This window comes from Pelophylax lessonae (assembly GCF_965119305.1).
Source record: "Pelophylax lessonae genome assembly, chromosome: 4".
NCBI lineage: Eukaryota > Metazoa > Chordata > Amphibia > Anura > Ranidae > Pelophylax > Pelophylax lessonae.
Window position 1 is genome coordinate 265,211,638 of NC_138771.1, and position 288,358 is coordinate 265,499,995.

The following is a 288,358-nucleotide window of genomic DNA, read 5'->3' on the forward strand; positions in this document are numbered from 1 at the left end:
AGTTTATCCAGCCTTTCCCTGATTTCCCCCTCTGTTAGCCATGGTGGCAAGTCCTGTTTATTACTACTAACCATACAGTCATGGTCAGTGTACCCCTCCTTTTCCTGTGTAAAGACTGACGAGAAAAAAGCATTTAGCACGGTTGCTTTTTCACTGAGAAATACAAGCAGATACTTATCCATCATGCCATACCATCAGGGAGGAGTGTGATTGGCCCAGATTTATTCTGCAGAATGACCACCCCAAACATACAGCCAATGCCATTAAGAACCATCTTAAGCATACAGAAGAACAAGGAGTCCTGGAAGTGATGGATTGGACCCCGCAGAGCCTTGATCTCAACATCATTTGGTCTTTCTGGGATTAAATGGAGAAATAAAGTTCTGAGGCAGCCTACATTCACAGAGGACCTGTGGTTATCTCTGTCCAAATGTACCTAGAAGAATTGATGCTGTTCTGAGGGCAAAGGGTGGCATATTTCAGCAGAACAATGCTAAACTGCATAATGCATCTATGACAACAGCGTGGCTTTGTAGTAGAAGAGTCCGGGTGCTGAACTGGTCTGCCTGCAGTCCAGCTCTTAAACCAATTGAAAATATTTGGTGCATCATGATTTGCAAAATACGACAAAGACAACTCTGAACTGTTAAGCAGTTGGAATTCTATATCAGGTAAGAATGCAACATCAGTTTACAGAGTGTTTTGTTAAAAGAGGAGATGCTACATTGTGGTAAACATGGTCCTGTCCCAACTTTTTTGAAACGTACTGCTGTCATTAATTTCAAAATTTCAATTTTTACTTAAAATGGTACATTTTCTGGGTTTAAACATTTGATATTTTCTATTGTGAATACAATTTTTAAAAAGATTTGCAAATTATTGCATTCTGTTTATATGTAGATTTTACACAGCGTTTCCAACTTTTTTGGAATTGGGGTTGTGCTTAGCAAGTATGAATGCAATGCCTAAAATGGAAGGGGGAGGACAAACAAACATGATCTTTGATTTGCTAAAAATAAGGATAGTCCACCTACCATGGAAAAGTCCCGCAGACGGTTTGGAGTCTGTACTAATCGAGGGGATCGCCCTGCTGACCCCATTATTGCAGAAATATCTGGTGGTTTTGATGAACTCCATGCCTGTGGAGTCACTGGATAAAAAGGGGAACTGTTAACATATTAAAAATTCATACAGAAGGATATACAGAATTTATATCAAGTCCCAATAGGAGGCTTTAATGACCTGATTATGACAAGAGGAAATAGAAAAAGTAGAACAAAGCTGATTTAAGAGTCACTTATTCTGGCTGCCATTGCACTTTATTTAAAGAACCAGCAGATAGACTACAGAAACAGAACTAAAGAAAAAGGATCTCATAAGACTTGAATGGCATTATGGAGGCTTGAAAATTCACTGCAGTTTATTATTCAATTCTTTTTGCTTAGAGGGGCAATTTCATTCCAGTACATAGAAAAAATCTCACAGGCTTGCAGGTAATAATAACGAAGAGGACTGACCCTGCCTTCCACAGAAAACAGAACCAAATAATTAATTAAAAGCTCCCCCCACCCTCTTTGTCCTCCGTTTCATAAGTACAAATCTTAAGCAACGAGCATTGGTTAACTGTGGTCTTCCCTAATCATCTTCCTCTACAGAGACCTTGGAGAATAAACAAAAAACATACCTCAGAGGTAAAAAAAACAACCTGTAAAACCTGTAACCGAATCTTGGTTGTATAACAATACCACTCAGTAATATTCATAAAAGCACAGTGGGTAGGACCATACAGTAGCTCTGGAGAGCTCTTCCCAAGAGGCTCCTGCACTTCTCTTCCACAAAGTAGCCAAAGATCTTGTGGAACGTGTCTAACTTCGCTGGATTATGATGACCCGTGCCATTATATGAGGGAAAAAAAAAAAAAAACACACACACACCTAACTTTCTCTACCTTTTGGTTTATCTAGAACTGCACAAAGTTGGAACAGTGGCTCCTTGTAATCTTAAAAATCCAGAGATACCTGTCTTAATGATTACCTTACCTTCCAGGACAGGGTTTCTCAACCAGTGTTCTGCGAGAAGTCCTCAGGTTTTTTGCCACAACCTACCTGTTGATCACATGCAGCTGATGGATAGATTGCATCCCCACTTAGCCGACACATGCAGAGCAGCGCAGACAAGCCGCTGTGATGAGACTTCTTGGAGTGCGATGTTCCCATGTGAAGGAATCGGATACCACAATGTGTCCTGCTGTGTGCCCCACGTAATGTGCCAAAAAAAAAAAAAACACCTCTACCTTGTGTACTCTTGGATGGCTGGAAAAACATTGAAACTGAGGAGGGGGTGAGAGAAGTGTTTAAAACTTCTTTTGGTTTGTGTTTCCTGTTGAAGACAGTGCCAGTCATCTCCAGTAGCTGCAAGAACACATGTTCAGCATGCTGACGTGTTGATGGTTACGACTAAGCGGAAGACTCCGTGAAACGCGTCAACCGCCGTGCTCCCCTTTTCCCCCCCATGTCTCCGACTGTTTTGGTTTCATCTTGGATGATTTTATCTTTTTGTCTGCAAAATAAATTTGGATTTTAACTTTTTGCATCTTCAACCGGTTGTGCGGCTTTTTGTGCTCTTCCATTTGCTGCTATCAGGACTGCGGATCCGTGCCTGCACCTGGGTTGGATGTGTTTGGAACTATCCCCTCACTTGAGCGGTTCTTTCCCTCTTGACCGTTTGTTGACGTGTTCTGCCCTGAAGATCTCTCTAATCTAGCCTCTGCTTTTTTTTTCCCCCTTCTCAAAATTTAAAGCAGATCAAATGGCAGAGCATCTGTCTGAAAACTATAAAGAACACACTGATGCCTAAAGACTGCGATTCTTTTTAATAAATTAAGAGCAGTATGTTAGATATTGCATTATTCACCCAAAATAGTAAAAAGTATACAAGCATATCATAAAAAACACCCGCCTGCTTCTCAGCCTGCAACAGTTTCAAAAGCATATCCTTTTTTAATACACATTGTAGGAGATTCAAAAGTTAAAGAACAAAACCATAAAAGAAAATGCTAAGCTGACCTTCAGATAAACAAGTGCAAGGAATGAGTAATGCCCCATACACACGTGCAGATTATCTGAAGACTTTTGTCTGCAGACTTACCTTTTCTATGTAGTGCAAGGGCCTGCCGGATTGCATACAAATTGAAAATGTTTAGGTTTGACCTCATATTATATGGTTTTGGTAAGTCTGCAGACAAAAGTCTGCAGATAATCTGCACGTGTGTATGGGGCATCAAACCTCAATTGTTGATATTGCTGACCTCTAAAAGTATGTCAACACATGATCTTACTGCTGCGACTACAATGCTGCTCTGGGTAGCTACAAATCACTTGTGTGCCATGATCCTTATCAGATGCCTTGGATACTGTTAGTAGCTACTGACTGTCTATTCTGTAGCAAACTCCACTGCAAAAAGTCACTTGGAATTTCTGAGACACAGACCTTTCACTGACTGCAATGCATTTGATCCTTGCAACAAAAATGCTAAAAAACTATTCTGTAGCTACTCCAAATTACCAGGGTGACATGAGCATTAGGCAGAAAAAAAAAAACATGCTGTGATTGCACTATTTTACGTAAAGTCTGCTGAGATTAATCTTACTCTGATGCCGCAAGAGGGATCCAGGAGTCCTAGGAACAGTCTTTGGATTGGAACCAGTCCAGTTGTCACCTGCTGTGTTTACACTAAGGAAAAATATTATAACATACAAATACTTTTTTCTTTAAAGGTTGCCCGACTGGCTGAACCCACTCTATGCCCTGCAGGCTTGATTATACACATATGTAGAAGACCAAAGTCTGTACAACCCCATCGCTCGCTCCCCAGGCCTCGTACCATGTTACTTCATTCTTTTCTCTAATATGAAAAGGCATCCAAGCTGTTTTTCAAACAGACATAATTTGTGGAAAAACGCAGACTCTGCTTCTCCTGCAATACTTTGTGTATGCATATGGACAACTTGTACCATTTTGACAACTGCTCTGGATGTATCCTTGTTCAAGGGCAACTACAGGCAAATCCATGAAATGGTTTTAAACTCACTTATATATCCTTTCAGCCTCAGCTATTATGACTAGCGAGATCTGTGTTTATATTTGCACTCTTATTTAACTCTCTCTCAGATAGTCCACATCAATACACTGATTAAAGCTGGCTAAACATGCAGATTCTCTGGCTTCAGTACATTGTAAGTGACGCTAAACAAGCATGCAAATCAAGAGTTTTGGATTCTTTTTGCATTTTAACTTTTTTTGGGCCATTGACTTAGCAAATATGGAAGTCCGAGAGCTAGCATTTTCAGGGGAAGGTAAACATAAGCAGAGAACATATTTTTTAAGAATTTTTAATCTTCAGGAATGAAGGGTACTGGAAGCTCCGATTTGGGGAAGGGAGAGGGGGCAGGGTAAAAGGACAGACAGTAGAAAGTAGTGGTGCACCGAAATTTCGGCAACCAAAATTTTCGGCCGAAAATGGGCCTATCCCATTTCGGCCGAAAACCACTAAAAGATGCCGAAAATTAATGGGCACCGCAAGGAAGTGGGGCACAGCGCAGGTGAAGTGTGAGCGGCCGCTAATAGCTGTAACTAAGTTGTCAGGTGAGTATCTCCACTTTGTTCCTCCGCCAAACGCAGGCTGCTTTATTCTGAGTTACACTGGTTGCTAGGATGGCCAGCCGACTGGCGTCTAGCAACCAGTGACGTCCCGAGGAGAGGACCCAGAGCGGAAGAGGATCCTCCTCTGCGCCTATTGCAGAACGGTTCCGCCTACCTCCTCCCTCATGTGCTCCATGCTGTAGGAGGTAATGTGTTATCAGTGTGCTGCATTAGTGCAACCAGTATTAGTGTCAGTGCAACCAGTGTTAATGAACACTGGCACTGGTGCCACTAACGCAGCACAAAGGGGTTAATTAACTGCCACTGGTCGGTCACTAATGGTCACAAATACATAAACCCCCTCATGCTGCATAATACAACTTAACCTCGCCTACTATTTTAAAATCATTTGGGGAAAAATAGTCATTTTCGGTTTTCGGCCAAGGGCATCCTGAATTTTCGGTTTCTGTTTCGGCCCAGAATGTTCATTTTGGTGCATCCCTAGTAGAAAGGATACTTGATGCTCTCTGATGGGAACTTTGTCGCCGGGCTGTTCTGGAGATCTCTGCCTCCCGAATTACAGGTGAAGACATATCCATATGTGTCCTTCTGTTATAAAATAAAAAAAAAATAAAAAAACAGAAAAGTCCTGCTTTAATAAAACTCCCAGACATTAAACTAACCATGTCACAAATTCTGGCAATTTACAGTGATGGAAAACAATACATTAGCAGTTCATTTTAAGGAAAATCATGTGTTGAATAGGAGATCAGAGATATGGCTAACTGCAATGTGTACATTATGCCTGTAAGGCTCCATGTATACGGGACGCTGGAAATGGCCGTTTAGGAGCAGTTGGGAGTTTTTTTCAGAAGCCCCTGAACGCAGCTCCATGTTATCTTATCTGTCCATGTACACCAGGTCGTTTACAGTCATTTGCAGGCAGTTGCGTACAGGGACTTTTTTAGAACGCAATTATTTGCGTTCGAACGTGTGTTTCCCAGCGTTTCAAATGCAAAAACCGAACGCGATGACCCACGTTCAGCGTTCACGTTTTTCCATTTTAAAGGGGAATAATTTTTCTGACCTCTAGGAACGGTTCTAAAACGCAAACGCCCGCTAAACGCGGGTACAAACGCGACCGAACGGATGTTTCAAACGTCCTAAAAATTCCAGCATTCAAAGGGACTTTTAACAACGTCCCGTGTACATGGACCCTTAAAGTTGATCTTCAGAGTCAACCATTTAGTAAGGCCATCTTCAGGTCTTTAACCACTTTACCTCCGCCCACAGTAATATTACTGCGGCAGAGTGGCTCGTTATCGTCCGACGACGTAGTACTACGTCGTCAGACACTCCCCCTTCTGGGCGGCGCTTGCGCGCCGCCGGAGGCTCGCTCCCACTGTTTTCGGTCACAGCGGGAGTCGGGCCAGGGGAAGAGCAGCGGCGATCGCCGCCGCTCATCCCCGATCGTCGGGGATCTAGTGTGGAGATCCGCCCGCCTGTGTAAACACAAGCGGGCGGATCTCCCAAGTGACAGGGAGTGACAGATCGGAGTGTTCAGCATAGCTGGACATCCGATCTGTCCCTGGCTCACTCAGTCACCTCCCCCTCCACACGTCAGTAAGCACCAGGCATACATTAACCCCTCCCTCTCCAATAAAATTAACCCCTTCCCTGCCAGTGTCATTTTTACAGTAACAGTGCATATTTATAGCACTGATTACTGCAGTAATGTCACTGGTACCCCCAAAAGTGTCAAAAATGTCAGTCAAGGGTCCGATCTGTCCGCCGCAATGTCGCAGTACCGAAAAAAAAAAAAAAAAAATCGCAGATCGCCGCCATTATGCGTTAAAAAAAAAAACACCAAAAATTACAGAAATCTTTCCCTTTGTTAGTAAACGCAATAACTTTTGCGCAAACCAATCAAAATACGCTTATTGTGATTTTTTTTACCAAACATGGGTAGCAGAAAACAAATTGGCCAAAAATGTAAAAAAAAATTGGTTTTTACATCTTTTTTGGGGGGAATTTCATATAAAAAAAATGTTAAAAATAGTTATTTTTTCAAAATAAACGCTCTTTTTTTGTTTATAGCGCAAAAAGTAAAAATCGCACAGGTGATCAAATACCACCAAAAGAAAGCTCTGTTTGTGGGAAAAAAAGGACATAAATTTAGTTTGGGTACGGCGTCGCACGACCGCGCAATTGTCAGTTAAAGTCACACAGCGCCGAATCGCAAAAAGTGGCCTGGACGTAAGACAGCAAAATCCTCCGGTGGTAAAGTGGTTAAAGTAGTAAATTTTACCTCCCCCTCCTCCTACCTATTCTGACTACCCTGTATAAAGTACTGTGTACTTACCCATTTTTAGTACGCTCCCGTCTGGTCAAAAGAAACTGCAGCCCCAGTTCCCCATATAATTGGGAGTTTGCTGCATGGAAGAGGTGGGAGTGCCAACAACGGCTCATGCAGGGGAGCCTATTGGGGACTTTACAGCTCCAGGTATTTGAATACCCAGAATGAGCAGATTAAAAAAAATAGGCAAGTTAGATCTTTTGTAAACAGGGTAGGCAGCGGCAACTTCAGCAGGAGGTTGGCAACAGAAAATAATGGGTGTTAGTGTTGCGCTGCCCTTAAAGCGGTAAGTAAAATATGGTACCTTGATTAATAAAGTGCAAAACATATGGAAATGTATGTAGCACTGCCAAAAGTGGTAAATAAAATATGGTACCTTAATCCATACAGTGCAAAAATCGCATAGAAATATTTGATAGCCATCATCATTACATAAATTGCAAAAAAAGAAAAACCTACAAAGTGCACCGTGCAATAGTGGAATCTCCAATATATAAATACATATACAAGAGTATAATCAAAGGCAACGGCAGCCTCCATATGTCTCCTTTCACACGACCGTTCTAATCAGATACACCTCTCAATTTTTCAGGTGTTCCTGATAGGACGGTCCATTCACCCCAATGGATTGGCGGGGCAAAGATGGACTTGTGTCCATTAACCCTAGCCTACCTCTTATCTGGCCCGCTAAAAACAGTGGAGTCAATTAACACCCAGCCACCCATAGAGCAGAGCAGGCTCCATCTGTGTCTGCTCTGCATAAATTGAGCAGACACTGACCTGTGATTTGCCCACCGTGCTCTGATCAGCAGCAGATCAGTGGACAGATCCCCAGCGGATCAAAACGGAATCTGCCCTGTGCGACTGATATAGAGTTTTGGAAGATGAGAAATGGCAGTGGTGTCTAATATGCTATTACAAGTACAAATAAATATATAGGTTTGGGTCCGATACTAGCTTTGGCACTTGATATTGTATTACAATTACTTTGTACAAACTTGTATTCTCGTGCAACAAAAGGTGATACCCGATTGGTTATGATAGCCTAGTAAAGAAACAGCTCTTTGAACCTCAAAGTGACAGGCTAAAACATACACATTTATTTTACCTGGCAACGAATGTCAGCAGGATGACAGAAGCGAATTGGCCATATAAAGTAGCCAGGATGGAAACAGAAAAGCTGTAAGACTTAAGGCCGGTACACAAGATAAGAAAATAGGCAGTAAAATTTAGTGCACCGAAGGATTAGCCAATTATCTGATCCTAATGGGCCATACACACTATAAGATTTTCTGAAGATTTTTTCCTTTAGACTTACCAAAACCATATAATATGAGGTCAAACCTAAACACTTTCAATTTGTATGCAATCTGGCAGGCCCTTGCACTACATAGAAAAGGTAAATCTGAAGGAAAAAGTCTTCAGAAAATCTTATTGCGTGTATGGCCCTTTAGTATAGTAGAATCCAACTTTTCAGACCACAGAACCTGAAAGTGAAAGCTATACAATTTGTGTCATACGTGAACACAACGTCAAATTTTCGTTTAATTAGTACAGTTTTCATCCAAAAAAAATCGTAAGAGCCAAACTACTCATGCTCGGAAACAAAAGAATACATTACAATACAATTAAACACATTACATCACTTCCAAAGTTGTATTCTATCATACAAGAATTTTCGTAAACTGAGTACCCTCTTCATTTTTTATATGAGACTAGTATGCAAAAAAAAAAAGGATGACTATGCATCCAAAAATCTCATTGTGTGTACCAGGCTTTAGACTCCACGTTCAGACCTTGTTCCTAACAGGATAGATATATTACAAATTTCTATAACCAAAAATATCTCCTGCGCTACAAGTATATATCCAGCTACAGCCCAAAAAACTGCATCCAACATTTGAACTGACATGATACAAACCACACCAGGTGAATGTATACATGTACCATTCAGTCTTTACATACTATTAGAACTCTGAATTTGTGAGGGAGAGGCACTTTGTGTCAGAAAAACATGCCAAACACCCCCTTTAAACACGTATCTGAACAAGGTCCAAGAGCTGTAACCTGATAAAATCCAAGAAAGTGGCTCTGAGGAAAAGGGTTCTCCCTTGAAATGTGTCAGCCAAGCCATTACGGATGCCACCTGGTCTCCTTGCCTCATTGGAACATTTCAGTACTCCTGGAGGCTACTTGTCTTAAAATGGTTTTGACATGCGTGTATACACCATGCGTTTGTATTATGTTACTTTTTATTCCTTATTAAATGTTTATAATGGAATTGCACTAGATCAGTGCGTCTTTCTTTATCTTTTAGTTGTAACCTGATGTCAGACTTCTAGTTACCCTCTTTGTGACTCATTTTTCTCCGCAGAGTGCAAGATCTCTATGTAGCTTACCAATAAATCTTTTAGGGCTCTTTCACACGGCCACTCCGTGTGAGAGCTCCGCTGCGGGACTTTTTTTTTTTTTTCGCGGAGCGGATGACATTTGTGTCATCCGCTCCGTATGGCCGCGTATCATCCCATCCGTTTGCGGATGATATGCGGACATAATGTAAGTCTATGGGCATTGCGGATGTCAGCGGGTGACACCGCTGACATCCGATTTTCCTTCCTTTCCGTTTTTTGAAAGGATGAAAAAAAAGGGTTCTGTTCCGTTCCAAAAAACGGAACAGAACCGAAAGGAAGAATATCGGATGTCAGCGGATGGTATTCCGCTGACATCCGCAATGCCATAGACTTACATTATGTCTGCAAATCATCCGCAAAAAAATAGGATGATTTGCAGACACACGGAGCGGCCGTGTGAAAGAGCCCTTACAATGCGTCACTATCGCTGACAAGAGGAGCAGGATGTGAACTGTAACCGACAGGTGTAAAGCTCTATGTAAACAGTGTAAAAACAAAACCAACAACTACAACACACATCACTAGCAATTATTAATGCTATTGACCAACTGAGAGGGTTTGTGATTTGGGGGGTAGAGAAAACATAACAAAGGCACATAGAAGCAACTACCAGTAAACCATTAGAACATTTGACAATACTGAATCCTGCAACAAAATCTTTATGGCAAATGTACAATTCACCAGCTAACAACCTTCTGGAGCTACACTGCATCTGAGCACCACAAACCAAAACCGCTATTTAATTCATTTTTATTTCACACATTTTTATTGGGTTTTTCAAAGTTGGATAACAAAAAGGTGCAAAATGTAATACACCAAGATGTGCAATAAAAAAAAGAAAATAGAAGAAAACAAAGGTACATCATTTGGCGGTGAGACAGTACTACTAGTCAATGCGAAAAAACTTTACAAGATTCTTCACTAGCTAAAAAAAAAAAGGCCCAGAGTATGCATTGCGAGTACACACCGAAGAAAGAATAAAAAAAGAAGAGGGGGGGCTCCCAACTCCCAGGAGGGCTGGAAACCAGAAAAGAAATGGAAGAGGCATAGGAGGGCCACCAACTGATGTAGAACTAGGCCTAAAAAGGGAAAAGAAAATGGGGAGGAGGGAGCCAAGAAGGGAAGGAGGGAAAGGGAACTTGCCTGGGGAGAAGAGAAAAGGAGGTGGGAAGTGTCCTGTGTGAGTCAATCCATGGTGCTTTAATTCATTTTTAATATTCAAAGCGACTCCCGCCCCAACCTGTCTCCATGCTTTATTTTGCTGATAAATCACTTTGAAAAACACCCCCCTAGCATTTATAGCCACGGTCATCTTATGTAGGGGCAGATGATTCATGTAGCGTTTACTTCCTGGAATCCATCTGCCCTTAGCTGAAAAAAAAAAAACCTCCTCCCCTCTTAACCACTTGCCGACTGGCGCAAGTACATATACTGCGGCGGTCAGCCCCGTGCAGGCAAAGTGACGTATGGGTACATCACTCACCTGCGAGCCAATAGGGGGCGAGCGAGCACCGCCGGAGGCGCGCTCCCGCCCCTGCACGTTCATGGGCATCCCCGCGCGAGTTACCGGTGGCTCCGATGTCCGTCGGTCACTCACGAGAGGGAGAAAGGCAGACGGCTGATGTAAACAAAGCCGTCTGTCATTCTCCCTGATGTAACAGCAGAGATCATACGATCCTGCTATGTAGGATCGTATGTCTCTGTGGTTACATCAAAAGCCACACCCCTTGACAGTTAGAAGCACGCCCCTAGGGACACACTTAACCCCTTGCTCTCTAAAAAAAAAAAAAAAAAAAAAAAAAAAAAAGAACCCCTTCCCTGCCAGTGTAATTTTTACAGTAACAGTGCATATGTATAGCACTGATTACTGAAGTAATGTCACTGGTCCCCCCCAAAAGTGTCAAAAATGTCAGTCAAGGGTCCGATCTGTCCGCCGCATTGCCGCAATCCCGCAAAAAAAACAAAAAAAAAAAAAACGCAGATCACCGCCATTACTAGTTAAAAGAAAAAAAACAATAAAAATTACATAAATCTTTCCCGTAGTCAGTAAACGCAATAACTTTTGCGCAAACCAATCAAAATATGCTTTTTGCGATTTTTTTTCACCAAAAATATGTAGCAGAAAACAAATTGGCCTAAAATGTTAAAAAAATTTGATTTTTACATTTTTTGGGGGGGAATTTCATATAAAATAAAATGTGAAAAATATTGTTATTTTTTCAAAATTGTTGCTTTTTTTTTTGTTTATAGCGCAAAAAGTAAAAGTCCCACAGGTGATCAAATACCACCAAAATAATGCTGTTTGTGGGAAAAAAAAGGACGTCAATTTCATTTGGGTACAGCGTCGTACGACCGCGCAATTGTCCGTTAAATTCACGCAGTACCGAATCGCAAAATAGGCCCTGGTCATTGAGCGCCCCTGGTCATTGAGCAGCCAAATCCTCCGGGGCTTAAGTGGTTAAAGACTCCTGGGATGCATGGTATCATTTGCCTAGACCTGGAAACAAGGATATAACAAAAAAATGTTTAAAAATTAAATAAAAAGTAAATCAAGTAAATGTTATATAATTTCATATCTAGTTACTAATGCTAGCAGCATAAGGATTAAAAATAGCCAATGTTGATTGAGAGAATGAAGTTCTGTTTTAAAGAAGTCTCCACTGCTGTTTAACAAAAAGAAATATAAATTACTGCACACGATATTTGGGGATGTAAACTAAAGATTTCCTTGGTAGTTCTAGCTGTTGCCAGATATAATTTCTTATACTGCCCCATAATATTCAAAGCTCTCTTCTCTATAACATTACCCAGTGTACTAAAGTTCCTCAAAGTAAAAAAAAAAAAAAAAAGTTAAATTAAGGCTTGCTAACACTTGTGTTGTCTGTCAAAAGCGATCAGTGGTCGATTCGTTTTCACAAGGGAGAAGGGGCAAGGGGGCAGCTGACAGGAATTCAGGAGCTGCCTCAGAATCGGATCGCACAGTGGTTCACACTTGTGCGATCCGATCCTGTGCGAACTGTCAGATCGCACTGCGATATGCGATCAAACTGGGGGTGTCGTTAACCTTTAGTTGACACCCCCTGCGTATCGCATATGGCAGTGTGAACTGCCAGATGTGCGGATGCGATGCGGGATCACGCTGCATATTCGCAGCGTTCCCGCATCGCACAAATGTGAACCAAGCCTTAATCACTGTATGTTAATCACATATGGATGTTTTTGTTTTTTTTTGTTTTTTGTGAACTTTGTAAGTTAATGTTCTGTTTTATGTATAAAAAAATTCAATAAACAGACAAAAAAAAAAAAAAAGAAATTGACCATGTTCAAATCAACGCGACACCGACTTTGAGGTGCCGCTTCGATTTGAAAAAGTAGTTCCTGCACTACTTTTGGCGATTTTGGGTGCGACTTTCATAGACATCTGTGTGAGAAGCCACACAGAGGTCTTCAAAGTTGCACTGACATGCGGCTTTGCAATTGTGTGATTTCAGATGAAGTCAAACAATTTCAAAGCAGCATTTATTGTGAATGAGGGCTGATTGTGGTGCCTGGCTCCTCAAAGGGTGGGCACAGCCCCTTTTCGGTAGTAAAAGTGAAGGGGCAGCTCTTCAGCATTTGGATCACTTTTACAAAAAAGCTGATTGCTGCCTTAGAAAAAACAAAAAAAAATAAAATACAATGGTACCATGCTTACAACTGCACCTATGAGCTTGTTTTAGCCACTTGAAGTCCAAGCCATTTATATAGGCCATCTGGATGGCTAGTGGTTAACCACTTGCAAACCGCTAACTAAATATATCTCATTAGCTGTCATAGCCCCAGGATCTTTTTTTTGTTTGGTTAGGCAGCTGGCTTTCAGATAAAAATGATCCCGGTGGAAGATTCTTATAGGTGGTGGGAGAGGCGAGCCCTCCTCTGAAAAATCTAAACAGTCAGGCCTCTATCACACGGCCGCTGCGATTTTTTCTTCCGCTCCGGCACTTTTTTTTTCACGGACACGGATGACACTTGTGTCATCCACTCCGTATGTCTGCATATCATTCCATCCGTTTGGGAATGATATACGGACATAATGCATGTCTATGGGGATTGCGGATGTAAGCGGATGACACCGTTGACATCCGATTTTGCATCCGTTCCATTTTTTAAACTGAAGAAAAATAGGGTTCTGTTCTGTTCCAAAAAACGGAACAGAACTGAAAGGACGCAAATCAGATGTCAGCGGATGGTCATCTGCTGACATCCGCAATCCCATTGACATGCATTATATCCGTATATCACCCGCAAACGGATGGGGTAATATACGGACATACAGAACGCCCGTGTGAAAGAGGCCTTACCCTTTAAAAAACATTAAAAGTGTCACCTATGGAGATTTTTAAGTACTGTAGTTTGTCTATTCCAAGAGCGTGTGCAATTTTAAAGCGCGACACGTTAGGTATCTATTTACTTGGCATAACATCATGTTTCATATAACACAAAAAAAATTGGGCTAACTTTACGGTTTCATTTTTTTTTTTTAAGTATGTTTTTTTTTTTTTTTTTAAAAGACCGATGCGAAAATACAGCGCGACATAAAATATTGCAACAACTGCCATTTTATTCTCTAGGGGCCTAAAAAATGAGATATATATATATATATATATATATATATATATATATATATATATATATATATATATATATATATATATATATATATATATATATATTTTGGGAGATTCTAAGTAATTTTCTAGCAAAAAATACAGATTTTTTTTACTTGTTAACAAATGTCAGAAAAAGCCAGGGTCAGCAAGTAGTTTAAGGCTAGGTTTCCACTAGTGCGGCTACGAAGTCGTGCTACTTCTAGCACGACTTCGTAGCAAAAGTAAACCGCGGCTTCAGTTAGACTTGTCCCTCATATATAGAGGGAAGTCGCGCTCAAAAGTAGTACACGATTTACTTTTGAGGTCGCGGCAACTGAAGCCGCGGCAGTGGAAACGTGCCCCATTGAAAACAATGGGTTTTGACTTGCTGTGCGACTTGACATGTGTCAAGTCGCACCGCAAGTCGCACTAGTGGAAACCGAGCCTAAAGCAGTTGTAAACTGCTGAAAAAAAAAACCTGCAAGACAATGCCATAATGTACTAGCATGGATTGCATACTAGCACAATATGAAATAGTTACCTTAGAACGAAGCCCTCCCAGCAGCGACTGGTCACCACTGAGAGGGCCAATATGTTCCCCCGGTCTTTCTTCTGGGTTCGTGGCAGGTGCCCTCGGTTCCAGCAAGAAGCTCTGGCACGGTATGCTGGACCTTTAGAAGGCATGCGCTGCTGACGTCAGCAGCTGCATATCTCCTAAACCGTGCATGTTTAGGAGATATTAATTTAACATACAAGTAAGTCTTATTATACGCTTACCTTTAGCCCCCGTTCACACTGGGGCGACCTGTCAGGCGACCTGGTCGCCTGACATACAGAAGCTGTGGACCCGTTCTAATAGGAGCGACACAAGTCGCTCCGACTTAGAAAAAGGGTCCGGAGCTTCTTTGGGGCGACCTGCATAGACTTCAATGTTATGAAGTCCGTGCCGGCCGCTCCGAGGTCGCGGTGCGAGCAGCGCGCCGCGACCTGTGTGGTCGCCCGGGGAAGTCGGATCGCCCCAGTGTGAACAGGGCCTTACGGAAAAAAAAAAAAGCTTTAAAGAGCAACACAGGTTATGGCATCGATGTCCTGCCACACAAATAAATGGGCTATATAGGGTGACTGCGGGATGATCAAAAAAAAAAAAAAACCACACATAATTCGCCCAATCTTCACATTCAAGGATGGTGGGAACTCCCTGCTGCGCTATCGTATTCTGGTAGGGGGTCTCGTCCGCTGGCAGAATACACTGATCAGCACTGTGGATGATTCGCTGCAAGCACTGATTGAATATAAATATACCGACAATCCCATTCAGGAAGAATCCATCACAAGATAAACTCCTCCTAAGCGGTAACTGCTATACATGGATCGAAATCCAACTGGTCCCTGCTGAACCGGGTGAATTTTGGATCTGCGTATGGCCAGCCTAAGTGAGACTGATAAACAATGTCCTCACTGCCACAGAAAAGTCAGCATGGTCGGCTGCAGAGCATTACACAGGAATTGGTACACTGACCACCGTACACACAATCTGTGAATGAATGCATGCCTGAGAGTAGCTCATTGGGTGACAGGTTCCCATTTATAGGTTCCAAATAGCCCCTATACTTATGTAATGATATTCTGTACATTAGCACGCGCCTATAAACAGAGATGTCCATACAGGGAAAACACATGGCGCCCTTGGTGTACACTGTAATTAGGACATTGATAATAAATCTCCCAGCTTACCTCTCCATGTTGGTACGCACACACTTCCCGCCTGACGTCAGCTGACATCCCCTCCGCACAGACAGCCAATGAGTATATCTGACCTCGGAAACTATCGCAGGCTGAAGGTCACGTTTCCGGCTTCCTCCCACCCCCATTCCGCCATCTTTGTTCATGGAATGTTGCCATCACATGAATAGTTCACTTCTGCGTCTAGACAGCTCCGACAATGTATCGCCTGAACAGTCATACGCTGAGGTGGCCAGAATAATTGTAACACAGTTAGTGAAGAAAAACATAACTGATAATGTTAACACTAAAGTGATAAAATAAGGCCTGAAATGTATATACAGGGAACACAGCACCTTACCTGGATGATATTAGCCAGATTTTGATTATGCTTTAAAGGTTACCTCCAAATGTTAGAAGTTAATAAAGTGGGACCACCTACATATTCAGAGCAACAAAAAGTGAATGTGGCTAAATTGAACTGGATGCTGGGCATGCCCTAAAGGAGCGCAGTAAGGCTGGGTTCACACTGATGCCAACTGGATTCTCATGACAGGAAATTGTGACTGGCCTTCAAGGGGGTCCTGTGCGTCTCTGACTCCATTTCAGGTCTGAATTGAGGCAAAAATTCAGGCCTGATTCGTCTCTGAATCAGAGGACGCACCGGACCCCTGCTGTGAGCCACGTCCGCACTAAATGTGAACCCAGCCTTAAAGTGGTTCTAAGCCCTGATTCACATTGACTGCAAGTGAAATCGCACGATTTCAAAGCCACGTGTCAGTGCGAGTTTGAAGACATCTGTGAGGCTTCAAGTACAGATTTCAATTCAAGTCGCACCCAAAATTGTCAGAAGTGGTGCATCTACTACTTTTTTTAAATCGATGCGGCACCACAAAGTCAGCCAATTTGAACAGTGCAATTGCCAGAAATAGAATGCGACTTGCCATGCGATTTGACCTGACGTTCCAATGTGAACGGGGGCTAAAGGCAGAATGCCTTTTTTTACCTTAATGCGTTCTATGCATTGACCACTTCAGCCCCGGAAGATTTTACCCCCTTCCTGACCAGGCCCTATTTTGCGATTCGGCACTGCGTTATTTTAACGGACAATTGCGCGGTCGTGCAAAGCTGTTCCCAAACAAAATTTACGACCTTTTTTACCCACAAATATAGCCTTCTTTTGGTGGTATTTGATCACCTGTGCAATTTTTAATTTTTGGCTATAAACAAAAAAAGAACGACAATTATGAACAAAAAAAACAATATTTTTCACTTTCTGCTATATAACATTCCCAAAAAAAAAAATGATTAAAAAATCAAAATTTTTCAACATTTTAGGCCAATTTGCTTTCTGCTACATATTTTTGGTAAAAAAAATCACAATACGCGTATTTTGATTGGTTTGCGCAAAAGTTATCACGTTTACTAACTATGGGAAAGATTTATGTCATTTTTATTGTTTTTTTTTTTTTTTTTACTCGTAATGGCGGCGATCTGCGATTTTTTGCAGGATTGCAACATTGTGGCGGACAGATCAGACCCCTAACTGACATTTTTTACACTTTTGGGGGGACCAGTGACATTACTACAGTAATCAGTGCTAAAAATATGCACTGTTACTGTAATAATGACAGTGGCAGGGAAGGGGTTAACCCAATGGGTGATCAATGGGTTAAATGTATGTCTCATGCTTACTGACGTCTGTGACAGAGACAGAGATCGCAGGTTCAGCTATGCTGAATCCTGTGATCTCCTCCTGTCTGTCACTGAGAAGATCCACCTGCTTTGTTTACATAAGCAGGCGGGTCTTCTCACAGTTTCCCCAACAATCGGGAAAAGGAGGCGGCAATCTCCGCCACTTCTCCTCCAGCCCGACTCCCGCTGTGTCTAAATGCAGCGGGAGCACGCCTCTGGCGGCGCACGCGTTGCCGAAATCACTAGGAGTCCAGCGATGTAGGTCTACAATGCTGGACCCAGGGGAGCCGCACTGCCACAGTGGGATTACTGTGAGCAGTCGGCAAGTGGTTAAAGTGTTACTAAACCCAGGACCCTGCATTCACTATATCTGGTCTCCCACAGTACACAGAACATGGAAATGCTATATATTTTTTTTTTTTTTTGTAAATATAAACTACTAAATACCTTTTCTCATCAGTAGTATATAGCAATCTTGTGACTTCTATCAGTATCTGGCCAAAAATTGTTAAAGCTTGTAGGAGGAGTTTTCATACTCCTCTGAATGTCCTATAAGGCTGCCTTACCCTCTGTCTGGACAGTGCTGATTGGCCTTGTGCTGATCACATGCGCCCTCTCCCCCAAAAAAAAACTGTTTAACAATACACATCAAAACACTGAGCATGTGCCGAATGCCTCCATGGCTCTCTGCTATCAGCAGATGGATTGAGGACAGTAAAAGAAAGGGAGGATCATAGAAGACAGGATCAAACAGCCTTTTTACACAATGTGGAAGATTCACCCCTTAGGTTCCACAGTGAGTATAACAAGCATGCTTTACTGCATTTACACACTGATTTTACTGTTGTGGATTTAGTAACACTTTAAGGTAAAAACCTTCTGTGTACAGTCCCTCCCCCTTAGGCCTCCTGTACACTGCTGCTGAAGAACGGACGTTTAGGAGCAGTTGGGCGTTTTTCAGAAGTCCCTGAACTCTCCTCTTTGTTATCTTATCTGTCCATGTACACTGAGACATTTATAGTCTTTTAGAGGCAGTTGAGTTTAGTGGCATTTTTTTTTACAGCAAAAAAATGCGTTCAGACAAAGGTTTATTTGCATTTGAAATGCCAAATGCTTGTAACAGCGTGTAAGCGCGTCTAACCGCGGTAACTCACGTTCATAAGCGTTTCATTTATAGGTGTTTTCAATGGGGATACATTTCTGACCATTTTACAATGTAAAAACGCTTCTAAATGCAAACGCTGCAAAACGGACGTTTTTAACCGTCGGTTTACTAGCTGTCAAGTTCCAGCGTTCAGGAGAGGTTTTCAAACGTCCCGTGTACATGAAGCCTTATGATCAGATCCGCCTGTCAGTTTTTTAGGCAGACCTGATCGAATCCTCCATGCATCCCTATGGGGCAGCGGATGTCAGCGGAGACACCCGCTGCTATCCGATCCAATCCTGTCTGTGAAATCCGGATGGATGGAAACCCTATTTTCCATTCGTCCAGCAGATAGGATGGGATCGGATGAGAACGGACAGGCGGTCTGTTCTCATCCAATTCCCCCATAGAGGACAGCAGGGATCTGACAGCTCCGTCTGTGCACACAGAACGGAGACGGAGCTGTCATCCGCCTTCTCAGCGGGGATCAGCAGATCGATCCCACGCTGAGCAGAACGGCTCCGTCGATGGAACGGACCCGTGTGAAAGGGGGTCTTATACTTACCTGAGCCAGATCTTGATCCAGTGATGTGCATGAGAGCTCTTTACCTCCTCATTGGCTCAGACACAGCAGGATTTGCTGGTGGGAGCAGGTGGCGAGGCTGAGCAGCACTCGATGGGGTTGATTTACTAAAACTGGAGCACTCAGAATCTGGTGCAGCCCGGCATGGTAGTCAATCAGCTTCTAACGTTCACTTGTTCAATTAGACCAAAAAACCTAGAAGCTGATTTCTGGTTTATGTGCAAAGCTGCACCAGATTTTTCACTTTCCAGCTTTAGTAAATCAACCCCTGTGCGTCTTATTTTGAACAGGAGATATTTATTTACTCCATATATCTTATATATAAAAAAAAAAAATCTTTATACTATGTGGAACCCGGGAATGATTTTTGGAAGCAGTACCTATTCAGTGCTTTTAACAAATTATCATAATGGCTAGACATGTTGTAGAACTGGTTGTTCTTACTTAAGAACCCCTGGTATGTATTGTATAGGGGAATCTTTATTCCTTTATCTGGTTACATTTGCTCTCCTCTTGCACTCTGGTGGGTAGTAGCTATATCTTTCTCTTAAATCCAAGTTTTTTCCTCTTGTTCACGTTTACATTAATACATATGTTTAACATATATTATCACTTGTTTTGTTCCTGCATTCGCCCCCAAGGGGAATTTGGTGGGGTGTACTCTTTATCTGGTGGAGCAACTCTCATCAGGGTGGGCTCTCTACTGTCATGCAAGTACCATTTACCAAGTATGTTGTAAGAAATGCTAATTATTACAATTTGTATAAGGATTATTTGTATTGTAGGATGAGTTGGTTCTCTTTAAGATCCATGCTCCTGAAGAAGCGGCATATAACTGCGAAACATGTCGGGCTGGACCATGCTGTATCCATCTACTCTATTACTTTTACGGAATGAACCTCTTTTGCATTTATACCAATGTCATTATGATTACTATTTGCGTGTATTGTTTTTATTTGTGGATTGTAAATTAATAAAAGTTTAACCTTTTTATATTAGAATATATTTTCTTTTGTTTTTGTACCATTAAAATCTCATGACCCCCCTCTTTCCTCCCTATCCCTCTTTCCTCCTTCCCTTTTCCTTCCCCCCTCCACCCTCCCCTTTGCCTTTTTCCCATTGACTTGGCAAACAAGGCTTTCCTGGTATTTAATTGAGTGGGATGTGGGTACCTTATAGTTAACAATATCTACACATTAACACAATTGCCCTTTTCTCTACATCTGTTTTCATCCACTTCGGTTTTTTTTTTTAACGGATGAAAGCCCTATTTTTCATCCATTAAAAAAACAAATCGGATGAAAAACGGATGAAAAACTGATGACGAAGGATGAAAAACTGATGACAAAGGTTGGAAAACAGATGTGAAACTGATGTTGACTGAAAAACCTGACGACAAAAAAATGTAACTGAACTCATAAAATAAATGGTCCGTATGTGTGAAAGGGGCCTAAGGCCTCTTTCACATATACAGACCTTTTATCCGTTTTTCATCCATCCGTTGACGGATGAACAATGGAAATCAATGCATTACCATGGAAAAACGGATGTAAATGGATGATCATTCATTTACATCCATTTTCATCCGCTTCCATCAACATTCGTTTTTTTGAACAGATGAAAGCCCTAATTTTCTTCTGTTAAAAAATGGATCGGAAGAAAAACGGATGAAAATGGATGACAACAGATGAAAAACGGATGACATCGAGTGAAAAAATGATGACAAAGGATTAAAAACAGATGACTATACATTATACAATTTTCTTGTTCAATTTTCTTTAGATTTACCTTCAACTATGTAGTACAAGGGCCTGCCTGATTGCTTACAACATTGAAAGTGTTTAGGTGTGACCTCATATTATATGGTTTTGGTAAATCTAAAGGAAAGTTGTAGAAGAAAATTGTATAATGTATGGCCAGCCTTATGGGCCATACACACTATAAGATTTTCTGAAGACTTTTTCCTTTAGATTTACCAAAACCAGATAATATGAGGTCAAACCTAAACACTTTCAATTTGTATGCAATCTGGCAGGCCCTTGCACTACATAGAAAAGGTAAATCTGAAGGAAAAAGTCTTCAGAAAATCTTATAGTGTGTATGGCCCTTTAGTGCCGGTTCACACTAGTGCGGCTGTGGCGATCGCATGTAATGTGGAGCGCACTGCTCCTTCATTACATGCGATCGGCTGTGCTGTGCGAGTTCAGCCATACACTTTGTATGGCTAAATTCGCACCGCACCCGCAGCAAAGACGCACAGGACCCTTTTTTGCAGCCGCATCAGGATCGGATCGCACAGTGGTTCACACTTGTGCGACCCTGTGCGAACTGTAAGATCGCACTGCGATATGCGATCAAACTGGGGGTGTCGTTAAGATTACATTGACACCCCCAGCGTATCGCATATGGCAGTGTGAACTGCCAGGGGTGCGTTTGCGATGCGGGAACAGGCTGCGAATTCGCAGCCTTCCCGCATCGCATAAGTGTGAACCGGGGCTTAGATAATAAAGTTGCCAGTGGCTCCACCCAGGACAAGTTCCCTGTGAACAGAGGAAAATACCTTCCTGGGAAATAAACCAGTAATCTAACCAAATTATTTGGGAGCAGAGGAACAACTGAAATCTGCTGTTAACATTAACCATAAGTATATACAGGTGCATCTCATAAAATAGAGTATCATCAAAAAGTTAATTTATTTCAGAAATTCAATTTAAAAAGTGAAACTCATATATTTTATATAGATGCGTTACACACAGAGTGATATATTTCAAGCATTTCTTTCTTTTAATTTTGATGATTATGGCTTACAGCTAGTGAAAACCCAAAATTCAGTATCTCAGAAAATTAGAATATTACAGAAGACTAATAAAAAAAAGGATTTTTAATACATACATTTTGGCTTACTAAAAAGTATGTCCATGTACATTAAAGTATGCATTCAATACTTGGTCGGGGTGCCTTTTTCAATCTCCTGTATATTGCCTGGAGATATAAGTCTGAGGTCCAGCCACCATCCTAAATTTAGTTTGGTGGCTTTTTTACAGTAATTGCATTACCATTACCTGCACTAAATGTGTTGCACTTTATGGACCTTGCTTATGGATTTGTATCAGCATTTTGTTTTTTTTCTGACCACTGACTTTTGTTCAGTGAGTTATTGTTTTAATTATATTTTCACAGTTTGCTTTTAATAAATACTACACTATGAGGTTTTATTTCTCATGCTTTGGTGATTTATCCTTCATAATCGGTTTGAATACCCTGTGTGATGACATCGTTTTGAAAGCGTGGGAGCGCATAGATCTTTGGTATTGACACCACTTCCAGAGAGATATCATATCAATACCATTGCGTGTTTGCTGTCCTATAATTTAGAAAGCATATAGTTCTGGTGAGTTTGCAATTTTACTATTTGGTGGATGATATCACCGTGCATTGAGCACCGGGAACAAAAACATTCTTGTTTCTTGTTGTTTGTGTCACATTTAGTTTTGTTATATGATAGATTGCATTATATTTATTTAACCATTACAGCGCTGCAGTCTTCTATGGATTGTACATGTTAGTAATGACTTTGATTACTATTACCATTGGTGGAGACTCCTAGCAGGAGTTCAGTGGGCAATGTAGGCTCCAGGTAAACTTCTCATCAGCCTGTAACATTCCTAGAACATCAAGCAAGGTTCTGTTGAAGCTCTCAGGGACAGCATCACCTTCAGGGTGATAAGGGGTGGTTAGACTGTAACACTGTGCAATGTTGCTGTTATGTAGAATTGTATTTGTCCACAAGATGGCAGTATTCCATAACATAGTTATCACACAACCCATACAGGAATGCTGGGGACACTGGGACTTGTATGCTGTAAGCATAATTCTTTCATCCAGATTAGCTGAAGCTGAACTACACAGCACAAGAGGACTGGCAATCGGGCGGAAGCATTTAAAAAGGAAAAAGTCCAAGAACATAAGGGTGGATGGGAGAGACTGTGTTGGAGACCAGGCATGCAAGAGAGAACATAGTGGATCCACGCTGGCCCAGGCCAGATCAGGCCAAAATGGGAAGTTTCAAAAGCCACCAGAGAACTGATCATACTGAGGAGGCAGGTTAACGAAACCTGCAGGCAGACGGACTGGATCATCGCCATCTACATTCCCATACCAGAGGGGGACAAAGGGGGTTCCCTCCAAACAGAAGATCATCGATTCGCCCTGCTGTACTGTGGAACTGGGTGAGAAGTTTCCTAACCCACACAACGCTACCATTGACATTAAGCCTGTTTGTTGTATTCAGTTGCTAGAGTTCAGCACAGTTTACAGTACAGGCCTCTACCTTTAGGCACAGAAGCTTCAACCCATCCAATGCTGCAGTCTAACATCCTTATCAACACTGCCTGCAGGATACTAGAATTTACCCCCTTGCTTCCCTGCTAGGCAGGAATTCTACACACACTCTACTGTAGACTCAAGCTATCCAAAGAGAAAATTAGCTTTCCAAGGGCTGGTTTCGATTTAGAGGGATATACTTTAGCTAAAATCTGTAACCCCTCCCCCCCCTTTACTTCAAATTCAACCTTTGTTACCATCTGGTAACCTTAAAGTGACTCTTCACTCTACCTGTGTTTACTAAAGGGGAACTTCGTTAGTTATTTTACCATCCCTTAGATGCACAAAACCTATAGCGTCTACATACTATGGGATATATACTGGAATTTTTTTTTATACTAGTAATGGCAGTGATCAGTGACTTAAAGCTGGACTGCGATATTGCGACGGACAGTCTGACACTAACTGACACTTTGTGGGAACCAGTGGCACTAATAGTGATCAGTGCTAAAAATATGCACTCTCACTGTACAGAGAGATATTCTTCCAAAGCAACCTCTGTTACTTTCTGGTATCCTTAAACTTACTCTTCACTCTACCTGTGTTTACACAAGGGGAACTTCATTAGTTATTTAACCATCCCTTAGGTAACTCTGTCTTCTTCAAAGAGACTACATCCCTATTGTGCACCAACGTATGGGCTCCAACTAGCTGGCAGAAGAGTTCTTCATGTGTTTGGGGTATTTTATGGAAAATTGCCTAAATTCCTGAGTGTTAAACCCTGACTATCCTCACTGAGAATCCAAAAGTGAGCTAGCCCAGTGTTTGTTTGTTTTTTCTCATCTCATTCGTTCTACCTCGGAAAATTTCTCAGTTTGGGAGCTCACATTTAGGTCTTTGGTCCTGCATAATGGTTGGAAGTGGCTTAAAGTGGTACTGTATTGTGTTATATTGTTTATCTCATTGGAGTTTTGCCTACATTTTTGAGAGTTAAACCCTGATTCTTTTCACTGAGAGTCCAAAAGTGAGCTAGCCCAGTGTTTGGTTTTTTTTTTTTATCTCATTCGCTCACTTGGGTAAATTTTCTCAGTTAGGGAGCTCACGTTTAGGTCTTCAGTCCTGCAGGATGGGTGGGAGTGGCTTAAAGTGGTACTGTATTGTGTTAAATTGTTTTTTTCATTCGTGTTTTGCCATTTGGAAGACTCAGACAGTTTTCTTTTGCCTTGGCTAGCCATTTCCATGACATTAATACAAGTTAAACATTTATCTCATCAGTGTGTACGTGTTTATCCTTTGTGTGACAGGCAGGTAGTCACCTGGCCAAGGTATTTTTCCTTGATGTCAGCAGGGGCAACACTCTGCTCAGGACTCAGTAGTGAGCAGGGTACCCAGAATACTCAGCGGCTCCTGAGGGGGTAGCGCAACACAACTTTTGTGAATGTTCAGCAGCTGAAGTAACTCCCTAATTAGCTTTGTCTCAAAATCTCTGCTCTTACCTGAGTGTAACCTGTGAGATAGGCTGTAGTGATTGAAATACTTTTCCCAAAGCACTCTCACGACAAATGCTTTTTGATCCTTGGTTGGAATAGTTTGGACATATTGGATAAAGTAGTTGGTCACCACCAGTACATTTCCAATTCCTCTTGAATCGTCAATGCAGAGAAAATCTATACAGACTAATGCCATATCATCAAAACTCTGTAAGCGCCCCATTAGAGCAGCTCAAACTGGTTGAGATTTCCTCTGGATACACCGTCTACATAGGCTAATCATGGTATTTCTTGAACTGGGCCATAAGTTTTCTCAGGTCCCAGATGGCAATAGATCTTATGCAGACTTCTGAAAAACATCTTTTGGAAACAATGTGGGGGTCATGATACAGTACCACATGATAGAGAAGTCATTTGTCTATCTTACATTTCTCCCAATCTTTTAGGAACTGACCACACTCAGTAGGTAGAGCCTTCCTCATTATCTCTTGGTCTTTGGCACTCACAGCCATATACAGTGGACCAATTAGTTAGTCACCCACTGTGGAGATAGGGAGCAGTTTTCAACTGATCTCAATAGAACAGGGTAGGCGTTTTGACTGGCGAAGGGAACATGGGAGTGTCCCAAACAGTGGCGGCCCGTGCATAGCGGGCGCCAGGGCGCCGCCCCCCTACCCCTGAAAAAAAGAAAAAAAAAAAAGAAAAAAAAAAATGACAAATAAAGTTTTACAAAAAAAAAAATTGGGTTCGCCGGCCTTTGTAATGGAAGTGGTGGCTAGGGGGGGGGGGGTGGGGTTACGTCCCAGAAGAGGCGCCGATCAGCAGCCTTCTGGGGGCGTAACCCGATCGCAAGTCCTTGCGATTGGACACCCCCACTTTCGGATATCCTGGCTGTGATTGGTCCAGTCTCCAGCCTGGACCAATCATCATCCAGGACATCAGATCCCTGACGTCACAATGGGGGCGGTGCCGGTGCGTGAGTCAGTCACTCACCGTCACCGCCGCTCGGAGGACGAGGGAGAAGCCGCTCTCCTTCCCGCCGCAGAGAGGACGGACTGGATCGAGGAGGGAAGAACCCGCCGCCGCCAGGTAAGTGCATTAAATTGAAGGGGGCACGCACGCTGCACTCTGCATTGATTGGGGGACAATGCTGTGGGCACTCTGCATTTATTGGGGTACATTGCTGTGGCACTCTGCATTTATTGGGGTACAATGCTGTGGGCACTCTGCATTGATTGGGGGACAATGCTGTGGGCACTCTGCATTTATTGGGGGACAATGCTGTGGGCACTCTGCATTTATTGGGGTACAATGCTGTGGCGCTCTGCATTTATTGGGATACAATGCTGAGGCGCTCTGTATTTATTGGGGTACAATGCTGTGGCGCTCTGCATTTATTGGGGTACAATGCTGAGGCGCTCTGTATTTATTGGGGTACAATGCTGTGGCGCTCTGCATTTATTGGGGTACAATGCTGAGACGCTCTGTATTTATTGGGGTACTATGCTGTGGCGCTCTGCATTTATTGGGGTACAATGCTGTGGCGCTCTGCATTTATTGGGATACAATGCTGAGGCGCTCTGTATTTATTGGGGTACAATGCTGTGGCGCTCTGCATTTATTGGGGTACAATGCTGAGGCGCTCTGTATTTATTGGGGTACAATGCTGTGGCGCTCTGCATTTATTGGGGTACAATGCTGAGGCGCTCTGTATTTATTGGGGTACAATGCTGTGGCGCTCTGCATTTATTGGGGTACAATGCTGAGGCGCTCTGTATTTATTGGGGTACAATGCTGTTGGCACTCTGCAATCATTGGGGTACAATGCTGTGGGCACTCTGCATTTATTGGGGTACAATGCTGTGGGCACTCTGCAATCATTGGGGTACAATGCTGTGGCACTCTGCAATCATTGGGGTACAATTCTGTGGCACTCTGCAATCATTGGGGTACAATTCTGTGGCACTCTGCAATCATTGGGGTACAATTCTGTGGCACTCTGTAATCATTGGGGTACAATTCTGTGGCACTCTGCAATCATTGACGTACAATGCTGTGGGCACTCTGCAATCATTGGGGTACAATGCTGTGGGCACTCTGCATTTATTGGGGTACAATGCTGTGGGCACTCTGCAATCATTGGGGTACAATGCTGTAGCACTCTGCAATCATTGGGGTACAATGCTGTGGCACTCTGCAATCATTGGGGGACAATGCTGTGGGCACTCTGCAATCATTGGGGACAATGCTGTGGGCACTCTGCAATCATTGGGGTACAATGCTGTGGCACTCTGCAATCATTGGGGTACAATTCTGTGGCACTCTGCAATCATTGGGGTACAATTCTGTGGCGCTCTGCATTTATTGGGGTACAATGCTGAGGCGCTCTGTATTTATTGGGGTACAATGCTGTGGCGCTCTGCATTTATTGGGGTACAATGCTGTGGGCACTCTGCATTTATTGGGGTACAATGCTGTGGGCACTCTGCAATCATTGGGGTACAATGCTGTGGCACTCTGCAATCATTGGGGACAATGCTGTGGGCACTCTGCATTTATTGGGGTACAATGCTGTGGCGCTCTGCAATCATTGGGGTACAATGCTGTGGCACTCTGCAATCATTGGGGTACAATTCTGTGGCACTCTGCAATCATTGGGGTACAATTCTGTGGCACTCTGCAATCATTGGGGTACAATTCTGTGGCGCTCTGCATTTATTGGGGTACAATGCTGAGGCGCTCTGTATTTATTGGGGTACAATGCTGTGGCGCTCTGCATTTATTGGGGTACAATGCTGTGGGCACTCTGCATTTATTGGGGTACAATGCTGTGGGCACTCTGCAATCATTGGGGTACAATGCTGTGGGCACTCTGCATTTATTGGGGTACAATGCTGTGGGCACTCTGCAATCATTGGGGTACAATGCTGTGGCACTCTGCAATCATTGGGGTACAATTCTGTGGCACTCTGCAATCATTGGGGTACAATGCTGTGGCACTCTGCAATCATTGGGGTACAATGCTGTGGCACTCTGCATTTATTGGGGTACAATGCTGTGGGCACTCTGCAATCATTGGGGACAATGCTGTGGCACTCTGCAGTGATTGGGGACAATGCTGTGGGCACTCTGCATTTATTGGGGTACAATGCTGTGGGCACTCTGCAATCATTGGGGTACAATTCTGTGGCACTCTGCAATCATTGGGGTACAATGCTGTGGCACTCTGCAATCATTGGGGGACAATGCTGTGGGCACTCTGCAATCATTGGGGACAATGCTGTGGGCACTCTGCATTTATTGGGGTACAATGCTGTGGCGCTTTGCAATCATTGGGGTACAATGCTGTGGCACTCTGCAATCATTGGGGTACAATTCTGTGGCACTCTACAATCATTGGGGTACAATTCTGTGGCACTCTGCAATCATTGGGGGACAATGCTGTGGGCACTCTGCAATCATTGGGGTACAATGCAGTGGGCACTATGCATTTATTGGGGTACAATGCAGTGGGCACTCTGCATTTATTGGGGTACAATGCTGTGGGCACTCTGCAATCATTGGGGTACAATGCTGTGGCACTCTGCAATCATTGGGGTACAATTCTGTGGCACTCTGCAATCATTGGGGTACAATTCTGTGACACTCTGTAATCATTGGGGTACAATTCTGTGGCACTCTGCAATCATTGGGGTACAATGCTGTGGGCACTCTGCAATCATTGGGGTACAATGCTGTGGGCACTCTGCATTTATTGGGGTACAATGCTGTGGGCACACTGCAATCATTGGGGACAATGCTGTGGCGCTCTGCAGTGATTGGGGACAATGCTGTGGCGCTCTGAATTGAAAGGGGCATGCACGCTGAACTCTGCATTGTGGGGGCACAGCACAGTGTTCATTGCATTGAAGGGGGCACAGCACAGTGTTCATTGCATTGAAGGGGGCACAGCACAGTGTTCATTGCATTGAAGGGGGCACAGCACAGTGTTTATTGCATTGAAGGGGGCACAGCTTCAAAGTCACGCAATTTTTTTACTGCGTTTTTTGGAGCGAAGCAATACCTATTACATTTTTCTTTTTGCGCCCCCCCCAAAAATTTTGAGCACCAGCCGCCACTGGTCCCAAAATGCATATCCCATCATCCTTTGCTGCAGCATACGAGAAACACAGAACGGCTAGCCAGTGTGGGTGTGCTGCATAGGAACCGGTTTTAGTAGTGTTTCCCCTGTTGCAGCGGCAGGACTCCATCTGGCCAGCAGCAGTTCAGCTTATCCATCCACGGCTGGGACTGGTTCTCCTCTTATGATATGCTCTTTAACCTCCTCCACTTGTGAGCGCATTTTATTACTCTGTTTTATACAGTACATTTAATAAAAGGCTTACTACACTACATGCTCTCTTGGAGCACCTCTCTCCACCCTTTTTAGTTCTCCAGAGCCTGCTTTCCCATGCTTGTAAAGAAGGCAGCCTATTGATCAGCAGGTTATAGTTTCCTGTGTAAAGTTTCAGCAATTCCTCCAGGAGTTTTGATTTGACTAGATTTGGTTTTAGTGCATTGGCACATTGTTATCCCTAGCCTTTTTTTCAGTGCTACTTAATTTCTTTTTGTATCCACTCAGTTATTGTATGCTTATTCAATAGTTGGTCACATCACATTCTCTAATGTTCAGTTTATTTAGTTTGTTGAGTCATCTCAGTGTAAGCCAACAACCACACACTTTTTCTACTTTTTCTGCCTGAAAAGCTCATGAAAACCTATTCCCATTAAAACCAATGAATGCTTTTACACTGAGGCAGTGCGCTGGTGGGACGGTGAAAAGAAATCCTGCAAGCAGCATCTTTGGAGCATGTTTGGAGCGCTAAAAAAAAGCACCTCAAAAACTCCCCTCTCCATTGAAATGAATGGGAAGCATGTCAAACGCACTTCAAAAGCGCCTCAAACTGGTTATAGAAGCAGTTTTTGAATCACATGTACAAAAAGCGCACTGCTAACGCCTGAAAAGCGCTGCAAAAGCCCTGAGCGTTTTATGAGCAGTTTTTAAACGCCTCAGTGTAAAGGGCTCTTCTACTTGCTGAGGATTTGAATTTTTAAAATACATGTCTTCTATTCTCTAAAGCTGCGCATTCTCTCCTACTGGGTGCAGAGTGGAAATTTTAGTTTCTACGCAGACCAGCATTTGAGCCATAAGACACAACGAAGGACCACTGCCAAAACAGAGAGGCGAGCCATCAGAGGAGCTGCATCCAAAGAGGCATCACAGATAAACTGCAGCCCCTGGACCAGCTGGTCCGCCAGCTCAGCAAAGGCAGGGGGAGCTGTTCTCTCTCCAGAGGAGCTTAGACCACTCGGTCAGAGTTTGGGACACCAGGGCAATGGTAAATACTGGCCTCATTGCCGAACCAGCTAAGGTGTGCATAGTGCGAGCCACAGCCTCTGCCTTCTGGTTAGCCAGGTCCTTAAAGGCTGGGGACTCTTTAACTGGAATCATGGTTGCCTTCTTTAATCTAGAAACCAAAGGGTCCACCACCAGTGGCACAGTCCACTACTTAAGAAGGGACTCCTCGTAGGGGTAAGGCCTAGTAAAGCGCTTAGGAACCCCACGGGGATGCTTTGGTTGTCCCCACTCTTTAGCGACAATTCTGTCAAAATAGGCAGGGAAAGGAAACACCTTTGTCGCTCTGGCTGAGTTGTGAGTGCCAAAGGGTACCTGCACCTTCATCGCTTTTTTGCTAGCCCGTCGCCCACAGCCGCCTCCACTCCAGACACAAGGGACTCCAGGACCGCCGTCAGTGCATGGATGGTTGGTTGGGACCTGGAGGAGCCCACAGTCTCAGAGAGGGGATCAGGTGGGGAAATGTGCTGCAAAGACTCCATGAGTCACTAGGGGGAAAGCACAAAAAAGGTGTAACTCACTGCTAAGAGACACAACCCCCACCTCACTGGCAGCACCACCCGTTTGCTAAGCACAAGGTACAGAGCGATCCTCAGCAGAGAAAGAAAGGACCTCACCAGACTCACCACCCGCCGGCACAGGCACCTGCAACCAGCAGGAGAATCTGCACTACACATGCAGCGATCAGGAAGCTAAATGATCCAGGAGTCAACACCGGGGAATAAAGAGGGGCTCCCACCACCAAAATCGCCGCCCACAGGGCTCCACTATCATGGTCACTGCTATTTGCAAACCACAAGAAAATGGCCACCGGACTACACAAACATGGCCGCCGTGTATAGGAATACACAGGCTACAACAAAATAGCAGCACCATGAGGCATACAGGGACTCAGAATTGGGAGATAAGGCCTCAAGGACAAATCCAGGCAATGGGAGGGCCCTGGCAGGAGCCCCCATCCAGGGGCAGAGGGGGGACAGCTACTCACCATACCAGGAACCTGGTGAGCACCGCTCCAGACAAATCCTCCTCTACATCGAAATGGAGGGCTGTCAGCCAGGAGGAACGCTGCGACTCAGGCCAAGGCCAGGTCGTATGTGACCTCGGGAGACGCTTAACTCGCAGGGCCAGCGTGGGCTATGTCATTGGCGAACTAGTGCAGAGCCTGGGCCTGTGCGTGCTCGCCAGGCTGGGGTGACCACTGGATCTAGATTATCCAGCCTGTCGCCCAGTCCGGCAGTTGATAGTAGATCTCACAGGAAAAATCCAGGAGGAAAAATTTGGATCCCAGTAAGGAAATAGGTCCTTACACCTGACCAGGCAGAAAAAAACTGAGTGACTATAGCAGGGAGAGGAGAGTATTCCCCCTGGGACTGCTCATGGGTGTAGCCAGAAGTTTTTTCTGCATAGTGTCCTACTCCCGTAGGGGGCAGTATAACCCAATGGTCAAGAATGACAGGAGCTGTGTCCGTCAATGAACGAAAGAGAAATACTGATTTTACCTTATAAACAACAAGTTTTAGAAATAGGCCTGGTCCTTAAGTGGTTAATGGAGGTCGAGATGATCCCCTGATGACGTCAGCATGGACTGACGAAACGTGCGTCGGGAACGTGAGACCGTAAAAGGCTTTTAAACTTCTGGATTGTAGTAAGTGTGATTTTAAGCATTAAATGGTCTTTTATCATGAATTACTGCACCATGAGAGCCTTCTTGTTTTCTCTACTTATGGCTTGGTCCTGAATCAACCCTTGGTCTGGCTACACACTCTCGATGGTGAGAAAGTGCCTGGTTCATATACAAGTACCACGCTACATTGGTGAAGTGTTTGGTCAGATTAAGTGAGGAATAAAACATGCGCTATTGACCCCCTATAATTAAGGGGTCCTGTACTTCTGGTAAGCAGTACATACAGTGATTCGCGAAAGTATTCGGCCCCCTTGAACTTTGCAACCTTTTGCCACATTTCAGGCTTCAAACATAAAGATATAAAACTGTAATTTTTTTGTGAAAAATCAAGAACAAGTGGGACACAATCATGAAGTGGAAAGAAATTTATTGGATATTTAAAACTTTTTTAACAAATAAAAAACTGAAAAATTGGGCGTGCAAAATTATTCAGCCCCCTTAAGTTAATACTTTGTAGCGCCACCTTTTGCTGCGATTACAGCTGTAAGTCGCTTGGGGTATGTCTCTATCAGTTTTGCACATCGAGAGACTGAAATTTTTGCCCATTTCTCCTTGCAAAACAGCTCGAGCTCAGTGAGTTTGGATGGAGAGCGTTTGTGAACAGCAGTTTTCAGTTCTTTCCAAAGATTCTCGATTGGATTAAGGTCTGGACTTTGACTATGTTTATTTGTGAACCATTCCATTGTAGATTCTGCTTTATGTTTTGGATCATTGTCTTGTTGGAAGACAAATCTCCGTTCCAGTCTCAGGTCTTTTGCAGACTCCATCAGGTTTTCTTCCAGAATGGTCCTGTATTTGGCTCCATCCATCTTCCCATCAATTTTAACCATCTTCCCTGTCCCTGCTGAAGAAAAGCAGGCCCAAACCATGATGCTGCCACCACCATGTTTGACAGTGGAGATGGTGTGTTCAGGGTGATGAGCTGTGTTGCTTTTACGCCAAACATAACATTTTGCATTGTTGCCAAAAAGTTTGATTTTGGTTTCATCTGACCAGAGCACCTTCTTCCACATGTTTGGTGTGTCTCCCAGGTGGCTTGTGGAAAACTTTAAACGACACTTTTTATGGATATCTTTAAGAAATGGCTTTCTTCTTGCCACTCTTCCATAAAGGCCAGATTTGTGCAGTATACGACTGATTGTTGTCCTATGGACAGAGTCTCCCACCTCAGCTGTAGATCTCTGCAGTTCATCCAGAGTGATCATGGGCCTCTTGGCTGCATCTCTGATCAGTCTTCTCCTTGTATGAGCTGAAAGTTTAGAGTGGCAGCCAGGTTTTCGTAGATTTGCAGTGGTCTGATACTCCTTCCATTTCAATATTATCGCTTGCACAGTGCTCCTTGGGTTGTTTAAAGCTTGGGAAATCTTTTTGTATCCAAATCCGGCTTTAAACTTCTCCACAACAGTATCTCAGACCTGCCTGGCGTGTTCCTTGTTATTCATGATGCTCTCTGCGCTTTAAACGGACCTCTGAGACTATCACAGTGCAGGTGCATTTATACGGAGACTTGATTACACACAGGTGGATTCTATTTATCATCATTAGTCATTTAGGTCAACATTGGATCATTCAGAGATCCTCACTGAACGTCTGGAGAGAGTTTGCTGCATTGAAAGTAAAGGGGCTGAATAATTTTGCACGCCCAATTTTTCAGTTTTTTATTTGTTAACAAAGTTTGAAATATCCAATAAATTTCGTTCCACTTCATGATTGTGTCCCACTTGTTGTTGATTCTTCAGAAAAAGTTACAGTTTTATATCTTTATGTTTGAAGCCTGAAATGTGGTAAAAGGCCGCAAAGTTCAAGGGGGCCGAATTCTTTCGCAAGGCACAGTATACTAGCACTGGGTGAACTTGTGGAGGTGGAGGCTTTGAGGAATACACTCCTATCAAGTCTGTGATTTTTCCATCAGCTGCTGTTATTTGATTTAACACCTTGATGTTTGGAGCACTAGAGACTTGATTTATAATTTGTTATAATTTGCACCTAATTTTGATGCACATGTTATCAGCACTATTGTGGTTTATATATTGTGAATTTATCTGTTGAGCGCCATATATTTTTCCAGTTCACCTTATGCACATGTGACAGACATGAAAGGGTCTGGAGAAGCCATAGAGAATGTTAGGCTGCCTTTAACATTGTTCAGCATGACCGGTTTGGTGGTGGGTCACGGATGGTCTGGGGAGGCATATCCATGGGAGGATGCACAGAGCTCTACAGGCTACACAATGGCACCCTGACTGCCATTAGGTATCAGGACAAAATCCTTGAACCCATTGTCAGACCCTACGCTGGTGCAGTGGGTCCTGGGTTCCTCCTGGTGCACGACCATGCCTGGCCTCATGTGGCGAGAGTATGCAGCCACTTCCTGGAGGATGAAGGAGTTGATAACATTGAAGGGTCCCCACGCTTGCCTGACCTAAATCCTGACCTCTGGGACATTATGTTTCGGTCCATCCGACGCCGCCAGGTTGCACCTCAGTCTGTTCAGGAGCTCAGTGATGCCCTGGTCCAGATCTTGGAGGAAATACCCCAGGACACCATTCGTCGTCCCATTAGGAGCATGCCCCATTGTTGTAGTTGTTGAGTACCATTTTGAATTGTTGCAATGAAATTTCAGAAAAATTGGATTTTTGTCTTACCATAAAATCCTTTTCTCTGAAGTTCATTGACGGATGCAGTCTCTGTTCTTCATAACAGTAGGGTTATACTGCCCCCTACAGGAGTAGGACACTAGGCAGAAAAAAAGATCTGGTATACTCCCTCCTGGGACTGCCCATAGGCAATGAACTTAGAGAAAAAGGATTTTACGGTAATACAAAAATTCTATTTTCTCTATCGTTCATTGTGTCAAAATATGCAGGCAAGGGAAAAACCTTTGCTGCTCTGGATGGCTTTTGAGTGCCAAAAGTAACCTGCGCCTTAGTTGCAGCTGCATCCTCTATTTTTAGGGTCTCACGCACCGATACAACCAGTGCGTCCACCAGCGCCTTTTCTTGAGTGGTGGCGGAGGAAGAGGTGTCATCCTTACTATCAGAGGAGACAGGGCGCGAGATAGTAGACCAGGCAGGAAGACCCATGTCTGTTGTGGCTGAATCAGATTCAGAATCTGACACATCAGTTGAGGCAGGGGTAGGCGGGGGGCGTTTTTTTGGCACTTCGCCTCCTAAAGGCCACCTCCACCCGGGACACAAAAGATTTCAAGACCGCCGACAGTGCATCTATGGAATATGCACATACGCACATATAGGTGTGATAGGAGCGGAGCCCTATGCGAGATAGTAGACCAGGCAGGAAGACCCATGTCTGTTGTGGCTGAATCAGATTCAGAATCTGACACATCAGTTGAGGCAGGGGTAGGCGGGGGGCGTTTTTTTGGCACTTCGCCTCCTAAAGGCCACCTCCACCCGGGACACAAAAGATTTCAAGACAGCCGACAGTGCATCTATGGATGGCTGGGACCGTAGGGCCCTGCAGCCTTTGAGAGGGGATCAGGTGGGGAAACATGTTCCATAGGGTCCATGTTGCATCAGGGGAACCCGCAGAAAATTTTGAAAAAAATTTTGAAAAAAACACTGTTTAGGAACGTCCCACCGCACTGTAGCGCCCCCAAGAGATCAGGCACAAAGCACAGAAGACCCCCAGCAGAGAGAAAGAGACCACCCAGACTCACCACCCACACCAGAGATGCACCAGGCAGGCCCAGGATGTCTGTACAGCACGTGTCTGCATCGATCTGTGTGTAGAAGGAAACTGAATGTCAGTACTAGGGTATAAGGAGAGTAGGGATGATCGAACTTTTGAAAAGTTCGGTTAGACCAGAACACCCGAACTTCCCGAAAGTTCGGGTCCGGATTCCAGAACCCCATTGAAATCAATGGGACCCGAACTTCGGTAATCAAAATACACAATTTTGAAGTCCTAAAACCCAATAAATGCCCCTAAAAAGTGCCTAGGGTTCTGGGTCATGTCCCAGGGACTATTAATCACACAAAAAAAAGTTCTTAAAAATTGTCGTTTTTGATAGAGAGCCAATTATTGAAAAAAAAGAGAGATTTCTTTGGATTTAGTGTCTGGGGGGGGGGGGGGGTCTAAAAAGTGTACCTGTGAAGTTTCAGCTCTGTAGCATGTCCAGAACCAGAAAAAAAAAAGATTGTTTGTCTTAGAATTGCAGTAGAGCAGGGATATGGCTCCGCTATTTTCACACCTGGCCGTTTTTGTTGCAGGCGTTCATTGGACTTTTTTGTGGACGTCTTTGGAGGCAGGCATGACATCTGAACTTCTGTGTAGGGGTATATATACACACACACATATATGTATATATACACATACACACATATAGGTGTGAAAGTAGCGGAACCCTATGCCTGCGCTAATGAAATTATTTGCAGGCATAGGGCTCCGCTCCTATCACACCTATATGTGTGTATGTGTATAAACACATATATGTGTGTGTGTGTGTGTGTGTGTGTGTGTGTGTATATACTCCTATACAGAAGTTCAGATGTTATGCCTGCCTCCAAAGATGCCTAAAAAATGCCCAAAAAACGCCTGCAACAACACACCTGGGCATTTTTGTTGCAGGCGTTTTTTTGGGTATTTTTTGGGCGTCTTTGGAGGCAGGCATAACATCTGAACTTCTGTATAGGGGTATATATACACACGCACATATATCTATATATACACATACACACATATAGGTGTGATAGGAGCGGAGCCCTATGCCTGCAAATAATTTCATTAGCGCAGGCATAGGGTTCTGCTACTTTCACACCTACAGTCAGGTCCATAAATATTGGTACATCGACACAATTCTAATCTTTTTGGCTCTATACACCACCACAATTGATTTGAAATGAAACAAACAAGATGTGCTTTAACTGCAGACTTTCAGCTTTAATTTGAGGGTATTTACATCCAAATCAGGTGAAAGGTGTAGGAATTACAACAGTTTGTATATGTGCCTCCCACTTTTTAAGGGACCAAAAGTAATGGGACAGATTAACAATCATAAATCAAATTTTCACTTTTTAATTCCTTTTTGCAAATCCTTTGCAGTCAATTACAGCCTGAAGTCTGGAACGCATAGACCTCACCAGACGCTGGGTTTCATCCCTGGTGATGCTCTGCCAGGCCTCTACTGCAACTGTCTTCAGTTCCTGCTTGTTCTTGGGGCATTGTCCCTTCAGTTTTGTCTTCAGCAAGTGAAATGCATGCTCAATCGGATTTAGGTCAGGTGATTGACTTGGCCATTGCATAACATTCCACTTCTTTCCCTTAAAAAAGTCTTTGGTTGCTTTTGCAGTATGCTTCGGGTCATTGTCCATCTGCACTGTGAAGTGCCGTCCAATGAGTTCTGAAGCATTTGGTTCAATATGAGCAGATAATATTGCCACTTTGCCACGTCACTTTGCCTGTAAGTGGCTGTGTGCCGCAGTAAATATACAGGAGGCGGTCGGCAAGTGGTTAAAGATAACAAAAATATTAATTATACAAAGTATGACATTTTATTAAATATTTATGGCATTTTTAAATATCAGCTACATAATTATAGTGCTAAAAGTTAACATTTATATTTTTCACCAGGTGTATAGGTAACTGAAATAACTAGAGGTATTGGTCTATTTTCTTTCAAATGCGGAGTATGCCAATTTTATAAATATAAATCTCCTGCACTGCATAAATACCTTTCTAATCAATTTCAGCAGCTAGCTTAAATTATTATGTACTTCCCACACTTGCCATCAATAAACTTAAAATCAGTGCAGTGCTGCTTGTTCAACTCCTTAGTTAAGCATGTATATAAACACACACATATATATATATATATATATATATATATATATATATATTGGATGGATGGATGGACGTACCCTATGTTAAGACCTCTTGGTGACAATGTTTTATCCCATTAATCCATTTGGATCTTTTCCTTATTATTTCCGTATTTATCGGCGTATAACACGCACTTTTTCCTTCTAAAAACGGAGGGCAAAACAGCAGTGCATGTTATACGCTGATATATTAAAAAAAAAGGCCAGGCAGCGCTAAGAGGCAGAGGGGGGCGGGCTGGGCCGAGCAGAAGGAAGGATGAGCGATCACTGTAATAGGAAGTCCCGCTTCTATGATAGACAGCACAGTGGACCAATGCCGGGACGTGTGATGTCTATCATAGGTCCCGGGACTTCAGATGACAGCAGCCGCTAGTCCCCCCCTTCTCCTCGGCCTGGCCCGCTCCCACTCTGTGCAATGGCACTGGCGAGGCTGCATTGCTGGACACTGTGCTGGCGAGGCTGCATTGCTGGACACTACCCTGGCGAGGCTGCATTGCCGGACACTGCGATGGCGAGGCTACATTTATGGACACTGCGCTGCTGAGGCTGCATTCATGGCCACTGATGAGGCTGCATTTGATTTAAAGCAGTTTTTTTTTTCCAATTTAAGCTTTTTACCTAAAATTTCCCTCCTAAAATTGAGGTGCGTGTTATACGCCGATAAATACGGTATATTACTGCCCTTCTATTGCTTTTTAAGTTTTTCTGCTCACCAAAACTGTAGTTGTCCAGGTATTTATTGTAGTATACTGCAAAATGTTTCCAAACATTGTGCTTTTAATATCACACCAAGTATTAATACACGCTCCATGATCCTTTTTGCAAGTGGTCTTTTTGGCTATCCAATGTATTGCAGCCCACATGGGCACTGCAGTGCTTACACAACTCCTCCTGTATGACATAACATTTTTAATCATATACTGTACTTTTTTGCCTGTAGTGCACATTCTAAAGAAACTTATTTTTAAATTATTCTTTACTCTTTTACACTCATATCACTTACCACATAAGTAGAAATCTTTCCCTTTAAAAAATTAAAAAGGATTACCTATAGGTGGATCAGTTACATTGTTCCTAATCTATTTCTTAGTGTGGGAGCCATCCTGCAAATAGACATTGGCTTTTAAGATATAATTGTGCTTAGGTGTTTATCCGGCTTTAAAATGGGCGAATGTTCCATATTATATTTTCTCTCTTTTTGGATTGTATTCATAACCAAAGCCATATTGAATTTTTTTTTGCTTTATCTCTTGTCAAGGTAAGGATGGAGGCGGCGGTGGGGCCAAGCTGTGCTCTCCACCTACTGTACTTTCTTAATTTTGTTCTCAAATGCTTTTTATAACCCTTTTGTATTAACATATTACCTATTTTTTTGGAGGCTGTTGGTTTTTATTACTGTCCTTAGTACAATTTCTTCTCAATTGAGATATATATAGGAATATTTTCAAGCCATGGATATTTCTCCTATTGTGATACCCTTGGTTTTGTTTAGTATACGGTTTGCTTTACCACAAATTGTTAAAATTGTCTAAAGAGAACTCTAGACATTCCAGCAAAAATTTTGGCATGTGTTCACTTATCTCACTATTCATCTGCAACGCCTATTTCATTGATTCCAATGCTTCCTTTTTTTTTTTTTTTTAATACCGGATGCAGGTGCTTGGTGTCCCTTAAAGTGGTAGTAAAGTCCATTTGTTATTAATTTAACTACAGGTCAGCCTATAATAAGTCTTACCTGTAGGTACTGAAAATATTTACTAAACATGCACCATTTAGGAGATATTTACTTTTGTAGCATTTTGTGTGCCATTCCTTCAGAGCTCCGTGCCAAAAACAGTGACTCCTGTGCACATGTGCAGGAATGACGTCAGTGCAGCTCGGCCATTTAAAGAACCGGAGCCTGCAAAGAAGACCAGGTGAAGCTGGAAGCCTCTGCAGCGGTTACAGTGCACCACTGGAAGGCTTTGTTTTAGGGTAAGTTTCACATAATGTTCTAATATGCAATGCATACTAGCACATTACTTACAATATTGCCTTGCAGGGGAAAGTTCCTTTTTTTTTTTTTTTTTTTCAATCTTCCAGTTAACTACCACTTTAAGTATGCCTCTGTACTGTTACTATGGATTGTGAAAACCATTCTGTACAGTATATGGCCCATTCTTGCACGTATAGATTTTATTGTAAACTGTATTATAGGGTGTCCTGGAGGGTTTTCCCTATCCTTATGAATCTTCGGTAGGGATGTAACGATATCGAAGATATCGCGATATCGTATCGTTCGTGGTCATGTCTCGATATCGTCGTGGTTGGGTTACAATATTAAAAGGACAGGTGTCCGTCAAAAAGCAAGAGGAATAAACACAGTCCCGCGGAACAAATCATTTTTAACTACATAGACCAGAGTTTAAGGATTTTTTTTACTGTTTTTTTTTTTCTTGTAATGTAGATATTTTGATCTTTCTGATGAAAAACGTGAACATAAACTAAATGATAGTTCAGTGTTTTTTTAAAGGCTTTTTGACTGGCTATTTTATTTAAGTTTAAGTTATGTTCCTAAATACCAGTTTTAAAAGGCTGCCTTTATTTGCTTTGCACATTTAAACCTGACTGAACTTGATCTTTGTTTGCACTTAAAGGGAATTGCCTATTGTTTGTTTACAATTGTTCTAGCTGCTTCTTAACTTGAACATTGCACAGAAGAATCAGTTATGCAACCAAATATTACTATACAGAATATTGATGTTCCTGACTACAACTTGCACTTTAAAAGCACTATGTGATCAGTGTTTTATGTTGTCATGGATCCATATATACAACAATAAATTGCCTGTTGACTGGCAAAAGCAGAATAAATGTCGGTATTTTTTCGCTATTATCATCACAAACACTATCATGAGCTATTTAACAATACCATGAGCTTTTCCACAATATCGCAATAAATATCGTACCATGAGGTCAATATCGAAATTGTATCGTACCATGAGATTTTGATATCGTTACATCCCTAATCTTCGGTACACAGTAAATTACTGTTATTCTGGTAGAGGGGAATAACGGAATTTTTGTAAAATCTTACCTGTAAAATTCCTTTCTCTGAGTCCTCCGACAGTCGCCGCCTCTTCATATTCGTCACATATGGGGTTTTAATGTTCACATATGGGGTATTAGACTTTGCTCCGAAGGAGTAGCTAGGCAACAGAATATGTTAACATTAAAGCTTTTAACATATCCCACCCTCAAGGGGTGGTCCCCTCAGTCAATACCCTCCTACTTCCTGCAACCATATCTCAGTTTTAGTGGAATAGCAGTAGAGTATACAACCAAACCCCAAAAGAGGGGCGGGGGCGGCGACTGTCGGAGGACTCAGAGAAAGGAATTTTACAGGTAAGATTTTACAAAAATTCCGTTTTCTCTTACGTCCTCCGACAGTCGCCGCCTCTTCATATTCGTCACATATGGGGACGTCCCAAAGCAGTGCAAACATGAGGGGTGGGAAACGCATCCGCGCCGAAAAGGCAACACAGTCTCCGCATCAAAGAAAGGAACCTTACCAAAGGAAGGAACCCAGCTGGGCAACAGGAAAAAAACAGGTGCTCAACAGGAGCAACAACCCAGGAAAAGACAAATAACCAGGGGATAAAAAACTTATCCCAACAGCCAGTGGTCCCCACAAGGGACCCTAGGGAATCGCCGCACTAAGAACCTTGCGGCCAAAGGAAGCATCCGCAGATGCCTGAACATCTACTTTGTAGAATTTTGTGAAAGTGTGCACGGTCGACCAAGTCGCCGCCTTACACACCTGGGCTACAGAAGCCCCATGACGACAGGCCCAAGACGTACTCCGAGATCTAGTAGAGTGCGCCTTCACAGGCACAGAGGGAACCTTCCCCTGCAAAGCATAGCCTGTTCAATGGTCTGCCTGATCCATTTGGCGATGGTAGAGGCCGACGCCGCCATGCCCTTCCGAGGACCCTCTGGAAGAACAAACAAGGAATCCGTCTTTCGAAAAGACTCAGTCGATTTAAGGTATACCCTTATCGCCCGAACAACATCCAGAGAATGTAATCTCACCTCCTTTGGATGTTTAGGCTTCGCGCACAGCGAAGGCAAGACAATATCCTCATTAAGATGGAATTCCGAAACTCGTTTCGGAAGAAAAGAAGGATTAGGTCGCAAGACCACCTTATCCAAATGAACAACCAGATACGGAGACTTGCAGGACAAAGCTGCCAGCTCCGACACTCTGCGAGCCGAAGTGATCGCCACCAAAAAGGCGACCTTTTTGGACAACATAGACAACGAGATCTCCCTGATCTGTTCAAAAGGAGCACGTTGCAACACAGATAGAACGAGATTCAAGTCCCAAGGGGGCAGAGGATCCCTCCCAGGAGGAACCAGATGCCGCACACCCTGAACAAAAGTGCCAACCAAGGAGTTGGAAGCCACGGGACGTTGAAACAGAACGGCCAGCGCAGACACCTGACCCTTTATCGTACCAAGCGCCAAACGCTGATCGACACCCGTTTGAAGGAAGGACAGCACTCGGGAAACTGAGTACGTGCGGGGAGAAAATGCCCTGGACTCACACCAAGCAAAATAGGCCTTCCAAGTACGGTAATAAACCTTCCCCGAGGAAGACTTCCTCGCGTTGATCAAGGTATGAACGACCTCTGGGGAGAGACCCTTCTCCCTCAGGACCTCGGTCTCAACAGCCAGGCCGTCAAAGCCAGCGACTGTAAAGCAGGATGGTATATCGGTCCTTGAGACAGGAGATCGTCTCGAAGAGACAGACGCCACGGGGCGTCGACCGCCAGATTCACGAGGTCCGCGTACCAGGACCGGCGAGGCCAGTCCGGTGCCACAAGAATCACCGTGCTGCGTTCCGAGTGTAACCTGCGAAGGAACCTGGACAGCAACTGAATCGGTGGAAACGCGTATATCAGCCTGTACTGATGCCACGGGGCCACTAACGCGTCCGACGCGTCTGCCCGAGGGTCGCGCGTCCTTGCCACGAACCTTCTCACCTTGTTGTTGAGACGAGACGCGAACAGGTCCACATCTGGAAGACCCCACTTCGAACACAACATCTGGAAGACAGCCGGGTGGAGAGACCATTACCCCTGATCCAGGGTCTGGCGACTCAGATAGTCCGCCTGCCAGTTCTCCACCCCCGGAATGTGAACCGCCGTTATCGCCGGGACATGAGCCTCGGCCCAAGACAGAATGTCGGCCACTTCTCGAGCCGCTCGGGCACTCCTGGTGCCCCCTTGGTGGTTGATGTAGGCCACCGCCGTGGCATTGTCCGTCTGCACCCGAACCGGGCAGCCCTGCAGCCGGTCCGTCCAGCGATGAAGACAGAGATTTATCGCACGTAATTCCAGAATGTTGATCGGAAGGGAGGACTCCCCCTCCGACCAAGTCCCCTGGGCGGACAGAACGCCCAGAACACCACCCCAGCCCGACAGGCTGGCATCCGTGGTGATTACCGTCCACGAGATAGGACGAAACGACTTGCCCCCGGACACCATCGGGGACTGGAGCCACCACAGAAGGTCTCTTCTGGTGCGATGACTCAACGAGATTTGAAGATCCAGAGATTGAGGTCGCCCGTCCCACATGGACAGGATCTCCGCTTGGATACCCCACGTGTGAAACTGGGCAAAGGGAATCGCCTCGAAGGCCGAGACCATCAATCCCAGACATCTCATGCACGTCCGCAGAGACGAGTGCGGAACGTCCCTGAGGGACCTGACTTCCTCCTGAAGAGTACTGAGTTTGTCTTCCGGCAGGAAGACCTTCGCCTGCACCGAGTCCAGAATCATTCCCAGGTAGGGAAGACGAACCGACGGACTCAGCGTCGACTTTGGAAAATTTATCGTCCAACCAAACTCCTGCAGAGTTTGCATCGTGACAGACAGGTCCTTCTCCAGACCCTGGCTGGTCGCAGACCGAACCAGAATGTCGTCCAGATACCCCAGGACAGAAATGCCCTGGGCCCTCAATAATGCCAGAACCGGTGCAAGCACCTTGGTGAAGACCCGCGGAGCCGAGGCGAGACCAAAAGGCAACGCCACGAACTGGTAGTGATCCTCCGCAATGGCAAATCGAAGGTACCTCTGGTGACCCTCGAAAATGGGGATGTGAAGATACGCATCCTTCAAATCGATGGAGGCCATGAATTCCCCCGGAACCAGGGCAGCCACCACCGACCGCAGGGATTCCATGCGGAACTTGCGAACCCGCACAGAGCGGTTCAGAGCCTTCAAGTCCAGAATTGGACGAACCTTGCCCTCCTTTCTGGGCACGGTGAACAGATTGGAATAAAACCCCCGAAATCTGTCCCGATGAGGCACCGGAACTACCACTCCCTGAGCCCTCAGGTCCCGCACCGCCAGGTGCAGGTCCCGTAAACGCTCTGGAGACAGTTGAAGATTTGAGGAAAAAAATCTGCTCTCCGGCCGAGAGAGAAACTCGATCTTGTAACCAGATCGAACGATCTCCTGAACCCATCTGTCCCGCACGCGGGCCAACCAGGGCTGAAGAAAACCGAGCAAGCGTCCCCCCACCCCAAAACTGGGTGAGGGCGCCCCTTCAGGCCGCACTGTTATGGGCTGCGGATCCGGATTGACCGGACTTCTGTTTACCAGACCAGGGCTTCTTCTGAGAGCCTTGACCTTTGAACTGTTTGCCCTTGTAGTGCGACCGAAAGGTACGAAAGGACCCCTGAGGGGGCCGAAAATTAGCATGCTTCTTCCCAGAAGCCCCCTTAGCCTTGGGGAAATGGGGCAAGAGAGTGCTCTTACCTCCGGTGATCCCCTTAATCAACACATCCAAGGACTCCCCAAAAAGGCGAGACCCATCATAAGGCAGATTGGCTAAGGTCTTACGTGAAGACTGGTCCACCGACCAACATTTCAACCAAGCCAGGCGGCGAGACAACACCGCCACGCTGTGCACACGTGCAGCCAACGGAACTAGGTCCAAGTCTGCATCACACAGATACATGACACCCTGGTGGATTTGATCCACCATATCCAGGGTCGCCGGCGAGGCCGAATCGGCCACTAGGACGCGCCTAAGCATCTGCGTCCAACTTGCGATCGCCTGGGCCGCCATGAGAGAAGCAAACAGAGCCTTAAGCATAGAACCCGTAACAGAATATGTATGACGGGCAAGAGACTCCAATCTCCTATCCGTGGCATCACGGAACACAGGGGAATCCTCTGCAGGAATCGCAGTGGATTTGTTTAAAACCGCAATTGCGTGATCCACTGGGGGAGGCACACACCACCTTTCATCAGTGGAAGGCGAGAAAGGATAACGCAGCTTGAACCTACTTGGTACAGCAAAAGGTTTGCGCAGATTGCGCCATTGTTCCTTAACAGCGCGCTGAAAATCATCATTGCAGGGAAAAACCTGCGGCGTCCTGCGTTTTCTCTGCGTCCCATAAGCCACCAAGGCAGCGGGGGGACACACTTCATCCTGCAAACGCAGCGTTTGCTTTATGGAAGCAATCAATTCATCCATGATTGCAAGCTCTTCAGGCGAGCCAGGGGGAGAATTATCAACCCCTTCAACTTCAGCCTCCACCTCGGACCCCACTAGATCCAGGGAGGAGCGGGACCCCGATAAGGAGGCCCCCGCCATAACAGCCCCATCACCTTCACCCTCAGAATCAGAGGAAATAGCAACTCTGGGTCTTTTAGTAGATTGAGCAGCCACCAGCATCTGCACCTGAGCAGCAAGGCCAGCCACAATAGTGGCTAAATCCCCCCCTGGGGGGGAAACAGCGGTCCCCTGGCTTTCCACCAAGGCGGTAGGAAATTTGCCCTCCTGAGAATCCATTGCCCCTATAACAAATGCCGGATAATAAAGGGTTAACTGCCCCTTTAACACGCGCGGCGAGCGCAGCCCACCGCACCACACACAAGCACAATGAGACCCCCACAGGGGCAATAAAACTGACACAGGCAATGGATAGGAAGGATATAACCTGAGGAGACCCTCGCCGCTGCTGCTGCCTCGATCGGTGTTCCTGGAGAAGAGGAAGTGATGCTGCCAGGGCGCTCTATGAAAGCCTATGGGAGGCTACAAGAAAATGGCCGCCATGCATGTAGAACATGCGGCCGGAGCGAGTGTAGGCAAAATGGCGCCGTTTGGCGCCGAAACCGCCGCTCCACAGTACAGTAATGCACACATGTCTGTATAAAAAAACATGTCAGATCGCCGCAGCGATCGCTGTATAATGCCCAAACATGCCACAAAACATGCCCCACAGCACACAGCTTCTCACACTGACCAGGCTGACACACACAGTGTCACACAGCTCCCCCCCCCCCCTTGCAGCCCACAGCATGCAGCCGAGAGATAGGGAGACAAACAGTGTGAATAGAGGCAGGTTACACAGTCCCAGACTGACACCCCCCCAGACAGACAGGTCCCCACATAAATACACTTACCTCACAGTGGCGTGGGGGACCCGCACAGGCGAACAAGCCGCTGCACATGAGGCAGGGAGAGTCGCATACAAGACGCACAGAATGGGGGTTAAGAAACCGCACAGCGTCCAGTGAGGTAGCCACCTCACCAATCATCCCTGCACCGAACAGGGATGGGTCGTTCACTGTGCCAGGAGCGTTACCTGGCTGAACGCTCGATGGCAGGCTGGGAAGCCACTGACCCACGACCTGCGACCAGGGGGATCAGCCCGAGACCTAGCCCGCATGATCCTCTTCATCCGAAGAACTAACTAAAGCTGACAAAAAGAACAGCTAAGTAAAGGTAGAGAGAAAACTCAAACAAAAAATCAAAAAAGAAGAAAGAGTCTGGGGCACAAAGCCCCAGCACAGAGAGAGCCAGCCACTCCTGACAAGCTAGACATTAAAACTGAGATATGGTTGCAGGAAGTAGGAGGGTATTGACTGAGGGGACCACCCCTTGAGGGTGGGATATGTTAAAAGCTTTAATGTTAACATATTCTGTTGCCTAGCTACTCCTTCGGAGCAAAGTCTAATACCCCATATGTGAACATTAAAACCCCATATGTGACGAATATGAAGAGGCGGCGACTGTCGGAGGACGTAAGAGAAAAATATCTTTCCTTTTACTTAAGATTGTTTTCTTTGCACCTTTCATCATCAATTTCTCCAGTTTTCTTATATTGGACAGTAAGACTGACTCAAACCCATGTTATTTTATACTACATTTCTTGCTTGTAGCTTTTCTTAGAGAGGACACCAATTCTCTCCTGCCCCCTGTCTGCAGGTCTAACTGATGTTTTTTCTTTTCTCCAATTCTTTGATACCTTTTTTAATATATGCTGGATCTGTTACTTTTTTTTTTTTTTTTTTTTTTTTTTTACCTTTAGTTGGTCTGGATCTTCTAGCACCATCCACATAAAGAAATAATTTATTTGGGAGGTAAAATTAGATTTATTCCTCAAGGTGCTCTGTATTTCTATATTGTCATTACTGTTCACAGTAATTCAGTAGTTCACAGTCGATTCATCATCAAGTCTTTTATGATGTCCTTACATAGCTGTATTCCTATGCAGGCTTCAAATATATTCAATTATATTTTTAAGTGCATACTTTATTTGTATTGCTTCTTTTTTTTTCAACTCTACTCCACTTAAATTTTAGACCCCTAATATTTTTTCAAAGTTTATTCCCTGCCCTAAATCTCCTCCTTTCTTGGGTTCTTCTTGCTCTTTCTCCCCACGGATTTCCATTGTGGTGTTGGGGATTCCTTCACTTGTCTATAAAAAAAAAAAAAACGGTAGGGAGTCTTTCCTTCTATATTCTTTCCTCTAAGGCATGGATTTCCAACCTTTTGGTTTCTCTGGGCCACATTGAGTGTAGATAAATTTTCCCGGGCCGCCTATAAAATATATATTATAGTTAAGGTACAGTGGGTACGGAAAGTATTCAGACCCCCTTAAATTTTTCACTCTTTGTTATATTGCAGCCATTTGCTAAAATCATTTAAGTTCATTCTTCTTCCTCATGAATGTACTCATAGCACCCCATACTGACAGAAAAACACAGAATTGTTGACATTGTTGCAGATTTATTAAAAAAGAAAAACTGAAATATCACATGGTCCTAAGTATTCAGACCCTTTGCTCAGTATTTAGTAGAAGCCCCCTTTTGATCTAATACAGCCAGGAGTCTTTTTGGGAAAGATGCAACAAGTCTTTCACACCTGGATTTGGGGATCCTCTGCCATTCCTCCTTGCAGATCCTCTCCAGTTCTGTCAGGTTGGATGGTAAACGTTGGTGGACAGCCATTTTTAGGTCTCTCCAGAGATGCTCAATTGGGTTTAAGTCAGGGCTCTGGCTGGGCCATTCAAGAACAGTCACAGAGTTGTTGTGAAGCCACTCCTTCGTTATTTTAGCTGTGTGCTTAGGGTCATTGTCTTGTTGGAAGGTAAAACTTCGGCCCAGTCTGAGGTCCAGAGCACTCTGGATAAGGTTTTTGTCCAGGATATCCCTGTACTTGGCCGCATTCATCTTTCCCTCGATTGCAACCAGTCGTCCTGTCCCTGCAGCTGAAAAACACCCCCACGGCATGATGCTGCCACCACCATGCTTCACTGTTGGGACTGTATTGGACAGGTGATGAGCAGTGCCTGGTTTTCTCCACACATACCGCTTAGAATTAAGGCCAAAAAGTTCTATTTTGGTCTCATCAGACCAGAGAATCTTATTTCTCACCATCTTGGAGTCCTTCAGGTGTTTTTTAGCAAACTCCATGCGGGCTTTCATGTGTCTTACACTGAGGAGAGGCTTCCGTCGGGCCACTCTGCCATAAAGCCCCGATTGGTGGAGGGCTCCAGTGATGGTTGACTTTCTACAACTTTCTCCCATCTCCTGACTGCATCTCTGGAGCTCAGCCACAGTGATCTTTGGGTTCTTCTTTACCTCTCTCACCAAGGCTCTTCTCCCCCGATAGCTCAGTTTGGCCGGACGGCCAGCTCTAGGAAGGGTTCTGGTCGTCCCAAACGTCTTTCATTTGAGGATTATGGAGGCCACTGTGCTCTTAGGAACCTTAAGTGCAGCAGAAATCTTTTTGTAACCTTGGCCAGATCTGTGCCTTGCCATAATTCTGTCTCTGAGCTCTTGAGGCAGTTCCTTTGACCTCATGATTCTCATTTGCTCTGACATGCATTGTGATCTGGAAGGTCTTATATAGACAGGTGTGTGGCTTTCCTAATCAAGTCCAATCAGTATAATCAAACACAGCTGGACTCAAATGAAGGTGTAGAACCATCTCAAGGATGATCAGAAGAAATGGAAAGCACCTGAGTTAAATATATGAGTGTCACAGCAAAGGGTCTGAATACTTAGGACCATGTGATATTTCAGTTTTTCTTTTTTAATAAATCTGCAACAATGTCAACAATTCTGTGTTTTTCTGTCAGTATGGGGTGCTATGTGTACATTCATGAGGAAGAAGAATGAACCTAAATGATTTTAGCAATTGGCTGCAATATAACAAAGAGTGAAAAATTTAAGGGGGTCTGAATACTTTCCGTACCCACTGTATATAAGTAATAAAACGCCGCTGTGCTCTTCCCGCGACACCGCCCCCCCTTGCACTAATTTAACACAAATAGAGGATAATCAAATGAAATGGAATCAGCATAGAGGTTTACTTCTTCTGAGAGATGTTAAAGGAACACTCTATCCACCATGACCACTTCAGTGATTTGAAGTGGTGATGGTGGGAAGAGTCAGAAACACTGCACATGCCGGGATATTTACAGTTATGTGCTGGGGGATAGTTGCACCCTCAGCACATGTGACTTAGGCACCCAGAAAATGCAATGTCCTTATTCATACATGTATGAACAAGGACATGACATATGACAAAATTAGTTATTAAAAAACATATTGCAACATTTTACACACGCTAATGCACACACCTTTTCTACTTATTTTGCAGACTGTTGGCGGTTACTGCTGGCGTGGTTACTGCTAGCAGTTGCTGCTGGCAGGTACTGCTGGTCATGACGTCGGGTACTGCTGGAGGAAGCAGAGGCTGCAGCATAGAGCAGAGCCGCTGCTTTCTGTATGGCTCCTGTCACAGACGGAGGAGGTGTGCACTTCATATCACTCCACCTGTGACAGAGCCGGAACTATACAGGAAGCAGCGGCTCTGTCACTGACTGCAGACATCCTAAGTCTACTGCGGCAGCCGGGAGATCCCACGGCACTTGCAGCCTAGTGCGTGCCCATCCAATACAGCCTCACCAGTGCATGCCCATCAAATACAGCCTGATCAGTGCCCATCCAATGCAGCTTCACCAGTGCATGCTGATCCAATGCGACCTGATCAGTGCCCATCCAATGCAGCCTCACCAGTGCATGCCCATCCAATGCAGTCTGATCAGTGCCCATTCAATGCAGCCTCACCAGTGCTCATCCAATGCAGCCTCACAAGTGCGTACCTATCCAATGCAGTCTCACTAGTGTGTCCCCATCCAATGCAGCCTCACCAGTGCATGCCCATCCAATGCAGCCTGATCAGTGTCCATCCAATGTAGCCTCACCAATGCATGCCCATCCAATGTAGCCTCACCAGTGCATGCCCATCCAATGCAGCCTCACCAGTGCGTGCCCATCCAATGCAGTCTGCAATGAAGAGAGTGGAGAGCGGCTGGATTACACAGAGCGGGGATCTCCCACTTACCCGTCGTCCGCTGTAATACAAAGTCCTGCCTCCTGGACCTGCTCCTATGATAGATGTCACCAATGTGCTGTCTATCATAGGAGCCAGTCAAGGAGGCGGGGCTTCGTATGACAGCAGCGGCCGGGTATGCAGAAGATCCCTGCTCTGTTTGTAATTCCACGGCACTCGTGCGCGCCCGCCCCCCCCCCCTCCCCTACGAGGCAGCCTCTGCCTACAGTTAGTTGGAAGCCGCTGTGGCCATGCCCCCAACTAGAATTCCTTCCTCCTCCCCAGCAAAAAATAAATAAATTGTCAGGTGGCAGTGGGCCGCATTGCCTGCAGTCCTGGGCCGCATGCGGCCCCCGGGCCACAGGTTGGACATGGCTGCTCTAAGGGTTGAATCTTTAAACTTAGAAGTGGGTACAGTATTATAATACCCTTAAGGTAGGCTCTAGGCTCTGGTTAGTATAATTTGGTTTCCATACCAAGGGTTCCATTTATACATTTCCTTTCGTGACCATACTCTATTAAAAGGAAAGTGAATAGTCTTTTCCTGCCTTTCATTTCTCATCATTCGTCTGTTGATAATTTGGAGGTTTCATACAATTTTTTTTTTCCTTTTAATGTGTCAGATAATTCTTCATTTGCATATTGTTTTCTGGGGTTGGGTTAACTGATATGAGATCTTTTTTCAATTGTTTTATTTGGCCATTTAAAAGATGTTCTTGTAATCAGTGACATCTCACTGAAACTTTCTTAGACCCACATTTCTGATTAGTTTTTTTTTTTTTTTTTTTTTTTACATTCCTATTCAGCTTATTGGTTAGTGCTACATAATCTGGTAGTTCTTTGTAAAGTTCAAATCTCTCTTTAAAAACATTTGTCCTCTTATTCATTTTGTTTCCTTTTAAGAGGAATTGCAATACTTCTCTTCATTTGTCAGTAAAGAAATGTAACCATTGGTTTACCGATTCATTATCTGGTAGTCCATCTTTTAAAGGATATATTCACCTTTGGGGAGAGGTTACATGTTCCACACATTTTGAGGGTGTAACATGTTCCCTCCCACTGCGCTGCCTCTAGTAACAGCAAGCAGGTTATCTTCTTTTCAGGCTCTCGGGTCACTATTTAAAAAAAAAAAAAAAAACAACCGCAGCCAAGCGGGGCTCCGCCCACCCACACCATTTATACAAGCAAACAGATACACTGACAAGTCTTTAGGAGTGCTTCTTGGCAGCCAGGTTCAGCAAATGACAGGCTCCAAGTAAAAAAAAAAAATAAAAAAAAAAAAAAAAACAAAGCAATGCATTTTTTTTTTTTTTTACCTGCAAAAAGATGTGCATTTATTATTGTTATTTTTTATTATTTTATTTTTTACTTTAAGATGAACCCTTTTAAATCTTCTTAGAACAATGCCCTCCTTAATGTACCCATCAATGGTAACTCACAGCAGGGGTCCAGTGTGTCCCTGTTCACAGTTTCAGGTCCGATTTCAGTCAGAATTTTTGGCTAAATTTGGACCTGAAACAGACCAGAAGACGCATCATATTCCTGTGCAATTCGCACTGGCCGTTCCATAGATATGCGAACCAGCTCCATAGAGAGCCAGTCACAATCTCCTGACATTCGAATTGGATGCAGGTCCTGAACGTAATGGAAAACGTGGCAAAAATGCACCCACAATGCATTTTTGGTGCTAATTTTGAGACACATCTCTTAAAAACAGCACCGTGTTTTTGCAGCGGATCAGTGTGAAAGTGCTCTTAAAGGCATTGTAAACTTCCTACCGGCACCATATGTTTTTCATCTGCATAAGATGTGCATTGATCCTGTAGTTTCATGGCATAATGTGTACCCCTATATGTAATGCCTATAGTAGAGCAAATCTTTACATTTGTGTTCAAACGTGAGGCATGCAGCATTACACTGCACAGGGTTAATGCATGACCTGATGTCTGCAGTCTAAGAACTGATATTTCCTGCAGAGAAATTACACATCTCACAATTCCTGGCACTCTAAAGCCCCGTACACACGCACAGATCGTTGGCCAACTGATCGGCCAACTTTTGTCCAGTGTTTGTTGGTTGAAATGTGCTCTAGACTTGCACTGGACTTTTGTTGGCCAACAAAAACCAACTTCAGAAGTGATGTCATGTTCTGGTTGACTTTCAGTGTGTTTTTTCTTCTCTGAGCATGCCCAGTCTTGCTCATCTGATTTTTGTCTGCCGAAATCTGTACTGACTGAGAAACAAGCGGCCGTTCTTTGTTGGCCAACAAAAATTTTATAGCATGCACACCAGATTTTTTTCGGCCGAAAATTCGCAGTTGGTTGTCGGAAGCATCATACTAATAAGCCGACAATCGGCAGATCGGACGTTGGCCAACAATTTACGGCCAACAATCTGTGCGTGTGTACAGGGCTTTAGGCTGGTGCGTGTGCAGGTAAGAGGTAGTAATTTGATTTAACAGACAAGCAATTAACAGCGATCACTGTTTCATCACATTAGAATTGCCACATTTGTCTTGCAACACAGAGGAAATGGCAAGGCATTCTCTGGATGCTTTGCAACCTGTAACAAGAAGTTGCCTGTCCATTTAGCAAATAGAGACATGCTAAATGACTGAATATATGGAAATAGGGGAATCGATCAGTCATGACATTACACACTGCAGCCACATCACGTGAACCTATCATTATAAGGTAAGGTAAGCAAACCGGGTGAATAACTACACTAATAGTTAGATAAAACAAAACCATTTAAAAAGTGTACAATGCAATAAATTAAACAGGTTCTGTGATGTCAGAAGTTACTAGCTCAAGAAAGGAACAGCGATCATATTTGCCCTACAGACCTTTAAGCTAAACTGATGCAGACATTTCAATCTAGCACAGTGGAGCATACTGAAGTTCTCATCAAGAAAGCCCTTTTATGGCAGGCCATACTTTATGCAATTTTCTTTCTTTCAGCCACAGGTTGAAGGAAAGAAAAGTGCTTGATTTCCGCAGCATTATTGTGTTCTACCAGTGGGCAGCCTTCCCCCACTGGCAGAATACAATGATCCGTGACCTGCTTATGCTTGTAATGCCGCTCAAAGCAAAGGAAAAAATAATTTAGGTTGTCTTGCTGGTCTTAGGAATGGGGTGCTGGTGTAAAAAGTCCCCATCGAATTGCTTGTGTAGCAGAGCGGGCTGAGGCCACCACATACACGCACCAAAACAGACTGGACCGGGAGAGCGGCAGTCTTTGATGCTGGCGGCTATAGCTACAGGCAGTGATTGGGCGTAAAAAACCTGGACAAGCTGGTTGTACTGAAGTGGATTGATGAATCGACTTCAGTACAGCCTACAGATTGAAATGTGTCTGATTCCTGGACATGCTGTGATACAACTTAAAGTAGTGAATGCAGTTCGGTTGCATCTTTCTCCAGGGCACACCATTTTTTCCACTTGATAGAGAAGCAGTACCCATGCAATGTGAAATCAAATCAATTTTTTCATATTCTGTGGAAGACTCAATTGTCACCTTCAATAACCTATACATGTAAATTAACAATGATCATTTCAAATAAAGAATATTTACAGCATTCACTAGAGAAAGCTGTACCCAATTTTAAACTTTTAATTATACTAAGAGCAGACAACAAGATGCCTGCTATTTATATGCCAGAAGCCTTTTCTGTACTCCTCTCTCCTTCAGTTTCACTTTGCTAATGAGGGCTGATTTTGCAGCTAGGCTGTATCAACTGCCATTTCCTTGTCCAATGAGTTGCCCTAACTGCCCACCAAAACTGAATAATTGGCAGTAGAATGGCAGATGATAGGGCTTAAAAATTAACAAAAGAATTTGTGTGTCTGGAAACGCAAACATTAAAAGGCAGAATAATACATTCATTTTTTTCGATACAATGTGATTGTTTACTGCTCAGGATGTACACTGGTAGAAGTATGTCTAGCAGAACCTGGGTGATGCACTAAGATAGTAAAACACACATTTCATATAAAAATCATACACACATTGTACTTTAAGGTTCAGCTTGTTGTGGTATTTTTAATATAATACACTTTATAGGAGTGCTTGAATAACTGTACAGTAAATCCAATAGATTTTATTATTTTGGTTGATGAAACTCTTGGCTTATAACAGACGCTACAGATTCATTTGTTGTGGCTACACACATACAGATAGCAAACAGAACTGAGTAAGAAATGCCACAGCCATTCAGTCAGAAGATTGTGAGACATTATTGCATACAAGAAAGTACAGTATTTTATTTTGATTTTTGTCTGTGTATAAGCAGAGTTCAGATTTCAAACTGTTACGGAGTGAGGGGGTGAAATAAGCACATAATCTGTAAGCAATGGGGGGGAACAAAAAGAAAAAAACAGGTGACTGGCTTAGCAAATTAAAAACCCATGAAGACTCTTGGATAAAATCTGATTTATCCTCAGTCCACTGTATCTTTCATTTTGCTGCCCGGGCAAAATAAAGAGGAGGAAAAACAAGAGTGATAATTGACTTTTAATGCACACTGTGAACACAAACACCTGCAACTCGTTTGAGCAGCGGTCATCAAATTACCTAGTTCTTCACCCTAGATTTGCTATATATATTCTTTTTTTATTTTTTTTTATTTAATAGAAATCTCCCATTTGTCAAACTGCTACATGCATCGTTCAGAACAGTGAATAAAAATGACACAGACGAAACATTCTATTACCATTTAACAGCACTTTGTGCCATCCTGGAGGGCTTGTATGCAACACGCTAATTGGCACAAAAGAATTAGGAAGCTGCAGAATGAATACAGTGCATTTAAGTGACATCAGATGTGTTGAGAAGCACTGTCAATATACTGCACAGACTATTAAAAGTGGCAGATGGCTAGAATGCAAGCCCTTGCACGGCAATCCAAATTTATTGAACTGATGCTAAATTGTACAAAATTGCACCACTTTATTTAAGGCTTCTCAGTTTACATTTGGCCACCTCAAAGCAGTTGTAGCATTAGATTGGTCAACTGAATTTCTGTGGTTCCCTGTTGGATATATACACAATCTTTACACCCAAATGTTAACGCATACAAAGCGACAAGGCATTGATAAATAAATCGGCAGAAAAAAAAAAGTTAATTACTGCAATGCAGGCCTGGTGACCAATAACACAGGAGTTTAAAATTACGTCCCACATTCACATCCACTGGACTCTTCCACCATTTAACAACGCAACCAAAACAATACACGTGTGAAACAACCACTGACGGGAAAAATTACTAAATCAGTATATTTGGTATTGCAAATACACATATGCATGAGCAAGCAAGATAGGGGGGACAAAGGTTCACAGTGAGAATCTACAGCTGCAGAAGCTTGAAAATGATTTACAAAATATTGATAAATCATTAAAAAAGAACTCTTAAAATATACACTTCTTGTTGTAGACCCCCACTGTACACACATCTATAAACAGTATTCCTTATGTAAACAAAGAGTGGGGAAATGGTTAATAAAAGAGGAGGAAAATGTCTGTCTCTCCAGAGAAATATTAAATGCAGAGTGTTCAACAAAGACTACAAGAAATAAATTTATTATAACTGCTCCTCTGCTTCCAGAAGGGGCTGCAATACAAGATTCCACAGGATTCCCTAAAAAAGGAGGAAAGGAAAACAAAAAGATAGTAGTTGTGAGAAGCACTTTGTACAAACACAACTAATGTTGCTCTTGTATTTCATTGAAGGGAGGGGAAAAATAATAGTTACAAGAAGCTACAAATACCAAAGATGCAAGATCATCAGAAGTAGTCTATAGAAGAGCTCTTTGGACTTTCTTGTTTAGTAAGCTAAAATAGTGGTGCTTTTCATTGTATACTCCGACGGAAAGGAAGGGCTTGTGAAAGAATACAGTACACGTACTCTGACTTGTGAAAACATTGTTGGGTGAACAATGTCTCTGTTAGCAGTAATACTGGATGAGGATTCTGTTGTTCCCAGTTGCATACGTGAAGTACATTTCGAAGCAGGCATCTTTCTCGTGACTTTAGGAGGGGAGGGTCTGATGGTGCACAATCTGAGCTTGCAACTTCCATCCATATTATAAAGGGTACCACCACAGGAAAGTCCATTGGAGTTGTTGACAGGGTAATTTGACTTGGAATGCTGGCACTGCCGTTAGACAACAGTTCTTCAGACCTGCAACAGGCAACAAAAGATCATTGTTTGTTAAAAAGGTAGAAGAAAAAGCATCTTCTGATAATTTAAATATATACGCACTGATGATGCTGGTCAATAGCTCAAGAGTAATAGCCACCAGGTATAATGAACAGTGTGGAGAAAACCAATTTTGTCCCTTAATCCTGAACACCCCCCCCACCCCCCCCCAAAAAAAAAAAATGTTTTCCCCCCCAATTAAGCTAAAAACATTTCCAAGAAAATAAAATCTTTTTTTTTTAAGCCAAAAATATTCTAAGGCCTCTATTCACTATTTAACCACTTGTCGACCCGCTTACTATATATATATATATATATATATATATATATATATATATATATATATATATATATACACACACACACACACACATATACACGGCGGCAGGGTGGCTTGTACAGGCAAAACAACGTATGGATATGTTGCTCGCTTGGTGGCAGCTAGGGGGAGAGCGTGCGCCGCCGCGCTCCCGCCCCCGATCATCAGCGGGGAAGCCGATGCGTGTGTGAGGTGGCTCCGATTGCCACCTGACAACCGCGATCGCTCCCCGCTGAGAGAGGACGGTCGGCTGTTGTAAACACAGCCGACTGTTCTTCTCCCTGGAATGGTCATAGAGCCCATGTGATCCTTCTATATAAGATCACAGGTCTCTATGGTCATTTCAGAAGCCACGCCCCCACAGTTAGAATCACTCCCCTAGGCTCACATTTAACCCCATGATCACCCACAGGATTAACCCCTCTCCTGCCAGTGTCATTCTTACAGTAACAGTGCATATTTTTAGCACTGATTACTGTAGTATTGTCACTGGTACCCCCAAAAGTGTCAAAAAATGTTAGTTAGGGGTCCGATCTGTCCGCTGCAATGTCATGGTCCCGCAAAAATCGCAGATCGCCGCCATTACTAGTAAAAAAAAAACAAAAAAAAAAAAAGACAAATCTTTCCCGTAGTTAGTAGACGCGATAACTTTTGCGCAAACCAATCAAAATACGCTTATTGCGATTTTTTTTTTACCAAAAATATGTAGCAGAAAGCAACTTGGCCTAAAATGTTAAATTTTGATTTTTACATTTTTATTTTGAGAATGTCATAGCAGAATGTGAAAAATAGTTTTTTTTTCAAAATTGTTGCTTTTTTATTTATAGCGCAAAAAATAAAAAAAAAAATCGCACAGGTGATCAAATACCTCTAAAAGAAAGCGTGATTTGTGGGGAAAAAAAGGATGTCAATTTTATTTGAGTATAGCGTCGCACGACCGCACAATTGTCAGTTAAAGTGCCGAATCACAAAATAGGGCCTGGTCATTAAGGGGGCAAATCCTTCTGGTCTTAAAGTGGTTAACTGTCGACACATGAAGGAAAAAAAAAATGAACACTAGTAGTACTAGAAATACAGGGGAATAATTAGTACAAAAAAAAAAAAAAATCACTATAACCCACACTTCCCTATATTCCACTATCATCAAAAACAAATAAAATATTTATTATATATCTAGTCTCTCGAAAACAAAGTCGCTAATTTGGAAGTACTACCAAACTATTTACTTATATTCATGTGTTGAACATTTCCTATTTTCAAACTGAATGGCGTATTACTAAGTACGTACTAGACACCTACATATGGGGCTGCTCAATGTACATATATACACTATATTACCAAAAGTATTGGGACGCCTGCCTTTACACACACAATCTTTAATGGCATCCCATTCTTAATCCATAGGGTTCAATATTGAGTTGGCCCACCTTTTGCAGCTATAACAGCTTCAACTCCTCTGGGAAGGCTGTCCACAAGGTTTAGAAGTGTGTCTTTAGGAATGTTTACCATTCTTCCAGAAGCGCATTTGTGAAATCAGGCACTGATGTGGACAAGAAAGCCTGGCTTACAGTCTCCGCGCTAATTCATCCCAAAGGTGTTCTATCAGGTGGAGGCCCACCCCAAACTTGTTCATCCATGTCTTAATAGACTTTGCTTTGTGTACTGGTGCGCAGTCATGTTGAAAAAGGAAGGGGCCATCCCCAAACTGTTCCCACAAAGTTTATAGCATGAAATTCTCCAAAATATCTTGTTATGCCCACGGCTTAAGAGTTCCCTTCACTGGAACTCCGGGGCAAAGCCCAACCCATAATACCCCCTCCATCAAATGATTTGTACCAGTGCACAAAGCAAGGGCCATAAAGACATGGATAAGTGAGTCTGGGAGTTGAGGAACTTGACTGGTCTGCACAGAGTCCTGACCTCAACCCGATAAAACCCCTTTGGGATGAATTCAGAGCGCAGACTGCGAGCCAGGCCCTCTTATCCAACATTAGCGCCTACCCTCAAAAATGTGCTTCTGGAAGAATGGTTAAACATTCCCATAGACACACACCTAAACCTTGTGGACAGCCTTCCCAGAAGAGTTGAAGCTGTTATAACTGCAAAGGGTGGGCCAATTCAATATTGAACCCTACGGAATAAGACTGGGATGCCATTAAAGTAAGTGTGTGTGTGTGTGTGTAGTAGGCAGACATCCCAATACTTTAGATAATGTAGTGTATATTTACAAACTATATGCACAATAATTTTTTCAATTGCCATTTAATAAGATTTGTTTAAATTGCACCAACATGTATACCCAAGAAAAACTAAAAATATTTTGGTTCTCTAGAAAAAATCTATGAAAGATGTGACTGACAATCTTTAGAAAGATCCACTACAACAGCCCACCTTCTTTATGGTAATTCCACTGAAGAAGGGTATACTCTAATCACCCCAAGTACCCCCCCCCCCCACTTCTCCCCAGCCTAAACAGACTGATAAAATGTTGCTAACAAAAAGCTGTTTTTGCCGGTCTTCAGTTGCTTTAATAAAAATTGCAGCAAATTAGAAAAAAAAAAAAAATAAAAAGAAAAAAAAAAAAAAAAAGAGACCCTTTATGCTTTAGATAAAGAAAAATATATATACTATGCTTAATTCTCTTATTGGAATGCTGATGGTCCTCCTGATGCATGCATTTCAGATTAAAGCTATGTGCTTTGTAATATTAATACGGTTCATACGCTACATTGTTCTCTTTTTGGATATCATATCCTACTGTATTTTGCTATTGTATCTGTTACTTTTTTTTTTTTTTCTACAAAAACACAAAGTTAAATAAAATCATGTTTGTGACATTCAGCTATTAAAAGGTGAAATTTTTGCATTTTCAACTAAGGCTGGACTCCTTGGATTATTGGTCAACCAGGCTGTTAACCCCATTCCACATGAACTCATTCACCATAGCTTGCATGTATGTGAAAGAGAAAGAGGTGCATTTTTACTTATTTAAAAAAACAGACATAAAATACCTGGCTCAGAGCTACAGCACATCTGTGTATTAAAGCAGCCGGCATGTTGACTTTTTGCGTGCCTTGCCCGGTACAGGAGTTTTTCTGTTAATTTGTCGCACAAGGTCATAAAAAATCTGGAAATAGAAATATTTCTTAGAATATAGAAGCCTGAACACAACGGAATATATAGAAAAAATATAACCCAAAAATAATGAGATTTTTGACTTACCGTAAAATCCATTTCGCTTTCGTTCATTGACAAACACAGCTCCTGGTATTCATAATAATTGGGATATACTGCCCTCTACAGGGAGTAGGATACTAGGCAGAAAATAATTCTGGCTAAACCCATGGGCCATCCCCGGGGGTATATTACCTCTCTGCTATAGCCACTCAGTTTTATTATAAGCAGTGTCAGGAGAAGAATAACTCCACAGAGGGGTGGGCGCTGTGTCAGTCGAACGTCAGAAAAATGGATTTACGCCAAGTCAAAAATCCTATTTTCTCTTTCGTTCATGGACAGACACAGCTGCTGATATAACCATTGGGACGTCCCAAAGCAGTGTTAAACATGAGGGGTGGGAACAAAAAAAATTCCCAAGGCTAAACACTATCCAACCAGGCAACAGGAGCTCAACCAAACAACTGGAGACCCCCTGAAAAAACAATACACCCTCAAAGAGGCTTAGGTCCTCTTGAACAGCAGCCTGCAAAACCTTGCAGCCAAAGGAAGCATCTGCAGATGCCAACACATCCACTTCATAAAACTTTGTAAAAGTGTGCACCGACGACCAGGTGGCCGCCTTGCAAACCTGCGTCACTGACACCTGATGACGAAAGGCCCGGGATGCACTAAATCGCTCTAGTAGAGTGCGCCTTGACAGGGAAAGGAGGAACCTGACCCCTGATGGAATAGGCCTGAACCACCGTCTGTCTAATCCATCTGGACTTACTCCTATGGTTGTCAATTGTTATGTTGGTTTCTTTGAAGCTGTTCTGGGGATTACTTATTTTTATTACTCCAGCTTTGTATACACCATTGTATCATCTTGTACAAAATTCATGCCATTTGTTCTCCATCATGAGTGCAATAAATGTGATATTTTTACTTTACCAACCCTGTCATGGTCATGTCTCTAATATAAAGTCCCAACTTTTTTACTTTGTTCTACATGATTTAGGGATGGAGTCGCATGGTTAGTCCCACCTTCCCTCCCCCCCTTGTCCCGTCTAATCCATCTGGACTTGGTTGCAGAGGAAGCGGACAACCCTTTTCGAGGTCTGTCCGTCATGACAAATAGAGAGTCGGACTTCCTGAAAGATTCTGTAGCTGCCAGGTACACTCTAAATGCCTGGACTACATGCAAGGCATGCAAAGCAACGCTGCCAGTTCCAACACCCTGCGCACAGAGGTGATAGCCACCAAAAAGGCCAACTGGGACAGCGTAAGCAGGGGAATATCCCAAATATTTTCAAAGGGAGGCTTCTGTAGAGCTGAAAGCACCAAATTGAGATCCAAAAGGCGCCAACAGAGCCCGCACTGGAGGAAACAAATGTCGGACACACTGAAGAAAGATACGCACCAGGGAGTGTGTGGCCAAAGGTTGTTGGAAGAAGACCACCAAAGCCGACACCTGGCCCTTGATGGTACTCAAGGCCAACTTCTGGTCAACCCTCCGTTGGAAGAAGGTTAAGATCCGAGCCACAGAGAAGGAGCGAGGATAAACCCCAAGCGACTCACACCACGCAATGTACGTCTTCCACGTACGATGGTAGATCTTCCTAGAAGTAGATTTCCTAGCTTTCAACAGTGTAGGAATCACAAATTCAGATAAATCTCTATCCTTCAGCACCTGGCGTTCAACAGTCATCAGGCCATCAAAGCCAGCGACTGAAAAGCAGGATGGAAGATCGGTCCTTGGGACAGCAGATCCTTCCTAAGAGAAAGCTTCCAAAGAACGTCGGCGAACAGCCGATTCAGATCGGCTTACCAAGCCCGACTGCGGTAACCCGCCTGCCAATTTTCCACCCGGGGAATGTGTACAGCGGAGAGGGCTAGAATGAACCGTTCTGCCCACCTTAGAATGCCGGCTACCTCCAGAGCCGTCAGGACACTTCTTGGTGATTGACATAACCCACGGCCATGGCATTGCCTGATTGAATGCTCACTGGACAACCCTGAAGATGATCCGTCCAATAATCCAGACAGTCTGATCGCTCGGAATTCCAAGACATTGATCGGTAGTCTGGACTCTTCCAGCGTCCAGATCCCCTGAGCAGAATGCTTGTCGAGGACGCATCCCCAACCAGACATGCTGGCATCCGTGGTGACCACTGTCCAATACAAGGCGAGGAAGGATTTTCCCAGCCGAAGCGCCGGAGAATGAAGCCACCATTTCAGGGACTCCCTCGTTCCCCGACTTAGCCGGATATGATTGTCCAGAGACTGCAGAGTCCTGACCCATTTGGTCAGAATGTCCCTTGCAGGAGCTCGTATGAAACCATGTAAACAGAACCACCTCGACAGACAGACATCAGGCCCAGCACCCGCATGCAAGTCCGGAGGAACGACCATCTGATTGACAGCAGGAGGCAAATTGCAGCCTGCAATTTCTGGAGTTTGCCTAGAGGCAGGAGCACTCTGGCTAAGTCCAGAGTCAGGCCCAGATAGTCCAGCTTCGTGGACGGAGCCAGAGCAGACTTCTGAAAATCCAGAATCCAGCCAAACACCCGCAGAGTTCTAATTGTGATCTCCAAGTTTTCCACCAGAGCAGAGGGGGACTCCGCTCGCAGAAAGAGATTGTCCGAGTAGCTCAGTACCGTGATTCCCCCATTGGCGTAGCAAAGCTAGCACCGGGGCTAGCGCTTTTATGAAGATCCGAGGAGTAGAGGCAAGACCAAAAGGTAACGCCACAAACTGATAATGCTCCTCTCTCAAAGCAAAGCGAAGAAAATGCTGGTGCCTGGAACATATTGGAATGTTAAAGGTAGGCATGCTTGATATTGATAGAGGCGAGAAAATCTCCCTGACGCAGGGATGCCGCCACCGTTCGAATGGATTCCATTCTGAAGTTCTGTACCTGCAAAGCAGATTGAGTGCCTTGAGGTCCAGGATTGAACACACTTTGCCTTCCTTCCTGGGGACTATGAACAGGTTTAGGTAAAAACCCTGAAAGCATTCTTAAGTCGGAACCGGGACAATCACCCCTTGAAGACACAGGTCTTGTACTGCCTCAAACAGGCCCTGTAAGCGGTCTGGGGACAGGCGCAAGTTGGAAGGGACAAGAGTGAAACTCGATCTTGTAGCCGGACCAAATGACTTCGTGGACCCACTTGTCTTGCACCAGGGATTTCCACGGATACGGAAACCAGCGAAGACGCCCCCCCCACCCCGGATGCGGGTGAGGATGCACCTGCATGCTGAAGGAGCCTTATCCATGGGTCTGGAGAAGCCCAGACCAGACTCGTTTGGATCCTCCTGAAGAGGCCCTGAAAGGCTTCAAGACCTTGTCAGTCGACCCTGAGGGATGAAAAAACATCTTTAAGAGCCGAGAAAGAGAGCCCACATCTACTACGAGGTTCCTTTCCCTTAGTAGCCTGCAGAAGAAAGGTACTCTTCCCCCCCTCTGAGACCTTTAATGCTTTAATGGGGTCATCCAGGCTAGCTGCCTACAGGTGATCTCCTTGGAAAAGAAGATCAGTCAAAGCCTTTTTTGAGGTCTGATCCGCAGACCAGCACTTGAGCCAAGAGACACGCCGAAGGACCACTGCCCGAAAACATAGGCGTGAGGCATCAGGGGAGCCGCATCTAAAGAGGCATCATTGATAAACTGCAGCCCCTGGACCAGCTGGTCTGCCAGCTGTTCTCCCTCCAGGTCACGGCATAAGAGCTTAGCCCACTCGGTCAAAGTTTGCGAAACTAGGGCAATGGTGAATACCGACCTCGTTGCCGAACCAGCCAGAGTGTACATATTGCGGGCCACAGCCTCCGCCTTCTGGTTAGCCTGATCCTTAAAGACCGGGGACTCTTCCACCAGAATCACGGTTGTCTTGTTCAAAACTGGAAACTGGAGAGTCCACCACTGGTGGCACAGTCCACTTCTTAAGAACAGACTCCTCATAGGGATAACGCCTAGTAAAGTGCTTAGGATCCCCACGGGGACGCTTTAGTCATCCCCACTCTTTTGCGACAATTCTGTCAAAATAGGCAGGGAATGGAAACAACTTTGCCGCTCTGGATGGCTTGTGAGTGCCAAAGGGTACCTGCGCCTCCGTCGCAGCTGCATCCTCCATCTTCAAGGTCTCACGCACAGAAACAATCAGTGCATCCACCAGCACCTTTTAGTGCAGAGGAGGATTCCAGGCGAATGGTTACAGACCCAGCAGGGTGACCCACGTCCACAGCGGGCGTATCCGATTCAGGATCTGATGAGACAGATGAGGCAGGGGGAATTTTGCGCTAGTCCGTCGCCCGAAAGCCACCTCCACGGGGTCACCAGGGGAACCCTACAAAAAAAAAAAGTTTAAAACCCTGCAAGGGACAACCCCCACTGAGCTGGCAGCACCAGGCACAAAGTACCAAGCGATCCCCAGAAGAGAGGGAGAGAACCCCCACCAGACTCACCACCCAGCAGGAACAGGCACCTGCAGTCACCAGGATAATCTGCACTCCAGGAGCGGCGATCAGAAGTAAAAAGATCCAGGAGTCAGCACCAGGGGATGAGGATGGGCTCCCAACGCCATAATTGCCACCCACAGGGCTCCACTGTCATGGCCACCGCTATTTTCAAAGGGAAGGGAAACCACCGCAAAATGGCCACCGTGCAAAGAAACACACAGGCTACAGCAAAATGTTGGCCCCGCATGGCAGCACAAGGCTCCCAGGGACCCAGGAGGGATCCCTAGACCTCAAGGACAGACCCAGGCAGGGTGACCAACGTTCGCGGCGGCCATATCAGATTCAGGATCTGATGAGACAGGGGAGTTTTGCACTTGCCTGTCGCCTGAAAGCCACCTCCACCCGGGACACAAGGGACTCCAGGTCCGTCATCAGTGCATGGATGGATGGATGGTTGGGACCCGCAGCCTCAGGTGATCAGGTGGGGAAATGTGGTCGAAAGACTCCATGTAAGCAGGGGGACCCCACAAAAGGTGTAAAACACTAAGGGACAACCCCCACTGCGCTGGCAGCACCACCCGGTCGCCAGGCACAAGGCACCAAGCGATCCTCAGCACAGAGGGAGAGGACCCCACCAGACTCACCACAGAAACAAGCACCTGCAGCCACCAGGATAATGCACTACATAAGCAGGTGATCAGGAAGTAAAATAATCTAGGAGTCAGCACCAGGGGATAAGGAGGCGTTCCCACCGCCGAAATCGCTGCCCACAGGGCTCCACTGTCATGGCTGCTGCTATTGCCAACGGCAAACCACATGAAAAGGGCCGCCGTGTATAGGAATACACAGGCTACAACAAAATGGCAGCAACACAAGGCATAAAGGGACCCAGGAGGGAGACCAGGCCTTAGGGACAGACCCAGGTAGGGTTGGGGGGCGCTGGGAGGAGTCCCACCCAGGTACAACCCCCCCGCACATTCGATCGTAGGGTCGCCGGCGGCTCACCCCCCGGCCCCCATTGATGGTAAGCGCCCTGCCCCCACCCCAGGAATAGTGGCCAAAACCACCCAAACAGCCCCAACATATGTGGAGGGGGGTGTCAGGTGAGGGACTTTGCAAGGGAGGTTGCTTGTGGGAAGGAGGGGAATCCGAGGGTCGGACCATCCCATGGGAGGGGCCCATGTCCACCCCAAAACCCTCCAGGGGAGGGGGACAACTACTCACCATACCAGGAACCAGGCGGGTACTGCTCCAGACAAAACCCCTCTCTATTCAATGGGGGGGGGGGGGGTTGTCAACCAGGAGGAACGCTGCAACTCGGGCCGAGTTAAACCGTCCAGTGGGGCTATGTCACGGCCGACCTAGCACGAAGCTGAGGTCTGCGTGTGCTCGCTTGCCAGACTGGGGTGACCACTGGAGCTAATTATCCAGCCCATTGCCCAGTACAGCAGTTTATTGCAGATCTCACAAGAAAAATCCAGGAGAAAAAATTTCCATCTAAAAAGAATAAAAAAAAATGGCCAGGACCAAAGATCCCAGCAAGGAACGAGGTCCTTACTCCTGACTAAGCAGAAAAAACTGAGTGGCTATAGCAGAGAGAGGGGGTATACTCACTGGACTGCCCATGGGTTTAGCAAGAATTATTTTCTGCCTAGTGTCCTACTCCTGTAGGGGGCAGTATAACCCAATCGTTATGTATACCAGAAGCTGTATGTCAATGAATGAAAGAGAAAAATTGTTTAGGTGGTTTAGTAGTGTAGTGTAATGACTGCAACTGAAAAGAAAAATGCTTGTTTTTGCACACTAAGCTTACCCATCTTGCTTGCAATGTTTAACAAAAGATTTAACCATAAACAATCTGATATCTCACTGCAGACAACTGCAAGTGAGAGATGTACTTGTCCCCTGACAAGCTACCATGTTATCTGGGAACTTTGACGGTAAACCAAAATGGTACACACCAAGGACCCTTTCAGAATGGCGTTTCAATCAGGTCCGCCTGTCATTTTTTCAGGCGGACCTAATCAGAAGGTCCATTCATCCTGATGGACAGGAGGGTGTATAAGGAGTTACATCATTTATTCTGCAGATCTGTAATTTGGCTATTTCCCTTCCAATCAACAGATCACCAGTCCTCAAGTGGGCAGCCATGACATTAGAAAGTAAAGCCCTGTCTCTACCAAGATGGCCACCCTTCACCCAGAAAAGAAAAGAGCAAGGTAAGTCAGTAATGGGGAAAAGATCAGTTGCAAGGAGACCTCTGGCAATACTGGCGGATTGGCCTCGGATTGCTTTTTTTTTCTTCTTCTTGACACAGCTTCCATAAGTAATTTCCTCATTAATGGGAAAGTAAGCAGTATTTTCAGTGCACAAATTTTAAGTTATTTTTGCAGTATGTAACTTGAAGTAATAGTTTTTGCTGTGCCATGTTTTGTTATTGTAATAAAATAAAATAGTCACAAAAGGTCACTGTTTTTGCCAAGTTGACTGACTTAAAATTTGCATTGTGATATGTAAACTACAACCATTGGTTAGAACTACAATTAAAAAGCAGAAACTAAGTATGTAATGAGCAGGTATGCTGTTTACGTATATATTGAAATAGCAAAAAAAAAAAAAAAAAAAACCCCATCTTCAAAACTGTACATTACAGGACACAGAATGGAATTCAAAGCCATAGGAGTTGACAAAAAAAAATGGGATTTTTGTACTTACCGTAAAATCCATTTCGGAGTTCAATGGACACAGCGCTCCATAGACCATAACTAGTGGGTTATATTGCCTCCTCCAGGAGTAGGACTAGGCAGAACAAAAAACACCTGGCTACACCCATGGGCCTTCCTCAGCTTGTTTATAAGGCCCCTCTCTGCTCTAGGTAATCAGTTTAGTAGCAAACAGTATTAGAAGTATCAGAACTCCATAGAGGGGTGGGTGCTGTGTCTGTCGACTAAGTCAGAGAAATGCATTTTACTGCAAGTACAAAAATCCCATTTTCTCTTTCGTTCATCGACTGACACAGCGCTCCATAATTCATAACTAGTGGAACGTCCAAAAGCAGTGCCAAAAGGAAAATGAGGGGTGGGGAAAATAACCCAAGGCTAAACATAAAAGGCCTTAACCAAGTCACAGGAACCCAGTCTGAAAAATAAAGGTTTAACAAAAAAACACCCCTCAAGAGGTAACAGCCCCTCTTAAACAGCAGCCTGCAAAACTTTGCGGCCAAAAGAAGCACCCGCAGATGCCACAGTATCTACCTTATAGAATTTTGTAAAGGTATGCATGGACGACCAAGTGGCCACCTTGCAAACTTGCGATATTGAAGCCGGATGACAGAAGGCCCAAGAAACACTCAGCGCCCGAGTAGAATGCACCGTGACAGGGAAAGGTTCAACCTGACCTTTAATAGAATAGGCCTGAGTCACCATCTGTCTGATCCATCTGGAGATGATAGCCGAAGAAGCAGCCAATCATTTTCTTGGTCCATTCGTAACCACAAAAAGCAAGTCTGACCTCCAAAAAGACTCAGTAGCTGCCAGATACAGCCGAATCGCACAAACCACATCCAAGGCAAATTCCTTGGGATGCGCCGGCTTGGGACACAAGGAAGGCAACACAATGTCCTCATTCAATGGAAGTCAGAGACAACTTTGGGCAGGAATGATGGACAGGGACAAAGAACCACCTTATCCCTATGGACCACTAAATCGGAACTGCGACAGGATAATGCTGCCAATTTCGATACCCTGCAGGCTGAGGTAATAACCACCAAGAATGTCACCTTCTGGGATAACGTAGGCAAGGGACTCTCCCATATATTCTCAAATAGAAGTTTCTGGAGAACCGAAAACACTAAAAATGTAAATCCCACGGCAGAAAAGGAGACTGTACAGGTGGGGCCACATGTCGAACCCCCGAATAAAGGTAGGAAGTAAAGAGTGCATGGCTAGGGGTGGCTGAAAGAAGATTGCCAAAGCATACACCTGGCCCTTGATGGTACTCAAGGTCAACTTCTGATCAACACCCTGTTGAAGAAAGGTTAAAATCCGAGCCACAAAAAAGAATCGAGGATGAGCGCCAATCGACTCACACCAAGAAATGTACGTTTTCCACGTACGATGGTATATCTTGCTGGAAGACGACTTAATCGCCTTCACCATTGTAGGGATCACTGATCCAAACAGACCTCTATTCCTCAGTTCCTGGCGTTCAATAGCTAAGCGATTCAAACCAGCGACTAAAGCAGAATGGTAGATCAGCCCTTCGGACAACTGGTCTTCTCTGAGAGGAAGACTCCAAGAGACGTTTACAGCCAACAGGATGATTGAAAGATCCTTGCTCTTGATTCCTCACAGGAGCTGGGGAAGAAGCCTTAGCTAAGGATGATCCTGGCCTTACCGTGATCCTTGGACGCCTGCAACGTCTGTCAGAGGACCCAGTGACCTTGTCACGAACTTGACTTCTTGACTTGAATAAACTTGACTATCCTTCTGTGGAGCCGAACCTGCTAAAAGAGCTGCATGTAAGACTGTGTAAAAAGAATGGTCTTTAGGGTGGATACCACCAGACTCAGAATCTGTATGCAAAATGGGAGAGAGAACTATCTGTGTGACAGCACCTGGTGAATCACAGCCTGTGGTCCCTGAAGTTTGTGCAGAGGAAGGACCACCCTGGTCAGAAATAGAATCAGACCTAGGCTAATCAATTCCCTGGACAGGGATAGGGAGGACCGTAGGCGTAGGTAGTTTAGACATCACCTGAACCTTTGCAGGAATTAAATCCACACAAGGAGACTCAGGACCTAAAAAACCTGAAAAGGACAAGCTTTGGCCCCCTTTCTGGGTTCCCCCAAAAGAAACATTTTGCGGATTTTCAAAGAAGTCCACAGGGCCGGAAACCGGCAAAGATGTCCTCCCACCCCAATAATGGGTGAGGGCAGACCTTCAATGCTGAAGAGTTTTGTCTGCTGGTCCGGGGAAGCTAGCTCTAGGCTTACCCGACCAAGGTTGTTGGAACCTCCTGGGGAAGATTTAAAAGATCTATTTCCCTTATTCTCAATCCCAGAAGCACAAAATAATTTTCTATGGGCTGAGGAGAGCCCCTGTCTGCAGCGAGGCTCCTTCCCTTTCCTTGACTATGGCAGGAAGGTACTCTTTCCTCCCGGGATACTCTTAGTGATGTCATCCAGGGTAGCTCCAACCAAACAAATCGCCTTGAAAGGGCAGATCAATAAGAGCTTTCTTAGGCCTGGTCTGTGGACCAATTCTTAAGCCACAGCACGTGCCTAATCACCACCGCTGAAACAAAGTTTGGGCAGCACAGACGCTGTATCACAAAAACTGCAGCCCATGGACCAACTGGTCCGCTAAATAAACATAAGCAGCGGGGACCTGCTCACCCCCCAGGCCCTGGTGCAAAAGTTTGGCCCATTCAGCTAGAGTCTGAGACAGCAGGGCTGAGGCAAAGACTGGCCGCAATGCCGAACCAGCCATAGTAAATATGCTGTGTGCCACAACCGCCGCTTTGTCAGCCGGGTCCCAAGGAAGGAGATTCCTCTAGTGTGATCATGGTTGCTTTATTAAACCTGGAAAAAACAGGGGGATCCACCACTGGTGGACTAGCCTACTTTTTTAAAAGTGACGCCTCAAAAGGGTAATGTACAGCAAAACGTTTGAGGACCACAAAGGGTAATTTTGGTTGTTCCCAATACTTACAGGAAAACCTGTCAAAAAATAGGGCATAAAGGAAACACCTTTGGAGTATGATGCGACTTATGCATACCAAACGACAAAACACATTCATAACTACATCAGCCACATCCTCCATTTTTAAAGTCTCACGCACTGCAGTAATAAGTGCGTCTACTAGCGGCTTTTCATTCGCTGCTGCGACCATGGAGGAATCATCCTATCGTATGGATCAGGGGGTCTAATATTTATCCCCTTGGACGGGCCGCGTCCACAGCGACATCTGGCTCCGAATCAGACAAGACAGACAGAGCAGGGGAAGGTGGGGGATGCTTCCTCCTGGGCCTTTGCCCACATGCCACTTCCACCTGGGACACTAAGGACTGCAGGACCTCCGTCAGTGCAACCAAGGGAAGCTGGGGTTCCAAGGAACATGCCATCTCCATGGGAGGGTCAGTGGGGGAGATGTGACCTTGAGGCTCCATAAGGGAAGGAAGACCCTGCAGTACAAAAACAATCTTTTGGCACCACCAAAAGGATCCCCTCAAAACTCAGGGTACCTATCAGCAGAGAGAGAGAGAGAGAGAGAGAGATAACAGGGACCCCCAAAAGACTCACCCTACCGAACAGAGGAGCGCCGAGAATTTGAACCCAGCATCATAATGGACGCTATCCCTGTTCATATGTCCTGGGCACGGGAAGAGGAAACTAAGGAGGAAGAGGAGGAGCTTTGGCATCCCCACAAGGCTTCAGTTGTCGCCGGCATCTCCCAGACTAAGGGAAAATGCCCCCCGTGACATCATCCGGCTACACAAACATGGCTGCCAACCCGAGATCAGCCAGACTAAGGGAAAATGGCCACCATCAGCTACAAACACTGAAGCATGCTGGATGCATGGGGAACCCCCTGAAGGTAGGACACATGTTTAGGGGAGACACTGCTGTGCACTCTGCACTGGGACCCCTGCACTATATCCACACTGCAAACAGCAGGGCAAGCACCTAAGGGTCTTCTACACTGGGACTCATCCAGAGTATCAGGGCGGGACACACACTATCCCAGGACCCTTACAGAGTGGGGATAGCGGGGGAGACCCCAGGGATCTCTGCTGCATTCTCTTCCCTGGGACCCCCACCAGACTCTAGGTCCAGAGAGGGGGGAATGGCAATGGGGGAAGCCCAGCTCAGTGAGGGATTAAAGGATGGGAGGGGGGAACCTGCAGGCAGGTCCGACCGTCCCTGGAAGTTACCCGCATCCATACCAAAGAAAACCACCAAAAGGGGAGAGGGGAGACTGTACTTACCCTTCCATGGTGCGGGTAACGCCCCAGACAGAACTCCTCGCCCCCATAGTAGGGGAGCGGTCAGCCAAGGGACCGCTGCGACTCAGACCCCAGCCCAGTCGTATGTGACCCTGCGAGATGTTTAACTCGCGAGCAAGTCTCTGTTTAGGAGTCGGTTTGCACGTGCTCGCTGGCTGGGGGGACCACTGGATCTAGATTATCCAGCCCGTCGCCCAGCCCTGGAGTTGATTGTAGATCTCCCAAGAGAAAAAACAAAAAATATCTAAGGAGGAGAAAATTGCTAGGACCAGAGATCCCAGCCAGGAGCCTAGGTCCTTCTTCTGACTAGACAGAATAAAACTGATTACCTAGAGCAGAGAGGGGGGTTATTATATACCAGCTGAGGATGGCCAATGGCCTCTACTCCTGGAGGAGGCAATATAACACACTAGTTATGATTTATGGAGCGCTGTGTCCGTCGATGAATAAAAGAGAAAGTCAGTTTTTGTCTATAAGAAATTGTAGACTTGTGTGCACTAAATCCAGACAGTAGAGGGAGAAAAGTAGATTTTGGCCTACAAAAACCTCTTGTCCTTTTGCAGTATAAGGAAGGGTTCTTTACAGGTTAAGGCCATTAAACTCAAAAGGTAGTTTCCGGGGAGTAAACAAGAATCAGGTCCCATGGGGTCGAAGGGGGAATGTACAGGGGAAACATTGTAAGTAACACCTTTTATGAAAGCTTTTAATATGGCGTGAGAAGTGAGCGGTCTTTGAAGGAGAAATGCCAGTGCCGAGATATGAGCATGGAGGGCTCTAAAGCCAAAAGTTGACCAGATAGCAGAAAAGCCAGAATTCGTCCCACAGAATTCTTCCTGGGATGGAAATGTGTTACTTTGCACCAAGTGAGATGGCAGACATGTGAGAGGTCAACTTCCTAGCCTTCAACAGACTAGGAATAACTGAAGTGGACAGACCCCCTATCTTTTAGGATGTGGACATCAACAGTAAGGCTGATAAAGTCAGTGGCTGTAAAGCAGGGTGGTAAACTGTCCTTTGGCACAGAAGGCCTGGAAGGGCCCAAGGAGAGTCCACTAGAAGTCTGACGAAGTGCGAGTTCCACCTCTGTTTGAGCCAGTTCGGTGCAATAAGAATCACTGGAATGTTCTTCACCCCAATACCACAGAGCAGATGAGAAAGGAGAGGCAGAGGGGGGAAGGGGGAAATTCTGAATTCCAAATTCTGAGATCCAAATTTCAAGATTTGAATTCCAGATTTCAATATCCATATTTTGAAACTTGAATTGCAAATTCCAAAATTCCTAGATCCGAAATCTGAGTTCACAATACCGAAATCAGAGTTACAAATTCCGAGTTCCGAATTCCTTAATTCCAAATTCCAGGAGTTCTAAATTCTGAGATCCAAGTTCCAAGTTTTAAGATCAAGCATTTTACAGGCTAGCCCTGCTTCTTTCTCACAGTGAGGAGGAAAGGATCATTGAATCTGGAAAGCTGCAAAATGAGCCCTATGGTCTGAAACAACTGAAGAAAACTGGATTTTTGTACTTACTGTAAAATCCTTTCCTCTGAAGTCCATTGACAGATGCAGCTCCATATCTTCTTAGACCATTGGGTTATGCTCCTCCCATCAGGAATAGGACACTAGGCAGGAAAAAGCTTTACTAAGCTTTACTAAGCCTATGGGGCGGTCCCTGCAGGCATAACCCCACACACTCTGCTACAGCTTCCAGTTTCCTTGCAAGCAGTGTTTAGAAGACAAAAACCCCATTTCACTTATAAGTAGAGGGGCGGGTCAATGGACTTCAGAGAATTTTTTTTTACAGTAGGTACAAAAATCCAGTTCTCTCTATCGTCCACTAACAGACGCAGCTCCAAATCTTATTAGACCATTGGGACGTCACAAAGCAGTATATGTATGAGGGGTGGGAAAACAACGCCAAAAAAGAACGTACTTTCTCAAAAGGCTAAACATAGCCAACCAGGTAATATGGAGCTCAACCAGGAACAACTGGAGCTCATCCGAAGAAAAAAAAAAACAAAAAAAAAAAAAAACCACATACACCCTTCAAACAAAAGATCGCAACCTGCAAACTCTTGCGGCCAAAAGAGGCATCCGAAGATGCGAACACATCTACTCGCATCACTGACGCCTGATGGCGAAAAGCCCAAGAGGCACTCAGCGCTCTAAAAGAGTGCACCTTCACAGGGAAAGGAGGAACCTGACCCTTCAGCGAATAAGCCTGAACTACCGTCTACCTGATCCATCTGGATATGGTCGCAGCAGGACGCAGCCAATCCTTTACGAGGTCCCTCTGTGAGGACAAATAGAGCATCTGAGTTTCTGAAAGACTCAGTGGCCACCAGCTAAACCCTGATCGCCCCAACCACATCCAAAGAGTGCAAGGCAATTTCCTTGGGATGCTTAGGCTTGGGACAGAGTGAAGGCAGCACAAGGTCTTCATTCACATGAAAATCAGAAACCACCTTAGGAAGAAAAGACTGATTAGGTTGGAGTACCACCTTATCTTTGTGGACCACCAAATAAGGTGGGCAGCCAATTCAGACACACTGTGGGCAAAAGTTATAGCCACCAAAAAGGCAACCTTCTAAGACAATGAAAGCAGAGAAATCTCTCGAATGTTCTCAAAAGGAGGCTTTTGAAGAACAGATAATACCAAATTCAGATCCCATGCAGGTAGCGGGGATCGTCTCGGGGAAGCCATATAACAGTCCCTGAATGCAAGTGCGAATCAAGGCATGTGTAGCTAACGGGCGTTGGAAATATATAGCCAAAGCCGACACTTGACCTTTGATAGTGCTCAAAGCCAACTGCTGTTCAACCCCTTTTTGCTGAAAGGCCAAAACCCTAGCTAGTGAAAACAAGCAAGAGTGCACCTTCAATGACTTACACCATGAAATGTACGATTTCCATGTACAATGATAGATCTTCCTGAAAGTTGACTTCCTGGCCTTCGATAGTGTAGAAATCACAGAGTCAGAAAGACCTCTATCTCTCAATACTTGGCTTTCAACAGTAATGCCATTAAAGCTAGCAACTGTAAAGCAGGATGGAAGATTGGCCCTTGAGACAGCAGATCCTACCTGAAAAGAAGTCTCCAAGGAGCATCGGCGACCAACCTTACCAGGTCTGCGTACTAAGGCCGGCGAGGCCAGTCTGGGGCCTCCAGAATGACTGGAATCCCTTCCACCTCTTTCCTGCGCAGAATCCTCGGCAGGAGTTTCAGTGGAGGAAAGGCCTGGCTACAATTCTCTGAACCTTCCTGTTGAGAAGCAAACAGATCGACCTCGGGTGTAGGGACCATTCCCCTTGATCAAAAAAATGGCGACTCAGGTAATCCGCTTGCCTGTTCTCCACACCTGGGATGTGTACAGCAGAGGAGGGCTGGAACAAACTTTTCCGCCCAAGCCAGAATCTGCCACCTCCCTGGCTGCCAAGACACTCTTGGTGCCCCCCCGGTGACTGATATAAGCCACGGCCGTGGCATTGTCCGACTGAATCCGAACCGGACAATCCCACAGATGAGTCGTCCATTGGCTCAGACAAAGCTTTATTGCTCTGAACTCCAAAACATTCATCAGTAGTCTTGACTCTTCCACTGTCCAGGTTCCCTCGGCACAGCTTTCCCAGCACCCGGCTCCAGGCTGACAGGCTGGTTTCCGTGGTCACCACCGTCCAAAACAACGGTAGGAAAGACTTGCCCTGGCATAGAGCTGGCGACTGAAGCCACCACAACAGAGCAGACTTTTTGTGGGTCAACCGAATCAAATTGTCAAAGGACTTCGGATCCTTGTTCCATTTGACAAGAATCTCCCTTTGTAAAGGTCTCGTGTGGAACTGAGCAAATGGAACCACATCGAAGGTTGATATCATCAGACCCAAGGCCCGCATGCAAGAGGACAGATTGTTTGCCAACAGCAACCGAATCGCCCCCTGCAAATTCTGCAGCTTATTCAGGGGAAGAAAGACCCTAGCCAAAGTGGAATTCAGAGTCAGGCCCAGATAATCCAGTCTCAATGATGGTATCAGGGTGGATTTCTTGAAATTGATATTCCACCTAAACTCATGTAGGGTTCTGACAGTGATTAACAGATCGTCCAACAGGGCTGAATGAGAGTCTGCTCTCAATAGAAGATCGCCCAGATACCCCAGTACCACAATCCCCCATTGGTGCAGCAATGCTAACACCAGGGCCAGTACCTTGGTAAAAACCCTAGGAGCGGAGACGAGACCAAAGGGTAATGCCAGAAATTGATAATGCTAGCGAAGAAACCGCTGATGCGCAGCGTAGATAGGGGATGTGTAGATATGCATCCTTGATATCTATGGAGGCCAAGAAGTCTCCCTGGTGTAGGGACGCCACTACCCTGCGGATGGATTCCATCCGAAACTTCTGTACCCGCACAAAGCGGTTCAGTGCCTTGAGATCCAAGATTGGACCCACCTCTGTTCTGGGCACAGTAAACCGGTTTGAATAAATCCTTGAAAGCGTTCCTGAGAGGGAACCGACACAATCACCCTTTGTGCAAGCAGATCTTGTACCGCCTCTCGTAGATCCCTTTAGCGGTCTGGAGATAGATGAAGACTGGACGGGAAGAACCTGTCCGACGGTCGAGACCAGAATTCAATCTTGTACCCTGACAGGATCAGTTTGTGAACCCATTTGTCCTGAATCATGAGCAGTGAAGGAAGGCCCCCACCTATGACGGGGGGCGCCTTGCCCTTAGAGGATCGAGGGAGAAGGAGTAGTCTTCCCACCCGTAAGACCTATGATCAGTTCATCCAGAGAAGATCCAAACAACCTGTCTCCCGTAAAGGGAAGATCAGTCAAAGCCTTCTTGGAAGCCTTGTCCGCTGACCAGCTTTTTAACCACATCATGCGTCTAATGGCAATCCCAACTGCAGACACCCTGGCCACTAGGGGGGCCACATCACACATGAACAGAAGGGCTTGAGCCATCTGGTCCAGGAGTTCAATCAGCGCCAGGGGAGCTGTTCAGCGTCGAAGTTCCCCTTAAGCAACTTCACCCATTCAGTGACCGTCTGACACCAGACTGTTCACAAAGATTTGTTTTAGAATGGAACCCATCAACACGTGTAGGTGGGACAGACTCCACCCATCTATACACGGGGTCTGTAAAGGCTGGGGGATTCCTCCACCGGAACCACAGTAGACTTATTTAATCTGGAAACTGGGTGATCCACCTTTGGTGGCACGGTCGATCGACTGGAAACCGCCTCCGCAAATTGATAACTGCGTTTAAAGCACTTGGGCACCACTAGCACATGCTTGTCACGCCACCATTGTTCATTAACAATATTGTCAAAAAGCTTCGGACAAGGAAACACCTTGCCTGACTTCTGGGCTTTGTGGGAGCCAAAAGAAACCTGGGGACTCAAATTTTTTTACCGATTTAAAATAATGCAGTGTCACTTTAAAATGATCGAAAAATCGAGATCACACCGCCGGCACCAGCGGTATCACAAATCTCAATCTTTTAGCAGAGTGAGTAAGGAAAACCTAGAGGGGACCCCAAAATCATTACCCAACTGCACAGGAGGCTTGCTGGAACGTTCTGTGAAACAAAGTAAAAAACGATCTGACACAGGAAATAGAATAGAAAAAAATGGACCCCCGCAGCAGCCGTAATATTATGCCCCCCCCAGGTAAGAACCTACTAGGGGAAGGGGAAGGAATAACTGGGGGGGGGGGGGGGGGGACTGGTATGTCCGAGAGGCCAGGGGAAGTGAGGGATCCCCCTGAGGGTCTGACCATTCCCAGAAGGGGGCCCACATCCACCCCGAGACAGCAAAAGGATTGAGGGGGACAGCATTACTCACCATACCACGGTAGCAAGTGGGCACCACTCCGAACAGACCACCTCCCGCCCGGGGTGTGGGTGCTGCCAGCCAGGGGCTATGTTGCGACTCAAGGCATTCCAGGTCATCACGTCCCAGCAAGACGGTCCACTCGCAGGCTCGTCCCCATCCATAGAGGCTCTGTCGTGGCAAGGCCTAGTGCTGGACTATAACCTGCTCACGCTCGCTGGCCAGGCTGGGAGACCTTAAGGATCTAGATTATCCAGTCCGAAACCCATCCGGCTGTTGCTAGTAGTTCTCCAGGGACTCTAAACTAGCAAATAAAATTACATAACAAGAATTTCCTTTTTATATAGCCAAGACCGAAGTCCCAGCAGAGAACTAGGTCCTACTCCTAAACTAGGCAGAAACAAACTAGAAGCTGTAGCAGAGTGTGTGGGGTTATGCCTGCAGGGGCAGCCCCATAGGCAGGGTAAAGCTTTTTCATGCCTAGTGTCCTATTCCTGATGGGAGGAGCATAAGCCAATGGTCTAAGAAGATATGGAGCTGCGTGTGTCAATGGACGATAGAGAAAACTTATTAGAAGAAAATGAATCTTGATAAATAAAAATGATTTGCTCTTTCCAGAGCAGAGGAAAGACACCCCTCTCCATGATGACACTAGTAAATAAACTGAGGCATGCTGGGATTTAGAGGAATTATACTGGGCTGTCATAAAGCCTTGGTTGCCAGAGTACATGTGTGGGGATGGCAGCATAGCCTTGTGTCTCTGAATACCATCCTGTGTCCTGTAATGTACGATTAAGTTAAAAGGTTTTTCAAACGTTAACATTTATTTCCATCAGGCTGATCTCTTTTACCAAAAACATTGAAAATGCTATGCCTCCTCATAACAGATTGTATGCTTGGTAATTATACAGACAATGGTCTAATTATATCAGGTGTTCAAAGCTAAAATAAAATTAAACTATTGTCAAAAAAATCAATGCACACAAAATCATATACCATTTTACCTCATTGACATTAATCTTGGACTTGGCAGAGGATTCCAGGAATGCACAGTTGTTCCACTGTCTAGCTAAATTCTGCCCCTGTTCTTTGCCCACAACCCTTTCATCCTCCAAGTCACACTTGTTTCCAACAAGAATCATTGGTACCTAAAGACAAAACATTATATTTCAATGTGAAATTTGAAAATGTACTTGATATGTTATTAACTTGGATGCAAGGGAAACAGATCAATCATAAAAAACAATATATAGTTAGAAGCAGATCTTAACCACCCTAAAGTGTGAGAAATCGAGTCATAAGAAACAAAAGTAAAACCAGGTTTAGAAGAGCAAACAAAAGAGGTGTTTTTGTCTAACCACAAGGTGCCTATTAGGCATTTTATTTACATCACTCTCACCTTGCATGGTGTTTTACGTTAGGTATGGGTTATACAATTATTTTCTTATCTCACAACAAAAAAGAACGAAGATTTTGAAGACATTTAAGATCTAGCATATCGCTAGGGCTGCAACTAAAGATTATTTTCATAATCGAGTAGTTTGCCGATTAAGCGGATAATAACCTTAAAAAAAGTTCCGGATCGCCCGCCCTAGTTATACTTTGACGTTAAATACCAGGGTTATGGCAGCTGATAGCTGCCATAACCCTGTATTTTTTTTTTTTTACTGGCGGGCGGTCCTTTCTCATAAAAGTGGTCCCAGTGGCGGATTCCACGTGGGATCACTTTCATGGATGGCAGGAGAGGTCACCTCCCGGTGCTTCCCGGTCGTTTTCCCAGCTTACCGGAGCCGTCTGTAGCGGGGAAAACAATCCGGCCCTTTCCACTCCTAGGAACGAAGTCGAGTGAAGGCAAGCTTGCCCCCACTCGAGTCCATGGCCTTCGAGGACTGGAGCGACATCATGCATCACTTCCTCCCAACACCCTTAAAGGGCCCATTTTTTCTCATGATGGAGAAAAAAATATTTTTTTTTTTTGCTTTTTATAGTTTAGATGTGAGATCTGAGGTCTTTTTGACCCCAGATATCACATTAAAAAAAGAGGACCTGTCCTGCTTATTTCTATTACAAAGGTTGTTTACAATCCTTATAATAGGACAAAAAGTGATCATGCCCACATATGTTAACCCCATCCCAAGGAGGGGCCCATGTCCACAACAAAACCCTCCAGGGGGAAGGGGGACACAGCTACTCACTATACCAGGAACCAGGCAGGCACCGCTCCAAACAGAACCCCTCGCCATTGAAATGGGGGCTGTCAGCCAGGAGGAGTGCTGCAACTCGGGCCGTGACCCGATCGTATGCGACCTCGCAAGGCATTTAACTCACAGGCCAGCCCCCCTTCCAGTGAGGCTGGGGCGCGGCCGACCTAGCGCGGAGCTGAGGTCTGAGTGCGCTCGCTGGCCAGGCTGGGGTGACCACTGGATCTAGATTATCCAGCCCGTCGCCCAGTACGGCAGTTGAATGTAGATCTCACAGGAAAAAAAAAAAAAACAGGAGAAAAGATTTCTATCTAAAAAGGAAAAATATTGCCAGGACCAGAGATCCCAGCAAGGAACTAGGTCCTTACTCCTGACTAGGCAGAAAAAAAACTGAATCCGTATAGCAGAGAGGGAGTATACCCCTTGGGACTGCCCAAAGGGGTAGCCAGATTCTTTTTCTGCCTAGTGTCCTACTCCTGTAGGGGGTAGTATAACCAATGGTTTTCTTTATGGATATGATCATTTTAAATATAATGCACAATACTGGTAAAAGTTTACTTTAAATGTAATTGTAATGCCTTATATTAAAATTATTATTTTTTTTTTAAAACAGCAAACATGCCATACTTGCCTGCTCTGTGCAATGGTTTTACACAGAGCAGCCCTGATTCTCCTCTTCTGGGGTCCCCCACTGACGCTTCTGAGTCCTCCTGCCTTCAGAGTGCCCCAATAGCAAGCTGAAAAGTATAGTATAGAGTGTTCCCCTATAGCAAGGTAAAAACTTATGTCTTTAGAACCACTCACTTCCTGCCCAGGACTACATGTCCCATCAGGCTCCTCACACATTGCCATTCACAAGTTCTCAGGCACTTACAGCTCAGTATACCATCCATACATGTCAGTATGTGTGCTGCACTGTGTCTTCTGACATGTATGGAAGGTGTGCCATTCACAAGTTCTCAGGCACTTACAGCTCAGTATACCATCCATACATGTCAGTATGTGTGCTGCACTGTGTCTTCTGACATGTATGGAAGGTGTACCAAGATGTATGTGTGCTTTACTGTATTTCTTGATATGTAAAATAATAATGCGTTCTGTATGCAGGCCAACTAATCAGCTAACCAACTAATGGATCATGAAAGTAGTTGACAACTATTTTCATAATCGATTAGTTGTCGATTAATCAATTAGTTGTTCCGGCCCTACATAGCACAAAAAATATGTGGTTTAGTTCTGCATTTAGGTGTGCCTGCGTATACATGTGTTTAGACATACAGGTGCATCTTCTAGAATTAGATAATCGAAAAATGAATTTATTTCAGTAATGAAATTTCAGAAAATTAGATTACATAAGACCAATAAAAGAAAAAAAAAAAAAAAAAAAGATTTTTAATACGGAAATGTTGGCTTACTCAAAAGTATGTCCATGTACAGTATAGCATGCACTCAATAATTGGTCGGGGCTCCTTTTGCATGAATTACTGCATCATGTGGCGTGGCATGGAGGCGATTTGACTCTTTCTTTAGAAATGTAAATTTTGCTGTAGCATGTTTTATGCATGCTACAGATGTGCCACTTTACAGGCACATTAAGAGGACCCCCAGTCACTATATTTAAAGGATTTTTTTTTTCATTTTTATTGTCGCACTTTAAGAGTAAATTAAAATCACTGCTCCTGCAAAGGAAAAAAACAAATATTATTGATACATGTCCCCCAGGGCATTAATCTGACTCCCACGCCCCTTTTATGGCCAATTACTTGCATATAAGCCTTCAAAATGGGCACTTGATTTTTCCTGTTCGGCCTCCATAGATTTCAATAGGGTTCGCTGTTTGGGTTAGAACATTTCCCTTGTTCGGGGGTTCTGCTGTGAATGGAACAGGGGAGTGTTCAGCCCATCCCTATACCGTATCAGCAAGGTCTCTCCCAGGCAAAGATTTCAAAGCAGACTGGGGTTTCAAGATGTGCTGTTCAAGCTCTTTAGAAGAAGCACAAAGAAACGAGCAATGTTGAGGACAGTATATGCAGTGATCGGTCAAGGAAACTTAACTCAGCAGATAAAAGACACATTGGGCTTACTTTCCTTCGATAACAGAAGATGTCTAGCAATGCCATCAGCACATAACTGGCAGGAACCAGTTGGACTCAGGTACACCCATCTGTTGTCCGGAGAAGTCTGGCCAGAAGTGGTCTTCATGGAGGTATGACCCTTTAGCTACAATTCTTCCAATATAGAAACAAGGCTAAGTGACTCTACTATGCACAAAAACATAGGAACTGGGGTGTAAAAAATGGCAGCAGGTGCTCTGGACTGTTGAGTCATAATTAGTGTTGAGCGAACACGGACTGTATTATTCGTGTTCGTACCGAATAATTGGATTTTTTGTACCCGAACACGGACACTTTACTGTATGTTCGGGTAAAAATCCGTGTTCGGTCGTTTTATTTCCGGGTTTTGCATGCTTTGGCGCTCTTTTCATGGCGGGCTTTCAACAGCCAATCAACAATCGTTTAACTGGTGTGCCTTAAGCCATCCCAGCCATGCCTGCAAATGTCTCAGTAGCTGTGATTGGCCGTCTGAAGCATGTGACCAAGTCTTTATAAGTTCGAGGCAGCCGCAGCGGCGTCATTATGCTGCTTAGATTCAGGGACAGAGCACACATCAACGTGCTGGCTGCTGATTAGGGAAAGATAGGCAGGAAAAAACCATTTGTGTCCGGATAGAATTGAGGGACAGGTCGGAGTGTTTAGGCAGGGCGAGTTGTAGGCATTTTAGGGATAGAGTCTGCTGAATTATATAGGGTCAGTGTCTTCTACAAACTACAATCGATATTGCTGTGTGGGGGGTGGGGTCTGCACTCAATCCTGATCTACGATCTCTTCTCAATCCTGTTAGGGACAGAGTCTGCTGAATTTTAGGGAAACTGTGTTCTACAAACTACAATCGATATTGCTGTGTGGTGTGGGATTGGAGATAGGCAGGTGTCAGTGATCCACATCCATTTTTCTGTGTGTGAGCTGCAGTGAACACAATCTTTTTGGGCTGCAGTGAACACAATCTTTTTGGGCTGCAGTGAACACAATCTTTTTGGGCTGCAGTGAACACAATCTTTTTGGGCTGCAGTGAACACAATCTTTTTGGGGTGCAGTGAACAAAATCTTTTTGGGGTGCAGTGAACACAATCCTTTTTGGTGTGCAGTGAACACAATCTTTGTGGGGTGCAGTGAACAAAATCCTTTGTGGGGTGCAGTGAACACAATCTTTTTGGGGTGCAGTGAACAAAATCCTTTTTGGGGTGCAGTGAACAAAATCCTTTTTGGGGTGCAGTGAACACAATCTTTTTGGGGTGCAGTGAACAAAATCCTTTGTGGGGTGCAGTGAACACAATCTTTTTGGGGTGCAGTGAACACAATCTTTTTGGGGTGCAGTGAACAACATCCTTTTTGGGGTGCAGTGAACAAAATCCTTTTTGGGGTGCAGTGAACAAAATCATTTTTGGGGTGCAGTGAACACAATCTTTTTGGGGTGCAGTGAACACAATCTTTGTGGGGTGCAGTGAACACAATCTTTTTGGGGTGGAGTGAACAACATCCTTTTTGGGGTGCAGTGAACAACATCCTTTTTGGGGTGCAGTGAACACAATCTTTTTGGGGTGCAGTGAACACAATCTTTGTGGGGTACAGTGAACAGAATCTTTGTGGGGTGCAGTGAACACAATCTTTGGGGGGTACAGTGAACACAATCTTTGTGAGGTGCAGTGAACACAATCTTTGTGGGGTGCAGTGAACACAATCATTGTGGGGTGCAGTGAACTCAATCTTTGTGGGGTACAGTGAACACAATCTCATACTGAAGGTTTGAGGGTGCTGCCTGTTCCATACTCCCCCTACTCCTCATCTAGCCTTTTAGGGGTACAAACAATAGTAATTGGGGCCTAGTGTGGTTGTGTACGTGTGATATACATACACTTTTTTGGGATCATATTTTCTATTCCGCTATTTAATCAAAAACCTTTGGGGATCAGTTAAATTGGGGGATAGTCTGTGTTGGTACGTGTGAGAGAGATCCACCTTTCCAAGTTGTTGGGGTTCATCTCATACTTCTGAAGGTTTGAGGGTGCTGCCTGTTCCATACTCCCCCTACTCCTAGCCTTTTAGGGGTACAAACAATAGTAATTGGGGCCTAGTGTGGTTGTGTACGTGTGATATACATACACTTTTTTGGGATCATATTTTCTATTCCGCTATTTAATCAAAAACCTTTGGGGATCAGTTAAATTGGGGGATAGTCTGTGTTGGTACGTGTGAGAGAGATCCACCTTTCCAAGTTGTTGAGGTTCATCTCATACTTCTGAAGGTTTGAGGGTGCTGCCTGTTCCATACTCCCCCTACTCCTAGCCTTTTAGGGGTACAAACAATAGTAATTGGGGCCTAGTGTGGTTGTGTACGTGTGATATACATACACTTTTTTGGGATCATATTTTCTATTCCGCTATTTAATCAAAAACCTCTGGGGATCAGTTAAATTGGGGGATAGTCTGTGTTGGTACGTGTGAGAGAGATCCACCTTTCCAAGTTGTTGGGGTTCATCTCATACTTCTGAAGGTTTGAGGGTGCTGCCTGTTCCATACTCCCCCTACTCCTAGCCTTTTAGGGGTACAAACAATAGTAATTGGGGCCTAGTGTGGTTGTGTACGTGTGATATACATACACTTTTTTGGGATCATATTTTCTATTCCGCTATTTAATCAAAAACCTTTGGGGATCAGTTAAATTGGGGGATAGTCTGTGTTGGTACGTGTGAGAGAGATCCACCTTTCCAAGTTGTTGGGGTTCATCTCATACTTCTGAAGGTTTGAGGGTGCTGCCTGTTCCATACTCCCCCTACTCCTAGCCTTTTAGGGGTACAAACAATAGTAATTGGGGCCTAGTGTGGTTGTGTACGTGTGATATACATACACTTTTTTTGGATCATATTTTCTATTCCGCTATTTAATCAAAAACCTTTGGGGATCAGTTAAATTGGGGGATAGTCTGTGTTGGTACGTGTGAGAGAGATCCACCTTTCCAAGTTGTTGGGGTTCATCTCATACTTCTGAAGGTTTGAGGGTGCTGCCTGTTCCATACTCCCCCTACTCCTAGCCTTTTAGGGGTACAAACAATAGTAATTGGGGCCTAGTGTGGTTGTGTACGTGTGATATACATACACTTTTTTGGGATCATATTTTCTATTCCGCTATTTAATCAAAAACCTTTGGGGATCAGTTAAATTGGGGGATAGTCTGTGTTGGTACGTGTGAGAGAGATCCACCTTTCCAAGTTGTTGGGGTTCATCTCATACTTCTGAAGGTTTGAGGGTGCTGCCTGTTCCATACCCCCCCTACTCCTCATCTAGCCTTTTAGGGGTACAAACAATAGTAATTGGGGCCTAGTGTGGTTGTGTACGTGTGATATACATACACTTTTTTTGGATCATATTTTCTATTCCGCTATTTAATCAAAAACCTTTGGGGATCAGTTAAATTGGGGGATAGTCTGTGTCGGTACGTGTGAGAGAGATCCACCTTTCCAAGTTGTTGGGGTTCATCTCATACTTCTGAAGGTTTGAGGGTGCTGCCTGTTCCATACTCCCCCCTACTCCTCATCTAGCCTTTTAGGGGTACAAACAATAGTAATTGGGGCCTAGTGTGGTTGTGTACGTGTGATATACATACACTTTTTTGGGATCATATTTTCTATTCCGCTATTTAATCAAAAACCTTTGGGGATCAGTTAAATTGGGGGATAGTCTGTGTCGGTACGTGTGAGAGAGATCCACCTTTCCAAGTTGTTGGGGTTCATCTCATACTTCTGAAGGTTTGAGGGTGCTGCCTGTTCCATACCCCCCCTACTCCTCATCTAGCCTTTTAGGGGTACAAACAATAGTAATTGGGGCCTAGTGTGGTTGTGTACGTGCGAGATACATACACTTTTTTTGATCATATTTCCTACTCCGCTATTCAATAAAAACCTTTGAGGATCAATTGAATTGCGGGATAGTCTGTGTCGGTACGTGTGAGAGAGATCCACCTTTCCAAGTTGTTGGGGTTCATCTCATACTTCTGAAGGTTTGAGGGTGCTGCCTGTTCCATACTCCCCCTACTCCTCATCTAGCCTTTTAGGGGTACAAACAATAGTAATTGGGGCCCAGTGTGGTTGTGTACGTGTGATATACATACACTTTTTTGGGATCATATTTTCTATTCCGCTATTTAATCAAAAACCTTTGGGGATCAGTTAAATTGGGGGATAGTCTGTGTCGGTACGTGTGAGAGAGATCCACCTTTCCAAGTTGTTGGGGTTCATCTCATACTTCTGAAGGTTTGAGGGTGCTGCCTGTTCCATACCCCCCCTACTCCTCATCTAGCCTTTTAGGGGTACAAACAATAGTAATTGGGGCCTAGTGTGGTTGTGTACGTGCGAGATACATACACTTTTTTTGATCATATTTCCTATTCCGCTATTCAATAAAAACCTTTGAGGATCAATTGAATTGCGGGATAGTCTGTGTCGGTACGTGTGAGAGAGATCCACCTTTCCAAGTTGTTGGGGTTCATCTCATACTTCTGAAGGTTTGAGGGTGCTGCCTGTTCCATACTCCCCCCTACTCCTCATCTAGCCTTTTAGGGGTACAAACAATAGTAATTGGGGCCCAGTGTGGTTGTGTACGTGTGATATACATACACTTTTTTTGGATCATATTTTCTATTCCGCTATTTAATTTAACTGGGCCTCCATGCGAGACCTGTGTGCCTTGTTGCGCTGTTTTGAGTACTCCACCAACATGGCCAGTGGCAATGACGCCGTTCTCAGCTTAACTATCCCACTTCCATGCCTCCTTGAAAAAACAATTCGGGCGATGATGGAAGAGGATGTGGCACAGGATGAGGAGGAGGAGGAGGATGAAGAGGTAACATTTCCAAGGCTTTCAGGGCAGTCATTCGCAAGGGGCTCCGAGGGTGGGTTCCTGCACACGCAAACGCCAGGGACGCAATTGTCCAGCAGGGGCACAGTTCTGGAGGATGAGGAGGATGAGGAGGAGGAGCTGGAGGAGGAGATGGAACCATGTTCACAGCAGGGTGGCACCCAGGCCAGCTCATGGCCATCACTGGTGCGTGGCTGGGGGGATACAGAGGACACGGACGATACACCTCCCACAGAGGACAGCCTTTCGTTGCCTCTGGGCAGCCTGGCACACATGAGCGATTACATGCTGCAGTGTCTCCACAACGACCGCCGAGTTGCCCACATTCTAACTTGTGCTGATTACTGGGTGGCCACGCTGCTGGATCCCCGTTACAAGGACAACGTACCGTCCTTAATTCACTCACTGGAGCGCGATCGCAAGATGCGCGAGTACAAGCGCACGCTGGTAGACGCCATGCTGCTGGCATTCCCATCTGACAGCGGGGCCACAGTGGAAGCACAAGGCAGAGGAGGAGGAGGAGGAGGTCGCCAACGCAACCAGGGCACCGCCAGCACCTCAGAAGGCAGGGTTAGCATGGCCGAAATGTGGAAAAGCTTTGTCAGCACGCCACAACAAACAGCAGCACCAGCAGCTCAGATGGAACGTCTTAGCAGGAGGCAGCATTTTACCAACATGGTGGAGCAGTATGTGTGCACACGCCTACATGTAGTGAATGACGGGTCTGCCCCCTTCAACTTCTGGGTCTCCAAATTGGGCACATGGCTTGAGCTTGCCCTTTACGCCTTGGAGGTGCTGGCGTGCCCTGCAGCCAGTGTATTATCTGAACGGGTATTTAGCACGGCTGGGGGCGTTATAACAGACAAGCGCAGCCGCCTGTCCAGAGACAATGTGGACAAGCTCACGTTCATTAAAATGAACCAGGCATGGATCCCACGGGACTTTTCCGTACCTTATGCAGAATAGCAATGGATACCGACCTTACCCACCCATTGTTCCATTTTTGCTCTTTCTCACTCTTTTGGGGTGTACCCTCATTTAAAATTTTTGAAAAGAAGCAGTGTTGGCTACCTCGTCCTCCTCCTCAGGGCCAGATTAATGTAGGGGCTTATTGGAGCTGCAGCTCCAGGCCCCTACCTTTTATATAGGCCCCGGGTTGGCCATATTCACTGTTACCGCTCTTCTGTCACTTGTAAACACAGAAGTCTGGCTTCTATGCTCGCTTCCCCAGGCAGCACCCTCAGAACCTCCCCACACAGCGTGAAGGCCGGACAAGGAGGGACAGTTGGCGATGCATGGATGTGTTTATGGGCTTCAGAGACAGCATCCCATGTTGAATTAGGCATGCATGGCTGCACCCTTCCTCCTCTGGGTGCATGGCAAGGCACGGCCCTTAAGGCCCTTCAAAATCCTCAGCACCAAGCCCATGATGCTGTTAATCCGGCCCTGGTCCTCCTCCACCGCCGCTTCCACCTACACCGCCCATAGGTGTGCGCAGCCTATTGCATTAAGGTGTGCACCCCAAAGTTGAAATACACATGCATGTGTTTGCCAGCAGGGAGAGTAATGTATCGGGGCCATGTACCTGTAGGCAAGGAGAAATAGAGCAGAGCAGGTCCCAGGGAGATCTTTCCCATCTCCTCACTGGCAATGCTATGTGCCCTAGGTGATTAGGGTGTGCCCAGGCACACCCAGCACACCCTGTGCGCACGCCTATGTCACCGCTAGGCTTGTGACGGTATCAGATTTTCATGCTGCGATTAATTGATTAAGGTTTTGCCACGGTATACGGTATTATCACGGTATTCTATTATTAAATTTAAATTATTAAATTTCCACCTCACTTCAATTTCATTGCTGAATTTAGGGGCTTTGGTTCACTTATGCACATTATTATATAGTCAGTCAGTACAGACTCTGTGAACCAGGCCTAAAATAGGTCATCAAGCAGTGTCTGGCCTAACTGGTGATAACTGGTTCTGGCGCTCGGCTCCGATCCGATGGCCTGGTCATTAAGAGGGCAAATCCTTGTGGTCAAGAAGTGGTTAAACCTGAAGGAGGTGTTGTTTATAAATTACTTTACTATTGCTTTAGGCCTGGTTCACATGTATGCGGGTTGGTGGTTCACATTTGCACAGGCATAGCAGCCCATTGATTTGAATGGGCTGCTATGCCCTCATTTTCCGCAGAAAAAAGGTGCATGCAGCATTTTTTTAAAATTCAGTGGCCTTGAAATCCATCCTGCTTTTGCACCATGCGACTAACCTGCAGTTCCTGCTCTGGCAAGCTTTCTGCATTTTTTGTATACGTGGGCACGGCATTTAAAAATAAACAGTTTGCGTGTGCAGCAACGGCAGGTAAGTCGCATGGTGCAAAAGGATGGATTTCATGGCCACTGCATTTTTTTAAATTCTGCATGCACCTTTTTTCAGCTGAAAACGCAGGCATAGCAGCTCAAGCCCATTCACATCAATGGGCTGCTATGCCTGTGCAAATGTGGGCCCCCAACCCGCATACATGTGAACCAGGCCTAAAGCAATAGTAAAGTCATTAATTGGTTAAACCTGCAGGAGGACCGGTGTTTTTATCTATTAATGACTTTACTATTGCTTTAGGCCTGGTTCACATGTATGCGGGTTGGGGGCCCACATTTGCACAGGCATAGCAGCCCATTGATGTGAATGGGCTTGAGCTGCTATGCCTGCGTTTTCAGCTGAAAAAAGGTGCATGCAGAATTTAAAAAAATGCAGTGGCCATGAAATCCATCCTTCTTTTGCACCATGCGACTTACCTGCCGTTGCTGCACACGCAAACTGTTTATTTTTAAATGCCGTGCCCACGTATACAAAAAATGCAGAAAGCTTGCCAGAGCAGGAACTGCAGGTTAGTCGCATGGTGCAAAAGCAGGATGGATTTCAAGGCCACTGAATTTAAAAAAAATGCTGCATGCACCTTTTTTCTGCGGAAAATGAGGGCATAGCAGCCCGTTCAAATCAATGGGCTGCTATGCCTGTGCAAATGTGGGCCGCCAACCCGCATACATGTGAACCGCCAACCCGCATACATGTGAACCACCAACCCGCATACATGTGAACCAGGCCTAAAGCAATAGTAAAGTCATTAATAGATAAAAACACCGGTCCTCCTGCAGGTTTAACCACTTCTGGATCGCAAGGATTTGCCCCTTTAAAGACCAGGCCATCGGATCAGAGCGCCAGGACCAGTCATCACCAGGTAGGCCAGACACTGCTTGATGGCTATATAATAATGTAATGTGGGCTGCTAGGCGTGTGTGTGTGTATATATATATTTATTAGAGCTGCACGATTCTGGCCAAAATGAGAATCACGATTTTTTAGCTTGGAATAAAGATCACGATTCTCTCACGATTCTCTGTGTAACAAAAAAAAAAAAAATTGGGATAACTTTACTGTTACGTTTTTTTTTTTTTTTTTATTCATTAAAGTCTAATCATTGCGTTTGAAAGACTGCTGCGCAAATACAGTGTGACATAAAATATTACAACAATCGCCATTTTATTCTGTAGGGTCTCTGCTAAAAAAATATATAAAATGTTTGGGGGTTCTAAGTACTTTTCTAGCAAAAAAAAAACTGATTTTAACTTGCAAACAGCAAGTGTCAGAAAAAGATCCAGTCTTTAAGAGGTTAAACTTCCTTTCTCCCTGGCAGAGGGAAGGAAAAGATACAAATGTAATCATTTTTGTTTATAGTTAGGAGACTTAATGCTGAAAGGTGTTAGCTGAGTGAGTGAATGAGTCATCCAGCTCACTGAAATGTATCAATTCACAAGTCAGGCAGACTTGACAGAGAAACTCGGTATTTTAAAAATGCCACAATAACAATACCGTGGCTATGCAATACCGCGATATATCGAATTACCGAAAACCGGCATATGTCTAGTCACCGCCACATCCACCACCACCTCAACCTCCCTCCTACTCCATATGGGCCTCGTCCTTCAGAGATGAAGAAGAACATTGTTTTATTTTTCTGTTTTTTTTTGTTGTTTTAAGTTATTTCCCTATCCACATTTGTTTGCAGAGCACTTGCCATGCTCTTAATTACGTTTTGCTGCCATTTGCAGCACTCTAGCCCTTTCCTTTGGTGTTTTAGAGCCATTTTAGTGCCTTAAAGTTCGGGTCCCCATTGACTTCAATGGGGTTCGGTGTCCGGGAAAAGTTCGGTAAAAGTCTGGGACACGGACCCGGACTTTTTTTTAAAGTTCGGCCGAACCCGTCGAACACGGACATCTAGGTGTTCGCTCAACCCTAGTCATAATATAAAATATTTGCCTGTAGCAGGAGGTAGTTTGTTTGCGAAAAGGGCTGGAAAGCAAAACAATGAGTGTCTGCAGACAGCAGTGAAACATGATAGAGGTTGCAAGTTTGGGGCTGCATTTCTACAAATGGAGTTGAAGATTTGATCAGAATCAATGGGTGTCCTTTATGCTGAGAAATACAGGCAGTCATCGAGAACCATCTTCAGCGTAAAGAAGGACCAGGAGTCCTGGAAGAGATGGTTTGGCCCCTGTCAAGCCCTGATCTCAACATCATTGAGTCTCTCTGGAATTACACGAGGAGACAGAAGGATTTGAGGCAGCCTACATCCACAGAAGATCTGTGGTTAGTTCTCCAAGAAGTTTGGAACCACCTACCTGCCAAGTTCCTTCAAAAACTGTGTGCAAGTGTACCTAGAAGAATTGATGCTGGTTGAAGGTAAAGTGTGGTAACGCCAAATTATTTGATTTGGATTTCTGTTCTGTTCATTTACTTTCTATTATGTTAATTGATAAAAATAAACTATTAATACTTCTATTTCTGAAAGCATTCCTAATTTGCAGCACTTTTTCACACCTGCCTAAAACCTTTACACAGTTGTGTATAAACTACTTACAACACAGTTTTAATCGAAAGTCTTTTTTTTGTACGTTCTTCCTTTTCTTTGCAAAGCACTGCTCAAACTGTAGGTTCTATATAAATCTTGTATGATAATATTTACTCAAACATAATTTATATAGATATATGCTGATTTCTTTCGTTATTATTCCAGACAGGAAGCCAAAACCTTGCCTAATACCTGCTGAGACCAGTTATAGGACGTGAAACATAGGAGTTCACATAGCTTTTCAGTCCAATAGTTGTTCAGCAGCTCTGGTTTCCCTGTGTAAGGCAGGCCGTGTTTAATGCAATTTTGTTTCCTTCAACCATGGGTTGAAGGAAAGTAAATGGCTTGATTCCCCATTAACACAGTCAGTGTTGATGGGGGAATCCCTTCTGAAGTGCTATTGTGTTTTGCTGGTGTTAATTGGGGGGGAGGGGGGGGGGGCAGGGGTGGAAACCTGATAGGCTGGTTCTGCTGAAGTTGATCGATGGATCGACTTCAATACAACCAGCCTGCCCATTGATGGAACGAAATTTGGCCAGTTAGTGCCGGTTCACATATATGCGATACGGGAACCCTGCGAATCCACTGCGGGTTCACGCATCGCATTCAAATTGCAGGCAGTTCACACTGCCATATGGGAATCGCTAGGGGTGGCAATACTAAGTTAACGACACCCCCAGATCAGTTCGTATAGCACAGTGCAACTGTCAGTTCAGACATGAATCTGATCGCATACAATCTGTATGGCTGAATTTGCATCACACAGACATCACAAGTGATTTTCAGAGCAATGCGCTCCGAATCACATGCAATGTCTGTCATCGCTATAGTGTGAACCGGGACTTATTGCCAAAAGTTTTATGCAACATGTGTTTTTCTTTGAAACTGTGCATCTAAAATTAAAGAGACGATTTTCCACTTTACAATAATTACTAAATACCCCTGAAGGTATCCTTTACACCAGTACTTCTTTATCTAAATAAAGTATATTATTATAAAATAATAATTAAGCTTCACGTCCTTCTAAATCCTAAGAAAGAATTAAAGCAGCTAAAGTAAGCTTCTCTGCTATACTATGCACCCTGAAATGAACCCTTTATGGGTTTTTTTTAAGTGGGTTTAGGTATCTAAATGCTGCAAAGCTCCCCTGTATAACAAAAAATATTATAAACATTTGGTAAAAAGTACTACAATCTCTTCCTTTTACAAAAAAAAAAAAAAAAAGAAGACGGACGGACGGACACAAGGACAACAGCATGATTTGCAAAGCTAACATGCAAATCTAAAAAGGAGGTGAGCTTTTCTTTATTACAGAAAATAAAGGCTAAAGACAATAGCTGTAAAATTCATTTAAGCAAATTGACTATAACCAAGAAGTGTAACGACAAAAGCAGTTACTCCCAAACAAGCGCTTACATGCATTTCATATTTACATTAGACTGAATACTCCAAACTGCAGTGTAGTAATGCATTCAGACTGATCAGACAAGCAAATTTCTTGCCAACAGGTCACAAGCAATACTCCTGGCTGTGAATGCTGAAGATGAATTTAAACAGACTACATGACAACTTTCATTTTTCCCATTCTAGAGAAATGACAAAAGGATGCAAAGCTAATCATAGCAAAAAGGAAAATAATAATGCCAATAAAACTGCAGTTCATTCCCCCAACTGTAATTTGAACTGCAGTATGACATTCTGCAGGTGCTTCTCACTGGTCTAGTAGACATGTATACTGGGTTACTACCAGGGCTTTTTTTCAGCAGGAACGCGGGGGAACGCAGTTCCGGCACCTCCAATGGGTGATGGAGGGTCTACTGATGCTGGCTGCTGGGAGATCTATTGTTGCTGGAGGGGATCTATTTTTGCATGGCAATCTATTGTTGCTGATGGAGAATCTTTTGATACTGAGGGTTAATTGTTGCTAGAAGGGATCTACTGTTAAAGGGAGGGGTCTACTGCTGGCTGCTAGAGAGTCTATTGATGCTGGGAGATCTTTTGCTGCTGCTGGGGGGGGGGGTGTCTATTGCTGTTGGCTGTGGGGGATCTATTGTATTGCTTTTCTTGTTATCATAACCTAATTGCATACATTCTAATACAAAATTATACTTGGTTTCATATTCTCTAAAAGAGGCTGTACTGGAAGCTGGGTAGGGGGTGGAACCAAGGTTCAGTGCTTGGAGGTTGGAGGGGGTGGAACCAAGGTTCAGTGCTTGGAGGTTGGAAGGGGTGGAACCAAGGGTTAGTGCTCGGGGGTGGGTAGGGGGCGGAGACACAAAGTAACTTAGAAAGGGGAGTTCCTGCACCTATTCTCGGAGAAAAAAAAGCCCTGGTTACTACTAATAAACCGTACATAGGAGTGTATCTAATGGAAAATTGCAGCATCTTGGTTCAGCACACCTTGGAACTGGGCAAACCAAGTAAAGGACACCGCCAAAACGACAAATATAAAAACGATTAAATCTCAAAGAAATAACTTTTAGTAATTTTATAAAGTACTCTAGTCATTGCTTTGCTCACAAATTATACAATGAGCTTGAAAGACTTGGAGATTTCTTACATGTATCTTAACCCCTTTCCTGCCCTCCTGTACACATACATGTGGCCTCAGTGAAGTGGATGTTGTACCGTGCGGCCGCATATATGTGTGCCTATGCACCCAGCACAGAGATTGGGCTTTCCCCAAGAGCCCTGGGTCTAGTACTAATGATCAGGAACCAGGAAACCTGGTTTCAGTTCATCTGATCATTGTGATAACCTCTGATTGGCTATCATAGTGATCAGTCACTGTACAGCCCGCTGTGTTTTTTTTCTCTCCTCTGAATGGATAGAAAGATACATTGCATCTTTCACTCCTTGCCAGGGAAGAAAATGTAAGCAAACAAATATTAGTAGGTCAAGATATGTGTGCTTTAGGGCTCTTTCACACCGGCGACCCGATAGATCCACCTGTCAGTTTTTTAGGCAGATCTGATCGGATCCTCCATGCAGCTCTATGGGGCAGCAGATGTCAGCGGAGACACCTCCGCTGACACCCGCTGCCATCCGTATCCGATCCTGTCCGTGAAATCTGGATGGATGGAAACCCTATTTTTCCATCCGTTCAGGGATCGGATTAGAGCGGACAGGCGGTCCGCTCTCATCCGATCCCCCATAGAGAGCAGCGGGAGCTGTGACACCTCCCTCTCCGCACTGCAAGCAGAGACGGAGCTGTCATCCGCCGGCTCAGCGGGGATCAGCGGATCGATCCCCGCTGAGCAGCACGGATCCGCCTACGGAGGCGGACCGTGTGAAAGAGCCCTCAGGTAGGATAAAAAACAAAACAAAACAAAAAAAACAAAAACTTACTATAGGTACAAACAAACCCCACACACGTAGTATGATTGCGATTGTCAAAAACAGGAGAGTATATTGGGTTGTTCTTTAGTAGTCAATTATAATAGCAAGAAATTTGAGCTAACTTTAGGCCACTTTCCATTTAATAAAAAAAATAAAAAATTATAATCAGGAGATATATCGTTACAATTTACCACTAAAAGAAATTCCAACAAGGTATAACAACAAGGTATAATCCACTTGGATATAAAAAAGTAGGTATGATGTTATATGTACAGTTTTACTAACACGTGTCAAAGTTGCAAAACTGTGTCCAGGCATTTAGATTTGTTTTACCCTCCATCACGTAGGGGGTCAAGCAATCTAGAAGAAAAATATGGTTTACAAATCTTACATCGTCGAGTCCCTTTATAAATAAAAATATTAACTATATACAGCAAGCATACTGTACATAAGTAACTGATACTAACTTTTTGTTACACTTCTCATTTTGTAAGACCAAATGATTTACTCACTTTTAGCACCTTTAACATTTAATAAATTCACACACTTTGGCAAGTTGGTTACAATTCAGCACACATGCTGTAAAAAAACAGCTGAAGGCTATGCCCACATTGGTGCAGGCTGCAGGAAGGGGTGTAATTGTACACCTTCCAGCACACCACAGAAAAATGGCGACACAGTTTAGGAGATGTATGGGGGTGGGGGGTACAATTAACACTAATGGCAGTTTCACGCACTGGGAACCGCACTGCACTAAGCAGTTTCCCTGCGGCCTCATTTTCTGAAAAGGTGCAGGGACATTTTCCCTGTGTTTTTAGTGGGTACAACAGCCCAATCAAATTAATTTGTTCCTTTGTCTGTACAAACACAGCTGTGGGGAAACCGTGTAGATGTGAACCAGGGCTGAGGTAGAACCATGGACAAAGTAAAGTAATGGAAGTTTTTTGTTTACTCAACTGTGAAATTTGGGCAACACATAGTAACTGGAGTTTGCACTTGTTTAGACTGTCATACAGAAGAATTTAGTTGTGTCGTGTGGTCACATAAAAACACCAAGCTACTGAAAATTTGCTCCCTTGCCAAAAGGTCTTGCAGTACTGATTGGAGTCCGTGCACCAAGACTAAAGTCTCGTACACACAATCGGACGAACTTTCGTCTGTTTTTTGTTGCATGCTAGTCTTAAATGGAAAGAGAAGGTTACTTTTATACCAAAATGCTTGTACGACAGAATTCAACTTCAAAAGTGATGTCATGTGTTAAATTGTTTTGTGTTCTTTAGTTTGAGCATGCGTAGTCTTGCTCTTACGATTTTTTTCGGACGGAAACCGTACTAATGAAATGAAAAATCAGACATTGTGTTCACGTACAATAACAATTCTATAACTTGCACATCCAAGTTTTTTGTTGTACGAAAATTCGTAACCGGCTGTCGAAAGCACCATACTAACGATCCAAAAATCAGCAGATCGTTCATCGGATGAAATTTTATTTCCAATTTTCTTATCGTTTGCACAGGCATTTAGGCAAAACAGCAGCCCTGCCTGAATTCCCCCACAGTCCTTTATATCAGAAGAGACTGAGGGAATGATTTACTAAAACTGGAGAATGCAAAATCTGTTGCAGATGTGCATGGTAGCCAATCAGTGTCTAATTGGTTTCTATGCAGAGCTGCACTAGGTTTTGCACTCTCCCAGTTTTAGTAAATCAACCCCTATGTGGCCAAATGGTCATTACGCAGGGCTGGCAAAGCAAATTTGTACTAGATCTACAGGAAGAGTTTGTTCATATAAAGATGGTTTTATTTTTTATATTTGCATTTTTCCTTTCTTTGTTGAAAGTTCTTTGCAGAGGTTTGAGTTGACACCCAGCAAAGCACCAAAATGTCACAGGTCCATCTCCCCTGTAGGTAATGGATGTGAGCACACATTTATAGTTTTAGATGGAGGACGGCAGACTGAGTCACCCCCTGGTTAATATACAGCGCATCCCGAAAGTATTTACAGCGCTTTACCTTTTCCACATTTTGTTACAGCCTTGCTCCAAAATTAATTAAATGCATTATTTTCCTCAAAATTCTACAAACAATACCGCGTGATAACGTGAAAGAAGTTAGAAATCCTTACAAATTTATTAAAAATAAAAAACGAAAAAAAAAAAAAAAAATCACATGCACATAAGTATTCACAGCCTTTGCTCAATACAATACTTTGTGGAGGCACCTTTTGCACCAATTAAAGCCAAGTCTTTTTGAGTATGATGCTACAAGCTTGGCACACCTATTTTTGGGCAGTTTCTCCCATTCTTCTTTGCAGGACTTTTCACGCTTTATCGGGTTGGATGGAGAGCCTCGGTGCACAGCCATTTTCTGATCTCTCCAGAAATGTTCGGTCTGGTTCAAGTCTGGGCTCTGGCTGGGCCACTCAAGGATATTCACAGAGTTGTTCCATAGCCACTCCTTTGTTATCTTGGCTGTGTGCTAAGGGTCGTTGTCCTATTGGAAAATGAACTTTCACCCCAGTCTGAGGTCCAGAGCGCTCTGGAGCAGGTTTTAATCAAGGATGTCTCCGTAGATTGCTGCATTCATCTGTCCCTTGATCCTGACTAGTCCCCCAGTTCCTGCCACTGAAAAACATCCCCACAGCATGATGCTGCCCCTGCCATGCTTCAGTGTAGGGATGGCATTGGCCATGTGATGAGCGGTGCCCGATTTCCTGCAGACATGACGTTTACCATTCTGGCCAAAGAGCTCAATCTTTGTTTCATCAAACCAGATAATTTTGTTTCTCATGGACTGAGAGTCCTTCAGATGCCTTTTTGCAAACTCCAGGCAGGCTGTCTTTTACTGAGGAGTGGCTTCTGTCAGGCCACTCTACCATACAGGCCTGATCGGCGGAGTGCTGCAGAGATGGTTGTTCTTCTGGAAGGTTCTCCTCTCTCCAGATAAATGCTGGGGTTCTGTCAGAGTGGCCATCAGGTTCTTAGTCACCTCCCTGACTAAGGCCCTTCTTCCCCGATCTCTCAGTTTGGCTGGGCGGCCCGCTCTTAGGAAGAGTCCTGGTGATTCCAAACATCTTCCATTTACAGATGGAGGAGGCCACTGTGCTCATTAAGACCGTCAATGCTGAAGAAATGTTTCTGTACCCTTCCCCAGATCTGTGCCTCGATACAATCCTGTCTCAGAGGTCTAGAGACAATTCCTTGGACTTCATGGCTTGGTTTGTGCTCTGACATGCACTGTTAACTGTGAGAACTTAGACAGGTGTGTGCCTTTCCAAATCATGTCCAATCAACTGAATTTACAACAGGTGGACCCCAATCAAGCTGTAGAAACATCAAGGATAATCAATGGAAACAGCATGCACCTGAGCTCAATTTTGAGTGTCATGACAAAGGCTGTGAATACTTATGTATGTGTTTATGTTTCGTTTTTTTAGTTTTAATAAATTTTCGAAGATTTCAAACTTCTTTTACACGGTCATTATGGGGTATTAGTTTGTAAAATTTTGTGGGAAATAATGAATTTATTCCAGATTGGAATAAGGCTGTAACATAAAATGTGGAAAAAGTGAAGCTCTGTAAATACTTTCCGGATGCACTGTACAGCTTGGCTAATCCAAAAGATAAAAAATAAAAATTCGGTCCACCTGGGAAAGTTTGGGTATTCCTGTCTACTTTTGTGTGTTGCAGCTAATCCTTTTGCATTGCTCAAAATATAAAAAAAATTATAAACCCAAACAGGAATAGTTGTATATCCACAAACGAGCCACATCAGATATGCACATAAAACTCAAGCGGAGATATTCCTGGTGAATAGGGACATTGTCAAGTGATTACTCTAAATCAGCTACAAAAAACAGAAATTCCTTTTTACTGGAATGATCCTTTAAAGCAGTAGAAGCAGCCCAGCTTTTTTACACGACACTAACCTCAAACCGAGCGAGAACTTAAAGACGAAAGATGGAGCAATATATAAAGAAAAAGAACCCTTTCCTCTTAATGTTGCAAAAAGTTGCTTACATCATCAGTGTCTTTGACTCGTAGGATCTGTTCTCTGAGGTCCTGTAAATCATTAAATGTAGACTGTGCAGTTATGGAGTACACTAAAGCAAAGCCTTGTCCATTTTTCATATAAAGATCCCGCATCGCTGTGAATTGCTCCTGCATTAAAAGAAATACAAATACAGGTCAATAAGGCATTCACAGACACAAATGAACCCAAGCTAAAATGTAGGTAAAAGTATCTGAAGCAATTTTTTAAAACTCCATTTATTGTGTAGATGACAAATGTACAAAGTTATCAAGTATCAACAGGATTGATATTTGACTGTGTACATCATGACAAAAAAAAAAAATAAAAACAGAAATGTTACAAATAAAGCCTCCATCTCATGTCTACCTCTTCAAGGGTAAGGCTTCATTCACATATAGGCGTCTTGGATCGCGGCCAGAACTGCTGCGATTCTACCCGTGATCCTGAACCATTGCAAGCCGCGGGACGCCCATATGATTCCCGTGACTCGCAATGGCACCCCAAAACGTGGCGTGATTTTGCCACAATTGTTGCCCAACGAATTGCGGTAAAATCCCGCAACAGAATCGCGGGACGCCTGTTGCCCAAAAGAAGTTCCTGTACGTTTTTGGGCGACAGGCGCCCCGCAATTCTGTTTGTGATATTTTACTGTGATTCATCGGGTGTTAATCGCGGCCAAAACACGCCGCGTTTGGGGTGCCATTGCAAGTCACGGGAATTGCACAGGCGTCCCGCGACTTGAAATGGTTCGGGATCTCGGTCCGAATCGCCTATATGTGAATGGAGCCTAATTACCAACATAACATATAACACAAAATGCAACACACTAGGGCCATAATGTGCTAGCATGAAAGGCATATGTACTGGCGCTTCCATCTTTTTTTTTTTTTTCACTGGTGTGATTTAAAACATTTGCAAATACTTGTAACCTCTGTTGGTATCCTTTATATTATAAAAGCTAATCAAAACCAAAAACACAGCCACATGTAAACCATTACCAATTTCGACAACACCCCCCCGTAACACCTTACCAACCACACATCTCTCCTGTTATACGTTATGCCACTCCATTCCTTCATGTACTGCCACTCTCAGAATGTCTCTCCTGCACATACTGGCAGCTGTCAAACTCACACACTCCTCTGTTGCACTTACTGAGCACTGTCATACATACCTCATTCCTGTCCTAAACAAACTGCCCTGCTGTCATGCCCACCACACTCCCTTATGTACATAATTCCTGCTGTCAAAATCTCCATCACATAATTAATGCTCTCGTACCCTGCCACACCCCACTCCAGCACATATTCATGCTGTCAAGCCCGGCACACTCCTTTTCTAAATATCTTGCACAGTGTTTCAAATGGAATGAAATCTGAAATAGTTTTTTTAGGCTGACTTCCGTCCATGGATATTTTTGCATAGTTACGTGGGTCCACCCTGGACCAATGCTAAGTATGCATGCTCTACACTAGAGCTGCACGATTCCGGATAAAATGAGAATCACAATTTTTTTTGCTTCGTTTCAATATTGCGCCAGAGTATCGTGATCTTTATTCTAACGCCATTTTATTCTCTAGGGTCTCTGCTACAAAAAATAGATAATGTTTGAGGGTTCTAAGTAACTTTCTAGCAAAAAATGATTTTAACTTGTAAGCAACAAATTTCAGAAAAAGGCTTAGTCTTTAAAGAGGTTGTAAACCCCCAAAAAATTGTTTTTTTCTTTTTGCAAGCTGCAAGAGAAAAACATAATGAGCTAGTATGCATTGCATCATTATGAAATACTTACCTTAGAACGAGCCCCCGCCATGCCGTCCGCTTACCTGTATGACGGGCGACATGTCCAGTGGCACGTCTTCCGGGATCGCGGCATCCGGCCATCTGATTGGCCTGAGCCGCGGTGACGTCACTCCCGCGCGCAGGACCCGACAGTCACGGCATGGAGCTCTGAAGGAACGGCACGAGCAGCCGTTCCTTTAGAGCGCATGCGCCAGTGACGTCACTGGCTGCATGTAAGGTAAATATCTCCAAAACGGTACATGTTTAGGAGATATTTACAGTACCTATAGGTAAGCCTTATCATAGGCTTACCTATAGGTACAAGTTACAGAGGAGGGTTTACTTCCTCTTTAAGTGATTAAACTGACCTCATTTACAGACCAAAGCTCATTCCTTTGATCTAAAAAAAAAAAACAAATGATACAATGTTTATCTTTATCTCACAGCACTGAGCAATGTGATACACTTTGCAGGCTGTTTTTGACAGCTGTGAGAACTGAACTGCTCTGCACTTACATAAATCATGGAAATGCTGGATTAATATCGTGAGGAGGAGTTGAATCGAGATCAAGATTTTTTTTTAACGATCAATCGTGCAGCTCTTCTCTATACCCGAGCTGATCCCCATGGAAGCAGGAAATCATTGTAGCAGACAACTCTACTGCACTGATTGTTGCCATTTTCCAGGTCCATGCCAAGTGGCTGCCCTGCTGCAGAAAAGTCTCTAGATTGGCATGGGCACCATTCAGAGAACATTTTGCATTTCCTCAATGAATGCAAATTGTCCTCTGGTTGGACAAGGTAGAGTTTGTGACTTTGCCACCCTGCAGAAAAATAAAGCCCTGTTCAATAGTATAAATTCAAACTGAGAAAATCCAAAGCATGTATAAAATCAAACGTACCGTTCCTGCAGTGTCTAAAATTTCGAGCATACATTGCTGACCATCAACTTCAACTTGCTGTAAAAAAATAAATAAAAAAAAGAAAAATGCATTACAGCATTGAATCACAAACAGGTCTTTCAGCTTAAACAAAATTTGTTTGACATACCTGTATACTTTATAAGTCAATTGTACAAAAGTCACCCCAACCCATAACTGGCCTTTGTACCAAGGTGCACATTGAAGGAAAACGCAGATCACAAACAGACAAAAGATTACCCAGCACACTTACCAGCCAGCTGGCAAAACAACCAAATTGGCCATGTCTAACAGTTTACATTTAAAACAGTGGGTTGAATTGGGTGCAGGGATGCACTGGATTCTTTTGCTGCCATTGTGCTCTTGCTGGGCATCACATGCGTCCCTGTGCCTTTAAGGAGGTGGATCCCTCCAGGCAAAGAGGATGCCCATAGCCAACCAAGGCATCTCACATGGAGTTTTACATTAAAAGTTGTAGTAGATGTCTATCAAAATGTAAGTGGAAATAATTGTTAAGTTTCACCATTCTGTCCAGCAGCTTTGCAATTATTTTCTTGTATAGTCGTGTCTTCTTAGCACAGCTTTTGACTACGTGGAAATTTTGAGCTGGGGTTTTCCAGGGTTTGACAATTACTTAGTTGTGCTAAAACTTAAAGTGAGGAGTTTGAACTTCTTCATGGTGATGGCAACTGGCTGTTTATTAAGTATTACCTTGCAGGGGTTCGGAGCGAACATGTGGACCAGAATAAACTTAAATGGGTCCTTTAGCCCTCCCCCACCAAAAGGTTAGCAGCTCACTTACCTGCTATAGCCGGCAGCACTGATCAGCATGTCCTGATGTCGGGATATTCTTCCCGCAGCCAGATTACAATAGCTCAGTGGGAGGGATTCCCCATCCACCTCAAATGTGCGGATGAAGTAAAAGAATCAGTTTATTCTGTTCAACCTGCTGGGCAGGTTTATACTTCACTGTCACTATAGCAACTTCAAAATGTATTGTGTCTCCATATAAGAGAAGATGTCAAGGTCTTTGCCGTGTTTACTTGGCACTGTTCGGTCTTACATAAGCTTTCTCTGCCTAGATGATGTCCAGCAAAAGCTCGTCATGCTTATATTGAAGATACTGAAAATGTCACTTGCAGTCAGCATGATGTGTAAGCACTATCCCTGTTTTCCAAAGCTCTAGGCTATGCATGTCCACTGCCCTACTCTGCAGGAAATGCTGACAGTTCTGTTTCCTGAATCTATCTGTTCTGTTGAAATGAAACAATCAAGTACTACACAGAGAACTAAAACAAGCTAGCAAACCTTTCTGTGCAGAATGGCCCTAAAATAAAAAAAAAAAAAAAAAATTCCCTTATGTATTAGTATCTACAAAGAGAAAAGGCTGCCACAAAACACTGAATTCCCAAAGCATAACTGCCCTGAGAACTCCATGTCTGTCAGGAGCCATTTCATCGGTCAGCAGCATAAGTTCGGAGCTGCGACATGTGAGAAATGCTTTTAAAAACAATACATTACTAATATAGTCAGACATCCATCACTTCCCCCATTGTATGTCACTTTTGAGTTGTTCGTGAAGACATCACAAGACGAAACTAGTTGGGCGGGACAAGGACATTGGAACACGCTGCGCATGTCCGTTTCGGTCTTGCGGCAGGATACATTGTAGCCGGAGACGGACGGTTTACAAACACAGGATTGCCTAATGATTGCTTGAACATTACAACTCTGTCCTAATCCTTAGTGTCAGGAGGACACTTCTGAAATGTGAGTGAAATTTTTATTAAATAAAAGCATTTTTTAACATACGGAATCACACTATGTCAGCTTATCCTTTCTCCTATATATACACGACACATCCCTGCCTGAATTTACATGGCTGTCTGTCTGAGGAGGACTAAGTGAAGGGGGAGATCAAACCTACACATTTATAAACAGCGCTTTTGCTTGTTTATAACTTTACCAGCTATTCCATCCGGTCATTTTAGGGGGTGGGGGGTATTTGTATTGATACAAATAATGATTAAGAAACGTTATAACAGTGTGTTTAAAACGTATTAAATAAAAAGTCCAAAAAACAAAAGTTTCCAGTGTGTTGCTACACTTCCACCACACCAAGTGATTGATTGTGACCGCTCTCCTTCAGCTGGGAACTCACCAACTGCAGATGACTAATATTTTTATATATTGGCAAAAAGGCAGGTAACCCCAAACTGGGTTAAATGAATCCACGCTGAGCTCCTGGAGGCAACTCTGTCTGGGAAACATGATTAGGTCGTTAAGACGAAACGTCGGGACGTGGCTGCACGACAACTCTTCCTTTCTTCATACACGCCCACCGGAAGTGACGCTCCAGAGTGCTCAGAGGAGTCGGGTGAGATTATGACATTTATCATTAGGTCCGCTGCGACCAGGATCTGATGGATTTTTTGCCAGACTGGCTTACATGCATTCCTTTATGCTTTTAAATGTGAGTGCATTATGTGTGATTTTATTAATAAATTGTCTAAACTGAGTTACGCTATGAATACTCTTTCTTCCGCATATACATGCTTATGACCTTTGAGACGGTGTTGCCTCCAGGAGCTCAGCGTGGATTCATTTAACCCAGTTTGGGGTTACCTGCCTTTTTGCCTATATATGAAAATATTGCATTGCATTTATAGAAAATTACAGTGGGTGTAGATTGAAAAGGAAAGGTAATTTTAATAACAGTCAATTACAATATGACTTGTATCGCAAATTGTATACGCCAGCCGTCATTAAATGGCTGCCCGCTGTCCAAACACCGAACGATCGACGCTCCTGTCCGGACCGTCAGGCCCCCATTGTACAGTGCCACATCACCACTCCACAGTCATTGGATGCTGGGACCACGAATGTCCCTGCAACCAATGGCATTGCGTGTGCGCCCCGCCCTCTGCTGTTTACTCTTTCGTGGCTCCCAGCCGGGTCCTGAGGTGAGACGTGACGTCCCCACCCCCTGCTCCTTGTCATCTCGCCTCTCTCACTCAGCCGTGCGTGAGGTATGATGTGATACACGTGCCCCCGTAGCTCACGGTGTAGCTTGTTATATCTGCTGACTCCCGCTCCCTGTCTGTCTCAAGGTATGTGGGGTGTTTACAGGGACACAATGATGGGCACATTTACTCTTAAAGGGGCACACTTAATGTAAGGTTCACTCTGATGGACACAACAAAATGTGCCCAGCAGTGTGTCTCTTAACATAAAATATACCCATTAGTGTGAACATTAACATAAATCAAAGGGCACTCTAATGGACATATTTTTTGTTAAGGTGCACTCTGATGGGCACATTTTGTTGTCCATCAGAGTGAACCTTACAATAAATGTGTCCATCAGTGTGCCTCTTATGAGAAAATGTGCCCATCAGAGTGCCCCTTATTTTATGTTAATGTTCACTCTGATGGGCACATTTTATGTTAAGGGGCATACTGATGGCCACTTTTAATGTAAGGTTCACTCTGATGGGCACAGCTAAATGTGCCCATCAGAGTGCCCCTTAGCATAAATGTACCCATCAGAGTGCCCCTTAATATAAATGTACCCAGAGTGCCCCCTATCATAAAATAAGGCGCATGCCGATGGGCACATATGTTAAGGGGGCACACTGATGAGCACATATGTTAAGGGAGAACTCTGATTGGGACATCTGATGTGATGAGGACATCTGATGTAAAGGGGCACTCTGGGGACACCAGATGTAAAGGGGAACTATGATGGGGACACTGATGGGGACAAATGATGCAAGGGGGCACACTGATGGGAGACACCAGATGTAAGGGGGCCTTCTGATGAAGAAACCTGATGTAAGTGGGCACTTGACAAGAACACTTGATAGGGACACCTTCTATAAGAGGGTACTCTGACGGTGGCAACTGATTCATGGAGGCACCCAATGTAATGAAGGAATGTGGTAGGGGCACCTGATGTAAGGTGGAACACAACTGGGGACATTTACAGAGTATTACCAGAGTGTGTGGAGGTGACAGTAAGAAAAGCACCGCTTGCGCAAAAAAAAAAAAAGGAAAGCAGACGCGTACAATCTTTCATTGTACAGACTTGTGATTCGACCCTCGGCCGGAAAATTGTTTTAGCGTCCGGACCGCCTTCAATTTTAATTCATTACCCCTGGTATACGATATATTGTTTTTTCATTATATGCTAATTTTTTCCCCACTTGCCGACTACCCGTTTTACTGCGGCAGGCTGGCTCGGCTGCACGAATCGACGTAGGGGTACATCGGTTTGCAGTAGTGGTGCGTGCTGGGGGCAAACGAGCGCCGCCGGCACACTCCCGCCTCCATTAGGCAGCGGAGATGCCGATCCACGGGGCCGGAGGCTGCGATTGCCGCCGGGCACCCGCAAACGCTCCACGCTGAGAAGGATGGTCCGCTAACACAGCTGACCGTTCTTCTCTCTGAAATGATCACAGAGCGCCTGTGATCCTTCTATATAGGATCCTCTATGATAATTTCACAAATCTCTCCCCCCACAGTTAGAGAACACTCCCCTAGGCTCACAATTAACCTTTTGATCACCCCTAGGTTAACTCCTTCCCTGCCAGTGTCATTACAGTAACTGCATATTTTTAGCACTGATTACTGTAGTAATGTCATTGGTTCCCCCAAAATTGTCAAAAATGTTAGTTAGGGGTCCGATCTGTCTGCCGCAATGTCGTAGTCCCGCTAAAAATCACAGATCACCGCCATTACTAGTTAAAAAAAAAAAAAAAAAAAAAAAAAAAACACCTTTCCCTACTTTGTAGACGCAAAAACTTTTGCGCAAACCAATCAAAATACGCCGATTTTTTATTTATTTACCAAAATATGTAGCAGAGTACAAATTGGCCTAAAATTATGAAAATTTTGATTTTTTTTGAGAATGTTATATAGCAGAATGTGAAAAATATAGTTTTTTTTCAGAATGGACTTTGTTTATAGCGCAAAAAATAAAAATTGCACCACCAAAAGAAAGCTCTATTTCTGTGGAAAAAAAGGACATCAAATTTATTTCGGTACAGCGTCGCACGACCGCGCAATTTTCCATTAAAAAACGCAGTGCCGAATCACAAAAAATGGCCTGGTCATTAAGGGGGCAAATCCAGTCCAGAACTGGTTAATATAATACTGCTAAAAGTTGTAACTCATCTAAATTTCAGCAATTGATGCCAAGGTCATGGGTCTGCAAAATCTGTGCAGTTAGGCTTCATGCACACAAAAAGAAGGGTTAAAGTGTGGTTTAGGTGTCAAGCATCTGAGAGTTCATTCATTCCATTAGCCAGAATTGTTTATTTTATTCTGGCTATTAGAATGAATGAATGCGCAAGCGTTAAATGAGCCTAAGGTTTAAATTTGCGGCAAAACGCTCCTCGTCTGAATGCGCTGGCAGAAAAAAAAAAACTGTAATCTTTATGCTAAATGTGCATGAATATTTAAACTAAAAGATATACTTTTAGTGAAGTTTTATTGCTCCAAATTCCTCAATTTTTAACAGAGAAGGTAAAACATGTTGCGGTTAGACATACATTTCCTGTAAATTTACTGCAAAAGGAAACTTGTAACACGATTTGAAAATGGCTCACCTTTCTGTACGAGTCTTCTATTGTGGGATCATATTTCTCAACAAAAATTCCTTGGACAAACTGGACAGTCTGGAGGAGAAAAATGGAGACACTATTTACAGGTTGTAAATGCATTGTTTTCAAGCTTTACAAAACACTAATAACCAGCCATGAAACCTGGCTGTGGCTTTAGCCCCCCCCCCCCCCCCAACCCAACAAGCCCCTGCCCCTTCCCTCCACCACCACAGCACATACATATCTAGGTGCGATTGTAGCCACAATTCCTACTGCAGCTCTTAGCAGATAGGTGCAGCTGCCGGATCGGTTTACTATAATGACAATTCTCTGGAAGCTGTACCTATTCGCTACTCTCTACACAGCCAGCGATTACCTGCAGTGATCACTGCTGGATGCACTTTGTCTGCTCCCAGCAGAGATCACCGCAGGCAATAGCTTTCTGAGCAGAGAGCCGCAAATAGGTGCAGCTACCGGTGAACGGTCATCATAGTGAATTGGCCCACACACTGAAAGCGGCAGGAGGAACTGTTAATCAGCTTTCCTTATTGTTAATGTATTTTTTTGTGCAGCCTAAGATGATTCTTCCTCTTTCAATGTGGCCCAGGAAGTTCAAAAGGTTGGAAACCCCTGATCTAAATGATAGATGCAATATAAAAGGCAGGCAGGTATTCGGTCTGACCAGACTTCTGTGGTTGAGCATCCCACCCACCACACACACCTGTACTCTATCAGAGTCCACCATCAAGTAGATACAGGAGGAGTCCTTTGTAGTGCATTAGCACATCCATCCCAGCAAGGAGTGTTGTCTCCAAGGGTTGGAGAGGCTGGATTCACCCCTTTTCTATGCATAGTGTAGGACCCACTGATAATGGGGTACTTTGACGCAGTGGTGGGCTTGAGCACGATATGGCCATATGGTGGGACTAAACCCCCATTTTTATTTATGGATTGTCTCCATATTTAATAGTCATTTCTTTTGCATGGTTGCGCTATTCTTTTTTTAATATACATGTTGCCTGGTCCATAGCTGCACCGGCTTTAGATATAGATGTTCAGGGTTTGCTCCCCCAATTTTTTGCTTGTTTAATATAAAAGGCACCCAGAACATCCTCCATACACTTCACCAAAACCTTAAAACACATCTACATAAATACACTGCTCAAAAAATTAAAGGAACACTTTTTAATCAGAGTATAGTATCAAGTCAATTCAACTCCTTGGATATTGATCTGGTCAGTTAAGTAGCAGAGGGGATTGTTAATCAGTTTCAGCTGCTTTGGTGTTAATGAACTCAACAGGTGCACTAGATAGGCAACAATGAGAGGCCACTAACATTTGTTTCCCTTCTCATCTTTTCTGTTTTTCACTAGTTTTGGCTAGGGTCAGTGTCACTACCAAGGAACTTGTGGCTAACGGCGCTGGAAGAAAATCGCCAGGGCCAAAATCTGGCCTTGATGGTATCCAAGGCCAACCGCAGAGCTACACCTCTTTGGAGAAACTCCAAAACACGGGACACCGAAAAGGAACGGGGGGGAGACCCCCCCCTGAGACTCACACCAAGCAATGTATGCCCCCCAGACTCGATGATACATTTCTTAGAAGTAGATTTTCTATCTTTTAACAGCGTAGGAATCACCAATTCAAACACCCCTCTAACCTTCAGCGTCTGAATTTCAACAGCCAAGCCGTTAAAGCCAGTGACCGTAAAGCAGGATGGAAGATCGGTCCTAGTGCTAACAGATCTTCCCTCAGAGGGTCATAGGCGACCAGCAGCACTAGGTCTGCATAACAGGACCTGTGAGGCCAGTCTTGAGCCTCTAGGATGACCAGAATCCCTTCTGCCTCGATTCCTTGCAGGAGTCTTGGCAGAAGAGTTATTGGGGGAAATACGTACATCAGACGATACTGGCCCCAAGGAGCCACCAGAGCATCTGTGGCGTCGGCCAGAGGATACCGAGACCTTGCTACGAACCTCTGCACCATCCTGTTGAGACTAGGCTTGTGACGGTATCAGATTTTCATGCTGCGATTAATTGATTAAGGTTTTGCCACGGTATACGGTATTATCACGGTATTCTATTATTACATTTAAATTATTAAATTTCTACCTCACTTGAATTTCATTGCTGAATTTAGGGGCTTTGGTTCACTTATGCACATTATTATATAGTCAGTCAGTACAGACTCTGTGAACCAGGCCTAAAATAGGTCATCAAGCAGTGTCTGGCCTAACTGGTGATAACTGGTCCTGGCGCTCGGCTCCGATCCGATGGCCTGGTCATTAAGAGGGCAAATCCTTGTGGTCAAGAAGTGGTTAAACCTGAAGGAGGTGTTTATAAATTACTTTACTATTGCTTTAGGCCTGGTTCACATGTATGCGGGTTGGTGGTTCACATGTATACGGGTTGGCGGTTCACATGTATGCGGGTTGGCGGCCCACATTTGCACAGGCATAGCAGCCCATTGATTTAAACGGGCTGCTATGCCCTCATTTTGCGCAGAAAAAAGGTGCATGCAGCATTTTTTTAAAATTCAGTGGCCTTGAAATCCATCCTGCTTTTGCACCATGTGACTAACCTGCAGTTCCTGCTCTGGCAAGCTTTCTGCATTTTTTGTATACGTGGGCACGGCATTTAAAAACAGTTTGCGTGTGCAGCAACGGCAGGTAAGTCGCATGGTGCAAAAGAAGGATGGATTTCATGGCCACTGCATTTTTTTAAATTCTGCATGCACCTTTTTTCAGCTGAAAACGCAGGCATAGCAGCTCAAGCCCATTCACATCAATGGGCAGCTATGCCTGTGCAAATGTGGGCCCCCAACCCGCATACATGTGAACCAGGCCTAAAGCAATAGTAAAGTCATTAATAGATAAAAACACCGGTCCTCCTGCAGGTTTAACCACTTCTGGATCGCAAGGATTTGCCCCTTTAAAGACCAGGCCATCGGATCAGAGCGCCAGGACCAGTCATCACCAGGTAGGCCAGACACTGCTTGATGGCTATATAATGTAATGTGGGCTGCTATGTGTGTGTGTGTGTATGTGTGTATATGTGTATATATATATATATATATATATATATATATATATATATATATTTTAGAGCTGCACGATTCTGGCCATATTTTAGAGCTGCACGATTCTGGCCAAAATGAGAATCACGATTTTTTAGCTTGGAATAAAGATCACGATTCTCTCACGATTCTCTGTGTAACAAAAAAAAAAAAAATTGGGATAACTTACTGTTACGTTTTTTTTTTTTTTTTATTCATTAAAGTCTATTAATTGCGTTTGAAAGACTGCTGCGCAAATACAGTGTGACATAAAATATTACAACAATCGCCATTTTTTTCTGTAGGGTCTCTGCTAAAAAAATATATAAAATGTTTGGGGGTTCTAAGTACTTTTCTAGCAAAAAAAAAACTGATTTTAACTTGCAAGCAACAAGTGTCAGAAAAAGATCCAGTCTTTAAGAGGTTAAACTTCCTTTCTCCCTGGCAGAGGGAAGGAAAAGATACAATGTAAACATTTTTGTTTATAGTTACTGGGAGAGCTGTGTGAGTGAATGAGTGCTGGTTCACACTGCCGCTACCACTAAAGTAGCGTCGCTTCCAGCGCGACTTTGACGCGATTTTGACGCGACTTTGGCGCGACTTTGGCGCGACTTTGGCGCGACTTTGACGCGACCTAATCGCGAGGCAACTTTTTATTTGGCCAATCACAATCTGATGTCTTGTGACCTAATTTCCTTTTCCTGTGTTTTTTTTTTTACATATTTCCTTTTTCCCATGTGTGCAGTGTTGTGTGTCTCACATAGCTTTGTTTGTCTGTCCAGAAACGTAAAAAAAAAAAAAAGAGCTTTTTTCCTATAATTTTTAAGAAGCACATGCCTCCAAAGACACCCAAAAAATGCCCGTAAAATGTCTGCAAGAAAAAAAGCCAGCCGCAGAGAAGCCGTATTCCTGAAAATATAGTAAAAATGCTGTTTTTTAGGGGTTCTGGACATGCTACAGAGCTGAAAATTGACAGGTACACTTTTTAGACCCCCCAGACACTAAATAAAAAAAATGACATGCCTGCCTAAAAAAAATGCCCGCTAAATGCCTGCAAGAAAAAAAGACAGCTGGTAAGACACTACAAAAAATTATAAGAAAAATGATTTTTTTTTAGGGGTTCTGGACATGCTACATAGCTGAAACTTGACAGGGACACTTTTTTGACCCCCCAGACACTAAATCCAGAAAATGACATGCCTGCCTAAAAAAATGCCCGCTAAATGTCTGCAAGAAAAAAAGCCAGCCGCAGAGAAGCCGTATTCCTGAAAATATAGTAAAAATGCTGTTTTTTAGGGGTTCTGGACATGCTACAGAGCTGAAAATTGACAGGTACACTTTTTAGACCCCCCAGACACTAAATAAAAAAAATGACATGCCTGCCTAAAAAAATGCCCGCTAAATGCCTGCAAGAAAAAAAGACAGCTGGTAAGACACTACAAAAAATTATAAGAAAAATGATTTTTTTTTAGGGGTTCTGGACATGCTACATAGCTGAAACTTGACAGGGACACTTTTTTGACCCCCCAGACACTAAATCCAGAAAATGACATGCCTGCCTAAAAAAATGCCCGCTAAATGTCTGCAAGAAAAAAAGCCAGCCGCAGAGAAGCCGTATTCCTGAAAATATAGTAAAAATGCTGTTTTTTAGGGGTTCTGGACATGCTACAGAGCTGAAAATTGACAGGTACACTTTTTAGACCCCCCAGACACTAAATAAAAAAAATGACATGCCTGCCTAAAAAAATGCCCGCTAAATGCCTGCAAGAAAAAAAGACAGCTGGTAAGACACTACAAAAAATTAAAAGAAAAATGATTTTTTTTAGGGGTTCTGGACATGCTACAGAGCTGAAAATTGACAGGTACACTTTTTAGACCCCCCAGACACTAAATAAAAAAAATGACATGCCTGCCTAAAAAAATGCCCGCTAAATGCCTGCAAGAAAAAAAGACAGCTGGTAAGACACTACAAAAAATTAAAAGAAAAATGATTTTTTTTAGGGGTTCTGGACATGCTACAGAGCTGAAACTTGACAGGGACACTTTGTAGACCCCCCAGAAACGAAATCCAAAAAATGACATGCCTGCCTAAAAAAATGACCGCTGATGAATGCCTGCAAGTATAAAAGACAACTGGTAAAGACACTACAAAAAATTAAAAGAAAAATGTTTTTTTTTAGGGGTTCTGGACATGCTACAGAGCTGAAACTTGACAGGGACACTTTTTAGACCCCCCAGAAACGAAATCCAAAAAATGACATGCCTGCCTAAAAAAATGCCCGCTAAATGCCTGCAAGAAAAAAAGCCAGCCGCAGAGAAGCCGTATTCCTGAAAATATAGTAAAAATGCTGTTTTTTAGGGGTTCTGGACATGCTACAGAGCTGAAACTTGACAGGGACACTTTTTAGACCCCCCAGAAACGAAATCCCAAAAATGACATGCCTGCTTAAAAAAATGCCCGCTAAATGCCTGCAAGAAAAAAAGACAGCTGGTAAGACACTACAAAAAATTAAAAGAAAAATGATTTTTTTTAGGGGTTCTGGACATGCTACAGAGCTGAAACTTGACAGGGACACTTTGTAGACCCCCCAGAAACGAAATCCAAAAAATGACATGCCTGCCTAAAAAAATGACCGCTGATGAATGCCTGCAAGTATAAAAGACAGCTGGTAAAGACACTACAAAAAATTAAAAGAAAAATGTTTTTTTTTTTAGGGGTTCTGGACATGCTACAGAGCTGAAACTTGACAGGGACACTTTTTAGACCCCCCAGAAACGAAATACAAAAAATGACATGCCTGCCTAAAAAAATGACCGCTAATGCCTGCAAGAAAATTATGCTCTTTTCTTGTTCACTGCCATTTTTTAGCAAAGTCGGATGACAAGTCGGATTACAGGTCGCTTCAATTAAGATAAGGAGGCGACTCCCATTGAAGTATATGGGACAGGTCGGATCACTGGTCGCCTGAAAGTAGTACAGGACCCTTTTCTGAAGTCGGAGCGACCTTAATAGCGGCAATTAAGACGGCACTGATTCATTTACATTGGTTTGGTCATGTCAAGCGACCTGGGGCGACCTGGGGCGACACAAGTCGCCTCGTGAGTCGCCCTAGTGTGAATGGGGGCTGAGTCATCCAGCTCACTGAAATGTATCAATTCACAAGTCAGACCCAGGAGCAGATAAACTCGGTATTTTAAAAATGCCACAATAACAATACCGTGGCTATGCAATACCGCGATATATCGAATTACCGAAAACCGGCATATGTCTAGTTGAGACAAGAGGCCAACAAGTCCACATCAGGAGTCTTCCACCGGAGACACAGTTGATTAAACACCTTCTGGTGGAGATATCATTCTCCCTGATCCAACGTCTGCTGACTGAGGTAATCCGCCTGCCAATTTTCTACCCCTGAAATATGTACAGCAGAGATGGCTGGAACAAACTGTTCTGCCCACCCTAGAATGCCGGCTATTTCCCGGACCGCTAGGACATTTTCGATGCCCCCTTTATGATTGACATATGCCAAGGCCGTGGCATTATCTGATTGAATCCTTACAGGGCTCCCCTGCAGACAAACCGTCCATTGGGTCATGCAAAGCCTGATTGCCCGAATTTCCAGGATGTTGATCAGCAGACTCCTTTAGAGTCCAAACCACCTGAGCACAATCCATGCCCAAGACACCTCCCCACCCGGACAGGCTGGCATCCATGGTGACCACCGTCCCGTACAAGGGAAGAAAAGATTGCCCTGTCGAAGTGCCAGAGAGTGGAGCCACCAGATCAGGGATCCTCTCATACCCCGCGGCTCAACAGCATCAGATTGTCTAGAGACTGTGGGTTCTTGTTCCATTTGGCAAGAATCTCCTTTTGCAGAGATCTGGTATGGAACTGAGCAAACTGAACTGCCTCAAAAAGGTGGAAACCATCAAGCCCAGCACTTGCTTACAAGTCCTGAGAGATGACCGTGGGCTGGACAACAGGAGCCGTATTGCATCCTCCAACTTCTAGAGTTTACCCTCCGGAAGAAACACCCGGGCTGAGGCCATGTCCAGGGTCAAACCCAAATAGTCGAGCTTGGTGGTTGGGACCAGAACAGATGTTTGGAAATTCAGTTTCCATCTGAACTCTTGCAGAGTTCGCACCAAAATGTCCAGACTCTCTTGTAAGGCATTCAGAGACTTTGCTCGCAGAAGCAGGTCATCCAAGTACCCCAATCCCCTTCTGCCTTAGCAATGCTAACACCGGGGCCAAAACTTTTGTGAACACCCGAGGAGCTGAGGCGAAACCAAAATGTAATGTCACAAATTAATAGTGCTCCTTTCCCACAGGAAAGCGAAGGAAACGCTGATGCCCGACATATATTGGGATATAAAGGTAAGCGTTCCTGATATCGATAGAGGCCAGGAAATCTCCCTGATGAAGGGATGCCAGTACTGTGCAAATGGACTCCATTCAAAATTTCTGAACCCGCACAAAGTGGTTCAAGGGCTTGAGGTCCAGAATTGGACAGACCTTGCCTTCCTTCCTGGGAACAGTAAATAGGTTTGAATAAAACCCCTGAAAGCATTTCGATTCTGGAACTGGTACAATGAATCCCTGTGAAAGCAGATCCTGTACCACCCCAAGAAGACCTCGTAGGTGATCTGGGGCCAAGCGCAGGCTGGAAGGGAAGAACCTTGCCGGAGGCAAGGACCGGAATTCGATCTTGTAACTGGACCAAATCAACTCGTGGCCCCATTCGTCTTGAATCAAGGAGGTCCACAGATCCTGGAAGAAGTGAAGACGTCCCCTCATCCCAGACGGGTGAGGGTGCCCATTCAGGCAGAAGTCGGCTTCCCTGCGGTACCGGAGGAACCCGCTCTCGACTTACCAGGCCAGGGCCTCTTGGAACCCCCTGCGGGCTTACAGGCAGATTTGGATCCATGGACCTTAGATCCTGAGGGACGAAAAGACCACTTATGGGCTGAGAAGAAAGGGCCACTTTTGTGACAAAACTCTTTGCTCCTGGTAGTCTGTGGAAGCAGAGTACTCTTACTTCCAGTAAGACCCTTAATGATCTCTTCCAATGGAAGCTCCAAACAAGGGGTCTCCTGCAAAAGAGAAAGTGGTCAATACTTTCTTGGTAGCCTGGTCCGCAGACCAGTATTTCAGCCATATCATACGGCAAAGAGTCACCGCTGTCACGGACGCCCTACAGGCTAAGGGGGCCGAATCCAGCGAGGCATCACAGATATACTGCAACCCCTGGGCCAACTGGTCCGCCAGCTCTGCCAGGTCAGGAAAGGACTGTCCCCCTTCCAAACCCTGGCGCAGGAGCTTATCCCATTTCATCAAGGTCTGGGAAACCAAGGTTATTGCAAAACCCAGCCGCAGAATGGAACCGGCCCTGGTAAAAAGGTATCGGACCAGAGATTCAGCTGTCTTGTCAAAAGGGTCCTTAAAGGATGGCGAGTTCTCCACTGGGAGTAGGGTGGCTATATTCAACCTGGAAACCTGTGAGTCCACCACAGGTCTGCTATACCTTCTTGTCAGAGCTGTATCTCGCAGGGAATTCTGCCAAAGATTTTGGCCGTTCCTGAGGGTGTCAAAACATGCCCACTTCTTCCTATCAGAGTGATGGACCAATATAAACGTATAGGGACAAAACTTTATAGAAAACTTCAAACACAATTCAACACAGGTTTTGCCTATTACAGCAGCGTTACATTTTCCGCTGAAGTTTGGGAGAATGCTACATGTATGTGCTGTGTGCCTGCACTTCATATTTGCAATTCTTTGCTCCTTCTCCCCATGACTATGTCTTTTTCACAAACTTGCAGTAGAATTGGCCATTTTCACTTGACATTTGTTTCATAATTTTTAGAAAACTCTTTAGTAAACCTTTCAATTCAGCTCGCTAAGGATTTGCCACCTGCTAACAACTTGGATAATAATAAAAAAAAATCCAATGAGTTCAAAAAGAAAGTCAGCATGTGATTTACTGATTACAGCACATACTTTAATTGTGTTGACCAAATTAAATTATGGAATACCCTCAGGAAAATGGGGGTACCTAAAACATCTCTTTTTTGAAGAACCTCTACCCTAATCAAGAAGCCACAGTTATGAAATGGAAACAGACTTGTTTCTGATCATAAGAAAAAAGCTAGGTTGGATAGTTTCAAGTTTGATGGTAGAGATCAAAAAAACGTCAATCTCCCCTTCTCAATATCATAAATGTGATCAAGTGATCGGGCAGCTGTAGAGCTGTAGATGTTTTCTGTCACTCTTTAAGGACGTACAAGCTGGATAATGAGGAATCAAGACAGGAAATACGTTGATGCCTTTAAACTTGTTGGTGCAAATTCTAATATTGTGGAGAGCAAGAAAGACGAACAAATGAAACCTTTAACAAATCAAATCTTTCACTAAAAGCCAAGATGGCAAAACTGAAGCGATCTTGTTTTGAACATACTATGAGAAAACATCTCACGGTATATAAAGCAGCAACAATAACTTATGCACATGACCATAAAACACACACCCAGTACCCATCTTATACACACCCAGTACCCATCTTATACTGAGGACTATGCCAGCAGCCTTTGCTCTCAGAACCCTCCCCTGTATGCCTCTAAAAATAAAGTTTTGAAGCCGAAGACAGCAGGAAGAAATAATAGATCACTGACCTGCAACAGGCACACCACACCATAAGTGAGGGCATATTTATTTCCAATTAATAACTTGGAATACACTGATGCAAGTGGATCAGAATAACCACCAAGCAAATAATTTTTAGGAGTAGCTACTGGTCCTTACACGCACCTGTGGTGGTCTTCAAATCTCTGTGGTGCTCACAAGGGCCCTAGGTCAAAAATGTATACAGAGCCTTGACCTATTTAAACTGCTCGCAGTGCAAAGCCCCATCTAATACCAACTGTCATATACCTGACCCTCTACTATCCACTGAAGTTCTGCAATATCGGAAAAATGCCATGTCAGGGTTTGTAGGGTGGCAGTCCTAATCGCAACCTGTTCATATCAGCTGATCTCAAGCGCAACAAAGATATTTACAGATATGACAAGGTGCCCACACTTCAGCTCTATCTTAGAAATGTTTTAAAGTGATACTAAAGTCTCGTTTTTTCTCTGCATTTTCTTTAAGAAAAAAACACATTATACTTACTTGCTCTATGCAGTGGTTTTGCATAGGGCAGTCCAGATTCTCCTCTTCTCGGGTCCCTCGTCTGCGCTCCTGACCCCTTCCTCCTGTCGAGTGCCCCTACAGCAAGCAGCTTCCTATGGGGGCACCCGCCCCTCTGTCCTTATTGGCTGACTTTGATGGCGCCGCTGCTGTCTCTCAACCAGTCAGGAGGGAGAGTCCCGGATGGCTGAGGCACTCGTGCACATTGCAGGATCGAGATGGGGATCAAGTATTAGGGGAGCTGCCTCACACTGAAGGTTTTTTATCTTAATGCATAGAATGCATTAAGATAAAAAACCTTCTGCCTTTAGAATCACTTTAGGACAGGCTCATTTTAAAATGGTTTTACTTTGTTACTGGGGCCGGTCATTCCTTACTTCTGGGCAAAGTGCTTCCAACTTCCGCCTTTTAAGAGAGACACACACACAAAACTATCTGGCTAAGAGCTGGGGAACATGGGTGTCTGTGATGAAAATATTATGATTTGAGATGCCTGACATGTGCATTAATCTGTAAAACGTTAAGGAAAAAAAAAGCACAAAATGACCCAATGGTTGAAAGCAAAATGCACCTCTACCCCCAATTAACGGAATTGGTTGCCAACACACCAGACCACCACATTTGAGTTCTAAAGCTACTTTTGGGTGCCACTCAAAATGCTGGATAAAAGGATTCTTTAAAAAAAAAAAAAAATGGTACTACAAGGCAGTAACGTGCATAAACTGCATTACCGTAATTCATACATATGAAGCCGGCATTAAAGAAGTCACTTCATAGTCCCAGCACCTGTTTTTATAACCCTGGCTCTCCTTTGCGGTGTAAAGCCTCCCAAGGGATTCTTACATCCAGCACATTTCTGGGCGTGTCAGATGCCTGCTTCCACCACTGAGCTCTGTGGTCCCTCTTAATTTCTTTTTTGTGTGACAAGATCACTTCAATTCTAGGCTCATGTACACTACTCCTAATAAAAGAAAAGGCAGGCAACTCATGATGTATAATTTTAAAAGTTTAACTGGCTTCCATGTTTGCAATAAAACTGTTCTAGTCTTGCATGACAAAACCATTTTTAAAGTACACCACAGCTGTCAATCACTTATTGAGTTCCGCATGAAGCAGATTTTAGCGGCAAGGCCAAATAGATTGTGTGCAATTTTACTCATTACAAGTCCCACTCATCCAATGGGCGGACATTCCCCTCTATTGAGCACACATAAGGAAGCCTTGGAGACTAGTACAAACAGATAAAGTACACAGGATCTTTCCTTTGTACTGCTAATGGTGTCACATACTGTTCTAAGCTTATCTAAATGTTTCTGGAAAAAGCAACGCAACATCTGTCTATTCCCATTAGCAGTGCAGACGTAATAACCAACAATATTGATCCAAGTACGGTAGTCAAAAGTGAAAAAAAAATTGTCAAAGAAAGAGCAATACACACTAGTTACATAATCCAACACCCATGCTACATGCTAACCAACAACAAATGCATACATGAAAAACTCAATACAGACGCATATACTGTTTACAGCACAGCCTTTCAATAAAAAATAAATAAATAAATCTTTCCTGGTGCTTTGCTGTTTAGACCTGTTCTTGGGACAACTGAGGCGCTGACTCAAAAAGTTGCATTGGCTAGACTGCATCAGCTCTAGTTTCTTAGATCTGGTTGAATTTATAAAATCTTGTCCGTTTTTGAAAAGCTCTTGCTGATCAACTTGTTCATCTGTTACCTAGTTTGCGGTTTTGCATACAAGTTAGCAGATATAGTGATTGTTTATGTATTTTCAATTTCACATCATAAAGAATAGATTCTATAGTGTAAGTTATTGACTCTAATACAGGTATGATGATTGTATAGGTGTGTGTATATTGCCACTAATATCTTTCCAGTTTTGCAGATATAGCACTGTATAGGTTATGGCTACTTTGTATGCGTTTCTTGCATGCTACAAGGAGATAATAAAACATTACATTAAAATATCCTGATTTCTTGACAGGTGACCAAAGTGAAGAGTGGTATATGGCATTTATCCTGCATCTCAAAAAACTAGAGCCGATGGGGGAAAAAAATGGGATTTTTGTACTTCCCTTTAAATCCATTTCTCCATAAATAATAACTAGTAGGATGTCCAAAAGCAGTGCCAAAGGGAAAATGAGGACGAAAAACCACTTTATCCCTATGGACCACTAAATGGATTGTGAAAGGATAATGCCGCTTATTCCGATACCCTGCGGGCCAAGGTCATAGCCAACAAGAACGTCACCTTCTGGGATAACATAGGCAAGGGAATCTACCGAATATTCTAAAATGGAGGTTTCTGGAGAACCAAAAGTACTAAATTTAAATCCCACGGTGGCAAGAGACCATACAGGTGGGGCCACATGTCGAACCCCCTGAATGAAGGTACAAACTAAAGAGTGCATGGCTAGGGGTCGCTGAATCAACGCCCTGTTGAGGAAAGGTTAAGATCAAAGCTACAGAAAAGGATCGAGGATGAGCCCCAATCGACTCACACCAAGAAATGTACGTTTTCCACGTATGATGGTATATCTTGCTGGAAGACGACTTCCTTGCCTTCACCATAGTAGGGGTAACGGATTCCTCAGTACCCGGCTTTCAATAGCTAAGCCAATAAAACCAGCGACTGTAAAGCAGGATGGTAAATCAGACCTTGGGACAGCTGGTCTTCTCTGAGAGGAAGCCCCCAAGGGATGTTTACAGCCACCAGGATGATAGGAAGATCCTCGCTATTGATTCCTCGCAGGAACTGCGCAAGAAGCCTGAGCCAAGGATAATAATGGCCTTACCTTGGCCGCCTGCGGTGTCCGCCAGAGGAACCCGTGATCTCGCCACGAAACTCGAGCCGAACCTGCTAAAAGGAGCTGCATGTAGGACTGTGCAAACAGAACTGTCTTGAAGGTGGATGCCACCAGACTCAGAACCTGTATGCAAAATGGGAGTGAAACCTGTGGCAGCAGCCGGGGAATCACGGGGTGCAGAGGAAGGACAATCAATTCCCTGGAAAGGAATATGGGGGACCTTAGGTAGTTCAGACATCACCTGAACCTTTGCAGGAATTAAATCCGCACAAGGAGACACCAGACCTAAAAAACCTGAAAATAAGCTGTCCCCCTTTCTGGGTTCCCCAAAAGAAACATTTTGCGGATCTCCTGGACGCTCAAAGTCGTCAACGTGGCCGGAAACCAGCGAAAATGTCCCCCCACCCCAAAAATGGCAGATTTTCCTGCTGAAGGAGTCTTGACTGCTGGTCTGGGGAAGCTAGCTCAAGGCTTACCTGGACCAAGGTTGCTTGGAACCACCCGGGAAGATTTAAAAGATCTATTTTTCTCATTATTCTCATGGGGGTGAGAAGGAGGGCCCCAATCTGCGGCGAGGCACCTTCCCTTTTCTTGACTGTGGCAGGAAGGTACTCTTCACTCTCGTGGTACCCTTAATGATGTCATCCAGGGTGGCCCCAAACAAGCGATCGCCTTGAAAGGGCAGATCAATGAGAGTTTTCTTAGAAGCTTGGTCTGCGGACCAATTCTTAAGCCACAGTCCGCGCCTAATCAGCGCTGAAAAAAGTTTTGACAGCAAAAGGAGCTATATCCAAAGCTGCATCACAAAAACTGCAGCCCATAGACCAACTGGTCCGCTAAATCAACATAAGCAGGGGGGACCTGCTCACCCCCCAGGCCCCTCTGGCGCAAAAGCTTGGCCCATTCAGTTAGGGTCCGAGACACCAGGGCTGAGGCAAAGACTGGCCGCAATGCCGACAGAGCCATAGTGTAAACATGCTGCGTGTCACAGCCTCCACTTTGCCAGCCGAGTCCTTAAAGAACGGGGATTCCTCTACTGGGATCATGGTTGCTTTAATCAACCTGGAAACAGGAGGGTCCACCACTGGTGAACTAGCCCACTTTTTTAAAAGTGACTCCTCAAAAGGGTAATGTACAGCAAAACATTTGGGGACCACAAAGGGTAGATTTGGTAGTTCCCATTACAGGAAAACCTGTCAAAATAAGGCACATAAGAAAACACCTTTGGAGTACGATGCGACTTGTGCATACCAAACGACACAGCTACGTCTGTGGCTACATCAGCCGCATCCTCCATTTTTAAAGTCTCATGCACTGCAGTGACAAGTGCGTCTAACAGCGCTCTTTCATTCGCTGCTGCGACCATGGAGGAATCATCCTCACTATCGGATGGATCAGGGACTGAGATATTAAAGTGGAGTTCCACCCATTTTAATAAGTTTAGATGTATGTAATCCCCTTTAAAAATACTTTTACCAATGGAAACTTTTTTTTTTGCAAGGAAATACCTTTTTTTCTTCTTTATTCATCCGCACTTCCGGGTCCAGTCGCCTATAGGTGATTACGTCACTCGGCGATTCGCAAGGGCTGCAGGGATGTGACTTAATCGTCTATAGGCGGCCGGACCCGGAAGTGCGGATGAATAAAGAAGAAAAAAAGGTATTTCCTTGCAAAAAAAAAATTAAAAAATAGTTTCCATTGGTAAAAGTATTTTTAAAGGGGATTACGTACATCTTAACTTATTAAAATGGGTGGAACTCCACTTTAAATCCCCCTGGATGGGAACCGTCCACAGCGGCATCAGGCTCAGAATCAGATGAGAAAGCCTGAGAAGGGGGAAGGCGGGGGGACGCTTCCTCCTGGGCCTTTGCCAACGCGCCACTTTCACCTGGGACACAAAGGACTGCAGGACCGCCGTCAGTGCAACCATGGGAAGCTGGGGTTTCTGAGGGACCTGCCAGCTCCATGAGAGGGGTCAGTGGGGGGATGTAACCCTGAGGCTCTATAAGGAAAGGAAGACCTTGCAGTACAAAAAGGATCTTTTGGCATCACTAAAGGATTCCCTCAAGGCTCAGGGTACCTATCAGCAGAGAAATAACAGGGGCCCCCAAAGACTCACCCTGACTGGAGGAGCGCTGAGAATTCAAACCCAGCATCATAATGGACGCCATCCCTGTTCATATGTCCCGGGCACAGGAAGAGGAAATTGAGGAGGAGCTTCAGCATCCCCACGAGGCTTCAGTTGTCCCCAGCATCTCCCAGACTAAGGAAATGGCCCCCGTGACAACATCCGGCTACACAAAACCATAGCTGCCAACCGGAGACCAGCCAGACTAAGGGAAAATGGCCCCCGTGACATCTGACTACACTAACATGGCTGCCCACTGGAGGGCCAGCCAGACGAAGGGAAAATGGCCTCCATCAGCTAAAAGCACTAAAGCATGCTGCCAGGATCTTTCTTGCACCCTCTGCAAGGGGACCCCCCCCCCCAAAGGTACATAAGTTTAGTTTAAAAGCAGTGAAGACAACAGAACCAACCCCAAACAGAGGGGCGGGTGCTGCGTCTGTCGACGGATATCAGAGAAAAAGATTTTACGGTAAAATCTTACAAAAATCTTATCGAAAGATGCAGCCTCATCTCCATGAGCTGAATGGGACTTCCCAAAGCAGTATAGGCATGAGGGGTGGGAAAACGAAACCAGACAGTAACGTCAACTGCAAAAGGCCAAACGTAGCCAACTGGGCAACATGAATCTCATCCAAACAGGAGCTCACCCAGATAAAAGCCCCAAAGAGAATTACAAACAATCTCTTATGAAACAGCAGTCTGCAAAACCTTGCGGCCAAAAGAGGCATCCGAAGAAGCCAACAAATCCACCTTGTAAAATTTGGTAAAGGTGTGCACAGACGACCAAGTCGCTGCCTTACAAACTTGTACAACAGAGGCCTGATGGCGAAAAAGCCTAAGAGGCACTCATCGCTCTAGTAGAATGCGCCTTCACAGGGAAAGGAGGAACCTGACCCTTGATCAAATAGGCCTGAAGAACCTTCTGCCTGATCCATCTCGAAATGGTCGCAGCCAAACCTTTGCGAGGACTGTCCGGAAGGACAAAGAGTCCAACTTCCTGAAGAACTCAGTAACCGTCAGGTAAACTCTTATTGCTCGAACCACATCCAGAGAGTGCAAAGCAACTTCCTTGTGATGTTTAGGCTTTATTCAGGTGAAAATCCGACACCACCTTAGGATGAAAAGATGGATTAGGTCGTAGAACCACTTTATCCCTGTGGACCACCAAATAAGGTTAACGACAGGACAACGCCGCCAACTCAGAGACTTTGCTGGCAGAAGTGATAGCCACTAGGAAAGCAAACTTCTGCGACAAAGAAAGCAGAGAAATCTCCCCAATATTCTCAAAAGGAGGCTTTTGAAGAACAGACAAACCAGATTAAGATCCCATGGCAGTAACGGGATCTCCCCGGAGGGGCAAGATGATGCACCCCCTGAACGAAGATGCGAACCAAACTGAGTAGCCAAGGGACGTTGGAAGTAAATAGCCAGGGCCGAAACCTGGCCCTTGATAGTACCCAACGCCAAGCACTGCTCAACCCCTTTTTGTAAAAAGGCCAAAACCCTAGCTACAGAAAACAAGCGAGGGTGCAGCTGCAGCGATTCACACCAAGAAATGTACGATTTCCACGTACGATGATAGATCCTCCTAGATGTCGACTTCCTGGCCTTCAAAAGGGTAGGAATCCCCGAATCAGAAAGACCTATCCCTCAACACCTTGCTTTCAACAGCCAAGCAGTTAAAGCCAGCGACCAGTAAAGCAGGATGGAAGATCGGTCCTTGAGATAACAGATCTTCCCGCAAAGGAAGACGCCATGGAGGATCCACAAACATTTTTAATAGCTCTGCATACCAAGACCACCGAGGCTAGTCTGGTGCCACCAGAATGCCTTCTATCGCCACCCTGCGAAGAAACCTTGGCAGGAGAAAGAGCAGAGGGAAGGCGTAGATCAGGCGATACTGACTCCAAGGAGCCACCAGAGCGTCTGTGGCGTCGGCCAGAGGATCCCGAGACCTGGACTTTCCTGTTGAGGTGAGACACTAACAGATCCACGTCCGGGGTCCCCCACCAGAAACAGGAGATTAAACCGCTCAGGATGCAGGGACCACTCCCCCTGATCCAACACCTGACGACTCAAGTAATTCACTTGCCAATTCTCCACACCTGGGATGTGGACTGAGGAAAGAGCCGGGAAATTGTGTTCCGCCCATACCAGAATCTCGGCCCCCGCCTTGGCCGCCAGGGCACACCTGGTGCTGCCTTGATGATTGACTTAAGCCATGGCTGTGGCATTGTCTGACTGGACTCGAACCGGAGAGCTGTGTAGCCGACTCGTCCAGTGAAGCAGGCAGAGCTTCCCAGAGCTGAGAGCGATCACACTGATCGCCAAGGAAGACTCTGACGCCCAAGTCCCCTGAGCACAGAGCTTCCACAGCACTCCACCCCAGCCTCATAGGCGGATGTCTGTGGTGACCACCGTCCAAAACACCGGCAGGAAGGTCTTGCCAAGGCAAAGGACAGGTGACTGGATCCACAAAGAGCCGACTTCGTGAGATGGCTCAACCAAATCTTCTGATCCAATGACCAAGGATCCCTGTTCCATTGAGACAGAATCTCTTTCTGCAGCCGTCTCGTGTGAGACAGAGCAAACAGGACTGCTTCGAAGGTCGAGACCATCAGACCCAGGGCCCTCATGCAAGCCCACAAGGAGGACTGATTGGCCTCCATCAGCAATTGGACCACCCTTTGCAACTTCTGAAGCTTGTCCAAGGGAAGGAAAACCCTCGCCAGAGCAAAGTTGAGGATCAGCCCCAGATAGGTGATCCACACAAAGTCAGGGCAGATTTGGTGCCATTGAACGTCCACCCGAAGTCCTGAAGGGTCCGAATTGTGATAGAGATATTTTCCAGCAGATCCGAATGGGAAACTGCTCGCAACAGGAGATCGTCCAGATACCCCACAATGGAGATACCTTTTCGACGCAACAAGGCCAGCACAGGGGCTAGGACCTTGGTAAAAACTCTGGGAGCTGAGGCGAGACCAAAGGGTAATGCCACGAATTGAAAGTGCTCCTCTGCCACCGCTAAGCGGAGGAATCGCTGATGTCCCTCAAATATGGGGATGTGGAGATAAGCATTTTTGAGATCGATGGAAGCCAGAAAATCCCCCTGATTCAAAGATGCCACAACCGGCCGAATAGTCTCCATTCGGAAGTTCTGCATCCGCACAAAGCGGTTCAGAGCCTTGAGGTCCAGGATTGGACGCACTTTGCCCTCCTTTCTGGGCACGGTGAACAGGTTTGAATAAAAAACCTTGAGAGCGTTCCTGTTGGGGAACTGGTACAATCACCCCTTGTGCCAGGAGATCTCGCACAGCCTCCCGAAGAGCGTTCAAACGCTCCGGGGACAGGTGAAGATTTGACTGAAAAAACCTGTCCCCTGGCCTGGGACCGGAATTCGAACTTGCACCTGGAACAAACCAGTTTGCGAACCCATTCGTCCTGAATGAAGGAAGTCCAGGGTTCCTGAAAGAAGCGCAGATATCACCCCACCCCTATGACGGGTGAGGGTGCCCCTTCATGCCGAAGAGGACTTGTCTGCAGCACTGGACTGACCGGCCTTGGACTTGCCCCAGGGTTTCTTAGCACCTTCAGAAGTTCTAAACGGCTTACCTTTTTCTTGCGCCCCGGAGGCACGAAAAAACGTTTGGGAGTAGAAAAAAAAGGAGGGGCCCCGCTTAGTACGGGATGTCTTACCCTTGGAGGATTGAGGAAAAAGAGTACTCTTTCCGGCCAGTCAGGCCCTTGATCAACTCATCTAATGAGTCGCCAAACAACCTGTCTCCCAGAAAGGGGAGATCAGCTAAGGCTTTCTAGAAGCTCAGCATTTCAACCAGACCATGCGTCTTAAAACAATGCCCACGGCCGAGACCCTTGCAACCAGGCGAGCCGCATCCATAGACGCATCAAACAGGAACACCAGAGCCTGGGTCACTTGGTCCAACAGTTCCAGCTGTTCCGGAGGAACAGTCTCGGGGTCCAAAGACTCCCACAAACCCCTAATCCATTCCGTCACCATCTGCGAGACTAGCAGAGACACAAAGAAACGGTTTCAAAATGTAACCCGCCAGCACGTGAAGATGGCGGGAAAGGGATTCCACCCGCCTGTCCACTGGATCCATAAAAACTGGGGAATCCTCCACAGGCACAAGAGTAGATTTGTTTAATCTGGAAACAGGATGGTCCACTTTAATCTGGAAACAGGATGGTCCACTTTAATCTGGAAACAGGATGGTCCACTTTAATCTGGAAACAGGATGGTCCACTTTAATCTGGAAACAGGATGGTCCACTTTAATCTGGAAACAGGATGGTCCACTTTAATCTGGAAACAGGATGGTCCACTTTAATCTGGAAACAGGATGGTCCACTTTAATCTGGAAACAGGATGGTCCACTTTAATCTGGAAACAGGATGGTCCACTTTAATCTGGAAACAGGATGGTCCACTTTAATCTGGAAACAGGATGGTCCACTTTAATCTGGAAACAGGATGGTCCACTTTAATCTGGAAACAGGATGGTCCACTTTAGGTGGCACCGTCCAATGGTTGGAAACCTTTTCAGCAAAAGGATACCGGCGTTTAAAGCATTTTGGCACCACTAACACATGCTGAACGCGCCGCCATTGGTAATTTACAATATTGTGAAAAGTGTCGGGACAAGGGAAAACCCTGTCAGCTTTTGGAGACTTCTGGGATCCAAAAGCCACCCACGTCCCTGCCGGCTTGGGCTCATCAGCCAATTTGAAAGTATCCCGCAATAATCAGGGCTTCCACCAAAGCGTATTCCCACGCTGCAGCTGAAGACAACAGGTCCTCTTCACCATCGGACTGTGGGGACAGCGAACCTTAAGGAAGGGGAGCATCCGGGGCAACCACATCAGCCTCTGAATCGGAGGACACCTCCACAGATGGAGAAGGCAGCGGCCGTTTACGGCTATTGACCTTTTTCATGAGTAAATCAACTTTAGTCGCCAGGCTTTCCAGGGCAGCGGAAATCGTGGCCAGCGACCGCGATCCGGACTGTCCGGGAGTCGCACAGAGTGGGTCTGAGGGTGAAATTCCAGTTTGGAACTCCACAGTGAAAAATGAAAAAAACGGAGTACTGTAGCTTTAAGAACGCCGCTGCGGTATCCAGCACCGATCACAGTGGTCTGCAGGGAGGCCCCTTTAAACCAAACGGATAGCAGAAAGTGCAAGGATATGCCTGCAGGGACCCTCAATACTTTACCTCAAACACACAGCCTCCTGAATCTTCCACAGCATGGAGGGAGAAGCAGGAAGTGACCTTGGCTCAGCAGCAGGAAATGACCACACAGGAAGCGATGTTGCCTGATATGGATACACTGCCAAGTATAACACAAGGGCTACACAAAGATGGATGCCCATATAAAACAATAGGAAGCTGCAGGGAAAATGGCTGCCCCATTCAAGTCAAGTCTATAGGGAAAAAATTTGATTGCCCACACCTAAGATGGCGGCGCCCACGGCACACCATGCGGCTAGGGACCGACACATGAAGACCTCAATAACCAAAACAGGGACCGGCAAGCCCAAGGTACCATGTCACAAATCCCCCACACCCGAGCGCCACAGCACTCCAGACACAGCCCCCCACAGGGACAGGGAAGGACACACAGACTGGGCACCGGGCAGACCAGGGGGGGGATCTCTTGGGAGACACAATCCCATTATCCCCAGGGGAGGACCCACATTCCCCCCAAGGCCAGCAGGGGCAAGGGGGGCACATTTACTCACCATACCATGGACCGGGTGGGCTCCGCTCCAGACAGACTGCCTCCCATCCAAAGTGGGGGTGCTGCCAGCCAAGGGGTACGCTGCGTCTCAGGGCGTTCCAGGTCGTTGCGTCCCGGCGAGGCATCCGCTCGCAGGCTCGTTCCCCTGGACAAGGGGGCACCGTTGTGGCTAGGCCTAGGTCAGAATTATAACCTGTTCACGCTCGCAGGCCAGACTGGGGGGACCATAAGGATCTAGATTATCCAGTGCGAAGCCCCAGACAGCATCCTTGCTTGTAGATCACCAGGAAATTCTTCCCTGAACACTAGCTATCAAATGAGTAAAGAGAAATAAAAAAATATTCTGAAAAGAATAAAAAAAACTGAGACCGGAGTCCCAAGCAGGAAACCTAGGTCTACTCCTTCTCTAGGCAGAAACCAAACTGATGTGCTGGGTTGTGCAGTGGAGGTTTATGCCTGGAGGGACAGCCCCCTGGGCGTGTGTATTCAAATTTTCCTGCCTAGACTACTCCTGATGGGAGGAACATAAGCCCACTCATGGAGATGAGGCTGCGTCTGTAGACAGAAGATAGAGAAAAACATTTTACCACTGACTGGGGTGCATACAATGATCAGCTTCTATTATGTAAAACCTTTATCACAAAAGAGATAAAATAACTTTTGCTGTAACTGCTTAAATGTATTAGCACTGGTTTCAATTTGTTAGGGCTGGTACACACTGGCTGAATATCGGCCAGTTCAACATAAACTGGAAAACATTTGGCCAGTGTGTGCAGCAGCCTGTCCAGCTTCTATCGAAGGAGAACGCTGGAAAATCAGCAGCCGATTAGCACCCAGTGACTGTGTGCTGACTGGTGTTTTCCAGGGTTGGAGTCCCTGTCAGGACACATTAGCCCAACGAGGAGATTGCTGTACTAACATCGCATAGTTAGTACAGTGAACACATCCGCTTTTTTTTTTTTTCGTTCAGTCTGCTGGGCTAAATCTGCTAGTGCATCTAATACTCCCCTCCCCCAGATTAACAATGCTGCAGTCCAAAGGTGCCCCCCTGTGCTCATCTATAATGGAGAACTCTAATACAGATGTGTTACTGGCCATATCACCAGGTGAAAACAAAGGGGGGGGGGAGCCTAAAAAAGAAAAAAAAAAAATCAATGCAGCCATCACATATAAATATTAATAGGTTGCAATATTACATTTTAGATTTTGTGTTTAATACTGCTTTAAGTAACTTACAGTAATATAACACTGATACCAATATCAGAACACCTAGAAAAAAATATGTAGATGAACTCAACTATCCAAGCTCTTCCTAAGGATGCCAAGTCAGACACAAGGAATAATGGATGGTATTCCCAAAGCTGGAGGGATGCGAGCTAGCCCCCCCCCCCCTTCCCATTTATGTGCAGCTACAACTCCCTAGTATAACATTATCAGCAGCAGGTGCTTTGAAAATAAAGTAGCTACTGAGACAATTTGGTTGCTAGCTCCAAAGCCCACATACAAATATCAGTTGCTCAGCAACTGAGTTACACATTGCTGGGATTGCTGCAACAGACCTTCCACTGACTATAACTCAATGATTTCAAGTAACAAAAACACTAAGGAGGTGGATTCTGTAGCTGCTACAACGGATTGTGTGACCTGGCTATTAATCCAAAGGTGACTGCCCATAAGAGGTTTAGAAAAATCTGTGATGGTTAACAAATAGCAAGCTTGGTTAATATAGAGGGGTTTTATTCCCCCACCCATCTTGACTGGTACAACAGGAAAATCAAAAAAAAAAAAAAAAAAATGAAGGCAACAGACTATACGATCAGGCACAGCAGCATTATTAGCCATATATAGGCAACTTGACAGACACCAGGAGCAAGCAAGAGCAACTGAGGCTTAACTTTCCTTTCCAGCAGCCTCTCCCATCAACATTGAACTGAGTGCAAGAGCTAACAGAAATCTGTGCCAGAACAAACAGACATGAGGCATCTGACACAGGAAAGAACAGAGCTGACTATAAACAAATAAAACCATTTTTTTCTTAACGTCTCAAGCAGCTTCAGTATTACAGCATTATCCACAAACTGCTACACTGCAAAACAAAAAGGTTTCTGTAGTTTTTAACTTTGTCCTACTTTAACTGCTCAATTTGAGCTGTATCGCTAAGCGGATAAAGGCAGAATCAGTAGAGAGATTCAGGATGTAAATCTTATAAGTAAAATTACAAGAACTGAAAAACGATTTTATAGTCATTTTTTTCCACATTTTTATAAAGTGGCCTAACATTTAGGTCCTTTCAGTTTTACTTTCAGAAACCTTTCTGTATCAACAAATTATTATTGACAACAGTAAGGCTAAGAACTAAAGGTGGACCAAAATTCACCCGGTTCAACATGGACTGGAAGAATTTCGATCCCTCTTTGGTCACTCCCACTTTAAAGAAGTCAATCTAATGAGCCACTTTTCTTGAATGGGAATGTTGGAACCTTTTATTTGTTCAATGGCTGCAGTGCTAATCCGTGTATTCTTATAGCAGAGGAGTTCTTACTGTCAGCGATTGTAAAGTCATTTTTTTTCTATTAAAATACCAAACATGAAATACTTCCCTCCTCTGTGCATTGGTTTTGCACAGGGCAGCCCGGATCCTCCTCTTCTTGGGTCCCTGGCTGGAGCTCCTGGCTGTTTCCTCCTGTTGAGTGCCCCCCAAAGCAAGCAGCTTGCTATGGGGGCACCCGAGCCAAGCTGCAACTCTGTGTATCCATTCAGACATGGAGCCGTGGTTCGGCCCCGCCCCCTCTGCCCTCATTGGCTAACTTAGTTTTATTGACAGCAGCGGGAGCCAATGGCGCCCCTGCTGTGCCTTAGCCAAACAAGAGGTAGAGTCCCAGAGAACCGAGGCATTTGTGGACATCACTGGATTGAGAGGGGGTTCGGCTAAGTATTGGTGGGGGGGGGGGAGAGAGGGGCTACTGCACACAGGTTTATTTATCTTAATGCATTCTATCTTAATATCCTAATATTCTATTCTTAATATCTAAGATATTAAATCATAGAATGCATTAAGATAAAAAAAAAACCTTCTAGCTTTACAACCACTTTAAGGCTCCAGCAGACGTCCTCTGACGAAACGCGTAGGGCGGGTCCATTGCGTCACAGCGTCACTTCCGGTTTTCAGACCTCGCAGCCGTGGAACGCGGAAGCTTCCCGGCTCGACTCAACACTGATCCAAGGCAGCTTGACCGTGAGTTTTTACTATCTTTTGGCTGACATTCCTACTATATATTGCCTCATGGGATTCCCCTCTCTCTCCCCTATGTGAGACCGCCAGCCTGTGCCTTTGCTGGATTGTGGAGAGGGATCCCCGGAATCTTACTCCAGCCAGGACCATTTCATCCATCAGGTTGTATATGCTACACCCTAGTGGTCTTTTTTGGGGACTGCAGCACAGACAACCTATATGGGATACATCACTTACGGAATTATATATATTTTTTTCACCTTTATCACTGCACCACCAGGAATCCTTTTCACCACCATTATATTTGTACTATTTTATTTTTATCACTGCACTACAAGGAATCTTTTTTATCACCAATATATTTGTACCATTTTATTTATCCTTTCTATATATTTATTTCACACTGTAATTGTATAATGGAATAAAAGTCACCGTTACACAAAAAATTTTTGTTTCATTTGTCACACCTCCGGCACTATTTGATTGGGATCATTTTCCCCATACACTAACAGATCACATTGGTCGCTTTTTGGTTTGACACCACAGTGTCTTATTTTATTCATATATTATAATTTTTGTGTATACCATTTTTTCCTCAATATATGAGAGGTTTTCTGCACTGATTGCACTTGTATAGCACTGTATTATTTGTTGTGGGTAGCGCCGTCTCAACCCCTTTGCACATTCACCCTATCTGGCAGACACCAATGGCTGCATAGCAGATCCAGCCAAAAAAAAAAAAAAAGTTGCTTTCAACAATGCTTCTAATCTTATCAGCCGGGTCTTTAAAGACCTAAATGTCATTAACCAGGCAAGTGAAATTTTTATTACAATAGGAAACTTCGGCATCTACCGTGGGCATACTACATTTCTTTGTGAACTTTTACTTAATTGGATAAAGCTGAGCAAATCTCTTTGGAGGCACAAACACCCTGTCTGGGTGATCCCACTCTACATACAATATCCTTAAGGGGATGCAACGGAAAAGACTGGGAACTCTGCGGTGGCCGTAACGACCCCAAACATGAACACCTAACAGATGCAGATTTGGCGGGCCGTAATTTAAAATCAGCTTGAACCATCTCTGGTCAACATCCTCTGACACTGAGTAACAGTCAGACCCTGGATTTCTTCAGGTTCAGACTCATCAGATGTGGAATCCACCATCTAACCATCCTTAAGGTCAACCCCTTCATCTATGTCCATCCACCCTTCATCTATTACTGGGAAGAGGACCGGCGTAAGATTGTCTGCGCTTCTTACTACCTTGTCCTATGGAGTCGAACATGCCAGCAAGTTTAGCCTCTAAACTAGCCAAGGTGGATGCCAAATCCTCCTTTGCAACAAACTGATGTAGATGTCTCTGCAGAAGCTACCATACCCAAAGATGTAGGCGCTCTGAAGCACCTGACCTATCAGGAGAAACCAAATCAGCTGCTCACCCTATGTCCCTTTAGCTGCACTGCTGTTTCTGCTGACTACTGCATTAAAACCAAGCAAGTGGCTGACTTCCCCAAAGAAAACCCCACCAATTTCATGCTTTACCTATACGGTTGCCAATTCTGCCCTGTGACATGCCCACTACCGCCGCTATAGTGCTGCCACAAGGCGGCCACAACAGCAACTTTCCTGTACAAAGAAAGTCATCTGGCAAACCAATGGCAGCCGCCCCAGGACACTAACGAAGAAGGATCCAATCTTCACCCATCGCAGTGGGCAATGCCATTTTGGACTCCATCTCCCTTTCACTGGGTCTACTGCTCTGGACCTGTATAGCACTTCCTGGAAACACCTTGGTCAGTTAATAATGCTCAGGGTTCTGTACATGCAGAGTCCAGTGCTGAATGGTCGCAGTACAGGCAACATCCACTTCCATCCTAGTGGGGCCCTGGTACTGTTCATCTTGGTGCCACAGCTGTAGGAATGGATACAGCCAATCTCCTGATCCCTACTTGACTCCTGACAACCAATCTCCTGATCCCTACTGGACTCACTTGAGAATCTGGCAATAATGCGCAAATAGGTACATATCAGTGATCATCACCTTCAGACACTGGCAAACAAAACAGAGGTAATTCCTGAGTAGGAAAGCTTATATAGGAGGTCTTCCTGTCTTTTTGCCAGTGTCTATTTACCTGTAGGTGGAGCATAACCTAGGCAGTCATGAATATTAACCTTCTCTGTGTCCCTGATAGTTTAATTTTAAGAGTACCGGTGCTTTTTGTCTTTTCTGCCCTTATCCAAGGCATGAACATGCATGCTTAGCCATTTAGAGAAGACATTTTCAGCAGGTCTTTATTTAAAAGTTTGGGGAAGCAAATATGGAGTAGATAAAAGGTCTCTGATGACTGTAAAATGTATAGACGAGAATGATTCCCACAGGATTACCTGACAACCGCAAACAATTGCATGGAGTCACAGAATTAGTGTGTTAGACTCATGCATTCTGTGGTCATTCTATATGCCATAAATATTCTGTGGCCATTCCATTCTTAATACATTTCTATAGAATGCCCTCAAAGCAAAAATAAAAAATAATAGTTACAGAGCACGGTCACACAAGTTCCATAAATTTCTTGTTTAGAATTATAATTCACACGGGCATGCTTAAGCATATGAGGGGGGGTGGGTCAGAAATTGGCGCAATCGGAATATCAGAACTGCTAAAGTAGTCCTAAGATTAGGATTTGGGTTATGTCAGTTCCAAATGAAAAGTCCGGTGAAGCTGCTAATTCACTTTGATGGCTGCTGGCGGTAAAGGGTGAAGTAACCCTGTAGTGGATCCAAGAAGAGGGAAGAAACCGAGCGCCAATCTAAGTGTAGCAATAGAAAGTTCTTTAATGGCAAATAAAGTATTACTCACAAAGGTATGTTAAAAATAGGCATACATATACCAGGGTGGGTACTGTTATGTACAAAGCATCTAGGGTCATGCTCTGAGGGGTGATGGGATCACCCCCACTACAGGGTTACTTCACCCTTTACCGCCAGCAGCCATCGAAGTGAATTAGCAACTCCACCGGACTTTTCATTTGGAAATGACATTACCCACCTCCTAATCTTAAGACTACTTTAGCATTTCTGATATTCCGATTGCGCCAATTTCTCCCCCCCCTCCTTGCATCACTCACAGAAGTACATTTTGTGCAGCATCGGATATAGAACTGCTCCCCTGTAGCCCATCACCCCTCAGAGCATGACCCTAGATGCTTTGTACATAACAGTACCCACCCTGGTATATGTATGCTTGTTTTTAACATACCTTTGTGAGTAATACTTTATTTGCCATTAAAGAACTTTCTATTGCTACACTTAGATTGGCGCTCAGTTTCTTCTGTCTTTATGCTTAAGCATATACCTGTCTGAGGGCCATATTTGCCTACACAGTATGCATAGGTGCTCTGCATATCTGTATTCAGGCAGTCCCATTCATGTCAACTGGGACACAACGGCTCTGTCCATGTAGCCGCTGCATCCCAACTGACTAGAATGAGCCTGCCTACATGCATATGCACAAAACATTTGTGCATCCTGTGTGGACAAACCCGGCCTTCACACCAGTGTATGCTTGAGAAAACTCATGTGAATAAAGCCTATTTCTTAGAAAAGAAAAAAAATCTTACCAATGCAGACTTTCCAACACCACCTGACCCAAGGACAACCAGCTTGTATTCACGCATGGTGCAGGCTTTGTGTCAACCAACTCCACACCTAGAACACAGAAAAGCATTATATCAATTTTGATTGAACCATAAAAGTAAAACATAATAGGTTTCTCTGAGTAAAACGTTGAGGTGGCACCAAAAACTAAAATCTAAAACAATACTAGTAAACTCTCCAAAGCATAAGGTGTGCTAAAATTGCCTATGTTTACCAGCCCCAGGCACTGATGTTTTGATGAAGTACCTCTTTATGAGGGAACCTTCTCACCTACGCACCCCCAATGCAAAAATAACTATTGCAATACAGCTAAAAGTACTTAGCCACTGACCTATTGAGTAATTAAAACAGTAGTAAAATCCACTTAATTTACAGCTACAGGTAAGCCTATAATAAAGCTTATCTGTAGGTAAAGTATTTTTTAAAGTGTATAGAAACCAAAACCAGGAACTTCCCCATCGGGTCTTTTTTTGGTACGATAAACAAATAGCTTTTATACACGTTTAATATAAGCAGCACCATTTAACCTTCCAGAAAATTTCCTGCACTGCACTCATGGTAGTCCTAGCTATCTCTCAGGACTGCAGAACGCGACCTCTTCTATGTTAAAGGGAAAGGGGGAGGTTATTCTAGTCCTGCCCTAGGGTGGCAACACTGCGTATCCAAAGATTAGTACAGTGAGTGTGGTCCCCCTGGGAAAGGCAGTGTATTACTGGATAGATCACAAGTAGAAAATGAAGGGAAAAGCCTGAAAAAATGAAATGAAAGTGAGTAAACTTCCCATGCATGAATTTTAACTATAGGTAAGCCCAGGGCTCGACAAAATCCAGGCGCAAGGTCGCATTTGCGACTAGAAAATTGCCTCCTGGCGCCTAAGCTTTTGTCAGCCCATTCACTTGTTAGCACCAGGCATGAGTAATTCCCTAAAGCCGCTATCCCTCAGCCTATAGCATGCCAGCACCATGAATGTCACGCCCATTATCTCTCCGCCCATAGGCCAAAAGCGCAGAATCTCTTCTCTTACTGCTGTTTAGTCCAGACCACACACCCTTTTTTTCCTCTGGAGGGACTCTGTCGGACCTCAGTTCTGGGTGCAGCTACCAAGGCTGTTCAGTTCCAGAGCCAGACTTCCAACTGGCAAGTGGAGACAAAAAGGGTGGTATCGAGAAGATGGCGGAGGAAGAGAGCAGAGAAAGGCAGTCAGCATCTGCCAGTACAGTGACTTGTCCCACGTATAGATGTGAAGTAGAGGTGCACAGACACACATGGGTAGCCATTCAGTGTGGGGCTCCTGTCCTGTGTGAGGTGAGGATAGCCCAGCCCCCAGGGAGCTCCTTCCTTTAGGCTCTGCCTTGTACTGCATGTATTCAGGGCAGAGCCCTCTGCTCATCTCTCCCATCCTCTGATAGGGCCCAATCACACCATGGAAATACAGAGGTCTGGGCAAACTGTGTACAGAACAGTACTCAGGGGCCCCAGCTGCTCTTTTATTCCCCCCAAGAAAACTGTACTGACATATGCTGTAGGTGGGAACGTTGGAACCCCCCACAGCAAGTGCAGTGGTGTAAGTGGTGTAATGGTTAGCACTTTCATCTAGCAGCAAAAGGGTTGCTGGTTTGAATACCAATCACGGCACTACCTGCCTGGAGTTTGCATCTTCTTCTCTGTGCCTGTGTGGGTTTCTTCCGGGCACTCCGGTTTCCTCCCACACTCCAAAGACATGCTGGTAGGTTAATTGGCTCTGGTCCAAATTGGCCCTACTGTGCGTATGTATGAATGCGAGTTAGGGACCTTAGATTGTAAGCTCCTTGAGGGTAGGGACCGATGTGAATGTACAATATATATGTAAAACGCTGCATAAATTGACAGCGCTAAATAAGTACCTGAAATAAATGTAAAAAAATAAAATGTATATGTATATATATATATATATATATATATATATATAAATAAATAAAGGTCTAGCTCAAATCTTTTTGTTTATCTTGTAACATATTAAAACGCATGTCACAAAAATACACATTGCATTCAATGAGATTGTTATGTTTAACGTATTCCTAAAAATGAGTCGCGTCCAACTTTTTAATGTTTTTTTTAGGCCTCTTGCACACTGCTGCCTTAAAACTCAGTGATTTTAGGCATTTTTTTATTTTTCTTTACCGATCTAAATGCAGCCATTGTTTTTAATGTGCCTGAACACAGAGGCACATAAACATGAGCTGTGTATAAATAAGTAAAAGAAAAAAAAAAAATCTGAGTTGCCAGCCAGTATTTTAAGCATGTACGTGCATATGTGTGCAAATATGCGTATAAAATGTTTATTTGAAGAGGTTAAAATTCTGTTTTTAAAGCAGGGCTTGACAAATTTGCTTTGAATCTAGGAGCCAGCTAAAGACGTTAGGAGCCAGGTTTTTTTTTTTTTTCTGGCTGTTGGGCTTTAAACTTCCAGCCCAAACATCCAGGGCCATCTTGGTAGCATTGTGGGACCCTGGGCAAAGTAATGCACTGGAGCCCCTAGAAGCCTGCCATCATTTTTGCACCTACTCTCAAGAATTACAACCCACTACTACTGAACGCAACCCATTCAAATAAAAGGGTCTGTGCTGCAGCATTTACGCTGACATATCGCCTCCTCGCTGTCTGTCAATTGTCTCTGAAAAGAAATCTGTGTGTGGATTGCTTTTCAGAGGAGTGGCAGTCATTTTTAATCAGAGACTCAGAGCAGCAGAGGAGGCATTAGTGCAATTGTCAAGGGGAGAGGCGGTGTTTAAACTCACCAATTTTCCAGCCTCTACTGTGCATGTACTCCAATTTGTCACCTGTCCTGCACACCTCAACATACACGCAGAAAGCGCATGTGTGCACATCAGTGGGTGGAGATTAGACAGGGGCTGATGGAGTAGGCACAGCAGAGATTGGATAGATCATAAGGAGGCAGGGCAAAATCACTGGCCTCTTCAGCAAACTGCACTGTTCACTATGAATAGAGGCACGTGTACTTAAATGGACACAAACACAAAAAAAAAATATCTGTCAGTCTTAAATGTAGTCAGCAGAAAGCAGAATGGACAATAAAATCCGGACTGATTTAGAATCAGAAATTACACTTTTCTTCATATGTCAGAAGGCAGCATTAGCCATATAGTCCCAAGTAGCTATGAAGGGTGAACCAGATATACAAGCAGGCACAAATGCCATTCATACCAGAAGCAAAAGCCTGCAGATGTTAAGCTGTAAAGAGTTAATCATTTAGGTAAGCAGCACTTAAATGAAGCAGAGTAGATAAGCACAGTCCTCCCCTAGCATCCAAGGAGAGGGTTAATTGCCAGAGATAGATAAGTGGCATGAGGTTTGCAAGGAAAGACAGATTGTAAGGATCGGTATCTTACTCTCACCCCCTCCAAGATACATGTAGCTACTGTATTTCTGCCTGTGCTCTCTGCTAAAGCCACAATCCAACCAGCCCTGGTGGCTCCATGTGCACCTGGGATCACAGCACAGGAGGAGAGGGCAGGAGGAGGAGAAGCTGACCAGCTCTCCGTCTCCTCTACCGTCTGTGTGAAGGGGATGGGGGAGAACCATCAGCGCATGCATTGGGCTGCATAAGAGAGAGACACTCTCAGAACGCTACAGCCTGCAACCCCATCAGTGAATGGGCTGACAAGCCTAGGCGCCAGGACACAACTTCTAGTCGCCATGGCAACCTGGCACCTGGGGTTTGTCAAGCCCTGGTTTTAAAGAGTTAGAATTATTTTAATCACGTAAGCGCAAGTACGAACAAATGCGCATAAAATAAATGCAAGATATTTGGGCCAGAAATACTGCTGTTCAAACATGACTGCCATGTGCTAGTATCCTATACATTTTTAGCTTCTTGTCAGTGAGAACGACAGCTTTTTCATCCCTTTTTCTTGGTTATACACACCTCCCTGGGATAAGTGCCATGCGCTCAGCCACAATTTACCTGTTATGATACCGGTTATGTGCACAGCCACAAAGAATGTTGCGAAAGGTCCTGCGGCAGCTGCAAACAGCAGTACAAATCAGCCTGGCTTCCTCAGCTCCAGACACAGAAATCCAGGAAGCACATTCTCTCATAATTTCACTACAGGAAAATCATCCTCACTGGGTAACAAAAATGCACAACACATGAAAACATGTGCTGCTTAAATAGCTCTTTGGACATATGTAGTAAGTCTAAAGAGTGAAGGGTTGAGCACAAGCCGATAGTTGCAATAGCAGCCGACAACTTATGCTCCGTTTCTGAAGCTGGCTCCCCCAGTAAATTAAAAGTATTGAAAGTGATCTGGTGGCACAGCCCCACATGGCTTCCAATTCCGGTTTCAGAGCTCTCCTTTAGGGAAGCATCTAACCAAGCAGATCTCTGCTCCATTTCGCCGTTTCTTTGGGGGGCAAAGGAGACATTGGGGGCCCAATAATATACATGCCATTTACCTGCTCTATGCAATGGAATTTAACAGAGCAGCCCTGAACCTCCTCTTCTGGAGCCAGCGCTCTCTGCTCCTTCCCCTCTCAGTGTGCCATAATTGGAAGCCACTTCCTATCGTGGTACACCTGCTGGCTCGATCCTGAGCCCTGCTGTCTGCGTCCATAGACACAGACAGCACAGCTTAGGCCCTGCTCCCTCATCACAGGATTTGACTGGCAAAAAAAGGTGCAAATGATGGACCCGAGAAAGAGCTTACAATCACTTTAAAACCACTGTTTTAATTTCAGCAGAACAAAAAAAGGAAGTTCCTATGTCAGAATGTCACCTATTGCAACAGCTATGAAGAAATATATCCATTTTTTCTTAGTAATAGTACACAAAATGTTGGGTTGGCAGAATAAGTTTGTGTAAACTATTGTATGTTACAGCAGTGTATGAAAGCTTAATATAAATAAACATTTTGGTGTAATGTAGGGGTAGGCAACCTATGAGAGGTGGAGATCTGGGCTGAAAAAGGGTTAAGTATATAAATATCTTTCTTACGTAGGTTTGTCAGCATACATTTTTAAGGCTAATCAAGTGTAAGCCGGAATTCTACTTTAAAGGGTGGACCTTTTTAGGTCTCAAAACCTTGAATCAAAATCATGGCTCCATTAACCTGTTAACGACCGCCCGCCGCAGTTTTACTGCTGCAGGCAACCCCTCCTGCGCGAACTGACGTAGTTGTACGTTGGTCGCACGCCTGCAGCTAGGGGGCGAGCGCGCGCCCCCGTCCCCACTTGGCAGCGGCTCCGATTGCCGGCCACCTGTGATCGCTCCCCGCTGAGAGAGAATGATCACATAGGATCACAGGTCTCTGATCATTTCAAAATTCCAACCCCCATACAGTTAGAAACACTCCCCTAGGCTTACATTTAACCCCTTGACCACCCACTGTGTTAACCCCTTCCCTGCCAGTGTCATTATTACAGTAACGGTGCATATTTTTAGCACTGATTACTGTAGTGTCACTGGTCCCCCCAAGAGTGTCAAATATGTCAGTTAGGGGTTCGATCTGTCCGCCGCATTGTCGCAGTCCCGCTAAAAAAAGCAGATTGCCGCTATTATTAGTAAAAAAAAAAAAAAATACAAAGACAGATCTTTCCCGTAGTTAGTAGACATGCGATAACTTTTGCGCAAACCAATCAAAATACGATTGCAATTTCTTAACAAAAATATGTAGCAGAAAACAAATTGCCGTAAAATGTTAAAAAAATTTTGATTTTAAATTTTTTATTTTGGGAATGTTCTATAGCAGAATGTGAATTTTTTTCAGAATTGACGCTCTTTTTTTTGTTTATAGCGCAAAAAATAAAAAAAAATCGCAGGGGTAATCAAATACCACCAAAAGAAAGCTCCATTTGTGTGAAAAAAAGGACATCAATTTTATTCAGGTACAGTATTGCACGGCCGCGCAATTGTCTGTTAAAGTAACGCAGTGCCGAGTCACAAAAAATGGCCTGGTCATTAAGGGGGCAAATCCTTACGGTTCAGAAGTGGTTAAGAAGAAACAGAACAGATTGTAATTAATGTTCTGCAAATTGGCTTGTACAGTGGAATTAGGTAGGGCAATGGATCCAGGGTTAGCTTATCAGTACAAAGTAGCTCAGTATTTATGCTTTGTAATACTGAGCTACTTTATTCCAAAAGTCTGAGACAGTGGGGCTGGACCACGGTATATGAGCAGAGGCAATGAAACAAGCCAAAAAGATTGAATTTTGTGAGAGTACAGTTCCTATGGGATAATAATTTTAAGTTTCTTCTTTCACTTTAGCGACGGCAGAAAAAATAAAAATGTGGGGCAGTAGAATAGGGTCCAACTAAGATCACGTAACCCTTCAAAGAAATACAATGGGGGTTATAGAACATATAGCTTTATAAACTTATGACCTGTAAGAGCTTTTAGACATCTATGGGAAACTGAAGTTTGTCACCGGTTCACAGATGCATGCAATTTAAAAGTAGTACAGCCAAAGCCCGCTTGTTCTGCACTTCTGTGACCCGTTTTCAGCAGAGAGCGGGCTGAAGCAAGATTGCGACACTGAAGTCAGAAGTTGATGGGAGCCCAAACTGGCCGCTCACGCCCCCTCCACAGCCCAGCCTTCCAGTGAGCGTGAAAGAGCGCGACAGTCACCAGCTCTCTGCTTGAGAAACTCTAAGAAATGAGTGATCGGCAGGGTTTGATCGCTCAGTTCTCAGTGTTAGAGCTGGCAGGGAACAGATGCTGCATCCACCTAGGTAAGTATAATTCTTTGAAAAAAAAAAAAAAAAAAAACAACTAATACGTCGCTTAACTACGTGCCACCGGCAGGGGGGGAAGCAGCCAATGGGCGTGGCTGTTTCCCACGTGATCGGTGTTCCAATGACACAGCCGATCACAATGGAGGCGCCCACAAGATGACCGCGCATGCGCGATTGGGAGCGCGCAGCGCGGTCATGTCGGTGGCACTGTGTTCCGTAGGAACACAGCTGTCACCGGCAGTAGTAAACAGTCACTGACAGTGACTGTTTACTATGTGATCAGCTGTGAATCCATTCACAGCCGATCACAAAATGTAAATACAGAGCAGTAACTGACTGTTACTAGCTCTTCTCCCCTCATACAGTTTCCAGTGTGAGGAGAGCAGAGCTAGAAATAGTGAGTTACTGCTCTGTACACCTGTAAAATGTAAAATCACACAAATAAAGGTCCCCACACAGTCCTCAGCCCCCCCCAATTGCACCTGTCACCCAACAGTCACCTCATCAGTGCCCAGAAATTGACACCCATAACGTTCACATGTGAGCGTAGCGATCGCAGGCAGAATCACCGCGATTCTGCCCGCGATACGGAAATCATTGCAAATTGCGGGACGCCTGTGCGTTGCCCCTGATTTTCAATAGCACCCCAAATGCTGTGTGATGTTGCCGCCATTTCCGCCTGCCGAATCGCGGTAACATCGCATGACGCCCAAAAAAGGTACAAGAGCTTCTTTGGGGCGTCATGCGTTGTTTGCGCGATGTTACCGCGATTCGGCAGGCGGAAATGGCGGCAACATCGCACAGCGTTTGGGGTGCTATTGCAAATCACGGGCAACGCACAGGCGTCCCGCGATTTGCAATGATTTCTGGATCGCGGGCAGAATCGCAGTGATTCTGCCCGCGATCGCTACGCTCACATGTGAACGTAGCCTAAAGTTCACCGGTCACCAGAGACTGCCATCAGTACCGCCGTGCACCATCGCCCATCACCTGTCACCCATCAGTGACCATCGCCTGTCACCCCAATTAATCACCGTCACCCCATCAGTCATCGTCATCTGTCACCCCATCAGTGATCGTCACCCCATCAATCATCGTCACCCCATCAAACATCGTCACTTGTCGCCCCGTCATTGATTGTCATCTGTCACCCCATCAATCGTCACTTGTCACCTCATCAGTCATTGTCACCTGTCACCCCATCAGTCATCGTTACCTGTTTGCCATATACATGCAACCACTTACCGACCGCCTAACGGCTATATGCGTCGGCCATTAAAAGCTAAATACTGGGGTTATGGCAGCAGATAGCTGCCATAACCCCGGTATTTTTTTAAACGGCGGGCGGTCGGCTTTCAGATAAGGGTGGTCCCAGTGGCGGATTCTCCACGGAATTACCCTTACGGTGCAGGGGAAGAGGTGCCCCCCCCTCCCGCCGCGTCCCAGACGTTTTCCCAGCTTACCGGACCCGCCGGCAGCGGGGAAGACTATCCGGTCCCAGACCCTCAGAGACAGGAAGTCGAGTGAGGGCAAGGTGGCCCTCACTCGACTCTATGGTCTTGGAGAACCGGAGCTACGTCAAAAGTCGTTGCCTAGCAACCGGTTTAAAGGGCCTGTTTTCTTTTTCTCTCTTTTTTCAACAATTTTTTTTTTTTTTTTTTCTTTTTTAGTGTAGGTGTGAGGTCTTTTTGACCCCAGATCTCACAATAAAGAGGACCTGTCATGCCTATTTCTATTACAAGGGATGTTTACATTCCTTGTAATAGGAATAAAAATGATCAAAACATTTTTTTTTTTTAAACTGTGTAAAAATAAAAAAAATAAATAAAATAAATAGGAAAAAAAAAAAATTAAAGCTCCCTGTCCCCGTTAGCTCGCGCGCAGAAGCAAACGCATACGCAAGTCCCGCCCACATATGTAAACGGTGTTCAAACCATACATGTGAGGTATCTCCGCGATCCTTAGAGCGAGAGCAATAATTTGAGCCCTAGATTTCCTCTAACTCTAAGCTGGTAACCTGCAGAAATGTTTAAAATGTTGCCTATGGGAATTTTTAAGTACCAATGTTTTGCGCCATTCTGCGAGTATGCGCAATTTTGAAGCATGACATGTTGGGTATCCAATTACTCGGCGTAACATTATCTTTCACATTATGGAAAAAAATTGGGCTAAATTTACTGTTTTCTTATTTTTTAGTTAAAAAAAGTGATTTTTTTTTTCGTAAAAATTGCATTTGGAAGACTGCTGCGCAAATATGGTGTGATAAAAAATATTGCAACGATCTCCATTTTATTCTCTAGGGTCTCTGCTAAAAAAATATATAATGTTTGGGGGTTCCAAGTAGTTTTCTAGCAAAAAAAATTATTTTAGCTTGCAAACACCAAGTGTCAAAAATAGGCCCAGTCTTAAAGTGGATAAATGGACAACTTTGTGAAAAGGGCTACTTGGATGTTAGGCGTCTGTATGTGGATAGGCTGTGTAAAAGTGTTACACATGTGGTATCGCCATACTCAGGAGGAATAGCAGAATGTATTTTGGGGTGAAATTTTTGCTATGTACATGCTATGTGTTAGAAATATTGCATAAATGGACAGCTTTGTGTAAAAAAAATGGGTTTTCATTTTCTTTCCACAGTTTCCAAAAACTTGTGGGAAAAAATTACATATTCAAAAGACTCATTATGCCTCAAAAATTATACATTGGGCTGTTTGCTTTCCAAAATGGGGTCATTTTATGGGGGTTTCCATTGTCCTGGTGCTCCAGGGCCTTCAAAAGTGCGATAGGTTGTCAGGAAATGATATGTGTAATTTATGCTCCTAGAATGCCGGACGGTGCTACTTGGATGTTAGGCCTCTGTATGTGGCCAGGCTGTGAAAAAGATATCTTACACATGTGGTATCGCCATACTCAGGAGTAGTAGTAGAATGTGTTTTGGGGTGTAGTTGCAAGTATACATATGCTGTGTGAGAGAAATAACCTGTTAATACGTCAATTTGTAAAAAAAAAAAAAAAAAATAATCTTAATTTTGCAAAGAGTTGTGGGAAAAAATTACAACTTCAAAAAACTCACCATGCCCCTTATTAAATACCTTGGAATGTCTACTTTCCAAAAAGGGGTCATTTGGGGGGTATTTGTACTTTCCTGACTTTTTAGTGTCTCAAGAAATGAGATAGGCCTTCAGTACATCAGGTGTGATCAAGTGTGATCAATTTTCAATGAATAGCACCATAGCTTGTGGACTCTATAACTTTCACAAAGACCAATTAATATACACTTATTTGGGTTATTTTTACCAAAGATAAGTAGCAGTATAAATTTTGGCCAAAATTTGTGAAGAAAAATTACTCATTTGCTAAATTTTATGACCGAAACAAAGAAAAATGCGTTTTTTCACAATATTTTCAGTCTTTTTTTATTTATAGCACAAAAAATAAAAAACCCAGTAGTGAATAAATACCATTAAAAGAAAGCTCTATTTGTGTGTAAAAAAAGACACAAATTTTTTATGGGTACAGTGTTGCATGACTGAGTAATTGTCATTCAAAGTGTGAGAGCGCTGAAAGCTGAAAATCAGTCTGGGCAGGAAGGGGGTGAAAGTGTACTGTAGGCAAGTGGTTAAGGGTTGACATGGTTGGTATTAATGGGTATTACTTTTGTATGCAATAAAAATTACTTTAGAGTATTGGTTACTAAAAATTTGCGCTTGATAAACTGTTACATTAAGATCATGTGACATTAAAAATTTTAACTATGACCATTCTATTCTGCAAGGTCTTTGCTTTAAGAAAAAAAAATGTATACATACATATACATACACACACACATATACATACATATACACACAGTTTGGGGGCTTTAACTAAACTTTGGCCAAATAGGATTATTTTGTCACGTGTGCAAAAAACACAAAACCAGTCCTGGCAGTGAAAGGATTAACATATGTACCTATAAAGAAATTGTACACTTGACAAACAGTTGTATGTAAATGAGTTTTAAATTTGTTTTGGATGAGTACCTCTGAAAAGATTTTAGAACAATACAATATTTCACTATTGGAGGCATTTGTTTTATCTTTATATGCGGACTATATGGTCCATACACGCCTAATGTAGGAGCAGATATTCAAGCTAAAGATATCGAGGAGAGGTTTGATCCACCCAGATAAAGGGATCACAGGCGTTGGGCGTCATTACGACCTATTGGAAGCTGGTAAGAGGCCACGTGTGACACACCCCACTACCTGGAGCACTTTAAAAAACAAGAATATAGAAGCACAATCCGATTGCATGAATTGCTCAGAATTTTAGAGACACATAAGTTCCAATCCGGAGTGGGACATAGACACCTGAGCATTACTCGGATGGGACTACGTATCGTTCTATCCGGTTAATAGGGGCTCAAAGAAACCGGTGACATAGTCAGTAAGTCTAACTCCATCCAATATACACAGCACCCCGTAATAGACAACACGTTTTACCTGAACTTAATCAATACTTTGCAGGTTACAAGGCTCGCGCTCTCGCTGTTCTGAGGGACGGCATCACCGCTTATGGCAAAACATGAATGTATGTATCATCATTTCTTTGAAAATACCACTGTTGGATGTACCAATCAATGGTATTTCACCAATTTGTAACTATGACCATTCGTATGATTATTACAGATACAAGTGTGACTTATACCCTTGAAAAAGGCTCCAGGATCGAGCCGAAACGCGTAGGGTCGCGAACATAGGAAAACTCTCTGAACCAATAGAGAGAAGCTTCCCATATACAAAGTCACAACTTTCACAATTTGTCACTTCATTACTTTCATCACCTTCTTCACTTAGGTGTCTACAACCCCTCCCCCATATTGTTCTGTACTGCATATAACAAATGCTTTCTATACAGTAAACTAATAGGATATGTTTTACTAATTTTCTGCATTTCATTTACTTTCTATTACATTGCCCATCAAGTCCCCCCTACCCCTAGGCTTGAGGTACCTACCCCTTTTTACGATTACGTCAGGGACGGTGGCAAACCCCGCACTATCCAATAGGTAGATAAGGATCAACCAACCCCCAGAAGACTAACTCTAGACTAACTTTCACACAAACCTATTATCATACACTTATGATTTTCTTTTTCACCAAAGACATGCAGCAGAACACATTTTGGCCTAGGTTGATGAGGAAATGTGATTTTATTGGATGTCTTTTGAAACAGAAAGAAAATATATTCTTTTCAAAATTTTCGCTGCGCTTTCACTTATTTCGCAAAAAATAAAAAAACCCAGTGGTTTTTAAATACCACCAAAAGAAAGCCCTGTTTGTGTGAACAAAATGATAAAAATTGTATTTGGGTACAGTGTAGTATGACTAATTGTCAAAGTGCAAGGGCACTGAAAGCTGAAAATTGGTCTGGGAAGGAAGGGGGTGAAAGTGTCCAGTATTGAGGTGGTTAAGTGGTAGTAAACCGCAGAAAAAAAAAAGTCTCCTTGCAAATTAATGTGTAAAGATTTACCTGAAAACTAAGCTCTCCAGTGGCACGCTGTCAGCGCTGACAGGGCTTCCATTCTCATCTGGTCTTCCTCCTGGGTTTGCGGGCTGCAGCCATTTGACTTGCCGAGCCACGATGACGCCACGCCGTCCATTGAGAATGCAATGTGCATGCGCTGCTGTCATCACTGGTGCTGCTAAAGTAAATATCTCCTAAACGGTGCATGTTTACTGGACCTACAGGTGAGCTGTATTATAGGCTTACCTATAGGTATAAAATGAAAAAAAAAAAAACGCCTTTACTACCACTTTAAAATCTGCTAAGTGAAAAAAAGGTTGCTTTCTAGGAGGTGGATGCAACTTTTAGAACTATTGATACCCCCCCCCCCACAATTTTTTTTTTTTTTTTTTTTTTTAACAATTTAATTCATGACAGAGTATAGCTTTGACCAGGGTGGATAAAAATCTAAAAAAAAAAAAATATTTTTATTTAAATCTTATTTTTTTTTCTTTTTAAAGATTGATCAAATTTTAATAAAATGCTTTTGGAGTAAAAAAAAAGCGACATAACCTCTTAGTCTTATTAAGTCAGTATTTTTGAATGTCAAAGCAGTACATTGTTTTGCATGGAACTCGGTTTTATATTGTAGGTCTAATTCTTAGGAATAACTCACTTAAATCTGTCCAAACAAGAGTCTAGTAGACATCCTGGGTAGGGCTGCACGATATTGGAAAAAAAGTACATTGTGATATTTTTTTTTCAACGATATATATTCCGATATTGAAAGGAACTCATGGAAGTATTGCAGCAGCGCAGCCTTCTTCTGATTGTAATTGCAGATTACACCATACAGCCAGGGCAGGCCAGGGTTAATGTTATTGTAGGGATTGACAGTGACAGTGTGGATTAGGCACAGTCGGGACTCAGTGGTGGCAGGAGGTAGAAGACAGCCTGACATAACATCCATCCAGTCCCACATGTACTGACTGGACTCTTCACTCTGAACTGTTACAACAACACAAGCTTGTTTCCAGTTCTTCAGTGTCAGTGTGCTGAGAGCTGCTGATTGGTTAGAGGGAGGAGATGAGCTCCTCACTCTAGGATCCTATTACCATCAGCTGGAGAACTGGCTAGCTGCTAGCAGGCAGACTGAACGTGTGGGACGGATGTCAGCTCTGTTCTGCTACAACCACTGGGAGCCATCCCGACTTCTCCCTGCCTAATGCCTATGCCTTACATCGTATCTTCAGCGATGTGAATATCGCACATGCCCACAGCACGATAGTCGATATCCAATCGACTATCGTTCAGCCCTAATTATGGGTATGATGAAGTTTGAAACGCGAAATCATAAATAATAGAATACATTCTATTCAATAATGTACTCAAACCAAAAACACTAAAATTTGTCCAAACAAGGGTGCAATATTACTTCTCACTTTAATACTAGACACTGCATATTGGTTTAGTAAACATCCCGGGTATGAAAGACAATAGAACCTGGTTTCCTTTTGGATTTTCCTTCCACTGTCCTCTCGCTTCGAGCAACAAACCACGCACATCCTTGTAGGGGCTGACTTTTTCTCGGTTGGTGGGATGTAGTCCATGAAGTAATGACCAGTCAGGAGTTCTGGGTTGACAACACCAACAGCACGACGTCCAGCTCTATTCACAGCCATTGATGGTGTTTGGTGGTTCAAAGATACATTTGGCAACTTTCCAAAGAAGTCAGAATGAATCACAGGTTTGTCACTTTTTTTTTGAGCAGAATGTAGGCATTCCACAAGCATTGCTCAAGAAGATGTCTGAAGATCTTCTAGTACTTCCTTTGCTGTTTCCTCATTGCTGGGTAGAATGTCATTGCTTGGTCGGCTCTGTCGACCCCTCCCATGGTGTTACTGTAGTCTATCACTACTTGTGGCTTCACAATTTCTTTACGCATTAGGACTGTACTCATTAGGCACACATCTTTATCATGCCATCGCAGTGCCATCATTTTGCCTTTCTGCAAGGCAACCATTTCTCCAGTCTTCAGCTTATTGCCGAATATTGGCGGCATGTCCCGCCGATTAGCCCCAACGGTTCCATAGGCATCTGCTTTGTTTTGCAGAAGAAACTCAAATTTCAAGAGACGTATAAAAGTTGTCAGTTGTTACACAATAGCCCTGATTTAGCAATGGCTCAATGAGTGAAAGAACAGACGATGTTGCCATTCCATAGTTGCTGTATTTTGGATTGCATTTTGTTCCTTTTCCAGCATATATGACTGAATTCCAAATGTAGCCAGTTGACGATTCACATAGCATGTAGGATTTTATGCCAAATCGTGCCCCCTTTGATGCAATGTATTGCATCCAGCTGAGAATTCCCTTGTAGGCCATTAGACTTTAATCTATGCTGATCTCCCTTTTTGGCACATAGCTCAGTTGGAAATTCTTTAGAATCATTTGAGATACTTCCCAAATTTTCTTTAGTTTTGGTGCAGGATGAGTAGTTTCATCAAATTGTTGTTTTCGAAGTGTAAATATTTCATGTACTCTGACATGACTGTGCCAAAGAATGGAGTGACAAGTAATGTATTAGTTGTCCAATAGCACCTCTGCAGGGGTTTCTCCACCACTCCCTGAAGTATTATTAGACCCAGAAATTTCCAAATGTCCTCTTTGGTCACTGGTTTCCACTTTCTGCTTCTTGAAAACTTCAGATGCAGAGTAGCTAGCTGTTGCCCTTTGTACTGGTTTGTCGCTGTAACTATTTTTTTCAATAACCTCATCAGTCAGAAATAATTGTAAGTATGCCAAGGGGTTGTCGTGTTCAATGTCTACTTTCATACCAGTTGCTCCAGTAAATGGGAATCTTGGGGGCGCTGCCTGATCCGTATCACAGTCAATAGAGCGCCAAGTTCGCACATCACTGAGCTCAGTCGCAGAATCGTCGTCACTTTCAGTGTCTGATGATGAATTTCCCCACGAATCACTATCACTCAATTCTTCAAGTAATTCCAATTCACTATCGCTGTTTTCTAGCTGGTCTAAAACTTCATTTTACCTAAAGGAACGCTTTTTGGACGCTGTTCTCAAGTTTCCAGGCAGAAAGAAAACAAAAGAAAACAGAGTGCAGGCAGGGGACTGGACAAATCATTAGGGACAAAACTGAGGTGAAATGGTTTCACACAGTAATGTAATCATGACAGATTATAAAGTATTACAATGTGTGTGTGTTTTTTTTCAATTCCTGAAGGGTTCTGCCCCCCTGCGTTTCAGCGCTTGCAGGGAAGGGAAACCGGAAGATGGATGCCGGCATCGGCCGGAGGACAGAGCGGGAGGACATCGGGGGATCGCTGGGACAAAGTAAGAAATCATTACAGGATAATCCCGAGTGTGGCTCGGGGTTACCGCTTTTGGTACTGGAAATGAACTCCGAGCCACGCTTGGGACCAGGGAGGTTAAAGATCGTTTTCTATTTAAGATACATTATTCATTTTGTTTATTCAGCATGAAATGAAGCTTAGTAATTAGCATGAGGCTGTATATTCTGCAATATTTACATTTTTGGTAAACTTATTCATTCAATGAATGCAAGCTGAGATAACATGCACTGCACTGATGCATTTACACAATTTTGCACTACCAGCAAGAATGAGTCCTAACATTTAGCACCTGTCATTTCAGATGCATCATGGCAGCGTCAGTTAGCGGGCATCTTCTCACCTGCTACTGCCATGTCCCTCACCTTGTTGTGTCACTGCAGCCTCGCCATCCATCCCATTAAAGTGAATGGGACTGTCGGTGAGTCAACAGCGGGACAGAGGAAGAGCCGCTAAAGGACAAAGATGACAGTTGCTCTTTAAAAATTATGATTTTAATCAAGTTGATTTAAACCAAGCCTTTTTACTAATGATTTAAATCAAATCCAACCTGGCTTTGACTATGAGAAAAAACAGGGGGAGAGGAGGGGCAGTTAAACGACAGTACAGCTTCGGTGTATGAGAGCAGCAGAGCTCAGTGGCAGTGCCGGGATAATAGCTAAAGCAATATTACCTGGCATGAATGAAATTGTAAATAATAAACTTAAAGCTTTAGCCTAATAACTGTCCTTTATGCATTACCATATTGTCCAAGAAAGAAAGATAAGGTAGGTCAAGGAAATGGGTTACTAAATCTAATATTACAAAATATATAAAGTAAATATAAGATTGGTACATGGTCAACACCATAAAAAAAAAAGAAAAAAAAAAAAGATCTTTCCTTATAGCAGGTTAAAACGGCACATTGCTAGTGCTGTCTAATAGTGTGCTGACTACAGTAATAATGGCTGCTGATCCATAAATTCCGTGGTCAGTTTACGTGCCCCTGTCATCCCATTGCTCTCCTCTCTCCCCCTGCCTGTCAGCTCCTGTGTGTGTGTGAACCGCCCTGCCCCTCCTGCCGCTATTAGTAGCTGGCAGTAAAGTTAAATAAAGATTACTTCCAGCTCTTCTGTTCTATCAAGGTCATCCTACAGTTTACATGTTTATATAAACTATGCCTCTAAATACCATCTCAGATCTTTTCTGGCCAGTCACGTGACCTCCAGCACCTGTTCTCCCCTGATCTAAGGGCTACAGCGGGAGGGGCTGAGCGGACAGCACAGCGGTCATGTGACTTCCCTGGTTGATGTCAGAGGGGGATCTCGGCCCCTCCCACTGTAGCCCTTAGATCAGGGGAGAGTGTCCAGAGGTCACTTGACCGGCCAAAAAAAGATCAATGATAAGGTATTTAGAGGCATTGTTTTTTTTTACAAATATTTTCAATGTGTACATGTAGGATGGCTTGATAGAACAGAAGGGCTGGCAGTGATATTTTTTGACCTTACAAACACTTTAAGGTACGTCCTCTGTAAAGGATTTAAGATGCACTTGTCAGAAAAAGAATTACAACAGAATAAATAAAGTGAGTGCTCAGCAAAAAAAGGAAAAGGAGATAGCAAGGAAGAATTTCAGAAGCTGCATGATGACTCAACAGAACATTTTATTGTTGCAGCAGAGTATACAGAGTAGATTTACTTTATTTTGTATCAATTCTCCCTTAAAAGCTACTAAATGTTAAACAGTAATTCACCAAGGATTGTCTAGTAGTGTCACAGGGACTGTTCTCTTTACACCTGTAATCGCCTAGATAGGTCCTCATGGGTCTGCTCTTAAGGTATTAGACCCCAAAACACAAATTTTTCTATATCGCAGCTTACCAATCATGAAATATGGTTGCTGTATTAGCTCTCCTTTTTAGTCTTTTTTTCATTTATGTTCACCTGGTGATCAGGCCACTAACACCCTTCCTGTCTCAGGATGTCTACACTCTGGATTGAGGAGCAACAAAGTCACCCTTGGACAGCAGCATTATCAATCTGGGAAAGAGTAGGGTTAGATTCTGATCTAGATGGACTGGACCAAGAAATAGAAACGCCAAACCCAAGCTAACACTTTTTAAAGGATTAGTTCACCTTTATAAAAAAAAAAAAAAAAAACCCTGCCTATATTATTAGGTAAGTGGTGCCTGTAGATAAAATCAAACTATGTAACTATGAACAAAGTTGAATTATGCCCTTGCTATAGGTGTAGGCCATTAAGGTACCTTCTTTTTTTTTTTTTTTTTTTAATTTCTGTTTATTAAGTTTAGCACAAGTAAAAACAAGGCCTAAGGGGGCATACCCCGGCCAACAGACAAATAACATAAAAAGAAAACAGAAAAACAGAAAAAACACCCACCCTAAACCTCCCACAACCGAACTGCTCAGTACCCTTCATAGACTGATATTATTGAAAAAGTAATACAAGTCCAAGTCAGAAACACTGATCTCCATTCTCTCTCATGGTCCACCCCACCTGAGCTCAGGCCGTGTCTGGCTCCCAGGCCCGCTCATCTACCGTAGATCTGGAAGCAACCCAGACCTTTTCATATTTCTTAGGGCATTTCCTGGAGATATATGTTGCCTTGTACAGTGGAACTACCGCATTAACCAGCCCTTTCCAGAAGCCCAAGGTTGGAGGGTGAGGAGATTTCCACTTAAGAACTATGGCCTTCCTGGCATAGAACAGTAGGATACCGATAAGGGTACGTGTCGCCCAGGCCGTTGCCAACTGGTCTACCAGGCCAAGGAGACAGACCCCCTCCGTTAAAGGAGTCTATAAAGAAGTCAGACCAGATATGAATTGAGTCACCTCCAACCAATAGGAAGCAATCTGCGGACATTCCCAGAAAATGTGAGAAAAGCCCGCAGAAGCACAAGAGCATCTCCAGCAAGAAGCCGAGACACTAGGATAAATACGATGCAGCCTGTGAGGAGTATATTTTATTCTGTGCAAGATTTTAAATTGAATCAAGACATCCCTGATCGCTAAGAGCGGCCGGAATGAACTGTCCCAGATGTCCTCCCAGACATCATCCAAGCCCTCCTCCTCCGCGCTCCACGCCGCCTGCAGTCCTGTCAGCCCAGCATGAACAGAGGGCAATAAAGCCCTGTAGATAGTGGAGAGAGGCTTGCGCAGACCAGGATCCCACAATTGGGATTCAAAGTCGCTGCGCTCCAGGCTAGCCACAGGAGTGGCGAACTGCACGCGGTAGGCGTGGCGGGGTTGGAGGAACCTGAAAAAGAAGGAATTAGGAAGCTGGAATTTAGCCTTGAGGTCATCAAATGTAGCCAGGGCACTGCCAACGCTGATGTTCGCCAGAGTCTTGACACCCCTAGCGGCCCACAGGGCTGGGTCCGGGATAGGGATGCACCGATCCGACTTTTTGGAGCCGATACCAATATCTGGCATTGTCAAATCGCCAATACCGATACGGAACCGATCCGGAGCTACACACAAAGCAAGCGGCTGCAGTACAGAGCAAAGCCGCTGCTTCATGGTTGTGGCTCCTCCATTCACAGGCGGAGTGCATCTGATATCACTCCGCCTGTGAGCCGGACCTATACAGGAAGTAGCGGCTCCCATCCCATACTATTACTGCACCTAGTAAGGGATGGCTGAGCTGTTACTCAGCAAAAACCGGATTGGCCCGTGGGACGGCTAAATTTTACCGATCTCCGATCCAGCTATTTTGTCCGGATCGGGGCAGATTTCCGATCCAAATATCGGATCGGTGCATCCCTAGTCCGGGACGGACAGGAATTCCGCCAAGTGAGGGTTGAACCAGAGCGGCGTGTCCGGGGACCACTGGGCCAGCCTCCGTTCGGGTGCAACCACCAGTTGGGTCCAAACCCTCACCACCACCCGCATAGCCGGGGTCAAGGGGGGATATGAAAATCTCAGGCCCCGGTAGAGGGTGTTTTACGACGGGTCTCATAAGAACCAGCATGTCCGCGCCTCAAGGATAACCGAGGAGTTGGTATCGTCTGACAAAAGCCAATATTAAAAGGTACCTCCTTAAGCTTGAGTAGAAAACTCACAGAGATGGCATCATTACATCCTGCCTGGTTGCTTGGACTAAATCTACAGGTCGATTCAAACCCCCTCACATGCGTGCTCTCCCCCCCGTAGCAGTAGCTCTGAGCTCAGTGATGCTACAACAGAGGAGATAGTGGACCACACATGTGCGGGCGATTGAGAGCTCTATCTTGTTCTGATGGGAGACAACAGTAATGTCAGGGTGTGCCCTAATATCCTAAAATTAAGACAAGACAAGAGGATGCCATCTCTAGGATTTTTTGAGCCAGGCTTTGGGAGATACATAAATAGCCTATACCTATAGCTAAGGATGATCGAACTTTTGAAAAGTTCGGTTCGGCCAGAACATCCGAACTTCCCGAAAGTTCGGCCCGGATTTCAGAACCCCATTGAAATCAATGGGACCCGAACTTCGGTAATCAAAAAACACAATTTTTAAGCCCTAAAACCCAATAAATGCCCCTAAAAAGTGCCTAGGGCTCTGGGTCATGCTATGTACATGTGAAGTTTCAGCTCTGTAGCATGTCCAGAACCATAAAAAAAAAGATCGTTTGTATTAGAAAACTATCAGCACAGGAGGTTGGCTTCGCTGCTGTAACACCTTGCCAGTTTAATAGTAGCAGGCATTTTTTTTGGGTTCTTTGCAGTCAGGAAAAACATCTGAACTTGTGTATAGTGGTACTTTGCACAAGTTCTGATGTTTTGCCTGCCTCCAAAAACCCCCAAAAAATGCCAGCAAAAACACACCTGACGCTAGTGTTTTTTTTGGCATTTTTTGTGGTTCTTTTGAGGCAGGCAAAACATCAGAACTTGTGTATAGTGGTGTATATACACACATACATACATTTATATACACACCTAGACATATATAGGTGTGATAGTAGCAGAAATATATGCTTGCGCTAATGAAATCATTTACAGTAATATATTTCTACTACTATCACACCTATATATGGCTAGGTGTCTATATACATATAATTATGTGTGTATATATACCATGTATATATATGTATATATATATATGTATATATATTCGCTGCTGTAACACCTTGCCGGTTTAATAGCAGACACAAAATCACACAAAAAAAAAAGTTCTTAAAATTTGTAATTTTTGATAAAAAAAAGCCAATTATTGAAAAAATTAAAAAAAAAAAAAAAAAAAAAAAAGATTTTTTGATTTTTTACTTTGGATTTCGTATCTGGGGGGTCTAAAAAGTGTACCTGTGAAGTTTCAGCTCTGTAGCATGCCCAGAACCAGAAAAAAAAAGGATTGTATGTATTAGAAAACTTTTAGCTCAGGGGGTTAGCTTCTCTCCTCGGTTTTCACACCTTGCCGTTTTCAAAGCAGGCATTTTTTTGGGTTCTTTGCAGTCAGGAAAAACATCTGAACTTGTGTATAGTGGTACTGTACACAAGTTCTGATGTTTTGCCTGCCTCCAAAACCCCCCAAAAAATGCCAGCAAAAACACACCTGGGCATTTTTTTTTTACGCTAGCGTTTTTTTGGCATTTTTTTGGGTTCTTTTGAGGCAGGCAAAACATCTGAACTTGTGTATAGTGGTGTATATACACACATAATTATATGTATATAGACACCTAGCCATATATAGGTGTGATAGTAGCAGAAATATATTACAGTAAATGATTTCATTAGCGCAAGCATTTATTTCTCCTACTATCACACCTATATATGTCTAGGGGTATATATACAGACATATATGTGTATATATACCCCCTATACACATGTTCAGATGTCATGTCTGACATCAAACATGTCCTCAAAAAAGCACAGGCAGTGGCAGCCCCTGCAGCATAAAAAATGCTTGGCTGGTGAGAAGCCATATGCCTGTCCCGAAGCAATTCAGAGAAATGATCATTTCTCTATAGCGGTCACCCTGCTATGGAAGGGTTTTGTCACCCTGCCATAGCAGTCACTGCCAGTTAACCCTACACTACACTACGGTCCCCTTACACTTAACACTTTCCCTACAGAAACTAAATTTTTGAAGCTAACTTAAGTGTAAAGGAGCACTCTAACTACACTAGATATCCCTTTCCTCGCACTAATAAATAGCTAAATGACACTTTTAAAGTAAAATTAACAGAACTGCTTCCACTCTCTTCCATGTCCAGTATAACAATGCTAGGAATAAGGCGGGGGCGATCTTATATACTGGGGGGCGTATTCACTAATGATTGGTCTAGGGACCCCCTAGTCACTCCAATCACATTCCTAGCATTCTCATGCCCCCTCAATTGGCTTTTGCTAATGGTTCTGGTCCAATCACGGGCTTTTAAAGCCCATTTCCTGAAGCATTGCATTTTGGTCGGTTCTGGTTGCCGAATTCCGAACTTTTTGGGCAAAAAGTTCTAAATACGGCCGAACCTCGAACACCCAATGTTCGGGCCGAACCGATGGTGGACCCGAACCATTCGATCATCCCTACCTATAGCAAGGAGATTATCCAACTTTAGGCAAAGTTTCACAGTTTGTTTTCATCTACAAGTGCCTCTTACTAGCATAGGCGTTTTTTTAGGTGAACTAACCGTTTAAGCAACGGGTTTTTTTTTTCTTCCCTTTTTGGGATAAAGGTTTTATGTAAATAACAAAAGCTGAACATTTTAAACGTCCCTGTCAGTGTTAAATGGCTTGTCTTAAACTGCTACTTATGCACGACAGCTTGGTCTGTTAACCAGTCCTGGACAGGAAGGATGTGCCCCCCTTAATGACCAAGCCATTTTTTGCGATTCGGCACTGCTTTACTTTAACATAAAATAGCGCGGTCATGCGACGCTGTACCGTAATAAAATGGGTCCTTTTTTTTCCCACAAATAGAGCTTTCTTTTGGAGTATTCTGTGCGATTTTTTTTTGCGCTATAAACAAAAAGAGCGACAATTCTGAAGAAAAAAAAAATTGGTTTGCACAAAAGTTATTGCGCCTACAAACTAGGGGAAAGATCTGTCATTTTTATTTCTTTTACTAGTAATGGCGGCGATCTGCGATTTTTAGGGGGACTGACATGGCGGCTGACGGATCGGACCCCAGACACTTTACACTTTTGGGGGGACCAGTAACATTACTACAGTAATCAGTGCTACAAATATGCACGGTTACTGTAATAATGACACTGGCAGGGAAAGGGTTAACCCAGGGGTGATCAAAGGGTTGTGAGCCTAGGGGAGTGTTTTCTGTGGGGGGGGGGGGGGGGGGGACTTGTGAAATGATAACAGAGACCTGTGATTCTATAAAGAAGAAGGATCACAGGCTTTCTGTGATCATTTCAGAGAGAACAATGGTGGTCAGCTGTATTTACAGCTGACCGTCCTCTCTAAGCGGGAAGCGATCGCGGGTGTCTGGCGGTAATCGCTGCCGATCCAGCGAAACGATGTACCCCTTCGTTGATTCGTGCAGCCAAGCCAGCCTGCCGCAGTAAAATTGTGGCAGGCAGTCGGCAAGTGGTTAAGGCTGCATTCACACGTCAGCTTATAATTCGGAGATTTATTGCAAATCGCGGGACGCCTAGCGTTGCCCGTTGATTTGCAATAGCCCCCCAAACGCCGAGCGATGTTGCCGCGATTTACGCCCGCCGAATCGCGGCAACATCGCGCAAACAAAATCGCGGGACGCAATACGCTCCAAAGAAGCTCTTGTACTTTTTTGGAGCGTATTGCGTCCCGCGATTTTGTTTGTGCGATGTTGCCGCGATTTGGCGGGCGTAAATCGCGGCAACATCGCTCGGCGTTTGGGGGGCTATTGCAAATCAACGGGCAACGCTAGGCGTCCCGCGATTTGCAATAAATCTCCGAATCGCGGGCGGAACCGCGGCGGTTCTGCCCGCGATTATAAGCTGACGTGTGAATGCAGCCTAAAGGCCAAGATCACCTTTGTAAAAAAATAAAAAATAAAATAAAACCTAGATGCACGTGCTTTTGCAGGTAACAAAAATGCATTTATTTTTTTTACCATGGAGCCTGCAAAGAATTGCACTCGTAATCATTAGATCATAGATGCAATGTCAGGCTCCTGCAGACACTCCTGACAGATGTCTGCCCCTGTCTCCAGCGCCTGCCTTGGTAGTTTACCAATTCACACATCGCTGTGAACGAATGACATGGCTGTGTAAGTGATGGAGGGGTCTGGCTTTGTTTTCCTTTTTGTTGTAGCTAATGTGGACATGCAGGCGTTTAAAAATCTGTATTTGCATGCTGCATTCAGGAATGTAAAAAAATTGCATTCCCGGAGAAGCATACTTGCAGTTTTACACATAAATGTGCAGAAAAGTGTGTAAATGCATTTATTAGCTAGAATAAATGAGTATTTTAGCCAACAGAATGAGTTTGCGTGTACATGCTTTTAAAAGCCATACGCCTGTAAATGCGAACGTGTGCATTTAAGCTACGAACAAGCATTTTTAAAGCTGGATTTTTCTACCAGCTCCTGGCAGAAAGATCCAGTATATAGGTGCATCTCAAATTCAAAGATTAAAAAGTTAATTTCAGTAAGTCAGTTCAAAAATTCAATTCAATGAAACTCCTTTTATATAGATGTGTTACACAGAGTGATATATTTCAAGCATTTCTTTCTTTGAATTTTAAGGATTATGACTTACAGCCAGCGAAAACCCAGAATTCAGTATCTCAGAAAATTAGATTATTACATAAGACCAATAAAAATATTGTTTTAATATAGAAACGTTGGCCGTATAGTATGCACTGCTTGGTCGGGGCTCCTTTTGCATGAATTACTGGATCAATGTGGTATGGCATGGAGGCGATCAGCCTGTGGCACTGCTGAGGAGTTATGGAAGCCCAGGTTGCTTTGATAGCCGCCTTCAGGTCATCTGCATTATTGGGTCTGGTGTCTCATCTTCCTCTTGACAATACCCCACAGACTCTCTATGGGGTTTAGCTCATGCGAGTTTGATGGCCAATCAAGCACGAGGCCATGATCATTAAACCAGGTATTGGTACTTTTGGCAGTGTGGGCAGGTGCCAAGTCCTGCTGGAAAAGGAAATCAGCATCTCCATAAAGCTGGTCAGCAGAGGGAGGCATGAAGTACTTTAGAATTTCCTGGTAGAGGGCTGCGCTGACTTTGGACTTGATAAAACACAGTGGACCAGCACCAGCAGGTGACATGGCTCCCCAAATCATCACTGACTGTGGGAAACTCAACAATGGACATCATATAACTTGGATTATGTGCCTCTCTATTCTTCCTCCAGACTCTGATTTCCAAATAAAATGCAAACATTTCAACAGTCTGATGATTTGGGGAGCAGGGACAATAAGTATTGGATTCCTTTTTCTTTTTAGGTTCATCCTATTCCCTGCAAGCTGCTAATACATAGGAATCTTTCCAGCCCCCTGAGAAGTGCACCCTGTTAAAATTAAAGTAATACCCTTTTGCCGGCAATCTTGCCGGGATCTACCTCCTTTCCTTCCCTCTGTTTAATTGATGTCAGCTCTGGGCTGTCTTTTCTCCCTCTCCTCTCACACAGCTCTGATTGGTTCTCTTATAGACAGTCTCTCTCTGCACACTGTGTAGCTGCCTGTTATGCTGCAGTTATGATCTGTGAAGTTCCCAGATAAAAACAGCTGTGCAGCATAGTAGTTTGCAGATGGAGGCTGTCTAAGAAAATCAATCTGAGCTTTGTGCAAGGAGGAGGGAGGAGTGCTGTGCTAGACAAAAAATGGAAAAAAACCCCAACAAAGAAGTTCTATATGCAGAGGAGTGCTGTGCTGCCTATGCTCAGCTTGTGTGCAGTACAGGGATGTGAGAAGGAGCCCAAAAAGGCACAGCTTCCATAGAGGGGGTGTAATACATTATACAATTTTCTTGTACTATTTTTGATGCTCTGTTTATATTATACATTTATATAGCCCCGAGAGTTTACGCAGCGCTCTACAACATAAGGGGGCAGACAGTACAATTACAATACAGTAGCAATCAGAGGGCCCTGCTTCATTAGAGCTTACACTCTACAATATAACCCTGATGGAAGCAAGGAGGAGCTTCCTCCTAAACAGTAAAGAGAGAAAGAGTGGTCTATGCATTAGCATATTGCTTCTTTTTCCAGTCCTTCCATCTTCTCCCCCCAAAATAGATAATATTGGAGAGGTTACCAAATTTGTGCAAACCAAACAGCGAGACCAAAAACAGGACAGATTTAATGAAAGGTAAAAAAGTCTTAAATATACCAGGGGTCTCTAAACTTTCTAAAGAAAGGGCCAGTTTACTGTTCTTCAGACTCTAAGCCTGGGTTCACAGTCACACTGGGGCAACTTGTCAGGTGACTTAGCCGCCTGACAAGTTGTGCTCCATTCAGTGCAATGGAATCGTTCTAATAGGAGCAACTCAAGTCGCGCCAAAAAAGGGTTCCTGCACTACTTTGCATTGACTTCTATTAGAAAAGTCGTTTGAAGCCGCCCGTGCAGCTTTCAGAGTCAGGCGACTTTGAAGCCGCCCCCCGTGTGAACGCAGACTAAGGGAGCCGAACTGTGGCCAGTGCAAGTAGAAAATGCCCTGTCAATGGAAGTCAACAATACCTCATCATTGGTATTCGTGGGAGAAACAGTGCCCCAATGTTGGCATCAGGGGAAGGAATAGTGTCCCATCATTAGTGACAGTGGGAGATATGGTGCCCCATTGTTGTGTCAGTGGAAGGAATGGTGGTCTATCATTGTCAGTGGGAGGAATGGTGCCCCATTTTTTGGTGTCATTGGGAAGAATGGTGCATTGTATCAATGGGAAATATAGTGCCCCAAGGGCTGCAGTTTGGAGACCACTGAAAGATATCAAGGAAAGCATTTTATTTTGATTTTTTCCATAAGGCCAAAAAGAGAATACCTATTAATTCTCTGTGAAATCTTGAGAGCTTTACTCTTAGCTCTCATGTACACTGCAGCTGGTAAACGAACAGATAAGAGCATTCAGGCAGTTTTTTTTTCAGCAGCCCCTGAACTCTACTCAATGTTATCTTATGGGTACATGTACATGAAGGCATTCACAGTAGTTTAGAAGCAGTTGAGGTTAGAAGCATTTTTCTGAAAGCAAAAAAAATAGCGTTCAGGTCGGTAGTTTAGTGGCATTTGAAATGCCAAACGCTTGTAACAGTGTGTAAATGCGGTAACTCGCGCGTATATGCGTTTTGAGTAGGGAAAAATTTGACCGTTTCCAATGGGAAAAAAACAGACTTTCCAGGGGAAAGAGAGGGGGGGGGGGGGGGGAGATAGAACCAGGCATTTGGGAGGGTCTACTGGGGTTATCTGTAAAAAAAAAAAAAAAATGCTCCTAAAATGCAAATGCTCATAAACGCCGCTAAACGTGGCATGTAAAAGTGGCAAAACTGACATTTTCACCGTCTAACTAGCTGTCAAGTTCCAGTGTTCAGAAGAGGTTTTCAAACGTCCTGTGTACATGAAGCCTTAGATATCAGTGTTCCCAGCTATTTCTGCAGACTACAGAGTGCCCTTTACGGTCATAAAGAGGATATATTCTGTAATCCTGTAGGGTGACAACACTGCTCCCACACAGATACAGTACAGTGAGTAAGCATTGTCACCCAAGGACAGGAAGGGTGTTAGCTGCAGGATCACCAATTATAAAAAGGCTAAAAAAAAAAAAAAAAGAAAAAATGTATCCACCACATTTAACCACTTAAGCCCCGGAGGATTTGGCTGCTAAACGACCAGGGGGTATTTTGCGATTCGGCACTGCGTGAATTTAACGGACAATTGCGCGGTCGTGTGACGCTGTACCTAAATGAATTTGACGTCCTTTTTTTCCCACAAACAGAACTTTCTTTTGGTGGTATTTGATCACCTGTGCGCTTTTTACTTTTTGCGCTATAAATAAAAAAAGAGCGTAAATTTTGCAAAAACAACAATATTTTTCACATTTTTTTATATGAAATTCCCCAAAAAAAAATGTAAAAATCAAATTTTTTTAACATTTTCGGCCAATTTGTTTTATCCTACCTATGTTTGGTAAAAAAAAAAAAAAAAAAAAAAAAAAAAAAAAAAAAAAAAAAAAAAAAAAAAAAAAATCGCAAAAAGCGTATTTTTATTGGTTTGTGCAAAAGTTATCGCGTTTACTAACAAAGGGAAAGATTTTTGTCATTTTTTTTAACGCGTAATGGCGGTGATCTGCGATTTTTTTTGCGGTACTGCGACATTGCGGCGGACAGATCGGACCCTTGACTGACATTTTTGACACTTTTGGGGTTACCAGTGACATTTCTACAGTAATCAGTGCTATATATGCACTGTTACTGTAAAAATACACTGGTAGTGAAGGGGTTAACTTTATTTGGGAGGGAGGCGCTGTGTGTGTCCCTAGGGGCGTGCTTTCTACTGTGATTGGCTGTGGCTTGAGCTGTAAGGACACTGATCAACGGATCTACATAGTAGATCCGTGTGATCAGTGTTTTTACACCGAGGAGAATGACAGGTGGCTTGTTTACACAAGCCGCCTGACTTTCTCCCTCTCCCCCGACGATCGCCGAGTGACCGGCGGACATCGGGTCCGCCAGTCACACGCGCGCGGGGGGGGGGGTCCGTGACCGCGCGGGAGTGCGCCTCCGCGGGCGTGCGCTCGCTCCCCAGACCCTCCCAGGCTAGTGACGTTAATTAACGTCACTCTGCCTGGCCGGGTTGACCGCTGCAGTAAATCTACTTGCGGCGGTCAGCAAGCGGTTAAAGACTAGTAAGCTGCAAGATCGAATATCTATTTTTGGCTTTAGATAAACTTTAAATTCTTTCTTTGAGATCATGATCGGCTTGGTTGGAGAATCATGATTCACCTCTGCAAACACTAGGTTGGTTTTTGGTACTTTGGTATTTTTTTTAACCACAGCCATGAACTCTCTTGTGCCACCTCATTGGTTTTCCCATTGGGTGTCTTAGACACTGAGCAGCATCATTTGGAGGCCCTATGTTTTATCAAATTCCAAGCTGGTTTTATAGAGTTTCATTGTTGGAGGCATCTACTCCTGAAGAAGTGAAAGTATTCACAAAATGCATAGTTACATAGTCAGGTTGAAAAAAAAGACACATGTCCATCTGGTTCAACCAAAAAAAAATTAATAAAATAACAGTATTGAAAACCCAGCCATACAATCCCATATACACAATCCTATACCCGCAGTTGATCCAGAGGAAGGCGCAAAAAAAAAAAAAACCCCAGCAAAGCATGATCCAATTTGCTACAGCTGGGGAAAGAAATTCCTTCCTGATCCCCCTCGAGAGGAAATCGGATATTCCCTGGAACAACTTTACCTAAGAAAAATTTTTTAGTACCCATTTATATTATGTACACCTAGGAAAGAATCCAGGCCTGTTTTTAAGGCAATCTAGTGTGCGTCAAAATTCGTCAAGTTACACGATGCATTCCTCTCCCATATTGCAATCATCTTGGTTATGTAAAATATGCACTTTGAAAATATACCAGCTTGATGTACATTGTATATTGGTACCTATAACTCATGGGCTTGATATGTCAAACATTTGTGTGTGTACTTTATACATGCATGTGTTAAATCCTTGTGCAATAAATTGATATTTTAGGACATTTGTATTATGCCTTATTTAAAGTCCCATGGATGAATATTGGTTATGTGTAAGCTTTAAGTAAGCGCTTTGAATCCTTAAAGCCCCTTTTATAATGTTTAGGGCGGGAACGGATGCTGCCCTGGAAGACTTCTTTGGTAGGAAGGATGGGTCTGGCGTGAGTATAATTTTATCTCACTGAATTAAACAGTAAGATTCTATCATGGATAGAGCCTAAATTTCGCTGACTCTTCTTGCTGATACCAGCGCCACCAGGAGTACTGTTTTTAGTGTAAGGCATTTATCCAAACTATCCTCCAGTGGTTCGAAGGGTGCCAAGAGGAATCCTTTGAGTACTGTGGCAAGGTCCCATGTTGGAGTTCTGCTGTACTTCATGAGTGTGGCTTTCCATAACGAGAGAAGGAATCTTCTTATGAGCGCGTCTTCCGCCAGCCTAATATCTAGGTGGGAAGATAGGGCTGCCACTTGAACCTTCAAAGTGTTATAGGAACAGCCCTTGTCCGCTGCTTACTGTAAAAAAAGATTCTAAGACTGCCAGAATAGACCCCTCGTCGGGGGTCTCCTTTGTTCTCCTACCAGAAGACAAACTTTTTTTTCACTTTCTCATAGATGGCTCTAGTCACTGGTTTTCTGCTGGCTAAGATGGTTTCAATCACCCTGTTAGACAGATCTTTGTTCTGCAACCTCGTCCTTTCAGGCACCAGGCTGAATACTTCATGACCTTGTGGCTCGGGTGGTTGATCAACCCTTGCAACAGGAGGTTCAGCATGTCTGGAAGTGTTAGATGAGGCTGTATGCCAAGGTTTCTTAAGTGACTGAAGCAAGGTCCCCTCTTGGCTTGAGCCTGCATGGGGATTTCAGTAATAGTAGCGGCTTTACTTTGTGCATGCTATGCCCTGAGCCCTGCAAGCAAGATGTGTTCATTTACAGATTGGCATTTTGTTCACCTTCTGATTCGTAGAATAGTAGCTCATCTGGACATGGCCCTCACCCTATGACTTACTGTCTTAGGTTTTTTTAGGGCTTCAAAATTTAGCTTTGAGCAGATCCTGGATACTGACAAGACGCCAACCGGCTGAGCTGCATATAGAAGATGTGAAGGGGAAGCCGGCCCTTGAACCACAAATCTCAGGCATATTTGATAGCGGTTTGCTATTGGTGCATCTGGATACGCCTTCTGCCAATCCACTGATGATTCTAATGTACTTGGTGGGGGGGAAATTATCGAGTAGCCTACTGCTACCGAGCCAAGGAAAAACTGCATTTTCCATGATTTCCTCCCCTGGCGAGCGAGAAGCGCCCCCCCCCCCCTTCTCCCCGCCCGGGGACCATCATTGTTTTTTGTTCTTTAGGATGGAAGGCTTGAGGATAAACTCTCCTTTGCCTTATTTGTTTTGTTGTGTCCAGTGCTTTTTTGGACCAGTCTTTTCAAATCTTCTGGAGGGATACCTAGGTCTCAAGTACAGGCCCAAGCAGGACAGAAGGCCCTGGCAGGAGACGCCACCAGGTACAACCCCAACCCCGCACAGCAGATTATCCGGTCGCGCACCCTCCCGGCCCCCATCGTCAGCATAGCGTCCTGCCCCCACCCCAGTAGGTGAACCAGACCACCCACACAGCCCCAGCATAAGGGGAGGGGGGGTGGGATGGGGGACAGATGAAAGGGGGTGCCTGAAGGGAAGGAGGGGAACCCGGGGGTCCGACCGTCCCAAGAAGGGACCCATGTCCACCCCAAAACCCTCCGGGGGGGGGGGGGGTGTGTATGGGAACGACTACTCACCATACCAGGAACCAGGCGGGGACCGCTCCAGGCAGAACAGAAAAGCAAGGAACTAGGTCCTTACTCCTGGCTAGGCTGAAAAAAGTACCTATAGCAGAGAGAGGGAGTATACCCCCTGTGACTGCCCATAGGCGTAGCCAGATTTATTATTCTGCCTAGTGTCCTAATCCTGTAGAGGCAGTGTAACCCATTGGTTAAGAAGATCAGGAGCTGTGTCTGTCAATGAACGAAAGAGAAATAGGATTTTTCCTGGAGTTCATCTTTAGGGCTAAAATGTCACATTTCAGGTGTTCTGGATTGCAGGTATAGGTGTTGCAAACCATACTTTACAACCTTATTTTTACCAACAAGGAGTCAATTCTATTGGTTACTTGACTGACAAATCATTCACACGGTTTTCAAAATTCACTAGAAAGAGCATTGAATGTGCTTGTGCAGCTTCATGTCAAACAATTTTCTGTCACAGGCCAATAGTTAAACCTGGCAGTAGAGAAGCAGCACATGCATTTTTTGCTTGAATACATCCTGCTTAATATGGGACTGCTATATTTATATATTATTGCTGAACTATATTAGCATTTGGCAGATTTTCTTTATATGTTCTAATTTAGCTGTAAGCATCTGGAAACCATACTCAGGGAGGGAATTATTCTACAACTAACAGTAATTTTCTGATACCGAGTTGTGAGTGAATTGCATACACTTGGTTGCAAACACTCAATTTTCACTTGACCCAATTACCACAAAATCCACGATAACAATGTAAAATGTGTAGTACAGCACATCTATTAAAGGATTCTTACTGTCGTTTTGAAAATGTGCTGCAATAAATGCCAGCCTGCACAAAAGGTATATTGTAGCAGACTAAAATATCGTTTGTTCTTAAGAAATGAGGTTACAGAGGAAATCTCAAAAAAAGAAATAAAAATAATTCCCACATTTGCTTCTCTAAGTGGATAATATCCAGCTACTGACGTTTACAAAATTCTGTAAAAAAGTGTAATACTGTACAGAAAAGTGCAAATGATTTAAAAAAATAGTACACATGCATTTACACACACTACAAAATAATAAGGGAGATTAGGTTACATAGTTAGTGAGGCTGAAAAAAAAAAAAAAAAAACACACCAGTCCATCTGGCTCAACCAATATAAAAAAAAAAAAAAAAAACAGTAAAGAAAACCCAACCATACAATCCTATATACACAATCTTATACCCGCTGCTGATCCAAATTTAGGTGAAAAAAAAAACAAAAAACCGCAAAGCATGATCCAATTTGCTAGAGCAGGGGAAAAAAAATTCCTTCCTGATCCCCTGAGAGGCAATCGAATATTCCCTGGATCAACTTTACCTATAAATATTAGTACCCATTTATATTATGTACACTAAGGGCTTTTTTAAAGCAATCTAGTGAGCTGGCCTGAACCACCTCTGGAGGGAGTCTATTCCGCATTTTCACAGCTCTTACGGTGAAGAAACCTTTCCGTATTTGGAGACCAAATCCATTTTCCTCTAGACGTAAAGAGTGCCTCCTTGTCCTCTGTGATGACCTTAAAGTGAACAACTCAACACCAAGTTCACTATATGGACCCCATATGTATTTATACATGTTGATCATATCTCCCCCCCCCCCCACAATCTCCTTTTCTCAAGAGAGAAAAGGAGTTCCTCTAATCTTTTCTCATAGCTGAGCTCCTCCATGCCTCTTATCAGTTTGGTTGCCCTTCTCTGCACTTTCTTCAGTTCCCAGATATCCTAGTTAGCAACTAGCTTTATTTTAGAGCTGAAACAACGAATTGATTTATCGACAACTAATTGATTATGAAAATAGTTGTCAACTTTTTTCATAATCGATTCGTTGGTTAGCCGATTAGTTGGCCTGCATACAGAATGCATTATTTGTTTACATATCAGGAAATACAGTGCAACACACATACAGCTCAGTACACTGTCCATACATGTCAGGAAATACAGTGCAACACACATACAGCTCAGTACACTGTCCATACATGTCAGTATACACAGTACAGCACACATACAGCTCAGTACACTGTCCATACATGTCAGTATACATAGTGCAGCACACATACAGCTCAGTACACTGTCCATACATGTCAGTATACACAGTACAGCACACATACAGCTCAGTACACTGTCCATACATGTCAGTATACACAGTACAGCACACATACAGCTCAGTACACTGTCCATACATGTCAGTATACACAGTACAGCACACATACAGCTCAGTACACTGTCCATACATGTCAGTATACACAGTACAGCACACATACAGCTCAGTACACTGTCCATACATGTCAGTATACACAGTACAGCACACATACAGCTCAGTACACCCTCCATACATGTCAGTATACATAGTGCAGCACACATACAGCTCAGCACACCCTCCATATATGTCAGTAAGCTTGTGAACGTGTAAGGAGCAATGACTCATGGGACATGTATTTCTGACAAGGAGAAGGAAGCGATTTAAAGGGATTCTAAAGGCAGATTTTTTTTACCTTGCTACTGTATAGGGGGACTCAATATTATACTTTACTGCTTGCTAGAGGGGCACTCTTAAGGCAGGAGGAGCAAAAAGCACCAACAGGGCACCCAAGAAGAGGAAGTATGAGTACTGACACTTTTTCTCCCCGATATTACGGGTATCTATTTTTAATGTGACAGTTTTTTTTTTTTTTATAGACTAAATGAAATATTATTACCATTTCTTTATAATTATGAACAGTTCTTCTGTGGCTTTGAAACTGCGCTACTTCAGCGTGATTTCAAAGCCGTAGAACAGTGCAATTTGGACCTCTGATTTTTTTTTTTTTTTGCAGCTTGCTATTTCATTTAACAGAACTCAATGCAAGTCAATGGAATTGCAAAAAAGATATTGATTTTAGTATCTGAGCATTTGCACAAGTACTTAGTATCGACACCAATACGGGTATCTGTGCAACACTAGTATATATATCTTCTGTCTGTTATTAGAGTAGATTATATATTTTGTTCCCTCACCATGTAGCTACAAATTCTGGATGGACCTTCTGCACACTGCTACACCCTTTCCAACAAACACAGTTCACATATAGTCCATCCAGAATTTGTAGTATTACGATGTGGTCACAACAGCCATTTAGTACCTGGTTTACATGTACAAGCTTTTGGGATTTGAGCACAGGTATATCTTTTCTCTGTTGTAACACAGGTCAGTCGCTTTCCCTCATCTTGTCTCTCAATGCCCCAGGTTGGCATGGTGTCCACCGTAGCATTTGCAGTGGCAGGGCAGTGTAGGACTGGCCATAAAGGTATTCCTTTGAAGCAGTTGGCCAGCATAAACAAAGTATTGCAATATATATGAACTAAATATCCCTGTTTTATATTGCGAAGTTTGCTGGAAAGGGTGTAGGCAGTGTACAGAGGGTTATCCAGAATTTGTAGAATTATTATGTGGTCACACCCCTTTAGCACCTAATAGTACAGCTGTATGTATGTATAGCTGTATCACGCCGTGAGTAGCGGCACAGCGGAACCAATCAGGTGTGCAGGCACGCGTGATTGGTTCGCTGTGCAGCTAATCACGGCGTGATTGGCTTCCTGAATGTGCCATTGAAAAAACTAGGGAGGAGAGTAAGACTCACTGAATGTGTGGGGCGGGCTGCAGTGCACGAGTGAGTAATGTATGTATGCTCACCGCTGAAGTGTCCCGGCTTCCCCTGCCTAACACGGAAGTCTGAGTCCTCCTGTCCTCCTCCGAGTCCCTTCCCCCTGTAAATATTGTGACCTCGGCGATATGAATATCGCCTACGGCCACAGAACGATAGTCGATATCATATCGACTATCGTTCAGCCCTATTGTTCGGCACAAAATTATTCGGCCTTTTGACTTATTCGGTCGAACACCGAAAGTGCTATTTTTTCTATTTTCGGCCGAATGTTCGGCCGCCGAATATTCGGTGCATCCCTACTTGAAATAATATATATCAGAACCTTAAGCCCTCATTCACTCCTCAGTGTTTTTCAGCTCATTTCCCTTCATTAGTAAAACAAGCATGTGTATTTATCTTTATTTTAGAACTCTGTTAGAATATTTAAAAACAGATACAATGAAATGAACACATTTCACATTTGAAAAAAAACTTCATCTAGCCAAGACTTGGGCTAAAATGACAATTTAACTTTCAAGCTGCCTTCTGTGACCAGCCAACACCCAGTGCTACAGGAAATAGGCCCTTAGATTAAGAACATAAGCTATATTTAAACGTGTCTCAGATTTCCGGTTCATGGTTCTGTAATACTGATGTTTAGAAACACTGGAGGATATTTATAGTTCCTAAAACGGCTTTTAATGCTGTCCATCTACTACTGTAACTTGGAAAAATACATTTATTTCAAGTATAATAATTTGAAAACTTAACAGTGGTTCCTAAAGATTTAGAACAGTTTACTGGTCAAAAAAAAAAAAAACCATCTGCATGTATCAACCACTTGCAGAAACAACAATTTACTTTCAACAAGTGGATTTGTATTTGGAACGACCAAGAAACATCCAGGGTGATGTGTGCTTTCACATTTTAAATATGAAATTGAAATAATCTGAAACAAACAAATACAGCAATCAGGAAGACACTAATCCTGAACCAGATAAACATACTGATTACTTGTTAACATCAGTGGCTGATAAATCCATCACTGCACTGTTGACCTTTATATGCCACACATTTTTCCAAACCTCAAGAAATGAGGATGAAAAATAAAATATCTAGGGATTACATAGAGCACTCATATTGGTAAAATGCTCACCTACCGAACACCACAAATAAAAGAAAAAAAAATGTCACAAGCGCTCAGCATTTCAACAAGGATACTCAAAATGACATGAGTGTTATTTGGTAACACCACACTATAATGGTAACTGACATGTTTCAACATCTGGATTCTAGAGTAGCTGTGAGTAGAATCCAAGCAATCTGTCTCTCATTACAACAAAGTATATTCCCTTTGCAGTATGGGGAAATATTATCATAATGGTTGGTTGCTATGGGGCAGCACAAACCATAAGACAAGTCTTCCCTCAGACATTTCAAGAACTAGAAGACTGATATTTATAATGTGTTGCAGCAAAGTTTCTAAAACAGAATGGCTGCATACTGCATTTAAGTTCCAATTTATCACACCAGGTATTCAGCATTGATGCTCCCCCTAGGAAGTAGTACTATGACAAAGAGCAATGTAAATAAGGTACAGGTATCGACACCCCTAACCTGGCAAAAATACCCAATCCTCTGGTACCCTAGGGTGTATCACTAAAGGGATCCCCAACAGGAGGAAGGAGGTCCCAATTTCCCAATACAGATCTTTAGTGAGACCTCATTTAGAATACTGTTTCCAGTATATTGTGTCTCAAGTACTACACCAAGCCCACAGGCAATTCATATTTACATTATAACCATTGTCATAATCCATCTTGTCCATAAAAGGACAATTCTGTTGCCTAAGGCTTGGCGCATCGCACCGACTCGCAGGCATGTTAACCACTGCAGGTGTCAATACAAAGTTAATGACACCCCCAGATCGGTTTGCATATCGCAGTGCGAACTGTAAATTCAGACAGGAATCTGGTGCGGACCAAAAGGGTCCTGCACGAGTTTGGTCCAAATGCGATGCAAATTCAGCCATACAATCTGTGAGGTCTTCCATCGCACCAATGTGAACCGAGCCTTGGACAGAACTGTACCAGATAGTCTGATTAGGTTATCCAAAGTTCCCTCATGAAATAAAAGTTCCTAGATAAAAGGGTATCCAGTGGAGCTGGTTAACAAGGCCTACAACTTCTACCTCCCTGGTAAACTGAAAAAAAAACCCCAGACTAGACAACTAGTTATGTTTATCACAAGATTTCATAACCAGTACCCAAAAATGGAATCGATTTTACCAGACATTGGGGAATTCTGTCATAAGACCCTTTTTTACAAAACATTGAGAATGAACCATTTTTGACCTTAAAAAATAAAGCCACACCTAGCAAACACGAAACCAAGACATCCTACAAGATTAGAGCCTCCATATGCCTAAATGTCACTAAGAGGCATGTATTGTTGCCATAAGGCAATGTGCAAAATGTGTAATTTTGTAAAAGATGGCCAAAAATTATTTACAAAGGACACACTTATCCTATTAATGATTTTGATCATTGTTCTACAGAGTTTGTAATACATAGCTTCACTTGGCCCTGCGGGCTATTCTATGTCGGCCGTACTATCAGACAACGTTTCAGTAAACACTGCAGTTTTATCGGGGACTTTCTAGAGGCCCAAGGAAAATCCACATCTGGTTTGCAAGTATTGATCATCGAGGCCATACCCAGCGGCCTCCGAGGCAGAATGTTTCTCTAAATTATGTCAGCGCAAAACCTATTGGACTTTCTCCCTGGACAGTTTTTTCCCCAGTGGACTTGATGAGACCATCAAAATAATACATTCTGCAAAATACTATCTAGATATGACAAACTATTTGAGCTTAATTATTTTCATTATGGTCCCTCTTTTCTAAATTCATCTTTTGAGGTTTGTTACATATTTTTATGATCTATAATATTAATCTTAGCTTCTATTATCTGGAGGAATTTGTTTGGGATGTTTTATAGGGGGGGGTCTAGATACATAGAATAAAAATTGTACATCGCTAACTCCTTGGTCATTTCTCTTATCTCTCGCAAGTTCTTATCCTGTTACTACAATATTAAAGCGGAGTTCCACCCAGTGAACGTTTTTTTTAAATAAAAATACCCCCGGGACAGTCAGGGCTAGTGCATTCCACAATGGCTAGCCTCTGATCTGTCCCGGGTTGCACTTACCTGAAAGAAGAAATAATTACCTTGAAAATGTATTCTCCAGCGCTGCCATCTCAGGTGTGGGCAGCTTGAAGCCAGCGCGATCCTCTTCTGTGTCCTCTTCCGTCTTCTTCGGTCCCACGATGCACTGCACCTGCCCCGCCGTCACTTCCGGTGCCGCAGCATCATCCCTGCACAGTTTCTGGGCATGCCCAGAAGCTGTTTTGCAAGGTATGACGGCGCCCGCACAGGCGCATTGATTCCTGGGACCGATGACGTTCAGCTCCCAGGAATCATTGCATGCCAGGAAGTGACGAATCGCCGTGGCCGCCGAGGGGAGGAAGAGGAAGTAAGGTAAGTATATTTTCTTCTAAACTAGGTAAGTAAAAAAAAAAAAAAATGCGATTATCCATTTGTTTTTCAGGTGACCCGGAGCGAGAAGATGGAGGTAGGTATAATTTTAGGGTGGAACTCCGCTTTAACTCTTCCTTCTTCCTATACTGAAAGAGTAGTTGATGCATAGAATAGCCTTCCAGCACAGGTAGTGAGTCAGTCAACAGTCAGCGGATTCAAACATGCTTGGGACAAACAAATCTAACATACATAACAAACCTAGATCGTTAACACATAGAATACTTCTTGAAGTGACACTCCGCTGCCTTCAACAATGAAAGCCTGAGTTGAATATACAGTACTTATATTTTTTTACAGGGGGGGCTGTCATACAATTTACATTTGGGTGTAAACACTTCGTCCAGGAGCCACAGGTGCAGTTTGTCAAAATTAATAACAGGCTGAAAGACAAAGGGTAGTGCATACGTTCCAACATATTTCTACATTTCACCAATTTTGACAAGCTGCTCACCTGAATATATGCTGTACGAGCCTCTTGTGGCCGAGTGCATGAAGCCTTAAAGAGATGCTAAACTATCTTCTGTGATATTTGCTTTCATTTATAGATTAAAATTATAGTGATCCCCTTCACTGTAAAAATTACGGCATTTTAGGAGGCGGTGGGCTTAACTAATGTTATAGCACTAGGTTTTTTTCACTTCAAAGTGAAATGGAAAATCTTATGCTGGCCATACACTAGCCAAAAATCGTTCGAAAATCTGCCATTTAGTCTGTTTGTTCGTTTTTCATCCAGTTAATAGGCACAAATAGAAAATAGGTTTAAACTTTTCAGAGCTGAAAAATGGACGGAACAATTTGGAAAATTCTGCCGAACAAACAATAAAATTTAAAAGGTTACTGTTTCATGCCCGAACTGTTTGCACTAGGCATATTTGACAAAATGAATGAAAAACTGGCACGGTGATAATGGCACGATCGTCTGCTCTCAGTGTTCGTTTTTTAAAAATTATTTTGAATGATTTTTCGTATAGCGTATGGCCAGCATAAATGTAGGTAAAAATTATTTTTGGAGTAAATGGTAATAATGACATAATGTATACTGTGAAAATACACAATACTTTCCCTTTAAGGGCCAGGTTTGACCTGCAGAGAAGCTCCATTATCAAAAAACACCACCCTGAGAATATTTGTTTTTCTTTATGAATGCTGATAAGGAGTTTAAAGAGGACCCAGATTCAGGCAGCCTAATTAAACATGCGAATTAATGATACAACAGTTACAGCTGACATTCTACAGCTGCTCTTTCACCCAGGCCCAAATTTTCAGCCTTTCCACAGCGGTGTGGGTCTGCTGGACAGTCTCCATGTTAGTGCAGGTGCAAACGATCGCCAGCCCCCTCAATAATGCCATCAACAAAATCCTGTAATCCAGTAAATAGAAGCAAGAGAAATCAGGATATGTTTATGATGTAAAGTTATGATATGCACCTGCAAAGCTAGAATAAAGGTGGGTGCCTACGCATCACCTCATATGCAGGTGCATCTGCTGCTGCTATTTGGCAGTTACGTGCTAAATGTACAGTTCTCATCAATTGCTTTGCCATATTAAACTGGTAATAAATCCCTGTTAGACAGTCAAGCAAAGATTTCATTTAGGTCCACTTTAACCACTTCAGGAGCGGGAGATTTTCCCCCCTAATGACCAGGCCCTTTTTTGAGATTCAGCACTGCATTACTTTAACCACTTTACCACCGGAGGATTTTGCTGTCTTCCGTCCAGGCCACTTTTTGCGATTCGGTGCTGTGCGACTTCAACTGACAATTGCGCGATCGTGCGACACCGTACCCAAACGAAATTTACGTCCTTTTTTTCCCACAAACAGAGCTTTCTTTTGGTGGTATTTGATCACCTGTGCGATTTTTACTTTTTGCGCTATAAACAAAAAAAGAGCGTTTATTTTGAAAAAATAACAATATTTTTAAAATTTTTTTATATGAAATTCCCCCCAAAAAAGATGTAAAAACCAATTTTTTTAAAAATTTTTGGCCAATTTGTTTTCTGCTACCTAGGTTTGGTAAAAAAAAAAAAAAATCGCAATAAGCGTATTTTGATTGGTTTGCGCAAAAGTTATTCCGTTTACTAACAAAGGGAAAGATTTCTGTCATTTTTGGTGTTTTTTTTTTAACGCGTAATGGCGGCGATCTGCGATTTTTTTTGCGGGACTGCGACATTGCGGCGGACAGATCGGACCCTTGACTGACATTTTTGACACTTTTGGGGGTACCAGTGACATTACTGCAGTAATCAGTGCTATATATATGCACTGTTACTGTAAAAAGGACACTGGCAGGGAAGGGGTTAATTTTATTGGAGAGGGAGGGGTTAATGTATGCCTGGTGCTTACTGACGTGTAGGGGGGGAGGTGACTGAGTGAGTCATGGATCTGTCACTCCCTGTCACTATGGAGATCCGCCCGCTGTGTTTACACACAGCGGGCGGATCTCCAGACTCGATCCCCGACGATCGGGTAAGAGCAGCGGCGATCGCCGCTGCTCCTCCCCTGGCCCGACTCCCGCTGTGAATGAAAACAGCGGGAGCGAGGCTCCGGCGGCGCGCAAGCGCCGCCCAGAAGGGGGAGTGTCTGACGACGTAGTACTACGTCGTCAGACGATAACGAGCCACTTTGCCGCAGTAATATTACTGTGAGCGGTCTTAAAGTGGTTAAATGGACAATTGCACGGTCGTGCGATTCTGCACCCAAATAAAATTGATGTCCTTTTTCCAGACAGAGCTTTAGTTTGGTGGTATTTGATCACCTGTGTGATTTTTTTGCGCTATAAACAAAAAAAGACAATTCTGGAAAAAAAAAAAAAAAACGTTTTTTTCTGCTATAGAACATTACCCCCAAAAAAATATGTAAAAATATATTTTTTCATCATTTTAGGCTAATTTGTATTCTGCTACATATTTTAGGTAAAAAAAAAATCCCAATAAGCATATTTTGATTAGTTTGCGCAAAAGGTATTTTAATAATGACACTTGCAGGAAAGAGGTTACCCCAGGAGAGATCAAAGGGATAAGTCTGAGCATAGGGGGTGTTTTCTAACTGGGGGGGGGGGCTTGTGAGATCAATGCATAGACCTTTGTTCCTAAATAGGAGGAACATAGGAGCTCTGCATCGATTCCAGAGAAAACAACGGTCTGCTGTGCTTACAACAGCAGACCCCCGTTCTCTCTTCACGGGGTGCGATTGCAGGTGCCCGGCAGCAATCGAGGCCGCCAGCCCCGTGGATCAGCTTCTCAGTACAGGTACGGCGATTCGTGGGAACCTACCGCCGTATATAGGTGGCTGGTCGGCAAGTGGTTAACACTTCCACATGCCATCCAAACCTAGAAAAAAAAAAAAATAAACATTGCAGCCATTTACATCTGTTTAGATCCATCTAAATAGAAAAAGACCGTTAAAAAAAAAAAAAAAACAACAGACCTGAACAGACACTGGATGTATACAGATGTATATGGATAATCATCAATTTACATCCAGCTATAAATATAAAATTGTGGCTCAGTCTAGATCCGTCTGAAAAGCTGACAGACGGATCTAGACTGAACTCCCATGTGAAAGGGGCCTTAGGCAAATATTAAAATCAAAACCCAACGCAAAGCCTACTCTCCCTGTCACATTTTAAGCCTAATTGGTCTAATCCTGTAAAACAAAAATCTCTATACATACCTTTTCTGAAGCCGACCCGGTCTGGTCTCCCGTGGCGGATGCTGTGTACAGGAAAGAACCGGCAATGGCTGGGAAATGCCTGGGGAAGAAGAGTCCCCAGTAGACCTACTATGGGGCTGCTGGACTTAGTGACTGCAGAACAGGTAAAGTATAGCAATCTTTTCTTTACAGGGCTACATATATTAGGCTTAGAATGTGGCAGAGAGTAGGTTTAGCGTTAGGTAGGTTCTGACTAGAATTCCACTTTAACTTTTCTTGTAAAAGCTGAGCTTGTGCAAAGTCCCCTCTTTCCCCTCCCTAGTGTCCTTTCATGTGAAAGGTGGCCTCACTGGCAGATAGAGGAACTTGTGAAATGGGAGTGGTAGTGTCAAATGTGATTTTACAGTAAAAGTCAAGATGTGCAAATAACTTCTGCTCATATCTCTGGCTGCAATGATCATTTTCACATTGTTTACACCAAGTGGAAAAATACGCTTTTCATAAAATTCTGTTTATTCTTAAATCTGTTTATTTATTAAATCTGCTAGTGCATCTAAGGCCCCGTTCACACTGGGGCGACGCTACTTTCCGGGGCGACCTCACAGGTCGCGGCGCGCTGCTCGCACCACGACCTCGGAGCGGCCGGCATGGACTTCATAACATTGAAGTCAATGCAGGTCGCCCCAAAGAAACTCCGGACCCTTTTTCTAAGTTGGAGCGACTTGTGTCGCTCCTATTAGAACAGGTCCACAGCTTCTCTATGGAAGGCGACCTACGGCGACCAGGTCGCCTGACAGGTCGCCCCAGTGTGAACGGGGGCTAACACTCCTCCTTCCCAAGACTGACAATGCTGCTGTCCAAAAGGTATCTCTGTTGCTCCTTCAGCCAGATTGTAGGCACCCTAATAAAGAAGTTGGGTTCTTTATTCTAGTCAGATCACCAGGTGAAACCGTAATAAAAAGTCAAAAAAAGCAGCCACCATATCTAAGGATTGGTAAGCTGCAATAAATTACATTCTTGGTTTTGGGTTTAATACTGTTTTAAGCCTGTTAGCACTTCCAATGGAAACAGAGTAAACTGAAATAAAAGGGAAGTTACTATTACTACCAACTGGTATGCAAAAATGCCATAAAAGGATTTATTGGATGTGTTCATAGAGTGCATCCGGAAAGTATTCACAGCGCTTCACTTTTTCCACATTTTATGCTACAGGCTTATCCCAGAATGGAATTCATTATTTTCCTCAAAATTCTACAGACAATACCTCATAATGACAACAATAAAGAAGTTTGTTTGAAATCTTTGCATTTTTATTAAAAAAAAAAAAAAAAAATCATACGTACATAAGTATGCCATGACACTCAAAATTGACCTCAGGTGTATCCTGTTTCCACTGATCATCCTTGAGATGTTTCTACAACTTGTTTGGAGTATGGTATAGTTGTACAGATCTGGGGAAGGGTACAGAAAAATGTCGCCAGCATATAAGGTCCCAATAAGCACAGTGGCCTCCATCATACAGAAGAAGTTTGGAACCACCAGGACTCTCCTTAGAGAAGGCTGCCCTCTGAGCAATCGGGGGGAGAAGGGCCTTAGTCAAAGAGGTGACCGAGAACCCGATGGTCACTCTGACAAAGCTCCAGCATTTCTCTGCGGAGAGAGGAGAATCTTCCAGAAGAACAACCATCTAATCAGGCCTGTAAGGTAGAGTGGCCAGATAGAAGCCACTCCTCAGTAAAAGGAACAAACTTCTTTCATGTTGTCATTATGGGGTATTATTTGTAGAATTTTGAGAAAAATAATCAATTTAATCCATTTTGGAATAAGGCTGTGACATAAGAAAATGTGGAAAAAGTGAAGCGCTGTGAATACTTTCCGGATACACAGTAATACCAGATTTTAGCTGGAACCTGCTACAATTTCATAATGAGATGCTTCAAGGTTTCATAAACAAAGATTTGCTTGCCAGTAAACTGTTGATCCTCCTTGGGCTGTCCATAGATAGGCAGCTGTGTCATCAAGAACGACAAGTATTGAAACACCTGCTCACTCTCAGCACTGAGCACTTCTTCAATTTATCACTCGCAGAGCAACTCAATAGAAAAAGAACTGTTCAATGCCTTTGTAACAACTTGAAAATCCTCATGGCATAAGATTAGGTATTTTGACAGTCAGATGTACCTAGTTTTCACCCACATGGCACAATCAGAAGAGACCAGATCAAGATGGAATCTAAGAGAAGACTGTAGGCAAATCTCTGCAGTGCAGCGATACATGCAAGCTTAAACAGAAGATCTGAGACTTGCTTGTGACTAAAGCCCCGTACACACTTACCGATCGTCGGCCGTCTTTTGTCCAAAGGCTGTCGTGTCTGTTGAAAAGTGCAAAAGACTGCACACGAATTTCGTCGGCCAACAACAACCGACTGCAGAAGTGATGTCATGTGATGGTTAACTTTCCTTGTCTTTTTTCTTTTCTGAGCATGCCCAGTCTTGCAAATCTGCTGTCTGTCGGCCGAAATCTGTACTGACTGGCGAACAATCGGCCGTTCTGGTGTCGGCATACAAAAATTTTAATGCTTGCACGACAGATTCTGTTCGGCCGAAAGTGTGCTGTCGGCTGTCGGAAGCATCATACTAACAAGCCGAAAATCGGCCGATCGTTCGGCGGCCGACAATCTGCACGTGTGTACGGGCCTTTACTCCCATGTCTGCCAAATACAATCCTGGCAAAAGTTACCTTTGTCACTTATAGGTAGAAATAGGTTGACAGCTTTGGGGTCCTTTATTAACATACATTTATTGAAGAACTACTCCAGGATCCTGCCAAGTATGCATTTTCAAATCCCTCTCCACATGCTTGATTAAATAACTGGCAAAGTGAAATATATAATTGTTTACTTTTTATAAAGTTCTAGGTTTTCTGTCCCAGCAACATCATCCAGTTTCTTGGAAATAAATGTTTCCGTATTTAGGAAAGAGGACTTTCGCGATCGCTGCATGTCACACCTGATAAAACGGCACTACATTTTCAATAATCCAATGAGAAATTCAGGAAGTAGGGGAAATTGTGTGGGTGGAGCCATGCTCTATCCTGAATACATATAGATGCCCACGCACAATGTCACCTGGACAGCGTAGCTATAGTGGGCAGTTCAGACCTGGAGTTGGAGACTCCCAGGCCCATCCACTGCAGGCAGCGACAACGTAATTGCATTGCCGCTTGCTGAACCAAAACTACAGCCAAGAGGTTTGCAAGACCAGTAGCGGGGGGGGAAATAGCGGCCACCGCTCTTGCAAAATAGAAATTAGAAAATTAAAGAAATTGAAATATTGCACCTTCATATTCTCTTACAATACAGACTGAGCAGAAAAATTGACTACTTATTTGCTTCAGGTATGAAAGACCAGCAATAGGGGAAAAAAAAAAGTTTCTGCTAGGAGCTCAGCTTTAATAACATACAAACTGGCATCAGTATAGAAAGAAGGTTCTCTCCAAATATGGCAGGCTGCTATCTATTCGGAGGGTTACTAGCTGGGAGATCAGGGGATATTTGCAGATTTTCTTCATTAACAAGTTTCAAACATCATGTATCAATTCACCCCTAATATCTGAGCAAAAAACGGGAAGTCACTTGTCAGCACTAGTATGCATTGATCTAAAGAGAGCTACCTACTGAGACTTTGATATGAAAGTAGAAAACATGTCAAATGAAGAGGTGCTTGTAAACCTAGTTCAATGCAAATTGAATTCAAGAATCACCAAACGCTAGAATGCTACTGTGAGAAAGTGGCAGGAGGTAGGGCACGAGAACACATTCTCTGCAAAAGTGGAAAACCCTCAGCTGTCAGGTAACTCATCCATAAGCTTTCACAGGAGAGCTTTGTCCAAGAACTTTGAAAGCACTTACTCAGTATATACCATGTGCCTATGTATATGAGAATAAATTATTAAAGTGCCACTCCAGACAATCACAGAAATGCCATTTAATACATTTAAATCATTCAAAAACTACTAAAGCTACACTAAATCTTTTCTTTTATCGCCTTCATTGGCCAGTGTGAGATGACGTCACTAGCATCCTAGCACACAGGAATTGTGCCTGCAGTGTAACCTGTGCTGAACGCTAAACAGAGGTAGGTAGGTGTTTTTTTATTGAAGAGCCATTGCATGTCTACTCTGCAATATCCTAGGAGCCCCTCTGCTTGCAGAGTGTGACAGCAGAATTTTAGTCCCACTTTAACCACTTGCCGACCGCTCACGTTGCTGCTACTGCAGCAGAGCGGCTCGGCTGGGTCCAGCGACGTCCTGGATTCCTCCCTCTCTAGGTGGCACGTGTGTATTCAGACACAGCGTGAATCAGGCCAGGGGAGGAGAGGCGGTGATTACCGCCGTTCTTCCCCGATCGCCGGGGAAAGAGTGAGGAAATCCACCCACTTGTGTAAACAAAGCGGGCAGATCTCCTCTGTGACAGGCAGTGACAGATCACAAGATTCAGCATAGCTGAACCTGCTATCTGTGTCACACAATCCCCTCCCCCCCACATACATCAGTAAGCATGAGGCACACATTTAACCCCTTGATCACCAACAGTGTTAACCCCTTCCCTGGCTGTGTCATTATTACAGTAACAGTGCATATTTATAGCACTGATTACTGTAGTAACGTCACTGGTCCTCCCAAAAGTGTCAAAAATGTCAGTTAGGGGTCCGATCTGTCCGCCGCAATGTCACAGTCCCGCAAAAAAAAAAAAATTACAGATCGCCGCCATTACTAGAAAAAATAAAAAAATGACAAATCTTTCCCGTAGTTAGTAAACGCAATAACTTTTGCGCAAACCAATCAAAATACGCTTATTGTTTTTTTAGTTTTTACCAAAAATATGTAACAGAAAACAAATAGGCCTAAAATGTTAAAAAATTTTGATTTATACATTTTTTTGGGGGGAATGTTATATATCAGAATGTGAAAAATATTGTTTTTTTTTTTTTTTTCAAAATTGTCGCTCTTTTTTTCAAAAATTGCACAGGTGATCAAATACCACCAAAAGAAAGCTCTATTTGTGGGGAAAAAATGGACATGTAATTTGGGTACAGCGTCGCACGACCGCATAATTGTCCGTTAAAGTAACGCAGTGTCGAATCGCAAAATATAGCCTGGTCAGGAATGGGGTAAAATCTTCCAAACTTAAAGTGGTTAAAAATGCGCTCATTGAGAATTTTTTTGTCAAAGACATGTAGCTAAATACATTTTGGCCAAAATATATGACAAAGATTTAATATATTGGATATTTTAACTGTCAAAGTAGAAAATGTCAAATTTTTTCGCAAAATTTCCGCTCTTTTTTCATTAATATCGCAAAAAATGAAAAGCGCAGAGGTGATCAAATACCACCAAAAGAAAGCTCTGTTTGTGGGAAAAAAAGGACGTAAATTTTGTTTGGGTACGGAGTTGCATGACCGCGCAAATGTCAGTTAAAATCGTGCAGTGCCAAGTTGAAAAAAGTGGCCTGGACGTTAAGCAGGAAAATCCTCTGGTCCTAAAGTGGTTAAAATACTGAATAATTTATATAGTGGCTTAGCAGAAAAAAAGGATTGTCTTACCGTAAAATCCCTTTCTCTGATGTTCATTGACGGACACAGCTTCATATCTTCATTTGACGGATGGGTTATGCTGCTTTTCCTAGGAGTAGGACACTAGGCGGAAAAGGGTTAAGTTAACAATGCTTGATTAGAAATTGAACTAAGAGGCAGTCCCAGGTGGTATATACTCCCACTTCCTGTTCCAAGATCTCAGTTTAGGAACAAGCAGTGTCAGAAGAATACATAACCCAATTCCACAGAGGGGTGGGTGCTGTGTCCGTCAATGAACGTAAGAGAAAACAAAAATCCAGTTCTGTTTCGTTCACTGACGGACACAGCTTAATTTGACGGATGGGACGTCCTAAAGCAGTATCAGCATGAGGGGTAGGGAAAAAAACACAGCAATAAACAATATTCCTAAAAAGAAGGGCTAAACCAGGAGCTCAACCAGGAACAACTGGAGCTCACTTACCTGACAAAAAAAAAAAAACACCCACAAGGGGCAGAAGTCGCTGACACAGTGGCCTGCAAAACTTTGTGACCAAAGGCAGCATCTGCAGATGCAAAAACATCCACCTTCTAGAAATTGGTGAAGGTGTGTACAGAAGCACAGGTGGCCGCTTTGCAAACCTGGACCACTGACGCCTGGTGACAGAAGGCCCAGGGAGGGACTAAGCGCCCTCGTGGCATGCGCCTTAATAGGGAGAGGAAGAACCGGACCCTTAATTAAATAGGCCTGCACCACAGTTTGCCTGATCCATCTGGAAATGGTCGCAGCAGATGGAGCCTGCCCCTTACGAGGACCATCCATAAGGATAAACAAGGAATCTGAGTTCCGAATAGACTCACTCGCCATCAAGTACACCCTGATGGCCCGGACAACTTCCAAAGAATGCAAAGCAACCTCTTTCGGGTACGTTGGCTTAGGACATAACGAAGGCAATACAATGTCCTCATTCAAGTGAAACCCCCGAAAAGACCTTTGGAAGGAACGATTGACAGCCACCAGATAAGGCGGACAGGACAACACAGTCAGCTCAGAGACCCTACGTGCAGAGGTAATAGTCACCAAGAAAGACACTTTCTGTGACAAGTTAACTAGAGGAATTTCACGAATATTCTCAAAGGGTGGTCTTTGAAGGACCGACAGTACCAGGTTAAGGTCCCACGAAGGCACCAGGGACCGCACCGGCAGGGCCAGGTGGCAAACCCCCTGCACGAAGGTGTGAACCAAGGCATTCGCAGCCAATGGTCTTTGGAAGAAAATTGGCAAAGCTGAAATCTGGCCCTTAATGGTGCCTAGAGCCAAAACGCTGATCTACACCTCTTTGGAGTAGATGTGATACCGAAAAGGAACGGGGGAAACCCCCCTAGACTCACACCAAGTAATATAGGATTTCCAAACTCAAATGGTAAATCTTTGGAGAAGTAGATTTCCTAGCTTTGAACAGAGTAGCGATCTCCGATTCAGACAACCCCCTATCTTTCATCACCTGGCTTGCAATAGCCAGACCGTACAAGCCAGCGACCATAAAGCAGGATGGAGGCTCGGTCCTTGAGAAAGAACATCTTCTGTGAGAGGAAGCTGCCAAGAGGCATCGGCTACCATTGTTACCAGGTCCACGTACCAGGACTGACGAGGCCAGTCTGGGGCCACCAGAATCACTGGAATCCCTTCTGCCTTGATTCTGTGCAGAAGTCTGAGCAGAATTTGTATTGGAGGAAAAGCATAAATCAGACAACACCGAAAACAGTGGGCCACCAGAGCGTCTGCCAGAGGATCCCGAGACCTTGCAACAAATCTCGGAACCTTCCGGTTGAGACAAGAGGCCATCAGGTCCACATCAGGGGACCCCCACCGGAGACATAGTTGTTAAAACACTTCCGGGTGAAGGGACCAGTCGCCCATACACGGAGCCTGACTCAACAGGATTAACTTGTCCAGAGACTGGGTATCCTTGTCCCATCTGGTTGGAATCTCCTTTTGCAAGAGTCTGGTAAGGAACTGTGCAAATAAATGGAACAGCCACAAACGTGGAAACCATCAGGTCCAGCACTTGCATGCAAGTTCTGAGAGACGACCGATGGTTGGACAGCAGGTTGCAATTTTAGGAGTTTTGTCTCTGGGTGGAACACCCGGGCTGAGGCTGAATCCAGAGTCAGCCCCAGGAAGTCCAACTTGGTGGACGGAATCAAGGCTGACTTTTGAAAATTCAGAGTCCAGCAGAACTGCTGCAGAGTTCTCACTGTGATGTTCAGATCCTCCTGCAGGACAGAGGACGATTCTGCCCTCAGAAGAAGATTGTCCAGGTACCCCAGTACCAAAATCCCCCGCTGTCTAAGCAAGGCTAACCTTGGAGCCAACACCTTCATAAATACCCGAGGAGCCAAAGCCAAGGGGCAACACCACAAATTGATAGTGCTCCTCGCCTATGGCAAAGCGAAGAAAAAGGCTGATGCCCCATGTAGATCAGGATATGGGGGTAAGCGTTCTTGAATTTGATGGAGGCTAGAAAGTCCCCATGATGAAGGGACGGCACAACTGTGCAAATGGATTCCATTCGGAACTTCTGAACCCACACAAATTGGTTCAGTGCCTTGAGATCCAGGATTGGACGAACCTTCCCCTCCTTCCTGGGTACCGTGAAAGTGTTTGAATAAAACACTTGAATAAAACCCCTGAAAATGTTCTTACTCTGGAACTGAGACTATTACCCCTTGTGCCAACAAATCCTGTACCGCTCCTAGAAGGCTGTGAAGCCGATCGGTGGACAGACGCAAACTGGAGGGGGAAGAACCTCTGCTCTTAGAAACCTGCGGAAGCAAAGTGTTCTTGTCTCCCTTGAGCCCCTTTATGATCTCTTCCATGGGGGCTTCAAACAGGCGGTCAGTCAGAACCTTTTTGGAGGCTTGGTCCGCAGACCAACATTTCAACCAGATCATGCGGCGTAAAGTCACTGTCACCGACGCCCTGAAGGCTAATGGAGCTGCATCCAAGGAGGCATCACAAATGTATTGCAACCCCTGTCTCAACTGGTCTGCCAGCTCCGCCATTTCATGAGGGTGCTGACCCTCCTTCAATTCCTGGCGTAAAAGTCTCACCCACTCTGTCAAGGTCTGAGAGACCAAGGTTATGGCAAACGCCGGTCTTAGAATTGAACCAGCCACGGTAAAAAGATGGCGGACCAAGGATTCAGCCTATCTGCGGGATCCTTAAAGGACAAAGCGTCCTCTACTGGTAGTAATGGAACTTTATTCAGCCTAGGTGCTACTGTAAGTTTCTTCAAAAGGATACCTCCTAGCAAAACACTTAGGTATCCCAGCCATGCACTTCGGAGACCCCCAATGACTAGTGACAATATCATCAAAAGAAGCAGGGAAAATAGTTTAGTCGCTCTGGATGGCCTGCGGGTGGCATTTTTAAAGTTTCCCGCACTGACAATCAGTGCCCCTAACAGCGCTTTCTCATGCGTGGTGGTGGAAGAGGACTCATCCCCACTATCAGAGCAGAGCGTGGACGCAGACCCCGTGGGGTGACTTGCATCGGCAGCAGCCATTTCAGCCTCTGAGTCTGAGGAGGCAGATGAAACAAGTTAAGGCGGAGGGTGCTTTTTGGCAGGTCTTTTCTGCAGAACCAGGATCACTTTAGACACTAAAGGTTGCAGGACCACCGTCATGGCCACCATAGCCAAGTGGGACCCCGAGGATCCACCCCCCCGTCTGAGAGTGGGTCCGGTGGTGAGATGTGTACCGCAGGCTCCATGATACCCTGGTGCCACAGTGAGATTCTCGCACTGATACAGGAAGAATCACATATACGTGTGTGTGTGTGTGTGTGAGTGAGATATATATATATATATATATATATATATATATATATATACACATATACATATACATATACATATACACACACACACATACACATACATACACACACACACACACTATAGTAGTAGGCTGTGAAATTAACAACGACCCCCGCAGCGCTGACACCCGTGGGACTGCAAGTCCCAGTACCACTGCAATGAGAAAAGACAGGCTGGGAGATACCACTCAGGACCTACCTACCACCAGGTCTCAGCCGAACAGGGAGAGAAGAGGAATGAGCACCAATCTGCAGCACGCCAATCCTAGGAAGCAGGAAACGGTCGTGCTGACACTAGAGGCAGCCTCCCTCACCCAGCTCCGCACTGCTACAAGAAAATGTCCGCCGCTCCTACCTGGAACAAGGCACCGAGAACATGAAAATGTGCGTAGTTACCAGCAGGGGAACTTCCCCAGCACCTCAAACATCCGGCCGCTTACCACACGAAGCGTTCTGGATGCAACCGAATCTCCCACCCCACCTGAACAGTCCTACACCTCACTGGGTGACAGGGACTGAATGCAGTAAAATAAACCAGCCACCCACTGGATCCGGGGGGGGGGGGGGAGCCCATACAGGGGGAACCACCAGTGAGGGGGGAAAAGAAATGTGGGAGGGAGGGAAGGACCAAGATAGACCTACCGACCCTTAGAAAACCCCATGGTCACCCAAAAATTCAAGAGGGAGAAGGAGGCACTACTCACCATAGCCTTGGAGCAATGCGGGGTTCACTCCGAACAGATCTGCGGCCCAGAGGAACAATGCGACTCCGGCAGTGACCAGGTCGTGTGCGTCCTCACGAGGCGTCCCACTCGCTGACCATTCCTCAGTGGGACCATGTGGCGGCCGACCTAAAGCAGGGCCAAGGTCTGCACACGCTCGCTTGCCAGACTGGGACGACCGGAAGGATCTAGGATATCCAGTGCATCTCCCAGTCCGGCAGTTAATTGTAGTTCTCACAGGAACAACTTGATTGTAGAAGAAAATAAAAAACAAAAAGGAAAAATGTCCAGTTTTGTTTCGTTTTCAAAAAGCAAAACAAAAAAAAAAAAAAAAAAAAGTGCCAGGACCAGAGATCCCAGCAAGGTCCTGACTAGGCAGAAAAAAAAAAAAAAACAGGAGATCCTAGAGCAGGAAGTGGGAGTATATCACCTGGGACTGCCCCATAGGCATAGTCAAGCTTTGTTAAGTTGTGTTAACCCTTTTCCGCCTATTGTCCTACTCCTGAAAAAACAGCACAACCCATCCCTCAAATGAAGCTGTGTCCGTCAATGAACGAAAGAGAAAAATATTTTGATGTTTACAATAGTTCTGATTCAAAGAGTATGTCCAGCCCAAACTTTTTTTTGCATTTAGTGGAAAAGAGGAAGAGCTTCTCTGTCAATCTCTAGCTGTCTAGGTCCCCTAAAAGTCTCCCGAGAGAGGAAAGAAAAAAAAAAAAAAAAAAAAGAATTTTAGAAGGGATACTAGGCGGTAACAGAGTGTGTGGATTTATATGGACATGCATCCGTTTACATTCCCCTGCTCGGCATGCATTGTGGTTCAGTCTGAGTCTGTTTGAAAAATTGACCGACGGATACAAACTGAATGCCCTTGTGAAAGGGCTGTTACGTTTTATTTGATTTTGATTAAATAATCCGCGTTGTCATACCAAAAAATAAAAACAAAACAAAAAAAACTTTGTAAGTTTGCCGAAAGGTTTCTTAAGCAAAAAGAAAATCCCATTAACATGATGCATATGCTGCTTCAGCTCTTACTGGGTTAAGAAGACTGACCCTGCCATATATGGTCATGCACAGCCAAATCCCCAAATTCCTCATCTTTAAAGGACCTCACTGTTCACCCCAAGCTCACACATTTACTTAATGTCATGCTAATTTCCCAGAAATTCTAAGCATTCTCCCCTTTAACATTTCTAAGAAATAAAAGCATATACATAAAAATTCAACAAAAACCCATTTAGAAAAAAAGACTAGCAATTTGACCATCTAAAGATTAAACACTTTACAGAATTACAGCAAAGGGCACTTGTATATCAATATACACTCCCTTAAGCAAAAAGAAACGTTTCTTAATAGATATACATACAACCAAAACGGAGCACTTGCTACTATCATTTCAAATAACAATGGAGTAACAGTGATATAACATCTCTTTTACACAACATGGCTGTTCTCCCAATATTATCTTGAAGAAATAAATAGGACATTTAGGAACCATACTGTATATGTGGTCTTCTTCAGTTCTTCTAAAAAATGACAAACCAAGATCAAAATCCTTTTTAGGGACAACACATTATAGTGTATATCTGACAAGTGTGCATTTTCTGTGCGTTATTACATTTGCAATAAGAAAAGTGATTGGACAACCACCATCAAAAAGAAAGCCGAACAAGAAAAAATAGTGCCAAGGATCATGGGCTTTTCATACTAGAAATATTGCTGTGCATTTTGCCACATTTTCATGCAAAAAAAAAATCAATTAACTATGCTGCCATGCATAAAAAAGTCCTGAATGCTGGAATCTGCTTAAGTTACCCTGATCAACACAAAGTATATAAAGGAGTGCAGAAGGAAGGTCTAGACCTTGGGTGGCCAAACAATGCAACATTTTAGTTAAGCAATGGTGGTTTGGGGGGGGGGGGGGGGGGGTCGGTACTGCGCTTCAAGGGTGGTAGATGTGTTGTTAAAATAAACACTTAAATATTAAATATATGCTGATAAATATGTGTGCTAATATGAAAATATATAACACAAATAATCAATAAGATTTAGACTGTAAATAAAAATATCAATAGATGTGCAAACTTGATTAAAAAAATTAAATGTGTACTTTGATTCATGTGTGACAAATCTTGTATCTTAAATAAAGTGCAATACTATTCCTTATGAATAAATAATAAGGTGCTTAGAGTTCAAAACATTGTGGGATTGTGCAATAATACCAATATAATATCTATTAATCTTAGTGCAAATAATAGTGATTCTTCCAAGTGCCAATAAATAACTTAGTGTCATCATTTCACTTTCACATAGTATATTAGAATAAGGGCTCTTTCACACGGAGCGGACCGCATTGCGATCCGCTCTGGCATTTTTTTTTTTTTTCACGGAGCGGACGACACTTGTGTCATCCACTCCGTATGTCCGCATATCATCCCATCCGTTTGCGGATGATATACGGACATAATGTATGTCTATGGGCATTGCAGATGTCAGCGGATGACACCGCTGACATCCGATTTTGCATCCTTTCCGTTTTTTCAACGGAACAAAAATAGGGTTCTGTTCCGTTCCAAAAAACGGAACAGAACTGAAAGGAAGAAAATCGGATGTCAGCGGATGGTCATCCGCTGACATCCGCAATGCCATTGACATACATTATGTCCGTAAATCATCCGTAAAAAAATAGGATGATTTACGGACATGCGGAACGCCCGTGTGAAAGGGCCCTAAATCAATCAACAATAGAAAAAGCAGTTTTACTTATTTTATCCACTGCTCCCGAAGTCTTCCTTCTCTCTATATACAACCTGTCAACTGAAGCCCCATCTCTTTGGCGCTCTGCTGGTCACACTCAGCTGTCATGGCAAACAATGCAGGATCATCAGTCCTGCATTAAATGTGCCAGTGCTGAGGGCCCACCCACAATCTGAAGCATCTATTGGAAGAGAACAGTCATTGCCAGGGGAAGCAAAGGGATAAGGGAAGTAAAGTTTGCTTTAAAGTGTAGTCAGGTACACAATATAATCGCCCTTAGTCACCTCAGCTCTATGAACACAAAAGCCTGACCTGGCAGTGTTTTTCGTTTTTGTGGTGATGGATTAAGGCAATGCCTCAGCAAAGCTATATTGGATGTGACTATTGATCAAAACTATTTTCTAATCTGTCCGTTCAATATTGTGAACTGGCAGTGTCTGCAGTCATTCATGCACATGGCATAACTGACGGACTGGTCATATGTGGGCAGCTGTAGAGTGGTCTGTATGTACCGTTTGCCTGTCCTGTGACCCACCACAAACTTCTTTCTAATGCAGCATGATAGTTGTATGTACTTTGTGAATTTGAGTGATAATATAGTGATACAGTATTTTTTTCCAAGTTGTTTGGCTGCCAGAAATGATCAGTAATGCTCCTGTACACAACAAGATTATGGTGACTAATGAATGAAACTAAATGTGTATATTCGTCGGCACAACAATGATCCTCCAGTATCGTTCAGAAGCTTTTATTGCAGAAAGATCAAAGGGGTCCTGCGTGGCTCCGAAACGTTGCACTTGTCCTTGTGATGTGATCTTTCTGCAATTAAAGCTTTTGGACAATACTGGAGAATCCTTAGTGTGCTGCGACTATATACATTTATCTGTAATGTTTCCAGTATCCAGCAGGTAGTCGCTACAGCACCCACTACTGCTGAGCCTGGTTTCCAGGAAAATGTGCGATGGAAATATAGACAAGACTGATGAATGAAAAGGTTGCATTCTATTTTGTAAAAATGATTCTTGCGCTGTCGTTGGAACGCTCTATATTTTTCTACCCCTGATGCTGCTCGTACAGTAACTGGTACCTACAACGTTTAGTTAAGCAATTTTGAGGGGGAGTACTGCGCTTCAAGTGTGGTAGAGGTCGTAAAATAAACTCTTAAATATTCAATAAATATATGCTGATAAATGTGTACTAATATGAAAATATAGAACGCTCAAATAATCAAGATTTAGACTGTAAATAAAAATATCAATAGATGATGTGCAAACTTGATTAAAAATAAAATTAAATGTGTACCATGATTCATGTGTGACAAATCTTGTATCTTAAATAAATGTAAATTGCAATAATATTCCTTATGAATAAATAATAAGAGCCGGTTCACACTACTCCGACTTGGGACGCGACTTGTGCACCCTCAAGTCACCCCAAGTTGCTCGTCATTACAAATTCAATGTAAATGAATAAGAGCCGTCTTAATATGCACTACTGTAATCGTTCTGACTTCAGAAAAGGTTCATGTACTACTTCAAGGCGACCTCTATCCGACTTGTGCACATAGACTTCAATGGGAATCGCCTTTAAGTCGGATCCTTATCTATTTTCAAGCAACTGTGATCAAACTTTCCAGGAAGAAGAAAAAGATTACCCAGGCATTCCCCACAGACAGTCGTCTCTCTTCCAAGTCTCTTCCAAGTCTCTTCCAAGTCTCTTCCAAGTCTCTTCCAAGTCTCTTCCAAGTCTCTTCCAAGTCTCTTCCAAGTCTCTTCCAAGTCTCTTCCAAGTCTCTTCCAAGTCTTGCTAAAAAGTCACTCCTTCATGGGGCGACTTTCTGGTCGTGGTAGTGTGAACCGGCTCCAAGGTGCTTGGAGTTCAAAACATTGTGGGATTGTGCAATAATACCAATATAATTTCTATTAATCTTAGTGCAAATAATAGTGATTCTTCCAAGTGCAAGTGCCAATAAATAACTTCGTGTCATAATTCCACTTTCACATAATATATCAGAATAAATCAACAATAGAAAAAAAGTGCTTCAGTGTCCAAATGTGACGATGTCCAAATCTTCTACTCCTGTGGATTAGAATTGATTTCTTCCACCTCTCAACCTTGTGATTAATAGTGCTCTTCGGTCCCAGCCACTTCTAGGTGTGCTAACCGCTCACCTTAATGCTGTGAATAATACGCTTTTGGTATCATAAGCCCAGTCGGTCTATTTTCCACTCCTGCCACAACTCAGCTCAGCCTAGTGTGGGGATGTCAGTGCTCCTTTCACTTTTCCGGGGTACCTCAGATCCTTGTACACCGGTATCTCCTTTCCTCTCCCTCGAATCTCAAAATAATGTGGCCATCATGGTGTTCGCGTTTTAAACATTTCTCAAAAAACATAGGCAGCAGAGAGTGATTTTTAAACTGTAAGTTACTATGTTTTTTGAAAAATAAATGTTTAAAATGCGAACACCGTGATGGCCACATTATTTTGAGATTCGAGGGAGAGGAAAGGAGATACCGGTGTACAAGGATCTGAGGTACCCCGGAAAAGCGAAAGGAGCACTGACATCCCCGCACTAGGATGAGCTGAGCTGTGGCAGGAGTGGAAAATAGACCGACTGGGCTTATGATACCAAAAGCGTATTATTCACAGCATTAAGGTGAGCGGTTAGCACACCTAGAAGTGGCTGGCACTAAAGAGCACTATTGATCACAAGGTTGAGAGGTGGAAGAAATCTATTCTAAGCCACAGGAGTAGAAGATTGGGACATCACATTTATTTGGACACTGAAGCATTTTTTTTAACCACTTGCCTACTAGGCCTATTTTTGACATTTGGTGTTTATAAGCTAAAATCAGTTGTTTTTGCTAGAAAACTACTTAGAACCCCCAAACATTATATATTTTTTTTTTAGCAGAGACCCTAGAGAATAAAATGGAGATTATTGTAATATTTTTCATTACACCGTATTTGCGCAGCGGTCTTCCAAATGCAATTGTTTTGGAAAAAATTCACTTTTTTTAAATAAAAACATAAAAATCCAGTAAAGTTAGCCCAATTTTTTCCATAATGTGAAAGATAATGTTACGCCGAGTAAATAGATACCCAACATGTCATGCTTCAAAATTGCGCACGCCTTACGGAATGGCGACGAACTTTGGTACTTAAAAATCCCCATAGGCGACATTTTAAAAATTTCTACAGGTTGCCATCTTAGAGTTACAGAGGAGGCCTGGGCTCAAATTATTGCTCTCGCTCTAACGATCGCGGCAATACCTCACATGTGTGGTTTGAACACCGTTTACATATGTGGGCGGGGTTTCCATGTGCGTTCACTTTTGCGCGTGAGCCAACGGGGACAGGGCGCTTTCATTTTTTTTTTTTACTATTTATTTTATTATATTTTATTTTTACACCGTTTTTAAAAAAAAAAAAAAAAAAAAAAATTATCATTTTTATTTCTATTACAAGGAATGTAAACATTCCTTGTAATAGAAATAGGTACGACAGGACCTCTTTTTTGTGAGATCTGGGGTCAAAAAGTCCTCAGATCTCACAAGTACACTAATAAAGATAGAAAGGAAAAAAAAAAAAAAAAAGGGACCTTTAAGCCGGTTGCTCGGCAACGACGTTTCCCGTCGATCCGGTCCTCCAAGACAATAGAGTCGAGCGAGGGCAAGCTTGCCCTCACTCGACATCCTGTCTGTAAGGATCCGGGACCGGATCGTTTTCACCGATGCCGGCGGGTCCGGTAAGCGGGGAAAAGGACCGGGACGCGGCGGGAGGGGGCACCCCTTCCGCCATCCCGGAGGGTGATCTCACGGCGAATCCGCCGCTGGGACCACCCTTATCGGAAAGCTGATCCCCTGCAGTTTAAAAAAATACCAGGGTTATGGCAGCTATCTGCTGCCATAACACCGGTATTTAGGTTTAAACTCAGGACGTATATATACAATGGGCCGGTAGGGAGGTGGTTAAAAAGTATCCTAGACAAAAACAATTTTTTTTTTTTTTTTTAAATATCCGCAGTGAGGGAGGAGAGACCCACTGAGGATAGTTTTGAATTTATCTCCAGAGTTCAGCTTTATTGCTTCACCTAGTGACAAAAAGACAACTCCAGACAAAAAGATCAAATATTTTTATCTACTGGTGGCAGCAACTCAATTGTGTTTTACACAATTTTAGAAGTATCAAACTCCTAAAATTGCCCAATATGCAGTAAATTGCCTTTTACACAAATTAGACTCTACTCCTTAAAGCAGACTTCCGCCCAAAAGTGGAACTTCTGCTTTAAATACTCTTGACCCCCTGATATGCCTAGATTTCACAGGTACCCGCTCCCACTTCCGCTCGGGCTGCCTAGGCGGCTCGAGCGGAAGTTCTCCTCTCCCCCTCCCTGCAATCTTCTGGGAAATGCCAGTGGTCCCTGAAGATTGCCCGGCCATTTACGACGTGCAGCGTGCACCCGGCTGTGAAGCTGCAAGCGGTCACACCCGGGTGCCCACACTAGAGATGCCGGCGCCGTCAAGAGGAGAGGGGGAGGAGCAAGGCTTCCGGCGACCGCATTGCTGGATCGTGGGACAGGTGAATGTGTGTTTATTAAAAGTCAGCAGCTATGCTTTTTGTAGCTACTGACTCTTAAACAAAAACACGAGTGGAACTCCGCTTAACATAAAATAATAAACTTGTTATGCTCACCTGGATGCTTGCAGCAGCTGTCCCCCACCGGCTCAACACTGAGAACTGTGCAATCAAAGACCATGACTGCTTAGTTCTCAGGTCTGCTCTGTCAGTTACAGCTCTCTGCTCTGTGGAGGGGGTGGGAGTGGCTGGTTCCGGCTATCAGCAGCATGCTGAGAGGCTGACCCAGCTGCAGGTCAGGCATCTGGGTGGATACCAACATTAGAGTCTGGACTGGCTTCTGTGTTGTCAGCCTACAGAACTAAGTGCACTTCTGTGACCTACAGGAGAAGTTTGGCCTATGGAGGTTTGGCCATACTTCTCTAACTAAAGCTGGATACACACTATCCAACTTCTGTGGTTAGATTTCCTTCAGATTTACCTTTTCTATGTAGTGCAAGGGCCTGCCAGATTGCATACAAATTGAAAGTGTTTAGGTTTGACCTCATATTATATGGTTTTGGTAAGTCTGAAGGAAAAAGTCTTCAGAAAATCTTATAGTGTGTATGGCCAATTAGGCGCCATTCCCATTAGCACATCTCCAAAGTCACATGATTTCAAGTGCAACTTTAATGCGACTTTACACTCAATGGATCTTAGTCACATAAAAAAAAAAAAAATCACACCAAAGTAGCTTGGCCACTTTTTTTTTTTTTTTTTAAGTTGCACCGAATCTGAATGGGTGGTGCCACTGAGAATTGGGTGGGACTCATCATGCAACTCTGATGTCCAAAGTCACATGACGAATCGAGCCATAGGTATACTTATCTTTAGCACTTTATTACATAGTTGTATCACCACAAAAAAGGACCTACATAGAAAGTGCTCCCATAGATAAGACACCAACAAAATACCCAGAGAATCAGCAATTTTAATAACTCATAAGCATGGCATTTCCCCAGTAAAATCTCCAGCACTTTCTGGCAGCCTGTACATAGAGAACGAGGGAACAATTGCACAATATCGCTATAAATAAAACTGCATGAGAGTTCATGCAGTAGTAGGAATTTTTGTAAGTACTGTGGAACATAACTTGCCCCCCCCCCCACCCCCATTTCCTGTTCTCAGTGGAGATGTGTATTCTAAAACAGGGACCAAAAGAACTGAGAAGATACAATAATTTTGTATAGTGAGGAGGAAATTAGGAGTACCAGACTGCAAATCCCTGCTATGTTGCACTATGAACATCAACTTTTCACTGATTGAATAGCAATGTTTTATGCATAACACACACCCAGGTGACAAGGGATCAAAAGTGATGAGAAACTCTCCAATGGAATAAAAGCAAATCTGACAGGATATATAATTATTTTGACAGTTTTTTTATTCTATCCTGTCCGCCCCCTATTTTAAAAGTGTCAAGCCAAAACCTTTTTTTTTCTTCCTTTGGAGAGTAGCGAATGGTTAAACCCTTGTTAGGTATTTTTGCCATCTGTGTCTCATTTGAGAGGCTTCACTTCACTTTCTGCCCGGCAGATAAAACATTGAAGTGCTATTGAATCCACATGCATATGCTTTAAACAATATGCAGTATATGGAATATTAAAACCAAGGTTAATATATTTGTGAACTATAAGATTTGCAAATACATTTTTCAGATAGTTTTGTAGCTGGTCACCTGATCCTTTTCTAGTCCTTCAGTACGTCTATGTACTATAGGCAGGCCGTGCTCTAGCAGTCAAGATTTAGTAAAAACAAAACAACTAATTTAAAGCAAATTGTAAATCATTGTAACACATGATAGCAATACTTGCTTTCATGTATAGACATAGGTTTTTTTTTATAGTATTAAGAGAAAAAGAAAAACAACACTTTGTAGTGTCTCAGCTACCCCACGTGACACTCGGAAATCATGTGGGGTGGCTCCAGAATTACGATTGACAGTGGAGCATGGACTCATTGCTTTGCAGTTTATCATATGCGAATATGTGCGCGAAACTCTGGAGATCCCATGACCCATTAAAAAGTGCCCAAAATGTAAACATGTGAAGCCAACTCATGAAAGCAATACTTGCTTTCATGTACTTTGTTTCAAATAATGTTATTTACTTTTGGAGCAGTTTTTATTGGATCATGTGATCTCCAAAGTTCGGCCCACATATTCGCATATTCATCAATGATAAACTGCGGAAAATGCATCAATGCTACGATGTCAGTCATTGCTGAATATGCAAACATGTGGGCGGAACTCCAAAAGTCATGTGATCCGTTAAAATGGCCCCAAAATAGAAAAACATTATTTGAAACAAAACACATGAAAGCAAGCACAGGTTTGGAGTTGTTTTTAATGAATCACATGATCGCCGGCGATCCACCCATGGATAGATGGGTCTATGCTTCACTGTCAAACAGGATCCTGGAGCTGGCCCTCATGACGTCAGTGTCATGTGGGGCAGCTTGTTAACACAGATATAAGGCATTCAGGAGCATATGCAGACTGCATGGCAACACAGAGCAGTAAAGATCACCAACTATAATGTTGCCACTTGTAATAAGAAACTGGCAGGATCATTGGGTATTTGCAACCACAATAGGACTTTTTATACAAAATAAACAGCACACAATCAGATGTAATATTCTTACATCTCAAGCTAGAATTTTAAGTTTGGGTTTTAATGTCACTGAGAGCAAATCTATCTAAAGGTAAATTCCCTTTTCCTCATTGGATCATTTTCACTCTGTTCCTGTTCTGGTGACAACTACTAATTTTGGACCTTTTTTCACATTTAGCTCCAGTGACATTGTTTAGCAAAGCATACAGATTCTCTCCAGTATCCCCACAGAAAGCAATAAGAAAACCTCCCCACTATATCCAAAACGGATACAGAGGAAGGCCTCTTTCACACGGGCATTCCGTATGTCCGTATATCACCCCATCCGTTTGCGGGCGATATACAGACATAATGCTTGTCAATGGGATTGCGGATGTCAGCGGATGACCATCCGCTGACATCAGATTTGCGTCCTTTCAGTTCTGTTTTTTGGAATGGAACAGAACCCTATTTTTTATCCGTTTAAAAAAAACGGAAAGGACGCAAAATCGGATGTCAGCTGTGTCATCCGCTGACATCCGCAGTCCCATAGACTTACATTATGTCCATATATCATCCGCAAACAGATGGGATAAAAGGCTTACATACAGACCGGATGACAAGTGTCATACGTGTCTGTAAAAAAAAAAAAAAAAAAGTGCCGGAGCGTGTAGCAATACGGTGCGCTCCGTGTGAAAGAGGCCGAAGTGTACTCCCAGAAATGTTAGATTCAGTGGAAGGTAAGTTTATTTCCCTCCCAAGCTTGTTAAAGTAGAACTCAACCAAAAAAAAAATCTATTTCAGCTTACCAGTGCTTAGATGTGTTGGCTGCGTTTGTTTTTATCCTTTCAGGCTAAGAACATGGTTCCCTCCAAAGATACAGTAAAGAAATAGGCATAGTCAATCAGGGACAGGAAATGTGTTAATAGAAGGATTACCAGTTGAAAAAGCTGAAAAAAAAGAAAACCAATGCAGCCACCTTATCAAAAAGTGTGATAAGCTGCAATACACTGCATTTTTGTGTTTAGGAACACTTAAGATGTAATAGCCCTGGCCAAAAGTTTTGAGAATTACACAAATATTATATTTTCACAAAGTCTGCTGTCTCCATTCTTATAAAGATAATTTGCATATACTTCAGGAGATTATGAAGAGTGATCAGATGAATTGCAAAGTCCCTTTTCGCCATGAACGGCAGAGAACGGCCTGAATACATTGCATACAATACAACTCACTGAGAGGAGGCGGGGCGGAGGCGGGGCAGATAACGGCCTGAATACAATGCATACAATACAACTCACTGAGAGGAGGCGGGGCGGAGGCGGGGCAGGCACGGCTCAGTACAGCTCAGCTCCTGCGAGATTTCTGGAATGGAATACATCCCAGCACACACTGCGAATCGCCGAATGACGTCATCGCCGATCGGACCCGGAAGTGAGGAGAGGAGGAATAAAAATTAGAAATTAAGGTATTTACTAGCAAAAAAAAAAAAAGTTTCCATTGGTAAAATCCGTTTTAAAGGGGATTACATAGATCTAAAGTTACGAAAATGGGTGGAACTCCACTTTAAGTTCAAAAGTTCAAGTTTGCGCACAAGACATTTTTTTGCTTAGAAAACACACATACATACAAATATATACATACACTATATTACCAAAAGTATTGGGACACCTGCCTCTACACACATGAACTTCAATGGCATCCCAGTCTTAGTCCATAGGGTTCAATATTGAGTTGGCCCACCCTTTACAGCTATAAAACTTCAACTTTTCTGGAAAGACTGTCCACAAGGTTTAGGAGGGTGTCTAAGGGAATGTTTGACCATTCTTTCAGAAGTGCATTTGTGAGGTCAGGCACCTAAAGGTGTTCTATTGGGTTGAGGTCACGACTCTGTGCAGGCCAGTCAAGTTCCTCCACCCCAAATCCACTCACCCATGTCTTTAGGAACCTTCCTTTGTGCACTGGTGCGCAGTCATGTTGGAATAGGAAGGGCCATCCCTAAACTGTTCCCACAAGGTTGAGAGCATGAAAGTGTCTTGGTATGCTGATGCCTTAAGAATTCCCTTCACTGGAACTAAGGGGCCAAGTCCAACCCCTGAAAAACAACACCACATCATAATCCCCCCTCCACCAAATGATTTGGATGATCTGAATGATTTGGAGTGCACAAAGCAAGGTCCATAAAGACATGGATGAGCGAGTCTGGGGTGGAGCAACTTGACTGGCCTGTACAGAGTCCTGACTGCAACCCGATAGAATATCTTTGGGATGAAATCAGACCAGACTGGCAGGACCACTAAATAAGGTCAGCAGGGGGTTTCAGTTTGAATAATTGTAAGTTGAAAATTGTAAACAGCGAGCTTTTACTAAGCTTTTGCAGAGCTTTCAGCAAGTTTTGCTTAAGCTTTTAAAGTAACATTTGGTTCTAGCTGGGGGTTTTAAAACAGATCTTAAAGCAGAGCTAAAGCCACATATGCTCACATCAGTTACAAAGATCTGGCTTCTGCAAGGTTCCTTGCCAGCATCTTCTCCCTGGCTTATTCCGGGTGCCAGGTCTTTTGCCGTCCTTATTTGTCAGTGCGGGATGGAGTAATTCCTGCACATGAACAGTAGTTTATGCATCCCAGCACACTGGCACCATAACAAAAGTGTACCCTGTGTATTAATTTTAAAGACTGAAAACAGTCAGACACATTTATTTTATTGCAGGAGAGACATATAGTAGGTCTCTTCTGCAATAGATAACCTGCCTTCTCGCAGTTCATTTTATTTTTTCCTTTTTAGTTCCACTTTAAAATGGTTGTAAACCCTTACCCCCCAGTGAAGTAACTCGCCTCAGGTATCATACAGAGATAAAATAAATCCACCTAATTAAGTTGTACCTGTATCTCCAGTCTTTACAGCCATTCAAAGAATTTATACAGCTTATCTGAGCTGTCAGAAAAAAAATGAGGCAGAGAGCTGAAATTACACACTGCAGAGCTCAGTGAGGAGAGCTCCGACAGCTGATTGGAAGGGAGGGACAACCCCTGAGACACCTCCCCCCTACACACTCACTATTAAAAAGCAGGGTCAACCTACTTCTGCTCATTTCTCTACTTAGCAAGTCACTGACTTAGAACACGTATGCAGGGTAGGAGCTCAGACTTTTCAAATATCAATAGCTGAATGCTTATCCCAGGTAAGTGACTCATTAGTTAGCATCCCCATGGCTGCCATCCTCACCCTAACTTTACTGTCTCTTTAAAAAAACAGTCTCAGCAATTGCGGTATATATATATTTCTAGCCTCACATGTTCACTTATTAAAAATGTACACACCACGCAAATTGATAAGGCTCATGTTGGCATTATTTTATCACATTTTTTCATTTCTTGCCTCAAGTTCTCTCATGTGAACTAAAGACTGGACAGTCACGGTCAATGAAATTGGCTACCAGGAGCACTGTAAAGCGACTGCAAAGTCTTATTTACAATGAAACAGATCCTGTTAGCTAGATTTGCACATAAGAGGATTAGCAAGGCACAATCACTGCCTGCACTACTAAGCAGGTAGCGGAGTATGCGTATGTAATGAGCAAATATGGTTGCTTTCAGGTGCATAAATAATTACATAAAAAGTTTTGAAAACATTTACAAACTAAAAGATAAATTAAATTAAACTTGGCTCTTCACTCATATTACTATAGTCACTAATATGACTATAGTTCCTCTTGAACTCACCCCACCCCTGGTCCTACCATATCAGTAAGCTAAACTTCCTGGTTCTCTTTTTTGGATTGCATTCTCTCTAAGGGAAAAGGGAACTTGTTTTGAAATATGACAGCAGCCATTTCTGACTTGTTTTAAAGCCCAACTTCTGAAAAAAAAAACAAAAAAAAAAACCAAACAAAAACACAGCCCTGGTTCCTTTTGCCCATCTACTGTATCCTCCCCCCCCAAGCTTCATTATTAAAAAAAAATAAAATAAAAATATATATATATATATATATATATATCTTTTTAGCAAAAACATTTCTATGACCTTGTACTGCATCACTGGGCAGCGAGTCTGAGGGAGACATCATCTAAAGCCACCCATACATGGTTCAAATCTTGGCCGGTTCAGCAGGAACCGGCCGAGATTCTAACCGTTAGTGGGCAGGCTGAATGTACCAAGATGATTGATCAGCTTGGGTACAACCAGCCTTCTGGATTCTCTGCCATTAATTGCTAGCAGTTGCTATAGCTGCTAGCAATAATCACTTCCTCTGCTCGCCCCCGCCGGGAGAAGACCATTACCGTGGTCACAGGAAAAAATTTGCACCGTGTGTGGCCAGCCTAAGACACCGCAAGAATTGCAACAAACTTTTTTTTGGAGGGTTTTGGCAACATTTGGGCACTGGAATCATTTTGTATCTGAAGTTGTACTTATTGTAAAAGCTTCCAGGCTGTCATCTATTTTCTGCTTCAGTACTTAAAGCAAACCTGTCATGAGACTTTCTGCATCACTGACCAGAAAGGAAAGGAAAGTCAGAGAAAAGTCAGGAGTCATCTTCATACTTGTTCCTGGTCAGTGACTCAAAATATTGATGCAAAAAAAAAAACACAACTTGTTGCAGGCACCAAGATGTGCCTGCACACATGCAGAAGCTTCTAAAAAGTCGATGTTATGGCTAAATGATGGGCAAAGCTCTGACACTTCCCAGTAGGGTTAAAGCTCTCCTGCACATATTTTTCTAACCTGTTAAAGCATCTTCTGTGTGCTTTATTCACATACTAAGGTCTCATGTATACTTATGTACATCGATACATAGGACTCCACTGTTTAGATGCAGGTGGATGGCAACATCCAGCCCTGCTACTGGCAGCCTGTAAAACTATGACAGGCTTACAGTTGCTGCAACAGGGTAGTGCACTGAGCAGTACTTATGTATGCCCCAAGGATGAATGTCCATATACTATACTTGTGTTCACGATAGCACCGCTGTACACACGATTACAGCATTCATGGCAATGACAGGCTGCATGCTGCACCTGGGATATCTAGGCTGGGGAAATGTGTCCAATAATGCTGAACAGGTTCATGTCAGCCCATGTGCAAGAGCCCTTTGGAGTATATATTAACTAGTACACTGTCAACTTCAAAGTGAGAATAGTATCCTAGAGATGATGTAAAAAAATTCAATGCTACCAGAGTGAGTTTCAATCCTCTTTAAAGGCAGTGAGGAGGCTGAAGCTGCTTTAAAACACAGTATTAAGAATTTCTCACCTCACCTTTCAGGACGGCAAACGCATGAGAGATGACAGGCTCCTCCCTACAGGAAACCCAATCCCAACACAGCTTGTTAAAAGGCCCCACCCTTCCCCTTGTCCCTCAGTTTAGATTGGGTTTCTTCCTACGTTTGTTTTTTTCTCTGACCTGAAGACTTGGGAGTTGGACAGTCCCTCTGTGAGCCAGGTTCAGGAATGCCGGTGAGAGCTGCACTATACCTGCCACCTCCTCAGACTGACCCTCTAGGCCTGTCTCCGGCTATCCAGCAAAGTCTCCTCTAGAAAACGGCAAAAGCTCAAAAAGCCAGCCAGGACGTGTGCCTCAAGCCGCGCTGTTAAGACCGGAACCTCCGGCTGAGCGACAGCAGGCGGAGCATGCATAGCGCCGCACGGAACAAGAAAAGCAAGGTGGAGGAGACGCCGGACCCGCTTGGAAGCGGGAAAGCAGACTCCCAGGCCCGCCGGAGCCCAGACAGCTGCAAAAGCAATGAAGCCTGCCATAAACCCACCTCGTGGAAAAGAAAGAGACAAGGTCGGTTCAGGTGACTTCAAAGCCTGCCGCAACCCACCTCATGGGAAGGAGGAGGGAAAGTGCCGTGTTTCCTTGGCTGTTTGGGACTGATACTAACATTAAGCTTAATCCTTGGTAAGTTCCCATGTGTTCCCTCAGCGGGGCCTGTAGCCAAACTTCCTATGACTAGGAAGAGTGATCTGGTGGTGATTTCCTCTTCTCTTGCAGAATCCCCAGATGGTAAGATTCCTCCTTCCATGTGTTCAGGAGGATAGTAAAGCAAGCCCTGCGGCTGTGGTAAAAAGGGGGAAAGACAACAGTGGTATATACCTCCTTTTACCTGGGGAGCTTAGCAGCAGTATCCCCGGTGGCAGCCAGGTGGTTTTCTCGGCTTGTTATAGTACTCCCTCCTTTAATGAGGGTGATACTATTTTTTTTCTTTAGCCCTGGGAACAAATAACCCAAAAGCCGCACTTTTACACCTGAGAACAAGCAAATCCAAAAAACTTCAGCTAAGACCCTTGCCACAGCTTCCTGTTAAATCAGGAGATGCTGTGATCATTTCAACATTAAGTTGCCAGTTTTTTTCCACTAGAAACCCTATTGCAGATAAGGGTAATTCTAGTGAAGGAGTGACACCTGTTAGACACAGAATCTCTGCCACTGAGCAAGTTAGACATTCCTAAGGGGTTAAACAATTGGAATGTATGGTGGTTTTCAAGAAAGGGGTACCCTTGGGGAACCTTTTCTTTTATGGAGTTGCTGGCTATGTTTTACATGCAATGAGTATCAACTTAAACAGCCATAGTATTGGTGTGTAAGGCTACATTTACACTGATACAACGCCAAAGTCACGCGACTTTGCAGTGCGACTTTGTGGTGCAACTTTGATACGCCTTTTACTGCAATTTGATCTGATATTGCAGTCTCTGACTAGAGGGCGTGTCAGGGTAGTGCAGGCACCTTTCCAGAGTCGCTGCAGCTTTAAGTCGCAGAGGACTAGGGAAGGTCGCATGACAAATCGCACCAGTAGAAACAAAACCTAAGAGTTAAGTGGGACCCCTGGTGGTTTTGGCTACTGACCACCCCGTAATGAACTAGATACATTACTGTCTGCAACTCTAGTGGATGATTTTTTTTTTTGGGCATAAAAATCTCCGTACAACAGCTACATATATATTAACCTGTATGTAATGGTTGCTTGTCCAGTCCTTCAGGGGTCTGATTGCCTCCAAGCAAAGATTATGTCCAGCCCTTCCTAAAAGAGGCTGAGGTAATTATCTCCAGACCTGTGCTCGTTAAAGTGGAGTTCCACCCATTTTTGGAACTTTAGATCTATGTAATCCCCTTTAAAATGGCTTTTACCAATGGAAACTTTTTTTTTTTTTTGCTAGTAAATACCTTAATTTCGGCTTTATTCCTCCTCTCCTCACTTCCTGGTCCGATCGGCGATGACGTCATTCGGCGATCGGCAGTGTCTGCTGGGATGTATTCTATTCCAGAAATCTCGCAGTAGCTGTATCTGTACTGAGCCGTGCCTGCCCCGCCTCCTCTCATTGAGTTGCATTGTATGAATGTATTAAGGCTGTCCTCTGCCCCGCCTCCGCCCCGCCTCCTCTCATTGTAGTTGCATTGTATGAATGTATTAAGGCTGTTCTCTGCCCCGCCTCCACCCCGCCTCCTCTCATTGAGTTGTATTGCAATACAACTCAATGAGAGGAGGCGGGGCGGAGGCGGGGCAGAGAACGGCCTTAATACATGCATACAATGCAACTCAATGAGAGGAGGCGGGGCGGAGGCGGGGCAGGCACGGCTCAGTACAGATACAGCTACTGCGAGATTTCTGAAATAGAATACATCCCAGCAGACACTGCGGATCGCCGAATGACATAATCGCAGATCGGACCAGAAAGTGAGGAGAGGAGGAATAAAGCCGAAATTAAGGTATTTACTAGCGCAAAAAAAAAAAAAAAAAGTTTCCATTGGTAAAAGCCGTTTTAAAGGGGATTACATAGATCTATGTATTCCAACCTATTAAAAATGGGTGGAACTCCGCTTTAAGATCTTAGATGCTGGGAAACTTGGATTCCCACCTGGGTGGTAAGGTAAAGGGCCATACACACTATAAGATTTTCTGAAGACTTTTTCCTTTAGATTTACCAAAACCATATAATAGGAGGTCAAACCTAAACACTTAATTTGTATGCAGTCTGGCAGGCCCTTGCACTACATAGAAAAGGTAAATCTGAAGGAAATCTAACCACAAAAGTTGGATAGTGTGTATCCAGCTTTACAGTGGCTACTAATGTGATGTATACACCCAACTTAGACTTCCATTATTTGGAACTACCCGGGTTCTCCTCCGGGGGAGGAAGCTTTAATATCTAGAGTCCAAACTATGCTTATATAAAGCTTGTCCTCTGCTGGCTATTTTTTAGTTGAAATCACCATGACTGGCTTTATGCCTGGGTTGGCGGCATCTTACAAATACACAATGCGGTAGCTTACTGGTGTCTTTGGAGTGTTTCTGTCGGCTATCAAAAATACGCAACATTAGTTGTCTGTCTTTTTCTGTTTATTTTGGCTATATGGTTCTTTTTCTTACTAAAAAATGCTCCACATGGAAAGTTGGGGGTGTCTGCCTATTACACCCTTTTCTTCTGTATATTAGAAATGCACTACATTGTTGGTAGCAACATTTCTGTTGGTTACCTAGCAGTGACTGCTAAGTCAGAAATGCACAAAGGTCCCCAGAGTCAGTTCTGTTATAACTATACTGGTGCTAATCAAAGGAGCAAGTTTAAAGTGATTGTTAGTAACATCTCTGTTACACGGCTGTACCAGGTTACTATTCAGAAATACGCAACCTTAAGGTTTGCTAGTGGCATTTCTAGCATCATTTCTGTCAGGTCTACAATTTTTTCAAGTTACAAACTTTGAAATTTTATTGGTAACATTTCAGTTATATGGCTATACCATGTGACCATTCCGAAATGCACAGCATTAATAGATAGCTAAGTGACTTCCCTGTTAGTGCTACCCAGTTACTTATCAAATAGCACAAAATTGTAAATTTTGTTGTAACTTTTTTTGTTGCATGCCTAGTATAAGGAGTTTTGTCGGGTATATAGATCGTTTTTCACAACTAACATGTCAACATTCAGTTGTGACGGAAGTCATAGGTTGCTGTGCCTTGGGTATATACCACTCCAGCCCTTTTGAACCTATAGAAGAGGTTCCTTTTTACGTTTTGGTCCTCAAAACTAGCTTTCTTCCCTCCTTGTTAAAAGGGGTGTGGTAAAAATATATAACATAGGTGGTAAGTACCTATAGGAGTGTAAGAACACTTCCCTTGCAATTGGTTGTGGAAGATACTTTTTTACAACTGAGGGAAAAGGGTGGGGCCTTTTAACAAGCTGTGTTGGGATTGTGTTTCCTGTAGGGAGGAGCCTATCATCTCATGCGTTGGCCGTCCTGGAAGGTTTGTAGAAACACCGTTACCGGTCTACTAACGGTAGGTTTTTAAAAAGCTTCTGTTACCATGAAAGCAATAAATAAATAAATAAGTGTTACATGGAAGGAAAGGATATATTTTATCATGGAAATAGGGAACCCAGTACTTATTTGATCTTTGGCACAATGAACAATAAAATAATTGTTGGGCAGGATGAAAGCAGTTAAAAAAAGTTAACACTTACCTACCTGCAACAATACTTCATAAAAAATATTGTTTTTATCCTCTTTCACTAGTTCCTGCTAGCACTGTAGGCTCCTCCCCTCGTTGGCATGCCTCCTGTAGCAAACCGGGAGCTAAGAAAGCAACTCTGTGTGGGTGCCCGTTGGGTCCCACGCTGAGTCATGTGTCCTTGCAGATGTACACGGTACTGGAAAGGCACGCCCCTGCTTCCTCCTTACAGGAATTTGATGACAACAGTAGCCTATGGCTTCGCAAACAAGGAAAAGAGGGGACCAACGCTGGTTTGTGGAGGTGACATGGATTCAGGTAAATGTTCTAGACAGAGAGGGTAGGACAGGCAGTGTGAGGTGTTATTTTTTTACCTTAATGCAAAGAATGCATTAGGGTAAAAAGCGTCTAGACTTTCATACTACTTTAAAAATATTTTGCTCTGTCCCTGCCAGAGTTTTGCAACATAATGAAATACAAACATCCTGAGCAATATTGAATTACAGCAACACACTGAAATCTGCTCTAATATAAGGTATATTATATCTCAACAGCTGTTAAGCAGGGAGGTTTACATCAAATTACAACACTCCCTGAAGTGACAAATCTGCAAGATATCTATTCAACAGAATATGAACCGAAAAACATTTGATCTTCTTTCCTCAATTGGTGACTGCAGCCAATCAGCTGCAGCTGCTGATCAGTGTATTCTACGGCCAGTGCTGCTGTCAGAGTACAATTTTTCCTGATGGGAGGTATCCACTATACACCTTGTTAGTGTGGATAGGGGAATTTGCTAAAGTGGTTATAAAGCCAAGACATTTTTTACCTTAATGCATTTCCTGCATAAGGTAGAAAATGTCACAGCATCGCCCCTTCACCCTTATACCAATCCTTTCTAGACTTACACTGTGCCTGTCTACAGCGGCACTGGTCTCTTTCCTTACAGGACAGAGGCAGCAGCAGGCGTCATCGGCTCCCGCTGCACTCAATCAAATTCTGTAAGGTGGGAGTGTGGCTGGGCGGCTTCCTATAGGGGCAATCGACGGGGGGAGGAGCTCAGAGCGTTGGCGAGGAACCGAAAAAGAGGAGCATTGGTGCTGCTCTGTGCAAAAACCTTGAACAGAGCAGGTAAGTAGAACAGGTTTGTTCTTAAAGAAAAAAAATGAAGCCTTTAGTATAAACTTTTAGTACCCCAATTTGTTTTAGGGCTTGTTCAAAACATTGTGCTGCAGCTATATGCACCACCTTGGCAACTGGTATGCATAGCATGGCAGAGCATGTGGCAACATACAACCATCTGTTGTACTTTGCTGCTTTTCAAAAAATACTACATACATCTTTTTTAGGAGTTAGACCATTCAAATGAATGTGTTGCCTTAATGCAACACACTTTAAAGTGTGTCTGCCAGTGCTGCGCAACAGTATGAACTAGCCCTAAAGGCTGCATTTACACCTGAGCATTTCTTAGCTCGAAGACATTCAACAAGCAAAATCCCCTTCATTTCAATGGCCCTTGTTAACATCAGAGCATGAACAGGGACCACTGAAATGAATGGGAATATGCTTGTTGAGCGTCTTTGAGCTTTAAGCGATCGGGTGAAAATGCAGCCAATGTTTAGAGGGCATTTGGCAGGGGTCAGAAACATCTACCTAGCAACTGTGTGAACATAGCCTTAAAGGAGAATTCCAGCCTAAACCTAACTAGATTTTAAAATGTACCTTCCTCCCTCTGCTGAATGACCCGTGTAAAAAGATGTACATACTTAGCTATTTTCAGCCCACTCCAGGCATGCGATTCCCCCGTGTTAGCCAATGGCAACTGCAAAGTAGAGGTGAGAGCACTTGAAATTGTTTAGGACTAGTTAGGTTTAGGCTGGAACTCTACTTTAAGGAACTCAATGCCTACAACAATCAACCATTTGGAAGCAAGTTTGTATATTTTAACATGCACTAGAAAACTGTAGCACAAGAAGAACTTTATACCAAGCAGGTTTTAAAGCCCCATTTTGTAGGAAGATACACAATGTTGATTGCCCTGTGCAACGGATCACTCATGTCTTCAAAGCTACACTTTTGGTGAAGAGACACAATCACCAAAATTAAAGGGAACAATCACAGACAAAAAATGGTGATGGCTAGCAGTTCAATGGATTTAATGGTCATTTGCAGAAAGACAAGGTTTCCACGTCAATGCATTACTTTTGCATGCTTTTTAGTCATTGACCTGACTTTTCTGTCATATTTGATTCACATCAGTGACTCAGGAAGAACTGATCGGCATAACACTCAGTCAAGAACCATTTTCACAAGGCAGTCAGCAATGGCAGCCCTCATACTGCACTTATGACAACACAACTAAACACATTTCCTCATAAAAAAAACAAAAAACAAATGAAAGAGTGAGACTAATCTTTTTAAAACCAATGTTTTGCCAATGGTTATCCCTCATTTTAATTAGCAAATGAGTGATTTCTAACAAACTCAAATTAAGGTAATATGCAAACACTAGGCACAAAAACTGCACAAAACATGTAAAGAATACTACTAAATTAAGAAGAAAATTGCTTACATTTCTCAAGCATTCGAGCGCTCAGTAAAAACCAGAAGAAACAGAATATCTTTGCACTGCAGTCTCTTACTTCCCTTTGCAGGCCACAGAGGGGAGGAGGGATTTTGCACAGAAACCTCTTCCTGTGCAGAGTTTAGGTGGAGCTCATTTCACTAAAACAATATGTAGGCTGATATCAGATGGATGATTCTGCCCCAAGAGACAAATTGTCAGTGGCAGGATCACTAAAGAGCCTGCCTGCCTGTTCCTATGCAATCAAACCCTGTGTAGCCTAAAACAGCCAGATATCTCGCTGTCATTGGCTTGAACGCTGCTGAACCTCGATTGCATCACTAGGGATGGGAGCAACATCTGGCTGCCTCAGCTACAGAGGAAGTGATTCCATAGTAATAAAAAGGCAATCTCTTTAGATTCTGGAAATCTCCCCACTTCGCCTGCAGCAGAAAAGTTGCCTGTTTGACATAAGCCTAAAGCCTGGTACACACGGGCCAAATGTCAGGCGGTTCAACCGATGCCGCCTGAAATTCGTTCGGCCTGTGTGTACTTTTGCCTGGCTGACTTTTGTCAAAGAGGCATGGTGAAAAACCAGCAGACGATTGCCATCTGATCAGTGCTGGCAGTCATTGCCGCCAACTAGTGCATTCTGCCGGGGGGGGGGGTCCCTCTGTCAGAACACAATAGCTCAGTGGGCAGATGTTAGTGCAGCAAGCTCATCAGAAGCCTGACGACATTCGGCCTGTGTGAACATCAGCCTGGCCAGCTTCTGTCGAACAGGCATGCTGGAAAACCACCAGACAATCGCCGTCTGATTAGTGCTGGCAGCCACTGTCAGAACAAAAGTGGGGAGATTGCTGTATAAACAACTATTAGGTTGAATAAAAAAAAAAAAAGTAGTACCAGGCTTAAAGTGATTGTAAACCCTCACCTTGTAAAACAACCCACTCAGTTTAAGATAGAAATGAAAGGTAAAACATTTTTGTACACATTAAAAAAAACATTGCTGTGCAGCAGTGGACTTCCCAGCACAAGTTTGGTCATTGGGAGGAGAGCAGCCCGAGTCCCCAGCACAGCTAGAGAACTGACCACGGGTGAGCTCTCATGCTTAGTGTGGTCAGTTTTTAATAGGAAAGCAGAGGGACTGGCAGAAACACCAGGGATGTCACACAAAGGAACCAATACAAAGCAAACAGGATAATACATTTTCATACAATTACATCAGGATTATAAAATGCTGAAGTAAAAAATGCTTTAAAGCTGGCCAGAAGCTAAAAAATATAACAGATTCCTCTATCCACACTACACAGTGGATAAATCTCCCACTGTTGTTGTTGTGATTTGATAGCTGTAAATTTACCCAGGCGATGGCTGTATCAGATGCAGCCTCTGACAATTTCCCATCCAGCTCCTTCAATTGCCACCCACTGAGCAAATTTTGGCTGGTTCATCAGGAAGTGAAGGAGAGTATGACCAGCTTTAACCTGGCCAAACATTATACAATTTTCATGTTCAGTTTGCTACAGATTTATTGCTTTAGATGTAGCGCAAAGGCATTCCTGATTGCGTACAAATTGAAAGTGTTTAGGTTTGACCTTTATATTATATGGTTTTTGGTAAATCTAAAGGAAAATTGTGTGGCCAGCCTAAAGCTGGATACACACTATACAACTTTTGTTGTTAGATTTTCTTTAGGCTGGCCATACACTATACAATTTTCTTGTTCAACTTTCCTTTAGATTTACCAAAACCATGTAATATAGGGTCCAACCTAAACACTTTCAATTTGTATGCAGTCAGGCAGGCCCTTGCACTACATAGTTTAAGGTAAATCTAAAGGAAATTGAATAAGAAAATTGTATAGTGTATGGCCAGCCTAAGATTTACCTTCAACTATGTAGTGCAAGGGCCTGCCTGACTGCATACAAATTTTGAAAGTGTTTGGGTTTGACCTCATATTTTATGGTTTTGGTAAATCTAAAGGAAAAAAAAATCCAAAGAAAATGGTATAGTGTGTATCCAGCTTTAGGCTCCGTACACACAGAGAATTGCGCAAACGATCAGCCGGTTTTCCTCGATGTTTCACAGTAAGTTGGAACTGAGGATAGAAATGTACGAAATTTCTCGTACGACAAAGGTCCTTTTCTTGGTATTTGTGGTTTCTGATCAGGCGCAGTCTTTCGTATCTGATAATTCTTGTACGAACATTATACACGTTAAACAAAAATAGTTTGCTCTATTCCTGTACGAGAACATTTTTGGAGTTTGCCCCTTTGGAAATGTTCATTTTGTACACACTATCAGAAAATTGTACGATCGTTCCTTGGATGAAAATGTACACCCGATTTTCTTATAGTGTGTACGGGGCAATAGGCTCTGCTGTAAAAACAGCAAAACTGATTCCCCCTGTACTGAATTGTATTGTAACTGTATGGTCTGGCCTCATGTTAAAAAGCGCTGCGCAAAATGTTGGCGATATATAAATCCTGTATAATAACAATGCCTGAACATTATTTATCAAAAAAAAAAAAAAAGCAAAGAACAATTAAATGCAACTGTACATTACAACTGATAGGGTCACACTGGTGCGACTGCAGACATCACATGCGATTTGCACTGCATTCCTGTGCATCGTCACATGGGATGTCTCTGCGGTACGATTTCAGACATACAATATGTATGGCTGAAATCGCATTGCATTTGCACCAAAATGGTGCAGGACTTTTTTTCCCTGCACCTGAATCGCATCATGTGGTTGTTTACACCCATGTGATTCTGGCAAATGTGCTGCATTTGCGATCTGTCTTGGTGTGTTACGATAACATGGACACCGCCGCAGATCGCATGGATGCCGTGCGATTGCAATGCGATGCGGGAGACACAGGATTTGCTGCGTTTCCCGCATCGCATAAGTGTGAACAAAGCATCTCTTGAAATGGGCAAGTCTTCCCACACTTCTCTTTGCTACATTAAGCAGATCTAAAGTATCAAGGGGATCCTTGTATAATATGATTCTACTAATGACTCTGTAGAACGGAATACGCTAGTTTAGCGGGGATCGCTTGGCTGATCCCTGCTGAGTAGGCAAGATGACAGTTCTGTATCCGCTCAATGTGCAGAGCGGAGATGGACACAGTCCCGCTTAGGGATGCACCGATCCGATATTAGGATTAGATATTGGTGCCGATACTGCCAAAATAGCTGGATTGGAGGGGGATCAGTAAAATTAAAGTGGTAGTATCCCGCTTTTTGACACTTTTAACTACAGGTAAGCCTATAATAAGGCTTACCTGTAGGTACAATTAATATCTCCTAAACTGGCACGGTTTAGGAGATATTTGCAGTGCATGCAGCCGCTCACGCAAGCAGTGCATGCACTCTGAAGGTCCGGGGGTACCTTCAGTTTTCCTTGCCGGGAGCTTGCCGGAAAATCACTCCCGCGCGCATGCGCTGGAGTGACGTCATCGCGGCTCCGGCCAATCACAGCGCCGGAGCCGACGAACCCGGAAGAGACGCCGAGGGATCGTGGCAGTGCCCGCAGCGATGTCCGGGGGTCCATGTCGGGGCTTCGTTCTAAGGTAAGTAATACATAATGAGCTAGGTTTTTTTTTGTTTTCGGTTTACAACCGCTTTAACCGATCCACAGGCCGATCCGGTTTTGCTGAGTCCCGGCTCAGCCGTCCCTTACTTTGACAGAGCCGCTACTTCCTGTATAGGTCCGCCTCACAGGCAGAGTGATATCAGATGCACTCCGCCTGTGAATGGAGGGCCATACACATGAAGCAGTGGCTTTGCTCTGTACTGCAGCCGCATGCATATTGTGTATGTGTGTAGTTCCGGATCGGTTTCGGTATCGGTAGATACACAATGCCAGGTATCTGGACTAGAAAAGTTGGATCGGTGCACCCCTAGTCCCGCTCTCCCCTATGCGGAAATCTATTGAAAACGGACTGCTTGTCCATATTCATCTGATCCACCAAATAGATGGAAAATGGGACCACCATCCTTCTGGATTTTGTGGACAGGATCGGATGGCGGCGGGTGTCAGCAGACATGTCACCACTGACATCCGCCGCTCCATAGGGGAGACTGGAGTGTCCGATCAGGGCTGCCTAAAAACAAATCGGACAGCCCATGTGAAAAGAGTCCTACATCTAACAAGTCGGTAAGAAGGCTGAATTCATACAGCTTTAAAAAAAAATATATATTTTGTTTAAGCCCCGTGACTGTCATTTTTTACACCCTATTGGAATTAACTGTCACTTTGCTTGAAATCCAGATGCTTATCCTGGGGCGTGAGCTTTGTGTATTTAGTCTTCAATCAAAGTTGCTCATCAGCTGGTATTGGTCCTTGTGTTCATACCAACCAATGCATTGACAGAGCCCCAGGCACTGAAACGGTTAATCGAGCAGCCCAGTGTCAGGGCTGGGTTGCCTGAGCCAATCAGTGCTTCGGGTCCCCCAGTGCCTGCATCAGTTCCTGCAGCAGAAGACATCTTCCATTAGAGGAACTTTAAAAGAGGGGAGGAAGAAGCCATAATTAGCAGCTGCTTATTGTTTCTGCCTTGGCATCTCAGCCCTAAAGTTGCCAGGCTCACCTTCGTTGACCCTGTAAGGCAGACATGGTGGTGGGAGTTGAGGAGTGTTCCCTGTCACAAAGGCACACTGCAGATGACAGGACAGCAGGCTACCCAGGTGCTGCCACTCAGCTCTCCCTCACACACAGCACAGCAATGCCATGACCAACACTGCAAGTATGCAGAGAATGACTTCCACCACTGCCCAGCCCCTCCATGTCCACAGCCCTGTCATGTCTACCCATTGTGTCTCCCTGCACCCACAAAGAGTTCCTTCCCTAGGAAGGAGGACATCTCCTCAGCAGGCAGCCTCTATAGTGCAGTGCCTGGGCCCAGCCCCTCCATTCTCCACAGAACCCCCTCAGCCCTGTGCGCCCCCCGGCGGGCGAGCGGGCTCTCTCTCTTTCTCCTTGTGCAGGTCCACTCACCCTCTCCTGAATGGGCCCGGGCGCTGCCTGGGATCCCCGCCGCCTCCTGCTTGTCCTCCTCCGCTCGGGACACACAGCGCCACCAGCCCAACCTGGGTGAGGCTCCAGCTCTCTCCCCGTGACGTCACCGCGTCTCGCTTTGCCCGTGCGCGTTCCCGCGGCTCTGCTACGGAGAGGTGACCCGTCCCTTGCTGCGCGCGCTCCCAGTGCGCGCCACATAGGCAGAGCGAGGGGGGGGGGGGGGGTGGACGCGAGGCGCGCTCGGGAGTGTCGGCAAACTTAACCCTTTCACCCCGAGGGGTGGGGCTGCTTGCAGCTCCCTGGCAATGGTGTGTTTTCCTTTCAAATCTAAAATAACGACTCTAATAAAAAAAAATAAAAACACCTCAAATGAACAAAAGCAGAACCGTGTAAAGGAGGACAAAACTTTTTTGGGGGGTTTTGAATAAAGTAAAAGCATTAGTGTTTTTTTGTTACCTGACTCATTGGGGGGATTTCCTGTCACACCCTGACACAAATAGTGAGGGAAAACATTCCAAAGTGAGGGAAATCCTGCTTAGAGACAAGTGTCTGTGAGAAGATTTCCAGTTCTGGTGACTAAAAGGCCCCATTCATTCTCGGTGCGATTTAGCCTTCCATTCCAAATCACGTTTGTGTGCCATTCCTTCTAAATGCGGTGCCATTAGGGTTGTCACTTTTTCCTCAAGTCAAGCCCCAACACTTTAGTGCACAGCAATTTTTTATTATAGTATAAACTATACATCTATTTTACAATCAAATATCATTTCTAATCATATCAAGTTAATCACAACAGTCCCCCTTTACATCTGAAGCCACACCACAGAGTTCCCCTTTTACATCTGAATCCACAGAGTTCCCCCCTTCATCAGAGTCCACAGATTTTCCCTTTTACATCTGAATCCACAGAGTTCCCCCCTTCATCATAGTCCACAGATTTTCCCTTTGACATCTGAATCCACAGAGTTCCCCCTTTACATCAGAGTCCACATATTTCCCCTTTTACATCTGAATTCACAGAGTTCCCCTTTTACATCTGAATCCACAAATTTCCCCCTTTACATCTGAATCCAGAGTTCCCCCTTTACATCTGAATCCACAGAGTTCCCCCTTTACATCTGAATCCACAGAGTTCCCCTTTTACATCTGAATCCACAGAGATCCCCTTTTACATCTGAATCTGAAGTTTCCCTTTTACATCTGAATCCACAGATTTCCCCCTTTATTTGAATCCACAGAGTTCCCCTTTTACATCGGAATCCACAGAGTTCCCCTTTTACATCTGAATCTGAAGAGTTTCCCTTTTACATCTGAATCCACAGAGTGCCCCCTTTACATTTGAATCCACAGAGTACCCCCTTTACATCAGAATCCACAGAGTTCCCCTTTTACATCTGAATCTGCAGAGTTCCCTCTTCACATCTGAATCCGCAGAGTTCCCCTTTTACAACTGAACTCGCAGAGGTTCCTTTACGCTGTAAGGGGAAACTCTGCAGACTCTGATGTAAGGGAGAACTCTGGAGACTCTTAAATAAGGAATGGTCTGGGAACGCTGATTTAAGGGGGGACACTGAGAACCCTGATGTACAGAGAATACTCTGATGTAAGGGGAAACATTGTGGCCCCTGGTGTAAAGGGGAACTCTGGTGTAAGGGGTGCTCCAAGACCCCAAATTTAGCTTAGTGTACTCACTCAGGGGCAGGAGAGAAAAGGGGGGAGGGGGGAAACTTCAGTCACAGATAGGGATGGATGGTGAGCTCACTCACCCCTTGGAAGTCAGCATCTCTCATCCAGATGTATCTGAGGCTGCTGGGCTTCAAATTTCCTGCCCCCCACTTTCCTTTTCCTAGGCACAGTGTCAAGGATTGGAGTTTTGGCAGACACAGAGGGGTAGGGGCTGGAGAGAGAGGAGCCCTCTTTCCTCTCCCGTCTGTGTGTGTGTGTGTGTGGAGGACTGTTAGTGCTAGCTTTGGACAGTGTGAGAGAGAGTGTAACAGAGGCTCTCGGCTTGGACAATTGCAACCAGCAAACCTGCTGGGAAGCCATAGTCTGAATAATGTGTCCAGGTTTCAGGTTGTCTGAGACCCAGACGCATGATTCAAAACCCAAACTGTCCGGGTGAATCTCGGACAGGTGGTAACCCTAGGTGCGACGTCACAAGGCAATCATGGCAAAACTCGCCTTTAAAAATCACATGAAGCTTGTCACCCAAAAAAGGAGCAGGAGCTTATTTAGGGTGACAAACGTGCATAGGGCAGCTCACTGCAGTGAATTAACCGCCAAATGTGCAATTCACATAATCATGTGAAAATCGCCCACACAAAATGGCGAGTGTGAACACAAGTTAATCAGGCCAAAATGTTGGACTTCCCCTCATCCTTGTCAATTCCTGGCCACCAGACTTTCTCACGTAATCGTTGTTTGGTGCGTACAATGCCTTGATGGCCCTCATGGGCTAAATGTAATGTATGTTTCCGTAAGTCTCTAGGCATCACAATACGATTGCCACGTAAAACTAATTGTCCAGCAATACTCAGCTCTTGTTTGATTCTGTGATAGCTTGGGTCACAATCCACCCAAACCCCTTGTCTTACACATTTTCTCAATCGAGCAATGTCCGGATCCACAGATGACAATTCTTCAACCTCCCGCGGTGTCAATGCCTGAGGCATGGTGTTAGTAGCCACAAAACGAATGTACTCTTCTGCTAGGTTATGAACAGGTGCTGAAGACTGAGGCAATCTGGAAAGTGCATCTGCCGCATTAGTCGGGCCAGGTCTGTACCGCACTGTAAATCGGTACGGTAACAATCTGAGAACCCATCTTTCAATTCTGGCGGATGGTTTTGAGCGTGGCGAATATATCACTTCCAGAGGCTTGTGGTCTGTGATGATTACAAAATCAAGACCGTAGAAACCTTTCACATCCCCAAACAACAGCCTGTAACGCTCCTGCGTTTCATGTATGGTGTGGATTTTCAGCTGCAGAAATATTCCACTTCAGTAGTCATGTAAGAGAGATGCTGAGATACCATTCCCAACCTCAATGACTCATCATGTGTGGAAGGTCTTAATTCAGCTAGTAAATACACACACTCAACAAGCTGGTTCCTAGAGTGACTTTATGTATGTAGTAACACAGTGATGAAGATTTAAGAGACAGGTTGAGTGGAGGTGGTAGGTGACAGACACTTGAAGGTAAGACAGTAGCAGATGGATGCAGGTAGGTTTAGCAATCATGTATGGTAGCAGATGACAGAGTAGCAGGTGGACATACAAGAGAGATCAACCCAGTGCAGGAATAAGTAGCAGTAGTCTTAAGAGCTAGCAATCTAGATATGCAGATGTGATAAATAGTCTTTACTATGCAGAGCTAGATAGTGTAAGCTTAGTATAAGTTTATAGAGGGTTCCCCTGCGGGGTACTTAGCACTAATAGCAATACAGCCGAAGGTTGGTTCAGGAGGAGCGGATGATCCGGAAGCGGGATGCAGGGATCAGCGCAGCGAGGTTCCGTCAGCGAGGTATGCTTGCAAGCACGAAAGCTTCAAGCCAAGTTAGCATCCAGGTAAGGGTGTTTGAACGAACACATGTGAGTGAGAACCGGCGATTTAAATAGCCATCTAGTCCGGCGCTGAGTGATGACAGCTTCAGTCTTAAAGGTGTATGCGCACCTTTCCAAAAGAGAATGGTGGGGCGCATACACTTGTGAAAAGAGTAATTTAGGGTACCAAAGGTACCGGAACATTACAATACCCCCCCCTTAAGGCCGGCTCCTGAAGGCCTCTGGAGCTGGTTTGTCTGGGTATCTCGCATGAAAATTGCGGATTAATCTAGGGGCATGTATTTCAGAGGTGTTTAGCCAGGTGTCGTCTTGGGGCCCATAGTTCTTCCATCTAACCAAGTACTGAAGTCTTCTTCTGTAGATACGAGAATCCAGAATCTCTTTTATCTCGTATTCTTCTCCACCTTCAACTTGTACAGGAGGCGGAGGTGGAATATTAGACCTTATTCCTTGGTCCGGAACATGGGGCTTCAGTAGCGACACATGGAAAATGGGATGGATTTTTAGGTCTATTGGTAATGTAAGCTGTACTGCAGCTTTTCCAATAAGTTTTTTGATTGGGAAAGGTCCCAAGAACAGAGGTCCAAGCTTTTTGCTAGGGATCTTCAGTCTTAAATTTTTTGTTGAGAGCCAAACGAGGTCCCCGATAGTGTACTGTGGAGAAGGTCTTCTGCGAAGATCATAGTACTTCTTTTGTTGACTGTGAGCGTGTGCAATGGTAGTATTTAATAAACCCAGAGAATCCTTTATTTAGGTAAGATAGTCTGAGGCTACTGGGTTGTTTGAAGGAAGGATGCGTGGTGGAAGAATAGAGGGATGAAACCCATAGTTCAAGTAGAACGGACTCTGCTTGGTTGTACTGTGGGTTGCGTTGTTGTAGGCAAATTCTGCCAGAGGGAGAAGATCCACCCAATCATCCTGTTGGTAAGAAGTGTAACAACGTAAATACTGCTCGATGCATTCTTGTGAAAAGAGTAATTTAGGGTACCAAAGGTACCGGAACATTACACAGCCAAAGCTTCTTTCTCGGTCTGAGAATAACGTCTCTCTACATCAGTAAGGGATCTGCTTGCATACTGAATAGGCCTGTAATTGCCTGTGCATTGTCTCTGAACCAAGATGGAGCCTAGCCCCACAGGGCTAGCATCGACAATAACTTGGGTGTGTGCAGTAGGATTGAAATAAGCCAAAGTTGAGGCGCAAGTCAGCCGTATCTTAAGTTCATCAAATGCACCTTGTTCCAAAAGGCCCCACTTCCAAGGGACTGCTTTGCGAGTTAACAATCTCAGAGGTTCACTGACAGTCGCCATATCTGGAATAAACTTGGCACAGTAATTCACTAGCTCAAGAAAACTGCGTACTTCTGCAGGGTTTTCAGGATTTCTGGCATCAGACACAGCTTTAATTTTACAGTCCTCCGGACCAATGCCTCTGTCAGACAGCACATGGCCCATAAAAGTCATTTTATTCATTTGAAATGTGCACTTCTTCTCATTTAATGTTAACCCTTTCTCCTTCAAGCGATTTAGCACTGCACGGAGACGTTCATCGTGCTCCTGTGTGTTTGTTCCCCACACAATTATATCATCAGAAATATTATGCGTGCCTTCACAACCATGTAGCACTTGCTGAATCACATGTTGATAGGCCTCCGGTGCTGACGATACGCCAAACATCAACCTCTTGTATCTAAAAAGACCTTTATGGCTTGCAAATGTAGTGATGACTCTAGATGCTGGGGTCAATTCAATCTGATGACAACCCCATTTCAAATCCAGTTTACTGAAGACACTTGCCCCATTCATTGCATGTAGAACATCTTCAATAGTGGGAATTGGATGTCTCTCTCTCTGCACAGCTTGGTTAGCACATCTGATGTCCACACAAATCCGAATATCTGTGCCCTTTGGTACAACAACTAACAGTGATACCCACGGAGTGGGTCCTTCCACAGGTTCAATAATGTCAAGGTCTAGCAGCTCTGCCAGTTTGTGCTCAACAGGTGATCTCAGGCTATAAGGAAGTCTGCGTACTGGCTGTGCAATAGGCTTTACATGTGGATCAATGTGAAGCTCCAACTGAAAATCCTTTAATTTTCCAAACCCAGAGAAGCAATCTTTAAATTCCTCTTTCAATGCAGAAATAGCAGGAGACAGCATATTCACTCTTGCGCTGCCTACATCACAGCCAATCTTTAACACCCCTAGTGCCATTGCGGTTTGACGACCAAGCAGAGGCGACCCTGTGCCATCTACAACATAGAATTCGGTCTGCAATGGAGGACCAGTCTCATGTGTTTGAACAGAGGTATAAAATTTGCCTTTAAGTTGTAGTGGTGTACTGGAGCCATAAGTATAAATCTGTTTAGTGGTGTTACACAATTTATGGTGGTTTTCTCTGCTATTAAGACTGTGCCAAGAAGCTAAGTCCATAACATTGCATGTAGCTCCAGAGTCAATCAACACTGACACATCTGTATTTCCAATCTTAATGGTTAATGTCCCAGCTTGCAGAGAACACAGGGAGAATATAAATTCACAGTCAGGAGCACTCTCTTTATCCTCAGCTATAACATTTACTTGTGCTGATGGTCCTTTGGTTTTGTTATCTCTGGTTGTACTTCTAAACACAGCTGCAAAATGACCTGTCTTTCCACAAGCATAGCACATTTTATTCTGTACCACAGTGCAGTCCTGACTTGTGTGTCCCTCTCTGCCACATTTACTGCAGGTAATATGTAAAGTCCTCTTTGGAAAACTCTCTTTCCTACTCCAGATATTTCTATTATTATAGGTAGGTTTGGAGACTGTATTGACAGATGCAGTGTTCTTGGTTTCAATATGCAGAGCCTGGAGCTCAGACAGTTCAATGGCTCTTGCAATCTCCTGCAGACTAGTAAGTGTGAGACTAGGTTCTCTCAATAATCTCCTCCTGAGGTGCACAGATGTGCATTTCTCTATGACCTGATCTCTGATTATCTCCTCAGTTACAGTCCCAAAATCACAAGACTTTGCCAGATATTTCAGCCTAGTCACATAGCTGTCTGTGGTTTCTCCCGGTTCTTGCACAGCCTGTCTAAACTTATATCTTTCATAGGGAATATTTTTCTTTGGCTCAAAGTACTCACTCAGTCTATTCATGGTTGTCTCATAGTCTGAATCATCCCCTGTTGCTCCCAGGGTTTCAAAAATGTCCTGAACTTGAGGTCCAGCTAGATGCAGCAGGATGGCTCTCTTCTGAGCAGGTGCAGTCACTCCTGTGGCTATAACATAGAGCTGAAATCCCTTCTTCCACTTGTCCCAGCGCTGTGAGAGACTAGTGTGGTCTCAAGACACATCAAACGGTCCGATTGCCGGTAAATCCAGAAAGCTAGCCATCCTCGTCGCCAAAATGTAGTGTATTAACACAGACCAGGCTACAGGTTGCTTCTTTATTCACTGAACATCACGCATGCAACTAACTTCAGCCACACCCAGCTCCCAGACATATACATAATTGTAACATTTTGCAGACAGCAACTTAACCCGTTGCTTACCATACTATACGGTGGTCAGCAGGAGGAATACAACTGGAGCATCTCCCCAACCAGGACACAGCAATAAAAAACTAGCAGGGGTGCTAAACCTTCCCTACAAAATCAAAGTGACCCTGTTACCAGAGGGTCTAAACCAAGGGTCTCCAAACTTTCTAAACAAAGGGCCAGTTTACCGTTCTTCAGACTTTGAAAGGGGCCAGAATGTGGCCAGTGTGAGCAGAAAATGTCCTGGTGTCAATGGGAGTAAACAATGCCCCACTATTAGTATAAGTAGGAGGAATATTGCCCCTTTGTTGGTACCTGTAGAAGGAATAGTGTCCCATTATTGCCTTCAGTTGGATGAATAGTGCCCCTTTGTTGGGGTCATTGGTAAGAATAGTGCCCAATTGATGGGGTCATTGGTAGGAATAGTGCTCCATTGTTGGGATCATTGGTGGGAATAGTGCTCCATTGTTGGGATCATTGGTGGGAATAGTACCCCATTGTTGGGGTGTTGGGGTCATTGGTAGGAATAGTGCCCCATTGTTGGGGTCATTGGTAAGAATAGTGCCCAATTGGTGGGGTCATTGGTAGGAATAGTGCTCCATTGTTGGGATCATTGGTGGGAATAGTACCCCATTGTTGGGGTGTTGGGGTCATCGGTAGGAATAGTGCCCCATTGTTGGGGTCATTGGTAAGAATAGTGCCCAATTGGTGGGGTCATTGGTAGGAATAGTGCTCCATTGTTGGGGTCATTGGTGGGAATAGTACCCCATCGTTGGAGTGTTGGGGTCATTGGTAGGAATAGTGCCCCATTGTTGGGGTCATTGGTGGGAATAGTGCCCCATTATTGGGGTCATTGGTGGGAATAGTACCCCATCGTTGGAGTGTTGGGGTCATTGGTAGGAATAGTGCCTCATTGTTGGGGTCATTGGTGGGAATAGTGCCCCATTATTGGGGTCATTGGTGGAAATAGTGCCCTATTGTTGGTATCAATGACAGGAATTATGCCCTGTTGTTAGTGTCAGAGGGAGGAATAATGACTTGTATCGTGGGAGTAATAGTGCCCCAAGGGCCGGATAAAAGCAAGCAAAGTCCCACAGTTTGGAGATCACTGATCTTAACTAAGGTTGCTTTAACCACTTGCTGACCCACCACATTACATATACTGCGGCACAATCACGTACATGTATGTGATTGTGCCTGCTCCGGTTTATGAGCACACAGAGCGCCCCCCCAGATCCCAGTACACTAATTGCGGATCCCGGTACTCAGAACTATTCTGATGAAAGTATGTAAAAAAAATAAAAAAAAAATATTTAAAAAAATTTACTACATAAATTATTACATTTTTTTTTCTTTTAACATACTGTAACCAGAGTAGTTCATTGTAACCATTGTAACACCATACTACTCTGGGAGTGATCAGGGATTTTTACACTTTGTTTGCTGTTACAATGAAGATCACATGATCACTGGGCCCAACTACTGGGATCTGCAATTACCATACCGGGATGGGAGGGGGGCACGCTGTGTGTTCCTAAACTAGAGCAGGCACAATGACATGATCCCTGATCACTGCCACATCAGTCATATGATGGCGCTATACTGCACTGGTGACAGTTTGTAACAAAAAAAAATTGTAAAAAAAGAAAAACAAATTTTTATTAAATTTCTTTATTTTCCAAAAAATTGTGACAAGAAAATTGTAACTTCAAAAAGCTCACAATGCCTCTTACTAAATGCCTCAGACTGTCTTGGTTCCGAAAATTTGTCATTTGGGGGTATTTGCACTGTCCTGGCATTTTAAGGGCCTCAAGAAATGAGATAGGGTGTCAATATATCAGAATTGATCAATTTTCAAATATATATATATTATATACCATAGTTTATAGACAATATACCTTTCACGCAAACCAATTAATATACACTTATTGTGATTTTTTTTTTTTTTTTTTTTTACCAAAGACCTGTAGCAGAATACAGTTTAACCTACATTTATAATGAAATTTGTTTTTTATTGGATATGTTTTATGACAGAAGTAAGAAAATATTTTTTTTTTCAAAATTGTTTTTATTATTTATATCGCAAAAAAAAAACAGTAGTGATCAAATACCACCAAAAGAAATTTCTGTATGAAAAAAAATTATAAAAATGTAATTTGCGTATAGTGTTGCATGACCGCTCAATTGCCAGTTAAAGTAGCGCAGTGTTGAATAGCAAAACATCCTCTGGTCATGAAGGGGGTAAAACCTTCCAGAGTTGAGGTGGTTAACACTGCTCTGTTTAATACGCATATGCGTTTCTGGCGTGTTTCCATGCATTTTCTGCTTGCTTGACTCCCAGCATGCATCTGTGGAACATGGACATGTGACTCAAAAAACGTGCCAAAAAGGGGTTTTTGATGCATTTTGAATGCATTTTCTATTCATTTCAGAGGGGAACCGCAGCTTTGGTGCAGTTTTCAAAAGCACACGAAAAATGCAGCAAACAGAACCTTTAAAAATGCAACTGACGAGTGTGAAGAGTTTCATAGGATTTAAAAGGGCTACATTTGTCACGCATTTTTCTTCTTCTTTTCTAAATGAAAAACTGATCAGTGTGAAAATGCCCAAAAATAAAGTCACCTTGTAAATCAAGATATAATATACAGGTGTATCTCAGAAACTTAGAATATCATCAAAAAGTTAAAGTAGAACTAAAGGCAAAATTTTCTTTTTCATTTTTATTAGAGTAAGAGGAAGGGTTATAACCCTTGTCAGAGTTTTTTTACCATCTGTGTCCCATTGCAGAGATTTCCCTTCACTTCCTGTCCCATAGCCAAAAAGGAAATGAGAGGAAATCACTGCAAATAAAGGGAATTTTTGAGACCCCCCAGTCACCAGAACTAGTGTCCTCATTGGAAGATTTCACCTCTATAACTTTTCTGGGGACAACCCAAATTTTGGGATTTTTTTACTTTCACTTTCAATGATAATGGTAAACAGGACAAATAGGGTGAATTTCCTTCTCCACTCTATCCAAAACTAAAAAAAAAAAGTTTTGATTTTAGTTATACTTTAATTAATTTCAATAATTCAATTCAAAAAGTGAGACTCATATTTTATATAGATGCGTTACACACAGAGTGATATATTTTAAGCATTGTTTTCTTTTAATTTTGGTGATTATGGCTTACAGCTGGTGAAAATTCAGTATCTCAGAAAATTAGAATATTACATAAGACCAATAAAAAAGTGTATTTGTTCCCAAAAAACTGCGAAAAACCGCCGTGTAAAATAACATGTGACATAAAAAATTGCAAAACCCACCAATTTATTCTCTAGGGCAGGGGTGGGGAACCTTTTTTCTGCCAAGGGCCATTTGGATTTTTGTAACATGAATCGGGGGCCTTACAAAATGTATGCATAAATGTAATAGGCATTGCTTTGTGGCAAAAAACGCTGTAAAAAATTGCGTGACTTTGAGGTCACAAAAGTGTGAAAGGGGCCTTCAGTAATCAAGGTATAGTGTGCCCCCTTTTAATGCAGACTGACCACAGCGTGCCCCCTTTCAATGCAGACTGACCACTGCATGCCCCCTTTCAATGCAGAGTGACCACAGCGTGCCCCCTTTCAATGCAGACTGACCACAGCGTGCCCCCTTTTAATGCAGACTGACCACAGCGTGCCCCCTTTTAATGCAGACTGACCACAGCGTGCCCACTTTCAATGCGGAGAGACCACAGCGTGCCCCCTTTCAATGCAGACTGACCACAGCATGCCCCCTTTCAATGCAGACTGACCACAGTGTGCCCCCTTTCAATGCAGACTGACCACAGCGTGCCCCCTTTTAATGCAGACTGACCACAGCGTGCCCAATTTTAATGCAGACTGACCACAGCATTCCCCCTTTCAATGCGGAGAGACCACAGCGTGCCCCCTTTCAATGCAGAGTGACCACAGCATGCCCCCTTTCAATGCAGACTGACCACAGCGTGCTCCCTTTCAATGCAGACTGACCACAGCGTTCCCCCTTTCAATGCGGAGAGACCACAGCGTGCCCCCCTTTCAATGCAGACTGACCACAGCGTGCCCCCTTTCAATGCAGACTGACCACAGCGTGCCCCCTTTCAATGCAGACTGACCACAGTGTGCCCCCTTTCAATGCAGACTGACCACAGTGTGCCCCCTTTCAATGCAGACTGACCACAGCGTGCCCCCTTTCAATGCAGACTGACCACAGCGTGCCCCCTTTCAATGCAGACTGACCACAGTGTGCCCCCTTTCAATGCAGACTGACCACAGCGTGCCCCCTTTTAATGCAGACTGACCACAGCGTGCCCAATTTTAATGCAGACTGACCACAGCATTCCCCCTTTCAATGCGGAGAGACCACAGCGTGCCCCCTTTCAATGCAGAGTGACCACAGCATGCCCCCTTTCAATGCAGACTGACCACAGCGTGCTCCCTTTCAATGCAGACTGACCACAGCGTTCCCCCTTTCAATGCGGAGAGACCACAGCGTGCCCCCCTTTCAATGCAGACTGACCACAGCGTGCCCCCTTTCAATGCAGACTGACCACAGCGTGCCCCCTTTCAATGCAGACTGACCACAGTGTGCCCCCTTTCAATGCAGACTGACCACAGCGTGCCCCCTTTTAATTCAGACTGACCACAGCGTGCCCCCTTTTAATTCAGACTGACCACAGCGTGCCCAGTTTTAATGCAGACTGATTGACCACAGCATGCCCGATTTTAATGCAGACTGATTGACCACAATGCAGAGTGAACAGCGTGCCAAGCCCCAATGCACTTGAATTACCTTCCTCTCTTCAGTCTTCAGTCGGCTTCCTCTCTTCAGTCCCCGCGTCTCTTGGAGTCCTCCCGCGTCCCGCCTCCTCCTTGGCCAATGGCATTGGCCAAGGAGGAGGAGGATCTGTGAGACAGTACCGAATTTTCATTCGCTATTGTCACACAAATGGGCGGGCTCGAGGCGCAGAGCAGTGCGCCTCGGGTCCACCCTTTTCGGAGATTCACAGTGTCAGAACGGAGCCATAGGCTCCTTCTGACACAGCGGCACAGGGGGGGGGTGCACAGAACGATCGTGCGGGCCGCATTCGTCCCGCGGGCCGGAGGTTCCCCACCCCTGCTCTAGGGCCTCTGCTTTAAAAAAAAATAAAGTTTAGGGTTCTAAGTGATTTTCTAGCAAAAAATTACATGTTACATGTGAACCAAAAGTGCCAGAAAAGGACCAGACTGGAAGTAGTTTAATCTGACATATTTGCCAAATAAGTACTGGTTCACACTGGTGTGATTTCTGATGCAGTTTGAGCTTCCCAGAATCGCATCACAAGGGGGATCACATTATTTCCTATGGTGCCTGCTCAGATCAACGCGGCTCTGTGCAGTGCCATTTTGGAAAGGGTTCCTGGGCTACTTTGGTGCAATTTCATTGAGATTTGGCCCCAAAGAATATTCTAATCACATCCAAGGTCACATCAAATTTGCACTACATAATCGCACTGAAAATCACATCGCAGTAGTGTGAACCAAGCCTGAATGAGTCATTCAGTCATTGGTCATGGTGGCAGAGGACCAAGTACTTATCTAGGCAGTACAAGACCCTATTAGGTATGTTTTGATGGCTTGACCAATCAATTCCTACACCCACAGAATTGGCTCCTCCCACCAGCTGCCAAGAGCAGACCTAACAGGGAACCTCAACACTGTAAACCTAATCTGGCTCTGCCCCTGACATATCTCTGGCCACATTGGAGGATCTCTCTTTCATATGAACGTTCAGCCACCTATAATCTAGTGGCAAGAGCTATTTGGTAAGGAGCCATCTCTCACTATATTGTTTGGTGGATTAATTTCTACTCCTGGGCACACCTGATCTTCACCTTTCTTCATTTGTTTGGAGCTTTTCCTTTCCTGGGAGCCTGTTTCAGCCAATACCTTCCTTTGTGGACTTCAGTGTTCATTTTTTGGACTGTACATGTTAACATCATACTTTGATTCAGTATAAGTGTTTGTCATTCATAATTTAGCGCTACACCATTCTGTTTTTATTATTTTATTTGGAACTTGTACTATTGTTTCAGGTGTTAGCTGCTTCTCCTGAAGCGCAGTGTTTTTTCTGTTTTTATATATCTCTGGCCACCTCTAATAGCACAGTTAATATGCGGCCATAACACATGTAGCACTACGCCCAGAAGAGCCGCTGAATTTGTTGTATCAGCCAATTACCTCCAGGATCAAATCAGACCCAGCCAAGGCTGCCCGTGCACTGGAGACACTCCATACATGAGCATTGTAAAGTAGTCTTGCTAAAGATGGCTACTGGCATACTGCACTTCAGCAATATTGAATATGCACTTTAACCCTGTCCACACTACAAAAGGATAATACAGCAGCAACAAAGAGAAAGTTCCACATTAGCTTCAGTTGAATTATAAGTACACTCTCTGCAAATGGGGTTGGTAGTAGCAGGTTTTAAAAGTGGATTTTGGCTAGTGTAAGGACCATGGGTTGAACATGCAGATCTAAAGAAACAGGTAATTTTAATTGTTTGTTATTCAAGTTGTCTCCTAATGACATACATGACGACATTTGTGTTATGGAACAGCAATGTAATAAAAAGTTACCACCTAAAACTGTCAGATATAGGAAGAGCACGGTGGAACATTTTTACTTTGCTTCTGGTTAAGTCTACATTCTTTCGAAAGTGCACATCGTGTTACACATTTTTCTTCCTGTTTCAGCAGTGGGAGGGGAGTCTAGGCATATACTGTATGTGAGGTGATTGAAGGAAAGGGACACACTCCCACTTCCCAGAGGAACGAAGAAACATGCAGAGCTGTGCTGTGAATAGACAAGCTCTCTGCTTATCTGGCTCTAAGTCCCTTCCCTGACTCAAATTTTCAGCTGCTTTTATCTCCTGTGTTGGAGAGCTTGCCAGAAGTTATGCTGATAACAGAGGAATGGAGCAGCAGAAAGACACGAGACTTAGGGCTTTGGTGAGAGATAAACACTACAGATATATGTGCCCAGTTTAGACTTCATGAATGGGGTTTATGTCCACTTTAGGCCTCATGCACACAGGACTTTTAAAAAAGTGCAGTGCTGCTGCCAGGAAAAAGCGTTTATGCACGTTTTTTGGCATTAGTGTTTTTGGGTGTTTTTACAGTAAAAACACTCCCTAAAATGTAAAAAACTCTAAAAGTGGCAAAAGCGGCTAAACGCTGCTAAAAAGCTTGTTACAGCGTTTAGCAGCGATTTTCAGCATTTAGCAGTGTTTTTTGCATTTTGCGTTTTTACAACTCAACATCCTCTGCTCCTGGACGCACAGGCTGTTTTTTTTTTTTTTTTTTTACTGCCCGTAAATGCTTATGCTACCAAAGGCCTCTGAAATTTTATGTGTGCATGGACATGTAGGCAAACATGGAGGGGCGTTTAGAGGTAGCAGAAAAAAAAACGTCCGATGCCCCTAACAGCAGCTGTAAAAATATTCTAACTCAAATTATTGTAATAGTGACTTATCCCTTGCTGAGACCTATTCCTGGCCTGTATAAGCAGATACAATCACCATGGACAATCGTTATCAGATAGATGAACTCACCAGACACCATTTCTTTCCATCCATGTAGGTTTTATTGCAAGCAGTAGGTATAGCAGACAACAAAATGTGGCAGATGGTTGAAAGATGGTATCTGCAGGTCAAAACATGGTAATGTGGTCCCGGATGCGAGCAGATTGTATGAAGGCCTAGACAGATGTGGCCATCTCTATTCCCACAAGCATAAAGAAGCAGGAACAGGAAATACATCATAAATGGGAGGGGACAGAAAGGAACACAGGAGGGAATGACAGAAAGCAAGTGCAACAACCGAAACAACCACAAAATGGCTGTATAAACCAAATATAATGACATTACCACAACTATGCATTATATTATATTTTACACATTGGTGTAACAGCACACTCCCCATCTGGTATTGTAAATACCACTATGTTAATCGCACCGGTAGTTATGCAAATGCAAATAAACAATGGTACAATTTGCGGTTGTCTTGAAGACCTGAAAGACCTAAGAAAAACATGCATATATATATATATATATATATATATATATATATATATATATATATATATATATATTTATATATATACAGTGGGTACGGAAAGTATTCAGACCCCCTTAAATTTTTCACTCTTTGTTATATTGCAGCCATTTGCTAAAATCATTTAAGTTCATTCTTCTTCCTCATTAATGTACACATAGCACCCCATACTGACAGAAAAACACAGAATTGTTGACATTGTTTCAGATTTATTAAAAAAGAAAAACTGAAATATCACATGGTTCTAAGTATTCAGACCCTTTGCTCAGTATTTAGTAGAAGCCCCCTTTTGATCTAATACAGCCAGGAGTCTTTTTGGGAAAGATGCAACAAGTCTTTCACACCTGGATTTGGGGATCCTCTGCCATTCCTCCTTGCAGATCCTCTCCAGTTCTGTCAGGTTGGATGGTAAACGTTGGTGGACAGCCATTTTTAGGTCTCTCCAGAGATGCTCAATTGGGTTTAAGTCAGGGCTCTGGCCGGGCCATTCAAGAACAGTCACGGAGTTGTTGTGAAGCCACTCCTTCGTTATTTTAGCTGTGTGCTTAGGGTCACTGTCTTGTTGGAAGGTAAACCTTCGGTCTGAGGTCCAGAGCACTCTGGAGAAGGTTTTTGTCCAGGATATCCCTGTACTTGGCCGCATTCATCTTTCCCTCGATTGCAACCAGTCGTCCTGTCCCTGCAGCTGAAAAACACCCCCACAGCATGATGCTGCCACCACCATGCTTCACTGTTGGGACTGTATTGGACAGGTGATGAGCAGTGCCTGGTTTTCTCCACACATACCGCTTAGAATTAAGGCCAAAAAAAATTCTATTTTGGTCTCATCAGACCAGAGAATCTTATTTCTCACCATCTTGGAGTCCTTCAGGTGTTTTTTAGCAAACTCCATGCGGGCTTTCATGTGTCTTACACTGAGGAGAGGCTTCTGTCGGGCCACTCTGCCATAAAGCCCCGACTGGTGGAGGGCTGCAGTGATGGTTGACTTTCTACAACTTTCTCCCATCTCCTAACTGCATCTCTGGAGCACAGTGATCTTTGGGTTCTTCTTTTCCTCTCTCACCAAGGCTCTTCTCCCCCGATAGCTCAGTTTGGCCGGACGGCCAGCTCTAGGAAGGGTTCTGGTTGTCCCAAACGTCTTCCATTTGAGGATTATGGAGGCCACTGTGCTCTTAGGAACCTTAAGTGCAGCAGAAATCTTTTTGTAACCTTAGCCAGATCTGTGCCTTGCCACAATTCTGTCTCTGAGCTCTTCAGGCAGTTCCTTTGACCTCATGATTCTCATTTGCTCTGACATGCATTGTGATCTGGAAGGTCTTATATAGACAGGTGTGTGGCTTTCCTAATCAAGTCCAATCAGTATAATCAAACACAGCTGGACTCAAATGAAGGTGTAGAACCATCTCAAGGATGATCAGAAGAAATGGAAAGCACCTGAGTTAAATATATGAGTGTCACAGCAAAGGGTCTGAATACTTAGGACCATGTGATATTTCAGTTTTTCTTTTTTAATAAATCTGCAACAATGTCAACAATTCTGTGTTTTTCCGTCAATATGGGGAGCTGTGTGTACATTCATGAGGAAGAAGAATGAACTTAAATGATTTTAGCAAATGGCTGCAATATAACAAAGAGTGAAAAATTTAAGGGGGTCTGAATACTTTCCGTACCCACTGTATATATATATATATATATATATATATATATATATGTATATACTACAACAATAACTAGATAAGGCATGAAAAAGTGTCAAAGTTCAAGGCACATTCTTCTTGTGACAGAATCTGGATCTAAGAAACCCAGAAGGGAAGTTCAGTCTCCAAAGGCAAGAGTACAACAAGTCCTGTAATGGGTCTGAGGAAAGTCTTTACAGTTCCTTGTCTGGCAATCCTCACCTCAACCTTGACTTTGTGTTTATTTGAAATTCACCAATTTACATACTCACAATCGTGCAAGTAGCAAAACAGCAGTGGATATGCATCTCAGGGGTGCGATTAATCTGTTCAGATGTTCCAAGTAGTCTAGATTATGTCAGTCCCCATACATATACCATCAGTGATCCATCCACCTGTTGTCCTGATCTCAATTTGGCAGACCAGGATTTTTTAGGCCACACCCCCCTGCTAGCCCCCGTAGATGTAGAGGCAGGCGGGGGGAAGACGTTCTCATCAGAAAAAGGTTAAGACTAGTGAGACGATGAAAATATTCAATCTTTCCTCACATGTTTTGTCAGAGGCAGAAACATCCCTACTCCGCAGAGGCCTTAATTTTGCTCTATCTTCCACTCCCAATCCGTTTACACTTTTCAAGGACCTCAATAGTTTTATACGCCTCTCAAATGGCATTTTAGTATACAGACCACCAAACATAATGCTGGTACCCAGCCAGATCTCCCAGCGGAGGAGGCCCAGTTATGTCCTCAATTGGATGCCATTGGACAACAGCTGCTGGAGGAATTCTACATCAGTGATGATGATGAGGACTTGGCTTTGTTTACCCAACACCCATCCACTTCCCCGCCTGTGTAACATATGGGTTTACGCCCAAAATCAAATTTCAACCCCGTGCAGTCCAAGGGCCCATATGTGCAAACATTTTATCAAGTCCTATTTACTGAAATTAAAAATATGTGCCATGTGGATAATAACAACAAACATAAAAAACAATCCTCCCTGTATAATAATTTTAATTTGACTCCTAGTGAAAGGAAAGCCCTTACTGATTTGTCCAATGGCCATAAATTGGTTATAAGAACAGCGGACAAAGGGGGAGGTATTGTCATTCAAGACAAAGATGATTATCTTAGGGAAGCCCAGCGCCTATTATCAGACAGCACCACCTATCATAAACTTAGCTGTGACCCTTTGCCAGGCTATACATTGGAGGCCAAAATACTATTAGATAAGGCAAAAGAGGAGGGGATCATCAATAAAACGGAGTATGCATTTTTTCTTAGAGATTTTTACGCAATGCCTTATTTCTATCATATCCCCAAGGTCCATAAGGATCAAACAAACCCGCCTGGGAGACCCATAGTAGCGTCTATGGAGAGCATTACCAATTCTTTCTCCCTATATGTGGACCAGTTTCTCCAGCCCTTGGCACAAGATCTGCCTTCATATATACGGGATGGAGTGCATTTATTAGAACTTTTGGCACCATACAATTGGGAACCCACTTACATGTGGGCATCTCTGGACGTTAACTCCTTATATACCAGCATTCCCCACTCGGTTGGTCTCCAAGCAGTTTCCATTTCTCTGCACAATTGCTGTAATATTAACCCGGCACAGGCCCAATTTGTTTTGGATGCAACGTGTTTTTGCCTCAACCACAATTATTTTGATTTTGAAGGTTCCTTATATCTACAGACCAACGGCACAGCGATGGGGGCAAATTTTGTCCCCAGTTACGCTAATTTGACCATGGGTATGTGGGAATCCCACTATGTCTGGAATAACAATCCTTTTACCTCCCATCTGATTTTTTATGGGAGGTATATTGACGACATAGTAGTCATCTGGGACGGCCCACAGTCCATTTTCTTGGAATTTGTCCAACATTGCAATTCCAATCCGTACAATTTGTCCTTCACCTCGGTATCTAGCCCAGTGGAATTGGCCTTTCTGGACCTGTTGTTGTATCACAGAGAAGGAAAAATTGAGGCTAAAAATTACACCAAGCCGACAGCTGGCAACTCGTTTCTCCATTTCAATAGTTGCCACCACCCTAGGTGGATCCAAAATATTCAAAAAAAGCCAGTTCTGCAGGTTGCGGAGGAATTGTACAAATGATGAGGACTATTTGGAACAGAGTGGGCATTTGAGAACTAAATTTATTGAAAAATCCTTCCCTGAAACCCTGGTGGATACCGCACAGAACCTGTATCTGAAAGGTTCCTTGGAAAGGAATACCAAACAATCTGATATACATTCTAATGGCCCACGTTTTGTCACACAGTTTCATAATAAGTTTAGGAAGATGGAAAAACTGATCACAAAACACTGGTCCATTCTTTTGGAAGACCCACATCTGAGGGATAATCTACCCCCTAGGCCCAAAATTACCTATAGGAGAGCCAGGAATATCAAGAGTATGGTGGCTCCGAGTAAATTAAAAAGCACTCCTCTTACATCTCATCTTAACCTTATTCCGTTAGTAGTCATGTACCAATGTCGGAAAAAACTTTGCCTGACATGTAAACACGTGACTCACGGGCAAAAAGAATATACCATTAAAGGCCAAACTTATCCTATTAAAAAATTCTTTAATTGCTCTACAGAATTCGTTGTGTACTGCCTGACATGTCCTTGTGGCCTTTTTTATGTTGGGAGGACCATTCGTACACTTAGAAGGTTCGGAGAACATCGAAGGTTTGTTGAAGCAGGTGATGACAAACATAGTGTCCCCCGCCATTTTTTGACACACCACGACCATTCCTCTTTAGGGCTAAAAGTTTGGATTTTAGAATCCATACCTGCCACCCCTTCAACAGCCCAACGCTTCAAACAGCTTTGTCAAAGAGAAGCTTTTTGGATCTATACATTAGATACCTTGGTACCTGGGGGCCTTAACGAGGAGGTAGAAACCAATTCTTTGGTATAGGGTTTCCGTTATTTAGGGTCTTGGTTTTGCCACTTGTCAGTTCCCACTGGTATGTTGTGGTTCTTATGGTCCATTTCACACCAGTCACATGCGCTTGCGTGTATATTTGATATTATACTCTATTATATTTATATTTTTATTACACTCATATATTAACATTAATATAAGAAGTTTTTTATACATTTTAACTTATCACGATAGTTGTGATTTTTATTAGATCTTAATTCCTATTTGATTGTAATAGTTTATTCTAATATAGACTGTCATTCTAATATAGACTGTATACACATGACATGTATATGCACACATGACTCCTTTTCTTCTTATCAATTAGTCAGACAATTTATTTATTAGTTAGATATTTGGTATTTGTTCAATTTATTTAATTTATTTATCATTTTTTATTTTTATTTATTATTTTTTATTAATTTGTTTTATTTATCATTTATTATTTTTTATTTTTTATTTTATATTTATTTTTATTTGTATTTATTTTTATATTCTTTTTGCTTTATCAAGATCGGTTCTAGATATTGTTTTTAAAATTAGTATGCATTTTCTTATATCCTATTATATGACCAGTCCCATTTGTTTTCACTCGTCCATGACTTAGTTTAAGTCATCACTACCGCTCAGGTGCTCTTAGTAATGTTTTCATAGCATTGGACTTACTTTAGGACCCTGCGGTAGCTTAGTTCTTCTTCCCTATAAAATGCCCCTCTCTAAGATGGCACCACTAGAGGCCTGAGGAAGGAGCGCATGCTCCGACAACGCGTCGCCTGCCTACGTCATCACGCTCCACGCCCAAGCCGGAAGTACGCCGCCGGAAGCTCTGACGGTGTCCCCAGGGTCCGGGCTACGCCGATTTCTACGGGCTGCAACGGATCTTCTGAGTGGACGTCGGTTCTTTTCTGCCGAGGCATCCGGATTAAATCGCGCCCCTGAGATGCATATCCGCTGCTGTTTTGCTACTTGCAAGATTGTGAGTATGTAAATTGGTGAATTTCAAATAAACACAAAGTCATATTACACTTAGAGTGGCGCCTGTCTTTCTCTCCTAGTACTTTGCAAGTTCACCTTCTCCACTTGTGACAGAGCTGCCTTCAAGTGTTTATAGACCTGCTGTGTTTTATGGACTTTATGGACTCTATTTATACATTTTAGGTCCTTCATTTGTTCTTTTGTCCTATGTTCTGCTTAGAAGGTTCATTGATGGTTACCCTGCAATCTTTTTTGCGCCAGTACATCCTTGTTGTTGCTTACCTCAACCTTGCGTACCATAACATCATCACTAGGAATGGTCTTTACAATGAGTCCCATGGGCCATTCAATTCTTTTGGCTTGCCGGTCCTTAAGGAGAACAAAATCTCCAACTTGCAGATTAGGTTTCAGATGTTGCCATTTTCTGCATCCTTGCAGAAGAGAAATATATTCCATATTCCAGAAGCAGTTGGCAAGGTGTTGTACTTGCCTCCATTGCTGACGGTATAAATGCCCTGCTTTAAAGTCTCCGGGTGGAACAGGAACAGACCCAAGCTTCTGGGTAAGAAGAGTAGCTGGAGTAAGGATGGTTGGGGACTCTGGATCTTTGTCAGGATCTAGAAGACTAAAGACCTCAGCTGTAGCTTCTTCTGTATGATCCAGCAGGAATTCAGGTCCTGTTAACCAACAAGAATTTGCAAAGACACTTGCAGACATTGGTCTGGTGGTATGATTCGATGGACTAATCTCTGATGGAACATGATACCATTGTTCAGGCCTTGAGGATTTTCTGATTCTTTCTACACAGTTACTGACATAGCTATGGAAGCGTTTTGTCCGATTGTGTATATAGCCCAAAACAACTTTGCTGTCTGTGTAGAATTTGATGTCATCTATCTGAAAGTCTAGCTCACGCAGTATAAAATCTGCAACTTTTACGGCTAGCACAGTCCCACAAAATTCAAGCCAGGGAATTGTGTATTCAGGTGTAGGTGCTGATCTAGCTTTGCCAAACAGAAACCTTACATGGGTTTGATTGTTAGTCTCTTACCTTGAGGTAGGCTTCAGCTACTATGGCCTCAGTGGATGCATCTGAGAAGATGTGAATCTCTTTTCTCTGACTTGCAGCAAGGTAAGCTAAAGTGTAGCAGCGTGGTATGTCAATTTCATCTAAGGCATATAGAGATTGTCTCCACGACTCCCACTTTGAATATTTGTCTGTTGGTAGACCCAATATTGAATAGTTGGCATCCCAATATTGAATAGTCTCTGACAGCTGTCTTAATAGAGATTTACCTTGTATGGTGATGGGAGCCACAAATCCTAGTGGATCCATCACCACTGACAAAACACCACGTTTGGCGAATGGCTTGTCTGCAGCGCTGACTTGAAAGCCAAAAGTGTCTTTTAATAAGTTCCCCCATAAGCCCAGACTTCTCTGAACAGGAGGCATGTCCATTCCTAGATATAAATCCTTAAAGAGGAAGTAAACCCTCTTCTACAACTTGTACCTATAGGTAAGCCTATGATAAGGCTTACCTATAGGTAGTGTAAATATCTCCTAAACATGTACCGTTTAGGAGATATTTACCTTACATGCAGCCAGTAAAGTCACTGGCGCATGCGCTCTGAAGGAACGGCCGCTCGTGCCGTTGCTTCAGAGTCCCGTGCCGTGACTGTCGGCTCTTGCGTGCGTGCGCGGGAGTGACGTCACCGCGGCTCCGGCCAATCAAATGGCCGGATGCCGCAATCCCGGAAGACGGGCGAATGGGCATGTCGCCCGTCATAGAGGTGAGTGAGCGGCACGGCGGGGGCTCGTTCTAAGGTAGGTATTGCATAATGAGCTAGTACGCGATGCATACTAGCTCATTATGTCTTTCTCTTGCAGGGTGAAAAAAAAAAATGCGAGTTTACAACCTCTTTAAATCCTGTGGCATGATCGCCAGGCTGAAAGGCTTTCATCACAGCAGCACTGTTTGAGGCAATCTTTTGGAGTCTGAGGTTGGCCTCAAAAAGCATACCTCAAGTCCTTTGGAGCAGGTCTATGGATTCTTCATGTGTGGGTAAGGATTTGAGTACATCCATGTGGAAGTCTCTCTCAACAAAGTGTCAAGCATCTGCGCCATACTCCTTTTCACCATCAATAGCAGTCCTTCGTAGGCCATATGTTGCAACAGCAAGTGAGGGACTGTTTCCGAAGGCATGTACTTTCATGCGGTATACAATCACTTCATTGTTTATGTGGTTTTCACTGTTCCACAAAAACCTTAGGAAGTTCCTATGGACTTCTCTTACTATAAAGGAATGGGACATTTGTTCAATGTCAGCAGTTATGGCAACTGGCTCTCTTCTGAACCTCATAAGTACTCCTACAGGGTTGTTGGTTAGGTTAGGACCAGTGAGGAGAACATCATTCAGGGATACGCCTTGATCCTTGGCACTGGAGTCAAACACTACCCTGATTTGCATTGGTTTACGTGGATGATGCACTCCAAAGAAAGGCAGATCCCAGCACTTATGTTCTAGAAGAGGTGGAGCTGGCTCAGCGTGATCAGTGTCAAAGATCTTTTTCATAAAGGTAATAAAGTGGTCCTTCATTGCAGGCCTGTTCTTTAGTGTTCGCTGAAGTGAGTTGAATCTGGATAAAGCTTGTTCACGATTGTTTGAAAGTCTAACTCTTGCAGCACGAACAGCCAGGTAATGGTGAAACAACAGCTGTTAGATTCATCCTTGAAGAATTCACTGTCCATTATTGTGATGAACTCTCTATCTTCAATTGACAAGGCTATTCTGTTGTCATCATGTGTAGTACAAAACACTGTGCTACCTAAGTTGTCATCACAAGGAATGGGAATAACATCAGATACCTGGATGATGTCAAGCGGCTTCTCCTTTACTTCATAATGATGAGGGTGTTGTCTGAAGTGAGATGCATGCCCATTTCTCAGCACATGAGTCTTGAAGGAGTTAATCTCAGATGACATTCCCATTCTGTTCAAGCATACATCACCCACTATCACCCAGCCTAGATCAAGTCTTTGTGCATATGGGCCGTTGTCAGATCCATTGCACTGCTGACGTACTTTATGTACTCTGAGAATGTCTCTTCTCAGCGAGACTAAGATTTCGGCATCCATGTCCATTGGAGGAATCTTGGTAACCAGGTGCCTTAAGTGGGTATGGTGATATGCAGCTTCTGGGGTAGGAATCTTTTCCCTGTTGTCTGGTATTTGGTCACACTCAACTAATGTTGGTAAGGTCATGTCCTTCTTCGCCTTGATATGGGAAACCATGAACCCATGAGCTCTTCTGGAGAGGTTTCTACACGACCACAACAAGTGTTGAGAGTATATGGTATAGCATGTCCCTTTATTCCAAAGAGCTCAAGAATTTTGGTTTGACCAGGGATCTGTTGCTCTGTTCGTCCAGGCGGCTCTAGCAACCAGTGGCCAATAGAGTCTCGGATGAAGGCAGGGTGGCTATTTTGCTGCCCCCCTGCAAAGTGCCGCCCTAAGCCTGGGCCTTGTTGGCCTAGGCCAAAATACAGCACTGAGTTAGTGTCATATGACCTTCGGAACCTTCTGGAAGGTCTTTGGGGCTTATTTAAATAGCCTCCAGACAGAGCTTTTTGCCAGTTACCTGAGAGGATTTGTCACAAGAAGCTCCTTTCCCTAACACTTTGAACTTTAATACGTGCAAACTTTTAATATCCCACATCAGAACATGCTGGTGCAAATGAGCTCTTAAAGGGTAACTCCACTTTTGTTGAGAAAAAAAAATATCCCCTCTGGGTGGTCTCTGTACATTGCAAACTTTTAACAAACTTTGTTGCAGATTCTTACCTTTTGTTATTCTTAAGAAATCCCTGTTTGTTCCTCTCTGCCTCTGTGCTGAGTGGGTCTAGGAGTGGTTTCAAAATTCTCAAACTGCTGCTGCAGAATCAGGGCTCTAATTAGGAAAGTTGCAGGGTCTGCGTCACTTTAGATGTTATTTCCTTTTGGGGTTATATTATCAAAAATTAAATTTTTATTGCAGGGGAAGCCAAAACTCTGACTTGAGTCTTAGTGCAGACTTCTGGAAAAATCAGTGAGCCAATCACAAAAGCAGGAAATGTTTCTGGGGTGTGGTCAGTACACATTCTGTGTACAGAACACTTCAAGGTAGCCATATTGCATTGCAATTTACAGTAAATTACAGAGCTGCAGATTGAAAAGGAAAGGTCATTTTTAATACTATTTAATTACAATATGACTTGTGTCGCAATTGTATATGCTTTTTTTTAAATTGCTAATTGTTTTCCCATGAAAGAGGAGTTACTCTTTAATGAGGACAAAGATTTAAAGTGTAACTCCACTTTTGTTGAGAAAAAAACATTCCCCTCTGGGTGATCTCTGTACATTGCAGGGATGTTAACAAACTTTGCAGCAGATTCCTACCTTTTGGTATTCTGAAGAAATCACTGTTTGTGCCTCTGTGCTGAGTGGGTCTAATGGGAGTGGTTTTATAACTATTTATCATCTGTGGCAGCTGCAGGGTTCTAATGAGTAAAGTTGCTGGGCCTGCATCCCTTTAGACGTGTTCCTATCAGGAGTATTTCACCAAAAATAAAATTTTTGTTGCAGGGGATGCCAGAAATCTGACTTGTATCTTAGGCAGACTTCTGGGAAAATCAGCGAGCCAATCACACAAGCATGAAATTATGTTTCTGGGGTGTGGTCAGTATACATTCTGTGTACAGAACACCTCCAGGTAGCCATATTGCATTGTATTTTCAGAAAATTACAGCAGCTGCAGATTGCAAAGGAAAGGTCATTTTTATTAACATTCAATTACAATATTATTTGTGTCGCAATTGTATACGCTATATTGTTTTTTCTTTATTTGCTGATTTTTTTTCCCCCATGAAAGTGGAGTTACCCTTTAATGCACTGGCACCGACAATGGGATAGGTAAATATTAAGGGCTCAATCAGACTACTGTACTGTGGTAATGCCCACTACATGGTATAATGCATGTGCGCTAATGGAGCGCAAAAGTGAAAAGGAGCCCTAATAGTCTTTTTTTGCATAAACCATTCTTTTAATTTTTTTTTAGAAGGTAACAAAGTCGCTTCAAAGCTACAAAGGGTGGAGATGACACATGTGAGGCAAACACAAACACCCTGAAGCTAAAAATAAGAGAAGTTAAGAACAGCCTTAACAACTAAAAAAGTGCTGTTACAGATTTGACTAAACTGGTTTAGGTTGCAAAAAGCAAACTGGGATAAATTCACCATAAAGAATATAAAATCATCTAAGTATAATGGACCAACACACAGGGTTTTCTAAGGTGATGAAACCGTGCAAAGGAGTGGTGGTTGACCAATGAGACATCGTGGGATGCCTTGATTTGAATGTCTCATAGAAATGGGTTTTAAAATCACTACAGTTCAAGAAGACTACTTCTGTACCAGATTATCAAGAAAACAGTTGAGAAATCCTGTGTATAAATAGTAGTAGCTGGTTACTTGCTGAATAGACCCTAAAGTGGTTGTAAACTTCAGACAAGAAATATGAACAAAGCATATCCCTCTATGGTGTGTACTTGTCTCAATGAGCACTAAGTGTCATTTCTTTCTGTTGCTTCGTTCTTCTGCTATCAGCATGAGTCACTTCTGACAAGTTTAGCTGACACCATGAGAAAAATGGTGACAGAGAAGGGATCTCCAGCTGATTGACAGCCTCGGCTCTGTCCCTGTGTGCTGTGTGAAGGAGAGGGAGGGGCGTCCCTTTCCTCCAATCAGCTGTGAGAGCTCTCGCCATTGAGCTCTGCGGTGTGTAGCTTCAGCTCTCCATCCCCTTTTTTCTGACAGTTTAGACAAACTTTTTAAATTCTGGACCTTGAACGGCTGTAAAGGAGAGAAGTCTGCAGATAAACAGGTCCAAATAATGTAGGAGGATTTGTTTCACCTCTATATCACTTGAGGCCAGTCACTTCACTGAATATATACAACCAAGCTGCATTATTTGACATATCCTGGTAAACAGAAATCCACTAGATTTACAAATCAACAACAAATAATAAAAATATGAAAGTCACATTAAAAATTACTTTTAGGTCAATATTCTAAAATTATGCTTCGAGGATATATTAAATGTTTAACAATTGCTATACTATTTACCCCATTTACAATCAATAACCAGGCATTCATTATTTGGAACAGTATCATTAAAAATGTATACATTTTATATATAAATATATATGTTATTTATATTAGTATTTATATTTATGGGCGTCCACATGGGGGGGGGGGGCCCTGAAATCTCAACTTCCCCTTTAAAGCGGTTGTTAAGCCACTTTATACTATCCTGTCTGGTCTGTTTAATAATCCTGTGTGCCTGTGCCTCTGTGTATATGCTTTAGAAATTAAGCCTTCCTTTACCAGTTTTCCAAGTGCCGTTTGCCGTTCACACTCACGTGACCCTCCAGCTATCTCCTCTCCCTGTCTGACAGCTGCCTGCAGCAGGCGGGGCCGAGGATTCCCCACTGACGTCAGCCGGGAGGTGAGGAGGAGAGGCCGAGAGGAGGCCACGTGAGCGGTGATCAGCGCTCTGAAAACTGGTAAAGAGCGGCTTATTTTTCCCCTTTAAAAATAAATACTTGCGAGTCCCAGCTTACACGCTTTTCCACTGCATAGAACCGTACCGGCTCGGCACGCTTTTGTGCTTTTCCACTGCGGTACCGCATGGTATAGGGTCGGAACGGTTCGGTACGGTACGGTATAGGTTTGCTTTTCCACTGCATGGAACCGAACGGTACGGTACGGTACGGCTCTGAAAAAACAGTACCTACTCGATTGTGGTTCCAACAGGTACCAAACTGGTACCATATCCCACAATCCTTTGCATGCAGTCACTACTAGCCACTGATTGGTCAGAGAATCCCACCCACCCCGTTGTTATCCCACCCACTTAACTTTAGTACTACTTTAGTGGAAAAGCAAACCTATACCGTACCGTACCGAACCGTTCCGACACTATACCATGCAGGACCGCAGTGGAAAAGCAAACCGGGCCAAGCAGGGCCGAGTAGAGCCGAGCCGGTACTGGCCAGTACTTGCAGTGGAAAAGTGCCATAGTGACTGACACCAGCAGCCATGTGGACCACTGTCCTCAGCCCCAGGCCCCGGTGCTTTCATTCCAGCAGAGCAAGGGCAAGGAAATTGAGGTGATTTTGGTCCCGTGCTCAGAGGCACGGCACGTGACATCACACTGACATCACGTACTGCATTGATGTCACGTGCATGCATTCGCTGCCTGCACGGACCCAAAACAAAGAGGGCCAGCTTTGCTTTTGCTTCAGAACTCTCAAACCTTTGGAAGCCTGTGCTTTATGTGATAATGACTAAGCCCCTCCCCTTCATTACATTGTTGAAAAAGGGGCAGAGCATGACTGACTTTAAAATGATGCCCCCAGGAAAAAGTTCTGCGGACGCCCATGTTTATATTGTATAGTTCCTAGACTTAGTCATCAATAAATCTCCAAAGCTATCGCAAACTGGAAATACTTTACTCCTATCTTTGAATTTCACTTTGCAAATTACCGTATATAACATAAATAATAACTATGCAGTGTAAAGTACTGTACTCCTTAGCTGTAGCAAATTTTAATTCTTTCCAAGAAGAAAACTTGAATTTTCTCATAAACCCAGGCTTCAAACTACTAAACTGTGGTAAAGTGAGGTAAAGTGCGCGTTTTATGCACGTTACCTCAATTCACAGTAATACTAAGCACTATGTGCCATGTGTTGTGGAATTTTCTAAAAGTGCGGTAGGTCTTAACAAACCCACACGGCATTGTTCTGCTCTGCATTAGGAAAGGTGCGGGTCTTGTTTTAATTCCATTTATATAATTTATGTTAAAAATATATTAAAGCTTTAGCTTCAAAAAAAAAAACAACATATACGTAGCTGTGAAGTGGTTTTGCCCAGAGCAGCCCAGATCCTCTTCTTCTCAGGTCCCTCACTGGCCCTCCTGGCTCCACCTCCTTGACCAGTGCCCCCAATAGCAAGCAGCTTGCCATGGGGGCACTTGTGCGTGCTCGCTCCTGATCCCCGCTCTATCCGTCCATAAGACACATAGAGCCGCGGCCCTGCCCTGTCACCGGTCTCTCCTCATTGCTTACTGTCTGTAATTGACAGCCCATGGCTCCCACTGCTGTGTCTCAGCAAATGAGAAAATAGAGATCCGAGACAACCAAGGCTCCCGTGCACATCGCTGGATCGAGAGGGGGCTCGGGTGAGTATTAGGGAGGGCTATAGGGGGAGCAAAGCACAGAAGGTTTTTTTACCTTCATGCATATAATGCATGAAGGTAAAAAAAAACCTTTAGCCTTTACAATTACTTTAATTGTAAAGTACCACAAGAAAACTTCTGTAAAGTTCTATGGAAAAGTCCTCACCTCCCAGTGTATGCATTAAACAGCAGGACTTCCAACTCATAGGCAGACTGACATTCGACCAGTAAAATACAATAAAGCTGTTTTCCTACAGAACTCTTTCTTTTGTTTTATGTACTCTGTGAGAGAAGACTTTCTGGTATTGAGTTCGCTAAAGAAACAGATAGTTGTTATTTTGACTTCAAATTTCGATTTCGATTTGCTGTAGTCATAGTCCTTTGACTAAAATGCTATTCATTTTAGTTGTATTTTAGTCATCTGAATTGAACATATATTTTCTTTTCTTTTACTTTTTCATCTCTGAGGGCCGGTTCACATTTGTGCGGCTGCGGCGATCGCATGTAATTCAGAGCGCACTGCTCCTTCATTGCATGCGATCGGATGTGCGGATGCGAGTTCAGCCATACACTTTGTATGGCTGAAATTTGCACTGCACCCGCAGCAAAGACGCACAGGACCCTTTTTTCCAGCCGCATCAGGATCGGATCGCACAGTGGTTCACACTTGTGCGATCCGATCCTGTGCAAACTGTCAGATCGCACTGCAATATGCGATCCAACTGGGGGTGTCGTTAACATTTCATTGACACCCCCTGCGTATCGCATATGGCAGTGTGAACTGCCAGATGTGCGTTTGCGATGCGGGAACAGGCTGCGAATTCGCAGCCTTCCCGCATCGCACAAGTGTGAACCGGGACTTAAACTATGCAGCTAATGAAAACTATGATGAAAATATTTTCATTAATGAAATTAAAGTGAAGCTCCACCCAAAAGGGGAAGCTCCGCTTATTTGCCTTCTCCCCCCTCCTCTGTCACATTTGGCATCTTTTGGGGAAGCAGGTATCTGGTTTTGACAAGTACCCGCTCCCACTTCCAGCTGACTTTGCCGCGGTAAACTCACTCGGAGGTTTGGCCTCCCTCCCCCGCCACCGGCCAATTCACAAAGCGCAGCGAGCTTTGCACATGTGCAGTAGGGAACCAGCTGTGAAGGTGCAAGGCATCTCTTACCTGAGATGGTGGAAATTGGCATCGCTGGATTCATGGACAGGTTAGTGTCCTAATATTAAATGTCAGCAGCTACAGTATTTGTAGCTGCTGACTTAAATTTTTTCAGAAGTAGCCTGGAGCTCCGCTTTAACACTACAACTTTCCTATATGTACTTGTGCTCACAGTGAGCAGAGAGTAGAGAGCAGAGAAGTGTTCCTGGAATGTTTTGACAAGGTCCACATCTTTTTTTTTTTTTCGACCTGGGTAGCGCTACCCTCCTTAGGACGGAGCCCCTGGCTAGATTGGTTCTTCTGTCCTTCATAGGGTCACTTACCTTTACTGTTGATACTCTCTGAGGGTCTTTAAGAAGATTTAATAGTTTGTACAAATTATTAAGCAATCCATAAAACAATTCAGCATCACTGAGGAAATGATACACAGTTATTAATATCAAATGTAGCACCCTACAGGCAGTGGCGTAGCGTGGGTTGTCAGCACCCGGGGCAAGGCAAGTAATTTGTGCCCCCTAACCCGCGGAATTTTAGCACTCGAGTCTCTTCCACTAGATTAGTTAAAGAAACCCTTACCCCCAAGCACATGTATTGTTTGTTATGAAAATACTGATGTAATTAAAGTAAAATGCATCTAAGTTTGAATGACCAGCGTGCCCACTTTCAATACAGAGAGACCAGCGTGCCCCCTTTCAATGCAGAATGACCAGTGTGCCCCCTTTCAATGCAGAGAGACCAGCGTGCCACCTTTCAATGCAGAGAGACCAGCGTGCCCCCTTTCAATGCAGAGAGACCAGCGTGCCCCCTTTCAATGCAGAATGACCAGCGTGCCCCCTTTCAATGCAGTGACCAGTGTTCCCCCATTCAAAGCAGAGAGACCAGCGTGCCCCCTTTCAATGTAGAGTGACCAGCGTTCCCCCTTTCAATGCAGAGTGACCAGCGTGCCCCCTTTCAATGCAGAATGACCAGCGTGCCCCCTTTCAATGCAGAATGACCAGCGTGCCCTCTTTCAATGCAGAATGACCAGCGTGCCCCATTTCAATGCTGAGAGACCAGCGTGCCTCCTTTCAATGCAGAATGACCAGCATGCTCCCTTTCAATGCAGAATGACCAGCGTGCCCCATTTCAATGCAGAGAGACCAGCGTGCCTCCTTTCAATGCAGAGAGATCAGCGTGCTCCCTTTCAATGCAGAAGGACCAGCGTGCCCCCTTTCAATGCAGAATGACCAGCGTGCCCCTTTCAATGCAGAACGATCAGCGTGCCCCTATTCAAAGCAGAGAGACCAGCGTGCCCCCTTTCAATGCAGAGAGACCAGCGTGCCCACTTTCAATGCAGAATGACCAGCGTGCCCCTTTTCAATGCAGAGAGACCAGCGCGCCCCCTTCAATGCAGAATGACCAGCGTGCCCCCTTTCAATGCAGAGAGACCAGCGTGCCCCCTTTCAATGCAGAATGACCAGCGTGCCCCCTTTCAATGCAGAATGACCAGCATGCCCCCATTCAATGCAGAGAGACCAGCGTGCTCCCTTTCAATGCAGAGAGACCAGTGTGCCCCCATTCAATGCAGAATGACCAGTGTGCCCCCATTCAATGCAGAATGACCAGCGTGCCCCCTTTCAATGCAGAATGACCAGCGTGTCCCCTTCCAATGCAGAATGGCCAGCGTGCCCCCTTTCAATGCAGAATGACCAGCGTGCCCCCTTTCAATGCAGAGAGACCAGCGTGCCCCCTTTCAATGCAGAGAGACTTAACTGCAGCAGCGGCTTCTCCTCGGTTCCCCACATCTCCTCGAGTCCTCTCGCCTCGTCCTCGGCCAATGGCATGCTTTCGCCTTTCGGCCAATCAGGAAGCGGATCTCAGACCCGCTTCCTGATTGGCCAGGAGGAGGATCCGTGTGACAATAGCAAATTTTCGGTAATAGCTCGGGGCTCACTGCTCTAATCATGTGATTAAAAAAAAAAACACTCTGTGACAGCGCCAGGCTGCTGACTCACTCGCTGCAAAACTGACTGAGCAGTGAGGAGAGGCTGCATAGGCGGGGCTTGGCTTGCAACGCCACCCCACCCTACACCAATGGACAGGTGAGGCACAGTTCAGCCCCGACCTGCCATTTTCAGCCATAGGGCGGCCGCGCTGGACATCTCCCAGCCTAAAGATGGAGGCAGCCGCAGACAGTGTGTGAACTGTGTATGTCAGAGTCAGACAGACAGAGTGACACTGCAGATGCGCCCCCCCAGATGTTGCACCCGGTGCGGCCGGCCCCCCTTGCACCCCCCACGCTACGCCACTGCCTACAGGTAGGTGCTAGGTAAATGTATAGTGGGCCTTGCCTGCCTAACAGCAGGGCCATGATTTCTGTTAGTTAGGGTGTCATGGGTTCTTGATGTGCCTGCTGAAGGGGAAGTCTCCCCACTGGCTCCTGTGAGAGGCTTCTCATAGGGTAGTGGAGGAAGCCCAATCAGGAGACCCATTCAAGCTTGTAGCTACCCCAGGAGGCAGATTATGTCGCAAAGGATTCTGGGAGTGGATATAAGTTTGGGGGAAGAGTGTGACACGGGGTCTTTGGCAGGAGCAGAGTCTGTCTTGCTACACAAATAACACACTTAGAAGGTATAGTAAATTGTACTCTCCAAATGTGTAGCACAACAATTTACTAAGCCCAGGTAAAAATCCGAATACTAATGTCAGTTCCTTATCTATGGCTACCTCTGCACCATGTGTCAAACACAAGGCCCAGGGGCCGAATGCGGCCCTCCAGGCCATTTCATATGGCCCTTGCAGCCAGGGTTTTTTTAGCCAGAACGTGGTGGAACTCCATTCCGACAACTCTGGCTCTCGCCCCCTGCTTCTAAATTCAGCTTGTTCAATTAAGCTTTGGCAATAAACCTAGAAGATGGTTGGTTTCTTTGCAGAGTTGCGCCAGATTTTGCACTCTCCAGGTTTAGTAAATAACCCCCAATGTCTGACTGGTGTAATGTTCTGGTACCTTTGGTACCCTTATTTCCACATTTCTCTCTTAATATTGCATCCCATCTTGCTATCCAAATGGAATGCATACACCTTTAAGGGTAATGACGTCATCGCCGGGCGCCGCTATGAGCGGCTATTTCAATCGCCGGCTTTCTCTCACTCATTGCTCGTTCAAACCGCATGTTGCCTTGTCTTGTCCAATGCTGCCGGAGCTTCAAGCTATTCCCCTTGCCTGAACAAGACCGGAACCTCGCTACCGATCCAGTATCTCGCTATCGGATTACTCCATTACTCTTGGACCTTGCTACTACTAACCCATCTAGTGATAAGTACCCCGCAGGGGATTCCTTCCTCAACCTAACTTTCACTATCTACTACTGCATACTAAAGGGACTATTACTATCTAAGCTATTTCTATCATCTGCATAGATTGCTAGCTCTTGGGACTACCATCACCTATCATTGCACTAGGTTACTCTCTCTTGCATACTTCATCTGCTGTCCCCTACCACCTGTTACTATACATGACTGCTAAAACCTATCTGCATACTATCATCACCTACCACTCTCCTGAATACTACTACTAAGTGCTCACCATTCTATTGCCTGTCTCTCACCTCTATTCTATCATATACATTCTATCACTCCAGGAACATCATATTGAGTGTATGTATATTTGCATAACAGGCTGTACACAGTGATGAAGTCCTGAGAGTTGGATATGTTGTTCAACACATTCTCTACATGACTACTGAGTGTAATAATTCTGCAGCTGCAAATCCATTCACTAACAAATAACGCATGAGCGTTACAGATTGAACGAGCCCAAAAAAATATGGATTCAGCAGAATTACCCACTCAAGTAATGCAATTAAAACAACAAGTAGATGCATTGATACTTGCTCTTACAGAGGTAAAAAATGAAAATCAGGCTTTAAGACAGCAGGTTGGCCGTCTTGCGCAGCTCTCTGCTGCTCAGCCCCGTGAGCCTAAGATAAACCCTCCTCTAGTGTTTACTGGTGATCGGAGTAAATTTAGTGAATTTAAAAACGCATGTCGATTGCTATTCTTGTTGAAACCTCATACCTACCCCACTGACCAAATCAAAGTCTGTACCACTATTTCCTATCTGACAGGTGATCCCCGGGCCTGGGCAGACTCTCTCTTTGAGAAAGATGACCCACTTCTTAACTCCTATCCTTTATTCCTAGCGCAACTCGCTAGTTTATATGAAGACCCCAATAGGCAGAGTACTGCTGATACCCAATTGAGGGCTTTAAAACAAGGAAGGAGACCTGTTGAGGACTTCGTGGCAGATTTCAAAAGATGGTCCCTTGATTCAGGGTGGAATGACACATCCCTGCGAACGCAGTTCAGACTCGGCCTATCAGAAGCCGTTAAAGACGAGCTCGCCCGAGCGGATTTACCTGACACCTTGGATGGCCTGATACAGACCAGTATCAATATTGACAGAGGACTGCGAGAAAGAAAGGCTGAGAAGATGGGATTGCCATTGTCCAGTCCTTCTCGGATGTCGCCTGTTGACCCTACTCCTATGGAGGTAGGAATGATACGCCCACCTTTGACCTTTTCCGAACGTGCCAGGAGGAAAACCGAACATCTCTGCATGTACTGCCCATCCCAAGATCATTTGATAAACGGCTGTCCCCTTGTCCACAAAAAAGAGGGTGAGTGTTCAAATGTCTTGCTAGGGGGACTAACAACTTCATTTTCTAATCCTTATCTTTTTATTCATTTGACATTACAGTGGGACCAAACTAGGATCACCACCAAGGCTATGGTCGACACAGGATCTTGTGGGAACTACATTGATACTTGTTTTGTTACCTTAAATAAAATACCTATTATTTCAAAACTTAAACCTGTCTCTGTTAGTTTCATTAACGGTATTCCGTTATCCTCCGGTCCCATCACTAATCAGACACAGGCACTCCTTGTCACTGCTGACGGGTCTCATGTGGAGACCACCACTTTTGATGTACTGACCTCACCACATTTTCCCATTATTTTGGGACTTCCCTGGCTACACATACATCAACCAATCATCGATTGGAAAACAAGAACTCTAACCTTCTCTTCTCACTACTGCGAAACCACGTGTAATCTCTCATCACATGGAAGGATCCTGTCTGTGGTGTCGGATGAGATTATACCAATATGTTATCAGGATTTGTCGGAAGTCTTCCTTGAGAAAAACGCTCAAGTGTTGCCTCCCCATAGGGACTATGATTGTTGTATCGATCTACTCCCTAATAGCAAATTGCCGTTCGGTCACGTTTATCCTCTTTCACAGGATGAACTCTCTCATCTCAAGGAATACTTGGATGAAAATTTGGAGAAAGGATTCATCAGACCTTCTACTTCCTCCACTGCTGCAGGACTCTTCTTTGTCCGCAATAAAGATTCAAGTCTCAGGCCTATTATTGATTTCAGACAATTAAATACCATTACAATAAAGGATCGTTATCCTTTACCTCTTATTCCTGAACTTATAGAACAGGTGCGCGGAGCTTCCTACTTTTCGAAATTGGACCTAAAAGGGGCATACAACTTAATTCGAATCCGTGACGGGGATGAATGGAAGACAGCATTCAGAACCAGATACGGACTGTTTGAGTACATCGTGATGCCATTTGGGTTGTGTAATGCTCCCGCAGCCTCCCAACGATTTATAAATGACATATTCAGAGACTTGCTTGATTTTTGTGTTGTAGTATATCTGGACGATATACTTATTTATTCTCATTCCTTATCTGAACACATAAAACATGTAAGACTCGTGTTGTCAAGACTACTTGCACATAAATTATATGTTAAATTAAAAAAATGTTTATTTCATTATGAGGAAGTACTATTCCTAGGATACATTATATCCAAAAATGGAATCAAAATGGACATGAGCAAAATATCCTGTATTCTAGATTGGCCTGTGCCCAGTGCTGTATCTTGGCCTAGGCCAACAAGGCCCAGGCCTAGGGCAGCACTTTGCAGGGGGGCAGCAAAAAAGCTGATGGGGCTGCACTGATATGCTGCCCTGATGGGCACTAATAGACTGCACTGATGGCCACTGATGAGGCAGGACCGATAAGCTGCACTGATAGGGCGTCACTTATAAGGCAGCACTGATGGGTACTGATATGATGCACTGATAGACTGCACTAATGGGCACTGAGAGGCTGCACTGGTTGCCACTGATGGGGCTGTACTAATGGCCACTGATGAGGCCGCACTGATGAGGCTGCACTGATGAGCAGTAATGAGGCTTCACTGATAAGGCTGCACTGATGGGCACTGATAAAGCTGAACTTATGGAAATTGATGAGGCTGCATTGATGGGCACTGATAGACTGTGGTTGTGGTCTGTGGTTTACAGATGACAGGGCGGGTCATAAACAGGAAAGGGTGTGGTCTTTACAGGAAGAAGTGGGTCATATTTAAATTAGGGGTGCCCAAGTTTAGTCAGGCCTAGGGCAGCACAAAACCTAAATACACCACTGCCTGTGCCAACAACTCGCAAAGCATTACAAAGATTCCTCGGATTCTCTAACTACTATAGAAAGTTCATCAAGAACTTCTCTGCTATTGTGAGACCTCTCACACAACTCACAAGTACAAAAAAACAATTCAAATGGTCAGAAGAAGCAAATGGAGCTTTCTGCTTGTTGAAATCAAGCTTTACTTCTGCTCCCATACTACGCCATCCAGACCCATCCCTTCAATATATTTTGGAGGTAGATGCGTCAAATATGGCAGTAGGAGCAGGTCTCTCACAACGACCAACAAACACTTCACCACTTCACCCAGTTGCTTTCTTCTCAAAGTCACTAAGCAGCCCCGAGGTGAATTACCCAGTGGGTGAAAAAGAGTTACTAGCCATAAAACTGGCATTAGAGAATTGGCGACACCTACTTGAGGGTACTCGATTGCCAATCCTTATATACACAGATCACAAAAACCTTCAATGCCTTAAGACTAATAGAACTCTTTCCCTCCGGCAGGTATGATGGTCATTATTCTTTTTGAGATTTAATTTTCTAGTGACCTATACACCTGCAGACAAAAATAAAAAAGCGGATGCGCTTTCACGATTAACCGAAGATAGCTACGTCGAGGTTTCCTCAGTTCCTATAATACCCTATGAACGTATTGTCGGTGTTGTCCGTTCCCTGAAGGAAGAGATTTTGCACAGCATAGGACTGGATTCACCTCCACCACAACTAAATGCTGATGCAGAAGGCTTCCTCTATTACAACGATAAACTATACATACCCCCTACTATGCGAACCAAGATCTTGGAATTGTCGCATGATGTACCTATGGCAGGACATATGGGTATGACTAAAACATTCAATTTACTTACTAGGCAATTTTGGTGGCCTGACATGAAGACGACCGTACAAAAGTTCGTTTCATCTTGTGACATCTGTGCAAGGTCCAAAATTGACACTACAAAACCATCGGGTCTACTTTGTAGTTTACCAATACCCCAGGTTCCATGGGAAGTGGTGTCCTTAGACTTTATAGTAGAACTACCACCTTCCAAAGGATTCAACACCATTTTAGTGTCAGTGGACCATCTGACCAAGATGGCACATTTCATTCCTATCCGAAGACTACCTTCATCCAAGCAAACAGCGGAATTACTTGTGAAACATGTCTTTAAGTTACATGGTATTCCAAAAACACTTCTGTCTGACCGTGGTTCACAGTTTATCTCCAAGTTTTGGCAAGCTCTATGTCAGATTCTACGAATAGAGCGAAAACTTACTTCTCCTTACCACCCTCAGACCAACGGACAGACAGAAAGAGTCAACCAGTGCATTGAGCAATATCTACGTTGCTATACTTCATATCTACAGGACGATTGGGTGGACCTCCTCCCGCTGGCGGAATTCGCCTATAACAACGCGACCCACAGCACTACTAAACAAAGTCCATTCTACTTAAACGATGGGTTTCATCCCACACTTCTTCCACCACGTATCTTGCCATCAAGTAATCCAGTGGCCTCTGATTATCTTACCCAAATAAAGGATTCCCTGGGTTTACTCAACACCACCATCTCACATGCCCATAGCCAACAAAAGAGGTACTACGACCTTCGTAGAAAACCCTCTCCCCAATATGCCATTGGGGATCTTGTTTGGCTTTCTACAAAAAATTTGAGATGAAAGATCCCTAGTAAAAAACTTGGACCTTTATTCCTGGGACCTTTCCCAATAAAGAAGCTTATTGGAAAAGCTGCAGTACAACTCACATTACCAACAGACCTCAAGATACATCCCATCTTCCATGTGTCTCTACTAAAGCCCCATGTTCCTAACCAAGGAATAAGGCCTACCATCTCACCTCCACCTCCTGTACAAGTTGAAGGCGGAGAAGAATTTGAGATAAAGGAGATTCTGGATTCTCGTATCCATAGAAGAAGACTCCAATATCTAGTACGATGGAAGAACTATGGGCCCCAAGACGACACCTGGCTGGATACCTCCGATATACATGCCCCTAGACTGATTCGCAATTTCCACTCGAAACACCCTTAAGCCGGCCTTAAGGGGGGGGGGGGTACTGTAATGTTCTGGTACCTCTGGTACCCTTATTTCCACATTTCTCTCTTAATATTGCGTCCCATCTTGCTATCCAAATGGAACGCATACACCTTTAAGGGCAATGACGTCATCGCCGGGCGCCGCTATGAGCGGCTATTTCAATCGCCGGCTTTCTCTCACTCATTGCTCGTTCAAACCGCATGTTGCCTTGTCTTGTCCAATGCTGCCGGAGCTTCAAGCTATTCCCCTTGCCTGAACAAGACCGGAACCTCGCTACCGATCCAGTATCTCGCTACCAGATTACTCCATTACTCTTGGACCTTGCTACTACTAACCCATCTAGTGATAAGTACCCCGCAGGGGATTCCTTCCTCAACCTAACTTTCACTATCTACTACTGCATACTAAAGGGACTATTACTATCTAAGCTATTTCTATCATCTGCATAGATTGCTAGCTCTTGGGACTACCATCACCTATCATTGCACTAGGTTACTCTCTCTTGCATACTTCATCTGCTGTCCCCTACCACCTGTTACTATACATGATTGCTAAAACCTATCTGCATACTATCATCACCTACCACTCTCCTGAATACTACTACTAAGTGCTCACCATTCTATTGCCTGTCTCTCACCTCTATTCTATCATATACATTCTATCACTCCAGGAACATCATATTGAGTGTATGTATATTTGCATAACAGGCTGTACACAGTGATGAAGTCCTGAGAGTTGGATATGTTGTTCAACACATTCTCTACATGACTACTGAGTGTAATAATTCTGCAGCTGCAAATCCATTCACTAACAAATAACGCATGAGCGTTACAACTGGCCAGTATAATATGAATTATGTTGGCCAGCTTAGAAGTCCTATCTCGGCAGTGGAGCACTTTTTTCCCAAAAGGAGGAGGGATTGTAATCCACAACAGGTCCTTCCTTGGACACTCCTGGCAGGCAGTAATAATGGCCATAAAAACACCTCAGAGTCTCGGCCCTTAGTGTGGGCTCAATGCTTGGGGTTAATACACGTTTTATCAACACCAGTATGTTGTCGGGTTCGGTCTCTCAAGATGAAGCAACATGGTTTCCACAGATAGTTGCTCACTCCGGGCACCCTGCAGAGTATCCATTCTAGGGAGTCTAATGCAGCTACCACTCAGCTGTTTGCAGCTTGGGGCTTGTAGTCCCTCTCTTCCTACTGGGAAATAGCATTCAACCCAGACCCTCTTTGTTTACCTCTCTGCAAGAAGGGGAATTTCCACCTTTGCTCTAGCAGTCAGTCGCCCGCCCATCTCCTGCAGTCACCAGTCTCCTCTCTCCATGTGTCTCTGCCTTCCTCTTCTCTCTGTGAGTCTCTCTGCCCACCACAGTTCATCCAGTACACATATCAGCTCACCCAATACGGCAGGATCAAAAACATACCATAGCTGAGCATTGCTCATGTTTTTCTCCAAAATGGCCTCCAAAGCTCAGCATTACAGGTAATTTATTAGGCCTCCTTGTGTCCCAGGCGAAGAGTTATGCCTCGTACACACGCAACGATTATCAGCCGACCGATCGGCCGACTTTTGTCCAGTGTTGTTGTGTTGGTTGAAATGTGCTCTAGACTGCACACGAATTTTCTCGGCCAACAAAAATCTACTTCAGAAGTGATGTCATGTGATGGTTTACTTTCCGTGTGTTTTTTCATCTCTGAGCATGCCCAGTCTTGCTCATCAGATTTTTGTCTGCCGAAATCTGTACTGACTGACGGAAAATCGGCCGTTGTGGTTACGGCCAACAAAAATTTGATAGCCTGCACACCAGATTTTTTTCGGCCAAAAAGTCGGAGTCGGTTGTCGGAAGCATCATACTAACAAGCCGAAAATCGGCCGATCGGACGTTGGCCGAAAATTTACGGCCAACTATCGACGCGTGTGTACGGGGCATTAGGCAGGCCATAGATGATGTGATATTTTTTCCTGCAACCGCATATTGCAGGAAAGAAAATCGTTTGATTTCCTCATCAACACATTCAGTGTTAGTGTGGAAATCCCTCCCATGGAGCTATTGTGTTTTCCTGGCTTGAGGGGCGCAGGGAGCCATCCCTGCCAGGAGAATACAGTGATTATTGCCAGTGGCTATAGCCACTGGCAATAATCGCATGTAAAACTCTGACATGCTGGTTGTACCCAAGTCAATCGATGGATCAGTTTGGGTACAATCAGCCTATCCATAGATTTTTCTTCGACTCTGAAATATTGAAGCAAGAGACAGGACACTAAGGCCCCTTTCACACAGGCGGACCGTTCAGATCCGCCTGTTTGTTTTTTTTGCGGATCTGAACGGTCCCCCCATGCATTCCTATGGGGCATCGGATGGCAGCGGAAACACGTCCGCTGACATCCGACCCGATCCGTCAAATCTGGACGGATGGAAACCCTATTTTCTATCCGTCCAGTGGATCGGATGGGATCGGATGAGAACGGATTGACGGTCCGTTCCCATCCGATTTCCCCCATAGAGATGCATGGGGAACTGACAGCTGTGTCTCCGCACACAGCGCGGGGACACAGCTGTCCTCCTGCTGCTCAGCGGGGGATCGGCGGCTCAATCCCCCACTGAGAAAAACGGAATCCGTCCGACGGACGGATAGTGTGAAAGGGGCCTAAGGCTAGCCATACATGCTTAATCCAGGCTAAGCAGGGCAGATTGAGGAATCTACTAAGTATTGATTCAGATACTGTTCAGCTGACAGTTTTCCACCTGGCTCCTTCAATTTTGAAATCGACTTTTGTCAAGCCAGGTGGTGTTGACAGGCTAAAATTTTTACTGATTTAGCAGGAATTGTGTATGGTCAGCTTAAAAGGTCAGCAGCGAGTTCTGTTCAAACAAAATAGAATTCTGCACTAATCCATCAAAACTAGGGTCAACTCAACACCCATGTCCACACAGGTTTTTGAAAGCATAAATAATATTAGCGTAGTTAAGCATTAATATGTGTAATTAAGATGTAGTGTACACAGTGAAAGCTCTGCTAAGGGTTTCGTTTGACTGCTCTGGTTTTTACCCAGCAACAGAATAGCTTGTCTGACTTCTGACCAGCTTGGCCCTATCAAATATGTTTGTGATAATGAACAGTTCTATGATCCCCATTAAGCAATATTGATAAGTAATAAATCAGCACTGTAAAAATACCAGAAATGCTTATGAAAAAAATTAGCTGAAAACTGTAGAGTAATTAATTTAATATTTTCTAAATTACTATTTGTCATTACGATCGTCAGATAACATTTAAAATGTTACTAAACTCTTAACTATAAAATCATTGTGTATATGCAGTAACGCATGCATGTTATACTCACTGTGGAACTTAAGTGGTTAATCCTGCACATTGTGTAAAAAGGCATTTTTGATCCTGTCTTCTCTGATCCTCCCCTTCTTCCACAGTCCCCAATTCATCCCCTGATAGAAACTGAGGCTAGGGAACAAGCTGCACATGCTCAGTTTAGTGTGTATTGATAGAGAGTTTTTTTTTTTTCTCGGGAGAGTTCGTGTGTTTAGCACAGGGCCAGTCAGCACTTTCCAGACAGAGGGTCAGGCGTCCTGCAGCCTCACAGGACAATTATGGGGGGAATGAAAACTCCTCCTACAAGCTTTAACCAGACACTGATAGAGGTCACAAGACTGCTCTAACTGCTGATGAGAAAAAGTATTTAGCAGTTTATTTTTACTAAAACTTTTGCAGTTCCATGTTCTGTGTACTGTGGGAGACCAGATAGTGATAGCAAGGTCCTGGGTTTAGTAACACTTTAATGCATCACTAGGTTTGCTTAACCTGTCCAGTCAAATGACTGACACATGACATGTAGGACTGCCATGAGCAGTAACATATCAGTGTTAACTACAATTTATTTGTTTCCATGTAAAATCCCAGCATATATGGGACAGAAGGAGTAAGTGCAGAGATTCCTGGGTCTTCAGTGTTCCACTCATGGAAAAGATGACAGATTTCAAAAAGGTACCTGATTTGCTGTTGTCCTCTGGTGATTGAGCAAAGTAAGACTATTTTCTATTACACCAATACAAATGACAGCATTGGTGGGTAGAGCTATCTCAGTATAGATGTGAAGTACCCCATAAAGAGTGTGAAATACAGTGCCTTGCGAAAGTATTCGGTCCCCTTGAACTTTGCGACCTTTTGCCACATTTTAGGCTTCAAACATAAAGATATAAAACTGTAATTTTTTGTGAAGAATCAACAAGTGGGACACAATTCATGAAGTGGAACGAAATTTATTGGATATTTCAAACTTTTTTAACAAATAAAAAACTGAAAAATTGGACGTGCAAAATTATTCAGCCCCCCTAAGTTAATACTTTGTAGCGCCACCTTTTGCTGCGATTACAGCTGTAAGTCGCTTGGGGTATGTCTCTATCAGTTTTGCATATCGAGAGACTGAAATTTTTGCCCATTCCTCCTTGCAAAACAGCTCGAGCTCAGTGAGGTTTGATAGAGAGCGTTTGTGAACAGCAGTTTTCAGTTCTTTCCACAGATTCTCGATTGGATTCAGGTCTGGACTTTGACTTGGCCATTCTAACACCTGGATATGTTTATTTGTGAACCATTCCATTGTAGATTTTGCTTTATGTTTTGGATCATTGTCTTGTTGGAAGACAAATCTCCGTCCCAGTCTCAGGTCTTTTGCAGACTCCATCAGGTTTTCTTCCAGAATGGTCCTGTATTTGGCTCCATCCATCTTCCCATCAATTTTAACCATCTTCCCTGTCCCTGCTGAAGAAAAGCAGGCCCAAACCATGATGCTGCCACCACCATGTTTGACAGTGGGGATGGTGTGTTCAGGGTGATGAGCTGTGTTGCTTTTACGCCAAAAATAACATTTTGCATTGTTGCCAAAAAGTTCGATTTTGGTTTCATCTGACCAGAGCACCTTCTTCCACATGTTTAGTGTGTCTCCCAGGTGGCTTGTGGCAAACTTTAAACAACACTTTTTATGGATATCTTTAATAAAGGGCTTTCTTCTTGCCACTCTTCCATGAAGGCCAGATTTGTGCAGTATACGACTGATTGTTGTCCTATGGACAGAGTCTCCCACCTCAGCTGTAGATCTCTGCAGTTCATCCAGAGTGATCAAGGGCCTCTTGGCTGCATCTCTGATCAGTCTTCTCCTTGTATGAGCTGAAAGTTTAGAGGGACGGCCAGGTCTTCGTAGATTTGCAGTGGTCTGATACTCCTTCCATTTCAATATTATCACTTGCACAGTGCTCCTTGGGATGTTTAAAGCTTGGGAAATCTTTTTGTATCCAAATCCAGCTTTAAACTTCTCCACAACAGTATCTCGAACCTGCCTGGTGTGTTCCTTGTTCTTCATGATGCTCTTTGCGCTTTAAACGGACCTCTGAGACTATCACAGTGCAGGTGCATTTATACAGAGACTTGATTACACACAGGTGGATTCTATTTATCTTTATTAGTCATTTAGGTCAACATTGGATCATTCAGAGATCCTCACTGAACTTCTGGAGAGAGTTTGCTGCACTGAAAGTAAAGGGGCTGAATAATTTTGCACGCCCAATTTTTCAGTTTTTTATTTGTTAACAAAGTTTGAAATATCCAATAAATTTCGTTCCACTTCATGATTGTGTCCCACTTGTTGTTGATTCTTCACAAAAAAATTACAGTTTTATATCTTTATGTTTGAAGCCTGAAATGTGGCAAAAGGTCGCAAAGTTCAAGGGGGCCGAATACTTTCGCAAGGCACTGTATAAATAGTTTTATAGATGTGGCACTTAGGCATGGAAAGGAGGAACATGACTGAATAAAATCTGTAAAATACTCTGTTAGACCTAGTTTACACTTGTGGTCGGGTGGCTGTAAAAAAAGGGAATTGAGCAACATTGTTACCACCCCTCTTAAGCTGCAAAGGCAGCTGGATGGGGATGCACACATGCTGTGGCCGTGTTGTTCTGCTTTGCTAAGCCTGCAGTTTCGATGCTGTATTCCCAATTAAAAACCTAGTTCGGCTGCCAAAAAAGTAGGCATAGAGGAGGCAGCAGTATTGCCTTCTGAATACATGTCAGCTGTGCCTGCACCACTTTCTGAAAAGCGGTCCATCGTGTATCACTCTGCAGGCAACAATGCAGGCTACAAGCACTTTTTTTTTTTCCCAATACTAGCAAAAGAATGGATGGGAATCTTCTTACTATTACATTCTGCAGAATAGCTCCTGAGAATTGCTCTTTAGTGCTTTGAAGTAAATGCATAATTAAAGATCAGCTGTCATTAAAAATGCTAGCTACACCTACACATATCTGCTATAAATAGCTCTTCAACTGTATACATACACAATATTTACATTATATACCTTCACATGATTTTGACAAAAATAAAATCTAGGGGTCAGAATTATTGAGTGCAATTTCTAAATGTTTATAATATAAGAGTATATAGAAAAAAAACCCAAAGAAAATGAAAAAATAGCTTTTTTTCAAATAAGCGCATCTCGCCATATCCGTTTGTTCATCTTGCACATTACTTACACTGTACAACCCCACTTCCAGATCTTTAGACATCTTCCTGCTAAGATAGGGTGTCCTGGGGAACAGCAATATGAAGAAAGACAATAGAAAATGCATGTATCATCCCTTCTTTCCTGTTTGTGGTTTCATTAAGTTCTTATTAAACATTTTGAAGAACATCAAGAAATACAAGTAGCAAGGAACATGATTAAGGCAAGAGCCTCTGCACATTTTAGCTTGAGGATATTAAAAGTAATTCAGTAATCACAAAGAACAAGTATTACCGAGTACAGTTATCCAGAGATAGCAGATTGGATACAGCACCTGGAACAAATATATATATATATATACAGGCAGCTGCATCTGCAGGAGGCTATATTTGCTGTGCATGATCCCTCAAAATTATAGAAAAAATCAATGGTGATGATGGAGGGAGAAAAATGCAAAGAAAATTTGGAGGACCCAAGGAAAGAAAAATATAGCATATTTTTAAATGGTCTCTTATAATGTACCTTTAGGAACCCTCACATTATAAAACAACCTATACCCTCAGCTTCTTTAGCAAGGCAGTGGTCATCTTGGAGGTGTGTTTGGGGTCGTTATCATGTTGGAATCCTGCTCTGCGGCCCAGTCTCCGAAGGGAGGGGATCATGCTCTGCTTCAGTATGTCACAGTACATGTTGGCATTCATGGTTCCCTCAATGAACTGTAGCTCCCCAGTGCCGGCAGCACTCATGCAGCCCCAGACCATGATACTCCCTCCACCATGCTTGACTGTAGGCAAGACACACTTGTCTTTGTATTCCTCACCGGGTTGCTGCCACACATGCTTGACACCATCTGAACCAAATAAGTTTATCTTGGTCTCATCAGACCACAGGACAGGGTTCCAGTAATCCATGTCCTTAGTCTGCTTGTCTTCAGCAAACTGTTTGCTGGCTTTCTTGTGCATCATCTTTATAAGAGGCTTCCTTCTGGGATGACAGCCATGCAGACCAACTTGATGCAGTATGTGGCGTATGGTCTTAGCACTGACAGGCTGACCCTCCACCCCTTCAACCTCTGCAGCAATGCTGGCAGCACTCATACGTCTATTTCTCGAAGACAACGTGCACTCAACGTCTTTGGTAAACCATTCTGCATGGAACCTGTCCTGTTAAACCACTGTATGGTCTTGGCCACCATGCTGCAGCTCAGTTTCAGGGTCTTAGCAATCTTCTTATAGCCTAGGCTCTTTATGTAGGGCAACCATTCTTTCTTTCAGATCCTCAGAGAGTTCTTTGCCATGAGGTGCCATGTTGAAATTCCAGTGACCAGTATGAGAGAGTGAGAGCGATAACACCAACTTTAACACACCTATTCCACATTTACACCTGAGACCTTGTAACACTAACGGGTCACATGGCACCGGAGAGGAAAAATGGCTAATTGGGCCCAATTTGGACATTTTGTTGCCAGCGGTTTAGACATGAATGGCCGTGTGTTGAGTTATTTTGAGGGGACAGCAAATTGACACTGTTATACAAGCTGTACACTCACTACTTTACATTGTAGCAAAGTGTAATTTATTCAGTGTTGTCACATGGAAAGATATTATAAAATATTTACAAAAATGTGAGGGGTGTACTCATTTTTGTGAGATACTGTGTATGTGTGTGTGTGTATATATACAGTATATATATACACTGTATATTATTGTATTGCAACACTTCAAGCAGACTTGCCATTCTTTTTGTCATCTGATGTTGTGATAAGGAAGAAAAAGATTATCGAGACTTTCAAATGTATTAATCAAAGTATTACTATAGGCAACATTTTTTAAATTCTGAACTGGGGAGGGGTTAACATTTCTGTGAGGTCTATAGCTATACCAGTGAGTCTCATTGGGGAGATTTCCACTCTCTGTCACTATAAATCCCAAACAAAAAAAAGACAGGTGGGTTTGTGGCCTGGACAGGAAGGCACAGACAATAGTAAGAATATTGTCAGAAATTCTGCAAAAAAATCGTTTTTGTTTTTTTCGGTGTCATTGCATAGATTTGTATAGATTTCCAATCACTTCCTGTCAGAGAATGGTTCGCAGAAGAAGTAGCATGCCTGATAATGCCCAGTAGAATCACAGATTGGCACATGGATAATTGCCAATGCCAAAGCGCACATGGGCACTAACAGCCGCAAAGATTCATGTGCCAATGCGTGACAGATTCTGCCACCCAATGGCCTATTTAAAGCCAACAGCACTAGTTGCTGGGTGATCCTCAGCTCCCCTGTGTGTTCCTGAGTTCCTGTCCCTATTATTACCGGATTTCCTGTTACCGACCCGGCTTGCCTTTGACCTGTCTTGTCTCTCATTTGGTGAATTATGCATCCTGTTACAGTGTTAGTGAAACCACTACCTTTGTTTAAACTATTGAAAATATATAAAGAGTCATCTATAATTAGGCAAGGGACAAGTGCCTACTATGGAAACAGATGAAGACCTTACCATTTGGAACTTTAAAGTTTATTCATGGTCCTTAGAAGGGGAAGAGAATATGACAGTCAAAAACGTGGAAAAGAACACTAATGAAAATCTAAAAGGAGCTCCTACTTCAATGTAAAAAACACGATACTTAACCACTTCAGCCCTGGAAGGTTTTACCCCCTTAATGGCCAGGCCATTTTTTGCGATACAGCACTGCGTTATTTTAACTGACAATTGCACGGTCGTGCAAAGCTGTAACCAAATAAAACTGATTTCCTTTTGTTCCCACAAATAGAGCTTTCTTTTGGTGGTATTTATTCTTTCATTTTTTTTTTTTTAAACCAAAAAAGAGCGACAAGAACAAAAACAATATTTTTTACATTCTGCTATAAAATACATCCAATAAAACATATGTAAAAAAATCACATTTCTTATTCAATTTAGGCCAATATGTATTCTGCTACATGTTTTTTGGAAAAAAAATCCCAGTAAGCATATATGGATTGATTTGCACAAAAGTTATCGCGTCTACAAACTATGGGATATTTTTATGGCATTTTTCTTTATTTTTTTTACTAGTATTGGCGGCGATCAACGACTTTTAACAGGACTGCGACATTGCAGCAGATACATCGGACACCTAACCAACACTTTTGACACTTTTTTGGGAACCAGTGACATTATTACAGTGATCAGTGCTAAAAATATGCACTGTTACTGTACTAATGACACTGGCAGGGAAGGGGTTACCACAAGGGCAATCAAAGGGTTAACTGTGTGCCTAGCTGGGGCTTGCTAACTGTGTGGGGTTTGCTCTGACTGGATGAAGACAGAGATCTGTGTTTCTGCTTAGCAGGAACACAAGTTCTCTAGGTTCTCCCCTGTCAGAACGGCGATCTGCCTTGTTTACATAGGCAGATTGCTGTTCTGCCTCTCTGGGGAACAATTGCGGGTGGTCTGGGGACCCACTGATTGGCATCCCCTGTGTACAGGTATGTCATTTCGTGCAATAGAGCTGACCTGCTGCAGTAAAAGTGCGGAAGGCGGTCGGCAAGTGGATAAAGTAGAACAATGGGAAAAACTTTTTTTTTTCATTTTGGATAGAGTAAGGGAGAGTTATAACCCCTGTCATATTTGTTTTCGCCATCTGTTTCCCATTGCAGAGATTTTGCTTCACTTCCTGTCCCATAGCCAAACAGGAAGTGGGTGGAAATCCCAGCACATTAAAGGAATTTCTTAGGGACCCCCAGGTCAGCAGAACTAGTGTCCCCATTGGAAGATTTTCCCCCTATTACTTTTCTGGGGAAAACCTAAAATTTGAAATTTTCTTTTAATGATAATGGTAAACAGGACAAACAGAGAGGCTGAATCTCCTTGACGGGGGGCACAGACAGCAATAAAAACTGACAAGGGATCTAATCCCTTTTCACTCTATCCAAAACTAAAAAAATATCATTTGCCACGTAGTTGCCTACTCTATATCTTGATGAGAAGTTATTGCCCTGCATATTTTTGTGCCATCCCCGAAAACTGAGATTGAGCTACTGATTCAGTCCTCTATGTTATTGATGAATAAATTGAACAAAATTGGTCTCAGGACTGAGCCTTGGATACCCCACTTACCACTCTAGACCAGTCTGAGTACAGGTTATTTATCACCACCCTTTCAGCACGCCCATGTAACCCAGTTTTCTATCCAAGAACAAACTTTGAGGTCAATGCCTGCAGACCTTAGTTTTTAGATTAAGCATCTGTGGGGAACTGTGTTGAATGCCTTAGCAAAATCCAGATACACCACATCCATAGGTCTCCCCCTATCTAGCTCACAGTTCACCTCCTCGTAAAATGTTAACAGATTGGTTTGGCAAGAAGGTCCTTTTGTGAACCCGTGCTGATTACTGCTGGTGATACTGTTGATCTTAAATCCCTTATCATCCCTTCCAATAATTTACATACAATTGATGTCAGGCTGACCGGTCTATAGTTTCCCCGAATATCCCTCCTCCCTTTTTTGAATATTGGTATCACATTAGCTTTCCTCCAGTCACCTGGTACAGTTCCTGTCAATATACTGTTTGTGAAGATTAGAAACAATGGTCTAGAAATAACCCTACTGAGTTCCTTAAGTACTCTTGGGTGCAAGCCATCCGGTCCTGGTGATTTATTAGTGTTAATGTTATTAAGTCTTTCCTTGATTTCACCCTCTGTTAGCCACTGCGGCACGTCTTGTGATGTTGTGCTAACCAGACAGTCCTTGTCTGTATACCCCTCCTTTTCATGTGTAAAAACCGAGAAAAAGAAAGTATTTAGCACAGTTGCCTTCTCTGTGTACTCTGCAACCATCCTCCCATCATTGTTAAAGCGGAGTTCCGGCCACGGGGGGTGAAATTTAGCTAGAAATACCCCTGGGACAGTCAGGGCTAGTACATTCCACAACGGATTGCTTCTGTACTGTCCCGGGTCGCACTTACCTTTTAGAAGAAATACTTACCTTGAAAACTTCTTCTCCAGCGCTGCCATCTCGGATGTGGGCAGCTGAAGCCAGCGCGTCCTCTTCTGCGTCCTCTTCTCCCAGAATGCGCCTGCACCGTACCCCGCTCGTCACTTCCGGTGCGGGCGCGTCATCCCTCCAGAGCTTCTGGGCATGCCCAGAAGCTGTTTAGCAGGGAATGAGGCGCCGCACCGGAAGTGAGGAGCAGGGCCGGTGCAGGCGCATTGATTCCTGGGAGTGATGACGTTCAGCTCCCAGGAATCAATGCAAAGAGGAAGTGGCTGCGCGGGCCGCGGCCGCAGAGGGAGGAAATGGAAGAAAGGTGAGTATATTTTTCTTCAATAACAAGGTAAGTAAACAAAAAAAAAATCGTAACTATCCATTTCTTTTTCAGGTGACCAAGAGCAAGCGGATGGCCCAAAATCGAATTTGTCGATTTTGTGGCCTGAACTCCGCTTTAATTATGTGTGCTACAATGCTATTAATGTATTTAAAGAATTTCTTAGGGTTTTGTTTACTCTCCTCTGCTATGTGTCTCTCAAAGTCATTTTTAACTGTCCTGATTTCGTTTTCACATTTGTTTTTAAAATCCTTGTATTGGTGGAAAGCCGATAAGGTCCCCTCTGCTTTGTATTTCTTGAAGGCCATTTGTTTTGCTCTTTTTCGCTCTAATAAGCATTTTTACATTACGGTTTAGCCACCCTGGTTTGACCTTGGCTCTTTAAATTTATTTTTCATTGGAATGCACTGTGCGATACTTTTGTTTAATATATTCCTAAAGCAATCACATTTTTCCTCCGTGTTCAATGATCCTAGGGTTAGGTCCCAATCTACATTCTCTATATTGAGTACGTTTTAGGAAAGTTTGCCTTTGTGAAGTTTAGAGTCCTTATGTTCCCCCTCGTGCCTTTTTGTCCTATGATTTACTTGAAATGTAATCATCTTGTGATCACTAGAACCCAAGTTGTCCCGTACTTCTACATCTAAGATTAGACCCGAATCGTTCGTAATTAATAGATCTAGCAATCCTTTTTTTTAGTAGGAGAATCTAACATCTGAGACATGTAGTTGTCCTGTAAGACATTCATGAAATGACAGGCTTTTACTGAGTGAGCTGTCCCCTCCTCTCAGTCAATATCGGGATAATTGAAGTCCCCCATTATGATGACTTGTCCCTGCTTAGCCGCCATTCCCAACTGTGAAAGAAGTTCCAGCTCTACCTCCTCGCTATAACACACCCCCACTATTACTTTCCCCCCTTACTTTTTGATTCCCTTGCTGTTAGTGGGACTAATAAACTGACCAGTTTTGGGCTGATACAACCCCTCATTAATAACCTCCAAGCTATGCCACCCCATCAGCCTTTTTACTGCCATCTCAGTCAGCCAAGAGACACAACTAGCTCTGCCAATAACACCTACTACAGGAGAAAAATTATAACACTATACACATACATACAAAAAAACAAAAACGTATACATACAAATGTGAAGATTAGAAGACAACTTTACCTTTTCCATATTACCATAGTGACATATTGGAGTGTTCATTTTTTTAAGGGCAAAGTATAGAACAATTGTATTATTTATTCATTTATTTTTTTTAATAATACATATAAACATAAAATATACACAAATATACACATGGACATGATCATATGTATACACAAGTAAAAAACAGACCAAACTGAAAAATAACAAGGGAAGGTGTGAGTGGACTTTTTTTCTGCTGTTTCGGGGGCAGACCAAGGTAACATCCATTACCTTTGACGGGATTGCTATTGTGACTCTTCCCCACTCAGCGCTCTCATTGGACCTACTGGTCCGTTCATTCCTGCCCATTGTCATGTGACACTGTGCTTAACCGCCTCAATTCAGTGCACATTTACCCCCTTCCTTCTCAGGCCAATTTTCAGCTTTCAGCGTTGTCACGCTTTGAATGACAATTGCGCAGTCATGCAACGCTGTACCTAAATGAAATGATCACTTTTCCCAAAAATTGAGCTTTATTTTGGTGGTATATAATCACTGCTGGGTTTTTTACTTTTTAATAAAAAAAAAAAAAAAAAAAAAAAGATCGAAAATTTTGAAAACAAAACATTTTCTTAGTTTCTGTTGAAAGATTTTGTAAATAAGTAATTTTTCTCTTTCACTAATGTGCGCTAATGAGGGGGCACTAATGGGCACTGATAGGCTGCACTGATGGGCATTGATGAGGCGGCACTTATGGGCACTGATAAGACGGCACTGAAGGGCTCTGATGAGGTGGCACTGATGAGGAGGCATCCTCACACTTATATGTCGCACTGATGAGCACTGATAGGTGGCAATGATATGCACTGATAGGCCGCACTTTTGGGCAATGATAGGTGGCACTGATGGGCGGCACCGATGGGCACTGAAAGGCAGCACAGACTGGCATCACTGAGCACAGACTGGCATTACATCACTGCTGGGCACTGTTGGGGCTGCCCTGATAATCAGGGCGTGCGAGAGCAGTGAGACTGGGGTGACGTCACATGACTTAATCCCCGATTTAAAGGGGATCCTTCCTGCTATCATTTTACTATACGGAGGTTGTTAAGGGTTTAGCATGATCCTTGATCAAATTTTCTAGGTTTACTACATTTGTCACTGCTATACATTTTATTATTTTCATAAAAGTGTACCACAAAACACCTGTTTTAGAGGATACCCAAGACTTCTTAATAAAAATACTTGGCATACGCGTATTAAATGCTTCACTATATAAGCCCTCACCCAATCTTTATTTCTTAGCAGACCCAAACAGAATGTTAACATATGGTATGTTTAACATATAACATATTCCTAATTAAAATCCAATCCAATACAAACAGAATGTTTATGTGTGTATTTTTTACACTACTATTGCCACAATACAAATGTCTGTTGTGTCATGTCATTTACCAAATGTTATCTAGACCCATAGGTGCATCTAGAGGCTAACCTTACATACTGAGTTTTCTTTGGTGTTTGAAATTTTATATCAAGAAGTATCTAGAGTCCAGGTTAATGTTTAACATTCACTTCTAGTGATTACTAGGTCTCTAGGCTCATGTCCAATCTTTACCTCAAACAATCTGTTTAGTTCTCAAAATCTAGCGTGGGTGATTCTCTATTTATTGCAGTGGTCATATAAATCCTCCAACAGTCAAGAGTCTTTTTGAAAAGTCTTCATTTTAAGTAATACATGCAAGGCTTGTCCTAGGAGTAAACATTATTTACAAAAATATGGTCGGGTAGGGAGAAAAGAGAGCTTTAAGTGATATTAAACACACACTGCCTAACCACTTGCCGACCAGCCACCGTACTTGTACTGCGGCAGGCCGACTCTGTTCCTCAAAATGACGTAGCTGTACGCTGTTTAGCAGGACAGCTAGTGGGGGTGCGAGCGTCGATTGGCCACAGGGGGAGCTAATCAGCGGGTCCGGCGGACGCGATGTCCGCCAGTCACCCGCGATCGCTCCCCGTGGAGACAGAACAGTGGTCTGCCATTGTAAACATGGCAGACCGCTGTTCTATCAGGTATGAACTGAGGAAACTTTGGTTCCCCTTATTTAGGAACACAGGTCTCTGTGTTCATCCAGGAAGCCCACCCCCGACACAGTTAGAAAGCCCCCCCCCCCCCCCCAGGACACATTTAACCCTTTGATCACCCCTGGTGTTAACCCCTTCCCTGCCAGTTTTATTGGTACAGTAAAGGGCAACACACACTATAAGATTTTCTGAAGACTTTTTCCTTCAGATTTACCTTTTCTATGTAGTGCAAGGGCCTGCCAGATTGCATACAAATTTAAAGTGTTTATGTTTGACCTCATATTATATGGTTTTGGTAAGTCTAAAGGAAAAAGTCTTCAGAAAATCTTATAGTGTGTATGGCCCATAACACTGCATATTTTTTAGCACTGATTACTGTAGTAATATCAATGGTCCCCCCAAAAGTGTCAAAAATGTCAATTAGGTGTCCGATCTGTCCGCCGTAATGTCGCAGTCCTGCTAAAAATCGCTGATCGCTGCCATTACTAGTAATAAATAAATAAATAAATAAAAATTACATAAATTGTTCCCCTAGTTTGTAGGCGCAATAGCTTTTGCGCAAACCAGTCAATATACACTTATTGGAATTATTTTAACAAAAATATGTAGCAGAATACATATTGGCTTAAAATGATGAAAAAGTTTGATTTTTTAATTGGGAATGTTTTAAAGGCAGGAAGTAAAAAATATAGTTTTTTTTCCAGAATCGTCGCTCTTTTTTTGTTTGTAGCGCACAAAATAAAAATTGCAGAGGTGATCAGATACCACCAAAAGAAAGCTTTATTTGTGGGGAAAAAAAGGACATTATTTTATTTGGGTACACATTGCACGGCCGCACAATTGTCAGCTTGAGAAGAGGAGGACCCAGGCTGCTCTGTGGAAAAGCAACTGCAATAGAGCAGGTAAGTATACAATGTTTGGTATTTAAAAAAACAAAAAAAAAAAAAAACAAGACTTTACAATCACTTTAAAGAATAAAGAAAAAAGAGTTCCCTCTACATATCTACAAGGGGATTGCACCTTGCTATGGTTAAAGAGTTAAATAAAGATTGTTGCTGTCTTCCTATGACTATGAACACTTCTGCGGAAGTAAAGTCATGTCTTCTTTTCTATGCAATCCCATTGTGTGAACATCCAATTATTCCTATGTACCATGAAAGGTCCTGTTTATAGGGATAGAGAGGTACAGGCTGAGAAACAGGGCTGCAAAGTGCTTACCTGGAGGATTTAGCTAACTTTAATAAGTTACTCCACTATGGAAATAAAAATTTCCCCCCAGGGGTCCTTGGGTTGTGAATGAATTGGAAGCAGATGCCCAACCTAGTTTTCTGACATTTCTGGCACTAGTGAGGAGCTGGCTGCTGTCCTTGAGATGCAATGAGTAAAAAGTAATATTTTACTTGGATTAACGATCATGTTCTGTGTGAAAACTGGTATTGTTATCAGTTAGACCTGCCTGGTGTACCTGAGGGGCATTTACCCCTTTACCAGCACATCATGCTACCAAATTCATTATTGCTTGCAGCAATGGGAAGCAGGCCAGCAGGACTGCATGAACAGATTTTAAAAGACAATATTATGGTACTTCTTAATTTTTTTTTATAAATGACGGCTTCTAATACATGTAATTGCAGTTTTCCTACTGAACTGTGACCTAAAGTGTTAATAAACCCACAACAGTAAAATCAGTCTGTATATGCAGTAAAGTATGCATGTTATACTCACTGTGGAACCTAAGGGGTTAATCCTCTGCATTGTGTAAAAAGGCTGTTTGATCTTGTCTTCTCTGATCATCTCTTTCTTCCACTTTCTCCAAAATAATAACTTATATTTACAGAGGCTTAGTGGCAATCTGCACATGCTCAGTTTGGTTGTATTGCTAGAGAGTTTTTTTTGTTTTGCTTTCTTGGAAGGGTGCCATGTGATCAGAACAGGGCCAATCAGCACTGTCTAGACAGAAGGTCAGGGATTCTCATAGAGCAATCGTGGGAGAATGAAAACTCCTTCTACAAGATTTAACCAGACACTCATAGAAGCCACAAGACTGCTATATACTGCTGATGAGAAAAGGTATTTAGCACTTCATATTTACTATAATAATTGCACTTCCATGTTCTGTGTACTGTGGGAGATCAGAAATAGTGAATGCAGGCTCCTGGGTTCAGTAACACTTTAAAGTGGTTGTTACCACAACAATGGATGTCACTGCCAGCTCCTCTATTAGATCACAGCATACCATACTGTATAAGTGTTTTTATTAAAACAAAGCTTGTAAATACCTTTTTACAGCTATCTTCTGGCCAGTCACGTGACTCCTGGCCGGTTTACTACTCTGATCCCCAGGCTACAGCTGGATCTTCCTCTGACATTAGCTGGGGAGGTCACGTGGCCACTCAGCCCCTTCTGCTGTAGATCTGGATTGGTTTAGGAGATGGCCAGGAGTCCCGTGACCAGGCTGAAGATAGCTGTAAAAAGGTATTTACAAGCTTTGTTTCAATAAAACACCTATGCAGTGTGGAATGCTGTGATATAATAGAGGGGCTGGCAGTGACAATTGTTAATCTTTTATTTTCTACTAATAGCAGCAAGAAAGGGGGGGAGGGGTGGAGTTGACAGAGACACAGACAGGCAGAGAGGGTGGGGGTGAGGGGGACAGGAGACCTGCGGATGACCGAGGCACGCAGGCGGACCATGGTGGTCAGAGCTCAGCAGCCATGATTATCATGGTCAGGGCACAGAGTGGGACACAGGAAGTGGCAGGATCAACCAGGTTTTTTACAGTTTAGAGAGGATCAGATTAGACAGCACAAGTACTGTGCTGTTTAATCTGCTATAAGAAAACAGGATCTCTGACTTTTTTTTCTTTTTTCGGGTAACAAACACTTTAATTTCCTTCCTTTTAAATGATAAGCTTTCATGAGCAGGGCCCTCTGACCCTTTTTGTTTGTAATTGTATGGTAACTTTACTGTTTTCCTCTATTTTTATAAAACGCTGCTCAAACTGTTGGGGCTATATAAATCCCTTTATAATAATAATAATAATTCTCGTGCCTAAAATTCTGCCTTAAGTGGATGTAATCTGTTTTCTGGCCTAATGCAGCATTGTTTTTATCTTGATTGAAGTATTATAATATTTTCATCTTTAAGAATGGTGCAAAAAAAATCTGGCATGTTTCCATCGTTTTTATGAGATAGCACAAATGATTTGGTATTCATCCAAAATGACAGCGATACAGAATAATCCTTTACCGAAATACTGTATTGGCTTATTAAGGATTGGAATAGTGTCAACAGCAGAACTGGGGCTTGGCATCAAAATAGGTATTTTCTGCAGTGCACACCAGGCAATCCTATAATTGCTCTAAGATACTAAGGTTTCGAGCCAAAAGTGATGGAATCGTTTTTAATGGTCAAACTAGCAAAATAAAAAAATGAACGGGATAGTGTAAATTACATGTGGATATAAACAAAGGTCTGTCTTCATTATTGCATTGACATTTTTTTTTTGCTTGAGCAGATAATACATGGAGGAAAATGATCGTTGTGGGCTATCACATTCTCTCCTAACATCTGCTAATCAGTAAAATTTACTGTAGGTAATATTCTATCCACAAAGCAGCTCAGCAGGATGCCAGCTTATCTGTGCTATAAATCCTGCAGCAGCAACATGTTTCTCCTGAGGCCCTCTCAGCCTATACAATGGGAGATTGTCATGTCATTTTACGATAAATATTTGCATCTGGTGGGATTGTTTTTTACTATATGGCAAATATTAGAAGAACAAACCATAGCATATAACAAATCAGGGTATATAGGAGAAAATCTTTAATATAAAACAGAAAAAGTTCTATATTTGGCTTAGGTCAAATAGAGATAAGTATACAGTGCATCCAGAAAGTATTCACAGAGCATAATTTTTTCCACATTTCATTATGGTACAGCCTTATTTCAAAATGGATTAAATTAATTATTTTTCCTAAAATTCTACAAACAATACCCCATAATGAGAATTTGAAAGAAGTGTTTGTTTAATATCTTTGCAAATTTATTAAAAGTAAAAAACGAAAAAAATAAATAAATAAATAAATCACATGTACATAAGTATTCACAGCCTTTGCTATGACACTCAAAATTGATTTGAGTTTCTACAAATTGATTGGAGTCCACCTGTGCTAAATTCTGTTGATTGGACATGATTTGGAGAGTCACACACCTGTCTATATAAGGTCCCACAGTTAACAGTGCACGTAAGAGCACAAACAAAGCCATGAAGTCCAAGGGATTGTCTTTAGACCTCAGACACAGGATTGTATCAAGGCACAGATCTAGAGATGCGTACAGAAACATTTCTGCAGGTCCCAATGGGCACAGCAGCCTCCATAATCCGTAAATGGAAGAAATTTGGAACCACCAGGAATCTTCCTGGAGAGGACCGTACGGCCAAACAGAGCGTTTGGGGAGAAGGGCCTTAGTCAGGGAGGTCACCAAGAACCTGATGGTCACTCTGACAGAGCTCCAGTGTGTCTCTGTGAAGACAGGAGAACCTTCCAGAAGAGCAACCATCTCTGCAGCACTCCACCAATCAGACCTGTATGGTAGAGTGACCAGACGGAAGACACTCCTCAGTAAAAGGCACAAGATAGCCCACCTAGAGTTTGTCAAAAGGCACCTGAAGGCCTTTCAGACAATGAGAAACAAAATTCTCTGGTCTGATGAAAGCATGGTGGCGGCAACATCATGCTGTGGGGATAATTTTCCGTGGCAGGAACTGGAAAACTCATCAGGTTCGAGAAAAGGATGAATGCAGCAATGTACAGAGACATCCTCTAAAGAAAACCTGCTCCAGAGTGCTCTGTACCTCAGACTGTGGCAAAGGTTCATCAACAGCCCTAAGCACACATCCAAGATAACAAAGGACAACTCTGTGAATGTCCTTGAGTGGCCAAGTCAGAGCCCAGACTTGAACCTGATTAAACATCTCTGGAGAGATCCAGTGGCGGCAGCTGCTCAAAATGTTGGGGGGGGGGGGGACGTAAACAGAAAAATGTAATAGGCATTGCTTTGCGGCAAAAAACGCTGCAAAAAATTGCATGACTTTGAGGTTACAAAAGTGTGAAAGGGGCCTTCAGTAATCAAAGTATAGTGTGCCCCCTTCAATGCAGAGTGACCACAGTGTGCCCCCTTCAATGCAGAGTGACCACAGCATGCCCCCTTCAATGCAGAGTGACCGCAGTGTGCCCCCTTCAATGCAGAGTGACCACAGCGTGCCCCCTTCAATGCAGAGTGACCACAGCGTGCCCCCTTCAATGTAGAGTGACCACAGAGTGCCCCCTTCAATGTAGAGTGACCACAGCGTGCCCCCTTTCAATGCAGAGTGACCACAGCGTGCCCCCTTCAATGTAGAGTGAACACCGCATGCCCCCATCAATGTAGAGTGACCACAGCATTCCCCTATCAATGTAGAGTGACACAGCGTGCCCCCATCAATGTAGAGTGACCACAGCGTGCCCCCATCAATGTAGAGTGACCACATCGTGCCCCCATCAATGTAGAGTGACCACAGCGTGCCCCCATCAATGTAGAGTGACCACAGTGTGCCCCCTTCAATGTAGAGTGACCACAGCGTGCCCCCATCAATGTAGAGTGACCACAGCGTGTCCCCTTCAATGTAGAGTGACTACAGTGTGCCCCCTTCAACATAGAGTGACCACAGCATGCCCCCATCAACGTAGAGTGACCACAGCATGCCCCCTTCAATGTAGAGTGACTACAGCGTGCCCCCATCAATGTAGAGTGACCACAGCGTGCCCTCTTCAACGTAGAGTGACCACAGCGTGCCCCATCAAAGTAGAGTGAGTACAGCGTGCCCCCTTCAATGTAGAGTGACCACAGCGTGCCCCCTTCAATGTAGAGTGACCACAGCGTGCCCCCATCAATGTAGAGTGACCACAGCGTGCCCCCATCAATGTAGAGTGACCACAGCGTGTCCCCTTCAATGTAGAGTGACTACAGTGTGCCCCCTTCAACATAGAGTGACCACAGCATGCCCCCATCAACGTAGAGTGACCACAGCATGCCCCCTTCAATGTAGAGTGACCACAGCGTGCCCCCATCAATGTAGAGTGACCACAGCGTGCCCTCTTCAACGTAGAGTGACCACAGCGTGCCCCATCAAAGTAGAGTGAGCACAGCGTGCCCCCTTCAATGTAGAGTGACCACAGCGTGCCCCCTTCAATGTAGAGTGACCACAGCGTGCCCCCTTTAGTGTAGAGTGACCACAGCATGCCCCCTTCAATGTAGAATGACCACAGCATGCCCCCTTTCAATGCAGAGTCACCACAGCATGCTCCCTTTCAATGAAGAGTGACCACAGCATGCCCCCTTTCAATGTAGAGTGACCACAGCGTGCCCCCTTCAATGTAGAGTGACCACAGCGTGCCGTGCCCCCTTCAAAGCAGAGAGACCAGTGCACTTACCTGATGCAGCGGCGTCTTCTCCTCAGTCCTCCGCGTCTCCCAAGTCCTCCTCCTCCTCATTGGCCAATGGCAAAGGTTCGCCTTTCGGCCAATCAGGAAACGGGTCTGGGACCCGCTTCCTAAATGGCCAGGAGGAGGATCCGTGTGACCACAGCGTGCCCCCTTCAATGTAGAGTGAACACCGCATGCCCCCATCAATGTAGAGTGACCACAGCATTCCCCTATCAATGTAGAGTGACCACAGCGTGCCCCCATCGATGTAGAGTGACCACAGCGTGCCCTCTTCAACGTAGAGTGACCACAGCGTGCCCCATCAAAGTAGAGTGAGCACAGCGTGCCCCCTTCAATGTAGAGTGACCACAGCGTGCCCCCTTCAATGTAAAATGACCACAGCGTGCCCCCTTTCAATGCAGAGTGACCACAGCGTGCCCCTTTCAATGCAGAGTGACCACAGCATGCCCCCTTTCAATGCAGAGTGACCACAGCATGCTCCCTTTCAATGTAGAGTGACCACAGCATGCCCCCTTTCAATGTAGAGTGACCACAGCGTGCCCCCTTCAATGTAGAGTGACCACAGCGTGCCGTGCCCCCTTCAAAGCAGAGAGACCAGTGCACTTACCTGATGCAGCGGCGTCTTCTCCTCAGTCCTCCGCATCTCCCAAGTCCTGCTCCTCCTCATTGGCCAATGGCAAAGGTTCGCCTTTCGGCCAATCAGGAAACGGGTCTGGGACCCGCTTCCTAAATGGCCAGGAGGAGGATCCGTGTGACCACAGCGTGCCCCCTTCAATGTAGAGTGAACACCGCATGCCCCCATCAATGTAGAGTGACCACAGCATTCCCCTATCAATGTAGAGTGACCACAGCGTGCCCCCATCAATGTAGAGTGACCACAGCGTGCCCTCTTCAACGTAGAGTGAACACAGCGTGCCCCATCAAAGTAGAGTGAGCACAGCGTGCCCCCTTCAATGTAGAGTGACCACAGCATGCCCCCTTCAATGTAGAGTGACCACAGCGTGCCCCCTTTAGTGTAGAGTGACCACAGCATGCCCCCTTCAATGCAGAGTGACCACAGCGTGCCCCCTTCAATGTAGAATGACCACAGCGTGCCCCCTTTCAATGCAGAGTGACCACAGCGTGCCCCTTTCAATGCAGAGTGACCACAGCATGCCCCCTTTCAATGCAGAGTGACCACAGCATGCTCCCTTTCAATGAAGAGTGACCACAGCATGCCCCCTTTCAATGTAGAGTGACCACAGCGTGCCCCCTTCAGTGTAGAGTGACCACAGCGTGCCGTGCCCCCTTCAAAGCAGAGAGACCAGTGCACTTACCTGATGCAGCGGCGTCTTCTCCTCAGTCCTCCGCGTCTCCCAAGTCCTCCTCCTCCTCATTGGCCAATGGCAAAGGTTCGCCTTTCGGCCAATCAGGAAACGGGTCTGGGACCCGCTTCCTAAATGGCCAGGAGGAGGATCCGTGTGACAATAGCGAATATTAATTCCCTATTGTCACACAATGGGTGGGCTCAGGGCGCACTGCTCTGCGCCCGGGGTCCACCCTTTTCTGAAGCCTATTAGAGCCTCTGGCTCTAATCACGTGCTTCAGAAGAAAAAGAAAACCCCATTGAACTTAATGCGTCCGGCGCCCCGCATGTAGATTAGGGGGCCGGACGCATGGATGGGGGGGTTGCGCCCCTGCGCCCCCAACGCACCGGCCGCCACTGCAGAGATCTGAAAATGGCTGTGCACCGATGCTCCCCATCCACCCTTGTGAAGCTTGAGAGGTCCTGCAAAGAAGAATGGGAGAAACTGCCCAAAAATAGGCGTGCCAAGCTTGTAACATCATACTCAAAAAGACTTGGGGCTGTAATTGGTGTCAAAGGTGCTTCAACAAAGTATTGAGCAAAGGCTGTGAATACTAATGTACATGCAAAGATTTCAAACAAACATCTTTCACATTTCATTATTGGGTATTGTTTGTAGAATTTTGAAGAAAATAATGAATTTAATCCATTTTGGAATAAGGCTGTAACATAGCAAAGTGTGAAAAAAGTGAAGCGCTGGGAATACTTTCCGGATGCACTGTAGATAGAGCTTCCATACTAAAAATAATTATGACCAGTTGCCATACATTTCTGCATGTTTAGTAGCCATAGACTCTGATGTGAGAATATTCATCATTCTTTAGCACAGCTTGCTTGTATAGGTTCGATAATTAAAATTATTTATTTATCAACATAAGAGATGGTGACATTTTCTTTGATAAACTAAAAATATAGTTTATGACCTGCATATGTATGTTTAATTATCATGAATTTTCCAGTTCATCTAATCTGTAATATACCTGTTGTCCTTTCGATAGCACCACATGCAGAGCATTTGCAATGTACGCAGGATGAATGCCCTCTTGATCCTGGTTTACCTTCCTGAGAAATTATTTCACTCCCACTCAGTCTGCTGACAGTGTGGGCAATCAGAACAGATGGCATGCAGCAGAACAAAAAAATGTTATTGCCTGGAGTTCTATAAATCTGTTTTTTCATGTGAAAACTTTGAAAAAATGCTTGAAGTAAAACGCAAGGCAAATAGCTATAAACTGCAAACAAAATATATACATAGGAACATCTTACCTGTCATAATGTTTGTAATTTTGTTCAGCTGCTTTTATGATTCAGAAAACTCTGCCAAAGTTTGGAAAATGTGGCCACCTCTCTTCTCTCCACTGCAGTTAAAGGGTCAGACCACCCAAAACTAAAATTTCAGTTTCTGCTAGATGGCATGGAATTACACCACACAGTTTCTTATATCTCTCAGGTATGGTCAGATCCCTGCACTTAAAGTGGTTGTAAACCCTTACCTATACCCTGTAAAGTGACTAGCCTTGGGTGATGCACAGAGAGGAAACAAATCCATCTCTCTACATCCATTCAAATCCATCCTTTTCTCTACAGCTCAAATTTATAAGGTTTGTCTGAGCTGTCAGAAAAAGAGAGTGGAGAGCTGAAATTACACTCTGTGAAGCTCAGTAAGGAGAGCTCTGAGAGCTGATTGGAGAGAATGGATACACCCCCCTTCACAAAGCACACAGGAACAGAGCTGAGGCTGTCAGTCTGCAGATAGTAACAGAAAGTGGCAGCAGACAGAAATTACACTTAGTGCTCTTAACTAAGACAAGTACACACTATAGAAATATATGCTTTGTTCATATTTCATTCCTGAGGTTTACAACCACTTTAAGTTACTAGGCCTGCACACTTGCTGCGGCTGTAATGAGATTTACCATTGCCTCTAATGGTATAAATTAAAGAGGTTGTAAACCCTACCTATAGACTTTTGCCTATAGGTAATAGGTAAGCCTATAATAAGGTTCACCTATAGGTACTGTAAATATCTCCTTAACTTGCACCGTTTAGGACAGGGGTGTCAAACTCCATTTCATCATGGGCCGCATCTGCATTATGGTTGCCTTCAAAGGGCCAGTTATATCTGTAGGTTTAGATGTCCAGAGCATCCCACGCCCCCTTACACCCTTACATGAGATGTCAAGAGCCCCCCATCAGAAGTTAGGAGTCACCCACCCTTCCTTACATCACAATGCACCCACTTACCTTGTGCTGCTGCCAGGAAGAAGATGCGGGTGGATCTGGGAACAAATGCAGGGTCTGGAGGAGAACCAGAAGAGGGCTGGAGTCAACTTCTAGAGTCTGCTGAATGCTGAGACCAGGGGATCCAGAGGCAAGGTGGTGTTGCGGCTGCACAGAGAGCTGCATGAACTGTAGGAGGAGTTCTGCCCTCCTCTATGCTGCAGGCTGTTGAGAAAGGGGGGGGAGACAAGCTTTTCTGCAGCTGCACAGAGAAGAATCTGGCAAAAGGAGTTCTTTCCTCTCTGCTGCTATTTACAGAGACAAGGTGGGGGCAGAGACAAAGGGGGTTCCGCAGCTGTAGGAGAGGTGCGAGGGCCACGTGAAATGGCCTGGGGGGCCACATTCGGGCCGCGGGCCTTGTGTTTGACGCCTGTGGTTTAGGAGATATTTACATTGCATGCAGCTGATGACGTCATCGGCGCATGCGCTCTGAAGGAACGGCCACCCGTGCCGTTTCATCAGAGCCCTGTGCTCTGAATGGCGGCTCAGATGCGTATTCAGATGGCTGGAGGACACGAACCAGGAAAATAGACGGCCGAAAATGTCTGCTGTGTTACGGTGAGTGGGCGACACCGTGGGGGCTTCGTTCTAAGGTAAGTATTTCATAAGTATAAGTATTTCATAATAAGCTAGTATGCGATGCATACTAGCTCATTATGCCTTTGTCTTTCAGGTTTTTCTTTTTTTAAAAATCTTTTTCTGAGGTCAACCTCTTTAAGGTGCTGGATCATGCAAAGGTGGGTGGAAAAACCCCAGACTGTCAGGTGGCCTGGACCACAGTTTGCATAAGAAGTAATTTAACTATATATAAAGTAAAAAAAACATGTAGTCTAATCTTTAAATTATAGGATAATTTAAAAGAACAAAGATGTGCTTTACTTTAAAGCCTGAGTTTAGATAAGTGACATTTAGCCTTGTAAGGATACCTGAGTTTAGATAAGGGACATTACTCACCATCAGTGTGATGTGTCCCTTGTCCTGCATGTCTTCAAATCTGCATTCCCTGGCCTCCCCCCCCCCCACTCCTAGCACCATAATTTTGAGGCGCTATGCAGTCACTCATCAAGAGTGCCCAAATATACTTGTCCCTTCTGCCCCCCTCCTCTATTTTTAGAAGCCATATTATAGCTTCAAAGAATGAAACCAGATATATGAACAGAGGGATGGACCTTTCAATCATAGTCCCATCCTCTATTCAAAGATCCTTAGGCTTTAATCCACACCTAAAGCTGAACTCTGGACACATGTAAAATACACACATTAATGCAGCTTTATAATTATTAATAGATGCAAGCAGTGTAAGTACCTAAAATGTACCTGGTATCAGACTCTTGCAGTCCCTGTACAGCACAGCAGGACTAAATAGCATAAGGTAGACGTAAGAGCACCATAAGGAGCCAATCAGCTAATGTGCCAAAGACATGCTAGTAGGTTAATTGGATCCTGTCTAAATTGGCCCTAGTATGTGTATGTATGAATGGGAGTTAGGGACCTTAGAGTGTAAGCTCCTTGAGAGTTAGGGACTGATGTAAATGTACAATGTATATGTAAAGCGCTGCGTAAATTGACAGTGCTATATAAGTACCTGAAATAAATAAATAAATGTGCTGACAAGAAGCATTCTGATAGGATAAGAAAGCAGAGTGATAAACACATCCCTGCGATTCTTCTCCTTACAGTATCTCATGCTTAGGCGGATCCAGGACCACCTGGGCTCAGACTAAGTGGGTTGAATGCTGCTGTTGCGAAAGATGGGGAGATGTCTCCACTAATAAGTATAAAAAAAAGTATTTTTAAATCTGTGTGACAGAACCACTTTCCACATACAACATGGATAAGTAAATCTGCAAGCAAAAAAAGATTGTCGCCATTGAACAGGACTAAGCCTCTGTTAATCCAGTGAAGCCTTATAAAAAATAAGCTGGTAACAAACTGATGAGAAACAATTTAGAACCTAGTCTGCCCCTTCATTAGCCATTCTGAATGATGATGCTTGTTAGACAGAGGACATGCAGAAAAAAGTACTGGGGGGGGGGGGGGGGGAATCTCTGGATTGAAGGTGAATATTGTAGCAAAAGCTGCTTTTTATTTGATCTTTTATCGGGCTATTAATGTTTATCTTGTTAGTTTTAGGTGGAGTTATGTTTTAAGCGTATGAAGTCTTTTTTAAGCGATGAAGCTAACACGTGTTTGATAATAATTATGCAGACACATTAAAAACGTAGAAAAATCCAATTTCTGACCCTTGTCATATCCATGACATTACATAGGGTCCTTAATATACTTGAACAGATTTTGCTGAAAAATACCAAGTACTATTTTAGGATAATGATGTGGACACTGATCTATTTTTCTAAAGAACAAGTAGCTATGGGAGTGTACATGACCCAGATAAAGCAAGGGCCAGGGAACAGGCTTCAAAGCTGCAGAACCAGTTAAACTAGCTGTATTGATTCAAACAAAAAGTAATATTAATACTTGGGTTATCATAATAAACCGCACTACAAAGGCGGCTTTTTTTTGGGGGGGGGGGGGGGCATGGATTTGGTTTTGACTAACAGAAAAGAAAGCAGAATACATTGTCAAGAGCTATTCTGTATAGACATTTGGAACCTGGAATTCTGATTTAAAACATGCACTGTATGAGCTGGACTAATACATCTTGTAAATTGTGTGGAATATATGATGATGAACGTCTTTTTATTAGGACGGACGAGTCATTTGAAATAATAACACCCATCATGGGAAAGTTGGAGATGCTGGCAAAACCTTAAGATAAGCTGTATTTTACAGTAAGGGACTTTGTACATAAGCATCTTTTACTTTACATTTATTTCCTGTTCATTTTTGATAATACAATGCTAGTCTTCTTTCTTTTGCTTATTTATCTACATGCATACTGGCATCACATTTGTATTACTTTGCATTTTTATTTAGAACTTCAGAACTCCAATATAACAGTATATACTTCCACATTATTTCCATATTTTTTGCATTGTAGCGAGGACCAATCACAACACAGGCCCAATGCAATTGTTTCCAAAAGCCCCAGCTCATACCGTCCAACACACTATGGTTGATTTACTAAAAAGTACAAAATCTGGTGCAACTGTGCATGGTAGCCAATTCAGCTTGTTTAATTAAGCTTTGACAAAGAAAAAACTGGAATAAGATTGGTTTCAATGCAGAGCTGCACCAGAATTTGCACCCTCCAGTTTTAGTAAATCAACCCCAGTTAGATTGAAAAAAGACAATTATCCATCTAGTTCAACCAACAGAAAAAAAAGAAAGCCTCCATATACACCAGCCCTCAAATTTTCAACTCGCCTGCTCGCATTTTGCGAGTGGAAAATGATTGAAGGTGAGAGAGGAGAGGAAGAGACAGAACACTTTTGGTATGTGCAGGGGTGGGCAGTGTCTATATCTGTGTTGAGGGGGGGGGGGGCGCACTAGGAGATTCTGCCTTTACCTGCCTGACAGGAGTGAATGTCATTCTCCCTCCTATTATTGCACAATGCATGATTTCTGGACTCCTCCTTTCCAGCCACTTATCTCTCTTGCAGCCCTTAATCACTTCTCTCCTTCCAAGCTCCCCTCCCCCTGTTGGTTTGTTCTCCTTCCCGGCCAGGTCCCTTTCACTTTGTCCATCTCTTTGCTTGTGTCTTTATCTTCCCTGCACAATCATAAGTCGATTGTTGTACTCCTCTCTCCTGTTCACATTAACCCTTCATCTACTTCTATCTTTCAGCTGTCCCCTCTATAAATCTGTACCGTATGTCCTGCAGCCTCTGGTCCCAGTTCTGAGCATTCCAAGCAGCCATTTAGCTGACCCTTTCCTGTCCCAAAATGCAGCCTTAGCACTTCTCTACAGTCCTTCACTCTGCTCTTCATTAATATATATTATTACAACCCAGACCCCCCACCCCCCCTATTCACTCTCTTATCCCTAATAACTGGTGAACTGTGGTTTGGCCAGTGTGATTGTATGTGCATTTTACCTGGATTTTATGTGCATTTCTATTGAATTTCTATTACAAAGTGCGTTTTCATGAAAGCGGTTTAAAGTCCTGCATGCTGCATCTTTGATGCGGCTTCAGAAAATGCACTGTGTAATAGAATTCAATAGAAGTGCACCTAAAATCCAGGTAAAACGCACATACAATCATACTATTGTTATTAATATTTATTAGTGCAACTTCTGCATTCATGCAAAAACATTTAACAGTGTCATTTTATAAAATCATTTTTTGAGGGCGCATTTAGGGGCAGGGCAGGTTAGGGGTTAGGTGGGGCAACTGGTGGGGAGTAAGCCTTAAGGCCTGGCTAGTAGCTCAGGACTTGAAATTTTGAGCCCTGATATACACTATCCTTTACCTACAGATGACCCAGAGGAAGGCAATAAAAAAAAAAAAAAGCATGATCCAATGTGCTACGGCGGGAAAAAAAAAACCCTACTGATTCCCCAAGAGGCAATTGGATATTCCCTGGATCAACTACCCCTGCTGTTATTTTTTATAAATGTAGTATCCAGTTACATTTTGTGCATTTAGGAATGCATCCAGCTCTTTTTTTAGAACAATCTACTAACCTGGGCAGAACTAGTTCTTGAGGGAGTCTATTTCACATTTTTCACAGCTCTTGAACTGTGAAGAGGCCTTTCCGTACGTGGAGGATAAATCTGTTTTCCTTCAGAAGTTAAGAGTGCCCCCTTGTCCTCTGTGATGACCTGAAGATGAATAACTCAACACCAAGTTCACTATATGGACCACTTATGTATTTATACATGTTGATCATATCCCCCCTCAATCTCCTCTTCTCAAGACAGAATCTTTCCCTATAGCTGAGCTCCTCCATGCCTCTTATCAGTTTGGTTGCCCTTCTCTGCACTTTCTCCAGTTCTCTGATATCCTTTTTGTGAACTGGTGCCCAAAACTGAACTGCATATTCCAGATGACGTCTTACTAGTGACTTGTACAGGGAAAACATTATGCCTCTCTCTCTCTTTCTGAAGTATATACCACTTTTAATACAAGAAAGTATATAGCTTGCTTTAGAAATGGCAGCCTGGTATTGCATGCTATTAGTAAGTCTATGATCTACCATCTACGAACACCCAGATCCTTTTCAACCATTGACATCCCCAGCTTTTCTTCTCCTAGAATGTATGATACATGCATGTTTTTAGCCCATAAATTTACATTTAGCAATATTAACCCTCATTTACCGTATAGTTCCCCATAGTTCAGCTGTAAGTCAGAGACATCCTGTAGGGACATAATTCCACTGCATAGGTTGGTATCATCTGCAAACAATGAAATGGTACTTTAAATCTCAAACTCTATATCATTTATAAATACAGTATGTTAAAAAGTAAGGGTCTCGTCAATATTGAACCTTGGGGTACACCACTAATAACTTTAGACTATTCAGAGTATGAATCCTTAATCGCTATTCTCTGAATATGGTCATAAACTGAATTTTCTAAGTTTATAGCCTTTAACTTTTAAATTAACCATGTGTGGGGAACTGTGTCAAACACTTTTGAAAAATCAAGGTACACTATATCTACAGCAACTCCTTTGTCCAAGTTTTTACTTACCTCCCTATAAAAATAAATCATATTTGTTTGCCAGCTTTGGTCTTTCGTGAATCCATGCTATTGCTTAAAACATTATTTCATTTCATTTCCCCTACTATTTGTATTTGTGAATAACCTAGTTATCGCAGAGTTATGTATATGTATGTATAAGCACTTCCTGTCTCTGGGAGGCTGGCTTGGAACCCCCAGAAGGAGAAAGAGGAGAGACAAAGAGATATATATATATAGAGTAAGAGAAAGGAGCTGAGATCACATGTCCCCATTGAAAAACTGTTGCTCTAATAGACCAGAAGCAGGGGTTATCAGAAAAGTGTTTCTGTGTTAATAGTTTACTATTGTTGCCCATAGCTTCTGGATATAAATATGTATTTTTTTTTAGACTGACTGGTGACAGAAGTAGATCTGTTCCCTTGTTGTTATCTCACATGCACTATAACAGATAGTTCAGTATGTGACACAGTGTGCGTGTGTAGTGCCACCTTGCTGTATGTCAGCAGGTGAACCTGTTTATTGCAAAAGTTTTTATATACAGCTCATGTTAATCTAGTTAATCCTGTCACTTCTGATCTAGGATTCTTTAGCTAGTTTTAGCTCAGGGTTCAATAACCAACATAGGCTAGAGCTAGGTTAGGCATCCAATGGCCACAGAATTAGAGGCCCAGTTGCATGATAGGTTAAACACTACTAGGGACTAAGCGCAGAGTAGATAGACCCCGCTGACGAAGTCGATGATGCAACGCGTACGGGGGAGGAGCCTGCATGTCATTACGCCGGTCCGGAGGTACCAGGAAGTGTTTGGAGGCGATTGCAAGCTGGCACGGCTGAAGTGCCTGTCTATGTAAGTGTATTACTTATACCGTTGAATAAATAGCCCCTTAATCAATACAGAGAGCACTAGATCTCCTTTATTTGTTTTTCATCTACCCCATCCCTGGAGTTTGAGAGATTGGTTGGAGGTGTAGGCAGAGGTGATCACCAGGCGATAGTGGATACTGCTGTATGTGCCTGTCTTGACTCATTTGAGTCTCCATTTGAGGTGAGCTGCTAATCTCACTATCTGTCACTGGAGCACTGGGAGTGAAGCATGCAGCACATTTTGCACAGATGAAGATTTGTTTATTCATTATCACTGAGATTGCACTGTGTATTGGGACTTTTTTGTCACATTATTTTAAGTCACTGCTCATTTATTTGGGACATTTATCTAGTGTGTTTGCTTGATTTATATTGATTTATGATTATCACAGCACCTATTTCAAGTGGTATTGATTTATGATTATCACAGTATTATTTGTCACATATTTTAAGCAATATTTTGATTCACTTAGCGCAGCAATATTACTTTATAGAGTAGATAGGCTGACTCTGAGTTCCAGTTCCACACCACGGTTCCTGCTGGTGAAAAGCTGCATACTGGGCTGGTTAAACAATTGCTGGAGGGTCTCTTCATTTTCACAGATCTTGTCTTTAGGTCTCTGGCACTGCATCATGGTCATACCCAGGGGCCCCTGCAACTGGACTTTGTTGAAACATTCATCTGGAGGTATCTCTGTTAATAATTATGTATACCTGGGTAACCAGGTCTCTTTTTGGGCCTATTTTTGGGCCCTTTGGGCCCTATTGTGAATCTTTTCTTATAACTTGTATTATTTCCTAGCTGGTATGTATCTACATACTTATAGCTAATGATACATGCTGGTTTCAGTAGTTACTCTGCCTTCAGTTACTTTGATCGGATTACTGGTTAATTTCCCAAGAAAGAAATCCTCTCTGTCCAGATGCCATGTCCTCGGTGGAGGCGCTGCATACTTTATTATCAAATCCACTCTTCTACTTAGTAAAGGTTCTAGTACTTTTATTTACCTCCAGGTTTAGTGCAATATCCTGTTTGGGAAGGGCTAATTTTTATACCCCCCATCCCCTAAAAACTCTTCAATATGGTATTTTATTAAACTTTCAAGTATCTTCCAGACTATAGATGCTAAACTAACTGGTCTGTAGTTACTTGGTAAAGGTTTTAAACCTAAATAGGCACCACATTAGCCTTACATCAATCCAGTGGTACTACGATAGTCATTAAAGAGTCTCTGAAAATTAGAAACAATGGGTTAGAAATAACAGAGCTCAAATCTTTGAGGATCCATGGGTGTTAGCTATCCTGTTCCGGTGCTTTGTTCATCTTTATTTTGTCTAAATCTTACTGTATCATAATAATTTTGAGCCATTGTATTAATGTAATAAAAGCTGCAGATTTGAAAATATTGAACACGACTTTCGAAATGATATAATTATGCTCTCATAGGAGATGATATATCATAAAGGATATTAGTAACCAAGTTTACATCTACTTTAACACATTTTTTTTTATATTTTTTTTCACATTTTACATGCATGCTGCACCATATTTAAATGATTATATTACACATACAGAATTGTAGGTTCTCACTTTTCTCTGTATTGCACTGTAATCGGTTGGCCTCCCTGATCAACAACTGCTGATATAAAATCCCAGCCACATAAAGAGTGTATTGTACTCATTAAGCTCTGACTGGTAAAATTGCACTGAATGTAATGCTAGCTGGAAGTGTAGTTAGAATCCATCTGTTGAAGAATCTTTGTTATAAAAGATCTTGCCACAAACAAGTGTTGGAAGTGATTAAACTAGTCCTCTTTATTCTGGGTCATTTCTTATCCTTCGCAAAAAGTGATACTTCTATTATTCTAATTATTATTATAATATAATTATTATAATTTCCCTTATACAGGGTGGAACATAGGAGGTTGGTTGGTACAACAGAACACATATCAGGTGACTCAAGCCCTTATGTCACATGGGCCGACAGACATCGTTGCACCCTCTGGGCCATAGCATCAAAAAGCAATGAGAATACAGGACCCTGCAATGTCCCGACTAAACTGGGGGGGGGGGGGGGGCTGGTCAGTGTTGTGGTGGGCCAGGGGAATGGAATAGTAGGTGTAGAACCTGCCATCTGTCTGGCAAGTCATAAACACCATACCAAAGTACTAAAATAAACTAAATAAATACTGAAATAAACTAAAAACCGCCTGCGCTAAGTGTCTGTTGAATAAAAAAACTGCAGCATCCAAATATTGGAATACACAATATGGAAAAAAACACCTCCACTGTGAGAGCGCTGTCTCTTTGCATTGTGTGTATCTTCAGTGCAATCAAAAATCATTCACCATTTTAAACATCAAAACATGAATCAATCAGACCTTTAAATTATGGGAGGTCAATCTAGATTGTCATCACAGGTAGCTCCACTCAACGCGTTTCATGTGAATGCACCTCTTTATGATGCGGTCCTCTGAAGACGTGTATTCACACGAAACACATTAGATAGAGCTATTTGTGACGTCATCCTAGATCAACCTCCTATAATTTAGAGGTCTGATTGATCTGGTAAGAAGCATGTATATTCGTATTCAGCCTGGCTGAATCTGTCACTATTTTGGAGGAATTTATATATTGGACTCTTTATTGTCTATTATGGCACTTGTACTTTCAAAATTTCTTTCTGCAAATTGCACTTTACCTAATTATTGCACAAAAGTTACAGTATATGATTTTTGACATGTAAATTTTGAATTGATGAATTCAACAAAAAATTATCACGGTAGAAGTAAATACAGTATCAGCATTTTAAAAAGGGCTGTGCATGCCACTGTAAATATGTAGCTATTTCCAGCCTGTAAGGAAAGGCCTTCTGCACATAGGCTAAAGCATGTTCCTTTTCATGCACACAAGAATTGGGCACTGGCTAATACATATGTGAAAACTCACACGCACACACGAGTCATTGTGCATTCTTGTGTGCAACGGCGCACACGTGCACCTGTGACAGATGTTGGTGCCAAACAGGCTATTTAAACCCAGGCAGTGCTTAGGATCAGTGCTGCTTTGTCTTTCAGCCTCCTGTGTATCTTGTGTTCCTGTTATCCTGTATACTGATTACAGTTGCTGACCCGGCTTGTCTGACCACTCTCAAAGTCTGTCTGCACCGACCCCGGCTTGTTTTTTACCTCCACTCCTGTCTGCTCCATTGGTTTCTATTACACTGATTGGCTCCTGACCCGGCTTTTACCCAGACCACGGTATTGCCTGCTCCTCTGTACCTGATCTGTCCTGCCAGTAAATGACCCAGCTTGCCTGACCCTGCTTTCTGACACATTCTGCTGTTCCTGCTGCTCTACAGTTTGCTACCAGTGCATGCTTTACCTGCCCACTATCGCCAGTACCAGCCTGCTTCAGTCTGCCATCCTCCAGTTGTTTACCAGCTTGTCTGCTTCACTGAAGACTACTAAAGACCTCTCCAGCTTGGCGTGGTTACCCGCTCTGCTACTGGCAAGAACTACAGGCACTTGTGCCACTCTGGACTTCTGCACCTTCTGTGTACACTGCCAGGGGCCCCCGAGTCAGAGCCTCTTGATATCAGGCTCTGCTACCAGGTATGTGATACAGTCCCAACATGCACCTTCTGTTTAATAGGCCTTATTCACACATGTGCAGAGGGCTTGTTCCCAATCAGTAAGACAAGGGATATGACCTTATGGCCATACAGAGCCTCTGTGATCATAGAGTTACCTCCCTCTTTCTTTAGTCCCTTTCACTAGTAGAGGGCTGAGAGGATAAGATGGA

At 43.7% G+C, this 288,358-nt stretch overlaps 2 protein-coding genes across 2 annotated transcripts in view; both read right to left on the bottom strand.

Moving 5' to 3' along the window:
- Positions 1-15,816, bottom strand: part of NUP107 (nucleoporin 107) — a 116,117-nt gene extending 100,301 nt beyond the window's left edge. The window contains exons 1-4 of the mRNA XM_082252760.1: positions 15,771-15,816; positions 5,159-5,250; positions 3,650-3,721; positions 1,035-1,150 (exon numbers count right to left, since the gene is read on the bottom strand). Of these exons, the coding sequence (XP_082108886.1) occupies positions 1,035-1,150; positions 3,650-3,721; positions 5,159-5,250; positions 15,771-15,778 (288 nt within the window). The 5' untranslated portion in view covers positions 15,779-15,816. The remainder of the gene's footprint in view (positions 1-1,034; positions 1,151-3,649; positions 3,722-5,158; positions 5,251-15,770) is intronic.
- Positions 15,817-55,222: 39,406 nt separating this feature from the next.
- RAP1B (RAP1B, member of RAS oncogene family) lies at positions 55,223-214,348 on the bottom strand. The gene is made up of 8 exons (XM_082256720.1): positions 214,187-214,348; positions 135,097-135,184; positions 107,304-107,372; positions 101,678-101,734; positions 98,984-99,124; positions 78,556-78,699; positions 60,120-60,235; positions 55,223-56,771 (listed from the first exon to the last, which is right to left on the bottom strand). Exons 2-7 carry the CDS (start codon positions 135,151-135,153, stop codon positions 60,149-60,151), a joined length of 555 nt encoding a protein of 184 aa, XP_082112846.1. The 5' UTR covers positions 135,154-135,184; positions 214,187-214,348; the 3' UTR covers positions 55,223-56,771; positions 60,120-60,148.
- Positions 214,349-288,358: the final 74,010 nt, after the last annotated feature.

Bases quoted from the DNA above. Each gene is read 5' to 3' on its own strand.
- RAP1B (XM_082256720.1), bottom strand. From the start codon at position 135,153: ATGCGTGAATACAAGCTGGTTGTCCTTGGGTCAGGTGGTGTTGGAAAG. The intron at 99,125-101,677 runs GTACGTTTGATT...CTTTTAATGCAG, and splicing joins TTTTAGACACTGCAGGAACG to GAGCAATTCACAGCGATGCG. The intron at 78,700-98,983 runs GTAAGCAACTTT...TTTTGTCTTTAG, and splicing joins GAGTCAAAGACACTGATGAT to GTACCAATGATTCTTGTTGG.